This window comes from Neopelma chrysocephalum, unplaced genomic scaffold (assembly GCF_003984885.1).
Source record: "Neopelma chrysocephalum unplaced genomic scaffold, ASM398488v2 Primary Assembly neopelma1_23, whole genome shotgun sequence".
In the NCBI taxonomy this organism is placed as follows: domain Eukaryota; kingdom Metazoa; phylum Chordata; class Aves; order Passeriformes; family Pipridae; genus Neopelma; species Neopelma chrysocephalum.
Window position 1 is genome coordinate 35137039 of NW_020897691.1, and position 228482 is coordinate 35365520.

At 39.9% G+C, this 228482-nt stretch overlaps 4 protein-coding genes across 13 annotated transcripts; 3 read left to right on the forward strand and 1 right to left on the reverse strand.

Annotated features, from left to right (window-relative positions):
• Positions 1-6: 6 nt before the first annotated feature.
• Positions 7-28858, forward strand: LOC113972305 (D-aspartate oxidase-like). 3 transcript variants are annotated; one of them, XM_027693226.1, is made up of 8 exons: positions 7-491; positions 2875-2984; positions 3488-3587; positions 19557-19663; positions 22475-22682; positions 22880-22988; positions 24238-24414; positions 26949-28858. In XM_027693226.1, exons 1-8 carry the CDS (start codon positions 20-22, stop codon positions 27514-27516), a joined length of 1851 nt encoding a protein of 616 aa, XP_027549027.1. In that variant the 5' UTR covers positions 7-19; the 3' UTR covers positions 27517-28858. The 3 variants fall into 3 exon arrangements, with proteins under 3 accessions (XP_027549027.1, XP_027549035.1, XP_027549045.1); XM_027693234.1 differs by lacking the exons at positions 7-491; positions 2875-2984; positions 3488-3587 and adding an exon at positions 17125-17229; XM_027693244.1 differs by lacking the exons at positions 7-491; positions 2875-2984; positions 3488-3587 and adding an exon at positions 17498-17616.
• A 17070-nt stretch (positions 28859-45928) lies between these two features.
• METTL24 (methyltransferase like 24) lies at positions 45929-93732 on the forward strand. Of its 2 annotated transcripts, none has more exons than XM_027693299.1 (5): positions 45929-46249; positions 66478-66576; positions 70400-70539; positions 76093-76321; positions 92182-93732. In XM_027693299.1, exons 1-5 carry the CDS (start codon positions 45950-45952, stop codon positions 92494-92496), a joined length of 1083 nt encoding a protein of 360 aa, XP_027549100.1. In that variant the 5' UTR covers positions 45929-45949; the 3' UTR covers positions 92497-93732. The 2 variants fall into 2 exon arrangements, with proteins under 2 accessions (XP_027549100.1, XP_027549109.1); XM_027693308.1 differs by lacking the exon at positions 45929-46249 and adding an exon at positions 49119-49147.
• A 10058-nt stretch (positions 93733-103790) lies between these two features.
• CDC40 (cell division cycle 40) lies at positions 103791-142787 on the reverse strand. The gene is made up of 15 exons (XM_027693321.1): positions 142566-142787; positions 132936-133022; positions 131227-131356; positions 122192-122275; positions 120092-120231; positions 119374-119470; positions 117522-117661; positions 115880-115954; positions 115201-115246; positions 113762-113863; positions 112294-112409; positions 112076-112209; positions 107528-107604; positions 105593-105737; positions 103791-104714 (listed from the first exon to the last, which is right to left on the reverse strand). The coding sequence occupies exons 1-15, from the start codon at positions 142758-142760 to the stop codon at positions 104537-104539; spliced, it is 1746 nt and encodes a 581-aa protein (XP_027549122.1). The 5' UTR covers positions 142761-142787; the 3' UTR covers positions 103791-104536.
• A 677-nt stretch (positions 142788-143464) lies between these two features.
• WASF1 (WAS protein family member 1) lies at positions 143465-228236 on the forward strand. Of its 7 annotated transcripts, none has more exons than XM_027693354.1 (10): positions 143637-143732; positions 144383-144545; positions 198896-199056; positions 210203-210337; positions 219374-219527; positions 220328-220445; positions 221541-221713; positions 223677-223856; positions 225183-225820; positions 227329-228236. In XM_027693354.1, exons 3-10 carry the CDS (start codon positions 198924-198926, stop codon positions 227484-227486), a joined length of 1689 nt encoding a protein of 562 aa, XP_027549155.1. In that variant the 5' UTR covers positions 143637-143732; positions 144383-144545; positions 198896-198923; the 3' UTR covers positions 227487-228236. The 7 variants fall into 7 exon arrangements, with proteins under 7 accessions (XP_027549182.1, XP_027549150.1, XP_027549155.1 ...); XM_027693362.1 differs by lacking the exon at positions 144383-144545 and adding an exon at positions 196582-196831 and having other exon boundaries at positions 143681-143732; XM_027693381.1 differs by lacking the exon at positions 144383-144545 and having other exon boundaries at positions 143465-143728.
• The last annotated feature ends 246 nt before the right edge of the window (positions 228237-228482 follow it).

Below are 228482 nucleotides of genomic sequence, written 5' to 3' on the forward strand. Positions count from 1 at the left end.
AGCACGAACCTGGGCTTCTATGCATGTCCATGCTTTTTTTGCTATGGGAATTATGATTGTGGCACTCGTGGGATTTCTGGTTCGGACCTGGTGGGTCTATCAGATATTCCTCTCCATAGCAACTCTTCCCTTTGTCTTGTGCTGCTGGATGCTCCCAGAAACACCTTTTTGGCTCCTGTCAGAAGAAAGATATGAAGATGCACAAAAAGTGATTGATACAATGGCAAGATGGAATAAAGTAAACACTCCCTGCAAAGTTTCTGAACTGTGCTCAGTCCAACAAGATGATCCAGTCAGTGGCAGAACGAGTGAAAATGACATGTCCTCAACAAAGAAGCACAACATCTTAGACCTGTTCTGTAACTGGCAAATTGCAAGAAGGACCATCACAGTCTGGCTGATCTGGTTCACTGGGAGCTTAGGGTACTACGTCTTCTCCCTCAGTTCTGTCAGTCTAGGAGGCAACGAGTATTTAAATCTCTTTCTCATAGGTAAATATTTTTGTACTTTATTCTGTTAATTACAGAACTGGAATATAACATTTAGAAATATCTATAGATTTGACAGCCAATTTTTTACTTTGTTCATTCAATTATGAACCTTGTTCAAAAAGTTTCTTGCTAACTCTTCATAAAGTTGACTAACACAGGAATATCATTCACTCCAAATCTGTTTCCAAAAAAAAAAGAATTTAAAATTTGATGGTGTACAAAATTCTTCTCTATCCGTCTTTCTGATTGTAAAACTGTATTCTGCTTGTCTGCTCTTTGCCCTGCAAGCATGTAGCAGATCCACACAAACACCAGGGGAAACAGACGAGCAACACAAAATTTGCACTGCACTGTTAAAGGCACAAACTAGGAAAATGGGAGAAAAAAATTATTCTTTTTATCCCTTACAGTCATCATATATTGAGTTTGTCTGTGTAAAAAACAGATTCATAATTCTCACAAGCAAGACTAATTTTAGTTTTCTCAAAAGTATATTTTTTATTAAGTTGCAATATTATCTTATCATTCTGAGTATAATCTTTCTCTAGTATGTAAGCTTTTTGTTGTTTACAAAGGCAGTTCAGTGCATTCAAGGCCTGATTCAAAGTTTGTTAAGATCAGTGGAAATATTCCATTGACTTCAGAGGGCTCTAGATCAGACACCTAGCTCTGACCCAGCAAAGAATTAAATCATGTGCTTTGCTTTGTGCGACTGAGTACTCTCAGTGAAGTGAATGTGACTGATCGTGTACATAAGCACACAGAAGGATTGGGGCTGTCATGAATTCAGTTTGGTTTGTCATGTATTACAGTGTATTGTTAGACTGATGTGTTGAAGAATGGAAGCTAGTATTGCACAGATAACTAAAATGTTAGGTTGGAGTACACCATATCCACCTCTTCTAAAAATATTAGCAGACTAACAAACACATAATAATTGCACAAGCCCAAAAGATTTTTTCCTGATATTACAGGTGTAATGACATGCCATACGCACTCAATAAAGGAATGCAGCATATTTGTTCAGGGCTGTATCTTATGTTCTTCCTTGATTTTACATTGGACATAGTAGCATTCTTCATGAGCAAATTGGTTTAAAACATGTCCAAAGTGGCTTAGGCTCAATATCATTTGTCTTGGGGCAAATCATGGTTATACACTATTTGTGAACAGTCCTTGCCAAATGCCAGTTCCTTCCTGCAGAAGTTTTTCTCCAGAAAGAGACATTAGAAAGAGACAATCTGTGTTAAGAGTGGGATGTTGTAAGCAGCTGCTCTCTTTTTTATAGAGGAGAGAGTAAGCTGGAACTGCACTCTGTATTTGTGAAGCTGACTCAAAAAACTGGACTTGGAGAGACCTTGCTTGCCATTTACTTTGGGATGATTTTGAGCTGAAGCTGGGGGAGGCACATGTGCCTTCAATTCTGTGTCCAGGTGGAAGCTAGCAAGTCCTGAGAGGTGTGTTAGTATGACACTAACAATATTCCTTGTGGGCATACTTGAGCTGTTGTGAAAATACTTGAAGGAGAAGAGCAGCAAATGTACAGCTTTAAGACAAAAGTGCCAGTATCCTAAAAGCAGAACTGTGGCCTTGATGTTTTCTGTCATTTTCCATCCCAAGGAGAACTGGAGCTGCTCTGCTCTGTGAAACCTGTTTCCCTTGTCCTTCTCCACTCTCATTACCGTATTTAAGGCCATTTTCTGCCTCCTGTCACCATTTCTGTTACCAAATGAACTAGCCCAGCACACTGGTTATCTCTAGATTTTACATATTTATTACCCCCTAGATTAAATTAATCCTCATAAAGAGGAAGTTAGAGTTATAACATGAATATGTGTAATCATGACTTAAAATGAAATAATTTCATACTAACAGGTGCTGTGGAGTTGCCTTGCTATATCATTGCTTGCGTTGCGATGGACAAACTGGGAAGGAGAAACACACTCATTCCGTTCCTTATTTTAAGTGCACTGATCTGTGTTTTAATTATGTTCATACCTCAGGTTAGTCACGTATTGTTGAAAGTGTTCCTATAGCAGAAATTGATTTTAAAGGCTCTTAAGTCAGTAGATGCAGCTGCTCTCTCTAAACCATATAGTTGATTAAAGGCTGGTTTTAAATTGCAGCTGCCAGTCTAAGGTAGATTTCTGCATTTTCAGTACAGGTTTCACTGTCACTGCTGGAATCACATGTAAAATGTTCCTAGGACTTCAGTGAACCAGGACTGGTAAAGAGTGATATGGACATTAGTAACTTACTGAGCAATTTTTAAAAAGCAAGCAATAAGCATTGCTTATAAAGGTTCACAACTTATGAAGAATTTCAATTATGTTTGAAAGTGTTATTTTCTGGTGATATATTTATTTGTGCTCTCTTTCAATAGGACTTCAGTATATTAATTATTTTAGCAAATATGGCTGGAAAATTTTCCATAGGTGTGGCATTTGGCCTTATATATCTCTACACAGCAGAACTGTACCCAACAATTGTAAGGTAAGAACTTTCACCAGTTATGTATTTTTCATTAATTGGATGTTATTTCATTCCCTTTGTTATTGTTCTGCACCTGATCCAGCAGCTCTTGGCATCAGTGGAGGTGATCTGAAAGACTTGGGATGGGATGAGTTCAGAGTTGTCTGGTGTTTGGCTGTACCATAGTTTTTTATTCATTTTTTATTAATTTTCCATTCCATGTGCATTGATTGGTTCCATTGGGGAAGTGGAAGAATACTCAATACTTTCTTAAACATTTTTTATGCCTTTCTTAAAAGTCCTGGTTATTCATCCTGGGATCTGTGCTGAATGATGATTATATTTTTAATCTTAATTACAGAAGCAGCTGAATTTCACTACAACATAAATTTACCTTGGCATAGTGACAGCTTCCTAGTATAATTGCTTAAAGACACAAATCCTACTGATGTTTTAAGTGTCTGTGCATTTCCAATTGTTTCCTTTATCTGCTAGAATTCTTAATCAAATTTTTTTAAGTCTAGATCACTTGCTGTTGGAAGTGGAAGCATGATGTGCCGTGTAGGAAGTGTGGTTGCTCCTTTCTGTGTATATCTGAGAAGTGTTTGGATTTTCATGCCACTTGTAAGTATTTATTTCAATGATGAATGTTTCTGGTTTTGACAAGGTGTATGTGTTACTTGTTTTCTCTTTACTAACTTGCCAAGTATGTTTTTCACATGACAAAGGAACCAAAAGCTGAACGTTTATTTTGAAAAGAAAATTAAGTAAGCCATTCTTGTTCAAAATTTTAAGTCCCAAAGATTAGTCGCTTCATATTGTTAAATTATTGCAGCTAAAGCAAAAGGGAGACTTTGAATCACTGAAATATTCTAAAATGTTTTTATGACTGGAGACAGAAAAATATTTATGCACTGAATCCTAGAATAAAATTGATTAAAATATTTTCCGTTAAAATATTCTGCATCTACTGTGTAACATTTAGGAAGTGTCATAGTCCATACTTTTTTGCAGGCCTAGCAGATTTTGACCATGCTCCTGACTTATTCTCACCCTTCTTCAAAGGCATAGTTCTTCCATTCTTGAACTCACCACAGGTGGCTGGTTTTTCTTACGTTATGCCTTAATATTTTCCATGGCTTCCCTGGGACATTGCATGTTTGGAATAGCCTTCCAAAAGATTAAGCATGTTTTGTGCTTACTACAGCTGGTCTTCAAACCTGCCCCAAAGGTCCCTCTCTGTGTTCATTTACAAGAACTAAACAAAACAATTTGTGAGACAGAAAAAGAGAAGGAAATGGTATATTGATGAGGTTCATGGTGGCTTTGACAAGCAACAGAACCTTGTATTCATTAAGCACACCTTACTTTTTAGGTAACTCCAGGCCATGTTTTCATTAGGGTTTGTCTTCTACCACCAGTTGCCCCAGAAAAGAGAGGTGGAACCATTCCTTTGTGGACTTTAGGCATTTTGTCTGCATTATGTAGCAGATCCATTTTGGACAAAATATTTTAAGTATTTCCTGCTTACAGATGAATCATGTTTCTTCATTGCATTTCTCTTATGAAGCATTTGCTGCTTGGAAGTCCTGCAGCTACTCAATCCCTTTTTTCCCTTGAAGGATAAATTATGCCTATATATGTCAAACCAGAAGGAATTACAAAGTTTATATTAAAATTTTAAGTAAAGAAGAATTTATTATTGATTGAAAATAGTTTGAATTCTTTCAAAAACCCCTTGGGATTCACTGTTACTAGCACACTGATGTTTTATGTAGATTATACATATCTGAAGATGAAAATGTAATGGGATGTGTCTTTAACCTGGATTCTTACTCAAATTTTGTCCACCACATTGGAGTTTCCTGAAAAAGTGCATTGTGCCCTTTTGATTTTGCAACTATAAAATCTCCAATTATAGATGGTAGAGATTGGTTTCAGAGAATTCTTGTAAGCTCATTTCATTATTTAAATTAATTACTTTTGGTTGTTTTGGATAAAAACTAAGAGGATGAAGAAGACCACAAATTAATTTATCTCCTCAAGCTCCTAAAAATGTTTTCTTTCTTAACAATGGCCCCCCACAAACCAAAATATCATCCCAGAAAAGACAAAGAAACATTTGCACAGTAGAGTGATCATGGGAGAACATTCTTTTTCTCTCGTCAGCATTTTGCCTTAACTGGATGAGATAAGCTTTAGTATCCGTGCAGAAGTGCTGCAGTTCAACCACAGATGGGGAATGCTCAAACATGCTGGAGAGCAGTGCAAATTGCAGTATAAATATAGGAATTATTTCAGCTATGAACAACAAAAATTATCCAGAGTATTTGTAGAGTTGTGTAGTAGTTCACAGTGAATATGTTTCCATTATTAGCTCCTGTTGTAGAACATTTGTCAGATTATTAAATAGGCTTCTCTTGTGTTGGAGCATAGCATGCCAAGTCTCAGGTCAAGTAAGCCTTTTGGAATGGAAATGAAATAAAATGGATTATATTTGTGAGTAAACTGATATATATCACACTGACCTATTGTATACACTACACATTGTCGAGCAGTCAATACTGCTATTTGACAGTCTGCCTCATGTACAGTTATGCCACCTGTGAGTACTGCAAGTATTTCATTTGAATGACTATAAATCTTGAATAACTTGACAAGTATGTTTTTTATATGACAACTTTATAGAAAATGTACAGTAAAGCAACTGCTCCATGTATAACCTATTCCTGTTTCTCAGCTGGTAAGAATTATGTTACAATAGCCCATTAACAGACTGGATTTATCTCTCAGAAAAAACATAAATTAGAAATTTAAGAAGACCCCTATGAAGTCAGTAAAATTAAATGAATGCAAATCCTGTGTCTAATACTAGTGGATTTTCAGGTCAAAATTTAACCTTTTTTGTTGCAGTAGAAGTATTATTTTTAGGGATATTTAATTCAAATTACCTTTTGTTCTGGACTAAATATATTAAGTCCTGGTCTTAGACCACTGTGAAATTATAATTGTTGCTCAAGGAAAGGCAGAGGACATATGAAAAATGATGGTGCGTCTTTTTTTGAAGTTTTTTATGGTAGATAGTAGAAGCTGCTGGCTGTACTGAAGTGTTGGGAGTACTCTGAGAGTTTGACTAAGCAGATAGTCAGATTTCAAAAATTAAGGCCCTGAAAATGCAATTCATTTAAGAAGGTACACCTGTCAAATTAACCTCAATGCAGCTTAAATGTACTTAGATATCTTGTACAATAGTACACTTTATTCCGTAAGCATTTGACTATATTAGAACATTTTCTGATACTGAATCATATGTTTAAAATAGTACATACATACAAAATTTACATATTTGTAATGAGCAAGCAAAGGGCTAAATTATATCAGATGCCTTATGAAGCAGTATGCCAAGATAAGACAGCAAATGTAACTTCATTGATAACTGTGGCTACTGCCCTTGAAAATGTAGATAATGTTTGAGAAGCCCTTGAATAAATACACTGTGACTTAATTTTTCATATTTTGTTTTTCATAGGAAATATTGGAAAATGCTTTGTAGAGTCAGGGAGAAGGGAAATGCAGGAATTACATGCATGCATCAGCTTTCACATAGAAAAATCTTCTTTTCACATAGAATAGAAGAAAACATGATGGAATAGAGTTATGAGAGCCAAGTTGAAAAGGCAGGAAAGATGGCGATGTGTACGCTTACAGAATAGTGAGAGTTCTCAGGGGGATAAGAGGTAGGTTATGAGGAAGGAAAACATGAGAAGAATGCCAAGTGTCTAAAAGACTAACTGAAACAGAGAAGACACGCATATTTAAAGCACAGTGTTGCTTTAACCTTTTTCTGTTGGGTATAAATAGTGACCCTGTTCTCATACACTCCAAATGTATGGGTGTCCGTAAGATTCAATATTCTTTATAGACTGTAATATCCTCAAATATAAACTTAGGACAGGCTAAAGGATGTGCATGAGAGAGGTTACTGTGGAATAGCTGCCATGTGTCACTTCATCCTGTCTTCCCATAGCAGAAAATCATATTTTATTAGTAGAGAATTCTGACACACAGAGATGAGATTTTAGTGTTTTAGAATATATTTTTAAATATCACTCCTGCCACATATGTCTACAAGAATTTCTCTCAATTTGTCACTGAGGCACCGTTTGTGCCATTTCTTCTGGTTCTATTACTGTTAGGATTTTTTTTTTTTTAATTTTCATGGTAAGAGCATGACTATTTTATTTTCACTGTAGTTTGCAGTATTTAGCAGGATTTTGCCTTTTTTTTTTATTTTGTCAGCCTCTATATTTAATGCAAGTGCAAAAAGAGGACTGTATGCAACAGTATGACTTTTACTTCTCAAAATAATGCTTGAGACAAACTGTCCTCTTCTTTTGGGGGGGAAGGGAAGCAAAACTAGCATAGTGCATGTACATGAAAATGGAACGGTTCAAAGTTACAGTAGAGATTTCTGATATTAAAGCACCTTTCTGACTTAAAGTCTGGCTTAGCTGCAGATGGTAGCTGGCCAGTTCTTGTCTCAAGTTCTATGTGAGAGACATAGGCAGAATAATTCCAAATGTCCTCTCTCATATCTGGAAAGAATATATTAAACACAGGACAGACTTGAGAATCAGCAAGATAAAGATAATACAGTATCAAAGTGCACAGTCATAGAATGGAAAAACACTGAGACCAGGCATGATGTACTGTGGGAAAGCATTTCTATCAGGAGAGATTTGGGTCATTTATAACCCGGTGTTGAGGAATGTCAGGGTTTTAATCCTATTCTGTCCTCAAAGGAGGAAAGTGTGGATTGTTCTCATTGAACAAGACATAGAAATGAAAGGGAAGAGTAAATATTCCTGGAGCAAGTGTGTGCTTCTCTATCTACCCACATTATCCTGATCCTCGCACCACTCGTGCTGAAGTAAGCTGTTGTTATGGAACTGTGTACACCACGGACAAATCCAAAATGTGATCCCAGTGCAACTGTCAGTAGATGCCTGCACTCCTAACAGTTCTTTGAAACTGAATTTGACGAAGTATTCTTGTTGAGAGCTCATCATCTGCTGAAGAGCTCTCCTGAGCACGGATGTGCACTTTGTGGCTCGAGGCCAATGAACCATACTAAGAAATTTCAGTCTGGCTATGCAGGAGGGACAGGCACACAGGTACAAGTATAGCTACACAGGAGCTGGAGAGTGAATTGAGATTACAGGTGGCAGGGAAATTGTGGCTCTGTGAACATGCATGTAAAAATAAATGTATGCAATCCTAGAATCAGTTCTTAAATACATGCCTGATAGCAGAAATACAAAATGAAGATAATATATATTGTTTTCTCAGACAGAATTATTCCTGTTTGCACTGTATTGATCCCTTGTGAACAAAACACTTCACTTGCTCACTGATAAATTGTGCTGCATAATCTTTCATTTATGCAACAAAAAAAGGTAGATCTATATAGGTAATATTTAAGACTTATGATCTTTTCTTTGCATTTCAGTTCCTTGTGCTTTATTTTAAATATGCTCTCAAGCAAGATCAAAACTACAAACAACTTGAAAGACATTTCTACCTTTACAGCTGCTGTTTATTTCTTCCAGTTGCTTGTTGGAATCATGGCTCTTCTGAGTGGAATATTAACCATAATGCTTCCAGAAACACTGGGAAAACCATTGACTAACACACTGGTGGAAGCTACAGAAATGGGAAGAAACAAGAAAAGCTGTTCAGGAAAGACTCCTCCAGCACACGGTGGTGCAGCATTAGAAAAGATAGAGATGTTTGGTCAAGAAACAGTCAGCACTGAGAAATAAAGCAGCAACAAAATGGCGGTTCCCAATTTTAATCATTCTCTAATTTATAAGATCTTTGTCTTCAAGAAATGTGACTGTTCTATAATATCTGTGCCTTTTACTTTGTATCCAGTCTTGCCTTTGCAATAGAGCAAGTATATGAAACTTTTTCCATGGGACTTAGTTACTGCAGAAAATTTGATAGGATTTCTAGATCCCTTGTCAAATTTACCCAGACTTTAAAAAATCTGACTTACTGTGACCAGTTGGAATGATTAATCTAAATGTCAGAAACTACCTGATTACATATATATATAAAAAAATATGCCAATCCTTTGCTGCACATTTTCTGCAGTTAGAATTGTAAACCTACCATGAAGTGCCCTCTCTGCTCTCATTGTGTTGCAGCTCACAGTTAGAGGCTTAAGACTTCAAAGCACAGTAAACTCAGTTATAACTCAAGAGAGAAGCCTTAACATTGCATTGAGTCATATCAATACTTTTAAAGTTAAACTAATTTATTATATTTTTTTTCAAATTTTCTACTAGAAATGGTACCATTGCTAACAGAGGAAAGTATTCTATGGCACAGCTTCTGACTGAAAAAAATAATACTAAGTTTGCAAAATGTGCAAATAGCTTGTATATTCATTCTGTTGAATGGCAATTGTATTTTTATTTGTGGTTTAGAAAAAAAGTGTTCACTGGATCTACTGCTGTCATAGTTTAGGTAAAACTAAACTGCTTGATCCCTTTAAAAGTCGTATTCATTCCAGACCATTATTTTAGTGCTCCCCTTCTCACTTATTTCAGCTCAGATCTAGCCTCAGATTTTTTATAACTTTTAAGAGCTACTACTAGCAACTTTGCCAAATGCCTCCATCAAGGTCTTCACAGTCTTCAGTGGAAAAGAATAAATGGCATATGGCTCTTACTCAGGCTCTCTGCACAGAAGAGGACTTAGTTATTAATGAATTTTTAGTAGACACAGTTTCCACACAGCTATCTGTAGCTAATTTTTTCCCTATTATACCACACAAAATCAGTTAGAAAAATATAATCTAAAAAATGGTAGCTGGAGGACACTGATCAATAGAAGAGTTACCAGTTACTCTAGTAGTTTTAGTCAAAGTGTCTGTGAACATCCCACTGTTGTTACACCTCGGGTGTGTGTGAACACTTACTTATTGGTGCAGTGTTTCTGCCTTATGACTGTGGACCATAGAAAACTGATAGATAGGAATGCATCTCTCTGGTTGCTACTTTTATTGTTTTCTCTCCCACCTCCCCCTTTTCAGTCTACCTCCAGACCTGGGAGTTTCTTCCTTGCCTGAGGATCTATATCCTCTTTGTTTGACCATCCTTGGTTTGAGGGGAGCAGCACACCAGCTTTCTGTGTGCTGAGGTTCAGACAGCCCTCTCTTATCTGGGCTGTGTGAACTTTGGTCCCCCTTGGTTTGAAATCAGGTTTTTTTGCATCTTAGGGACCTACTCTCATGGCATGATCTCATCAAAACAAGTCTTTGTTTACTTCTTTGCCATGTACCTGAAAATAAGGTATCTGTATTACTACAGATAAATATTCTGTATGCTGTAGAAATCAATGGCCATATGTTTCAATTATATCTGCACAATCATTAGTTTCAGTGACTTCTGAAACCAGAATAATGGCTTATATCCCCTTATAAAAGATTTTATTCTTCACTGCACTGTCCTAGATTATCAAGTAGCATTTTGGTCCTGGTATTAGAACAAAATATTATCCTATATAAGGACTAACATGCTTTGAAGCAAGCAAAATTCAGTCAGTTTAAGTTCAGAGAGTTTCTATGAGATGATTATATAGAAAGCATAGAAAAGAATCTTTATGCTCCCTACAGTTCTGTGGGTGTTCCAATGTTTGCAGATAAAACCTCCAAGAAGACCTGCACAGAATACTCTGGCTTATGTCAAGATATGTTAGTTCAGCAAAAGCACTTAACCTTACCCCCGTGAGTAATCCCATCATTATTCAGAGAACGACTTGAATACATACTTTGATGACTGAAGACCAGATTACTCACATGCTGTGGTTTTTCATTTTGCTGAAGAGCAGACCTAGTATTCTTCCACTGCTTTCAGATCTCCCTCCACTTACCAGAGCAGAACAGCAGATCTTTATCTGCAAGATCTATTGCCAAACCCTGCATGCCCTGCCTTAAATAAGGGTTTAACCATACTGAAAAAGAAAACATCATGCAATACACCTAACAAGGAATTAAACTGGTACTGTCTTTCATTACAGCCACCCTTCTCACACAGAGAGCTCCAAGTTCTTTCCTTATTTTGGGGTTCTTGCACAGGGATACTCCGTGTTTTGATAGTACATCTATTTAAAAATCACTAGTCATGAGTTTTGGGAGCAGTACAGTCTAATTCTAACAAGATACTGATGAACAATTAAAATTATTTTTTCTACTTCCTTACTTGCCAAATAACTGATTTGGGTGTTACCCTGGTATGAACAGTCAATGCGTGTTCTGTGTTCCTTTGGCTTGAGGGATTCAGGACCTGGTGATCTGTAATCAGTATAAATACGGTAAAGAAAAGAAACAGAAAAATCTTAAATGCACAATGATACTGATACTGTTTACAAACTAAACTGTAATTATATTTCTAGACCACAATGTAGGTTGGTGGCTTTTAAGACCAAAACCTAGTTCCTTCTGCCACTGAAGTCAGTTGGTATTTGGTCTTTGATTCAAATGACACCTAAATTTCCCTGAACTAATGATGTTACTTTTTTTCCTTGGAAATAAAAAGTTTGTTGATCTACAGGTACACCTTTTGTGATTTTATGTATCAATAGCTTAGAAAATGCCTTGGGGTATCCTATTCTTTAACCTGAGGAAGCATATTACTGAAAAAAAACCAGGAAATGGCGTGTCTCTGTATGTCTCTAGCATTTCTGTTTGATTGTTTTTTCCATATGGACAAAAATATGTTTAACACTAATCATGCACTATAAATGTGGCAAAATCAGGGTGAGTTGATTTCTTTCCTTTCAATACTCATAGATTTTCTAAATCCTCTTGCAAGAGGACACTGAGTTTGAGAACAAATGCTTCTGTTCCTGTGGGGCATCTTTTCATTTCATTGCTTATAAAAAGAATTATTTTTTATAGTTTCTTATCTGAGTTCTTAAGTTCTTTTATGTTTGTATTTTTCATCTCTACCTTAGTGCAAATTTATTGTGCTGATCTATGTCTCTGGAGTTACACAATTGTTTTATGACATAGTGAATCTGAATTCTTAGCTGTCTTAATTGCTGGTCACTCTTGCATGATGACAAATGTTTTTGTCCTAAATCTTATATCCAGTTTTATTAGACAGTCTTGCAGTTTGTTAAGGACATACTTTCTGGGTTAAATATAGGAATAAGAGCAATTATCATCAGTTTAATGACAACTAATGAAAAATAGTAAATATGTTTGATATTTTGAATAACTATTTTAAAACTTTGTGAAAGATGTATTTTCTACTTTAACAGTTCCCTTCAATTTCTATGTGCAAAATTCTATAGTTTAAACAACCATGTAGGAAAAAAAAGCTATGCAAACTATGTGCAGTAATCATATGCTCTGAGTAGTACCCTGAATGTCTGAACAAGGGGTGATGCCTGCCTGAAGGCTGAGGGCTTTTATGCAGTGGCTCTGTGGAAACAGATGATGGTCTGACATCCCAGCGCTGGGATGGAGTGCAGGACTCATTGGCCTTCTCCTGCATCTTTCACAGCTTATTTTTACCAACTCCTTAGGTGCAGTCACTTAGGAAGCCTCCACAGCACTGGGCTCAGCAACATGCAAGGTCTGTGAGTGCCTTTTACAAGAGCTTAGGAAAAAGTGAGGTCGTGGAAGCTTCATGCCAGAAAGGCATTTGTGCCTGCAAAAAGGAGGCTCTGGATTCATCCTATGCCCTTTTCAAATATCTTAGAGATGCTTGTCTGAATCCCAGAACAGATTCCTAGGGGAGAAATTAAACTCAAAAATTTAAAAAAAAAATATAGTGTTCACAAAAGAACAAGTTTATTCTATCAGGGAAAATTCTAGTAAATGCTGTCAATTAGTATCTGGATTATTACCTTTCACAGGAAGAAAGATTAAAGCACACCTATGTACCGGTACCCTAATAATTTTGTACAAGATTCTGTACCAAATAGAGTGTGCATTTTGGTAACATGGAGGAAGTATGTATTCATAGGAAGGAGTTTGTTTGCCCAGAATTTGTGGATGTAATACAATATATTTTAATGGGTTTTTTAAAATGTGCATTTATTATCTGCAATTATGGGCAAGAATAAAGTCAGACCATATTTTTAATCTTTACACCTTTATTTAATTTAATGAACTCCTATCACCAACTGTCTGTTTGGTTCACAGTCCCTTATAGAGGCCTGGCTGGCGTTTTGGCATTCCACAGCAAAAACCATCTATGGTTTAAGCTAGCAAGTATCATGTGTATGTCTTTTCCCTGTTTGTGTTTGCAGGTGTAAACCAAGGTTTGGGTAATGTGTTAGATGGTGACTATGACAAAATGCACACGAAAAATGTGACATATTTTTCATTTCAGTTACGGAAAGAATATTATTTTTTTTTGCTTTTATTTGTATAAGCTGACTGGGGCAGTAGTCCCTCAGCCACATTCAGTAGTGACAAAAATAGCTGCAGATACTGTAGAATGGGTATGAGTTATCAGTAAAGAGAGTAATTAATTTAATGGCCAGTCTTCGCGAACGAAGATTTGGGGAAAGGTCTTTTACCTTTTCAGCCTGCGCAATGGATTTTTTAGGTGAGACACAGCCTGCGCTGAACTGAGCCCACCCTTTAATCCTAAGGTTCATCTGCCGGGGCCAAGCAAGCTTGGACAATGGCAGTGAGGTCCTCAGGACGTAGGTTTGTTTAGAGTGACCTTCTCATAGATGGATGGCCTCACAGGGCTAATGAGCTACCATCTGCCCGGGGGACTGGCTGGATTCGAACCTGGGTCGCAGCAGTGAGACTCCTGCATGCTAACCAGGGGTCCCCGAGTAAAGAGAGTAGGTGACTACAGAAATGACAGAACAATGTACATGAACACTTGGTGTTCAGTGGATGTGAAGACTAACTGTAGCTTCCTCATGCAGGCATGGGAGTGGGCAGACAGTGCCAGGAAAATGGGAATTGCAGTAATTTATAGCCCTATTCCTCATTATTTGGCCCCTTAGGCCTTCTCAGGAACCTATTTATTCTTCACTTCCCTTAAATCTCTAATTAGTGCAAGTAACTCAACTTTCTATGCTTATTTTATTAATCTTATGTTTTCTGATCAAGTTACACCTATCACTTTGCTTCATCATTTGTGTTTTGAAGGCTTAATATGTCCTTGCCAGGTGATTTACGTTCCTCCCCGAAAGTAACCGTAATGAATGGTCCAAATAGTTGTTTGTTAAAGTTGAGAAATTTGAATCATCCCTGATATACTGATTTCAAGAGCACTGAGCTCAATCAAGCTGAGAAAAATCAAGCCTAAAAAGTATACATCTCGAAAGAGGAAACATCCTTGTTTAATATATCTGGTATATAAAAAATGATTGCAGAGAGGTTTGTGCACAAAGCCAGCTCTTTCAAAGAAATTACTAACCTAGGTTTATGAATAATCAGAAGTAATGGGAAATATCTCATTTAGTGACAAAACAACTTTTCTCTCTCTGAATTCCTGTCTAGCACGCAGGCATGGATACTGCTCAGGTGTTTGTTGCAGATGAGTAGGATCCCTCTATGGAGTGCTCACAGGCATGTAGTTATTAACATTGCCTCATAATGTTATATGTGGAGATGAACAGACTTGCACAGGAATAAGAAAAAAACAACATCAAGGGGTGATTCTTGTAAAGATTCTCGCTACAGTCTCATTGCCAGTGATGTGATTAAAAAGTGGTTTTGACTGAGGTGATCATGAACATAGCAAAAGAACCAGAGATAATTGGGCAATCTCTCAGTAAATATTTTCACAAAGCTTTTCAACAGGAATGTCAGAACTGCTGGTTTCTTCCTTATACTGAGAGAATTTCTCCAGAAATAAGTAAATAATGGGCCAACAGCAAAATGAGGCACATCTTAAACTCTTTGCTGAAATGGTAACTTGCCATGGACACTGATGCTTGACTTGATCTTTGAACTGGTTAAAGAAGTGGCACATAAATGATTCATGTCATTCACAAGACTAGAAGCAGGTCAGCATCCTGTTTTCAGAGAGGTCATTTCTGCTTATCATTATGGGTCTATTCAGGAGACTACACAAAGCAAAAGGAATGCTAAGGTAAAGGGAAACACTTCTTCAGCACTGCTTGAGCTGGGCTGTTGGTGTGCTGGAATACCACTGCCAGTCATGGTTCACAAAGAGCTCCAAGTACAATTAGGGCTGTGTTTGTTCTATGCCAGAAGGCTGGTGCTCTCTTCCTGAGTGCCCAAATCGTGACTTGCACTAAATTAAAGGATACGACAGCCACTATCACAGAGTTTGTCAGGAGCGTTCTCAAACTACAAATAGGTGAAGGTTGCACTTGGAATACTATTTAGCCAATTATTTGTTAGTTCAAAAGGACATACTTTGCACAATACACAGAATAATACATACACAAACATCCAAGGGATCTTTAGCAGTTGGGCTGTTACACAGATCTTCTTGTCTGTTCTTGTCCTTTTTCCCCTCTTTCACAAGAGAACACCAACATCTGTAGCAAAAAACTTCTCATATCTTGAAGGCCTCAATACAGAATGGCTGATCTTCAGTTTATCAGGGCTCTGGGAATTAGAGGATCTATATTGTGCTGTTCATTTTAGGGAAGAGCAGAGGTAAGAAAATCAATGGCAGCACTAAAGAGTTGAAATTGTTTCCCGCTATAGATGCCTGCATGGATAAACAAACATTTGTGGTAGGAAGTCACACATCTAGATTACACAGAACAAAGCTTTTTCCTTATCCTAAAATATGTTGTACTTTACTTATTGGTGCTTTCGCAAAACACGTGTTCACCTTTCCAAAATACTTTAGCCCATAGAAGATTCTTGTTATGCAATAACATTACAATAAGATTTGGTATCCCCAATCAGCTTGAATTTCCTGCATCTCATTCTCAGGAAAAGATACATTGGGAATTCCGTAAAACATTCAGCCTTGCACCAACATCTGTCACAGAACATTTCAATCCAAATCATTCAAATTTGGCAAAGTTATAAGCAATAAGTAGTAGAATCTCAGGAGGAGAAGTAGCAGGCAATTTTAATATTAGCTGGCACTGCGACCTTCATTTATATTTGAGGAAAATTTCCATATGTGAAAGGATTCTCTCCAAAGTTACTGCAATTATCCTGCAATGGCTTAGAATAGTGTTCATTTTACAATCAATGCACCATGCCCATCAACAATTTAATTTCTAAACAAGTAAACTTCTGTTCTTCTGCTGCTTTCCCTGTCTTAATCCCCTATTTTCAGAACACAGAAAAATCAAGCTACATTATAATTTGGGGGAATTATGCCTATGCACGTGCAATATATCGTGGCTTTAGTTTTACCATTTAAGAACACAGCTAGATTGGGAGGAGAGAACAGTTCACCGTATGTTGTGCACACTGTTGCTGTACATAGCAATATCCTTCGGATGACTGCTGGTCTGTATTTAAATGGCTATAAAGAAAAGGCACCTGCTTGGAAGACCCATGGCAGAAGCTGTTCGACAGGGCTGAAGAGGAGTGGTTGGCAAACACTGTCCTGATAAGCATGTTCAGGGACGAATGCTCAGGCTGCCAAATATTAGCCAAAATGCCCTGCCAAAGGCAAATGCCCTGGAGGCGATAAACTGGGGTATATGCTATACAATTTCATTCTAGCGATCCTGTAGAGAGGTTTATTTTTTCACAAACTTGTGTTTTTCCGCTGAAAACAGCCCTGCCTGGCTGTGCTCATTAGGGGTTTGCGGTTTGGCAGGGACTCGTACCTCACCGACCTGCGACGGCTGGAGTTCCCCTCCCGCCCGCTCGCACGATTGCTCAAGCGCTGTGGCAACCCTAAGGCAGCTTCAGAAACACTCAGAACATAACTGCCTGTGAGGGAGGAAAAAAGGACAATGTATTCCCTGCAGCACAGCGGGTCCCGTTGAGCCTCCTCTGGAGCGCGCTGGGGAAATATCAAGGGGGAAAGTCCTGGCAGGCGGCGGAGGGCCCGGCCCCGGCAGGGCCAACGCGCGGCCGCCGGGCGCTCCGGGCATGCTGCCAGCGCCGGGGGAGGCCTCTGCCCGGGCACAAACAGCTCCTTCATCCGCGGCGGGGCGCGGAGCCGGGCCCGGGGGCGCCCCGGGGCAGGGGGGCTCCGGCCGCTCCCGCACGCGTCCCCACGCTGCCCGGGAGGGCGGCTCTTCCAGGCAGGACCGGGGGCCTCCTCCTCACCAGGTATCGCCTGCTCTCCCCGCTTGGGTTGTTTTCAGACTTGTAGTTCCAGCCGAAGAAGGAAATGCTGGATGCCGGAGCCCTTTTGCTGCCGAGCGCCGGAGAAGCGTCCCCTGGGACTGGGCGCTGCCCCCGGGCGTTCCCGCGGGCCCAGCCGAGCTTCCAGAGCCGGGGCCGGGAGGGCTCAGCACACATACCGGGGCGGGAGGGGTGAACCGCAGGGCTTGGCTGGGGGGCAGATCCGGGATCGCAGCCTCTCCCCGCACAGAGCGGCGACGGGCTCGACAGCCCCCGCCCTGCGGCGAGCGAGGACCGCAGACCTCTCCAGTTTGGGAGGGAAGCAAGAGCAGCGCTCGGCGCGTAGGTGCTGCTGCTGAAGGTGACTTGCAGGTAGCTGAGGGGGCGGTATAACCTAGCATTCTTTAGGAGATGTTTCCCGTGCATGCGAACAGCCATCTGAAGGACGAGCTGAGGCCTCCCTGGTCGGCCCGGGGTCCCCTGTGACGGTGGCTTTCTGTGGTCCCCTGTGACACCTGCTTTCTGACAGTGGTCCCTTGTTCAGAGAGGAGAGGACATCCTCGCCTTCCTTCTGTGGCACTTCCCGAATGTACATCTCACAGAGCAGCCCAAATGGCAGAAAAGGGACTAGGCCAGAGTCAAAAGGACAGAATCAGTACCTCCTCCTCCTCAGCAAACGCCCAGGAGTGGATCATGAGCACCATGTTTTTGCCTGGCAAAACCCCTCTCTGGAGTCATCTGAAGGGAAGCAACACCAAGGGTGCTTGTAAACTGGGGAAGTGAATAAACAAAAGTGATCAGCAAAAAAAAAGGAAGGGAAAAAGTGCTCCATGGCAGGCACTGACAGGGAGAGTGGGTGCCGCTGCCCTGGTAGGTGAGGAGCCCCTCCAGCAGCTCAGAAAGGCTGGAGCCTTTGCTTCCTGGTACCACAGGCTTCAAGCAATTAAAAAAAGTATTTCAGTACTTAATTACAATGAGAGTTAGTTTAAAAAAACGCCACAGGACTTATATATAGCAGGTTTTGTTTTTTTTCAGTTACTTCCTGTTCCATTTTCTGGTCAACAGTTCAGCTGGGCTTTTTCCACTGTTTATTTGGGCGTGCAAATATGCTTATTTTGGTAGGCCAGACGGGTTGCAACACAAGCTCAGAGTGGTCAGCCTGCTGTGTCTGCAGGCTGCAGCTGCAGCTGGCAGTGGGTGTGCATGTTTGTGTGTGTGTGTATGTGTGTGTGCTGGGGACCAGTATATTTATCCATATTGATCATGTTATCCACTGCTAGAATGACATTACAGCTGAAGGTTTGTGGCACTTAGTGATGATATACAGCTATGGGAGGCAAGAAAGAATAAGGACCCCCTTGTGACACATGAGGCTGGCATTGTCTACTGTTGCCTGAGTTGGGAAATGAAGTCACGTCACAAAATATCTCAGTATTTTTAAAAATAGTTCATTCTGGCTTGGGAGGAGCAGGAGGGTGGCAGGGGCATGAAACCCACATCAGGCAGCTGGTGTCCTCATTGCTGGGGAATTACAGCTCCAGGTGACTCTCTCTGGCTTCTGTCCCATTCTTCTGGCACTAAGAAGGGAGAGAGAGCTAAACAGTACCTGACACCATTTGGCTCCCTCTCCAGCAGTTACTGCAACTAATCTGCCTTTTAAAGGCTGATTTTTGCAAAACCCTCAATCTGCAGGCCTGTCTGACAGGACAAGAAATGTCCCTCTTCTGGGACTAAGCTGGGCTCCCACATCAGCTAAAAGTAGTTTCTCCTCCTGTGCCCCCTGCCCAGGCTGTGCTGCCAGGGCAGAGCCATAGGTGAGCCTTGCACTCATAGCATGGACAGTAGTTCTGCAAAGCCCGAGCTGCACTTGCTGATACCAGCTGTGTGTAGCTCTGGTTTGCACCTAGTTGATTTTTGGCACATTAGCACATGAAGGCTTGATGTGCTTCTGAACTGCAGCAGTAAGTGCTAGAAAAACACTGCATTTAGTGGGTGTGTCGTGGCCTTCTGAGCTATTCCTGTAGACTCCAGCACTGTCAGCAGCCCTTTCCTGCCCTCACTGGATTTTGCAACATTGGGATCAGTTGATATCAAACCGGCTCGTCTGCAAAAATGCTATCTGAACTGGAAAGACTTCTGAAACCTGAGCCTCCACCAAGCCACAGCTCCTCTTTCTTCCCTGGGGACAGGGAGGTCAGTCCAGAAATTCAATCTCCATCACAGTCCAAGGGCTTCAGCAAAGGAGAGTTGTGAGGGACAACTGAGAGCACATCTCTGGCAGATGCATAATGTACCCACTGCATATGTTCCAGGGCAGCTGAAAAAGAAGGACTGTGCTTGTCCATGGACTGCTGGGAGGCTCGCTAGGTGCGCTGAGAACCACACGCTATTTCCACAGCTACCAGTGCTGAGTGAGAAGGTTTGTTATTAAAAATATGTTTAGATACCTTTTTCAGAACCAATTTTCCTAAGTAATTACAGAATTATTATCCTCCCCCCCCCAGTTTCTTGTTACTAATATTCTTCGTTTCTCTTCTCCTTTCCCTAACAATTTTCCATATTGAGTTTCTGGGTGTCAGCCATGCAGGCCAGCAATTGTGGTTCAGGGTCCACTTGCCCCCCACACTGCATCCTCTTTCCCCGCTGTGAGGGCACTTCTATAGTCAGCTTACGAAAGAAGGTGTGATAATTAATATGAAGAAATTTAAGTGTTGCCCTGAGAGGAAGAAAATGGGTTGTTAACAACCCTTGGCTGTGATGCAGAAGGAATGCAATGACAAACAACACTGCCTGTTCCTCTCTCCCTTCCTACCTAGTAGAGACATCAAATTTTAAGTAGTAAAACCTCAGGGGTAACTGAGAAGCTACGTGAAGAGTTATGAGCAAGGATCTCATAAATAAACCTGACCTATCATAATCCCATGCAGTTTGTCTTGTCTAAATTTACATCAAATATGCCAAAAGCCACAGGAAGATGGGAAATCAGCCCATCATTATAACTGCAGGCACTGGTTTCCAGAAAAGGTTCTCAGAAAGCAATTAGTGAGGCTGGATTTCTAGTCAATGATAAGCAAGTCCCATAGGAGAAAGCAGAACCATAAGGGCACAAAACCAAAGGTCCATCTCACTCAACATCCTCTCCAAGAGTGAATATTGCTAGATAATATACTCCAGGAAAAAAAAGAGCCACAGGCATCCTGGTTGATGGCAAGTTGAATATGAGTCAGCAGTGCCCTGGAGGGCCAGGAGGGCCAAGCGTGTCCTGGGGGGCATCAGGCAAAGCATCGCCAGCCAGTGGAGGGAGGGGATTTTCCTGCTCTGCTCTGCACTGGTGTGGCCTCACCTTGAATATTGTGTGCAGTTTTGGGCACTGCAATACAAGAAAGATATAGAGCTATTAGAGAGTGTCCAAAGCAGGGCAACAAAGAAGGGCCTTGAGGGGAAGCTGTATGAGGAGCTGCTTAGGGCACATGTCTGTTCAGCCTGGAGAAGAGGAGACTGAGGGGAGACCTCATCGCAGTCTGCAACTTCCTCATGAGGAGAAGAGGAGGGTCAGGCACCGATCTCTTCTCTGTGGTGACCAGTGACAAGACCCAAGGGAATGACCTGAAATTGTGTCAGAGGAGGTTTAGATTGGATATTAGAGAAAGGTTCTTCACCCAGAGGGTGGTTGGGCATTGGAACAGGCTCCCCAGAGAAGTGGTCACAGCACCAACACTGGCAGAGTTCAAGAAGTGTCTGGATGATACTCTGAGACACATGGTGTGACTCTTGGGGATGGTCCTGTGCAGGGCTAAGGGTTGGACTCGATGATCCTTGTGGGATATTCTGTGATTCTGTGATGCTTGCTTAGCTTTTGACAGTAATCCCTTGATGGGATGCCTGAGCCAGCAGATGCACTCCAGCTCACCTGGTTCAAAGCTGCTAAAGGATTTATCACCTCTGAGGTTGTCCAGTCTCTCTCTTTTGGGCCCATTTAGTCCTGGCTTCTGGGAGTTTGTAGGGTGCACTGAGCTGCATGGTTCAGTTCTGCTTCGTGCCTTCGACAGTGTGAAAACTATGAACTGGCTGGGGCCAGGCACACAGGCTGGCACCTCGCTGGGATGGGCAGCCAGGTGATTGTCAACCAGGAGCTGTGCGCCACTCACCAGGACGGGTGCCAAGCTCCAAAACTTGGCCAGGACAAGGGAAAATAGAAACACTGCACCTCTTGGAGTAACAATCAGCAGTTGAAAATTCTGAGGAGTGGAGTGGAGCTGCTCCAGGACATAAAGCAACTTAGAAAGCAAGGCAGAGGGAGGCAAATATACAGGCCCTTCAGGCAGCAAGACTGGCTGGCTCCTGGGGACCACTGTCTGTTGCTGAGAGAGCATGGCAACCTTGGATGCCCACAGATCTGTCCAAGGTAGTGGGCCATGCTGGCAGGTACAAAGGCCAAGAATGGATTTGGAGACCTCCAGTCACTGGGGGCACAAAATCCCCCAGAACACAGGTAGCTTCTCTTCCCACCCTTTTCCTGCCAAGGCACCATGTCCTAAACAGTTTTTGAATGTGGACATGTAAACAGCCAGGCTGTACCATGTGAGAATATTCATTGTGTTTAATATCTAAAATTCCTGTTTCCTAGGACAGAGCTAAGCAGGTAACACAGTCCTCGGGGGCGTAGTGGGAGCCCTGCACTCCCCCAGGAGCAGGAGAACTAAGATGAATGTTCAGAAAAAGCATCTCCCACAATGGCTGGACCCTTTCCTCAGGGTAACCAATTTGCCTCCTGTGCGATTTTCTTCTGCTGCCCAGGCAGCAGCAGCTCTCATTGCTGGAGATCCCAATATTCAAACAACCTTTTTCCTTATGGTGCTAAAAAGCCAATTTCTCCAGGGCTCCATGACTTTTGCACCTGACACGATTGAAAACTCTATGGGTGCCTCACTCCCTTGGGTTTTATTAAAAAAACCTTGCCTCAAACCAACCAAAACACCAATGGTGCATGTACAGATCTCTCTCTTGCCCTTTGCTCCTGTGCTGAGGATGAAGTACTTTTCAAAAATTTGTCATTGTATCAAAGGCTGATGATTTTTTTAATCCTCACCTTAGCCTTGGTTGTGTGCAGCAGTTAGCCTTCAATTAGTTGCTCTGGGGGGCTTATGTTACATCTTGTGTGGGTATTTCATAGCCTGATGAGAGTGTGAGGCCTGATAATAGTGACATGGTATGTTGTTTCTGAATGCAGGTATGTTTCTTTTTCCTCTGCCTCTGTATCCTGGAGATGGCAGCACCCAAGGTCGCAGTGGTCGGCGCAGGAGTCATCGGCCTGTCCACAGCACTGTGCATTGTGGAGGCTTGTCCCAGCTGCTCTGTGACAGTCCTTTCAGACCAGTTCAGCCCCAACACAACGAGTGATGCTGCTGCTGGGATGCTCATTCCTCACACGTACCCAGGTTCGTGAAGTTCACCGTGGCATTGCCCATGGCACCCTATGCAGCCATGTGTGCAGGTGTGTAGCAGTGCACAGAGGCTCAGGAAGAAAAGTGCCTTAACCTGTGTTCTCTGTTTGTCCCATATCCTTGACACTCATTTGTACACTTCTATTCTTTGCATTATTCCTCTCTGCATGTTTAATTTCATTCACACGCAGGCACACCGATTCACGTGCAGAAGCAGTGGTTCAAAGAGACTTTCGCTTACCTTTTTGCCATCAGCAACTCAGCCGAGGCGTCAGAGGCTGGCATTCACCTAGTCTCTGGGTAAGAATGACGCCCTGGGGCAGTCTTCGGTGTGTTTGTGCTGTGTTCTGGTGCAGTCAGAGAGGTTTTCCTTGCTGGAGTTCAGGTGTATTCCCTTCATGAACTAGCTTTTATGACTGTATTCCCAAGAAACTGCATTGCAACTGCTCAGACATGATGTATTTTTAGGCAAAATTCATGCATAGGTGTGCACAGAAAAAACATTCAAGAATGACCAGTGCCTATTGTATTTCAATAACTGATGTTTTCCTCACTGTCATCCACCAGTTGCTTGCAGCAGGGGTGGTCTTCATAGGGATGGGACTGCAGGATCTTCCAGCTTCAGCAACTGGGTACAGGGATGCAGTTAGGGGTGTCCATCGTTATCTCTCAGGCCTCTCACTGGGTAGCTGAATCTGGCTTTCTGGGCTGAACACCTGTTTGGTTTCCCACAGGGTTGGGTGTGTTCCGGGTGTTTTATGCTGCCTATTACGTACACAGAAGTTTGCCTCTTGGGAGTGTTGAGACTGGGCACTCTAACTTTATGGGTACCCAAAGAACTATGAGCAGGTGTGGGGACCCCTGGTGGCCTAGTGGTTAGCATGCAGGACTCTCACCTCTGCGACCCAGGTTCGAATCCCAGCCAGTCCCCCGGGCAGATGGAGCCCGTTAGCCCTGTAAGGCCATCCATCTATGAGAAGGTCACTCTAAACAAACCTACGTCCTGAGGACTTCACTGCCATTGTCCAAGCTTGCTTGGCCCCGGCAGATGAACCTTAGGATTAAAGGGTGGGCTCAGTTCAGCGCAGGCTGTGTCTCACCTAAAAAATCCATTGCGCAGGCTGGAAAGGTAAAAAGACCTTTCCCCAAATCTTCGTTCACGAAGACTGGCCATTATTATATTATTATTATTATTATGAGCAGGTGTGCAAGTGGCCCTACCAGGTCCAGCCAGGTGTCTGCAGTTGTGGCAGGGACACTGTACATGGGAACTCTGTACATACACTATTGCTGGAAGAACTCTCTGCAGTTTATTTACCCCAGTGTGTCACCCTCAAGCTTGGCTGTGCCAACCCTCTGCCTATTTGTCCAGGCAGGTATTGCAGTAACAGGCAGCAAGGTTTCCCTGTTGCTATTAACCTTGCAGAGCTGTACCGATGAGCAGAATCAGGTTCCTCAGCTCCTGAGTTTATGCTAAGATTGATGAGACACAAAACACAGCAGAGCACTAGCAGTGAAATTTTCTAGGTTTTTCTCTGTGTCCTTTTAGGTGGCAGATCTTTAAAAGCACTCCCAAGGAAGAGTTACCTTTCTGGTCAGATGCAGTCCTGGGTTTTCGACCAATGTCCAAAGCAGAACTCCAGAAGTTCCCACAGTACCAATTTGGTCAAGCCTTTACGACACTGAGATGTGACTGTCCACCATACCTGCTGTGGCTGGAGAAAAGGTTGGTTTTGCTGCAGGCTGGGCATGTGGAGAGAAACTCAGGCAGAGGGACTGGGGGCAAGATGAGCTCTCTTTGAGAACCTTAGATTTGAACAAAACTGGAAAAATGCTGTTTGCCACTGAGGAAAATGCAACAAGCTCTTCCTTAGGGAGAAGCACAGGAAATAAATACCCAATTTTTAAAAAATGTGAAAGGACCCATTTATGCAATGTCTACTTTCTCCCAGTGTGTCTGTACAGTGGGGCTTGGAGTGTGAGTGACCCTGGGCAAAGGACCAACCTAGCCACAGGAGCCATGCTTGGCCAGCTAGACCTTGAAGGTACATCAGGAACCTGCCATGTCCTAAGAAAATGTTTGGGTGATCCTCATTTGTCAAAATTCCCAAATAATATCCCTCTGTTTTTGAAGATACATCCAGCTCCTGAGAGAATAGGCATGTCTAGGAAGGTGTCTTATCTGTGAAGACTTTGAACTTAAGAAGTGGCTGGACCAATTAATCTCAAATTTGGTCAACAGTTGGAGTAATTTCTTAATCCAGTCAGGTGAAAAAAACCTGTTAAATAGCATCATCTTGTAACAAACCTTCTGAAAATGTTTGCCTGCATAAGATAGGTGATGCGCTCACTCTGAGGAGTTTTGGCTTCAGAGTTCATGCCTGTATTGACAGCAAAGTTAGAAGATTTGCTAATTTCCAAATTTCTAAGTTTCCCCAAAATACATGGATTTTGGAGAACTGTAGGAGAGATAGGATGCAGATCAAAAAGGGCTTTGACACCTGGAATGTGTATTTTATCCATGTAAGTACCTCTAAAGTGAGCAAATAGCTGTCTCTGATTGAGAGAAAATGATAGGCTGCGAACTGATTTGAGGTTAAGTAAAGAGATGTGTACTGACACCAAGGTACAAATTGCCAGCCAGCTCAACTGGCTGCCTTTCATCACACTGCAAAATGTGAAAAAAGCATTTCTTGTTCTAGCAGCCAGACAGGCTGGGAGTACTCCCGTGGCACCAGTGCCATGTGAGGTTTGTGCCATCTACTTGGTACACATTCTCTGTCATGTTTCATTGCCTAACACAAGCAATCTCTGCTGCAGGACAACTAAGTTGTACAACCCATTTAGTATCTGCTGTGAGATTTCTGCCCTCTCCTCATTCCTGCTCTAGTCTTCTTATTTCTCAAAGAATATAGTCTAATGAGATAATGAAGCTCTTTTTCTTTCTCTTCTCCCTGGTGATGAGAAGTGAGAGCATATTAAACATGTAACTAATTCTCAAATCCCTGCTGACCTGAGCAGTGTCTATAGACTATTCTCTTGGCAATTCACAAGGAAAATTGTTTTTGTGTCTACCTGGCTGGTCCAAAAATAGGCTTCAGGATTTTTTTCCGGCTTACTTGCCTGAATCCTGGAGTTTTCAGAAGTTTTTTTTTTTAATTGATGTTTTTTTAATGGCATGATGACAGCGTTCCAATTACAACACTTATGAGCTCTCCCAGCAAGTTGCCCCCCCAGAGCTGCTGCAGGAGACCTCCCCTGTTCTTCCCAAACAGCTTCAATGTCCTGCTGCACTAGGCCTCAGAGCATCATCTATGCCCTGGATCCTTCTCTCACTCACTGCTTTGTGGGAAACCATTGCATTTACAGTGAAGTTGATGTCTTTGCCAGCTGCTGGAATATTGCAAAGGACAGGATTTCCCATCATTATCACAGACCTATCTCCTGACTTGCTCATGCTAAAACCCCCCAGTAAAAACCCCCAGAAACTGGAGCCAGCTGACAGCATGCAGTGACTCTATCTCATGCCAGTGATTTTCCACAGGGAAGAGCTTCAAGCTTCAGGCAAGTTCAGGGGAGGATTTGGCTTGAAACTGAGCTTAAAAATGAACGTCAAGAGGAGGTGACTTGCTGAAGAGCAGACATGGATCTATAGTGCTCTGAGCTGTCCTGGGTGACTCCTGGCTGCTGCTCTAGGAGGCTGTGTGTTCCCTGGGGGTCCCATGCCACATCTGCCTGGCCTGCATGGATGTCTTAGGGCTTGGCACATAGCACTAGATGACTGTGTGGCTCAGGAGGGGTGTTGGGAATGAATGTGATGGCATGTAACAGGCACATCAGAAGGGGTGTAATATGATGGCTCTGTCACCAGCATGAGTAAGTTGGTAAATAAATCTGTTGGTTTTCTGCTTACTTGAGCTGTTAAAGCTTGGTACTGTTACAGAAATGAATCAATGAGACCATGAGGACCTGACTGTCTGCCTAGGGTCTTCTGCCAGACCCTTCTATAAAACTGATCAACTTGCTGTATCTTTTCCAGCCCAACCAAGCTAAAAAAATAGCTTTGATGAGATCAAATCAGAGATCAAATGACAAGCAGAACCCCCATGGCATTTTCTTTTCTTTTTTTGTCCCATCTGTTATTTGGTTTTGATCATTATGTAAAGGCAAAGGCAATCTATCTCATTTACTTAATGTTCATAATAATTAATGAGGGATTCGAGGTTTCTTTCCTGCCTCACTTCTGGAGTCTTTTTGCAGGTTGAAAGCAGCTGGCGTCCAGACGTACAACAGAAAAGTTTCAGACTTGTGGGAGCTGCACAGTGAATATGACATCGTTGTCAACTGCACAGGCATTGGAGCCCACCAGCTAGTGGGGGACAAGAAACTCTTCCCTGTCAGGGGACAAGTACTCAAGGTTTATGCTCCTTGGGTGAAAAACTTCATCCGGGACGGGGATGGCTTAACTTACATCTACCCAGGGATACACAGGGTAACCCTGGGGGGAACCAGGGAAAAGGAGAGCTGGAGTCTCTCCCCTAACCCTGGCACTACCAAAGACATCTTTGACAGATGCTGCTCCCTTGAGCCCTCACTGCGGGAAGCTCAGGATATCAAGGTGAAGGTGGGCCTGAGGCCATCCAGGCAGTGCGTGAGACTGCAGAGGGAGGTTTTGAGCCAAGGAGGAGTTAAGCTCCCAGTGGTCCACAACTATGGGCATGGGGCAGGTGGCTTTTCGGTGCACAGGGGCACAGCCAAAGAGGCTGCTCGCCTGGTGGGAGAGTGCATTGCTGCCCTGCGAGGCTCTTCATCAGGGGCCAAGCTTTGAATCTCAGAGGTTCCTTTTCCATTTACAGCAGGCTAGTGTTGCATCTCCTAGTAGCAGCTTGGACTTTTACTCTATTACAGAATAAAAGGAAAGAAACTAAGTCAACAACTTGTGTCATTGCAGATATTCAGTGGTATCTTACCTGGCTTCCAGCTGCTACCTTGGAAGGGCATGGTGGTTTGCTCCAAGTATTGGTCTAGCTGTTTGTCTCCTCTGTGTGGCATTGTTGCTGCCCTGGGCCTTTGTCCTAGCCTCATGTTAAGAAGAAGACGAGATACATAAATACTCTCCACATAACAGGGATCACATTGCTGCAGTATAATACAAATAACATCAATTTAGCATTTTTGCATCTAAATGGTGTCAGATGCACTAGGTTCAGATTCAGTAAAAATCAGTCCTCTCCTCTTGTGCCAAATCTAATCTAGTATTGCCCTTGCTCCTGCCATTCCTAACAAATTTTATCATTGACTATATAATATACAAGGAAAAGAAAACCCCACACAGTGCTGCATTGCAGGGATCCAGGTCAGCTCTTACAATGTTAGGTCATTGTCTGCCACAGTGATTTTAAGATCAGGTCTGTGATACTGATCACTGCATTTGCTCATATTACACCTCAGAGAACTTAGTTTCTGCTAACATTGCCCCATATGAACTACGGCTTTGTGCATCTTTTCTCACACGTGTTTGCAAGTCTGTTTTTTTCCTCCAAGTCTCTCAGATTTTGCTTTCACAGATGATTTCCCCCCCACCCTGCATAGCAACATTGACATGGCCTGTGTTCCACAGAACAGGATTTTTCAGAGTGGGCTTGGGAATGAAAGCATCTATTTTCTACTTCACATCAACACTGTCTGCATTCCTTGCAACAGCTGATATGAATAAATTGGAGACAAACCAACAAGGATTCTAACACCAGGATCAGTTTCATAAAAGAGAAGAGCCATTTAAGACTAGATAAACACTGTAAAGACAAATTTGTCTGTAATGGGATGTGAGCAAGCTCCTCTTCTGTAAGAAAGCTGAGTCACCAGAGCCCAGACCATCTCACTCCATGGCAAAGGCCGAGCTGGGCTTTACACTGCCCTCGGCAATTCAAGCTCTTTGATGTGGCTGAAGATAATCACTCCCCAAAACTGGATCTTACTATCAAAGTACAAGTCTGATTGTTAGTGATTAAACTACTCATTAGATCTTAAATGTCTCATTTAAGAGTATCATCCACTTTTGTCTATTTTTTTGTCCTTAGAGTTACAAAACTATTCAAAATCCTTCAAGAATTTACATGATTAAAATGGACTGTATTATAAATAAAGTTCTAATAATGGAGCACAGGTCATTTCTGTAGTGTTTCCTTTCATAAACAAGGGGTTTTCTTTCATTTGAGATGGCCTGACACAGCCAAGAAAGGCCACATTCAGTCATGGCTGCCAACTTCTGCTGTTCTCACTGGGGATGAGGACAGTTATCCTTTGCAAATGACAGCTGTCAGAAGAAACATCACCAAATTAAATTATAGGTCAATAAGCACCTGGACCAGCCTAAGCCAGCCCTGCCTTCAGTAGCCTTGCTCTCTTTTTTTCTCAGCTTTGAAGGCTAATTTTGCATTCCCCCCTCCATCCCCCCGCATTTGTGCTTTCCAGTGGTATGAGAGGGCAGAGCTGCTGCTTTTGGCAGCAGTGTTGGTGTAGGGCTTGTCAAACTGCAGCTTTGTCCTCAGCTAACACAGAACATAAAAATACATGGAAAAAGAACATGAGAAAGGGCTATTTTTTTTCTTAAATCTTTATTTTAATCTTAAAAAATAGCAAACAGTGTAGCTTGTCCTGGAGCAAGAAACACTACTGATGCTAATAGGGTGATTATAGCCCCATGAGAAACTAAAGCTGTGGTTGTGCACTTATGCTCTGGAGGGCCATGGGGTTTCTTCCAACTTACTTCTAAAAGTTGTCTGGTTGATAAAAATGTCAGAATGGTTTCAGCTGCACCCCTCAGTCTGGTGTCCTAGCTCTGGTCATGGCCAGCAGAGGGGACGGCCACTTCTAGCCTAGGGTCTTCCTCAGCTGAGGGGTAGCTTCATGCTTTAGATGATTCATCTTCCACACATTTGTTGACTTGCTTCTAAAGCCATGTATGGTGCTTCTGTAAAAACAGGTTCTGTAAAGAGAGACACTTCTTCGCCCAGGAGCAGAGCTCCTTGTCTTTGTCTTGAACCTGAAAACATCTTTTGATGCCCCTTTCTTGCATCTTATGAGGGGTGGTGACTAGTTATTTTCCATGATCCTTCTTGATTTTATAAAGCTCCACCACACTCCCTCTCGGACTCTTCTTTTCCACCTTGAAGAATCTTGATTTACATAATACATAATTACATAATAGCTGCTAACCACATAAAATCATCCTATATCTTTGGTCATCCTTGCTGCCCATCTTTATACCTTTTCTGACTCTAACATACCTTTTTGGAGATTGAGGGACCAGAACTGCACACCGTACTCATGATAGGGGATGAACTTTGTATTTAATTAATGACATAAATTAGGATACAAGCTCTTTAAGAAGCACAGGCAGGGAGGACAAGGAGGGGCTGTTGCCCTCTATGTCAATGACTAGCTGGAATGCAAGGAGCTTCACCTGGGGATGAGTCAAGATCTGACCAGGGGACTGTGGGTCAGGATCACAGGTAGGGCAGGGACAGGTAACATTATACTGGGGATCTGCTACAGGTCACTTACAACACTCATTTGCGACACCCGACCAAGAAGACCAAGCGGTTGGGGCCCTTTATAGACTGACAGGAGCGGCCTCATGTTCATGAGCCCTGGTCATCATGGGGGACTTCAACCTCCCCTATGTTGGTTGAAGGGACAGCACAGCAGGACATAAGAAATTTAGGAGGTTCCTGGAATGCACTGATGACAACCTCCTTCTCTAAGTGATAGAGCAGCCAACAAGGAGAGGCGCTATGATGGACCTTGTTCTCAACAAGGAGGGGATGGTGTCCCAAGTGAAGATGCCTCTCAGGGGTCAGTAGTGGGGCTGGATAGTTAGGGGGTCTTCCTCCCAACTCAGCAAGGTGTTTTTCTCTGCTGTTAGCCACACTGAATTTCACCTGCTGTTACTTTGCCTGGACTTGTGAGATGGTTTTTGCAGATCCTTGCAAGCAAATTTGCATTTTACTACCTTGAATAAACTTGTACCACCAGTTTATTAATTGAGCCTTTTACTGCCTGACTGATGGATATGTGGATGAGCACTGGCCCTACCACTATCCCTCTAAGATGCCATTGGTGACTTCTCTCCACTGTGAAGAATGGATGATTTATCCTTACCTTGTCTTTATCCTGTATGCAGTTGCTGACTCATGAGAGGATCTTCCCTCCTACTCCATGCCAGATTAGCTTCTTTATGGGTGACAGATGTTATTAAAGGCTTTCCAGAAGCTGAGCAGATCATACCAAGCAGATTGCTCTATTCTGCAGCTTCACTGTATCCTCTGAAGATGTAAGAGGGTGGTAGAGCACAGCTTCATGGGTCCTCACTGCAAAGCTCTGCCAATTCTTCCCTCTTAGCCTGTGTCTGTCCTTGCAACTATTCTATTACTATGGCTTTTGCTGTTTGTCTGCTACAGATGTCAGATATAGTGGTTTGCAGTTCTCTAGATCCCTCACAGCACTAAAAGAAAACTGTATCACGTGCCATCCTCTTTTTTCTTTGGCTGATTTAAGTAAAAGCTTATACAGCAGCTCTTATAGTGCAAGAGTTTGCATTAGCATGCCTTAAAACCCCACAAGCGAGTAACATCTGCTTCTCATGAATTTGTTACTATCCCTTGCATCAATTTGTTCTAAAGCCTCATCTAATGGCCCTTCGATCTGTGGCAGCTTCTCTGCATTATCCCTTTAACAAGCGATTCTGCCGTGGGAATTTCACTAAGCATTTCTATGCTGAAGCCAGACACAAGTAATCCGTTTAGCTGTTGTGTTAGGGCTTGTTTTCTCTCAAACTCCTTTGCCACCCTGATTGTCTGCTGACTGCACACCCTGGTCACTGCAGAACTCTCCAGCAGGTTCCTTGCTCCTGCTAGGATAGAGAAAGCTTTTTGTCTAGTAGCAAGTTATTTCCTGAGAATCTTTTTTAATCTGCCTTTCTGTATCTGCTTATAATTTGACAGAGTTCATGTTCTTTTCCTCATTTGGATGGGATCTATTTTGGTTCTTTCCCATGTAATTTTTACTATGCTATTACAATGACCCAGTAATTATCTCTGTTCTGAGATCTCTCTGATATTTCAATATGGTTATATAAAAATTGAGGATTTTAGACTTGTATCTTATTTTCATGCTTATAGCAAATAGAAACAAGCATATATTCAGCCCAATTGCTCCAGTTCCTGTGCCCCATTAAAAGGGGCTTTATTTGTCCGGATTGTGCCTTGCTGTTTCCTGCTTACTTGTGGTTATAAAGAGGTCAAAATGGCACCTGTAAAGATATGCCATCAAGAACCACTGTTCCTCCCTTCCTCCTCACTTCCCCAGTCTCTAGCTTGAAATTCCTTTTTAAATCTTACTCTTTCTCACAGCGGTTTTCTCCCTGACTAAGGTCATGCCATACAAAGACTGAGCACTCTACTCAGGAACCTCAGCTTTTTGTTCCAGAAGCTTACAAGTTGCTTTCAATTGTAGGACATGAATATGTCCTATTATTTTGGAAATAACTGCAAATCCCTCCCCTATTTTTCTTACCGGGCGTGGAAAATTTAAATAGTCTAAAATATATCCTAGATATATAGCGATGCTGCCCTGTGCTGACTATAGACCCACCCACAAAGGGGAGTCACACTGTTCAAGTGCCTGCAAGCCAGATCACTGATACTGACTGCTTCTAGGCTTTAGGCAGCTGAAATTTGTTGAGATGAGTCCATCCTCTCTTGGTTCAGCTGCCTACCCTCAGGTGTCAGTCTCTGGCAATAACTCATCATTTGTCCCTGAGTTTCTCTTCCTCACCCAAGACTCTTGCATGGAGCTGAAGCAAAGATGTGGCCTCTATTACCTCTCCAGCTGAAGCTGAGCCAGCAACTTAAAAATTTTAAAAACTCCATTTTGATCTTAAATCTGTTTGTGCTGCTGCAACAGTTCTGTAGTTTCCATCTGGAATCACAGAACAAGTGTCAGGGAAACACTTGCAGGTGGGAGAGGATTAACAGCAGAAGGTTCATTAAACCTCCCTAACCTCCCATGCTGATGAAAGGTGCCTTCAAAGAAAGACATAGCTGTGACCTGTGCAAAGCATTTTATCCCTGTACTGTTCCTTAATCCTATGCATGTCTGGACAAAAGTTATCCAGACTGTACTTAAGTATTTCCTTCTTATTTGTACTTTCTGATCTACATTGAATAGGCACCCCTGGCAGGTGGCAACCAATTTGTCACACTCACATGGAACATCAAAGGTATAATTACGGTATAGAAAGAGAACAGTTATATCTTGAGACATTTTTATCAATCCTTGCGATTGCAGACAGCAGGTTAGATGTATGATGGATTTTGGAACTCAAGCACAAAAGAATAGTTTTCTGCAACAGGGAATTGTGTTGATTTTCTTCACAGAAACAATGCCATAAAGACATATTGTTTTGATAGTGGCTTTTGACTCTGTTTAAAATTTTGCCAAATTTCTGGAAAATACATGAAAATTAGCATTGGCCATTCATTACCATTCTTTTCCAGACGAGGACTATTTGAGATAATATTCCAATTCATTAGGAATAAATGTAGCACTTAGAGAGAACATCATGGCCTAGACCGAGATTTTTATTGTTTTCATGGCACTCAAGTAAGTATGCTATGCTGTACGATACTCTATTTTATCGTGCTTTATTCCCTGTTTTCCACCAGAGGGAGATGTTGGATCAAGCAGTTGCTGAAAGAAACCCTGCACACTGCATCTCAAAGAACAAATGCAGTTATGCTGAATTCAGTGGAAATCTGGGTGCCTGTCAGGCTCCCACAAGGCTGGGAAGATATAGGTGCTGCAATAGAGTTTAAAAAATTATTATGAATCAGTTACTCATGGAGAATGCTTTAAAAAGTACATAAAGAAAATAGAAAAGTGAAAGTAGCAGCATACCTGAAGCTGTTAAGAGAAAGTAAGGAATCATAATCCTAGACAAAGCTGCTGCTATAGCAGAGCTTTTCTCCCATCAAAAGTCTGGCAGGGAAACAACTTCGGGTAGCTAAGTGTCCTTGGTTCCTCCTGGTGTGGGGACTTGTGGTCCCCCAGCCTCATAAGCTGTGCCTGGGCTGGACATCTCATGGTGGGGTCCCTGTGGGGCTGCAGCCTGGCCCATGTGCCCACTGTCTGGCCTGGCTCCTGGCAAGCCCACACAACACTCTGGGTGCTCAGATATTAGAAACTATCCTTGGTTCAAGATCTGAAATGGACTGTTTTCTTTCTGGGTATTTTCCCCCCAGGTCTGTTTTTCTCAACGAGAAGTAAAAGCCACATATTTTGGAGAAGAAGCAGACATGAGTCAAAACTCAGCCTTATGAAAAAAGGGAGTGAAAAGCTGGGGTGAAAAGAAAAGGGGATGAAACTTTTCTGAAAGTGAACGACTTCATAGAAATAGTATTTCCAAAAGTAAAAGAAGTTTCAAGGGAATATTTTTCCTGTGCTTTTTTTTATCCTTTGAGACTGCCTCACACCGCTGACAGCAGCACTAGGAGAGCGCTGTCCCACATCACTTTCCTCTGTTCCTGTTCATGTCCATTACCTACCACGGGGACAATATATTTCTCACACTGTAAGAGCCGTGCGCTTTGTGCACTATGTCCATCACATGCTGTGCTCCTGTCATTGCCACATCTCCCGCCTTTTTATCCAATTTCTGCGAAGTCCTGGTCAACCAGCTAATATCTAAGCCTTAAATTAGCCTTTCCTTACATTTATGAGCCAGAGAAGTGGAGGCTTGTTTATTTTCTGCATCACCAGATAATTAAGCAGCCAAGCCAGCTCTTGGTGTTTCTGACACACCTGCATGCAAACCTCCAGTTAGTATTTTGGCTAAAGCGGAGGTCTGAAAAACAACCCTTCTCTCACAAGAATGCACTAGAGCCATGAAGGGAGCCTTGCTGTTACAAAAATGAGTGGTTTAGGTCACTTAAAAAATCACCATTAAAGATACAAAACAAACTTCGATATAAATTTGCAAAAGTGAGACAAAGTTCGATGGCAAGGCTCACTCTACTACTTAGTGCATGGATAATACATATAAAAGTAAATTGAATTAGAATCAATTTAGAGTGATTTATATGGAGGTCAGGGATGTATAAAGGGGTAAGGGAGACCCTTCACTGAGTCACAAGAGTCAGAGTAGATCCCCTTGCTCTCCAAACTCCTTCTCAGAGAAGAGTGTAGGTGTGGTTGAATCCAATCTTGGGCTCAGACTTAGTCAATGGTTTATATCTAAAGGATTTAGCAGCACTTAATCATAACAGCATTTAAAAGCTAGATTGAACAATTATCAACTATGAACATAACAATAATAACAGTTATGGATTCAAGATAATAACATGTATACTATATTTGTTACAGGGTGTTTAAGTCAATACACACACACAGATATGTGTATGCAAATGTACAAAGGTAACACAAACATGGACATGTAATGTAGAAGTACAAAGGTATACCTATTAAAAAATTCCCCTCAGGAGTCAGTGAAATGCTCACATCTAATGCCTTTTTGGCATTTCTCAATGGGTGTGCGGAGGGGGGAGTGTTGAGCCTTGAGTAGTGGGGATATCAGCCCAGGTTCTGTTGCCAGGTGACACTTCTCTGAATTTCACAAGCTTGAGAGTTCAGACACTCTCAGAGGCATCCCACACAGAGGGAAATACTGATGCAGTCCATTACAGTCCAGAAGAGCTCAAAGGGTCTGTCTTAGGACCCTTTGGTTGAGGGTTGGCTTAAGTCATAGAATCATAGAATCATAGAATAGGTAGGGTTGGAAGAGACCTCCAAGATCATCAAGTCCAACCCCTGATCCAACTCCAATTACTATATCATGGCACTAAGGGCCACATCCAATCTCTTTTTAAAAACCTCCAGGGATGGTGAATCCACCACCTCTCTGGGTAGGTCGTTCCAATGTCTGATAACCCTCTCTGTAAAGAATTTTTTCCTAACATCTAACCTAAACCTCCCCTGGCAGAGCTTGAGCCCATGTCCCCTTGTCCTATTGTTGGTTGCCCGGGAGAAGAGACCAACTCCCGCCTGGCTATAACCTCCCTTCAGGTAGTTGAAGAGAGTGATGAGGTCGCCTCTAAGCCTTCTCTTCTCCAGACTAAACAACCCCAGCTCCCTCAGCCTCTCCTCATAGGACTTGTGCTCAAGTCCCTTCACCAGCCTCGTTGCTCTTTTCTGGACCCGCTCCAGCACCTCAATGTCCTTCCTGAACTGAGGGGCCCAGAGCTGAACACAATACTCAAGGTGTGGCCTCACCAATGCAGAGTACAGGGGAAGGATCACTTCCCTGCTCCTGCTGGCCACACTGTTCCTGATGCAGGCCAGGATGCCATTGGCCTTCTTGGCTACCTGAGCACACTGCTGGCTCATGTTCAGCCTCCTGTCGATCAGCACCCCCAAGTCCCTTTCTGCCTGGCTGCTCTCCAGCCACTCTGTCCCCAGCCTGTAGCGCTGCAGGGGGTTGTTGTGGCCAAAGTGCAGGACCCGGCACTTGGCCTTGTTGAACTTCATTTCATTGGAGTTTGCCCATCTCTCCAGTCTATCCAGATCCCTCTGCAGAGCCCTCCTGCCTTCCGGCAGGTCGACACTCCCTCCCAACTTGGTGTCATCTGCAAATTTGCTGATGATGGACTCAATCCCCTCATCTAAATCATCGATAAAGATGTTAAAAAGGACTGGGCCCAGCACTGACCCCTGGGGGACACCACTGGTGACCGGCTTCCAACTGGATGCAGCTCCGTTCACCAGCACTCTCTGGGCCCGCCCCTCGAGCCAGTTCCTGACCCAGCAGACAGTGCCCCTGTCCAAGCCGTGGGCTGCCAGCTTTTCCAGGAGTATGCTGTGGGAGACAGTGTCAAAGGCTTTGCTGAAGTCCAGATAGACCACATCCACAGCCTTTCCCTCGTCCACCAGGTGGGTCACCTGATCGTAAAAGGAGATCAGGTTGGTCAAACAGGATCTGCCCCTCCTAAACCCGTGTTGGCTGGGTCTGATCCCTTGTCCATCCTGTAGCTGCTGTGTGATTTCACACAGGATAATCCGCTCCATAACTCTGCCAGGCACCGAGGTCAGGCTGACAGGCCTGTAGTTACCCGGGTCAGCCTTGCAGCCTTTTTTATGGATTGGGGTGATATTTGCCAACTTCCAGTCGTAAGGGACCTCCCCAGTGAGCCAGGATTGTTGGAAGATGGTGGAGAGCGGCTTGGCAAGCTCTTCTGCCAGCTCCCTCATTACCCTAGGATGGATCCCGTCTGGTCCCATAGACTTGTGAGGATCCAGATGACTCAGTAAGTCACTAACTATTTCCTCCTGGAATACAAGGGGACTATTTGGTTTCCTATCTCTGTCTACCAGCTCCAGAGGCCAGTTGCCTTGAGGGCCACCTGTCCTACTGGTAAAAACTGAGGCAAAGTAGGTGTTAAGTACCTCAGCCTTCTCCTCATCTTTATTAACTATGTTTCCCTCCAAGTCCCTCAAAGAATGGAGGTTTTCTTTACCTCTCCTTTTGTTATTAATGTATTTATAGAAGGACTTTTTATTATCCCTAACAGAAGTGGCTAATTTAACTTCAAATTGTGCTTTTGTATCCCTGATTTTCTTTCTGCATGGTAAATTTTCATCCTGGCTGCAATCTGGTTTAGTGATTACTTGAATTTTTGGAATTCCAGTGAGGATGGTACTGTTCCACTTGAGCTACAATTCAGACAAGGAATGTTCCAAGGCTGTCAGGGGATGATTGATTATTCCTGCTGTTATCTCCCACCGTGGTCAGGCAGCAAGAGTTCCTGGTACAGTCAGTGCTGCCCCCACCTTAGCTTTCCAAGAGTTCCTGGTATGGTCAAGAGATGCTTCACTGCCAAGCTCTTATGCAAAGGCCTGAGCAGGCCAGAGGAGAGGGGGGAGGGATTAACCAACACAGTTGCACTTGCTTTCCTCTTTGCCAAACAAGTGCATGGTTGGGCTTTAAGGAGATGAAGCGTCTCCTCTGCACAGACCTTGCAGCATGGTGAGTCAAATGATTTCCTGATCAGTAGGACAGCTGGTCTCCTTTAAGCATTCAAAGAACTGTATTTGGTCTTCTCACACCCCATATTGCTGTGACAGTGGCTACAAGAAGAGCAATCCCACTTTTGGGTGTGCTTCTAATGAAAAAGCTCCTTTTGATTTTTGAAATAAAGGGGCTGAGGCAGCTGAAGGCACGGGCTACCCTGCTTCTAAAAATCCCTCCGTAAGCCTTGGTAGGCAAAGTCTGTGCCTTTTTTGTGTGCAGTCAATGTATCTGCACAGTGTCAGCACTCCAAGAATAAACACAGGGCAAATTTCTACAGAGATTTGCAGCAGGATAATTGCCTCAAACAGAAGGATAAATAGCTTTTTCTAGCATTTAATGGGCCTCTTAAGTGAACAGCAATAAACTCTATGCGAACAGATGTTTTCCCTCTTTTTCGTCCTTTTGCATCTCATCCATAATTATGCACTAAAATGTTCTTGTCTGGCTTGCTGAGAGCAATCTTGTTGCTGTTTGTCTTTGCTATGTAAGACTGAGCACTTCAGCACAAAGATTGAGCAAAAAGCCCTGGATTCCTAAAGCCTCCCATCAATATACATCAGTGATCATCTTCTTTCCTTCACATTAAGCCTGAGGGATGAGTGAGAAGTAAGGGGGAAGATTTGCCTCTTCCAGCTGCAGGTCCCAGAGCTGTAATCTCCCCCTGCCTGCACTTGTGCCCTGGACACCGCACTTGCCTGGCTTCCACCATTGACCCAGCTACGGCTCAGGAGAAGCCACAGCTTCTCCTTTGCCTTGCAGGGGAGGTGTCCTCTGAGACAGTCCTCCCCGCTATGCTGCCTCTGCTACACTGACTGGACTGTGGGGAGATGGCAGCACAGGCTCTGTAGCTGCTGGCTTTGCCTCCAGCCTTGCCACCAGGAGAGTGGCAGGCACAAAGCAAGCCCTGCAAAAAGCCTTTATGCTTTTGGGAGCATGTACTTGATCTGCTGACAGAGTACAGAGAAATTACCTTGTTCCTGAAGAATTTCAATGCATTCTGGCAAAGGGATCTCCTCCTAACAAGGAGCCTGCAAGCGAGCCAGGAGCTGGGGCACAACCACAAGCATTAGCCTGGCTGAGTGGTCATTGCCTGAAGCGATGCCTATAGAGGTGCCTGTGTCATTGCAAACCCACTTTGTCCTTCCCAGAGCATCTTCAAAACATCCGACTGGCCTTTGTTTTCCACATCCATATCTGAGGATGGAGGCAGATATGTTGCAGGAAGACACATGCCGAAAGGATGAGTCTTGCAGCAACACCTGCAGCAACACCTGACCTATATACCAACTCTCAGCTAAGGAGGTTATTCCACTTCGAATTAATATTGGTATCTCTGCATCATTGAAGCCACTCTACATGACATCGAGGGCAAACTGCCTTGAAAGGAGCCTGCAGGAAGAGCACTGAAGTTTATCCTCACCGTCTGTTCCCAGACAGGCTGCTCAGCTGCAGGGGAGCTGTGGCATCTTTTCTGCTGAGGGCAAGGCCATTTCTCTCCTCCTCGTTAGGGTTGTATCTAAGACATTTAAAATTCAACCAGCTGGAGGAGATGATTGGCTGACCTACCAGTGATAGTTTAAAAAAGCAACCTTTTTATTACAGGTAAGGACAATGATCCTGAATTTAGTGTCCTGAAAAAAGGGAATGCTTTTCAGACACATGGGTGAGGCCTTTATTAAAGGTGGATGCATATTATTAATTGGTCTGCATACTGGTCCAGGACATTTTTGCATGCCTTCTATCTTATGAAAGCTGCTTTTCGCCCATCAGGTCTATCAAGTATACTGCCAACCACTTCCAGCTTTTATTGTTTCCTATTGCCTTTAATGAGGCATAAATAGTACAGACACATGCCAGTATATCAAACAACGTTGCAAGACAGACTGTAGAAAAAGTGCACAGTACATTAATTATGGGTCTTAATTTGTTTGTGAATCTTCTACCTGGAACATTTTGATGCTGCTTTTCTCCCTAGCAGCCCTAGTGCTCTGGCTTGCTTTTCTTCTTCCCTTGGAGAGCCCTTTTAACTGAGTGCTTGCAGATGAAAGTCTCTCTCATTGACATCTGCTCTATTGCTCCAGTGCTGTTGCCATCCCCTATATAAATACTTTGGCATTTGTACTGTTCTATGTAAGCCCATTAAAACATGTAATAAAAAGGCATATATAATTTCTTAAAGCCATCATTACTACTCCAGCTGTGGTGTTTTGTCAAATTCTGATCATTATAGATTAATCCCTATGCCAAATTACAGTTTTTAATGAAAAATATTCATCCTTGATCTTAGAAGTGTAAAAATGTCAGTAAAATTTATAGCATCAAAAAAAAAAGGCAGAAAGCTGAAGCCAGAATAACACCAAGGTAATCTCTGAAACATAGAGAAAATAGGATTTTGTAATAGAAACTCAGGGTAATTTTTAAGCAAAGCTGGACATCTGTGTGGGATTACAGTATAGATGCAAAAGAAATACAGGCGACAAACTACTATCACAAAAGTCTGTGTAGTAGTATGTGAACTGCATATGAGCTATCACTGCTTAATTCCTGTAAACTGGAATGTCTTTTTTTAAAAATGGCCATACATGTTTTCAATTTATATACTAGTATCTGTTCAATAAAATTGCAAGCCCTTATTTTAAAAAGCAGGCAGGATTTTACTTGTTCAGAATGATTGGACGGTTTAGGGAAAGGCACTGTTTGTTGCCTTTCAATCACTGTTGTTCCTCTCCAGGAGTGAAACAGCTGCTAGAGAATTAGGGTTAAATAAATAAAGGTAAGGTCTGGGCATAGCACAGAGCTGCAGAGCATCTTCTGCTGAAGGGCTGTCTCATTCTTCTTCTCATTCCTGCAGCGAATGTGTGTGTACAGGTACAGGTATGTATGAGTGCAAATGCACAAAAGTGTGTCTCAGAGGTAAACCTTGATCTATAATCCCCTCTTCAGGCCAATAATTATCAACTATCTCTTTCATCAAATTTGGATCATGTGACAGGCCGTGGTGTTTGAATCCCTCTACAGCTGGAGGGAAAAGACAGCCTCTGCCCATGCCTCGTGCTGTGCTGCTGCACAGCAAGATCAATCTTGTGTTAAGCTGCCTAAATAGCTCACAAGCGTGAGGAGAGCTAACGGGAGACTGCATGAACATATATTTTTTAGCTGTTATCTTCAAACTTACCAGTGGTGAGCTGAGAAGTGGTTTTAATAATTCACACAGCTAAGCTTTTGCCTTGAGAGCTGTTCAGACACGTATTTCTCAGCAGTGGTAAGTCGGTAATAGACCAATGCGGCCAATTTACTTCTCTGTTGCTAACATTTAAAAGGTAACAGACAGAGATTCTTTCTCTTAGTTTTCAGTGGGATTTAAGGTATGGGAAGAAGTAAGGGCCGCACCTACCTGGCAGAGCTGATGGCTGTGTGCAGGCTCCAGGGTCATCTGTCATTTGGTGCATAAAGAAATCCAGGATTTCAAGCTGCAATTTTAAGGAACAGAAATGAGATCAGGTTTGCACTGAAGCCATCACTGAGAAGTCACCCAGGAGCTACAAACATTTCATGCCACGTTCCCCAGGACTATGGCAGAGCTTTGGCACTTAAACGTGCAAGGCAATAAACCAGGCCTGGACCAAAGCTCTGACTCCTGCAGAGTCAGGATCAGAGGCACACGCATCTTCTGTGGGGAAGAACACACTGTACTTCTCTTCCTGTGACCTCTTTTAAAATGACCTTGTGAAAGTTTCTGCATAAAACATCTCTGTTTTCATGAGCATGGAACAACATCACTCGGATTTTAAAAGTGTTAGCCAGGAATGTAGGAGGGAGGAGAGGGAAAAAAAATCTTCCTTTTCTCTGTCCTGTAGATTTTGGCAAGTGGTTCATACCAAGTCCAGTGCAGTTGTTAGGCAGAGTCAAAAAGAGCATTTTTATTCATTTGCTCATTTTATAGGAGGAATGTTTGACTTGTATTAACACCCCTTGGAGAATCTAGGGAATTCCTAGTGGTGTTTTTCCTGCCTGGGGTTTAATTTTGCACAGGGATTGGGAAAGACATTTTGACTAACCAGAAGGTAAACAGATGCCTTGACAGTGGGTGGAGGCAGAAGATGGATGGTAGAAGGCAAGATGTTTGAACTGAAAATGGCCGTAAGAGAGAGCAACATTAAATAACTGCTGCAAAGGAGAGATTTCACTACCAACAATATCCCAGGCAAGAGGTAATTTATAAGCAGCGAAGACAGCACCAAAGCAATGAAATTTCATTGGTGTTAAACTTCTTCCTTCTAGAGGCTTAGCACTGTGCTCTCACCACAGACAAATTTGTAAATGAGAGAGGAATTTTAGCAGTTTCTAAAAGTCTCCAAAGACTTTTTTGGAGAAACTAAGGGAGCTATAGCTCTGTGCAGCTACATAAAAAGCAGACACAGTAAGACCAATGTCTGATTTTGGTTATCAGGGCATGATGCTCGCTGTTCTCAGTAGAAATTGAATGCTCACATTCAGAGTCGCTATTCCAGTTACTCCTTACATTACATGGCAGTAGTTTGTATTCAGTTGGATCCAGCATGATATATGTTCCTTTAACACTATCCATTTTGCTTTAGGACAGCAAGAAGGGGAGGCTATTTGCTGCCTGACTCAAAGAGTAAGCATGTTTTGCAGAAGCTGTGAAACTTTACAGAAGCTGTATTTCCCAGCAATCACCTCAAAAAGGCCCATCCTCCGGTTGGATTGGAGTTGCATCCATTATGCTGCAATTTTAATTTGCTCTTTTTCTTAACAGACATGTCTCACACACATCTCTTTGCAACCAATGCCTGGGGGAAGAATTGATTTATAATTCACTTGTTAAAATGGAAAAGTGAGACTGTTTAAAGTACTATCTTAATTCCCACTGATTCTTATGCTAATCCAGATAAGATTTCTCATTGTTCCTGAGATTTCCTGAGATCCTTCTCTACCATTGTTTCCTTTTTCTATATCTTTAGAAACCTTCTGTTGTGTTTTAAACAGGCAGACTTACATTCATAAGAGTTGGGGGGGAAGTGGGTGTGGAAGCAGGCGAGAAGCACGAGAAATTCAATTGTTTGTTAAAACACAAAAGCAAAATTAAAACACTGAGTTAACTTTTTGAACTGTTCTTTATCAGAACCACTCCTATCATGCTCACAAATTGAGGATGATCAGCTTTCTGAGGAAGGGAATATTTCATACAAGGTCAGGACTTGCAGTTACAGCTCAGTGACAACAAGAAGAGTGGCTGGATTCAAGTATTTGAGCTTTCTGATGAAGCTACACAATGAGAGAAGAAAACAAATGAAGCTGCGATGCTAAAACCAAGAAAGACTTTGCGGATTTTATTCTGCTTAGGTAGACCTCTTTTATTTGAGTATGTACTATTCAAGTTTTTAGGAAGGGTTTGATTTCTCAAGGGTTAAACCTCATGAGAGAGTTTTAAAATATATTTGGGCACTTTATACTTTTGTAGTCAATTTTTGTACTCCTGCCTTCAACATTTTCTCTGTAATCATACAAACATAAATTTATATTTTAGTAGGACCTTCACATGCCATTATTTATTGACTAGATGCTGATAGCTTAAAACAAACTTTGTGCTAAGAAGTTTGTGATATAATTATTTTGGCTAGCACTATTGCAAGTCTTGTGTCTTGTCACATTTACCCCTGAATTTAGTGTTCTTGATGTATGTCTAAACCTCTCTTCCCTGAGCATCAGCATTACTTTTGTCCTGCAGATAAATGTTGCCATTTCACATGGAGAAGCAAAGTGATGGACAGGGAGCCCCATGGCAGCCAAAGTGACCTTCTGCTGATGAACTCCAGGTGATGCTCATGCATGGAGCCAGATGCCCATCACTTCAGTTGATGTCAGTCATGATTGCTGCAGTTACAGTCTCCCTCTGCCCTTATAAAATCCTTTCTTGCACTAGCAGCAGGGCTTGTCTGATCCATTCGTGAGCCACCTAAGTGGGGTAGAAACAGGAAAAGCATGTGGTTATCAGAAAGGTCCACAGCCAGAGCCAACTTGCTTGCCTATGGCAAGCACCCAAGCCTGTCCAAGAGGAAGATGGGGACCCCTGAACTGAGGCAGAGGAGGAGTGCTCTGACCTGCACTGCATTCCCCCAGAGGAATAAACCACCCAGAGGCTGTCCAAAAGATAGGATGGTACCAAAAAGGGTGTCCAGGTTTATTAGGAACACGCTCCAGATACAGTTTTTCTTGAATTAGTTTTCATCTGGGTCATGGACCTGGTTTAGTTTACAACAAAGGAGCCACCCTCTTGCTACAGGAATGGCAAGCAGGACTGCCACTTACCCCCTTCCAAGAGGAGCCTGCATTTAGGGCAGTTTAAAACAACCACAGAATTGCTTTAACCTAATTTAGAAGAACAGTTTACTTAAAAAAAAGGAGGACAGCAATGTTTAAATGGCAGGGAGCATGCACCTCACCTGCCAGTGCATCTGTGCTTGGAGCCATGCTTGAAATCTCAGTTCTCCAGATAGATCATTGCTCCCTCTCTTACCTTCCTACATGCAGCTCCTCTGTCATGCTGCCTGCAGGTCTGGTTGCTTGGCTGCTGCAGGCTCCACTTTTCCCAGTGCTCCTCTCTGACCTGCTCCCCCAGCAACAGTCTGCTCTGGCTCTGCTCCAGGCTGTAAAGAGACAGGGAGGAGAGGACATCAGAAGGAGCTCAGCAGACAAGACAGGGGTGCTGGAAGCACGGGACTGCTCACAGGGGACAAGAGTCACAGACTCTCTCCCCTACTTGGCAAAGAAATGGGGATTAGTTTTGGACCCATGTCCAGCACATCCCACCCAGGAACACATTTATTACTAACCAAGCAGCATGTGCTGCAAATTGGCTGCCATCACCTCCCTCCCTGTTCACACAGAGCTTGCCTCCTGCCCTAGACACCTCTCCCCATCTGCAGGTCCTGCTTCAGAAAATCCCACCAAGCACCACGACCTGCTCATCGCTCAGCAATGGTTTAGCATTGTGGCTTAAGACAAAAGCCAGCCTCTGCACTTTATAATTCTGTCTAGTGTGTCTCCCTTGCGAAACAAATGCGGGGCCTCCAGTGCTCCCACAAAGGTGAGTGGGACACCTGTCCCCTGCACTACCTTTCAGCCCTGCTTAGTTCATGCAGATCCTTTCTTTCATGCATGAAAACAAGGATGTGTCATAAAAATTAGCAGCTAGCCTGTGATAACCCAGGAAAGAAGCTAGGATGCAAAGAATAGACTTAGAAGAGTTACTCATGAGCACGAAGAGTTGCAGCCAAATTGGGGCACCACAGCTGATGTTTCACGCAGGGTTCTCACACCCTTCAAAAGTTCAGGTCCAACACAATGTGAGTAATCACTAATAGCCACACCACTGGTTACTAATCAGAGCAGAATTTTGAAAAGTAGCTCTATTTTTGCAGCATTCTGGCTGCTTGTCTATTGGTCCAGATGTCCCTGGAGCCAGCCTTGCTAGAATTATTATATGTACTGCCAGATGATACTGGGAAGGTTTCAAAGACCTATCAGAAGGGTTAGGATGCCAGTGTTATCTTGGATGTTCAGGGTTATCCTTTATCCTTCACAGATAACTCTAACCTTCCAAGAAGCAAAGTCCTTGTTTCCAGGTCCAGGCTGTCCTTTTGTTTGACTTAACCATGAACAATATCCAAGTCTCCAGTAAAATTCCACTACTACATTACATAATGTGTATAATCTGAAATAATACATCCATTGATAAGTTAGCACACTTCCATGCTATAGAGACGGGGCGATGTAACAGTTAGGTCGAGGGGTTCTGTCCTGTCAGGCCCGGGTGCGTGTACCAGCGACCCGCACCTGTGGCTCCACAGCGGCACGGCCCCGCGTTCGGTACCCGGGCGCTGCCCTCGCCGGGGCGCGGAGCATCCCGCGGGCCGCCCGATGCCGAACACCGCTGCGCCCCGCAGACCCCGCCGGGCCGGGACAGGGGCACTCCGGCCCCTCCCCAGCCGGCCCCGCTCGGGGCGGGGTCTCCCAAGTTTCGGCGGCGGCGGCCGCGGGGCCCGGCCCGCCGGCGGCATGAGCCCTGCGGCGGGGCGGGGGGGCGGCCGCGCCGGGCAGGGCAGCCCCCGCCGCCATGCCCAAGGAGCGGCCGCTCTGGCGGGGCCCGGCTTTCCGCCTCTGCCTGCTCTCCGCGGCGCTCTTCCTCTGCCTCCAGCTGGGCATGAGGCGATCCTGGTGTCCGGAGGAGAAGCCCCGGGATCGGGCGGTGGCGGCGGGGCGGGCGCCCCCCCCGCCCCGCGGCGCGGAGCAGCGCCCGGGCGCGGCAGCGGCTCTGGGGGGCAGGCGGCGGGTCACCTACGTGCGGAGCGGGCGGCGGGGGAGCGCCGCGCCCGCCTGCTGCGCCCTGCAACCCCCGGGCGGCCGCCGCAGGAAGGTAGGGCGGGCTCGGGAGGAGCCACCGCCGTGTCGCGACCGGCGCCCCCGTCTCCCCGTGAGGAGCTGAGGGTGAGCGGGCAGCCGGGGCGGAGGTGTGCCTGGTACCTGAGAGGAGGTGGCGGGAGGGCGTTGCTGAGGTGAGGTAGTGGGGGGTGACGTGATGGCGACTTCTTGGGGAGTGATCGAACGACTTTTTGAGCAGTGCTCCTTAGCTGCAGAAAAGGGGGAGTGTGCTGGAGCGGGGCTGGACAGGGTCAGATCTCGGTTTGAGGAGGTAACACTGGCCCCGAGTTAGCCGGCGCGCTCGTCAGGCTTGACATCTCCAACCAGGAGCAAGGTTGGGAAAAGTCCGTGGCCTTTGGCGTTCTTGGCATCCAAATGCCATTGCTTTCGCAGAAGGCTGTCAAGAAGGGGTTCTAAGACCTGGTCTACGTGAGAATTAATGAACTAGTTAATGAGCTGGTAATTGGACTTGTAATTAGGTTCTACTAATGGTTGTTAAGCCTTTTGGGAAAGTGAGGACCATCGTTAGCATCTGGAGTTAGCAAAAGTGAGGAGTGCCTGTGCTACCTTCACCCCTCAGTTAGCTGCCTGTGTGACCAGGAGTGAGATCTCGTCTTCTTCGATGACCTCCGTGTCATCTTTGGTTTTGGCAGATGCCACTCTCTCAAGAACCACTTAGAGATTCAGATATTTATTTTGTGAAGTTTTCTTTGCAGACTTTCAAGGGGAGAAGAGCCAGCTTTTGAAGGTGGGAAAAGAGTCCTATTTTGGGGCCCTGCTGTCAGGGTGCAGTATTGATGGTCTGTGGACAAATGTGCTTAAAGAAGCTGGAATGATCAGGAGGACGAGCAAATGGGATTTTTCTAGATATGAGACTACCCTTCTGATCAAAGTAGTTAACTGTTTCTGATCTTTGCCTCAACAAGAATAAAACCAGTAGTCTGAGGAATGGCTAAAGCTTGTCCTTAAACTTGTCCCAGAAACTTTATCTGGGTTTGATCAGAGTCCCTTGGTGAAGGGACTAACATCCAAACAACTGTCTGATCAGGTGTCCTGTCACCATGGACTCTCACTTGAAAATCTGCTTTCTTTTCTTGCCTTTACCACCCTCAGTAATTAATTTTTTATTTAAAGAGGAGATGGACAATGAACTTGCACATAGTTTCACTTCTAGATTTGCCTCATCTTCTGTGGGAAACTGTGATGGAAAAATTAAAACGCTATTTCCTGCCTCTGGTTTCCTGAAAGGTTTAGGAGAAATGAGATGATCCCTTGTTTCCTTCAGTGATGAGGACAACACTGTCACATATTTCTTCAGAATAATGACTGTGTGGTGTTGTAGCACCTGATGTGCTATGGTATTGATATCACATTGAGCCACCTAGATCTTGCAGTGTCAGGTTTTGTGACTTTTCTTGTCAATGCCGTGTTACTTGGTATTCTAAAGCCCAGCTTTTAAGTGATTCTAATTATGGAAGAATTTCAGCATTCATGGGGGAAAAAAATCCCGTGGATTAAGATAGGTTATTGAAAACGTAATAAGAATGGCATCAGAAAACAAGAGGCAAAAGTAAAGCACATCCTAATTTATTTAATGATTTGTGAGGAAATCTTAGTAGAAAGTAGCATCAGGAGAGGCAGCTCATTGTACCTGAGAACTGGCAGCACCTTGCAGTGTTGGGAGAGCTTGAGGCTCTGGAAAGCCCACAGTAGTATGTTTTGGTGTATTTCCAGGTGAAGCATGTGAAACATCACTACTGTGGTTCATGGTGTTGGGAATGTTGCTACTGAGGTCTCATTTGAATCCCACTAATTAACTCAAGTGAAAAATATTAGTATATATAATACAGGGTGGAGTTGCCAGGTTAAGTTTGAGACCATCAAGTGTCTTCTGTGTTCATCTGTTTGACTAGAGCCTGTTGCTACAGGCTAAGAAAAGTCTACTTGAAGTGGAAGATAGGGCTTTGGGGATAATAGGACTGAACTTCCAGGGATTCCTGGTTTTGAAATAGAGTGGTTAAATAAAAATATAGGGGGGGAAAGCTGTGGGAAAATAAAGTGGAAGTGGTCTCAGTGCAACCATTTTTTCTTGTGAAAAAGCATGATAGCTTAAAAAAAAATTAATGGGTGATTTTTATTTATTTATTTTTTAATCAGGAAACATATTTCACTTCAGACCACTGTAAGACAAAATGGGGGCTCTTACCAAAAAAGGCTGGTTAAATTGGTGGTCCGTGGCTTCTACCAGCAGATCTGGAGAAAGGCATCAGTGTGCGGCTGCTGCCAGTATGGTGCACTGCTGTGTGTAAGTGCTGCCTGGAGGAGAGGGACAGGCTCCTTGCACAGATCTGTGTTGTATCGGCTTGGGATTGCTTTCTGCTGTGGCTTTTATATGTTTTCAGTGTCTTCTATCTGTCCGTAAACCAGAGGCTTTCAGGAATAGGGTTTTTTTTTCCTGCTGCTGTTAATGGGGGTGGTGTTGGACTGTGTTGCGATGTGTGAGCCAGCAGGATGGCAGCAACAAAAAGTCGGCGACGCCAGACTTTGCTCTATTTTCCCACTGCCGCTTGGTTATAACTCTGCTCACACTTACATCACTGAACTAATGCAGAAGACTGATGAACAGAGTGTTTCCATAGATGAAGCTGAATATCCTACTTTGTGGCTGTATAAGAAAATAAACTGCAAAAACACATAAGGAAATTATTTGTTGCCTACTTTGAATTACTTTAAAGTTTCCTGAAGCAGAGTTATATTATTTGTTTCCCAAGCACAACTGCAGTCAAGCAACCAACACCACCAAAAGGGGAAAAAAAGACCCAGACAGGATGGGAGAGATGGAGACTTGCCTGTAATGGCCTGAGTCTGCAGGAAGCAGCCTGTGCAGCTGATGGTAAGGCTCCATCAGCAGAGTCCGAGACTGTGCAGCAGGTGGGAGGGCTTGATCACCAAGGTTCCAAGTGTCTGTTTGTGCCTTAAGATGCATACATAAAAAATGTTAACTGAAAACAGCAGGGAATAAAGCAATTTAGCTGTGTGACAGCTCTAGGAGTTGCTGGAGTTGCCTGTTCTGGTGCTTCAGGGAGCTGTGTTGCTCCCAGCTGTTTTGCTCCTGATTGAGCCTACCAAATAGCAGATGCTGCTGCTCTTGCTGACAAAATAAGCAAAATTTGCCATTGACAACATATGATGGTCATCTGAAGAATGGGAAGAGTTATGCTGGGCTGCAGGTGTAAACCAAGTGGAAGTTTGTCATCCCATTTATATTTTGGTGGAAGCACTTGAAACTGCATCGTTGCTAAAAAAATGCCCTGTGACTCTAAGCTCTGATTGTGTTAAGCACTGGCCTGGCGTGATATATGCAGCAGATAAAACCTCCAGCTACATGGAAACACACAAATTCTGCCAGGTGCACCTGCTCTTGCAATAGGTATTAGCAAGGTCTGCACCCATGCAGCACTGCGGATGTGTGAGGCGAGTTTTAAAAGTTATTCCGGGGTGCCATGGCAAAAGAAAAAAAAATTGTTGCATTTGGACTTTGAAATAACACCAAATTCTTGCAATAACAAGGTTATGTTGGCTATTGTGCACTGAAACTGGGAGGAGCCCTCTTTGAGAGTCTAGTTAAGAAAAGCTAGAATTCTTTGCCTCTTGGGCAGATTTATTTCCACAGAGGTGGGTAGTGTGGTATGCTGCTTGATGTTAACCTGATGTTATTTTGGATGCTCTTTCATCTCGTATCTAGGAGTATGAAAGTGTTTGTCTTCACTGGTTAAAAGCTAAGAATTAGATTTTGCTGCTGGCCCCATTTGTATTTTGTCTGGGATTATAACATATTTTGAAACATGATGGATCATTACCTAAAACAGAAAAAACTTGTGAGATTATGTTTTTCTAGGCATTACTTGTATACATTTGTCTTTTGGTTTATTATAAATGTAGACTAATTGTCTTTTTCTGTTTCTTGTTGGATTGAAGGTTTTGTTTTTCTTTAAGTAGGAACTATTTCTGAGAGGTTAGTGCTTCTCTGTGGTGATGACTGATAACGGTCTCACCTTTATTTTAGTTGAAATCTTGCAAATTATTTTGGAGTGATATCTTCAAAATTATGTGGAATAACTGTTTGGCAGTTAATATGGCAGGCTCAAAATAACCTCATGCAATTTAACACTACATTATTGCTAAGATTTTACTTAAATTTACATTTGATTTTTAATTTTAGAATGACAATGGCATTTACATTTATGTCGGTGGTATATGGGGCTTATACCAAGAGTCCTTTTTAATTCTTTTAGAAATTTGGTTAAAAAATATATCAGATGTTTTTATTGCCTATCTGCATGTATAGTTTTTTCAAGCTGGCTTCACATCTTTAAAAGTCTGGTAAATTTTAGGTAATATTTGAATAGGAAGTTACTCTGACTCTGGATGAGCAGGAGCCAAAATTCTTGGAGGAAATGGTTATTCTGAAGTTAAATCTAATCTGTCTTTCCGTATCCCATGGTGTAATAGCTTGTCTGTTTGGGTTGGGACTTAACTTTTATAAGTTTATTCGTTATGTGTGCCTGGAGCAGTGTTTTAACATTACACTAGAGTTGAACACGACAGGGCTTTGGGAACTGTGCAGTGAGTCACATCAGGCTGCGCTTGAAGGAGTGGATTTGCCCTGGCTGAGCCAAACCAAGGAAGCTGCATGGGTTAAGGCAGCCTTTTGGATCTGCTAGTGATTTTAAATCCAGAGATTTTTCCAGTCTCTTCACCTGTGTACGAGACATGACGAGCTTTACAGCATGCAGTACTGTTCCCTAAATGCTATGTCGAGGAGTGAATAGAGTCCTGGCTTCAATGGATGTGAGTGGCATGTGTGATTCTGTGGCAGAGGAGTGCTGTGCTGAAGAGCTGGATATTGGTTATTCTTTTGAGTGTGCTACTTCTGGGCGCCTCCTTTAATAGCAGGTGGACAAACTGGAAAGAGTCTCATTGAGAGGAAAAAGGTGTTAAGAGCTGCAGGAAGGCAAGCCTGCAGAGAAAGCTTGCAGAACTGGTATTTGTTTTGAATAGGGAAAAGTAGGTTTTGAGGGAATGTGCCAAAACTCTTCAAACTAAAAAAAATAATTTTTTGTTGAAGGACATAATGACCGTTTGTTCCCTAGGTCTACTACCAGTAGGACAAGAAGTAACTGGCTTGATTTTCAGGCAAGATATTAGGTAAATCTTTTAACTCTGCAGTTGGTAAGTAATGGAAAGACTGCCTAGAAAAATGTGAACTTCGAGTATGCGCACAGGGAAGGTCTAGGTATCTTTTTCATTATGCTTCAGGGCAACCTCCTGAGGTCCCTCTGGCTACATTTACCTGCTTTGCAATTAGAGAAGCAATCTGGCAGATACAGTGTGATTAGCCAAACTGGAATTTAGCCTGAACAATGATCTAATATAAGTGAAATAAAAAGAGGTAATAGGGTCTTTAAAGACTATAATAAGCGATCCTTGCCCTGGCTTAATACCTCACTAGAGAGACCAGACACCACCATAATTGTTCTGTGTGATGATTTAGTGGACCCCAGAGAAAGGGACACTAGTTGACAACTTTTCTCCCTCCAGCATTTGGAGGTCTCTTAGCAAATATAAACCAACACAAAGATGCTTGCCTTGTAAGATTAGCACAAGACAGGAGCTTAGGGTTTCTGTTAGTACCTGAGGAACAGCTAGCTGTGAGAGCCATGGTCTGATTTTGTTCAAATATTCAGGCCAATAGCATAGACTGAGAGAGGTTATTGTGTTTGGAAGAAAAGAATAAACTTTTACTGAAAGCAGTTTTCAACAGCAGATAACCAAACCTGGGGAGCATCAGCCAGCTCTGCCTGTAAACAGGGGAAGCTGAGGTACCAGAAGGTACCCAAGTACAGGAATCCTCCAAGTAGCCAAGCAGGAGTAATACTGGGCTTTCACTGTGTTCTCACTGCAGTTGAAATGTGTTTATAGTAGACCATAAAAAGGAGATGGTAATGTTTTTTCTGGCAATGATGTCAGTTGCAAGCTTGTGAGGTAAATGATCACTCAAAATAGCCTTGTATCTTACACACTTTTTATTACCTGAAATATGTTCTTCCTTCATAAATTTTTGAGAAGCAGCTAGGGAATATTATCTTTCAGAAAGTCATTACAGCATTATGGGACTTTATTATATCCAATAGCATAGATTTCTTTCAAGTACCTTCTCAAGACTTTCTTTTGGCATATAAAGATGAGAATAATTTTTTCTAGGTAGCTATGGCACAGAAAAAATAAATTAGGATATATAAGCTTTCTTTTTTAAGGGACCCAAGGATCAAGGTGATAATTTATTCTACAGATGCCTTGCTCTGTGATGGCGATTACAGTTATGCCATCATTTCCTTGAACCCAGAGAGATAGTTCACAGGCCTTGTACAAAATGAAAATCCTTTATGACTGCAGTATCAGGTGCAGAAAAAAACCACACTGATACATTCCTATTTGCTGTCTTCAGCTCAAACTGTTTCATGGGACTGCTGTAGGGGCCAGGCAACCCACATTGCCCTCCTGCCTGCCTGTGTGGTGATGATCAGAGAGTGGCTGAGCAGCTCTGGTCATGGCCTCTGTGTCCCACTGAAGGGCAGCAATTCAATAAACACATCCTCTGCTCTCACCTCTTTCTTCACCCCTCAGAAGTTCACTGTGTTTAGGGAATTGGGTTGTGTTGTCTGGTGTACTGCTGGTTATCAGACCTTATTAGCAGCAAACAAGCAGGACGCCGCGTGCTGTGTATGTCCTTGATGGAGGAAGGATACCTTCTGCATGAAAGCAGCTGTCGAGCAGGAGGTGGGAGGAGGTGAGCACTGGTGCAAAAATCAATTGTACAGCAAGTCACAGTCTTGTCATAGGGAAAGAGGAAGAGTCTCTGAAAGCTGGAAATTTTGACAGCCTTGAAGACAATGAGCACAGTTAGTGCCAAAAATTTCTTTTGTCACGTTTCATATTTCGAAATAAGAAGTGAGAATGGTTTTGAGGACACGCAGCTTTCCTTGCTCAAGCAGTTCTCAAGGTGGCCAAGCTTTCTTTATTCTTTTCTCAAATTTCCTTCTTTGGAGAGAGAAGAATCCAGAAAGAGATTTTGGACAGGTAAAAATTCTCCCAGATAGCCTTAGGATTTTTACTTTACATTTCCAACCTTTAGCTGCCTTCTTATGAGACAAATATTTAACTTCATCGCCAGTAAGGGTTTTATCCCACTTCGTTCAATCAATTCACATCAACATTTACCCAGCCAGCCAGGGAGTTAACAGAGATGTGTGTCTGCTTTGAGACTACATGGTAGCTGCTGGCTTGCCAGACATCTCTCTCGTGCCACTTTTACTGAACTGTGGCCATGGTTCAGACTGAGGTGCAGCTAGTGGATCTCTGGTGTGAAGCCAGAGCAAAACTCCAGTGGCCGCTGACAAGGGGTACAGTACTGAAATCCTGTGGTGAAGAACAAAACCTTCTCACAGCCGCCTTGCAGACTCATACAGACAGTGTGATGAGTGCGTCATCACTTCTTACAAAACAGATGTAGAATTTGGAGATTTAGGTAGCATTAGTGAGGGACCTCCAGCCTTCACACAAGCAATTTGTTTTGGTTGTGGTAGATCATGCTGTCCTCCTCCTGCAGCCTGGCAGTGATGGCTGTCACTCATGGCACAGCTTAGATAAAAGACTTGACACATAGGTGAGAAAGTCTGTGTGAACCACCAGTAATCGTTGATGGCAGCAGCCCCCTCTTATCGCTTGTTCTAATATTAGCTTTGAGCTGTGTTTGTCTTGGATGGCTGTTCAGTGCTCCAGAGCTGTGTGCAGTGGATGTGAGTCATTTATTCAACTCGAGTGTTTTTGTAGCTAGCAGATATGCACCAAGATACTTTTGTGTATGATGAAACATTGTCCAGAGCCCTTCCGTGTTTGTAAGTCTTAAGATCAAATGATATGCAGTTCAGTGGAACAAGTAAAGGGGAAAAAAAGGTTTGATTTAATTTTTCTTTCAGTTGCGGTATATAGCATATGTATCCTGGAATCTGTAACATACATCACTCACCCTGATGTTGTTTATGTTAGTGTTTTTGCCTACAAAAGTGACAGGGTGACATGCTGCCCTATTTTGAGTTAGCAAATCTCTAAGGGTAATAGAAATCATGTGTGTAAATGGACCAATACCTAGGGTAACACAGATGAAAGCCATGATTTTGTACTCATTCTTATGGCAACAACTAGGTCAATTTAAGCAGGAGATGATGGAACTGTTCCCAGCTGTTTATGCCATGCTCAGTGGAAGAGTTTGGATTTTCAATGATGCGATTTTTTCCCCTGTCTGATCTTCTCTTCAGTAGGCTTGCGTTTGAATGTGCCATCAGGCTCAAAAGCACCATCAAGAAGGACTCTGTCTGTGAAGTGTTCATAGACTGCACTGTCAGAGAATGGGTGGATGAGGTGTCCTCTGGTCGTTGCAGACCCCTTGAAGAGCATAAGTCCTGGGTCTGGTTCTGGGGGATCCCCTTGGTGATTATTTTGCTTTCTTACTAATTTTTTGCAACATTTAAAAATAGTCCTGTAATTTTTGTCCACCCCGGCATGTGTATAAATAAAATAAATAAACCTTTCCTTATGTCTTTGTGTAATGATAAATGTAGTAGTTCCAGCAGCTGTTAGGACATACGCAGAAGTCTTGCTTCCCACCAAAGTCGTCTTCATATGCTTTTGCAGATGGGAACAAAGTGTCTTTGCAGAGTTCTTTCAAAGTCAGTACCACAGAACTGTTCTGGCTTTGCAGATCCCAAATCTGGGGTACTTGTGATGAACATAGTTCCTGCTGCCACCTCTCCCTGTCATGCAAGGAGAACTTCTCTTGTTTCTGGGAATGTTGAACCAGGAGGACTTTGCAATGAGCGGTTGGCTTCTGAAGTTCTTAGGATTGTCAGGTCAAGCCAACTGCTTCAGATTTTACATGGAAAATCTCTAGGTTTACATGCTTGTTGCAGAAAGAGCGAACCAGCAGCTCATTTAGCAAGTGACCTGCTGAAGTTTACTTTGGATTTCACTTTCTGATAGATTTCAGGTGCAGCTACAGGTGCATTGCTGTAGGCTCTTCTGGAAGCAACAAAACTCTGGGTTGTTTCCAGGACTGACCTTGTGACTTCTGCAGACTGAAGGAATTGAAACCTCTGCCCTTCTTGTAGTGTGGAAGACAAAGTTCATGGGCCTTGAGAGCTTAGGAAGGAAAGGCCTGCAAAGAGCCAGTTAGGCAACTAGTCTCTCTTAGGGATGTTACTAAAATAGTGGACATGCTGTGTGTTCTTGCTTTTACTTTTGATGAGGTAGGGTCACTGTTTTTTGGTTTTGTGCATGTGTGACAGGGTGGTCTGCTGGGGAAAATTACCCTAGACAAAATTAGAGCAAAGAAGCAAATATCAGTGATGTGCCAGGGGCTGGACCTGTCTGGGAAATATGTGCATTTGATGTTAGAAGTGGCAAACGTTAACATTGCAGAGCTGCTGTTGCTGCTTTATCCTCCCTCTGCTTTGCCTCATCTGTCCCCAGCCCTCTTCCTCATTCCTCTCCTAGCAGCTAGCTAAGTCAAATAATCAACTGGGAGCTTCAAAGTCAGTGCCCTTTTATTTAGCATCCTCTTTCGTATTTTACAAAGAGACAGTGTTTGAAACTCTAGGAGGAAGAGAGGGTAATGTCTGTTGATACAGTATATAACGTAAAATATTATCTGCCACTTAGAAGTCTAAAAATGATAGGAATCATTTTCAAACCCTTCCTGCTCCCTGCAGAGTGGACAGCAGTAGCGAAGGAGTGAGATTTGTCCATAGATAAGTGCCACAGGGTAGAAGCTGTCTGAAAAAAACCCCAAAGGAGCAATAAAATTTGTTAGTACTGATGCCATGTCTCTTTTTGGGCTTTCCTCATGGTTGTTCTGCAGCACTGAAACTTTCAAAGAAGTGAACTCTGTTTCATCCTGAATAGAGTGAAGCTACCACATCTTATTCCTTTTCCCTCACTCTTTTGAGAAAATTAAACAAGCAGCCATTGGCTGCTGCTGAGCTGATGTGTTTCTTCGTAGTTAGATGTCTTGATTAATGGTTTGATCTTGCAATTATTATTCATTATGAAATCTGTGAGAATCCTGGATGTATCATGAGTTCAGGGTCAAACCATGTAGCTGTTCGGTGCTGTATCTGTATAATGCTCAAAATCAGGGATAAAACATTGGCATATATCCTTAACTAAAGACGATGGTGCATATTTGCCCAAGCCCATCCTCCATGGGTTCGTTATACTTTGTTCAATATAAGTATAGACCCAAAAATATTTCAAATTTGTGCGCTTCGAAATGATCTTGATTTTGTTCTTTATAAATTGGAAAATAAATGTGTCATCTTGTACTTAAAATCCTAACTTATAAGCCAGCTGTTGTTGCCTTTCTAGACACAGGGAACTAATTGCCCAACACACGGTTTTATTTTGTTTGGAAGAATTTTACATAGCTCTAGACTAAGGGCGGTAATCCATAATCATATTAAAAACAAGAAAAGGAGTATGTTTGTAGAGATTTAAAGCTAGTATGCATTTGATTCTGTGAAGCTCCATTATCTTATTAACTAATGCTTTTATGAAGTAAGGAGTTGAAGAAGAAAAAAGTGAAGTCTGGCTTTTTGAGTCTTCCCTGGCTATCCAGTAAAACCCAGGACAATCAAGTGAAACTGATGGTGGGTTGAAGGAACAGTACCTAGGTACCTGTTGTAAATATTTTCTCTCCTACCTTAGGTCTTACACTATGAAATCTAAATACCTTTAGAAGTTACTCAGCCCTTTGGTTTACCCATGAATAAGAATTAGTGTTTACTTCCTTTATGAGATTATAGATGTCTAGTGACAAATACTGCCCTCTACTGCTCCCTGGGCACAGAAATTTGTCCTGGTACTTACCCGGGAGGGGAAGATGGAGGGGAAGGGGTTTTCTGATGCTTCAGATCTCCCTTTAGTGTAGAAGGTGTGGGCGACCATTTCTGTTTAGACATTTGCACTCCACTTGAATGAGAGAGAAATCTGCACAAGTGTGAAATGCTCTTATTTGTGTGAAAGCATTGGTTTTACTCCAAAGTACCTTCTTTTTCCCCGAGTTCTTAGCCTCAGGCAGAGGCTCTGAAGTCAGTGGATAGGCTGCCAGAGGCATCCCTATCTGTAAATCATAGTTAGAGTGCTGGAATTTGCACAGAATAAACTCAGCTTATCTGGCTAGCTGAGTATTTACTGATGAATTCTGTTTGCTGTGTGCTGTGGTTTGAATATTGAAGTCAACCTAGAAGAAAATAGCTTTCTCCCCCATTTATTGTATGGATTATGGAGTATCCCATATTTTCTCAGCCAAAGCACTTCATCTAAAGCAGTTCTGAATACAGGTTGAAACCATGGTCTTGCATCTGCTTAGCAGAAGTCTGAATTTGACAAGAAGTGACCAGTGGTTGCTGTTTCTTGCTGTTATCCTTAAGTGTTGGCAAAAGCATGCAGACACTGGAAGGAATTCAGCTAATTGAGCTGCTTTAGCAGTTTTGAGAATTTACTTTCATAAATTTCAATCTGTTCTGGCTCCTGGTTTTATCTCCCTCAGATACTATATCATGCTGTCAGCTTCTGGATAGCTCTGGAATGCTGCTGCCCACTTTATTTATTTTATTTCATTACCATAGCAAAGAATCCCACTTTTCTGTTTTCAAAGCTATATGTCTCTTAGCAGAGTAAAATCAGTCTCTCTTTTAATAAACATATATTTCTCCCTGATGTTGCTAGGATTTCCAATGGCAGAGCTGTTGGTCTTTGGTGACCTTTGGAGGTTTGAAGAGGAGTTCCCCCCCGTGCAACTCTGCCCTTTCCTACCTCCGCAGCTCCTAGCTCCTTTGACTGTAGTGGATTTATTCCTCAGAGGTAATAAGGAGTGGTAGTTATGCGATGTAAATAATAAATTAGATGCAATGCTTTCTGAATTTGTAAGTACCTACAAATTAATATTTTGGCAAGCCTTCTGAAACCCATGCTTCCTCTAAGTCCCAGTTCACTCAGGGTGATGAGCCCCAGTCTGGTGGTGAATTTACAGGGGTGTCCACAGCAACTAATTTAAACCTGGTGAGTTCCCAATACCCATTTTATTATGGAAGTCAGGGTTATGATTTGAATTCAATGGAGCATTAGTCACCTAAATTCCTCTACAGATCTGACTTCATCATATGAATTTTGGAAGGTGCTCTTTATTTTTCCAAAGCCATTTCTTCATTCCTAAAGTGATGTAAATTCTGTCACACAAAGTCGGTGGCAAGCATCCTTCTTTCCTGCACATGCTTTTCTTATGAGACATTTATTTAGGGGAAAAGACAGAAACCTAAAGGTAGAGTGGGAAAGAGCTTGAGTGTGGGCTTTGTGTGTAAAGCGCTGAACCTCCCAATGCATCGAAGTTGTTGGTGTTTTGCATGGAGGTCGGTGTGTCTTGCCTGCAGGTTAGGCCAGCAGTTCCCTCGAGAGTGTGAGAGCAATGATTTGTATGCGTGTGGCTGGATTTCATACCATGAAATGGGAAATCAGTAGCAAAAGGAGCAGAAAGTAAACATCAGTATTAACAAAAGGAAAGCAGAGGTGAAATGCTTGTTGATTGCTGCCTTTTCAGGGGTTGTTATGTATTCATGTTCAGACTGATTTCCTTTACAAGGGTAAAGACTTTGGGTTTCAATTACCATGCGGTGACTCAGAGCTTTTTTCTAATGAGAACTGAAGTCAGAAAATACTTTGCTTTTTTCCTTTTCCTTGCTAACCCAAAGAGTTTTACTTAAGGTGCAAACTGCAGCCTTGCAGCTGATAAACTGCTCTCAAGTGAAGCCCTCTGGGCAGCATTTGGAGCTTCCTAAGTTGAGTCTTGCAGCACTCGCATCCTGCTCCCAGGCAGACCAATGTGTGCTGCACTGCAAAGGCTTGGAGGAGATGAGGAGGCTTGGAGAGAGTGAGGAGCTAGGCGTGAGTTAAGTGCATCTTAGAAATTCTTTTTTCAATTAAATAAAACACACACACCTGGACATAAAATTCTTCATATACAGGTCATGTCAGAAACTCATTTAAATTGAAGACACATGCTTATTAATGCAGAAAATGGTCTTATTATGGGACTGGCAGAATTTACTTTTGTAAGCAGTCTTCCTGCATGGGAAAGCCTGACTGTATGTTTTGCTTGCTTATCTTGGCACAAAGCTTTTGTTCCTCAGCCTAATGTTCCAGCATCAAATCTTTAGATAAGATCATGGAGCAGATCCTCTTGGAAGATACGTTAAAACATGCTGAAAAAACCGAGTTGGTTAGGGACAGCCAACGTGGCTGCACCAAGGGCAAGTTGTGCCTGACTAATCTACTGGAGTTGTACAATGGAGTGACTGTATCAGTGGACAGGATAAGAGCTATGGATGTCATCTACCTCTGAATTTGTGCCTCTGAGTTGGAGACATACGGGTTTGATGGATGAACTGATAGATGGATAAGGAATTGGTTATAGTTAATGGCTCAGTGTCTAAGGAAACAAGTAGTGAGTGGTGTTTGTCACAAATCTGTACTGGGAACAATGCTATAAGCTGGTCTAGTGGAGGGTGTGCACCATGGAAGTGGATCATACTAGGTGATATTTAAAGGTCTCTTCCTATCCAAACCATTCTGTGATTCTGTAACACATCACAGTTTTATAGCTCTGGAGTTTGCCTATGGAAGGGACTCCCTTTGTGGCCTGCTCATTCCATTGCACCAACCTGGTGCATGCAGAGGATGGAGTAATCCAGTGGTGACTGGTACAGAGAAGGCTGTGTGCAGAGTTGTCAGAGATGCCTCTGCTTTAGATAAACTCAGAAAAGTAAAAAAATGGGGAAATAGATTTCCTATATTAATTATTTTTTTCAGTTCATCACGGAATTTGTGCAATGTTAGAGTGTCAGTGTTGGAGTGGAAATTCTCATTTTAGGTTGGCTGCAGTACTAGGTGTGACCTGCATTTCCCTGTGGTACACTCAGTGCCTGATGCCTCAGAGGGAATCCACTGCTTTTGTCTCAATACAGGCCCACACATGCAGAGAAGAAGTGTATGTAGCAAGTTCTGCAGTGTGGTTTCTAAGGTGAAAGCCTCATATGTTTAAGAAAGACAAACTGCAAAGAAAAATAGAAAATAATAGTAATATAAAAGAAAAGAAAGGAAAGAAACCATTCAGACATGTAGAGATGGAATATCTATAAAGCAAGTTGTGTTAGAAATTAATTCACTCAAATCTTTAAATATGAGTGTCACTTCGTAGGCCTGTATTTTAAATTCCAGCTTACTGAGCCTGTGAGTGTCTCTGCTTCTTCTAAATTAACGATGTAAGGTTAGCATGTTTTTGAGAGTGTACCTTGTGATGCTGATTACATTTGTAGGAAATAAATAGGACAGTTTTATTACAAGTAGAGGTTTCCATGGCTGCCTCGTGCCGGGGCACTTGGGAACCTTTTTGTTTGAAGGAACGGGGAACTATTTTGTGGTCAAGGACTGGTGGACTGCTTGTGATTCTACTTGAAGTTGCTTATTGCTGCTGCCTCCTTGCTGCTACATACAGTTCTGCTTGGGGTTGCCTATTGCTTTGCTTATAGTTCTGCCTGCTTACTGCTACTTATTGTTATTTACTGTTCTGCTTGCTTACTGTTACAGTGCAAAGATAAGCTGGGAAGAATGTAAGGTGGTGAGAGCAGCCTGGCCTCACTGCCAGGGAACCATGCGGCCAGGGGCAGGGAAACAACCTGACAGGTGGATGAAGACAACCAATGGACTGCACCAGAAAGCGAAGATTGCCTTTTAAGGAGGGAAGGAGTGAGGCCTGGCAAAGGAGGAGTGGTGGAGTGGTTATGCAAGTCAAAGGGTCTTAAAAGGGCTCATCCCTCCCATCCAGGTGTGCTCTCGAACCAGGTCACGAATTCGATGCACCCAGCGCACTGTTAATAACGTTCTTTGTTTCACTGTATTTGGCTGTCTTCTAAATTTTAATTAGAGATATTTCTCACACATTTAGCTAAAGGGGACTGTAGGAACTGACCTTTCTCAAGGAGCTCTTTGCCAAGGCTGAAGGCATACTTACTCATCACTACTGACACCTCAACTTTGAGGTGGAGTTAGGTTTAACTTGTGCCACATATTGCTGCTCCTAACATAAAACATTTGGAATTACTCAATCTTGCTGAAGAATGAAGTGCAACTAAACATTGTTTTAGGCTCACTCCTCTAAAACACATGATTTTTTGCAATATGGCATGTGTGATAGTCTGGGCTGGGGTTTCTCTTCTGTGGTGTTGAGCATCTATGGTGTAGGTGTTCTTGAGCCCAGCCTTCAGGCTTCCTTTGCACGTCATGGAGGGTCTTGGACTTTTCCAGTGCTTGATTCATCTACTCACTACTCTGTAGTGAGATGAATCATTCTGTTAAAGAGCCTGTCTGCCTCATCTGTCCTGTCAGATAACTTAGCTCCACAGCCCAGCTCCCAGCTTCTGTGGCTGTCCTCACTGCAGGAGCATTTCTTCACTCCTGTCTCTCCCTTGGAGTCAACCACCTAATTGCCTATGAAACTAAATGTGGGCGTTCACGAGGAATTCTTTGCCGCTGGAGCTGCTCTGTGTTGTCAGCAAGAGGAGCAGTGTGCCAGGTTTGGCTGCCTGCACCCTCAGCAGTCCTCCTACTCATCTTAGCAGGCATCACACTTGTTGTGTGACCCTCTTGAAGCGTGTTTTGTAAAGCCAGTACTTGAGTGGGCTACAACACACTGCTTTCACTTCTGAATTGAGGGAAAAACCCAAACAATTAGACCACTACAAAATAATATGCTTAAGGCCAAAGGTGCTGCAGCGGGACCTCAAACAATATTATGTCTAAGCTCTGTAAATCATATCTCCTCTCACAAGGGCAAGCCTTCAGGAGCTCAATCCAGTAAATCTGCCATGTCGATGCCTGAAATTTTGCAATTTGAATCCCACGCATTGCATTTTAAACTGATAAAATCCCTGCAAAATTTCACCCACAAGCAAGCTCTTTTGTGCTGTGCCCTTTTACAAGGCTGAGTGTGGTGGTACGTAGGGTACCAGGTAGCCAGAATGGTTGGAGGTGAAGATGCGTGTGTCATTTGTGTTCTGTGACTAGCAAATATTTATGGTTATTGATGGAATTTATTGCCACAAGTGATTTCCACTCACATTTGGTCCTGCCTCAAATGTAAAAAAATTATTGTTGCGTGATTTAATCAGAGGATTTGCTTAAGACATCTGTGTATATATTGACAAGTCTTTTGTTTCTTCTTTGGAAGCAACAGATTGCTTCACAGGGTAATGGAATTCCCAAATTTTTGTTTATAAACACAGCTAATATGTTTCTGTTTTAATTGGCTGCTAACAAGGAAGGAGATTAAGAGAGGGAAAAAACAGTTATTGAAAAAAAGATGGAAATATGCAAAACTTACTAATTCTCTTTCAAATATAAGCAGAAGGGAAGGGAGGGGTTGAGCTTTTTGGATCAGTGCGCTGAAACTAGGATTGGTCTGGAAAGAATTTAATGATTTGTGTGTTTCAAGTTTAGGCTAGAAAAGCCAGATATTTTGCAGACCTGCAGTTTTAGACCTGCTGGTTTGTAAGCCCTTTGCACATGTTTATTTAAATTTTATGTTATGATTTGAGATTTTAAGTGACAGTCCTTTAAAAGTATACCTTATATATACTACAGATTATTAAGGGATTATCAGATGACTATTGTAGATGGCTATGAGGAAGAAAAATCTAGAAAGAAGTGGCTCCAGAGAAAAGACTCTGCTGATTACTGTCAGATTGGTTTGAAGGAAACATCAGTCCTTATCCTTAAGTGTGAAGTACCTGGGTAAAAAATCAGACCTTCAAATGTGTCCTTCTTTTTCTAACAAAGCAATGGCATTGCCTTAAGATTTTCTTTACTCTCATGTGGTGAAAATTTAGACATCACCCTGAATAACAGTTTCAGGATATCCATTACCATTCTGGAGTAGCTGAAGTCAGTGTCTGACCAGTGCTCAAGATAAAGTCTTGCTGAAGACTGATTTTTCTTAACAATGCTAATTTCAGGTAATGTGTCTGTAAGTGAAGCTGTATATAGAGGCATACTTCAAGATATTCAGTATGGTATTTTTTTAAGTAGCATTGTAACTTTCCAGGTACTGTCATCTCTTTATATGCTGCTGTTTGGGAAACACAGTCATGGTTGGATGAGTCCTTACCCTAGGGAGATAGCCCCCCCATGGTGATAGGCAGAGATGCAGAATGGCTGAACCCATTTTCTGGCTCCTGAGTGACCTTGTGGAGGTCTGTCTTTTCATATCCAAAGCTGCATAATATGGAGGTAAGACCAGGTGCGTTTTATCTGTAGAGTTTATTTGAGAAGGCTTACATGGTAACACTATGGAACAGACTGAAAATTACCTGAAAAACTATAAACAAAGGCTACCAATGTACATATGGAATGGCTTCTTCAGGAGGATATTTTGTGAGTCCTGAACATACCTATGTCATGTCACCAACATCAGTGAGTTACCCACTGGGAGGGTCCACTTGGTCCAAGGGATGTGCTAGATTTTCATCCCAGTTCATCATCTGTGAATCTGTTCAGCAGCTATTGAAGTGCTCCATAGAGATGCTTAGTAGGTGTTAGGAACAGACCTCTCTAATGTATTCGTTAGTGGATGGAAATATGCTGCTACTTCCTAAGGAGCCAGGGTCCAAGTGTGAAGTTTGAGAAGCTATTTAAAAGAATTGCCATCAAACAGAAGCCTCAGGTCTGATATCTGTCATAAAAGTAGCATTTATGCAGTGCTTCTAAATTTAAAGAACTATATAAAAGGTTGTGGTTTTCTTTTTTTTTTTTTTTGAGACTGCCTTATTAAGTCACTGGGGTTTTTATTTCATTTTCATGTGTTTATGGATAGTTTGGAGTCACTGGGAAGGCAGTTTGTCATCTTTAAGATTTTAAGAACTTGAGAGTAAGCTGCAGTGGCTCTTGTATATTGCAGTTTGCTGAAAAAGAACCTCATTCACGTGGTTCATTATAGGGATTTTTTTTTCTTCCCTCTGTGCAGACTGAATTCTTGCTGAATAGTGTCACAATGGCCACCCTGCAATTCCTCTACTTAATGAGCTACTTCTCACACAAATAAATTTCAGAATAACTGGGCACAGATGTTTAGGTATCTGTGTGGTTGGTAGGTGGTTTGGGTTTTTTTGTTTCGTTTTGGTGTGGGTTTTTTTCCCCTTTCTTTTTTTGCCTGAAAATGATTGTCAGTCTTCATTTTCATTTCAGCTTTCAAGCCTGTTGAAACGACAGCATTCCTGTCATTGCAAACGTTATTCAGCCGTGTGAACTGTGACTCATTCTGAAAGATTACACGCATTTCACTCCCTGGTGTGCACCTATCCTCCTACTGTTAGCTGCTTGCAGGCTGGCTTCTGCAATCAGAGGTCATGGGTATGTGCTACTGCAGAGCTTCCTTGCTAGCTTGCTTCCAGCCTCATGCTGTGCAGAGTATAGGAGCCCGCGTTTGCTGTTGGCAGGAAGTTTCAGGGTGAGAAATGCTAGTTTTGTCTGCTTCTGGGGGGAAAAAAAATGTCTAAAATGTCCATTTCATCATCTCTTTACAGTGAAAAAACCAACAAAGAGTAACCCCTAAAGGAACAATAAACCTCATACAGACCTCCTGGCTCACATTCACTCTAGACTACATTTCCTTAGGCTGCAAAAATATCCATTTGTGATATCAGCTGAAGGCAAACTCCATCTAGTCTGGTGGTCCTCTTTAATAACCTTTCTTTTCTAGTTTTACCTTCTTTTTCCTGTGTTCCTCTCTGGCATCAGAGGATCCCTGCTGTCACTGTGCTGGCTCTTCTCCCGGTGCCACAGACCAGTCCTATCTCGTGTCTCAGCACCTCACTTCTCTGATCTGTCTTCATCCTCTCCAGCTAATTGCTATTTCCTACGTGTTTTCCAGGGCTTCTTTTGAAATAAAGTCCTATGGGAATCCCAAATGGGGTTTCTGATTGTATTTTATTGAATGTCAACATGAACCTATGAGGGAGGAACCCCATTATGGAAGCTCAGTTAATTGAGGATGATTAAAGGGAAGCTTGATTCTACCTGCCCAGCCATAGAAGTGAGTTATGGTGCCTGAAGATGAAAAGCCATGAGGAATCAATCCTAATTTAGTACAACTTAACACCATGCTTGTATTTTTCTCTACTTGAGGGCAAGAGATGACAAGTCTAAATTTCCCAGCATGACAAAAGCAGGCAGAATTTGGAGAAGGTGGCACAGATGGGAGCACAGAGCCCTGTTGCTCTGCAAGCATGTGTCTGAAAGACCTTTTCTGTCCTACTCTGTCCATGTGGGAAGGGTTTCTGGGAAAGCTGACAGGATCCCTGAGGTTCAGAGCTGAGGGGCCTTGTAGGGAGTGCAGAAAGCACCCACTGAAGCTACTTCCTCGAGGCTACAAAAATGAGGAGTGGTAGGGCTATGGGCAGCTACACTTGTATTTTTTGAGGGGAAACAAATAATCCTGGTGTATCTCGTCTGGCAAGCATGGAAAAGGAAGAGGACTTTTCTCAAAGACCACAAGAAGCTTGCTTTTCAATAAAATCTAGATCTTAAAAAAGAAAAGAGGTTGTTTGCAGAGGTTTCCTTTGGTGATTAGTGTTTACAATCCAAGTTCTTCTTTCAGTGGACATTCAAACAGATATGCAACAGATATAAAATTAAAATGATATCACTGTTTTCAGATGTTTTGGTAGGGGTTTTAGTTACTCAGATCTTGGTTTTTTTTCATGTGTTTCTGCAAGCCACGGCTTTTTTGGGTGTCCTAGAATGACTGGGTTGACATGTGTATCCTGGATGAAGAGTCCTTTCTTTCTGAATTACCTACATCTGCTTTCAAAGCTGATCACTATAAATCATAAGTGCTCTTTAATTGTAGTTCAAACCCTACTTTATTCTGAAATGTCTTTCATGTGTAGACAAGCCTCTAAGAAACTTTTTGTTTGAAATTAAATCTCCTTATTTTATTAGGCCTTGCATTTTATGATTGTACTACCTTTAAGGTGTTTTTTGTTTTGATTTGTTTTACAGACTGTAAGATGGCACGTTGAACTACAACCATGGGCAAGTCCAACTCCTTCCCTTAACTACGAGGCATTGAGGTTCCTAAAGTATATTAGCACTTCTCAGGTATGTTTTTCATTTCAGTCTCCATTTAGAAGATAGTTTGCCTGCCACAGGTTGTTCCCTCTCAGTTGATGAATTAACCTTGCACCAAACTTTTTTTGAAACTGTTTTATTTCTAAAGTTGTTTAACCTAGCAGGGATGGTCAACATGAATGTAAAGGTCAAAACACAGGTTAGAAAGAATGCATTATTTCCTTGCTTTTTATTTTTGGATGGGTTTGTGTCCTGACAGGAGTGTGGTATGACTGAAATTCTGGACGTAGTTTCTCTCCCTCTCTCTCTCTCTCTCTCACAAACACACTCCCTCTCAGATACAGAAAAATACAGAGCACTCTGTATTGAGAAAACTGTGTTATTCCCCCAACTCCACTCCTCAATAATAATATGATAACCAGGCTCATTTTACTTAAAAAGGATGCATTTGAGGTTCTCAGTAAAATGAGAACAAGGCATCAGACCCTAACTTGGACATGTTGTTTCAATAATACCAGATACCAATGATACCTGATATTTTCAGGACAAAAATGATGACCTGGAAAACGAGTGGGTTTATGTGATTTTTAAAATATGTAATTTCTAAATCCAGATTGTGTTGACGGTTACCTACAGCATTCAGCACATATGGAAATTGGGCCATCATGTCTTCATAGGGGCATCATTTATGCACAACCGCATTTATGCATGTATTTCCAGTAATAAAAATTGGAAAAGGTGCTAGATGCCCACAGTTCTGACAGGGCAGCTGCTTTCAGTACCCAGGTCTATCAGCAATTGACCCTTGAATACAGATTTAACAGCACCATTACTTACACTGGAGAACAGCAAAAAGCCTCGGGTGCTAATGTCACTGAAATGTCATTCACATATGAAATTCTTTGTTGATGCAGTGCTTTCAAGGCTGAGACAAGATTCATTTGAAACACATCTGAAAAGGAGGGTAGTAGAGTGTTCACGTATCCTCCAGCTTGTGGATACCCCTGGCTAAATGGTCAAGAAAATGACATCTGTGCTGCCACTCATGCCAGCATTGAGAGGGCAAGAGGCAAGGTGATGCATATGGGGACAGCAAGAGATGCGTGTAGAGCTGCTTGTTTTGTTGTACAGAAATTTAGGCTGCAGCAGACATACTGAGTTTGAAAACATCCTTCATCTCAGTGACTTAATAAACAGTGGCAGATGCTGCTAAACTCCACTAGTTGGGTTAAAGCCTACAAAGACATCAGTTAATAGAGAGTTTATTGCTTCTGACACACTAATCAAGAAGTTTTGTTCCCAGGGTAACTGACCTTGGTTAGGGAAACAAGCATAAGTGAAAATAAAAAATTAGAGAAATCTCTGTTTCAGACCTGGCGAATGTTACAATATTAATAACTGACGGGATAACACCATAACTGGTATGAGTGCTTCTGAGAATGGGATCCTGCTTATGTAGATGAGCATGGGATCTGATATTCCTTGTTTGTTGAGCAAGTGTGTACTAATTACTGTGCCTGAGTTCAGCTCCCTGCCGATAGTGTACAATGGCTTAAACTGCTGGAGGGGAAGATGCCATGTCAGCAGTGTTGAGATGTGGCCAGAAAAAGCTTTTTCAGTGCTGGTATCTGATGATTAGAAGAACCATCTTACCTGTGCCGTTGTTTGTATGATAGTAGTGAACAGAAGCCCAGAACAGGATGTGAGCTCAGTGCATCAGGGTCTGTAAATCATGCAACAGACTGGTGATGGTGCTATAGGCAGGTTCAGGATTGGGTGGTTTTTTTTTTTATTTTTGATAGCAAGAGCAATTAAGTAGCAAGAGCTGTTAAGATTGCTCCGAATTCTGACTATTGTAATTGCTCATAATGCCATGAGTCAACTAAGTGGCAGCATTGCAGAATCATAGTTTTCTGTAGAGAGTACATTATTCTTCTGTGTCTTAAATTAGTGCTTATTTTTGCAATGCCATTTATTCCTTGATTGTTACGCGACTGAAGGGAAATGGGTAGTGGGGTGCAGTGCAAATAATTGCTTAAAACTTAGTGAATCCCGAGAACAGCATGAAGAGATGCTATATTAGCTTGAATAAATTTTCTGTGGGAATTATGAGCTGAGCAGGAGCAGGGAGGTGGTGATGCAGTGTGCAGCTCTTTGAATGTAATGCTTCAGGCAATGATCTTTCAGAGCATAAGCTTCTTAAAGAATTAGTTTTTTTACTTATTATAAGGTACCTGGTGGAGAGTGCCTATCACATTAAAGGCTGGGATCCAGTTTTCATTCTCACCCCTGTGTAAAATTGTTTCATTTCTGTGGTTCCGGGTGGGACCAGAGCCATGCTTTTTCGTTTGGCTAAAACTGAGAACTGAACCTGGGTAGTCTGCTGTAGAGGAAGGAAGGAGCAAGATGAGAACAGTCTGTTCAGGACTGATGTTTAACCTGGTTTTGTCTCTACCACATTCCTTCCCACCATTTTAGTTTTTGGCTTTCTGGCAGTGCCAGCTCCCATTCCTGCAGCTAGGGTTGGTACTCAGTGCAAAGAACAACTTTTTGTTGTGATGGCTCAGCTGGGTTCCTGCAGCTCTTCTCAGTCTTTGCTTTCCTATCTGTGTGTTAAGCAGCCTGTGCCCTCCAACCCTGAATTTGATGGCTGGGCTGCATGTGGTTTGAAAAGCCCTTCAAAACCCAACTGTAGATGCTGATGCTGATGCAGAGTGGCACAACCTTTCTTAGGCAGAAGCAGCCACAGCTTTGGTGCTTACTTCTGCTCCCTCTTACCTCCTTAACATTGCTAAGGCAACAGCCGTACGAATTGTACTGGCTCTCCATCACCTGCTGTGCTCTGGATCCTGAGTTCTGGAAAGGGTGCAGTGCTCCCCAGCTCTATACCTGCCTTTTCCAGAGTGTGTCTGGAAGAAGAGGATGGTGCAGGGTGATGTGGCCTGGGGGTGAAACGCTGGCCCAGGCTGCTGGGGGGACAGGCAGAGCTGGTGCTGCAGGCAGGGGCTCCTCCTTAGGGTGTTATTCACAGAGCCGTGGTTTTGTCGGCTCAAACACCGCTGTGTTTTGGCTGCTGCCGGCTGCTGCTCAGCTGCCGGCAAAGCTGACTTCACACCTCAGTTAAGTGATTTTTGACACTTACAGGTTTCTGATGAATCCAGTGTGTTTTCAGTCTTTGCTTTCTTGGTCTGTACAAGGGCTTTAAGTTACAGTGTTCCTCCCTGCAGGGTCTCTGTTTCTTCTTTTGCAGGGTGTTTTATCCTGGCTTTAGGCTCGAGACATCTAAGCCAGCTCAGCATAGACACACATGCTATGATTCCTCTGTTTAGTTAAGCACTTGCTTAAATCCCCTTGTTTTTGGAGAGGCCATGTGTTGAGGTAGTGATTAAATCCCTTCTGGAGCTGAGATCCAGGATACTCTGGATAAGGTATACGGCTTACATTGTGTGACACTGCACCTTGTGATTACAATCTTGAATCATGACATGAATAATGATTTTATCATTATTTGAGATGCAGAATCCATTCCAAGGTTTGAAAAAAACTCCAAAACATTTAAATGGTGAAAGATCTTTTCCTTGTGGAAAAATGATTTGGGCTACAGTACTATTGCTTAATTATTTGCTTTTCAAACTGCATTGCTCTCTGTGGGATTATATAAGCCTTAAATTTCACCAAGCAGAACAGATGAACAGGGAAAAAATGATCAAATTTCTGTAGCCATGTACCAAATTGACAATCAGATTTAAATGAAACCAATTAACATTTTTCTTTTTCCACCCTTTCCCCAGAAGGCAAATTAAAAACAAATTAAAAGTCCTATCTAAAATGAAGCATCCTTTGATTTCAACAGATTTCATGTGAACATATGAACCTGAACAGCCTGAAGGGGTACTCTGAAACCTCAAAAAAGCCCTGGTCGATCTGTCTTGATGAGAGGTTTAGCCTCATTCACCGAATCAGAAGCAAGCAATGCCGTCTGTATTCACTTGGGTAAGCACTCTCTTTTAAAATACAGGAAATTGTTTCATGACAGGTAACTTCAAAAAGCCCTATAAATGCAACACAGGTTGCAACAAGGTTGTTTTCTAAAATATAGACTTTGTTTGTGTATGTTATGTGTTGATGTGCTTCTGTAAACATTTTTTTTAGAGAAAAATCTTTCTCTATGAGGCTCTTTATTTTCCTTTGCTTTTCTAATATTAATATGAAAACAAATTTCTTAACAGTGAGTTGTGAGTAGTAATTCATACAGAGGAAGATGGAAATTGGGGAGATAAACTGAGAAACCTACATCATCTTCTTTGAACAGAGATGACTTGCATATTTGCCGGATAGTTCAGCAGCATTACTTATAAAACTTCGTTAACTGCCTCTGGGACAAAATAGTACATTTCTGTATGAGAGTCTGTTTGTTCAACACTTTAGGGGTGATTTGTGGCGAAGTGATAGTAATAAAGGCAATTGTGGCTTTACTTTAAAATGTTTGCAGTGTTTATGATATTTACAGCACTGGAGATTGAGGTTTTCACTCTGTACAGAACAAGTGCTTTCTCAGGTAGCAAAACCACATATGCAGCCTGTTTCTGTGCTAAGAAAACATTCTGCTTCCCACGAGGATGAGGGAGATCAGTCCTCAGAGTACATCAGGCCACTGGCCTTTTACATTACCCATCAGCACACAGCTGCATTAGGAGAACGATTACTGGAATCTGGAGCCCGTTTCCCACAGATCACCACATAGCTGCTGCCTAATAAAACTGTCTTTGCTGTCCTGGGAGCCAGCTTCAGGTTTGAGGTGTATTGAAGCACTTCATCTCCCTTGAACCAGTGCAATTTATTTCTGTGATTTTGCTGCTGTGGGATACAAACTGTGGATAGCAGGGAATAGTGCCTGGGTGGCATTTCTCAGTGATTAGTACATGGGAGTTAACACCAGCAATTAGAGTGAAGTGGATGCAGAGAGCACTGCAGTCAAAGGGAGCATTTTTTGGTTAATTTGGGTGGGTTTATATTTGGCTTGAGTTTGTATTGAGCTGTAGAGACCTTCTTAGAGGTTGAGGAGCTCTCAGGTTTTGTTCAGCAGCACTGCTCAGTGGCAAAACAATAAACATGCCCTTTAGAGATAGATCAGGGATACAGAGAGGAGACTCCTCTTGGCTACTGTTGCTTCATATTTTCTGAATGTTCTTTGCAATCCATTTCAAATTATACTTACCTATATTAATGCAAAATATAGGTTTACATGATTTTTTTTTCTTATCAGCTTTTCATGTTCCTATGAAAGTTAGGAGTGATGCTCAGTTCCAGACTACCTGCTTGATAGTAGTACTGACTTATTGCCTGAGGGCCCTTTCAGTAGTCAGTAGGGAGAGGCAGGCACATTCAGGTGAAAAATCAGCTAAGCTAAATAACATTCTGGAGGCAGGTCTAGGTTTCCTTTGATTATAGAGGAAGTCTGGGTAACGTGTCTGCTGACTTTAGATGTCTTGGTAAAATACTCAAAGTTCAGTGGAATTAATCTAGACCTTTCCCTTCAAGCTGCAGGATCATCAGTATTAGACTTGAGCTCCTGTATTAATGTCCCTTTTCTATGTTGCGTTGTATCAAGTGTGGGTTGAGAATGGTATTTTTGTTGAACTGACCAGTAGGTACAATGCAGAGTTGATTTTGTCTGTGTTAGGAAATGCAGATTTGGCATGAATTTGACCAGCACAGAGATATTTTACTAATGATTTTGAACAAACCCGAGCTAGTGCATGTATACCAGTGCTTTATATGTGGTGCTGTTTTGCACCAGCTCCAGGGAGCCTGAATGCCAGATTTTCTGTACTGGTGGAACAGTAGGACTTAGCAGAGATTGAAATTGATGTTGGCTCTCCCATCAGACGTCAGAGACACACATGCAGTTAGTAACAAACCATGATGCATCACATGAAACAGCAAAAAAATAAAAGGGAAATACTTGAGATTAAGGAGAAGCAGTCTTCAATCCAGCTGCTTCTGCAGACTTGGAGCTCGTTACTGCATAATTCTTCCCCTCAGACTCACTTCCTTTAGTTTATGACAGACAGAAAAGTAATTTTGTTCTGAGTAGGACAAAAAACCTCTTTTAAACATTTTTGTTATCCCATACACTTTATGAAGAGCTAACAGGGAGCAGCTGCGTCCAATGAAGAACATTCTCTGTGGAGAGGATGGATACAGGAGAAATGTGAAAGTTCAGTGTGAGTGTTACTGGGAATCCTGAATTAAATCCATATATTGCTAAAACTGGAACAAAACATGCTGCTTAGGCTTTGCCTCCTCAAATGCTATAGAAGAGGTCACTTGTGAATGCGAGCGAGTAGTCTCTGGAACATCTGGGCATCCCTTTAGATTAGTTATAGTTGCTTCCACTACTGGGACACAGCAATGTTTTTGCTTCAGAGACAGGATTTCCCAGTGTGATACATAATTGCAATATGCATTAGTGACCTCTAGTTATTAGTGCTAAATCTACTTAGATTAAGCTAAGTCAGTTACAAACACCACAGGCAGGCATTCAAGCTGGGATAACATAAATGAATAGGATTTCAAAAATTTACCAGTAGATGTTTAAAGAGTCTTACTGCAATATAGTATAAATGCTGTTTCAGGTGCATCCTAAAGTGTAGGGGTTTTATGATCCAGGCAGGGGGTGCTTCTTTTTTCCCTGAGCTGCAGAGCTCAGTTTTCTTCCTTTGAAAAAGAAGGGGGGAGGAGGGGAAGCACAGAATGAGAAAGCTGGACCTTAACATGCATGTGTTTATAGCTCTGTCCTGTGATCGCTGTGGGAGCTAGAGTACCTGCAGTTAGGCTGGATCAGCTACAGGTGCCAACTAGAGCTGTGCTGTAGAAGACAAAGCAGCTTTTGTGCCACTTGCGCACTCGCTGCATTCCTGGATGATTCAGGGGCCGGTGGGATGCTTTGTTCAGTGCAAGCTGCAGCACAGTGTTTATTCTGAGTGCAAGGCTCTGTGTACCATGACCCTCTGTGAACCCTGGGAGCAGGGAACAGCCAAGGGACACCGCTGCCTGCTGTGCTGCGCTCTGTCCTGGGTCAGCGTCCCTGCCCTGCTGCCAGCGGGGAGCAATGCCAATGAGCCCTTCCTTTGCACTCACACACAGGCTGGGAGAGATGGTCCTGCAGGTGCTGGTTCTGCTGTTTGGAAGCCCACCTGTACCCCCACTGCAGGGCACTGCGTTTCTCTCTGTAACCGAGCGCCCTTCTCCTTTATAGTAAAAATAGGGCCAGTGTCTTTGACATGTTTTATTTTGCTGTTGATGGAGGCAGCAGCTGCTCTCTCCTGATGGTGGGGAAAGGCCTCTCTAATCTTCTGTGACCTCCACACCTTTGTTTTAAAATCAAGGTATCTTTTTAAGTAACACAAAATCTTTTTTAGGAGACCTAATTTGTTTATCTTTTTCATGCTACGTTATCCCTTAGCATGATTGCATGTGAGCCAGGCATTTTGGAAACCAGTTCCTTCAGAGATTAACTTATTTTCTCCCCTAAATATCTGTTGTTGGCTAAATCTCTCTTCAGGTGTGAATTTGAGCTGTTACTAGAGTACCAGAAGATATATCAGCCCCTTCTCTACCCTCATCTGTATTTTTTTTTTCTGTTTTCCACCACCGAAACCTCCCTTTGCAGTCCACACAAGTGGCAGTCTGTTTGGATGCAGCCTGAGGTTTGCCTACAGCAAAGCATCCAGCCCTCTGGATTGTACCAGCTGGTACAGTTAGAAGTGTGTTATTGACACATGTGGCCATCAGATGCTGGCAGGCTCTTCACTCTAGTGCTGTAACTGCCCCCAACAAGTTGCATGTTGTTCATTTTTAGCCAGTTTCTCATTCCTAAGGGATTACACTGGTCTTTGTCCATCAGTGTCCCTTCTGTAGAAAGCCACATGCAAACAAGCATGTCGATTCACTTAGTTAACTTCTGAACTTTTTTCCTAATGCGCGTTGAATGTATTAAAAGAAAACTCCTCTCTTTTCCTCCTACACGGCTGTACGGGTTGGAATCCTGTGAAATAGAGTTGTTCTTAAAAGCACACTAGGATATTTTTGCAAACCCTGTCTCCTCATACTTTCCCAGGACACGCAAAAGGGAAGATGGCTGAGCAGAAGACCACCTCATAGGCTGTCACTACACTGTGCTTAACCATTATTACAGCAAGTGTCGTACCATATTGGTAACTTCCAAAACACATTATCTTCTGAACATTGTTTCGTCAGTTGAATTCTTTTTAGTTTACTAGTATGTCATCTCTGTAAAACATTTAGTGCTGTCCTGATGTCATACCATAGAGTATGACATGATTTACAATGTATCGCGTTTTACGTATTGATGCAAATAGCCAAAATTATTTCACAGTGACACCGTTTCTAAGGATTACTGTGGTGTAGTGTAGCAGGTGCCCTGACAGTACACCTTAGAGTTCTGCCCTGCAATGGTTTGTGCGTGAGAGATAAATGCCGTGATGTTAGTACATGGTGGACGGTCTCAATTAGCACAACTGGTTCAAGTGCTATTTAAAAATCTTGATTCTCTTCTTAGCACTATACATGTGTTAGTTTTGTTAAAGTTTAATGTGTAGTGCATGATTTGAATCACATTTGGAACAAGCTTGAAGGAGTATGAAGGAAGAGAACATCCTGTTTTACAGAGTAGAAAAGGCCTGTGGTCCAGATGTGATTCCAGTGGTAAATACCAGATATTTTTAGTTTTAGTGCACCGTGTGTGAACCAGTGGGCTGTAGGAGGTGGGAATATGGCACAGTCTTGTAAAATATGTCTTCTCCTTGCAGAGGTAGGGACTGAGACAGTCCTGCTGTACAATGGGGCTATTAATTTTTCTTCTTCTTTGGGATCTTCACCAAATTAGCAGCAATATTTCTCTTAAGTCTATATAACAAATCTGCTACTGTTGTAAATTGGTTATTTTTAAATTTTCTTTTTTTACTTGTGTCCTCCTGTTTGCAGAGAAAGAGAGGCATTTGGTACTTGTGTCGTGTCCACACTGGTGGTCATTGTGGCTCATCTTTGTAACACCAGATGATAGAAATGGTGTGAAATATGCCATTTTTTTACAAAAGAGTACTGTATAAATTTTAAATATATTTGCTCTTCTGTTTATGCTTTGCTTATTGGAAGTTTGTGCAGTGGCGACTGAAAAAAGTGTTGTAAACTTGTCAAGAAAAAAGCAAATTGAAAATAGAGAAATATATATAAATATAAAATAGGAATATCAATAATGTCAGCACATAGATTCCAACATTTAATTTACTGCCTTATAAATTTTGTCAACTTTTGAATTAAGAAAATGCTCTTTGGGAAGTTTGTCAGCCTGGCTAAAAGTGGTTTAGTTCTTGACTTGAAAGGAGCCCTTTGTTCTAATCATACTGTATTGAATTTCCTGTTTAAGCCAGTTCATCCTCAGAATGTCCTACCCACTAACAGTTCTTCTTGCAGCATTAATAGTTACATGTTTTTTGGTGGTGGGTTTTTTTTTTTTGGTAGGCTAGGCAGTGATGACAACCAGTTTGAGGTCGGCATGGCCAACAGTGGGTGTGAGGTGCATCGCTTTGACCCCAGCATCAAGTCAGCGCACATCCAGGAGGGTCGGCACCTCTGGTACCATCGCCTGTCCATTGACTGGAGGGATCCCAATCCAGCCATTGCTGCTCACAAGCTTCACAGCAACACAAAGAAGCTGGGCACAATATTGAATGAATTTGGACATCAGAAGGTAAGGACTCGGGTGTCAAGTTTCTGACTGCAAGATTATGTGTTGAGAAAGCTGCAGAACTTCCTCCATGCTATCTAAGGAGACTGCGCTTTCCAAGGTTTTCTCCTGATAATGGATCTTTCTTTAGCAGTACTTGTAATGCATTTCTTGTAGGAGTGCCTTTTCTGTCTTGCTTTTCTGTGTGCTGATAACAGCCACCCTGATTTTAAATCACTAGCCATATACTAAATACTTTCTTCCTCCTCCTCCTTCCCTTTCCTTTGAACTAGCTGGTGACATTGGGTGCTAGCACTTCTAGTCCTGTGGTCTTTGCCTCAGTATGAACTCGAGTACTCACATGAACAAGTTTATAAAGAGAAAAAAAATATTTGCAACAATAATTAGAAGAGGAAATGGATGGGTTGTTTACATTTTCAAGGTCACTGGTCCTAATTACAATCATCAACAACAAAAACATCCTGTTTTGAAATTGGCAGCAGTCTGTGGGGTTTTTTATTTTAGCATTTCCCAGTTTGTTTTTAAAGAACTATAAAGACTTCAAAAATCTTCAAGTCTCAAATAACTTTTGCCAGAGTATAGCTGAAGAAGTTCCTTAGGTTGCTTTTAAGAGAGCTTTTCCTTCTGAGGATACACAAGCATGAATTCAAATGTTTATGTACTTAATTGCCTGCAGCTAGTTCTGCTTGCCTTTGTTTTTTAAAAAACAGGCAGCCTGAGCTAAGGAGAGGCTCTTCTGTAAGACTTACAAAGCAAGCAGTGCAATGTTTGTTTGGTTTGTTATTAAAAGATGCAGGATGTCCTTTTCAGTTCACTTCTTGCTTTCCTTTAATATTTTCTTTTGGCTCAGCTCTACTGATTGAACCATTTTGAAGATAAGAGCAGAAAAAAGAAGCCTTTTCCTACTTCTTAGGCATACTGTAACTATACTAGACTGTGCATTAGCAAAACATCTGGGGAGACAGAGAGATGGCTTTTCCTTGATGTGTGCCTTACATTGTTTGTTTTGATTTTAGAAGAATTAGTCACAGAGCAAATAATTAATGACCCGATCCAGAAAAAGTGTGCAAGTCTTGTGATATACCAGACCTGCGAGGGAACAGTCAGTCTCAGGTTATCATGTTGAGACGGAGCGATTATAAGACCTTCTGTGAACAAGAAGAAGGTAGCAATGAATTCTGAGTATGTAATTTTCTGGGCGAGAGTTAGCTGACATGTAAACATCTGGCTGCAGGGCAGCCAAGGATCATAATGCACATGTAACACATGCAACCAGGCTTTCTTCTAGCTGTGTACACATGACATGGGATTTGGTTAAGTGTTTTGACACATTATGAACAGTGTATACAACCTCTTGCTCTGTTAGCATTTGAGCAGCTCCCCTGTGCAAAACTGTGGCTTAGTAAAGTTGGGAACTGACTTTCTCCTGGTGAGGATAAAGCTGTTGCACATCCTGCAACCTTCTGGTACTATATATTTGTGAAATACCTGAATGTACTGACTGTCCTCACATTGTTCTGTTTAGATTTTCTTGAATTTAGAAGGCAGCCTGAGAACTTGCATGTTGTGTAAAGACACCAATAAGCTCAAATTTATGAAGAGAGCATCAAAGTAAATACTGTGACATTCAAGTTTTCAATAAGTTAATTCAAAACAGTTCCACAGAATATTTTCCAAAGCACTTTTTTTTTTCAATTAGAAAGTTAAAACATGCTCTTTGTCCTGTTCTTTTTAATTTAAAAAATCCTTCCACTTACCCTCAACTTTGTTCCATTCCCACTTCAAGACAGGAATTCCGGGCAGCTGCATTTGAAGTTAATGCCTCATTTTCTCCTTGCTTTTATTCTTTAAGATTTGGGACTTGAGCCAAGACCCTACAAGTGACTGAAACTATTTCCACCGATGTTAGAAGATCAGACTGATGAAAACAGCACAGACAAGGCCTCCTGGAGTGCTTGCTGTTTTAGCCTTGAAAACAAAACTTGCAGTTTGGGGGGTTTGTGTGCAAGAGAATCAAAGGACTTGAGTGGGCTCGTTTGCGCACTGACTCAGATGAGAGCACACCTGCTATTCTGCAGACAGTGATAGGACCTCATCCACAGAAAGGGAAACCCATCCTGATATTTTGGCAAGAAATACAAACACTTTTTGGTGTTAAGAGTGGATGTGAGGAAAGATTAAAAGATCTCGATCTTTCTAACTGTCTATGTGGCATAACAGTCCTCAGTTCTCTGAGGAATGTGAACAGCCTGGGGGTAGAGGACTTATCTAGTACTATATCTAGTACTATATTAGGATGTGGCTGACAAAGGAAACATGTAGTCGGAGTATTTTTGGGAACTGTTAGAGTGTGAAATCTCTTAAGCCCTGGGATAATCTCTGAAGGATGTCATGGAAGTTTTATTTCCTGGTATACGGTTCTAAATTGAAAATTTAATGGTGTATCTTCTGAGAAGAGCAGTATTTTATTGGCCACAGGAAAGGATACAGATGTAAAAATTGATCTTGCTCATCTTCCCTTCCCCACCCCCCACACTCAATTTTTTTACTCAATGTGCACGCTCTGTATTGCATTGATGATGAACAGTGGAAAAAGGAAAAAGGCCACTGAGTGCACATGATTCTTTTTCTATTGCAGTGACGTTCAGCTTTGAGGAAGCTTTCCCTTTCATATTTTATGAAGGTAGTCATAGTATGACTACCTACTGGTCTGGGGTTGCTACAATGCTGGTGTTCCCCATGGATTAGTATCAGTGGATGGGGAACTTACCTTCCTACAGAGTTGTTGGATAATTCAAAACAGAAGGGATCTTAAAGGATCTATAGTTCAGTCCTCTGCTCGAAGCAAGGCCAGCTGTGAAGTCGGACCAGGTTGTTCAAGGCTATATCTGCTCTCATCTTGAAAAACACCAAGTTTTCTCCAGGACAGAGACTGCCCAACTTCCCTGAGCCAGCTATTGTTCTGCTGGACTATTCTAATTATGAAAATATTTTTCCTAATATTCAGTCTGAAAGACCCTGATTTGAGTTTATGCCTATTGTCTCTTGTCCTACTTCTAAGCACTGCTGAAGAGCCTGTCTCTGCTGTCTTGATGACCTCTTTGTAGGCTCTACAGGCTGATGTTTTTTCCCTCAACAAAGCTGATGCTCTTTCCCTCTGCCTGGTTTGAACAAGCCCTGTTCCCGCAAGTCTCTCCTTGCAGCCATCTTGGTGACTCCCAGCTGAGCTCTCCTCAATTTGTCATTGTGTATATTGTGTTGTGGGAACCAAAACTAGATGTAGTATCTAGATGTGCTCTCACAAGTGCCATATACAGGGATATAATCACTTTGCTTGTGTAATTGCAGGGAGTCCTTCCTCCCCAGGTGCAGGACTAGGTGTTTGTCCTTGTTGAATTTCATCAGGTTCCTGTCAGCCCATCTTTCCAGCCTGTCTGGGTCCAGAGCAGCTCTGCCCTAGTGTGTCTTTATTGGCTAATCCCACCAATTTGGTGTCATCCATAAATATGGTAGAAGTGTCAGCGAACTTCTCATCTAGGTAACTGATAAAGGAGTTGATCAGGATGAATCCAAGTATAGACCCTGTGACACTCTACTTGTAACTGGCTTCCAGGTAGAGTACAATCCATTGTACTCCAGAGTTCATCCAAACTGTAACGTCCTAACTTGGATACAAGCCTACTGTGGGACACAGCATTGAGTATATATCCATCCCAGTGCCCTTCTAGACCAGTCACAGCTGGTTCCATGGTCTTGCAAGGGAATCACCAGATTTAATTTCAACTGCAGGGATCTAAGTTATCTAAATAAACAATTCACGTAGTCCCAGCATGGGCTGGTGTTATGTATGGTGTCAGTGTCTTCCTCAAAAGGTTGCTATGTAGCCCAGATTTTAGTATGGAATAAAACTGTAAGGAAAAGACCATATTGAAACGTGAGCTCCCTCTCCCCACTCTAACATTATCCCCTCTACAAAAAATCGTAATCCTTAACCAGAAATTCAAACCAAACTACTACATGTATTCTGTATTCCAAAGATTGTGCTATAAAGCACAATTAAAAACTTTTGACAGAAAGGCCCTGAGCAGCAGAAACAGGCAAGACTTCATTCTGTCCTGAATGGGCATGCATGTTCACACATGCAAACTCTTATTTCAGTAGAGTTTTCCTCTCTCTGGAGCTCTGTAGGATAAGTCCTGCATGATGCCCTCAGTAAGTGACATGAATTTGCATTCCTTGGCAATACAGCTCGGCAGCAGATGAAATGGCTCCTGGTAAAATAAATTAATCTGAAAAGGAGCATCAGAGAATACGAAGTAAAACCTTCATTTAATCAGGAAGTGCTCATAGCTGTTACTTTCAGGGGACAGCAGAGTTGCATTCACTTCCTGCCATTCAAGTAATCTTGAACAAATTCTGTAAGAGACCAAACTGTGTCATTATTCGTTATGAAAAGAAATGCAAAGCAATCTTTACGTCCTGATTTTGATTTGAAGGCTTTAATTTACACTATCTCTTCATGAAGTTTTTTTTCTGTGACAACTTGGCTAAAAGGTATCTGCTTTATTTTATTGAATAGGCTTAGATTTAGAATTTCAAAAGGAAAAACTTCCTTCCCTTCACCTGTTATTTAATACTCAATACAACTTCAAAACACTACACCCTGAAGTCATTTTGATTAATAACATCATCTCCTCCTAGGCAAGTAATTTATCATTTGCTCCTCTCCTAAAGCAGATACTGTAGAATCTATTTTATGCTGCACTTTAAGTTTTGTGAAGACTGGTGTGAAAGAGCAAATATTAAAGAAAAGATTTCCAATTTTGGTTTAAAATTGGCTCTTTTGGCAGTAATTTAATAATATAAAAGTCCAGGGAAAATGTATCACAGCTTAGTTGTGCACAGAGATTTATTTAACAAAACAAAAACTTTACTCTTCAGGGTGGGAAACATCCATGTTCAAGTTTTGTAGCAACCAAATTCGTGCAATTACTCTTTTACTATGTATACCTCAGGGCTACAGGGGCCAGAATAGGCTTATGAATTCTTGACCCTGCCTAGACAAAATCATTTAACTTTGATTATCCCCTGCAAGGGTAGACGTAGGTATTGCACATGGAGCCGTGAGTTTGTTAGTGTGAGTTACAGGGGCTGCTGTGTCCAAGTTCAATGTGTGGGTGCCACCAGGGTTTATACACTCAGCTCAGCTGTCATCTTAACACGCAGAAGGTCCTCAGTACCAGCTGATGAGCACCTGCAGACTGGTCTATGTCCTGGTGTGAAAGCCTGAGCTCAGGATGAGAAGCCAGGAGCTCAGAAGCCTGGGAGCTCTTGCAGGGAGCTGAGTCCTTGTCAATGTTTCTGCTGCAGCCAGGGAACAGCTCCTTTCGCCTTGCTGGAGCTGGAGGCACAAGTTCAGATCTGCTCTGCTACATGTGGCTTAGTGTCAGAAAGAACAAATGAGACGAGGTCTTTTGACTTGTTGCATCACAAATCCTTAAGTAAATGTTTGGAGTTCTGTCTTGAAAGGGTTTAATTTTTTCTCTGCTTTTTATGCTTATTTGGGGCTTCTCCAAGATCTCAATTTTAAAAGGAAAAAACCCACTCTTCATCTGATTTTTAGTCTCGTTATTTTCACATCCAAGTTTTCTTGTGCAATCAGTGGTCTTTAGGCTTAAGTGGCCTTTTATCTGCAGCTGTTATTTACCATTCCCTTATAGTTTTGAAGAACAGCCTTCGCTTTTAGAGGGTTATCATACCGGCCTTTTTAAGACTTCTCCGACATGAGAGATCCTGTATTTCCTCTAACATCTTATTAGTGTTGTGCTGCCCCTCCTGCAGCTGGGACATCAGCAATTGGTACTATTCAAAAGTCCCAGCGGTGTCTCTGCTAAGGCTCAGGCTGTGACCTGCCTTCTTCCCCATCCTTCCCTGGAAATGTCTGCACTGTTACTGCTTGTCATCTTATTTGCTTTTTTGTGACTCATCAGGCCATCTCCTTGTTATATCAATTTCTGAATGGCACGGTAGAAGGAGTTTTGTCCCAGAACGCTGGTTTTTTTAAAGTGTAAATGGCTGGTCCTGACCTATTTGTAGTAGGAGTAACTGTGCAAAGTAAAGTCCTGTATTAGCACTGGACCCTTTTGCACCAGGCAGATGCAATACCGTAGCATTTAGAGCTCGTAGTCTAAATAAATGACCTGCCATAGAATGGAGGAACGTGAAACTCACCTCCATTAACTTAAATTTCTACATTTGAGATAGCTATTGAGGTCCATATAAACTCAAGTGAAACTGTTAAGGTGCAGTTCATCTCATTCAAGGGCAGGTATTTAAAACAGGCTGCATGATGTGGCCTGTACATCTCAAGTTGCCTTTCAGAAATTCCTGTTCTTCTCCGTGGTCCTTTGTCCAAGGGAACTTAGATGACTGTTTTGGGTTTAGATGTCTAAGGCTGGATGAGGTGCATCCCATCTTGAGTGACTTGTCCACAGACTCAGCTCTGTGCTCGGCATCTTACAAATCGTGAGGTCAGGACTTCAGAGTTGTGCTAACTAGTCTCACGCACCTGATTTCCAGGTTGTGCTGAAAGGGAGGGTGCAGGAGATGATAACATTGGGCAAGCTAGCCAGAATATGTATTTTTTTTTTATAAAAGTCATCCCGTTAGAGTGAAAGCTCAGAGTGCTGGAGAGCATGTTATTCTAGATCTGTAGTTTACGAGTTCTTGAGGAACTTACTGCCTGTGACACACACATTCAGTCCCTTTGAGGGTATGTTTGTAGGTCCTGGGCCAAATCCATTGTCTGTGAAATGCAACCGATTTCCTTGGAGTGACAGCGGAGCTGCAGTTTGAGCATTAACTGGTGCTGTGGTGAACCTTTTTGTTTAGGTGTGCATCAGTGAGTTGGCAAATTTTACTCCACTTGCTGAAAAGAGGCAATCAAACTGGTGCAGGCATTTCCAGCTGCAGTTGGAAGTGCTGCCTTCTGTAACTTTGTAGTAGTTGCCTCTGAGTAACCTCCAAGCTCCTGACATACAGTGTTTCTCTCCTGGATGTATATATTTTTTCATTCTAGGGATAATGAAATCAAGGTGGTAATAGCTGTATATTTACTTAGTCATCTGAGGCTGCTGCTGACTAAAGTATTTTAATTGTAAGTGGACTGAAGAGTTTGGCTGCAAGGAGAAATGGGCTTGACATCCTCCTCTTTCTGGAAGCAAAGATCCTTAGATAGTGATTTACTGCTCGCTACCTCTTGCTCTCTGTATACATGGAGTGCCTCATACACATTCCTTTAAAGGGTTTTCTCTTGGTCCCTTACATGTCCTTTCGCCTCATTTAAATTCTCTCCACCAGAAGCACTTCTCAAGATATTGTTAAGAATATTGATGTTTCTAGAGAGTGGCCTGAAAATGCTGTTTAGTATCCAATTGTCAGGCATGGAGGAAAGATGTTTTTAGTGATACCATTGGCTGAATATAATGCAATCCATAGCCTTTTCTTCTCCTAGTAAAAGGGCTAGTGCAGTGCCTGACTTGTAATGAAAGTATTGAATTATTGCACTGTTGAAACAGAACTTGTGCAGGTCCTCTTAAAAAAAAAAAGGCACTTTCAGAGTATATTATTGTCTGCTAAAAATTAAAAAGCAAGGACAATTTTTTAGGGTTTTATTTTCCTTTTTTTGTTGTTGCTTTTGTTGTGGTTGTTAAGACTCTTCAGAAAAAAATCAGGTATTAAAAATCTGCTTTCCCCCAGCTCTACTAGAGGGCTGTGCAGACTGTGTTCAATTCCACGTTCTTTTCAACAGCAGCAGCAGCAGCATACCACTGTTTCAATGTCAAACAGTTGCATCCAGAAGAGTGTGGCACTCACTGCTGGCACTGTGTATTCATTGGTATTCTGCTACTGTAAGAAACCAGTCAGTCCTGGTTCCCTCCTCCCACCACAAATGGCGTTCGGCAGGAGCCTGGGGAACCTGCACTGTTTCTGGAGGTGGTACCAGATGAATATTCATGCTCCCCACTCCTGCTTAAGCCATTAACACTGCCTTAAACACAGTAGTGTGAATCCGTATGGTTTTGATTTAGCCAAGGTGCTGAATATTTGCTCAGGGTGGTGGTCCATAACATGACACTGGTTTAATTAGAATTGAGAACAATACCTTTCTTATAAGCATTGTCATTTTTCTCCACTACCCATCTTTCTCACAAATTCCAGGGAATAATTGACATTAACAAGCTCTTTAGATAAATGTGGTATCCAGAGCACTTAGGAGCTCTCTGAACAATGTACTTTTTTCCCCCCATGTTTGTTCTTAGTAGCTCATACATCCTCCTTTTATGGTTTACAAATTCTTGTCATTGGCATTGGACGTATCTCATTTGAATACTTTCACCTTAGTGTCTGGATTCTTTCTGATCTCACTGTTGATTTGACAGCAGTATAAGATATCCCTCCATTCTCAAAAATTTAAAATACGAAGGTCAAAGGCTCAGCAGCTCTCCTGTCCCTCCTTAGTGGCTATCCTAGATGAAATCTGAGAAGTGCAAGCATTTTTGGGTGTTTCTTATTCATGTTTTCAGGAATGTGCAGCTTTCTCCCTGACATGATTGCAAGCAAATAGCAAGGTGGACAAACAGCAAAACAGTAGGGAGACAGGTTGGCACTTTGGACCCGAAATGGAGTGAAACAAGTAGATTCCCATGAAGGGGTGTAGTCTTAAAGATTGCTCTGTCTAGTGCAGGTGGAAACCAAGTTCTCCACCAAATTTAACCAGAGCTACCCAGTTATACCAGGGCTGCAGATTCTCATCCTGCAAGAGATGTTCTTTAAAGTGTGGTGAACGTTTTTTGAAGGTGGGACTCTGATCCCTTTCTTCAATTACTTACATTTTGAAGGCCCCCGTGGGCATTAACAAGCAATTAATAAATAATAGAAGGTCTTGCAGCCAAAATGCTGTTTACTGTAACTGTTTTACAGTAGCCTAAGCCCTCTGTCCCTTGCTGCGCGCGCACACGCTCACAGGTCTTGCTCCTCAGGGTTTTCGAATCAATTGCTGCTTAACTATTTGCCTTCTATTGCAAACCTCCTGCGCTGACTGCCCCCTTGTCCCCTTGTAATGCGCTTGTCCCATTGCTGCTGGCTTTCACCTTTTGCAATACTGGGATAATGTGGCTTTACGTAAGCATGGAGCTGGATCCCACTGTCCTTGCTTGGTGCTGGGGCAACATAAACAGGCTGCAAATGTTTGTTCCCCTCTAATGAAGAGACTTGAGGGTCTAGCATACACCATTTATTCTTTTGAGTAAATATCCGTTCCCACAGGCATCCAGCAGTGTCTGGCAGAGAAGATCAAAAGAATAGAAATGAAAAGGACTTTCCCCCTTTCTGGGGGGGGTGGGCAGCGGGACATCTCCTGCAAGATTAGATGACTGAATGCGCTCTTTGCAAAGCAACTCGTGCGCTCGGCCAGGGCTGCGCGCAGAGCGGCTGCGCTCCCAGCCTGGCTGCTGGTGGAATAAGTGCAGTATCTAAAAAGTCTGTTTGCAGCATGGGCTTGGCAAGCAGAGTTTTTGCTGCTGATCAGGCTGTTAAATAACTTAAGGTCAGGGTTTCTGCAGCTCCCTTGTGGTATTTTTACCACTTTGGCAATCTAGCCATTGGATTCAAGGATCTGGTGAGGGGATGTTTTCATCTTTTACTGTACAACAGGAGAGCTGTGCAAACTGAAAAAGGTAACACAGTGCAAATGGGAGCTGGGGCACAGTGTTCTGAGCAGAGATGTACACTTGTGAGCTGCTGCCACTCTAAGCAGGTGAGGAGGTCACTGTTTGGGGGCTTACATCCTCATAGTGACTCTTCACCCTGTTTCCTCTGAGAAGGCATCACTTAGAGTCTTCAGCTAGTGGTGAGGTTCCTGTTGCCTGCTCTGGAGACTGGTCTCAGTTTAAAGTAATGGGAAACCAAGATCTTTGATGCTCAATTTTTTGAGAGAGGAAGGTCTTCTCCCTCGACATTGTCTATATGCAGTATTGGCCTGCTCCATGCAGAGGGCTTGTAGATCCTATTCTCTAGGTTGGTGTAGAGGAATGTTGGTCTTGGTGGGCAGCAAGCTAGACAAGATGTCTGACTTTAAGATCATTATAGTGTAGAGCTAGCTAAACCCATCAAACTTGTCAGAAAATCAATTCAGGCTTGGGGACCTGGATTATTTTATGACCAAAATATGATTAATGAGTGAGCTGCTGTCTCTGGCTGGTCCAGTGCCCAGCGTGAATTAAGATGGGAAGATGCCAATAACTAGTCCTGTGGCAAAGGAAGATATTTGTGGTAACAGAAGTGACCTGACCAAGTGCAGCTAGGCAGAAAGGATGTCAGGCCATGCTGATCTCATGAATCAGATGGTGATTGTTTGTCCAGAGATTATTTTGTCCCTTGGTAAACTGTTATTGAAAAAAGCCTTCTGCCAGCTAAAAGGCCTCTTCTTCTCTGCCTGTCCACTGGAGTAAGAGACATCACTTAATTGGTCCAGTTAACTGGACTGGAGTGGGTGTATGTATGTTTTTTTCTGTAATGGGTCCTCAGAGAGAAATTGCTTTCGGGTGGAGAGAGTACGTGGGAAATGTTTCGGCATTGGAGACCAAGGGAAGAAGTGGGGAATGAAAGTGCCAGGTTGCCCTTAGGCAGTCAGGTTGACCTGGGCTCTGCGTCTGTGGGAGGAAGTCTCTTGGGGTACCTGCATGGATCTTTGCTGGGAGCAGTCTCCTATGGGAGAGCATGGGCGAAGTGCTCACAGTGTTCCTGAGCATGCAGCTGAGATTGATGCCTCCTGCATGTGCTGGGTGGGCTTTCTGGATGGATACGTTTGTCTGGGGCCATTATTGCATCTAACAAGCTGTTGGTATACTGACAGTTGGCTATGAGAGAGTTAAATAACTTTTTCTAATATGATTTTGAGACGTTTTCTCTAGTTCAAGTGGTAAACCTAAAATTACTTAGTATCCTGCTCCTACTGTGTAATGCTTTCATGGAAGCACATTACTAGAACTGAGAGGAAAGATTTCTTTGTCACTTGCAAGGCTGTGGAGGATCAGAGGTGAGAGCAGAGGAACAACGCTCGCCTGCACTCACTGCTGGGTTTCTGTTTCAGTGGTGTGTATATCATATGAGTGACTTCAGCTGGACAGTTGCCTTTTACTGTAAAAAAAGACCAAAGACCATGTAAACACCCAACTGCACAAATCAGCTTTGTGACTTTGATGCCTTAAGCAGATACTTGAAGATGTGCCCGATCTGTCACGTTGGGAGTGAACAATCTCAAATGACACATTTGTCCCAGAGTCAGTGTGAAACTGGCTATACTGACCGCTGCAGAGAGAAGTGGCAATATGAGCAGGAAGGAAGGGAAGTAATTAGAAGGAGAAGTGCTGCTGTTTGGAGCTGATCAGTAGTGATTGACTTTTCTCCCTGTTTCAGTATCCATGTTGCTCAGACCATGCCCACAGCAGTCCTGGTCCCTCCAGTGGATGGCTGAGAGAGAGACAGGATGTTTCCCCCTCCCACTGATTGCAGGGAGCATGGGGAGAGACAGTCACAAGCTGCTGGGAGCATAATTTGCTATTAGGCTACGTGGCATCCTGTCTGCCATCAATTACAGTCTCAGCTCAGAATAAAAGGGAATGGAAGGGACTTTACATCCAAGCCATCTCCTGCTGGTGAGGAGGGGCTGTAAATGCATTTAGAGAGGAAAAGAAAGCGGGGGAAGTATCATGCTGAAAATTTACAGATGGGAAAAGAATAAGAGGGAAGACACATTTGAAAAAAACATGCTCAAGAACCTTGTTACCTGCAAAGACATGTGCTGTCAAAATGTGAATTAAATAGCTTTTTCTAGAGTTTTGTCTGCTGAAAATAGAGAATTGCACTTAGGCAGAGAGGGAAAAAAACTGATGCATAAGCCAGCAGAGTTTATCTTGCTGTACAGCTGATGTCAAAACGGTAACCGGGTGTCAGGGAACCAGAGTAGAGGGTTAATTCTCCCAGCCTCAAATCGGCCCTGCGGTTCAGGAGGCCCAGTTGTTCTGAGCTCTGTTGCTGTGCTTGAAAGCTGTAACAAGCTCTCCTCTCCCTGCTCCCAGCTTGCACCACAGACCTGCTCCCACAGAACTGGAGGGATCCTCCTTACGTGATCTGTACAGCATTTGTTGTTTTGCCTTTCCTGGCTTTCACTTCCACATGCTGAGCTCATGGTGGAAATAATACCGCTAAATTGCTTCCTCCAGCTACTCACTCTCAATTGACTCTTCTCCATGGGGAGCTTTAAATGGTGCCCACAGGGCAGCGCAGAGCCTGAAATCCCCCTTAACCCTGGTATTTCGAAAGTGATCAAGGCGAACAGAGATCTGATCTCTGCTTTAGGAAATGATGCACAGTTGTAACAAGTCATTACCCTAAAAAGAAGAAATGAGCCTTCATATGGTATGTGTTGACCTTCACTAACTAAAACACATTTTTTTCAGCTGTTTTCTATGCTTGGTTGTGCACAAGCAAGGCCCTTTTTTTTCCTCCAAGTGTAAGTGGTACAATGCTGCAGTGCTTTTTCAAAGGAGCTAAGCTGAGAAAACATTTAAAAATCCACATTTTTTACTTTTCTGTGATAGCGTAGTTAGTTCTTGGAGGATAAAAGGATTTGTGGAAGATAAGAGGAAGCAGCTTTTGTGAGTGCTTGAAACTGACTGCCATACTTTACCTTCAGGCACTGTAGATCTTTGCCCTCCGGGATTTACTCCCAGCAGCAGACTCCAGCTGTGCTCCTGGATGAATTAGAGCTCTGAATTTATAGACATGTCCACTAATCCTTTCACTGGCACTTTGAATCAAGGCCACTGGAAGGTGGTAGTGTATTTCTTATCAGTAGTGTGCTGCTTATCACTGATGATAAATATCTCCTGAGCTGTCTAATCATCACAAAACTTGCATTTGGTGTTAGCAGAATGCTTGTTATTTGCTCAGATCCTCTGACACAGAGCTGTTCTGCCGTTTATTTTGCACTGTCCGTGGCATAAAATGGAGACTCTGGGCTGAAAGGAGCACCTTGCCTGGAAGGCAGTCATAAAAGTTGGTGGGTAGAGACAGGTACCCTCCTCCTTCCAGGTCTCTGAGCAGTGCACAGCACGAAAGGCAGCAATGAGCCTCTGGTTTGTGTGTGCAGCACATCCCCACTAGCCTTGTGTTTCTTTCCTGGTCATTTTGGTGTGTTTTTAAGGAGTTATTGTGGTAACTCACTTTCTCCTACTGAAACATTGGTTAGCAGCCACTTTTCAGATCAGTTTTGCAAATACAACACAGAGCATGAGAGTCCTGCCAAGCAGCCAGAGCAGCAGTTAGTGTCACAAAAGAAAACAAACAAACTTGTATGATGACCTACTGTTGCCATAAAGTAAGATCACGGAAAAACAAAAGCAAATGCATAGAAACATTTCTTCCCCTATACACCCACCCCCCTGCTCTATCACCGAAGAATATAAGGTTTTGAATAATTTGTCTGCTTTCAAAGTTACAGAAGTCTCCCAGAGATAAAAATCTTTGGTATCTTAAGTGCAGCAGTGTGGGGTCCTATGGCAATTGCACCCATGCGGAATGAACTGCCTGCAAAATTGCATTACAGGTAGAGATGCGAGTTGGTATTTGAAAAATAAATAACCTATTTAAATGTATAAAGGAAAACAAGTGAGCTCACCCATGAAGTAGTTCTCAGCTGAAATGTCATGAGCAGCATCATTTACATTCAGCCTCCCCTTGAACCCAGGGGAGCCTTATGTTCAACTATTTCACTGACCCACGGATGGACAGACTGACAGGCTCTTTGTTGTAGAGTCAAGTTAGGAAATACCAGAGCTGAGGTTGTCTGTGCAACCTTCCTCTCTGCTCCCCATGCGGACATGCCACAATATGGGCTTTAATTCCATAATCCCTCAGTCTTTTTCCACTGGCTCCCTGCCTTCCACAGCATGGAGGAGGCACAATGCCGCCTTAATGAGCAGACAAGCAGCAGCTTGGCTTATTATTATTCGGGCTGTGACCATGGACCTCATTCAAGTCCCACTCTCCGAAGTCCTGCTCTGAAAATGCAGTGTGTTATTTTCAGCTGTTTTACAGCTTGTTCTGCTGAAGTCTTGCAGCCCTTCATTGGCACAACCCCCGTACTCTGTAGAGGGTGTTCCATGGTTAATACCCTTGTTTTACAGATGGAGAACAGAATGGGCACACGTTCAGCACCTACAGACTCTTGCCATCCAATGCCCATCTGTAGTGCTGGAGCACAGCCCCTGAGTAGGGCTGACGTGGCTGTGAGCTCTGCACCTCAGCAGATCAACCCGTTGTGTCTCCAGTCAGCCATCCAGAGAACAAGGGAAGGTAGATACCCCTTGCCACAGCCCTATGGTTTCTGGCCATGGCCCATGCAATGCAGAGCTCTGGTGGTACAGGAGACGTGCTCACAGTACAACCCCTGCCCTGCACCCAGGGCAGAGGGGTCTGTGAGCCGGGGCCCCAGCCAGCATGGATGGGGCGTGGCATGACACCAGCGAGGCATCCTGGGATGGTGCAGCTTAGGAAAACAGTTGCCTTTGCAATGCTTTTACATTACCTGCCCAAATTTCTGGCCTGTACCTGCACAGGTGCCTTTTTCAATACTGCCATGACAGTTAAGGTGTGAGGGAATCTGGGGGTTTTGTTTGGTTTTTGTTGTTGTTGTTTGGTTTGGGTTTTGTTGGCTTTTTTTTTTTCCCCAGTATTCTTGACTCTAAATTAACTCAGTTTTTCACTTCAAACATATCTTGAGTGTGAGCAGATGGGCAGAAGCAGCAGTTCAGGTGGAACTGGCACAGGCGAACCCTATACTCTCACACTGTGGGAGTTTCCCCTGTGTGGCTCTGGGAAACACAAACCCTTGAGCTCTGCAGCTTGTGATCGCTACTCCACTGCAGTCATTGTTTTCTACCAGGTGTGAAAAGGTGATGAAATGCTCATTTTTCATTAAAGTTTACAGCTCCCCTGCCCCCACTAATCTCCAGGTGAAGTCAACCCACAGTTGTGTAGGGCTGTGAGAAGTTGGATTGCTGAACATCTCACCACAAAATTAAATAACGGTCTAAAACTAGAACAGGGAACTTTTCTATTAGATCTGTTATTCCCTTTAAACACCTTCACAGCTTCTTTCCTGCTATGTGTTTTTCTTTGGAGGAGCTGCCCTTAAAACCCTGTAGACTCTGCATAATTATCTTTTGGTTTGATCCTCCTCACTCAGCATCTGTAGTGATGCCTGCTGACCTGAGCTGCTCTCGTATTCATTTCACTTTGGCCTTCTCCTGCGCTTGTGTGGAGCATGTAGCATCTGGCTCATGAGGACCCCACTCGACTGTGGTGCAAGTAAACACTGTTAGTGTGTTTAGATCTGCCACGGAATTTTGTGACGGAGAAATAAGGAACAGTCGTGCCTTAGTGTCTGTGTTTAGTTAGGTAGGTTTCTTTCTTTCATAGATGTGGTGCCACCACAAGAATTGTGAAGAAACAGTAACATGCTTTGTTTGTAGGAGGAGCTGCATCGGCACCTTGGGATACATAGCTTTTCAGACCAGGAGTTGGAGGCAGGAGGAGAAGGGCTGTGAACAGGCAAGCGTGAAAAATCATGTACTGCCCCTGTTAGTCCTCTGAGATTTTTTCATTTTTTTTTACTACAAAATTATTTATACATAAGAACAACTATGTATATTAAAGAATGGTCAAGCCTGGCCTCAGTTGTTTCTAACTATAATTGCAAAGTTTCTCATTTTCACATAGTAATGGTGCTTTTGTTGCAGATTGATGTCCTCAAGGCAGATGTGGAGAGTGCTGAGTGGAAAATTTTGGAAAACCTGATCCTGGAAGATGTTGTTGAGCAGATAGGACAGCTGGTCTTTGAGGTGCACATCCACTGGCCTGGATTTGAAGTTAGCGGCAATGACAGCACGGTGGTGCGGTACTGGTACAGTCTGCTCCGAGAACTGGAGCTGAAGGACTTCAGGCTTTTCTATACCTACAAAGACTTATCAAAACCACAGATGTTCCTGAAGAAGAAAGCCTTCAACGCCAGTAGCTGTTACACACTGAGCTGGGTAAATACAAGATGGAAATAGCAGAAAGGAATTTATGATGTGTGACTGCGAGGCATCTGGCCCCGGAGCATTACTGAAGAGGACTTTGGCATCACTGGCTTAGGTTGCTAAATTTGTACGTAGTGACTGCTAACAAAATGGCCTGGCTTTTTTAATTATACATTGTCAAAAGACCTGGCACTAGGAGAAGATACATGGTGCAGATCTGTGTAGCAACATATTTGCCAGTGGGTACGCTGTCTCAGAGGACAGAGGTTTCTGTAAAGGTTTGCCTGGGCAAGTTAACAGCAAGGCTTTTCCAGGCTGCCCCATGCTTGAGCATGCCAGCAAGGTGGGGCTGCCCTGGGAAGGTGTGCTGGCTCAGCTGTGCCAGCCCTTGGGCAGGGGAGTGCTTCTGAGGAGGTGCCTTTCTAAGAAACGGTCAAGTGTTACTTCTCTGTAAAGCAATTGTCTTTGACTTGCAGCTTCTTTACTTTGGCTTTGTTTCCTATGGAACAAATTTTAGTCAAGAACAGTATGTTCTTGAACCCACTGGCAAATTTCAGCTGATTTGGGCAGAGGCAGAATTCAGCACCAAACTAAATTTCTACCTATTTCGTTGAGCAGCTTCTAGGTGCTCTGACTTTGGCTCTTTAAGCTAGTCTGGCTGCATGAAGCGAGTTCAACGCTTCTGACACAGGAGACGGTGGGACAGAGACAGCAGCTGGATAAGCTGCTGCCAGTGCTCCCCCTCCTCACCCTCCATAGTCTTCAGCCACAGAAGAAAGGGCTTCCCTAGTTCATCTGCTCAAAATCCAGCTTGATTTAAATTAGTCATGCAATGGCTGCAGCAAATGGCTTTTCATCTAGCAAGATGTTACGTAAAAGAGATGAAAGTGAAACCTGGTCTTTTTGTTTGTTTGTTTCTTTTGAACCATTTGCTGATGCCTTCTCCAGTGCTGTGCCTGGACACCTGCACCTCCTCAACACCTCGCTGGCCCAGCTGCCTGTCCCTGGCACAAAGAGGCCAGACCCTGGATCTGCACCAATGCTGGCAGAGGTGGTGGCTCAGGCAGGTGCCCTGGTCTGCTGCTGGGCTGGGGCTCTGCAGGCTGGGATGTGGATTGTCTGCAGTGTACCCCCAAGGAGCCAGCCTTTGGCATTTCCTGGGGAGCTAAGAAATGGGGGGAGCTAAAAAATATATAGCAGATTGGGGTTTTTCTTATTTTTAAAAGAATTTTGACATTAAACTTTGCATTAAAATACAATATGTCACCACTTGCATGTCTTTAATATGTGGCGTTTGTAACTGCATTTGGTTTCTGACTTCTGCAGGGCTTGGTGTCCCTCCCCTTGGTGTGCCTCAGCCCAGTGTTTTGTTTTTAACAAGTCTCTCCCTCTGTCCCCATGTAGTTCCTTCTCTTAGTCCTGGCATTTTCTCCTTTCATACCCTCCTTTCCTTTTTCACCTCTCTGCTGCCTCACCACCCTCATTCCCTCCTTCCCAGAGCGGGAACCTGTGCTGGACCCAGGAAGTCCATAGGATCTCAGCAAGCAGCCAGAGGTAGGAGCTCTTCCTTCCAGGCAGACAAGTCACCTTTCTTTCTGAGGCCCTGCTTTGCCTTACCAGTGGATCGAGCCATTCCCCTCACCTTCCCCAGGCTTTATTCCAAGCCAGGCATCTACTTTCCTCCTCTCCCACCTCTCTGAGCCGTCCTGCTGTCCCAGGGTGGGCAGGGACCACTCTTGCCAGGAGAAACTGCTTCAACCCTTCAGGCAGCTTTCCTCCCACCACCCTTGCTTGGGGGCTGTGGGGAGCTCTGGCCCCAGCACCTGCCTCCCACCTTGACCTGAGGAGTCATTGTAGGGGTTGAAAATGCTGCAGCAAATCCAACTTCGAGCATCTATGTTGACCACAGAAGCCACAAACCTTGGATTGCTTTGGAAGATTCAGAAAACACCCCTCCCTGCTTCAATTGGTGAAGGACTAGCATGGGAGGGGCTAGTGGAAATGGAGGGGGTTTTAATCTCTTCAGTGAAAGCTGGCTCTGTACCTTCATGTGTTTTGGTTTGTATCAGTCTTCCTAAATTTGAAACTTTAACTTTTTAAACAAACTCTTTCTTTTATAACCAATGCATGCTGTTTTTCAATCTAATGTCTTTCAGTCACACTGACTGTGCTTATGGAGTCTCTGATTTATTGCCCCCCCTTTTCATTTTACTTTTAAAAAGAAATCCCTCTACTTCTTTAGTTACAGTAGGATTTGCTGAAGTGGAGTTTAATCCTAAGGGGAGGACTTAACATGGGCTTCTGCACATCAAATGCCTCATTTAGGGAAGAAGATGGATGGTGCTGCTGGATCACATCTACTGACAGATGATGATCCCAGCTATGCCTATGCTAGGAAATTTAGCAGTGACAGGCAGTGTTCGCAGGAGTGGCTACCTGGTTAACTGACAAGATCCTTGGCACAATTTTGGCTCAGGCCATCTAGGATTCTCCCAGATGATTCCTAGGCACAGCCATGAGTTAGCCCAAGCCAACAACAGCCTGGATGCAGCCACCTTGTTTGAGAAGCTGAAAGTGTTTAGTAAATGGACATGGCCAGGCCATCTTTTCCAGTTTGTCTCAAGGCTGAGGAATACCTGCTTGGTGCCATTTTGCTTTCTGGTATAACATAACAAGAGCAGGTGGCAGATTCTTCAGCTGTGAGGGGGTAATCCTAGTTTTATGTAAAAACTGGGGGGATGAGATGCTGGAGAGCAGCCCTGCAGAAAGAGTTGACCACATCCTGGTCAATGGCAAGATGAATGTGAGGCAGCAGTTTACCCTGTCAGTCAAAAGGGCCAACCATATCCTGGAGTGCATCAGGCACAGCATCACCAGCTGGTCGAGGGAAGTGCTCTACTCTGCACTGCTGACCTCAAGTACTGTGTGCAGTTTTGGATGCCACAATATAAGGACATCAAACTATTAGAGTGTGTCCAGAGGAGGGTGACCAAGATGGTGCAAGGTCTCGAGGGCAAGACTTAAAAGGAGCGGCTGAGATCACTCGGCTTGGTCAGAGTGGAGAAGAGAAGGCTGAGGAGTGACCTCCTAAAATGACTTCCTAAAGGGAGACAGTGGAGGGGGAGATACTGCTCTCCTCTCTCCAGTGACAGGACATGAAGAAATGGAATGAAACTGTGTCAGGGGAAGTTCAGACAGGACACTGGGAAAAGGTTCTTCACTCAGAAGGTGGTCAGTCATTGCAACAGCCTTCCCAGGGAAGTGGTCACAGCGCCAAGCCTGTCAGAGTTCAGGGGGTGTCTGGTCGACTCTTTTAGTCGTGGTTTGGTTTTAGGTAGGCCTGTGAGGAGCAGTGAGTTTGTCTCAATGATCCTTATTGAATCCTTTCCAACGGGAGATATTCTATGATTCTATAAAAGTAGCTCCTGTTTCTGCTTCTATACATCCTGCCTGGACCGGGGAGCAAGGGGCTTTGCAGTTGCCCAGAGCAGGATGCTGTGGGGGCCCACCATGTCCTCAGCTCTGCATCAAAATCAAGATGACCTGTTGCAGATACATTGCATTCCCCATGTCCAAGAGTTGGGCAAATGACTTTCCTCAGGGCCAAACTGCCTATTGCCATCCCTGAGCCAGCTAATTCACAACCCAAGAGATCCACGACCTTAGAAAATGAGTAGGAAACGTCTTCTGTGACAGCTATGTTTCCTATAACCCTCATACATTAAGTACTGAGGTTGTTTAATGATGCAGGGCCATGAGAAGATTCATCAAAATACGAGAGGTTGCCAGGGTTTCCTAAACTAATATCTCGCTTATTGGAATGATTGGAATTGATCATGATTGGTGCACTGCCGAATGGCTCAACTCCCATTTTTCAAATAATGGGGTGGCAAAAGTCCAGCTGCAAGCCCTGATTTATTAATAAAATATAAAAATATGAGCTCTAGCACTGTACAGGTTTTTTCTCCTAACTAGTCTTAGAATAAGTAGCTTAGTAGCTTATTATCATTTGTTTAAGAAACCAATAGAGAGAGGGCAAGAAACAACTCACATGACTTCTCCCAGATGTTAAAATTCCAAAGCGATGCATATCTTCCATAGTTCTATTTCCCTGAAGTAAAAATGGCAATATGGAAATTACAGAAGTGGAGTAGAGATCCATCCTGGTTTTTCTTTGGTTAGTAAGAGAGTTCAGTAAACTCTTAACTAATCTCTTGCTTGGGATTGCCAGGTAGTCAGGAATGCTTCAGGCTACATCTTCTGAAAAAAAAAGATTCCAATATCTGTGGTAATTTTTAAGAAAACCTTATCTCAAAAGCAGGATAGATAAAAGCCATCTATCATGCTGGAGGCAGTTATGTGATATTGTAGGAGAAAATGAACAGCACTTATTTAATCCACTATCTGTGCCTTTCTACTTCACATCTCTTAGAGCAGAGTTCAGCCTTTCTTTCTGAGATCTTGCTTTTGTGCCCTTACCCCTTCTCTTTTATTGATCTCTTTTACCTAAAGGAGAGACCCTTAAATAAATTCAATTTCCATCTCGTAAAGGACTGAGCTGCCAGGTACGTGCACAGTGAGAAGACAAGCCAGCGCTGGCTGAATGCCACAGTGGACAGGCTGGTGCTGAGGGACGCTGTGTGTGGTAAGTTTCTGTCCACCCACTGCTGTACCCAGGCACAATTGTCCCCTACCTGCTGCAGGGTCCCAGCTGTACACGCTGCTCCGGTGGTATCTCCAGCCTGTTATGGACTGTGCTGAGAGAGAAAGGTAGGGATCTGGGAATTCTGTCATCCGCAGGCTCATGCTGCTTCAGCCAGAGCTGAAGATGCACCAGCCAACCCCTGCTACATGCTGTCTCTCAACCAGACCAGCTGCCTCTGGGACATATGCACATGTCTGGCATCCATGTTTGAACTGGCCTTGTTCCTGTAGGATGGCTCTTTGCTGGGAGCATTCCACTGCCCAGGAGCAGCTCTGGAGGAGAGATACTGTTGAAAAGACAGTGAAGCAGGTGATGAGCTTGTTGAGACCATCTCCATGCAGTGACCATATGCCAGTGTTGCACTCCACATCTCTTCCCAGATCAGACCTGTGCAGAAACCACCATAGGTTTCCCCTTCTTCAGGGGCCAAGTACAGAGCGCACCATTAAAACCAGCGTGGGCAGAGCATTCTGCCATTATAGCCACAGCCTGGAGACTGGTAATGGCGTGGCCATGCCCAGGCAGGAAAAAGAGCCACTGGCTTGTCTTGGCATTGCTACAAGGCTGCCACACCTGGGCAGCACCCAGCATCTCTTGCAGAGAATGCAGTAGAGCCCATTTTTCCCTCTCATTCATCTGAGAGAGAGAAGGAGGGATGGCTCTTCAGAGACCTACTGCAGGGCCCTTCCCTTCGCAGCAGCTAAGGAGGAAAGTCAGACTCAGCCCCAGATCTGCTCAGCATCACTGTTATGGGTATTGCCCAGCCCTGCTGTCCCCCCAGACTCCTGGCCTACTGTCTCCAGGTGCATTGGGCATCTCCCCGTGCTCCCTGTAGGCATCCACATCAGCTCTCCAGAGCAACCAGCTCATTGCCTCCAGCCCAGGAGCCTCCTTACTGCCCACACTTCAGGTCATTCATGGTGGCCACAGCCAGTGCCAAACCCAGCTAACAAAGACACGATGACCAGGTCTCATTCCTGATGCGGAGCCATGATTGCATCAGTTGGACAACTCCACCAGGAGATGTTTCAGCTCAGTCTAAAGTGGATCTTTTCAGAGATACCCATGTGTCAGGGCAGTTTTATTTGCACAGATACCCTGTGAGGGTATTTCTCTTTCAGAGAGGCCCACAGCAACTTATAAATCACACACATTTGTGAATCAGAATTTACAGGTGCTGCCTGTGACCTAATGAAGACGAAGAGCAGCAACAGATGTGAATCCCCCAAAATTATCACAGTTAATACTGCATCATAAGCTTTCCAAAGAGAGCCCATGGCAGCATGTTAGAACATTAACATGCTCCTCCAAAAAAACAGCCTCTTTCTGAATGCCATGCTGGCTACCGTGGAGTTTCAGAATTTTGACCAAAGAAAGGTCTGACCTCCTGCTGCGCTCCAAAACCTGCATGCTCTTCTGGCCCAAGGCTTTGATCCCATCAGTGACTTGTGAAGGGTTGTTCTTCATGAGAGCCTCTCAACTGTGAAAGAACAAAGAAAGCGTAAAGGGAACATATGTCTGGCCTTTCTTGGCAGATGCCAAGAAGACATATCACCCAGTAGCACACCTGAAGAAATGGCACTCATTCTCTCTGGTGAATTATTCAACAGCTGAGACCATCTGGTTCATTACAAAACTTTGATTTCATGAGCTTCATTAGCCGTTCCCTTGTCCTTGAAAGGATCCTCAGGGTTATTCAGTAGGAATCACTCATGATTTTTTCCTGCTTGTTAATACAATGTGACATTTAATTGCAGTCAGTAGAGACCTGGTTCAGTGCTGGTGGAAGTTCAGAGCTGACCTACATTCAGGGACATTTATACCTACTTCCCCACCTGACTTTCAGGGGCAGCATCTGCAGAGCAAACCTGGCACTTGAAGGGAACCACCTGCAAAAATGAATGGATCTTTTCCCTTAAATAGAAGTCTCTGTTCAAGGCACAGTTTGACCTGCCTAATGTAAAGAGCTTCACTTTACTTCCCAAAGAGACCTTTGCAGACAGCTCGTGTTACATCTCTTACCCCGATAAGGCAGCACCTTACACAAGGGGGAAATGGGAGTCTGCTTTCTGCTGCCTAGAAATGATGACTCAAATGTGAATACCACTGCAACATCCCAGCTCTTTTTGGTGGATTACCACCATAGATGTTTGGTTTTAAGCAGCTTCCTGAAAGAAAGTGCACTGCCATACACAGTACAGAACTTACGCAAGCAATGAAAATGTTTCTGTGCTTCAGCTGGTATTTTTGTCCCTATATTTGAAATTCCATTTTTGAATCGAACACAATGTGAATCCCACCCTTGCCTCCACCTTCAGATATCTAGAGTGGAGCCACCACCCAGGGTGCCACCACCCTTGCAGGGAGGAGGGGACGGTCTGACCTGTGTGAGACCTCTAAGGCGGCAGCAGCAGCAGCAACCATACCCTGGGAGGACCCGTGTCTCTCCATGGACACCAGCCAGGAGCAGCCAAGACACAGAGGCTAGGACTTCACCAGACCGAACGCTGACCCCTCAAACTGATTTGCCAGGCAGGAGAGGCCCTGAAATGCCTTTTAACTACTTCTTTATGAAGGGAAGGAAAATTGCTCCAAGAAATAGGAGAATTCAGGATCCGAAGAAATTTTCAATAATGTAATTCTACTTGTTTAATATTGGAGGTATAATGACAAAAAGCAAACAAAAGCCGCTTGCCCTGCTGCACCACGGTACTCCCAAAGGGTCAGCAGCAGGGCAGAGAAAGGAGCTTGCAGCAGGGAAGCTCTTCTGACAAAAAGCAACATGGTTTTGAAAACTTCAGGGAATGGCCTTCCCTCTTTTCCCTGTAGATGTCTGGCCTGACAAATGATTTCAGAGTCTGAATTCCCTTTTTGTCTCCAAGGAATATTGGAAGGGAGAATGTTTTACAGAGTACAGGAAGAGGAGTTGAAGGAGCAAGACTGTATAGGGATGCCGAAGCAAAATATAAACAATTCTTGTGGGTGAGCGAAGGCCCAGGTGTGTGTGGAAATTAGCCTGGTGCAAGCTAGAGTGGGAAGATAAATGGTTACAGATCTTCTAGGACAGGGCATTTTTGCTTTTTTTTTTTTTTAATATTGCTTTGCAAGAGTTCAAACTCCACCAAAAAAAAAAAAAGACTTATTCCACAATATCTGGGGAATAGGAGCAAGACACCAACTCTGGAGCAAGTACACTGGGAGAAAAGGAAGATTTCCACTGTCAGAACTACGTCTGGATAACTGTCAGTGGTCTTGAAGCTCCATGAAGTTCCTATTACTGAAAACAACTCCCCAGAGGATTTGTGTTACTGTCTTCCTTTCCTAAACCAGAGAAGTAGGCTCAGTTAGTCTTGACATCTTTCAGACGAACCAAAAAAATCAAAAGCCTAATGAAAATCCCTCACTCTATTGACCAACACAGCACATCTGCAGTAACTTGCATTTGAGCAGTCTCCTAGTGGCATGAAGCACAGCAGGACAAAAGGAGGCTCGGAAAGGCTCAGTGCTTTAGCACATAACATGTTCTGTCATACAAGACAATGAACAGGTCTGAGGTCAAACTTCCAGTGTACCTGGTGAATTTACAGGCCCATGGCCCGTTGAAAGTATTGCAACTTGTTTCTGAAAGCTTTAGGCTCTGCAAGCAGTTTCTGTAAACATAGCCCTGCCACAAGCAGTTTTCTCTAAGTGCTGCAAGACAGCCGTGGTGACTGTTTTGCTTACCAGCAAGCCTAACAGAAAAGACATATTTTACTGCAAAATATGAGATTTACATTTTGAGTGTATGGTAGTGAAGTCAACCTACAGTAACAAGTCCTTAAGTAGTCTCCAGAGGAACAACCTCCCTGGCAACTGATTTTTTCTGGCGTATAGGTTCAACTGTTCATACAGTCTTCCAAGCAAAACTCCCCTCCCTCCTCCACTCTCTGCATGTTCCCCCTCATGCGGCCTACTTGTCATATGGAGTCTTCCTAGCAAACGGGAGCAGGATTTTGTAATAACCAGCTGGTAGAAAGAAGGAAAGTACATCATGTTACTGGGCTGTCAGAGCTGCAAGGCTCCCTGTTTAAATCAGCCGTTAAAGACCACAGTGTTAAACGGCATATTGAACATCTGCTTGCAGCTAAAAATCGGCTTTTTACAAGACAATCTTGGACTTTTCTGGATGTACAGTAATTTTGATGTTTGTTCTTCATAATGAGGGCAAAGACTGAGCAGCCCCATCTTACTGGGGACAATTATAAACTCTGAGCAAGACAGATGCCAAGACCATCTGCTTCAAGACAGCCAGCCTCCTTACCAGCAAGATGCACAAGGATATGTGGGACATTTCCCCCTCTCATATATGAAAAAAGTCCAAGAAAAAAGCTGGCTAAAGGCCAAAAGAACTATCAAGTTTCCCAGGCAGAACTCTAAGAACGATGGAGATAGTTGCCTTATCTGTAAGACTTCCACCGTAAATGTAATCAGTATTAATAAAAGTAGCAACATATTGGCAAGTCATTTCTGAAAGTTACAGATGCATGACCCAGGGGAACAAAATCATGATGCTGCAACAGCAGCCCTGCACTCCAGCTTACCTGTATTCCTTCCTGGCAGCACAACACACTTGTCTGCAGCCCTCCCAAGATGCTCTTTTCGGCTTGAATCACTATATTGCATTTTCCATCTTATGTCAGAGAAGAATAAACTGGGGGAACTCGAAATGCATGCTTTCCTTTTCTCCCAATGCTGCCTTTTCCCTGTCTGCTCAAGGGCCAGGTTCAGCCTAGGGAGTCTCAGACTAGACTTGCTCTGACCAACACTTAAAGCAATTTCTGGTGAAACATGAAGTGGGGAAGAGAGGAGAAGGACATGATTTGAATGATTAGCCCAGAAAGAAATCTCTTCCCATGTGGCTGCTGGAAAGTCAAGTCTAGACTCGCACCACACTGACACACACTGTCTATCCCTGTGCACAGCAAACTAGCTGACAATGCAAGCTTTGCAGTTTGCAACTCTCAAGCTGACAAGAGGGAACTATCCTCATAAAAATTCCCCCTGCAGGCTTCAATGTAGATGTGAGAAATTCCACAAAAGATTAACGAAGTGACCAACTGTGAGGGACAAAGGATTTTATCTGAAAGTTTCTAGGGGAATTCTGATTCTGGCCTTGCTGCAAACATTTAATCCCAGTTCATCAACTCCAACAGAATTGGTTGAAACTTTTCTTTTTTTTTTCTTTCCTCCAAAGACAACACCCAGTATAGTACTACAAGTTTATACACTTATTTTTATACTTTGCATATACATATTTTTAAATATATATCTCATGTTCTGCTGGAAGGTGACACATGGAAAAACACAGCACCAGTGACAGAGCCAAGCATTTTGTGTATTATGATTTAAATACTTTTAAGGCATTTGGGAAAGGTGTTTCTGATGTAAAAGCTAATATGTGTTCCTGTGAGAAGTTTCTCTATTTGCTCTATTCCTCCTCTCACCCCTGTTTCCCTGTACATATAAACAGTTAATGGTCAGGGCACACTGTATCTACCCAAATTACTTCAGCCCCCTTTCTTGAAGCAGCACCTGGGGGACAGTATACACCAGAGCTCTACTTCCAGCTCAGGAATCAAACCTTCCCTATAAAAAGCACCTCTGTGAGACAGCAGCAGCTCTTTCCCACCCACATCCCAAAGAGCAGAGAAACAGGAACAGCCTCTTCTCTCCCTGCAAAGGAGATCAGTCATCAGGACCTGCTGGACCAGCTCTTTCCTCTCTCTCCAGGCTCTACCATTTCCTATCTCAGTACTTGCATGGGTGCAAGGCTGGGCAAGGCCCAGTTACCACCCATACATTGCTTGTGAAAACAGTGCATGGAGTTTTTCAGGCATACAAGGCTACTGAGATGGGAAAGTAAACAGAAACATGTAAACTTGGTGCAGTTACACACCAGCACAAACTGACAGTGGAATGACTCTTGAGCTCAGCTTTAGAGTTGGTCTAAAAATGCCTAAGCTCCATGTTCACTCACAAGGGCCTACCTTGTGTAAGTACTATGAAAGACTAGAAATGTCTTGTAACCAGTCAAATAACCCAAAACCCACAAAAACCCACTCCATTTCCTTCCATCTAGACCATCTGAGATTCTTTGCTTCAGCTTCTATCCTGCTGTCAATTAAGACAATTTCTCCTTTGCTATTGTTGATAATGGATGAGCAGTGATTGGATTTACAGTAAACAATATAGTATAATTCAAAACTGTAATTAAAAGACTGATCAATGGGATAAGATTTGCTACCTGTTTTTACTTCCATTATGAGCTCAAAAAGAGAGGAGACTAGGAACTGAAAATATTTTTTTCTCCTGTTACCAACTTGCATTAGTTGTGAATGAACACTGCTAGAGAATGAGTTTATCTGGTACAACTGCAAATTAAAATACCAAATGGTAGGAAATATTTTATATGGACACTGCAAGATGGAAAAATTGAATAAAAATAAGCAGACTTTTTATAAAAAGATTTATTAAAAATAAGTTCTTTTAAGAGAAAAAGTGTGACATGTATATACATTAAATCGTCAAAACCTTCATGGGGCTTATAATACAAGCTATTCCAAACTGAACAAGAGACATTCACTCTTTTTTTTTTCTAATATGTCATGCTTACCAGAACAAAACAACATATGGGAAATAAAACCCAAACACATAGCACCCAACCATTACAAGCAAAATCTTGAAAGTGAAGACTACTGGCAAAGGTGAAAGTCAGACATCATCATGATTCTACAGACAGAAACTAAGACTATGTATGAATGCAGTCTTCAGTTGATAGAGTTTACCTGACAAGTGATAGCTTCCAATTAGTTCTTCATTTCTACTCTGAATTAACAAATCTCAGTAAGTGGGTTTGTGCTTTATAAAGGCAGAAGTATTTTGGTGACAACAAAATACCACCTAAAACCAGGTAAAGAAACACATCTTTTCCAGCTCTTGAAGTAGGTACCAAAGGTTTCTTTTTTGGAAGAAAGTTAACAATTGCTGTTTTTCTCCTTTGACTCTCCACATCTCTGACAGCCAGACCCACAAAAATAGTTTTTCTTAAAATTATTTTATTTTACAAGAGTGTTTTTCACAAGCAGTGACAGGACAAACTAACACGTGATTCTGCATGCTTCAGATGACCTCAGCTCTTCATACCCAGATGCCATATTTAGAACTATATCCTTTCAGTTGAGTCTTCTGAAGATTTCTTGGATTTTAGTGCATATATACAGCAAGCTGAGAACTGCAGTATTACACACATCTACCCATCCTTACAGCAGAATTCATTCTAATCTCAGATGTGCGCAGGACTTGCATCTTTAGGTCTTCGTAGCCTCATCTTTAGTCCCATAGTTTAATAAGACCATCCCAGCCGCATGTAATGACTTTAGATGTTTCGTGTGGATGCCACACTGCACCAATACAGACTTTATCATGTGCTTTTAATCTGCTGTAGAGTTTTGTCGTCTTCCAGTCCCAGATGTTTAGTTTTCCATCTGCATCTCCAGATATCACATAGCTATATTAACAGAATTAAAATAAAAGTTGTATCATGTGTGAAGACAGCTTGTATTTTAACACTATTACACTGAGCAACAGAAAGGAGCTTCCCCCAGTGAGCTTCCTGTCTGACAAACAAACCTACCAAAAAATTAGCATTCACGCTGCGCTCTAGAGCGCACAAGTCCTGCAGAAGGTGATTCATCAACTGTGAGGTAAATGTGCTAAGCAATGCGATTACAACACCATACACTGTGTTACTGGAACCAAAGAGAATAAATCAGCAAAAGAGAAAGTGCCAGAAGTTCCTCTAAAATTTACACACACTTTTTCCACCAGTTTTGCTGAGGTTATTCTCCAGTTTTTATAGTAACTGATGTCTTACGTGCATATGGTAGTAAATGTATGGACATATTACTAAGTCAACAGGAAGAAAGAGATGGTTGTCACAACAACTAATGAGGATACCTACACCAGACCTAGAAACTGGGAAAACAGGTACTCTAGACAATGTTGTGGGAACAGACCCTGTGCTGCAGACTACATGCAAAAGGAGCCAGATGTGAGTCAGACATGGAAGTCTCCTGTGCTGTGCCAGGATGAGGCAAAACGAGGGGAGTCTCCGGACAGTTTAACAGCAATGTAGATCATCTTCGGGGAATGGGGGATCTGGACTACACAGACTGTTTTCTAAATGTTCTCCAGAGCAATCCCCAAGAATAACTTAGTCCTATCATACACTTAGAGTAAACCTTCTGTTCTACCACTTGGCTAGGGAACTCTGATGCTGAGCTAATAGCATGGGTGTGCATACACAAATGTTGCAGAGGATTCAAAAAGAAATTTAATGTCTGTACCTGCAAGTTTTAAGACGAAGTTCATTTCCAGGAAACTTACCTCATATCAGGTGAAAAATCCACTTGACAAGCATAGCCAGCTACCATGTGACCCTTGAAAATTTTCTTTTTGTTTAATCTGAATCTGTTCTGAGCTCCAAAAATAAGAATTTGGTTATCCATTGACTGGCAAGCCAACCATTTCCCTGTAAGTGCAATAAGAAAAGGTGGTATAAGGGGGCTGCATCTGAAGAAAGAGACTTAACTAGAATGTTTTAAGAGATTTTTATAATTTTTCTCGCACAATCATTATGTAGCAGCTGATATTGCTTCTGCCTGGTACAACTGCCGAGAGTCAAAATCTCACATTTGACAAGATTTGGGATGCCTATTCCTACAAAATGCACTCAGGACTCTAGGAAAGCTCTAGCTGTTACAATGATGTGCTGCACCAGTCCTGCTGACGTACTCTTAAGCTTTTAAGCTACGGAGTAAGGTTGCTGGTGCATACGCTCAGGTAGCTCAGATCAAGGGGAAACCCCCCCATCTAGCTGCAATCTATTTCATCACCTGTTTTGTGGGTACTCTAAGACAGTAATCTCTTATTTTCTTTATGGAAAAAACAAGTTTAAGGTAGACTCAGAAGTTTGAAAATACTTACATTTTTGAAACTATTTAGTATTCACTGCTTTAATAGAATGCAATTAATAAAGATATTTTAGTAAAAGAAAACACGGAGGCTTTTCTAATCTTAACTCTATCTCATTTTCCATCTTGGCAGTGCATTAACTCCTGCCTGAGAATCCAGTGAAGATGATATGCTACAGAACACCCTAGAACAGAGACTTCTGTCCTTAACTCTGCATGTTGTAACTGCCTTTATGGTGTTTTACCCGAACAATGACAACATAAAATGTGCTGACTTGACTATACATCTGATCACTCTTCCTGCTACTAGTTTGGAATTTGAGGATTTTCTTCAGCCTCCCAAAGAAACAAATGACATGTGTACCCCAAGCATATTATTCTCCTCTTCTACTTTTAAAAAGGTTTGTTTCCTGCATTGCTCTGAAGAAATTAGAGTAGATCAAGTTGTGCAATTTCAAAAATGGGTTGAAAAAGGCCAGCTTAGGAAGCTAACATTTTCAAATGCAGCTACCTCTTTCTCCAGAATCTTCCTTTTAATATTAGGAACCCACTCTGTTTGTTAAGAATAAAACATTTACACTGCAAAGCAAATACAATTTGATACTGATAGCTGGCTGAAAACGTCAGGTGTGCAACAAGCTGATCAACCACTACTCAGCATAATGGGACTGTTAACTGCAAATCTGGCAACACTTTAATAATGGTCACACTAAAGCTATTTAAATTTGGCCAAAACAAATAACAGAGATTTGTCCTGTTAGAATGCTTTTCTGTGACTAATTGAGCCCCTAAACCTTTCTCCTCCCTCAGTATGATTCTAGTTGAAGAACATAAACCAGTGAAACATTAACATAAAGAAACACTGAGATAATTTGGGATTTCTTTTATGCAAGAGTTATTTGGCCTATATTCAGAACAGAAAGGAACAGGATCATGTACAACATCAGTTTCTGCTTTAACAGTGGCACCACAAGGACTACTGAACTTGCTTAGTACTTTGCCATTATTGTCAGTTCCCACCATTCTTTCTCTTAATATTTCAAATTCAGCAAAGAGCACATGGTAGCTCTATGAAAGGTAAGAGTCCTTTTGCCCTGTCTGGATGAAGATCTAATTTTAAATGGATAGTTACCCTGACATAAACACTCATTTTGACATATGTGTTCTTCTTAAGACTTTTAAATCAAAACTAGATCCAGTCCAATCTTGGAATAACTGCACAGAGTGATTGGCAAGGGGGGTAGTGTAGGGTGACAGGGGGATGCAACACAATAACACTACAGAGATATAATCAGTAAGACATGCCTTAGCAAATTAGGCCTAAGAAGGCAGTAAAGTGTTAACCTACCATTTGGAGACAAAGTCACAGCTGGCATGGAATGCATGCTTGGTTCAGCAATGTACTTGAAGTCTACAGGAATGTCCCTGCAAAAGGAAGAAGTATGTGCTTTATGAAGACATGGAGATCATCCAAAGAGCTGCCTCAAGTCAGCTGATTTACTTAGTGACTGAACCCTAGAGAACATATTGTGGTGTCCAAAGGAAGAATATGTAAAAGATCAAAAATATTATGGATGTCCACCTAGAGAGCTCCAGCCACACCATAACCTCCAGTAACATGAATTTAACCCCATCAAATGACCCAGAGTCTAATGCAGAATCATAATTCCAATTGTTAATAAAACTGTAACACCGTGATCCTTTATTGCCTCCATTATAATTGCAGCTTGTACAGAATTCTGATATAAGTAGCAGGAATACTGCTATACATATGCATATATCTTATTGGAATATTTTACTGACTTTTGTTTTAACTAGAATATTTCTGCCTTTTTTCCCCCCTCTTTTTTCAAAGGAAAAGAAAACAGGAGTCTCTCTCATCTCTCTGACAATGCTCTTTTCCTCCTGATCTCCCCAAATGGGATGCCAACCAATTCCAAATGTTCACAGCTGAACTGAATGGTGAACTCCCTGGGCTCAATCGCATACCAGTGTATGTTAAGAACAGACACTGTCCTGTACAAAGGCCTAGGGAAAAAACAAGTACGGTCTAATCTTTGCTCTGCAGAACTGTCATTTGGTTTTTACTACATAAATTGAATTACTAACGGTTTGTGCATATTCACAGTATTCCTCATATCCTACACTAGAAGACTGGCAAAGAGGGAAGGCATGCACATGGCTTTCTCATTAAGCAAAAGAAACCTCCGGCAGAAAATAGATTCGATTAATGCATTCAGCAGAAAACACATGCAAAATGTTCTGTAGCAACATTAATTAATACAAAGGGGATGTTTATGACTTCATTGTCTAACTCACACAGCAGAAGGGAGCAGAGAGCGTGGGTGGCTGCCTCGTATGAGCTGCCTGAGTCTTGCTGAATGGCAACACGGTTGACATTAGCAAGGTAATTACAATCCTGTTTTATTGTGGAGTAAGTTCTTTCCCATCATCTTGCATTAAACAATATGAACATGGGCAGCAGGGTGAGAAGCTGCTCTGCTGTCAAGAAGTGACACAAATGTTCCTGTGTGTTAAATGTTAAAATCATTTACCCCTCAGCATAAGAACGGCAACTCCTCAGCATAAGAAGGGCAACCCACTTAATACACTCCATGGATAAAAGCACGTGCTTTAGGTCAGGGATAACCGGCTTCCAAACAGGCAGACCTAAGACTACTGTTGGGCAGCAAACATGTAAGGAAGTAACAAAAAGTTCACATAATCTCTTGGGCTGACCAACACAACAACAGAGGAAGTGCCACATGCCACATCCTACCCAAACAGTTTCAAACCCCGATTGCAACAGGACACAAGGTTATTGCTGCAGTTAAGGCCATGTCCTGATCAGCTCCCACCATCCAAAACTCCTGCAGACCACCAATCATCTAAAGTCCTCAATGCCAGGTAAAACCAATCCCACTGGAGGCCCTATTAAGCAAAGTTTCATCTCAGAAGATGCATCTAGATGCATCTCTAATGCTGAATTGAACTGCAGTCAGGTTGCTCTGCCTTTCTTCTCCACACCAACTCTGCTTTATGCTGATACCTACCAGACACACTTAGGACAGCTGCAGGATATGCTGCATTAAACTATTAGGCAGAATAAAAAGATACATTTACTTCCAAATTGCTAAATAAGTATTATCAGCCTGCTCTCTTAAAAAAACCGTTAAAAAATTTATCAAGACAAATGCTATCATGGTTGACCAACCTCAAATCTCATGTGATATACTATTTGGTGAATTTTTAAAATTTAAATATTTCCAAGTCCTTTCCCCACTTCATAGCATTTCAAAGGCTGAAAAGTTTTAAATACCAAAAATAGTATCTGCTAGTCAAGACTTAGAAGTGTTATGTTCGGGGGTTCTGATACAACTTCTTCTTTAAGCAAGACAGAGAAAAATATTTTTAATAAAAGAAGGAAGAAAAACAAACCAACTGAACTCCCCAGGTCTAAACCAATCCAGTTTTGGGACCTACCCCTCATGAAGAGCTCTCTCAGGAGACTACAGTATCTTTACCAGGAACGATGGACAGAAGAGGCCTGCTGAGGGGCATAGCTTTATAGAGGTGACAAGCCTCCAAGCCTGTCAGCACAATAGCTGTTACCACTGTACAGTTCTTGCTTTGCTGGCTGACTTGGAGGTAAAAGAAAATAAAAGCCTCCAAAGTCAACTGCCCAAATCATTTCACTGTTTGTCCAAGTAGGATCAGACACATATGAAGCAAAGACAAATAACACTGCATTTCTAGAAGAGAGAACACAGAATCCATACACACATATCCACGCCAACTTTAATATCTAATCACATGAAATGCAAAACTAGAAAAATTTTCAAGTACTCCCATTAATATTCCTAAATAAACCATTTAATCTGCAAGAGTCTATGCTATACTTGCAGTCTTTAGGCAACCAACTAACTGCAATTCAGTGAAATCTATGCATGGGATGAACTCCTGGGAAAAGGAGATTTAAATTCTCAGAAGTTCCTTACTGTGATGAAGTCAGACATACCATCCCCATTACCAGCTCTGGCCAAGTCAAAGTGTTTATAAAACACACTACAAAACTCCTCTAGACAATTAAAACCAAGCAATTAGACCAGTTTTTAATTACTGGCTTTTAAGGCCATACTCAGGTCATAATTACTTCCACTTTGTTTCTGTAGGATACTGAAGAAATATTGTGCTGAAGAACATAAAAGTACCAATAAATGCAGTAACCAAATCACCCAAAGTAGCAAATAATTTTCCTTATGAACTTAGGAAAAAAGGATTTGAGAAAGAACTTGCAATGGAAGTTTTCAAGCTCCAAAAGCTTTCTTAGTGAATGTATTAACTTAGTTTTAAGGCATTTAAAAAATCTGGATCTTGAAATTATAGAAATATGCCTACAGACAGATAAACATAGAACACAGCAGGTTGTGAGGAAAGGTTTTCAAGTCATGCCCAGAAAGATGGCATTACATTTGCTCTTTATAAAACAAAAATCCCCAACAACTGCATTACAGAATACTGCCTACAGTTGAGTTCCCTATTATTTCAACAAGGGAGCTCTTTCTTCAGTGTACAACAAGCTCAGTACATATTTTTTTCTTCAGAAGAACAAAACTTCTGCTACTGGAACAATCAGGTTGCAATGTTCCCATGCCAGAATCTTTTTGCCTTTCCTGCTCTTCCCCACAGAGTGACTAAATCCACCCACTTCACTATTTATTTCAGCCATCAACACAAAGCTCACAAAACAAGGGCAATCCAATCTTAAGGAAATAGCAGATTTGTGCAAGCGAGATCATCCTCCCACTCACCAGAGAGAAGACATTCCTTAGCAGACATGGTATTGTAAAGATTTTTCTTTAAGGAGCTCAGTAAATGCATGGGTCTGCTTATGAAGTACTGAACAGAGGCTCTCTTGGAGTGGCATATGGTGACAGCATTTTATGTCTAGCCTAAGCCTGAGTTCCCAGACTTTGGTCATTCCCACTGCTGCTACTGGCAATGATAGTAGCCGATCACAGACATGCTGAGGATTTAGCTGCCTGCTTGGGTAACATTCCAATACCACAGATTGGAGTCTCTTGTCTAAGTTGAAAAAAAAAAAAAAGCTGGGAAGGAACTGATTAGTCACAGAGCTGTTGAACTAGCGTTTGTATTATGCAATAGCTTTGCATGTGTGAACAGCAAAAGGAAATGAATACCTAAAGATATGGGAGTGATTATTTCAAAATGAAATTTCAAATCCTAGAGAAATCTTAAATGTTCTAAATTGAAAATCCTAGTACCTAGAACCTTGTGGAAAACATTTCAGATAGGAGAGATCTGTTTTCTCCCCAGGTCAAATGTTAAAAACTGGAAGCCATTTAAAATATTTCTTATTATTTTTTCTTGGACAGACTCTCACTTTTCTGTCATCTATTGTATTCATACTGTGAGTATCACTGATTGCCAAAAACACCCAAATTACCAGAAAACCAGAAATGAAGCTACGCTAAACTAGTTATTTCAAACATGGGCCAAATATATATAATACTATGCACATCCAAGTTCAAAGCATTCAAAACCAACACACACTAATTGTAACAGAGCAAACATTTCTTTAAAAGGTTAATTTAATGACTAATACACCCTTGGGGAAGGGAGAGAGAACAGAGACCACTAATAGAGTGCAGCACGCCTCAGGCTGATACGGCTGTCTTATGTTTTCTTTGGGGAAGAGGAAATCTATGAAGTGTCTCAAGCATTAAGCCACAACAAGGTTTTAAAGCTCCTCCTCAGTTAGCTAGAACTCAGTACACTCCAGCGGCCTATGTGCTATGTATACCTTTAAAAATAAACTCTCTTCTCAGTTTGTTCATAATATACTTTAAGTTAAAATTGAAAATTTTAAACTTACCATTCCCAGACTCTTAAACTCTTGTCATCAGATGTACTCACAAACCTTCTATTTTCATCCACAAACACAATGGTGTTGACAGCTCCCAAATGCCTATCGTATTCCTGCACAATCTCACCACTTCGAATATCCCACTGCAAGTAAAAGAGTCAGAATGAGAATTTGTTTTTTACTAAATACCAGAACTTTTAAAGAAATAAATACTCAGTAATAAATACCTGCACAATTTTCTTATCTGACATTCCTGCAACAAAGAGATTTTGTTTATCTTCATCAGGATTGAACTTGACACAATAAGGAACCTTTCTGTTTGTGAATCTTGAAATACATTGCCCTGCAACAGAAAGCCATTCATAGTGCATCAGGTTGGAAGTTCTACGAGCTGATCGGTTGTTTGCAGATATTGATAAAAATACTTTACTAACAGTAGAAAATACTTGGTTTAAAGTCCTTGAGAAGATTAGAGGGTAGAATTTGCTCTGCTCTTTGATTAGACCTTCTTTCACATTTGTACGCATACACCAGCATAAACATGTGCACGTACATACTGTTCTGTAAGTTTACTACAGCTTTTGAAACAATATGACTGTTCAGTAACCTGCATGTCACCAGGACATATCAAGAAGATAACGACTGGTCAGGATATCTCATGCTGACCACTGTCTTTGCAAAGCATCACCCTCTTAGGATCAGATTCTTCTCAACAAGAGATGTAAACTCAGGCAAGAATTCCTCAAGCCTAAGCTTAGAAAAGGATAATGGTAACCCAGCTGCAAAATAAAGCCCTGACCTCCCCTCATAGCTTCAGCCAAAAATACCCTGATTACATGTTATCCATAACTTACAGGAGCTCATTTTAATCCAAAAGCTGTATCTAAATAACTGAGTTCAGATTCAAGACTGAAGAATCTGACCTACACCTTTTTGGCCATCATCTGTATAAGACTGGTGGCACTGCTAACCCAGAAAGCTAATGTCTTTTTCACACATGGGAACTTCCTGTCTTAGGAAGAGACTTCAGTTTAAAAGAGTATTGACAAAAATCTATCATGTATTTTTTTAACGTCATGGAATCATAGAGTGGTTTGGGTTGGAGGGGACCTTAAAGATTATCTGGTTCTGACCCTGCTGCTATGGGCAGGGACACTTTAAGTTAGGAAACTTAAGAAACTATTTGTAGCAGAATGTTACAGAGCATCTGGAAGGCAGTTCTGTGAGAGCATCAGACCTACCCTCCAACTTTCTATACCAGCAGCTCAGTTTCCTATTCTTATTCTTCAAGTTCAGGTTAAGTGGAAGATCAAGTGAGACAATTCTTCTAAATTAAGTATATTTAGGTCTAAAGAGTAATTTTATCCCTGTAGATGTAAACATGCAATTAAATGATCTAGCAAAATGTTGTCTTTTTTTTCTGAAAATTGTTCTAGCATTATAAATAAATATCAAACTTCTCAAATGAAAATGTGTATGAAACACAGGTATATAGGTCATGTCAACTGCACCATTACAGACCACAGCAAAACATGAAGGGGAAACAAGACTATTCACCCTGTCATGAAAGGCTGAACACCGAGCTACAAGACAATACTAAGGATATTTGGAAACAACCTGAATGATAATATATCTTTATGTTCACTGTTAATGAAACACTGTGCCAAATAACAATGTTTACGAATACAAGCCTACCTGTTTCAGTGTCCCAGAGTTTAAGATAGCGGTCATATGCAGCACTAAGAAACTGAGTGCCTGCATTATTAAAACAGATGTCTCGAACAGCTTTACTGTGTCCTACAAAATAGAAAAAATGTGATGATAAACTTTCATCCATTCATGCTTAGAACTAATTTGTTGGCGGAGGGGGGATTTAAACAAAAACTCTAGATAAATGCTCCAGTCTAACAATGCAAAGAAAACTAGAAAATCATTTATTGAAGTTCTTCATGACAACTAGTAAAGAATTCATGCGGAAAAAAAAAAATTATCTCCTAAAGAACAATGCGAATAAAATCCCCAAACCCCTCACACCTCTAAAGCACTGGAGAAAAAAAACCATTGCACAGAACCAACCACTGTGTGTCATAAATTGATACATAAGCAGAATTTCAAGAGAAATTTAAAACTCTAATAAATGTCAACATTTAACGAAAAATAGGAGAGACAAACCCTACAGGAGACACATTTAAAGGAGAAACATTTATAATTAGAAAACAGGTTAAAAATATGGGAAATATTAGATCAGAAAATTAAGAATGCTTTCATCTGATGGAAACCTTGCCACCTCTCAGGCTCAATACCTTAATCTGACCACTACATTAGACATGTAAATCTCTTAGTTAAAATACTGGCACAGTAACTTAAATATAGCCAAATAACAGGTGAATCTGGTTGATAATAAGGACCTTTAGAGAAAAAGAATTTGACTGTTCAGTAAGTGCAGTCTATTGAGAGATAATCTTTTTTGAGCCACATTCCTGTCATCAGAAATATTAGGGGAAAAAAGACTTCTTTATTGTTACTCAACATATATTCACTCAATGTTCTAGAAATGTTCCCATTTCAAAAAAGAGAAGCAGCTGCTTTTGTTCTGCATTCAAGGCTGCTAAGAGGTTTGTATTTCTCTCTCTCTCTCTCAACTATCTGCTTCAAAAAGCACCTGTTAAGTGAACAAAGACAGCACCTCAACCTAAAAAAAATTTCCCATGCTTTTGCACTAGAAACTCAGCACAGAGGAAACGACCTATTTAAGGTGGGATCATCAGAGCATGAGAGGCCCTCACAGTATAAATACAGAAAGCTGCTGTTTCCAGCACGAAGATAGGGCAATTTAATTTCACGATTTTGCCTTTGGAAAGGATCTTGCAAAAACTATTGATGATTGTTGTACACTAATGTTTTGTTTTAAAGGTTGTAAGGTGTTACACATCAACATCAGACCGCTTGGAATAATGACAAGATTTTGTTAAAAACTTGCATCTTTTTCAATTCTTACTGCCAAGATCATTCCAAATACTATTTGCCTTGGATGTGTACGAGTCCTCTCTATGATAAATTATTAAGCTAACATAAATCATATTCTTCCATGAAGTTGTTTTAAATATAAATCAGTTTAAATGAAAAACTATTACCAATAAACGTTCGTAGACATCTTCGATCACCATATACTTCCCACAGCTTGGAAAAAAGAGATGGAGAGAAAATATGTCAATTGTTAAACAATAATGATGCTGAAATTAAGTGCAAACACATATGGCAACATCTTTTAAGAAATTAATCACAAACATATGACATCTATTGATTAGTCACAACTATCTATCCAGAAATTCACAAGAATGCTGCCACCTTCCTATTAGCAAACCCCCCTTAAAATAATTAAAAATCCCATATAATATTCCAACTTTAAAGACTTAAGGTTTTGCTACTGAAAAATCCCAACAACATCAGCTTTCTAATATGGTATATGCTGGACTAAAGTGAGATTAGTTCAAAACCACAAATGCTTCAGTAAAACACTTCAGCAGAAACCTAATGTTAGTTACAAAACTAGGCTTAACAGAAAATGAATTAATATAACAACAAAGGCAATACCCTGAGGTACTCGTGACCTTCTAAATGCTATTACTAAATGATTAACACTGTTCTAACAGCCACAGCCTTATGTATTATTTCTATCTTTGTTCCAATGAAGTTGTAATTTAAAAATCAAGTGGGAAAAATAAAAGTAACACAGACAAAAGGTATTTGTTAGAAATACCAAATGTTTTTGTATCCTAAAATGCATTGTCTGTATTCAGAAAAATAACTCACCTTAATTTTGCAATCCATAGAGCAAGACAACAGTATATGCCCAGACAGAGGAAACAATCTAACTGCACTGACACCCTGTAAATAAGAACATAATTAAACAGATATTTCCTCAGTTCATTTGCTCTCTTTTCCAAGCAAAAAGCTAAAGCTTATCTTCATAAAATATACAGATACTGTATCCTGAAAAGAAAACCTACCCACATTCCATTTTAGAACAGTGATGCATTTTGAACAATTGTTATTGACAACAAACTGATTCACCTTAACAGCTGTATATGTAGCCTCCTTCAATATTCACACCTTTACTGCGGTAAACACAGGAAATAAATACAAACTATGGGTTCAGGTGGCTGTTTCTGTGTAACAAGCCTTTATAAGTGGGGCAGGTGTGGAACTTTTCCACAAAAAAAGTTTTTTGGCCAGCTCAATTTTTTACATATACTATCAGTGGCTTCTGCCTACTGAACTCAGATTCCCTGAGCACAGCATCTTTGCATCTGTCTGTATTTCAGGTACTCCTTTCAGAGGAAGTCTAAGGAACTCCCAAGTACTCATGGCTTGATGCCCCTCCATTTCCTTTATTACTCTATTCATATGCCATCCAGTTCCACCCTCCCACCCCTGACTGGAGTTGGGTACTTTATCCTCCCTATTACTGTCTCCTTATATCCTCCAGGTTTTCTAAAATTGTCCACCTATCTTTCTTTTGCTTTTCTCATCAATTTCATTATTCATCTTGTTTGAAGGAAAAAGCTATTTTGAGCATCAATCTGTTGTAATAGGATAATAGGCAGAGGAGTGACTAGAGCTTTGGGGAGGAGATGTTATTCTGGAAAGCCCTGATAGTTGCAGCTATAAACTTGTTGATGCTGCAATAAGTAAAGCAAATCTCAGATCTGTGACAACTAAAAAAGGGTAAAAGCTAAAAACATTTCCTGTGTCCTCCTTTCTTCTGGCTTTCAAGTATTACGGTGCTCTCTATTGCAGTGCAGCATATTCCCCTCAAGCCATACTGAAAATTAGTGACAAAAGAAGCAGCAAATTGAGTATAAGCTTTACAAACCTGATCAGTGAAACACTCTTTTAATACCAAAAGTATGTATTCAGTTACAATCTCTTGCACAAGAAGAAACTGTGGATATTAAGTAGTATCAAAGAAATCTCTTAACAAGACACACGTCTCAAAGGTAAATAGCTGTATTTGGGAAACCTGTAATGCTCATGCATCATAATCAAAAAACCCATGTAATTTTTTAAAAGTTGGATACGAAATAGCCCTTAAGTACTTTTACTTTAAAAAAACCCACAAACCCTCCAAATTCTCATGAATCTCTAGATTTAGCCTTATTGTTATTCACATGGTAGTTCGGGAAATAACTCCAAATCCCACAGAACTCACCGGATAATACTCTTCCCCTTAAGGGAGAACCACTATGTTGACAGAAAAGGATATGCAGCTAGACAACTGCATTTGAAAAGCCAAACACCTTGTGTGAGCATGTAATGCAATCAATTACATGTATAATGTGGTAAAGATGAAAAAACTCTTTCCTTCTACTGAAGCTTCAGTTTTATAGAAATTACTAGCTGCAGACACAAAATTAAGTGGGTTTTTATGATGTATGCTCACAGACATTCCTACCTTTGTATGTCCCGACCACACATGGATTTGTTTCTTTGGAAGATAGCACTTCTCAGGTGGCACTGTAGAACGAAGATTAACTCCAACATCTTGTGGGACATGAAGATAAGATCTCCCCTGATAGTCATACATTTCCTTAACTGAAAAGACAAACACAGAATTCTGAGAATCCAAGAACCTATATTTTAAGAGTTTATAATCTTTGGAAGGCTGAACAACAACACACAATTAAACTTTTTCTCAACACAGCTGCTCTGCTGTGAAGTGGAGAGAGAGGTGAGAGGCAAGGGTAAGAAAAACCCACTTCAGAGGATACAGACATAGAATCTTATTTGACATCAGTTAAGATCAAATTAAGTCACTTCAGCAAAGTCTGCCTGGAATCTGATAATCTGAACATTAAGACAATCTCTTGTACACATCTTACTCATCATCAAATGGCATGAGAGTTCCCCCGACCAATAAGGGTTCGCTTACACTAACTCTACATAGATTAGAACGTGGAACTCTAACCCTGGCATTTGTTTGCAACTCACATACTGGCCAGCTCTGTGCTGTGTCAGTCATGACAACAGAATTGCAAATCAAGGAAAAAAAGATCCATTTGGCCAGCATGAACCAATATTGGTCAGCAATAGCCAACAACTGTTCTTGAACTAAATTTAAGAAGTGATTGCACAGTCAGACATACAAGGATGGACTGCATGGAAATGGTTATTTCAGAGTAGACATGTTGCATAGCCATGACATTAAGCTGTGCACTGATTAAAATAATTTCTCAGTTTGGAATGTTGCTATGGGCAGTTTCAGTTGTACAAGTGACCTCCTGCACATTGTCCACATTTACATTGTATCATGTTTATATTTACATTAGATGTCTATGAAATGGCATATTTCTGGAACATTTGTGTGTGAGAAAATTAAAGTTTATATTGCAAGGTCTTTCACTGTGAAACTTCAGGTACGGAGCATGAGAATTTGGATACAAAATAATTACTCTATAGGAAGCTCAATGGCTAAAATTTCATGTTTGTTATGCGCAACGCTGTTCAGTAAATATTCTCATGATCTGCTACGATCTACTAAAATCTATATAAACAGAATGAGTACTGATGTCAGTAACGCTGATCTCACAGCCGCCAATTCTTCTTCAATGCTCGTAAGAAAGGATGCTCACAGCTTGTGTGTGTGAGCCTGGCTGTAGGAACAGGTAAGCAAAGAGAGACTCTGTTTACCTAACTATCTGCACCAAGCAATATGAGGCAGGGCTGTTTCGTATGGAGTTGAAGTAACAGTTTCAAAAAATTACTTTATTTTACTTATTTACCAAACCATTTTCTTTGAAGGTACCACATACTATAGGCTTCCATAGGGTAATTAACTGACAGCAGGTACACTTACATTAACAATTGAGGAAGTATAAAGTCCAAGTGATTTTCTAAGTTGTGCATAAGCCATAACTCAAAGCACTATATGCTAATGAGAATACTGACACATAAAACTACAGTAATTTTGAAGCTGAAACTAAGCCAAACTCATAACTTCAATATGTTTGCTCTGTAAAATAGGAAAGGGATATATGCATCTAGTAACATTAAAAATAAATAAATAAAACCAGAACCCTGAAAAACAACATATCCATGCTGCTCTTCACAGTATGAAGTGGAATTAGTCCAAGTTTATTTCTTTCCCTGTCCTTTATGCTTATGCCCGTGAGTGCTATTATCTCCAATACGGAAACATCAAGGTGCCTCAGCAAAACTGAGGCTGTCTGCCATCCTTACTAATTAACACAGCAGGCAAGAAAACACAGTGAGCTAGAAAATGAGAACAGGCAGGAAGATGCCATTACCATGTAATATAGTCTTCTCCTCTCCAGGTTTATCATCTTCTAGTTTTCCTCTCTTCTGCCTCTTAGCTGTTATTTCATCCAACTCCTTCTGCTCTTCCTGGAAAAAATAAAACATGATCTTTTTAAAAGACAGCATTCAGAATCACATAGCAAAATCTAGAATTGTAGTGCTGTTTACTCTATGTGTTCTGCTAAGAACACATATATTTGCTAAATGAGATTAGAAATATTTCTAACCATCAAGAAAGAGAATACCTTTATCAAAACAATAGCTTAAAAAGCTATGTACACTGAAAAGAATTATCATCTTTTTATTCACAGACTACAGCTAAGCACTGACTGAACAAGAACTATGTCTGTTGGTTGGAGGGTGCAGGGGAGGGTGTATTATTGAGGCTTTTTGTTTGGCTGGATTTTTCTTTTTTAAAAAAGTTTTACTTTTTTTTTCAAGCTGCTTCTGTCTATAAACACCTTTTAATCAGACTCTACATACTACACACAGATACAACAAATTTTATTTCCGATCAGTCTTGCAAATAATAGAATGAAGAATATTTGGAACACCCTATTTAGACATATCACCTTAAATGTTCCTATCACCTGAAAGCATAGCATGGATTTTCTGCTTGGACAAACTACTAGTGCAGATGGATCTCTGTCAAAACCACTGCAATTTTGTACTAAAAATTTGTGCCTATTGTGTTAAAGCAGTACTTACTTCTGATGGTTTGGCTACTTCTTTTTCATCAACATACTTTGCCCATGGTCCCAGAAAACCATCAATATTAGATGCATCATTCTCCTTGAATTTCTTCCTTTTCTCAATTTTCCTCTGTCCTGTTTCAAACACTGTTAAACCTGAAGAAGAAAACAATATACTGCCTAACTGCTAACACAGAATACAACATCACAGGTCACACTATAGTCAGTTTAAAAGAAAAAGCCACCACCATCACTCCTTTCAATACAAACAGCAAAATGGAAAAACCATTTGAGCAGAAGGGGCCAAAGCATTGCCCACTTTTCCAGCTATGGACAGTGCTAACTATGCACAGTAACAGAGGAACCACTTTAACTGTGTGTCATTGTTTGTTAGAGTATTTAACCATGCATGTACCCATTAATTTTTAACAATAAGTCTGCAGACTGTAAGAATACATCCATTTTCATACTTTCATTAGTGCAATTTTTGACAGTAGAATCCACAAGTGCCTTCTAATCACCCTCAACCCTCACACTTTCAAAAAACCCCTACCCCAAAATGAAAATAAGACAAGTCTCCCCAAACCTCAACCAAAACTCTGCATTTTGATTTAGTAAAAATTCATAGAATTATAGAATGGTTTGGGTTGGAAGTGACCTTTAAAGGTCACCTAATCTAACCACCTTACAATGAGCAGGGACATCTTCAATTAGATCAGGTTGCTCACAGCCCCATCCAACCTGGCCTTGAATGTTTCCACAGATGGGGCATCCACCACCTCTCTGGGCAAACTGTTCCAGTGTTTCTCCACTTTCATTGCAAAAAAATTTCTTCCTTATAACTAGTCTGAATCTACCCTCTTTTAGCTTAAGATCATTACCCTTGTCCTGTTGCTGCAGGCCCTTTTAAAAAGTCTGTCGCTATCGACAGTCACCTGCACCTGCCTCCAAACACTTTCCTGTTCTTTCATATAAACGTTAGCTTTTCACAAATGCTGTGCTCTCAGAATTTCATTTGTCAAAGCCATTAAACAACTTAGATATGGCAGAAAAAGTAAACTTTAAGTCATTAATATCTTTTAAGTTTTTCAAAAGGTTGTATATACAATTATGTGCAATTTTCAAACAATGTCTTTCTACAGCAGCAGTAATACTCATTTAGTGCAAAAGAGACAAAAAGAGCTTGAGATAAACAAGGGGAAAATAGGCAATGTAAAAACTGAAGCAGTGATCATATGAAGGAATCATACATTAATCAAGAGTTTTCTTAAAATGAATTACTAAATTCCATTATGAAAAGGTTAATTTTTAATTTTTTTATATGATTCAATCTTAGTAGCTTCTTTCTTTGGAAGGAAAGAGTGAAATAACCTTGGATATATTCCGAGGAAAAGAACATAGAAATAAAGAACCTTTGTATATACAAGTGAATAGGATGTTTGAAAAAGACATGCAAGGGAAAGCACAACCATGAATTTTACACAGGTACAGTTTTCCAAGTCAAACAAGTCACTTAAAATGTTAAAATATCTTGTATCAAAGTATTAATTACAGACCCCATGCTTCTGGTATCAATCTTCCCAGTGGCATGCCATGCCTTTACTATTTGGCAACCTTCCAATGGTTTTTCTTTTCCAAATAACCCAAAGAGCTTAACTCCACTAAGCAGAGATAACGTGCAGCTCCCAACAGGAGTGCTAAAGGTTGCATACAGAGTGATCACTTTGCTCCTGAGTAGCACAGTTACAGTGATTAGCCCAACATACAGGTATCCTAATGCAAGACACATGACAACTTTAGCCAGGACAGAATTTAAGAGGACCAAAAAGTTGTTTCAAATATACAGATAAATTCTATTTGTGCAATTACACATTGCAAATCCTATTTGAAATTTGTCAAGACAGGCTGAAACATTTGCTACTTCAAGAAAACAAAACACTCCAGTATCTCTCTATCCTCTTTCCATTGCAACACATCTTTCTTTATTGTATCTTTGGACATGGGTAAGTCTCCCATAATTCTTTCCTTTGCTAATACCTATTCCATTTCTTAGTAAAGAAGAAATGAAAACAGTGATCAGCTACAAGTCATTTATATAAGATTCTGGATTAATTACCTTGATTTTTTTCAGCTTCTTCTACAGAACCAATATACTTGGTAGCAACTTCAGGGTTATCTATTGAGGGATCTAATGCGTAACCTAGAACAAGAGGGAAAAAAATACTGTTATTTCAAGCTTTTCAGTTTAGTATGACTTTTATTACTCCACCTCCCATGCAAATTTTTCCACGTTGACTCCGAATGAGCTAGGTATGAGGAAGAATTGATACTTTGGAATCCCATTCATTTTTCACTTGGCCTGAGAATAAAGATTACTATGAAGTAGTACCTTGAAGCCCTTGAGTATATATTGCTATCAGAAAGCTTATATTTGCACAATATTGAGAAACAAATAAATATAATAGGCAATGGTTAAAATGAGATACGAAGTGAGGGTAGTCACAAGAAGTAAAGTCACGGAATCTTTCTGGTGGGAAGGGACCTCAGGAGGCCCCTGCAGGGCCCAACACCCTGCTCCAAGCAAGGTCATCACTGAATTCAGACCAGTTTGCTGTACAAACATTAGATTTTGAAGTGCCATAGCAACCTCTTCTTGTTGTAACATGGCGTAAGGAAAAGATAGCTCAAAATCTTGTGTTAGTGACATAAGATGATAAACAGATGCTGCTTTAGTTCAGGGCACTGAACTTGGTTTGCAAAGCCAGTGAGTCACATGGAAACCAGCCTGTGGCTGCTGCACGCAGACAGCCCTCCAGCTTCAGCAGCAGCCTCTGGCCCTGAAGCCCTCTGCCCTGCTCACTACCTCTGCAGGGTCAAATGGAGTGCTACTCATCTCTGGTAGTCCTGGTGATGGCAGCAGCTGGAAGGAAGAGGACAGAGATGGGGAAAAAATAAAAGCAAATTAAGTTTTCCAGGGCTTTGTGCGTATTCTGTCTCCACCAGCAAAAATTTAGTCCTCCTCCTGCCAGCGTTGTGAAAGCTTGTTCCTTCAATGTGAAAGCAGTTGCTTTACCTAATGTGGATGGTACTAGAAGCAGTAGTAATGCCCTTTAATTTTTAAAAGAATGAAGTATTCACATCTCCATTTCCTGATTACAGCTATTGAGTCTCAATAAAAAAAAAACAACAAAAACAAAACCAACAAAAACCCCCCAAAAAACTCCAACCACAACAAAATCTGCTGCATTTACACTTATAAATAATTTATAAAATGTACCAGCATTTCATATATATTCAGGATATTTACAATTTTTGATACTGAGGTTGTCATTTTAATACACATCTAAATTTTTTCTCCATTTCTCCTGAAGTGGATAGCATGATCTTACAAGAATAAGATAGACAAATAAATTCATCTGGTTTCCAAGGAACAGGTGCATTGAACAGTTACTGACCACTGTGGCTTTTTTTTTGGGAAAGACTGCACCCTGGTGGACGTAACACCAATTTTTATTAAATATTAAAGTGACAAAATGTCCCTTGAGGACCCAGTGAGAATTTCTCTGTATCAGGGAGGGAAAAAAAAGCAATAAAGATATTAAACCACTGGCAAAAGTAATTGCACACACAAAACCAATGAAATCCAACAGCATACAATCCAATTCCTGTATTCTTCTTGATTCACAGAGAGAATCAAGAACAGTGGGAGATTAGCCAGTCCACCCCAGAGACCAACAGCCCACAAAACCACTTGGGTGCATACAAGGCGACAACCTATCAATACCATCCCAATAGCCAAAGGAGATTGTCTCCCTAAACATTTCTCAGAAAGACTACCGTCCCAGAAGATGGTCCAGTTAATTTCTTTTTAGATGCTGGGAAAAAAAACATATTATGGAAATTAGTAGAAGAGCCATTCCAAGAACACAGCAGGTATTCCCATCCAAACGGAGCAATCCACCTGTTGACCAGCTCTTGAGTTTCAAACCTGGTAAGAGCCAGCCATGGAACACTATGTTCAATGAATATGATATAGGGAGAAAAATATATACCAATGCCCTCTTAGGAAGTATACATTCTGTCTTTGTTCTAGACTCTTATTAGGATTTACTTCTATGGATAACCAAACTGAGCAGACACTGAAATTAGACTTTCACTAAGCCACTATTCTAATGAGTTCTCTTCCAAGCTATAAGGTTTCTATTAGCAGTGGAGAGATATTACTTTGGATTTATGTCAAAATCAATACAGTGGTTTACTTGTCCTCCAACTGTATTGACAGTGTCTCCGGGACTCTATTTGCTTGGTACTTGTAAAAGAGGGACAGTATTCCAATGAATAGAGCCCCTGGGCCAAGCACAGCTTCCCGTGGAAGCGGAGACTCCTTATAGCTGAGTTGAATTTGGTCCAGCATCATTCTCATAGAAAAGCTCTGAACAATTTTTACTTTCTAGTGAATGTGTGAAAGAGAATCTTTTCTTTCTGGCTGGGACTCCTGAACGCAGCTGCAAAAGACAGCTTGCTTTTATCCTACTCAGCTGGTATCCCACATAATGTGCCCTGACTTCTATGTCTCCTTCAGTTTTATTTAGGAGGCAGTTATTTCATGCAACATTTTAGCAATGAAAGGTACAATTCCACCTACATCCATAATTTCAATGCACCTGAAATGGTTGGTTTAATAATCAGACTTTGATGTGCATTCCAGAAAGACAGCTAATTAAAGCTTGTTTACACTGTACTGTGCAATGCAGCATACAGAGACCCAAGGTAGCTCAGGTATGTGGAAAAATACAGCTGGACTAACCCATTCTGACTGCACTGGCACCTCTGCAGAATCGAAGTAATCAGAGAATAAAGTGCCTATAATTGTAAGAGGTAATAGTGATTGTAGGTGTTGCATGCAACATGAGTAGCTGGGGAAAAAAAAAATAAAAAAATCAGTGTTATTTCCAAGTCAGTCATTTTAAGCTCTTAAAATATCAGTGTTAGTGATGAAGTAATCCTGCTATAACCAAGTTACTGAGTACTCATAAAGAGCTTGGAGATTCATGGACAAAGGCTGTTTCTTATTAAAAAGGACATTAATGTCTTGTGAAGAAGAGATTTTAAAATACTAAATGCTGCAGGAATGAAGCAGTCCACTTCTAGGATGATCACTGATGCTGAAATAGCTAGACTTTTCTAACATATTCAGGAACATTTGGTGTCCTGCATGTTACAAATAATCTCTATCTCTGCTTCTGAAAATGTATATATGCTAATATAATTAAGGAGAGTATACTGACTTTTTTAAACAATGCTCAAAAGAGAATTTTGAAGAAAAGAGACTGCTTCTGCTGAGAGTACAGATACAGAAGAATAAACAAGTGCTTGTATTTTAGGACTCCCTAGTCTTTTCTGCCATGCTCCAAGCACTACAACATTGGGAAAATAATGCTAGTTAAGCTTTTGGCATTTTACATTATAATGGCTTGTGAAGAGGAATTTGTTTTTAGAGAAAGACAGCCTTCTCTTAATGGCAGAAATTAAACTAAGTTACATCAATGGAATCAAAATGGGGCAGATTACCTATGACTGCAGACGCAAAACTGGTTACCTATTAAAAAAGTCAGGACTCCCTCAGACCAGTTATTAATGGCTTTCCATTAAACTAGGAGAAGATCTTATACAGAATCTTTTACAGGATATAAAGTGGCCTACCTGGACTATTTACTCAATATTTTTATGGATTATGCCATTGGCATACTCCCTTCTGGCAGCTGTAGAAAGCAATGAGGTCTTCCCCGCAGCCCAGGTCTCCTTTTCTCCAGGCTACACAGTCCCAGCTCCCTCAGCCACTGCAGATCTTAACCATAATGTGGAAAACATCTCCAGTGCCTGTGTCAATTTCACTTCCTCAAACTCCTGGAATGAAGGGAACCTTACTGAGATGGGTAGGCCTCATCTACACTAAAAAGCTATTGGTACTGAGAAGGTTCAGAGAGTGCTTTTTGATAAAATATTTGAGGATAGCAAATACTTCAAGAAAAATAAGCAATTTGTAATGATACACAATCTTTAGAAAACCATATCATCAAGGAAAAGGTAGCACAGAAATCTGAAACCTCAGATAATAGGGATAGTAATAAGCACAGAATCCTATTTAAACTGAGGGCAGGGAAATGGAAAACCCAAGCATGCATGCAAAATGGCAGAAGCTAAAAACAATACATAGTAAAATTGGAAAATCTTGTTTTAAAATAATTAACATAATTGGTAGGACAGTACTGACATAATTGTATAGAATATATGCTTTACCAGGTAGAAAGAATACAGAAATAAGATGGTCACACCAGAGGGGAAAAACATACTATATGCCACAGAAGGCTTAAAGACAAATCAGATTAACAAGTTAATAGTGTTAACAAGCATTAAAGGATCCTTTGGATTGAAATTCCAGGTTTAAGTAGTGGTGGGTACAGTTGACAGGACTCTGTTACTAACCATTCAGACAGAAGATGCAATAACCATGAAATGGTAACAGAGACTAAACAGGTGCCAGGGAAAGAAGTACAGCAATAATGACATATTTTAGTCACCTCCTTGTAGCAGCCTGTGCAAATCTCACACCAAGATATGATGAAAACAGTATTTTTACACAACGTACTTGTACCATGAAGCAGTCATGTTAGAGATTCATGGGAAAAAAAGCCAACTGAGCAGCGCAGGAAACTTGATTTTCAGACAGTCTTTCTAAGGATACACATTTTGACAATGACCATAATGGGGTATAAAATCAACATTGTTGACTAAGCAAAGAAAGCCATAAAAACATTTACAACAGTGATCTCAATCTCAAAACGGGAGGGCTATATTAAGTAAAGAAGGTTTTAAAAAGGAACAGGAAGTGTACACCAAAGGGTAAAGCCTTTTTCAAATGCAGGGGCACTTCAAAAACACCACGTAGGAGAAAAAGACAATTTTAAAGCGACCAGTAGGAAGTGAGCACAGCTGAATAGTACATAAAGAGAAGCTATCAGAAATAAGAAACTATTCTTCAAACAGCTGAAGTTGCATCCAGATGTGGCAAATACAAGAAGACCAACCAGAAGACAAAATAAACACTACAGTAAGGCAGCCTCCTCCTAAAAGCGAGGGTCAGATCACAAAAGGTATAAAAACTAACACCTGTCCTTTGTCAAAACCTGAAGGGACAGAAAGCGTACCAGACAGCATGCAGGCCAACAGATGATCAAGGAATGAAAAGAGAGCATGAGTGTGGGTTTTTTTTTTAAACACATGTTCAATATGGAGGAGCTTGGGTAGGCTCCTGTGCCAGAACTTTTCTTTATGGGTAACATGACATAGTATCTACCTCAAAGTGAGGACGTTAAAGAATCAAGTAAGTGGTAACAAAACACCAGGACCAGATGGCAGTCACCCAAGAGATCTAAACTCAAACCACGGTGCAAAGACTCTCACCTAATATCATCTGAAATGACAGAAAAGGAATGTATCAATACAATGCCATCTTTCAAAAGAGAGATGGGGATTACAGGTCAACCTGCCAGACATTTGTATATTTAAAAGATTGAAGGAGAAGAAACTATAGTAAAGAAGATGAGTTTGCACTTGAGTGAACATTATATATTGCAGCAGAGAAGATACAGTTTTCTGTACAGGTAAATTACAACGACAAAACCTCCAGAATATTTCTGAGGTGACAATCCTGTGAATGAGCAAAGTTTGGATGATGTTGGACACCTTACAATACCAAGTTAGACTGATTAGAGGGTGCCTCGAAGACATTTAAAAAGCCCATATGTCTTTATATGGTCAGTTGATGAAAAGTTATTAAAACACTGGCAAAAATAAATGGTTGGTTTGCACAGCACAGGAAAATTGCTGACAGATTCATGCTCTCGACCATGATCTTCAAGATATTGATAAATGATCTGGAAAAAAGCAGCAAGTAGCTTTGAGCAAGTTATTCAAAGTTGTAGAGAAAAATGCAATGTTAAGAATTCTCAGAAAATGAAAAGGAAAAGCCTCTCACTTTATTAAACCACGGAACAAATACACAGTAAGATTAACATGAAAACTTTGTGCACAGCTTTGCTCTTCATCTTGGGGAACAATACAGTGGAACTAGCAGAGAAATGGAAGAGAAACAAGGATAGCCATAGGCATGAAAAGGCTGGAACGGGGGAACAAGAAGATTGATCAGACCTTTTCAGGTGAAAAAACCCAAACAGACTGAGAAGTAGTTATGGCCAAGATCTATAAAAAAAAGGAATGACACAGAAATAGGGAATAAGAAATGACTGCTCATTTTGTCTTCCAGTACAAGAGGTTAGGGGATATCAAGTCAAACAAGAAATACTTCCTTATACAAGGTGCTGGTAAGCTGCAGAGCTGCCTGCAAGAGATTACTACATACACAGAAAAATTATATGGATTCAAGAAGGAACTTAACAAGTGTGTCAAAAAGAAAACACAAACACAACAAACTCACTGCAAATTAATAAATACGTAAGCATTGCCTTTAATTGAGAGACTGAATATTGAAAAAAAGTATTTGGATGTATCACTACTGGCTTGCTTCTTCTAGACCTCACTAGGGATCCATTGCTGCCCACCTGTCTAATAGAATAAAGGGCTGGAAGGACCGTCAGTCAATGGCAGCATGGATGTTCTCAGCTATCCAAGCATCATAAGGAAAATGTACTTTTAACAGTAAATATTTACTGCAAAAGAAGTAGATAAGAAAGACTAGTTGCCAAAAAATACTTGTTGGGGTTTTTTTGGTGATTCATAAATAGTTTCTCACTGAATATGTACTAAGTTTTAGGTTGACATATAATATAAAGCTGCCTTTTTTTTGTTTTTGGTGAAAGACACTCAGGCAGTTGAGCTGTTTTGGATATATGATCTCATTTACCACCCCTTGTCCTCCATTTATAGTCAATTTTTATTTACATGCCAGCTATTGCAGATTTGAGATCTCCTGCCTTAGTGCAATGGTACTAAACAGAGTAACAGAGGCCAAAGGTTTCAGGATCTGTAGGTTTTAAAAGAGAGGTTTATTCTCTGTTCTTGCAGTATGTTATGACTTAGCCATTAAAAACATGTATGGCTTAGATTTATGCCTATCAATTATACTTGCATTTTTACACTTCGTGTTTTCTGAGAAGCTAATAATTACATCCTTCCAAATGAAAAAAGAGAATATTGCATTTTCTAATAGATAACTTTTTGACAACTTAAAGGAGTGCTGTTTTAAACAGACCTACTGAGCCAGAATATCATGCTCATTTACTGCATCTTCTAGCTTGAACTTCAGCTTCTCAGTGCTTGTTCTTGCCATTTAAATTGCCTGTATCTAAGCCTTTTCATAGTTCCATTTTCACTGTACCCAGATCATTATCTATTGAACATTTCTAGAAAGCTGAATATGATAGCTGCACAGTTGCCAATGTTACAAGTCTTAAAAATACATTTTTATACTCACTTGTAATACAGCTTTCAAGGCAGTTGCTACACAGTGATTATATAAACCAGTAGCAGGAGTTTTGAGTAGACTTGCCAGTTCTACCTTCCCCCAAACTAAACTTTGCAAACAAAAAAAACCCCAAACGAAACACTGTATGCCTACAGACTCTTTTATTCCAGCATCTATTTTACACACAAAAATGACCAACCCACACAATGCTACATTTAATTTCACAGAACAAAATCTAATCTGTCTATTCGGATCCTGAAGAGTCTCCTATCTGTCAAGTTCTAACATCAAAATTACAGTCAAGTTAAGTTAAAATTATGCTATGGAACTAGATATCCATTTCTTAATATTGGCATTTTGCTTATATTCCACATCCTAACAACACAATGAAAAGTACCTAATAGCTAAAACTATGTAAAAGAAAAACACTGTCATAAATATATTTCAGTTTTTAACTTTTACAAGAAAACCTCTAATAAAAGTCAAACACAAAGAAAACTTGAGGATGTGATAATCTCTAATTTTGGGCAACTTTTTTCTCTGTATTACCTAGCTCCCACAGATGTTAGCAATAAAGTCCCAATCTCATCCATCTGAGAACGTAGTAAGTGAATTCATACATGCATAAAGCCCTAATGAATTTAAGGGGACTCATGTTTAGGGAGGTGATTTTTGAGGCAAGAGAGTTTTCAAGGAGTAGTATTTTGAATGTAAATATGAATAAAAAAAGATGCAAATATGTTGTGCAAAAAGTTCAGTGTTGTGATATTTTAAGTTTACACAGGAAGCACCAGAACTTGCCTAATAAACTGAATTTGAAGAATATAAAGTGATACTTCAACTGGGCAAGAACTTGCAATCAAGCTTAAAACAGAAATGAAAGCTTACAATGAAACACAAGAAAAATTAACCACTGTTATATACAAACACATGGCAGTTCTGTTCTTTCAAACATGTCCAAAAGGATGCTTAGAATCCCTAGTCTTTCGACATTTTTCCTATTTAAAAAAAATCAATTTTTCTTACAATTCCTAAAAAGTTTGTTTGAATCTCAAGCTTCTTGAAGACTCATATGTTTTATTTTTCAAATGCAAGTATTTACAAGTGAAAAGACCATTCAAGGTAAGGAAGTAGCTACTACAGTGACCACCAACACAGAATTCTTTGGGTCTGTCTTTGCCAAGACTATTATAGTAACGTATTCCCATTTTCTGCAAATCCAGTTCATTTAGTTTGTATCCATAGAAAACCTGAAAACTCAGAAAGGCATCTTTTTGGTTTTAAGAGAGTTACCTTTAATTAGAATCACATGAAAGAATCTAATTGCATAACAGATCTACAGTTAGTCATGTTAAAAATGTGAAATTTTGATTTGTGTTTTTTACACTTGATGCAATTAATGAAAGGATTAATTAAGAGGGGCTTGCTAGGAGATCATACACTGGATTACAGTTTCAAAGAGAATTAAAAAATGAGTTTACCCAAATAAATACTATTATCTCCAGTCATATGGATTCTCATTCAAAGACCTTTTCCCATTTTACTAAGTCTGATAAAAAGCAATTTACAGAAGTTGCAGTCCTATTAACTGTTCTATTGAGAACAACATAATTTGTCCAACTTGGGCATAAGAAAGATAGAGGTGAATTTCACTGTTAAAGACTTACCATAGGTTGCAAATGTTCTTCTTTGTTGTTCAAACATGAAATCATTGATGTGAGCTGGTTCTGCGTACCCAGAAAGCATATTTCTAGGTGCAGCCATTTGTTGAGTCCTAAATGGATTTTCTGGTCCAAACTACATCAAGAAATATTAAAACAAAGTATAGCAGAATTAGTAATTTTTTATTTTTGTGTATGTATGTTTTCAGAAAAAAAACCACAGGAAAAAAAAGATTTGTCTTTCAAAAATTGTAATGCAAAATCACTTCAACTTTGTATTTGGTTATGACTACTGAATAAGTTTCTTAGTCTGTTATTTTACGCAGTAATCACACAGCTGCTTTGAACAGTTAGTTTCATGATTGAACTTTCTAGCCTGTATTACAGAAGACAAATATCAACTACTTGACTTGCTGATACTTGACAGTATCAACACGTACAGTCCTTCAGTGTGTGATCAGTAGAAACATTCAGAAGACAGTGTACTGTCTCTTCTAAGGGGAGGAGATCAAAAAAGATGTATCAGGTCCTACTAAACTCATGTGATTAATACAGAAATTACACTGCTAACAATATTTTCGTGCATTTAAAAAGCAACTAGGGGCTTGCTGTATTATTCCAGGAAAACAACTAATGAAACCCTGCCTTTCTTTTCTTCTTGCAAGATGACAATTGGCAGTCTTCCTGGTTATCATGGCTAGGAAGAGAACAGTGACTACAAATAAACGCAGTACACTGAGACTAATATCACACTAACTTTAATTGTAGCCCCTATGCTTGTCAGCCATACTAAACACCTAACACTCCCACAATAGGTTTCCCTCACTAAAACATTTACACACAGCAGCACTTTTATATCAGTACTTTTGCTCACACACATCATGGCTTTGATACATTGCAAAATGCAAGCTTGCTATGAAAAGGCCAATTTATGTGGTTCCACAAAATGTTTTCTAAACATAAAGCATAACTAATGTAGAAATTTGAGATTGCTGCAGCATTTGTCTACCTAGAATACTAACTCCTGGTCTTACAGAAGACAAACTGTACAAAGAAGTTAAATACTGAAAAAAGTTAAATGCTCGAACAGCTATTTTTATCTTTCCAATAGCCTGTCAGTTATAATAAAATGGAAAGTGGTTCACATGGCACCAAGCAGTCTAAATTCAGCCTAAAATGGTTTTTTGCTATACACATTTAGCACAGCTCAAGTTACTAATATTCTTAGTACTGATGTGAATAATTAAACTGAAAGTATTTTGATTTTAATTTTAAATCCTCTTCTTAAAAGCGTTATATCTGCAATAATGTTATATCTTAAAAGCGTTATAACTGTTCATTTTGCTCAAATGACCACAATGAGTAAATACCAAAAATGTGAAAATAGTCACAGACCACTTTAATGCAGTTCGTGTTTTGCTCAACATCTTCATAATGCTATTTTCCCAGCTTAATTTTTAATTTCAATAGCTATAATTCTGATAAAGACTCTAGGAATCTTCTTAGAAGAGCTTTATATAGAATATTAAAATTCAAGCATTAAAAATACCAACACAGCTGTGTAGAATCTATTTTTTTAATTTGTCAAAACTAGATCCCAAAAAGCAGCAAGCATCCAAAGAAGTTCTCTTATAGGAAATTCACATGAAATTTATAGAACCTCTGCCCTTTAAGTCAAAGGCATTTCCGCTCTAAAGATCAATATGGCTTCTTACCTCAGGTGCAAACATAGTTTCATATGTGGGATTGTACTGAACTTCCTTGATAGCAGGATCAAGGTGGACTCCTGTTTCCACATCTTCCTGAAATAAAACAGACATATTAATAAACCATTTTTCACATGTAGACTTTTAAATACATGACATTAACTTCTTTCAGTCGAAATTAGGGCTGTGGTTCAAGGTGACACTTTTAGCATTATGAAAGGAAAAGAGTACCTTGGCCGAAGTTTCTATTTTTAAAACATACTGACTGCAAAACCAGTGTCAGTCCATCACTGAGAAATTCATCTAAGACACGTGCAGAATTTTGCATGTGAATTACTGCCTTTTTTTTTAAGGACTTCATGCACACAATGTAAAAAGAGCAGCAAGATAAGAGAAAAACTTTTTTTTGAGGATGTTTGAAAACCAGCCTTGTAAAGAAGAATCAATTAAAATGGTCACCAATACAATATAAAGGTATGAAAGAGAGTTCTACAAAAGTGAGAAGGTAGAAGTCACAAGTAAATGTTCTGAAAGACAGTTGTGAAAAAAATGTTACCCATCAGCACAAACATTAAGTATAACAATGATTTTCAAAGAATCTAACAGTTTCTTACCTCTAAGTTTTCACCAAAAAGAATAAATGCAATTCAACTTTAGTACTTAAACATATTTCCAAGTCCATTGTGACAAAAATTTAACTTGATAGATGAAGGGACAAGAAAGAAGGACTAACCAAAAAAATAACTTAAAGCAACTCAAGGGGAAAAACTCAGAAGGGCACATGCAGCTGAAACAGAAGACAGAGAAGTTGGTAAAGAAAAATACTGATAAGGTAGTAGCGCTCGAAAAGACCTGGTTTCACAAAACTCTGCGAAGGCTCACTTACATTGGTTCTAAATTGACAGTATCTCCCCCCTATCAAGAGCGCAGTTAATGAAGGAGAACATTATTTTTCAAAATTATTACTTGCTTCCTGTACCTTTATTCTAGTATAATAGTAATTCAAAAGGACTTAAAGGTATATTGATAACATCCCTAGTAATTATACTGAAAAAACTACCTTAAGCATCAGTGTTTAATCAGTGCTTACCTACAACAGGATCCAAAAGCATTTGTGACTCACAGAAGGAAGGGGCACACCAGAGGATCAAATTTTAGCAGTCACTTCATTAACAGAAAATTACCTCAAAGAAACCCAGTCTTGCTTTGTATTACAGTATCTTGAAAGAGTAAAGTGGCACATTCTTTACTTGTTTAATATTGTTAGCTATTCTCTGACATGCTGTGGCTAGAAGCTTTTTTTCTCCCCAATTCAACAGCAAGTCAATTACAAATTTGCTCATGCATGCAAGACTCTAAAAGATTTTAAAACCTGGTTTTCTAGAACACTGAAAAGAAAATCAGTACCTAAAGATCTTTGGCTTGTTATCTGAATATACTTGATTAATACTGCTCAAAAAAAAGGAAAAAAAAAAGGATATTAAAGGAAAAAAAAAGGCATGACATCAGCAATCCTGTCAATTGTTTTTCTACTAAGGCCACTGTCTTAGTAGAATTAAGTCCAACCACAAAGCTTTACTCTCACCATGTACCAATTATTTTACCAGGCAGGTCCAGCCATTGCACTGATCTTGCTTGAACCCTTGGCACTGCCAGTTCTCAGTCTGACCCCATTTTTCTCATCACACAACCTTTTAAATTCACTGGGCTTGGATGACAATGACTACCAGTACATTCAGAGCCCTGACTGTCATACACTATGAACTTGCCTGGAAACAGCACAGCAGGCCTAATCCAGTCACTCAGCAACAAAACCAGACATTCTCAGCTAGAACAGGAGCACATAAAAAACCAGTTTCTAACCCATATTACCTACACACTTAGATTTCCTTTCATAGCTCCATGTGCTGAGGACATTTTCCACAGAAAACTTTTTCAAGTCACATCCTACAGCTCAATCTGCCAGCTAGACCTCACATCTTGTCCACAAAACTTATAATTTGAGAAAATAAAATTTAATATAATTGATAATAAGGCAAAATGTATCTGATCAATGGTTAGTGATATTTAAACAGTGATCAATTTACTTGAAATTAAGATGCAGGTTTTTTCCTGCTCTTTAATCTGAAAAAGTGAGAAAAATTCAGTTTTGCAAAAATGCCAAGAATTTTTCAGTTCTGCTATTTTTCCTCCGCCTTTCTTCCTGTTAAGTTCTATTATATGCTGCTTAGTAATTGAGAAAAGAAACAGATTGTGCCATGAAAGCTGATCCTCTGCTGGACGATTATAGCAATTCTGGCTCTACTTCACTGCTGGTGGAACAGTGCTGAGTCACTTGGAAGCCATACAATATGTTCACTCCTAGACCACCACAGGCACAGTCTTTCTGTGTGAAAACCATCAAGCCTTGAAACTGAAGCACATTATATTTATCAGAGCTACGCTCCTCAAGACTTCTGGTCTTACTCATGTTTTCATAATTTGGGGCATCAAATGATGATCTGATAATATGCTACTGAAACATACAATGGTTATCTTTTCATTATGTCACTTTGCCTTAAACTATATAATAATTTGAACGTGTTCCAACTCCCCACTTTACCTTCTCAGTTATTTTAAAGAATTGAAATCTTGATAAGAATACAAAGTATTGACACAACATATTCTGACATATTAGTCTATGGCAGAAGTTTAAATTGCAGCAGACAAATAATCCTTTGGTCAACATCTGACAAATGCTATTTTGTACGGCATTACAAGACTCTGATAGGTAGCTGAAACATTAAAAAATATTAACCTAGCCCATCAATCATTTCCCAAACTGCCAAGCTACCTGCATTGGTGTGTTTTGGCTGTTTTTTTTTTTTTTTTTTAATGAGAGAAAAGAACTCATCGGCAACCTCTGCACATGGTGTAGATCTCCGGGTAGCACTGCATGCATTGCCAGAAGACCATTTCAGCAGAACTCATCTTTCTAAGAAAGCAAAAAAGGTAAATACAGGTCTTAGGACTCTGTCCTTTATGCTAGCAACAGCCTTAACTGCATGCATTCTAGATGCATTTGCCATAGCTACAGTTCACAGGGAAGGGATCACAGAAGCAGCAGTCTGGCAGAGCTGTGACTGAGATAAGGTATCTAAGGCATCTCGTCTCTCTACAGTGCTGTAGCTTTTCCTTTCGTCACACAAATATCTTGATTTATCTAAAAGCCTAAGGTGAGCAGTTCATCATGTAGCTTATGTGCCAAGTGTGACACAAGTGGCTCTGTGGGATGGAAGACGATCAGCTCAGCAGCTAGGCTGAAAGAGGAGGGCATCTGTGAATTCAGTGATGGGCTAAGTATTACCCTAGATCACTTTCCACCCTCAAAGGCACAGGAATCATCAAAAGGGGAGTCAAAGAGCTGTCAACTTAAACAGATACAGTGTTCCTCCAGAGAAAGGTAAAAGTTCAGCTGTAGGACTGGCAGAAAAGCAGCTTGTGTTTGCTGCTGCTCAGAAATTGTGTAAATATGGGCTTAATGGCATTCTGTGATATCATTAAAGGTGGTACACCACGTATAACCTGAGAGAGAAGAATGAAGGTGTTAGGAAGTTACATTTTACTGAATATGGCTATCTTGAAAGACATCATACAATGGAGCTGCAAACTTCAGCTCTATGTGTCACCCCTCTGCTTTTCTCACACTGGTAACAAGCACCTCACCGAAATACAGTAGCCACACTGGGCACCACGTATCAGGTAAGGCGTGTGTTACTGAAAAGGGTCCAAAGGAGAAAAATCAAGAATTATCAAAGGTTTAAATTGACCCTAATTCAGCCCAGAAAAGATTCAGATTATACAACTTTGCAGAAATTGCTCAGTCCATAGATCCACTGAAGTTTGGTTAGGCGAGTGTCTGTCCAGATAGATGCAAGTATCACTCCTGATACAAGGCAAAAAGAGGCAGATGATGCCAGATCACCAAACTACTTAGTGTGTTGGTCATGTTGTTTTTTTGTTTGTTTTTTTTTTTTTAATAGATAGTCTACTTGCAGTATAAGGCTGATTTACAGTTCAGATATGATTTGATGAGGTAAAAAAATTCTTGATACCAAAATGCTCTCCTTTTGCCTCTTTTGTTCTACAACACAGCATCACACTGTTATAGGGGAATGGCACTCAGGGTTGTACTCTGGAGTATCAGCATTGCCTAAGGAATCTGTCTTGAGACAGAAAGAAGCTTTCGATGCTAAGTGTAGACAAGCAGGTGCTTCATTATAACTCCCCAGGATCACAGAATGTCTAGCTCCTTCAAAGGCATGCTCCTTTAGCCCTACCATAAGGGCCCTTCCGCCACTTAAGAAAGAGCACAGAAAATAGACGGGATTTTAGACTACAAATACAGTAAATCAGATTAACTTTCATTCTTAACAGGTTTCTTAAACACGCCACAGTCTTGTTTTTCTTCAGAAAAACCCTACCTGAATGCCATAAACAAATACTGTTACTTTGTGTGAAAAGTACTTGATTTACAGACTACAAAAAAGTTCAATAATAAAACAAATTCACCCCAAAAAAGCTTGCTAGAAGTTTCTTTCTATATGTAAGACATAAAGAAAGACATACAATATGTAGGCAAGACAAAATTTTTTTAATTAAAGAGAGGTGAAATCCCTGTGACAGGCAACAAAGCAAAGCCTTAAATAAAAAAACCCAAGCTGCAGTACATACTGCAACACTGGATGGTAATTCTGTTCCTTAGAATGACTATAATGTTGATTACGCTTTCCCATTTCATCTCATGCAAGCAGAGAGCTTTGATGTCTATGTTGGAGTTTTTTCTTTTTTTTCTGGACGTTTCAGATAATAAACCTACAATGTTCCATTCTCCCCAGGTAAATTCATTACTAATTAGTCAAATAGCTAAAAAGGGCAGGCTGCTTTGCATAATATTTAATTAGTTTTAATTATCGATTAAATTAAAATGTGGTAAATTAAGACCACATCCCATGAGCCACGGAGGCTTAAGCAGTTTGTCACTCGCCAATTCTTGCATCAACCACTTGGGCTGTCAAATACACATTATCTCATCCTAAAGATTTTCGAATTTATTACCTAGAGACAAACAGCATTTGCAGTGAAGCTCCAACATTAAGATATGGCTGTTATCAGCTTTTATTCTTTCTACCCATTCATAAACAACCACCCCACTACCTTCAACAGAATAAAAATAAACCAGCAAGAGACACATATGCAAACTGTTTTGTTGGGATTCCCGGCATTTTGCAGGAGGCCCAGACTATCCTTGTAACAGTGCAAGCTTCTTGCACACCCAGTACTTCCTGGCATGGGAATAAGCCCTACTACATGTTGCATGAAGGGTTGCATCCTTTTGTTTGTTTTGAACCTAGCTCCTACTAGTTAGCTTATAGTTGCTGTACAGTGAGTACTCAACCCCCTCTCCATGCCATTTAATGATTTTGTAGGTCCCTGTCAATACTTTTCACCTCAGTCATCTCTTTCTCAGTTTTGGCCTCCTCAATAATTCCTCATACAGAAGCAAGACACCTCTTCAGCCCTCCTGCCCTTCTCTGAACACTATCAGTTCCAATGTATCCTTTTCTGTATGAAGGGACCAGAAGTACATGTTTTCATCCTCTGTTGCCTTCCCCCAGGTGCTGTAACATTTTCAGCAATTTAGTGGTGCTAAAAATAGTAGCAGAAACATGCAACTTTCATCTAGTTGGTTTTCCAACTTATAATGAATGAAGCAGGATTACTAGCTTGGAGTAACCAATAATTATAAGTCAATGTTATCTATTATGAGTAATTTAACATCAAAATCAACAAAAAGCCTATTTTAACAAGCAGACTGTAAGAAGAGAGTTTAGCAAAAGTCATCCCCTCACACTTTTAAAAGACAGTTAGAAATCATTAGTACAGCTTTCAATTATAGAAGAATTATTTTCACAGAAATATGATTTTATATAACTATGATGTACTTTGAGGTAAAGACTCAGCAGATTTCTTATAGAATAACAAAATACATCTTAGAGCTGTATTTGCTATGCATAATTAAGTAACCCAAATGGTGTTAGCTGAATGTGCTAACAACTATGCCTTGCTAATAAAGAGAGCGAGGACCTATTCCTCTTTAAAGTACACGTAAGTCTAATGTCTCTGCCAGTTAACAGGCCAAAATTCTGAACCAGAAACAGGTACTACAATTAGAACTAGGATGCAGAACACCAACCACTTAAGATTTGCATTCTCAACTGCCAAAAATGCACTTGTGTGCAGCTGTTATTTATATTTATTGTATGACTAACCCTTGTAACCTCCCTTCTTACCACCATCTTTGCTTATCCATTCCTGGTCCTTTGTACAAAACATATCCATGCTCCTAAGAGTAACTGATCCTTACTCATGTCAAAACAATATTTGCACAAGTGAAGTGATACTAATGAACTGTAACTTCGCTTTCCTACTCGCTCAGCTTGCCGTTTTTCCAGGCCTGTACTTAAAGAACATTTGTGACTTACACTCAAACATCACGTATTTCATATTTGTTCAGTAAGGGCTTTCTAATTCTAAAGAATCGAGGCAAATTCCTGAGGAGGTGACTGGTAAGTTTCCACTGATGGGTGGGATGTTATAATTTTTAGACCTGGAAGGTATTGAGAACGTGTTGTCTACGAGACCTGCACTTACTTCTTGAACCCAAAAAGAAAGCCTAATATCACTATAAAAAAAAATTATCTGTTACTCCTCAAAGAAGGTTGTGGTGCTAAAAGAAGCTGCAGTATGGTATGTTCTGAAAGTCTCAGCTTGACATTGTTGCTCTTCTCAGTTATATGCACCTCATCTGTGATGTCAAATAAAAATTATAGTCATTTTAATAGAATGTTTTGATACTCAGAAACCTCACTCCCTTTTTATCTTAGTTAACATTATGTCTGAGACAGAGGCAGTCCTAGACGTGCTGGTGGACACCCCTTCCAGGGCACAGCCCAGCAAATAGCTTTGAACTGAATATGCTGCTGACACCCAACTCTTTCTTCCAGCTGCTTGTTTCTGCACTGGCACTAGAGATTTCACTGTGCTGGCACTGCATTTGTGCAAACAAGACCAAGGAATGGATCCAAGGACAAATAACGCCACTAAAGTTTTGGGGTTTTTTTACAATTCAGATCAGTTCCCTGATGTCAGCCACTGAACAACTACATAAACCCTTCTGCTGGCATGGCACACGGAAAACCCATGGCTACAGCCCTAAGAGTGGTGAAAAGCACAGCCAATGCTACTTGCCACTTGTAATCATTCACATTCAGGTAATATTACAGCTGTTAATTAGCTTTCTTTTGAGGCTTCTACAAGACAATCTGCCAGACACTGCAATTCAAGAAGTCAGATTTCAAAGACCCTAAGGGATGAAAAAATACAGTCACTATATAGAATATAACATATACACACAAATATGATCAGTTGCAGCAGTGTATGAATTAACAAATGACCACAAAGTGAAAGATTCCATCCACCCCTTGGTCACAAAGTAGGAATCTTTTCAGAACAACTGGGAGCAACACAGTAACACAGTGACAGTCAGCATGGTGAGATGCCTGCTTTCGATTATATATTAGTTGCCAGTACTTTCAGAGCCAACAGGAGTACCACAGACATGGTATTTGTTCTCAGACAACTGCAAGAGAAGCGTAGGGAACAGAGCAAAGGACTCTATGTAACCTCTGTTGACCTCACCAAGGCTTTTGATACTGTGAGCAGAAAAGGTCTATGGCAGATTTTGGAATGTTTAGGATGTTCCCCCAAGTTCCTTAAAATGATCATCTTACTTCATGAGGATCAGCGTGGCCAAGTCAGATATGGCAACACACTTTCTGAGCCCTTTCTAATAAGCAATGGTGTGAAACAAGGCTGTGTTCTTGCACCAACCCTATTCACAGTCTTTTTCAGCATGATGCTCCAAAGGGCCATGCCAGACCTCGATGATCAGGATGGTATCTACATTCGATATCGTACCGATGGAAGCCTATTCAACCTAAGGCAACTGAAGGCCCATACTAAGACCTTAAACCATCTTGTCCGGGAGCTGCTTTATGCTGATGACGCCGCCCTCATCGCTCACACAGAAGCAGCTCTGCAGCGTTTAACATCCTGCTTCACAGACGCTGCTGAGCTCTTTGGGCTGGAAGTCAGCTTAAAGAAGACAGAAGTTTTCTATCAGCCTGCACCTCAGGAAGGCTTCCATCATCCCTATATCACCATTGGCGAATCAGAGCTCAAATCAGTCCAGCACTTTAATTACCTGGGAAGCATCACCTCCTCGGACAGTAAGATTGACAGAGAGATTGACAAGAAGTTAGCAAAGACATACAGAGCTTTCGGAAAACTCCACAGAAGAGTCTGGAGAAATAAACACCCGAAAAAAAGCACAAAGATCAATGTTTACAGAGCTGTTGTGCTGTCTACTTTTTTATATGGACCTGAATCATGGATCATCTACCGCCACCACCTGCGACTCCTAGAATGCTTCCATCAACGCTGTCTCCGTACAATCCTAAACATCCACTGGTCAGATTATGTGACCAATACGTCTGTTCTAGAACAAGCAGCAGCTACGAGTATTGTTGCTGAGAACACAGCTGTGCTGGGCAGGATACGTCTCAAGGATGAAGGACCACCGCCTCCCTAAGATCGTGCTCTATGGTGAACTTGCCACCGGCTGCCACAAGAGAGGAGCCCCGAAGAGAAGATACAAGGACTCCCTGAAACAACATCTCAGCCTTGGCCACATTGATCTTCATCACTGGTCTACTCTGGCCTCCAATCAGGAGGCCTGGAGACACACTATCTATAATGCTGCTGCTTCCTTTGAGTACGCATGCAGGATCACTCTGGAGAAGAAAAGACAATGCAGAAAGAATCGTGTCTTGCCAATACCATCCAAGGAGTCTTTCTGCTGTGCCTTTTGCAACCGGACTTGTCTATCTCGCATCGGCCTCTTTAGCCACCAGTGCGCTTGTAGCAAATGTGGGTAGAGTCCTTCCCAAATCTTCGTTCGCGAAGCCTAGCCATGAGTTGCCAGTACTAAAATCCCAAAGCCAAACCAGCACCTTCCCCCCCCTTTCTGGAATTACAGAAGTGAGTCAATGTGCTACTGAACTTGGAAAATTAAGGTTTGCCAAACAAGACTGAAAAGAAAAACTGATCAGATTTCAGGCTGCCCTTTAGAACAGGATTCAGTTGCACTCGGCCTGTCAAGTATCGACTTCACCTCACCAGCCAGGAAAACCATACAGGAAAACATCTTAAACTCAGGGAACAGCAGACAAGAGTATCTAAGAAACTGCAATCAAGGCACGCTCTGAGATGGAGATAGCACGCTTTAATAAGTTTAACCCCCACGGCTGGGATCCGCCGGAGCTCCTGACACGCGCCCTCCCTCCACAGCTCCGGCTCCGCACCCCGGGGCAGGGCAAGGCCAGGCGGCGGCACCGCAACCCCGCCAGCCCCGCGCCCTTCTCACTCCGCTTTCCCGGCTCGGGGCTGCCCCAGTGCTGTCCCCGGGAATGTCCCGCGGCCGGCGGTACGGACCCAGTGCCGGGCGGGCGGGAGGCCCGGGCCCGGAGGGACGCCTACCTTCACGGCTACTTCCGGGGCCGCATCGACGGGCAGGGCCGGGGGCGCGGCGGGCGGCGGGCGGAGGTGTAGCACGGCGTCGCGGCTGGCGAGCACAGCGGCGGAGCGCTGGGAGCCGCCCTCGGCCTCGGGCTCCGAGTCAGGCTCCGAGTCGGAGCCGCCGTAGGAGGCGAGCGCGGCGATCGCCGCCGACATCTTAGCGCGGAGGATGACGGGACGGGCAGGTCCTGGCAGATCCGCAGGGCTCGCCGCGTCCCTTCCCCCGCAGAACGAGCGGGCTGTGGCTGCGCATTAAAAACGTGGGTCATTAAAATGGAAAATACACTCTTAAAGATAATTTATGGATACGGGATATACAGGCGTTCGAGAGGGGATCATTCCCCTTGGCTGCTGATGGTGCTTAAGCTTTCAGGACTCTCACGCGGGACTACAAGCTCCAGCATGCAACGCGGCGCGCCTCTTGGGGGCTTTCCCCCCAGCGCTCATCTGCGCTCTGCGTGGCAGCGAGGGAAAACATTCAAAAGCCTAGGGAGAGCTCCCGCCTCCTTCCGCACACAAAGGATTTTCGCCGCCTCTCCAGCATAGCCCGGCGAGGCGGGGAGCCCGGCAACACAGGACCCTCGCACTCCCGCCGCCTCGGCCCCGCGCCGTGCCCCGGGGAGCCCCGCCCCCCGGTGCCGATTGGCTGCCGGCACCCGGCTTTGGTTACGTCACAGCGACGGGGCCCCCCCTCCCCGACCGGGGAGAGGGAGCTCGGCGGGCCGGACTGTACCACCTGCCCGCCCGCAGGGTGGGGGGCGGTGGCGCGTGGACCAGCCCGAGCATCGGGCGGTGGGGGGGGGGCGGCCGGGTTCGGCCGCCGGGTAAACAGCGCTCCCCCCCTCCCGGCTCGGCGCGCCGGGCGAGGCTCCGCCCCTCGCGCGCGCACACACACACACACGCGCACACACACACACACGCACACACACGGGGACACGCGCGCGCTGCCCGGTGTCTATTGTGAAGCCGCCGGGGACGCTCCACGCCCGCCGCCGCCGCCCCCCGGCACCCGGGGCCGCCAGCCGGGAATGGCCGGCGCCGCGTGAACTTCCAGCTCCCCCGCGGCCGCGGAGGGAGGGGCTGAGGGTGAGGGCGAGCGGCGTGAAGGTGCGAGGCGAGGGCAGGCGAGTAAGTGCCCCCCAGCCCCCGCTCCCACCTCCCTTCGCGGTGCCCGGGGCGGGCGGGAGGGACTGGTCCCCGCTCCCCATCCTCGGCGGGGCTGCGGGACGCGCCTGCCCCACAAAGGGACCGGCGCTCGCCAGGTGTTAGCCCCCTCCCCTTTGTCCGCGCCCGCGCGGGGGGCGGCGGCGGCAGGGAGGGAGGAAGGGAAGGAAGTAGGGAACGCGCGTCGCGGAGCCCCTTTCCCCCGTCTCCCTGCCGCCCCCGCGGGCAGCGGCAGGAGGGGGGCGTGTTGCGAGGCGGAGGAGGGGAGGGGGCCGCACTTGTGCCGGAGCGCGGGGCTTCCCTGTCCCTGCCCCTCTCCCTGTCCTGGTCGCCCCGTGTGCCGGCGCCCGAAGGGATCGCCCTGCGGGGAAGGTGCGGCGGTCGGGGCCGGGGTCAGCGGCGGCCGGGGGGCCGGGTGACGTCACCGCCGCCAGGTGCGGGGAGCGGCGCCCCCTCCCCTGCCCTCCCGGGGGATGCGGCCCCGCCGCGGGCACCGGGGCTGGCGGGGCAGGGGTGCGGGCGGGCGGCGGGCTCGCCGGCCGGAGCGGACCGGAGCGGGATTCGATCCCATCCCAGGGCAGAGCTGCCCACTGGAACACTGCTACCATTGTTAGGTGCGCTCGGAGATCGCGGGGGATGGCCGGGAGCGAGGAGAAGCACGTAGGTTCCAACTTCTCCCAGCCCGCTCCAAAACGCCTTCCTGCGCGCCCGCCGCGTCCGCGGACAAGGATGAATGGGAAGTACAGAGCGCTGACCAAGAGCTGGATGTATCGCCAGGTGCGTGCATTGCACGCGCTTGCACCTGGAGCGGTACATTGCCATGACTTCCCTTGGAGCTGCATGTGCTTTCAGAATTAAAGTGAGCACACAGTGACATCTAATTGTGACACAGTGGCATTTAATCTGATTAAATGCTCTAGTTTGATTTTTCCACCCTTTTCAGCAGTTATGGTTTGAAGCATTTGTTTCCTTAGCTTGAGAAGATATCACTTGGATTTTTTTTTTTTAAGATAAAGTAAACGTGGAGGACATATAGAAAGTGTTTATAGCGTGGAGTGGAGCAAGGTGCTACGTTTAGATCTGTTCTATTAAACACAAGCATATCTCTTCTTTGTATGCTAGAATTGGAATTTTAGGTAAAAGTCTCACATTTTCAGCAGAGACCTTTTGTTTGCATCTCCAACAGCTGAAATATAGTACATTTAACTAACATTTCATATGGTAATGAGTTGACTTTTTCATCTTAAATCTATGGATGATGAATCCCTAAGTAAGGAAAGCTATATGATGCTTCAAATGAATCACTGCTTATTAATATCAAAAGTGGTTCTTCCACTGCAGTCAGTTTGTTTATTGGCAGTAATTGTTAACTGATTCCATATGACTGCGATCCTTTTTCTCTTGGCATGCAGATCCTGGGTGTTTTCTGAGGTTCAAAGGTGTGCCTCCCGAAAAGTGAAAAATTTCAAGATCTGTTTCTGCAACCAGTCTGTGATATTCTGCCTGGAGAACTGTGTTGAAAATCGTTAAGCTAATTCTGCTTTGTTATCCTTGAATTTTAAATTTTTAATTCATAAAGCTTTGGTAGTTTGCTTAAGTCTGTTCAAAGTTTGCTTAAGTCTGTTAAGTCTGTGTTTTGTCCAAACACTCTAGATTGCTTGCCAGTAATGTAATCATCTGGGATTCTAGATGCTTTCATTGTAGAACTTATGAAAATCACTTACTGGTTTAAATTAGTTGCATTTCTGGTACCATCAGGCTAGTATATAAGCAAACACATGTGAAGGCATTCAGTGGAATACTGACTGAAGTTTTGTGTTGCTTAAATGGTAGCAAAGATTAATTTTCAGCAAGCATACAGGTGTCACTTTTGGGTTTGAAGAACTGACTTGACTACACTTTAAGAGTGTAGGTGGATAATATACATAGTTATCTAAAATCTGGTTTTGTCAGAAAAGCTGAGAAATTGCTGCTGGTCATTGATTACTGTATGTGTGTATGATTACTGTATGCTGTATGTTCTCTTTTAATTGGGTTCCACAAAACGTATTATGTTATGCGTTGGATGCTGCTGGTTTTGAAGGCAGACTGAACTAGTGGGTGGAAGGTGGTTTGGGTTACTTGGCTTTGCTTTCCATCCAGCTTCTTCACTGCTGTTTTTCCTTGCAGTCACTTTGCTTCTCTTGCTTTGATTTTCCAAAGGAAGATAAAAGCGTCCCACTTTGTATAGCACTTTTGCATATAAAGAGGGCCTTTTTGGCACCTGTTTGTTATTACTCCCAATGGTAAATACTATACCAAGTATTACTGTGCCTTTTCCCCCGGACACTCATAGCATCTTGATTTCATGAACTTATCATTTGCTTAAGCAGTTATCTTTGAGAATTCTACTTCTCTGTCAAATTTGGATGGATTCAACCAGTCAGTTTCCAAGTGGAGGAACACTCACCAAACACCTCTCCCTGCCCCAAACTTCCTGTATGAGATTGATTTCCTTAGCAGTCTGGGCTTAAATACATTAAGTTTTAACTCAGCATTTCACAAATTTTCCTTCACATCAGTCTCTTCCTTCTCTGTAGTTGATAATGAAATCTATTTCCCTCTGCTTTTAATATATTTTGTCCTACTTTCTTTTCCCTTTACTTGCTCTTTCATAGCTCTTTTTTTGTTGCTTTCCAGGATGGAGGTGCTTTATCTCATACCCTATGTTTTCCCTTGGTTTTTCTTCCCCACAGAAAATGATGCATATAATCCTGCTTATTCTATTTTTTCTCTATATATTTTTTTTACAGTCTTAAATTGCTATCAGCCCACTTGCAGATACACTCATTTCTCATCCACCAAGAACTGTAAGTCTGCAGTTTGGAGGAAAGGGTAAAAAAGAGAAAAAAAGCATGATACTTTTCAGGCAGAGGATTGAACTAAAATATGAGGGTCTGTTGTCTGTGGGAAATACAGTGTTTGAAAGAAAACAAGTTTTTTTTCCTTTGTTCATATACTTTTGACTGCTGAGAAAAGGTATCATGATGGAAGTCTTATCAGGTTACTGTTACTGCATTTGGATTGGGCCTTTTTATAACCACCTTGCCTGTGTGTTTGATGCATCTTAATGTACTCTAGTTTAGCTACTTTGGAGAGTGAAGCACCTTTTATAACTCCTGTTCTGCTTTTTCTACCGCCTTGGAGCCTCTGACTGCTGTAAGGGTGATAGTACCTCTTTTCCAGTTTTTGTTTTTTTGGACTATGTCCCGGATTCTGAAAGATACCAAGGCGCCAGATTGCAATGAGAGTTCTGTGTTCCAGTACATCTGTGAATCAGTCTCTTTAGGTTTTTTGGGAGGGATCTTGAGGTCGTCTGACACAGATTACAGGCTATATATTTCATGTTTACAAGGTGTGGTTTCACAGAAAGAAAGATAAGACTGAAGCAAGTTAGACTGTGGTACTTATTTCAGATGACTGCAAACAAAGCAATTTTTTTTGCAGAACAACTTCTTCCCTAGAGGATGGAAGCTGTGCAGCCTCTTCAAACTACTCAAGTGCTTAGGCAGTGCTGTGAACTGCATCTTATAACACAAGCTGAACAAATGATGGGTCGGACAGGCAGCAAAACTAATTATAGACTTTCAGGAATATAAATGTAATTATCATAATTATAAATTATCATATCTTTATTATTGGGTTTCTTAATTCTCTAAAAATATTTTTTTATCCGTTAAAGAACAGAAAATGCCATCAAAAGTGTATACATTTCTGAAAATATATTATGTGCCTGTATTTTTGGGAGGGTGGGAAGCTAAATAAATAGCTTACTTATGCTAGTCTGTTGGTGTGATAAATTACATTATACACACAAAGAACTACAGAATAACAAATGTAGTTACGTTTTAACAAAGCACTTAACAAAGAGCAGAAATAATGAATAGTTTTCAATTAGTTTATACCTTTCTGTTGGTTGACTTTTTAGTTAGATGCTATGGTTGCAACACGAATTTAATCTTCTGACAGCAGACTCCATGCAGAAGTAAATTATTATAAAGGCCCTTACAGTATGACACTTGAAACTTATTAAAAAACAGGAATATATTCTAAAGCCAGATGTGGGGTTTTTGGCATACAATAGAAGTAATTAAATTCTGTTGAAGCATTTTTACTACAGCTAGGACATTTGTACTGTCTTTTCCCCTTTCTTCCTGTTCTGTGGTAAGCTGTATTCGTTTTCTGCGTGTATTAATAGGGTGTTTGTTTTTATTTGGCTCTTATTCTCACAAATTTGGAGAACCTCAATGTACTCGAGTCCAATTTGGTAGAAAATTGGTCAATAGATTTTAAGTTACTGAAGGAGAGCTTCCAACAAATACTTTGTCAGTGATCTTATAAACCTTGCATAGGGAACAGGTCTAAAAATCATTGGGTGCTCTTAAAGGAAAAACATGCACCTGTAATTCTCATCCTTTTCAATCACAACTGCCTGTAGATAGAAGTATGGGATGACAGCAAAGACTGATGGTAGACTCAGTAATACTAAATAGTATTACTGATGTAGTTAGTACTGCTTCTGTAGTGACAATTGTGCCTCACTAATCTGCTAGGGGTTTTGATTGCAGTAATAGCATAGCAGATTAAATTTGAATATAATTCTAATTTGAATATACTTTTCAAAGGTATAATTGAAGGTTCCTCAAACCAGGCTATTAAATAAAGAAGCCATGATGTGAAAGGTAAACTACTTTCATGGATCACAAAAATCTCTGAGAGGAGGCTTAATGTTTTGTCTTAAAATCAGGAGCTGTTCAGTATTTTATATTAATCATTTGTAGAATTTGATTTATGAAGTGGAATTATTTACTGAGGATTCAAAACCATTTCATCAAATTCAGAAATACTGGAAAGATCACTTGAGAAGTCTAAGCGACCTGTGTGAAAGGACAGCAGGGTGACAGGTAAAACTGCTTCTTGGTATATGCAAAACAGTGTGTTTTGGAAGCAGAAAATAAGATACCATTTATATGTCTTAGGAGTTCCTAAATTAACAGTATTAATATAACAAAAAAAATTAAACATTATTACAGTATGCTAAGATAGTGTTACCTAATTTATAGCTGTAATCAGATGTAGGGGGAAAAAACATAGAGAAGGAAGTTGCCATTGTATACAAATTCATTAGTTCTTATCTGTTATTTAAAATGTGTTATTAACTGTTAATTTAAAAGAGATAAATCACAGTGTTGTAGAGAGTTTGATACAATGGATATGGCAGAGTTTTTCAAGGGAATGAGAAGATTGGAATTATCTACCCAATGAAATGAAAGACAGATCAAAAAAGTGAGGAGTGGGAAACTATAAAATACATGTGACTTTATGCTCTCCAATAGCAGGTGTAAAAGCAAAACCACTGCAATCAGTAAAAGGCAATTTATTGGAGCCATACGTTTTTTGTGAGAAGAGGGGAACTGAGACTCTTTCCCTGCGTCCCCTGAACTTACCTGTATGTCTTTCCATATATGTATGTATCCCTATGTCTGTCTGTCATTCACTGAGACTAATTCTCTTGAATACACAGAGTCAGCTTAAAGTCCTTACTTTATTTCCTTCAAACCAGTAATTTGAACTTTGTTCTTTCGCATCAGAGATGACTGCTCAAATAAATTAATATTCATTGCAGTTAGGTATTCTCAGGTTTCTATAGCTGAAATAAATGTTGTAATTTCCGGGCTTTGGAGTAATTTTCTGGCTGTTTGGTGTAATGAACTGTTTTACACAAAATGAAGCAGTCCAAAATGGGGATAATGTGAGAAACTCTTACATCAGTAGATTGAATATGGAAATGGCTTGTATCATAGGGATGGCGAGTTTAAACACAAATAATGAATGTAAATTGATGTATGAAGAGAAACTGTTTGAGGCCGGTCCAGCAAGCTTATGAGGGTCCTTTCTGGAGGTGGAGTCATCTTTCAGACTAACCCTTTTCTCTAGTATCTGCCCTGCATAATAGATGCATAGATTATGGAAAACTGGAAGAGCGTTTGACACTAAGGTACTTTACTGGTCATATTTATGCTAAATGTTATATTGAAGTGGCTGGTCTAGCAGCACCCAGTTGTCAATTCTGACGTAATGGCTATGGAGTAGCCAAAATCAAAGTTGTCAGATACGTTTCTACAACGTGACACTGTTCATGGTTTGAGGATCTTTTACCTTCCAGGCACATTCAGAATGGTGATGTGGGTTCACATAGATTGTCTGACAGATCAGCTGTACCAGTAAAGCAGTTTTCTGCGAAAGATTCTCATTATCATAAGACAAAACCAGCACCTTCTGTAGTGATTTTGACACAGGCCTTCAAGTAATTAAAAAAAAAATTAGGAAAATCACAAGTCATTTATAACTTGATAATATGTGTGAACTTAAGTAGTTCAACCAGCTCTTGTAAAAGTGGCATGCAGAGTCAGCTTTCCAGTAAAAAAAGGAAATGCTTAACTTGTTAAATCTTGTTCAGCCACTAGCCACTGAATGTGTGTGCAGAAATGCTTATAGAGGTCTTTTAACTCTCTGCTGGTTCTGCCTTTTGTTAATATTAAAGGAGAAGGCTGTGATTGTCAAACTTTTCCAATTGTGATTCCATGTGCAGTTGTGAAACTTAGGCTTGAGAACACAACTAAAAATACAAGTTGAGTTTGTTATAGATGCTCTTTCTTTGGAAGTCTCTCTTCAGGAACAAGGCCTTTACAAAAACTGTGTAATGTGTGGGGGAAAAAATTCACTTCTCTGCCCCCCAGCTACCCAATCTGGCCAGTGTTAGTCTCCGGTGGTAATACAAGACAGTGATATCTGTTACATCTTAATAATCTGAGCAACCTGTTCTGGTTGATATTGCCTTGGGCATCCTCAAATGTTCTATGATTAGATGATCTTCACAGCAGGAGGAAAAATTATGTTACTATTAATTTAGAAGAAGCTATAGGTGGCCTAGAGTGCTGTAGAAGTGGTAATGAAAGTTTCTGGAACTACAATTTAGTCTGAATTTGCTCTTGTGGAAACACATCAGAACTGATACAACACGTTTGGTGTTGCAGGGATCTACAGTGCAGCTGAAGAATGGCATTATATGGCAGAATACATATGCATATCAGTCATATGCAGAATGAACTCATGTTACTCCATAGTCATGAAGATTCAAGACTGTTGCACTACGGAAGCTTCGGATGTGACTACTCACTTGAAACAATGCTGTCTGTGTCCGCAGGCAAGACAACAGAATGCATTCTGTGGTCTGGCTAGCATGAGGGGTCTGGTAAACCAAAACAAACCTGAGTTACAAAGGAGTTAACAGTTTTTGTTTCCCATGGGAGTGAACTTAAAGCAAATCTGCCTTCAGCAACTTCTATGATACAGGGAGAGGTTCTGTACAATTCAGTCCAAAAAGAATATATTGTCTACCAGCTATGATGTCCAGTAATGGAAATCAGTTATTAGGGATTATCTGTGCCGAGCTGATTTAGCTAGACTTTTATTCATTCTACTTCTAACTATAAAGAAGATTTTATTTCTTAGTCTAGAAAATGAAAAAAGTTTTATTAGCAAGAAGGAAGATTTTTGTTCATACTGTGAGACTAATAGAGGTTCAGTTCTCATCGGAGAAGAATTGGACCTCTATTCCATACTTGTGGCTACTCTGCTGATAAATACATTATTTTTTTTCCAGGTGATAAGTGTACATGTCTTTAAGCTCTGGACAAGTTTGTATTCCTCCTACATGGTCATCTCTCTGATCTTCAGGAAGGTTCAGAGTCAGGCTTCATGGCTCGAATCTTTATGAGTACTGGTAGTATTCGTTAAAAAAAGTTATAGTAGTGATATTACATCAAAGGGGAAAAGGAACTCTTATTTCTCCTCAGTTTTTACCTGATGCCTTATATACCAAACTCACTATTGCAATTGAGGTAGATGGGATTGATTCTTAAGATCTGTCATATTTGATAGATTCTTAAAGCACTAATGTATTTATAGATTGTCTTCTAGTAAACTGTAGGTTCCTCAAAAGTTTATTGTCTGCTTATTCATTAGACATCTGATCAGTGTTGTGAAAAAATTATTCTCTTGAAACCTGTGGACCATTCCTTTTAGTGTCTGATAATTTGCTTAATATAGCATAGCATGTAATACTTAGAATGAGGTTTTCGTGGTGGATCGCTGTGGCCCAATGATGGGACATCTTGATAACTGTACATACTTTTGTGACGTAAAGTTTTTCTTAATTCTGAACTTCTGACAGCAACTCACCACACTCTCTGCCTAGATGTTAGAGGGTTCCCATAGGAAATAGACACTTAATGATTAGTGTTGTCCTAAAGTAATACTTGATAAGAAGTTTCATGTAGAATAACTTCTTGATAGAGAAAAATACATGTTGCTTTGAATGCTTTCAGACTCTTGCCCTGAAAACCAGCCCTTAATTCTGTCTTTCATTGTTCCTGGGAATACATTGAAAAGCAAAGCCATTTGTGTATAGAAACAATCTAAATGGGTCATCTTCTGTGTCTGAGTATTTTCAGAAATGTGTTTTCCCCTAGCTCAGTGCTTGCATATGAAGCACTGGCTACCAAATCTGATTTTTGAGCCTGAATGTGGTGAGAAGCAAGTGTTTCAGGTTTTTGGAATCCCAAACAATATGCTGATTGTAGATATTCTAGTCCATTCTTGATTATAATGAGCTTCTTTATTAATAGTAATTTTTTTCTTTGAAACCTTCTGTATCATTACAGAAAGAATGTTTCTAGAAAAAAAGGTTAACTTTATTAAGCAAAGAGGTAAGGGTATGGTTTTAACACAGAGACAGTTGGAAATGAAAATCGTAAGAACTATATGATCCAACATAAAACATGTTGGATATTGATGTTCTGTTTTTTGGTCAGTTTTTCTTTTGATGCATGTTTGCTAGAGAGAGCTAAGGACTCTGCTCTATGGTAACCTTCTAGTAGTCTGAGAAAGACTTCTAAGAACAGATTCTTTTCTACCTGTTTTATGTATCCTTTTTCATAAATTCACAAGCTCGTGTTTCAAGACTTTCAAATGTACGCTGTAGGTTTTTAACATTGATTTCTCACCTTTCTGAAAAGTCTGACTTGCAACATGAGGCTTCTCGTCTGTTTTATTTTGGTTTTTTTTACTTGCAGCTTGCATATATACAATTTTGCAGTTTATTAATTTTCAAGACATTAATGTTTTTTTAGTCCTAATACACATCTGTTAGCTTTATTTTTAGAGTACTCAGCTACCTCTAAGCTGGAGTTGCAGACAAAATGATAGGTGGCTTTGATTTCACGTTGAAAGAAGAGCAACCCTTTGGACATTGTTGTTGAAAGGATTGTGGAGAAGCCTGATTCACCTGTACGTGGGAACAGTACTTTGATTCAAAAGAAACACTTCAGAAAAATATATATTGCGTATGACTTTTGAAATGTTGAAATATCTGGAATCTTATAGAAAGAAAATGCACAGAGTTAGAGCCCTTTGAAAAATGCAGACATTTTAGAATACTTAAAACAGACAATAAAACATTTGATTGTAATTATAATAATCATATTGTTGTTCAGATTGGTGTGGGGTTTTTCTTTTAACTTTCTTCATGAGAATTCATAACTGGTACATGATGGTCTTACTGTTGTGCATGTGTTAATTTTGGGTGGAATTATGCAAGCCTTGGAGATAAGATTTAATAAGTGACATGCGGATCTATTTAAAAAAATGTAAGATCTGGAGGATGTATTGTGTGTCCTAACTGCCGAGTCACACACTAATGCTTGCTCTATTTCTGCTCTTGTGAATCTTGAATTGTTTTGTGCTTAGTGGAACAACAGCAAAGGGAAGGTGAACAGTTTTCCAATTTGTGTTTGTCTATAATGTATTTTTAATATACGCATTTTCCCCCACGGGAGGTGGGAGACATGCTTTGAACTTCCAGAAAGCCAAGGAAGATGTTTCTGCTTTGTAGGGGCCAGACCTAATATCAAAGATGGGTACCCTGTCTCCTGGCCACATTTTTTAAGAGGAAAATAAGGGCAACTCCTTCGTTCTTTGAAGGAATGAATGTAAGCAGCTGTGTTCATCTTCAGTGAATAACGAATATTGCCTATAGGTTTAAATCTGTCAGGTGAAAACTAGAAGAGGAATGGAATATAAAATTCACTTGTCTTTACTGTCATTCATAGATTTTTTAGATTCCTATCATACTGTATGTGGTAGTCTAGAAGCTTAAATGAGGATTCTTCTCTGAAAGGCAGTCCACACTGCTGTGGGCATATGATGGGGCTGAGGCAGTGCTGGTTCATTTCCAGACATCTGAACAGATACGTGTCTTCAGGTGTCCAGGCAGATATATTGTAAATGTTTTCTTAGATCAAGGCTTTAATAGTATGGTCATATGTGACCAAATGGTATGTAAAGCAAAGTTGCTTGACACAACACATAAATTTTGTTCTTTTGTTTTGTTTTGGGTTTTTTGTCTGCTTTTTTGTGAGAATAAAGCCATCTATGTGGCATTGAAAAAATGTATCTTTTAAATGAAAGCTGACACACTTAGGTCTGTGGTAATGGAGTCATGGTGTCGCTTTCTTAACATACCTAATAGAAAAACTAAGTATGCCTTAAAATAAACACTGGTGGTATTTTTTTCTTTTTCTTTTAATGTACCTCCACTCCTCCTGATATTTCAGTATTGAGGGAAGCGAAGTTGTTAGATGCATTTTGGGTACTGTGAATTTGTTTTATAGCATATTAGTAGTCTTGAATGCTGTTTGGGGACAGATAAAATAGTGACCAGTAATAGTCATATCATGGTTTGATAGGGAAATGAGAATGTTTAGACTGTGGAACCATGTTTCATGTGCGATTACAAACTTTTCTCCTTCACCCAAACTCCAGTCTTAGAAAGATCATGTTCTTTCCTGGACACGTTAAGTTTAAAGTCATGCTATTTTCCTCTCAGTCTTCCTAAATATGGCTCCTCTGTAAGTGCTGTTTTACTGTCAGCTTTTTTTATTGCAATGGAGCATGATTTTATGAAGGTGATCTATTTCTACAGGCAATGGAGGAACTTTGAGTAGAAAATTCAACACCTGTCAGTGTGTTGTTCTGCCATTTTCAGTGCCTGATATCCTTAAGCTTTTCTTCCTGAATCTGGTGGTGTGCTGCAAGCCTCCACTGCTATGAAGGCAGCTAATAAGAGTGTAAATAGAACTTTTTCTAAAACTAGTAGTTTTCAAACCTTTTCCTTTGAAGCTGCTGAAAATCTGTTTATGGCAGTTTGAGAAACACCGGCTTGGTTTGACTGTCCTTGCTCAGTTGTACCTCTGTCCATACCCACAGGACACAGATGAGAATGAGGAATGAGGTGATAGGTTCACTGTCTGCTTTCAGTGGAGAAAGGAAGATACCTGAAAGTGTTGCTTTCCTAAAGGGCAGTGATGAGCTTCCCTTAGAGAATGCCATCTAATGCCTTCTCACCTCAGCGCTTTGCCAGCCATGGTCTGTCATACCTACCCAAAATGGCCCTGGAGAGAGCCAAAGGGGTCACTGTGCTTCAGTGCAACATTAAAAGCCCTTAAGATTGACAGCTGCTGTCATGGAGAAAGAGATCTCCATGGATGTTGTATGACTGCTGCTTTTTAGTAGCTGAAGAGCCCTCAGTCACTTTAATGTTCTGTTGTGATGTGTATATAATGGATATTTCATGGAATTCATAAGTTACTCTTTGTCAGAACATTTTGAACTTCAGGTATTACAAACTAATTGAAGTGAACATTTCACTTCAGCCCTTGCTGACCTCTGCAATCCATGTTAGTGCTTGGGATAGTAGTTGCATTCACTCAGCCATTAAACAACTTCTAGAGCTCTACTCTCTGATCTCAGGAGTGTAGTTTTCTTAATGGGGTTTTTTGAAGTTGACCATAAAAGAAAGACAACAGCTACTGTCAGAAGTATTAAGCAGTAGTGTGCAATGTGAATAGGTTAGTTTAACTCAGTCCTAAATATAATTCTTCTAAAAATAACTCTACTCCAAACAATAAAAACTGACATGGGTTGACAGCATGTTTTAGCAGACATTGACAAAATGTTGATTTCTACTTTTTGAGCTTTTAGATAAAAATAAGCAAAAAAATAATTAAAAAAATGTAAGCAAAACTAATTCAAAATAATTAAAAAATAATTTAAACTCTTCTTAGTAGATGTTGTTGTTTATTACACTGTACTTGTCTGCTTTTTGTGTCAGATGAACACTAATAAATATTTAATTTGTCTTTTGATTTTTTTTTTCCTCATCTCACCATTGTCTTCTCTTTTCTACAAAATGGCAGTGCTAAGGTAGTATCTAGTTTGAGCAAGAGACAACATCCTCAGTTGTGGAAGTTACTGTTCACAGTTCTTACCTTTTCATTCCTTGCTAAGTGAGGTGGTAAATAAAGTGCTTTCTTCTCTTTTTGTGGTAGAGGTAAGTCTTGTCTGCATAATCAAGTAGAATGATGACATGCAGGACTTGTTTTAATATGTAGATATCATACACAAGGCTAGGCAAGGAAATGTATTACAAACTCTTACAGCTAGTGTCAAGCTATGCTTGCTTACGTTGGTGGGTCGCTTTAATGTGAGTATGTGGAAGGCTTAATCATTTTAACAACTTAATTATTTTAATGAGTTGTAAACTAAAGTTATTGCTTGAATTTTTTTTTAATTGCTAAATAAATTGTAATAAAGAATTTCTTTCCATTTTTATTCTAGTTGTGAGGCTTATCACTTTTTCAAAAATTTTAAAGGTTGGAGTGCTAAAATGGAAAAAAAACTGTTTGGTTTCATCCAGTCTCAAGACTGGATGAAACCAATAACTAGGAATGAGATTTAACAGGTGAAAAATAGGATTTGGAAAAGCAGAGGTAAATTACGAACAAGAACAACAAGCAGTCTCAGCATCATGTGTGGCAGTTACGTTCTGAAAGAAATTTGCTCAGATTCCCAACTGAGTCTTAAAAATTCTTCCACCAAATTAGAGGAAGCCTTGAGTGTTGTTGTCTGCAATAATAGTCTCATTTCTGGATATTGCTAAATCACCATTATAACATAATTTATGTACATGTTTTAGGAAACCATTTTTTAAAGTATTACAGCTTTTTGGTAATGGGCCAGATTCAGCAAAATAAAATCCACTCTTGAAATCTGCTAAGATGGTGTGCAAAATAACCTCTTTGCTCACAATTTGTTTTTCCTTTATATGCCAGTTGATATGTTCAAGTGAAATCCTGTCTGTCTTTCAATAAACTTGTGCTTCTTACAGAGAATACATTATTCTTCCTGAAAAAGGCAGCTTGGTATTTGCTTGCTTCTCAGTGTATTTGTTTTTTCATTAGTAGTTATTAGAAAATTTCAAAGTGAAAAGTCAGAATCTAAACCTTGTCATATTCCTTTTCTTTCCAATTACAGACTATGGATAAAGCAGTTTTGTCACAAGAGGAAAAAATTTGGTTCCAGAGCCTCTTGTGCTAACATAACTACTTTGCTTTCTAGCGTAGGTGAGCTGTGGTTGGGAATGGGATGGGAAGATTTCAAAGTTCTTTTCCCAAGCTTGGTGATAGGTCTTTGGGAAGAAAACGGATGACTACTGATGAAGAAAAAAACCAAATAACAATCTAAGAGGCAAGTGAAAGCTTGTAGCTAAAAAACCATCAACAAAATGCCCCCTTTCCGTAACCTGAAAGACTGAAACAAGAACGCAGACTAGTCAGTCATACTCTCAATCCACTTATTTTATTTTGTTTTCAATGTGTGTTCTATCTACTTCATGCTTAGCAATTTGTTTTACTGACATCAAGAGGACAACAGTTCTGCAAACATGAGGAAACCCCCTGTTGTGGTCAGTCTTCCATGTGTGCAAAAGAGAGATTTTTTTTTTTTGGTTCCTTTCAGGATGGAATGAGAATGATGGTATCCGTAGTTGTGTGTGATCACATCCTGGTGTGATGAAGCTGCAAGACATATGGATGAGTGGGATCAATAGATGGCATTATTTGTGAAGGCACAGAAGTTAATCACCAAGATGAGTGAAGCAGTGCAGCAAGAAAATGTAAAGAGGAGTCAGATGGAATAGAAAAAAAAAGGCATTTGCGATTTTTTTCAAATGCCTACTGAGTTTGAAGGGCATTGGAGGCTTCTGTATGATTTCTCCCTTAGGAAAATTAACTTTAAAAACTGCTCATTTTTCTCCTAAATTATTTAAAGCCCCTTCCCTTTTGAAATTGGTAGTAAAATTCTCAAGGTTTTCTTTAATGATGTATTGAATGTTGATAGAGAGCTTTACGTATATAGATATAGATTGTATGTACTGTGGAGAGGATTAAAATGATAGAAGACATGCTAGGAGGAGGAAGTCAATCTGGGAGCTGGAAAAGGGGGAAGGAAGACAAATCTGGTGTGTAGATAAACAATTTAAGAAAAAAGTGAAAGGTGAAGGAGCTTTGGAAGAAACATCTAACATGAGGATGTGTACATTTGAGAAGAAATGGAGAACAGCAGTTAGGGAAAGGAAAATAACCTTTCTTCTGGGAAATAAAATCCTGTACACGAATAAAATCAATGGAAAGCATGGTTGGAAACAGAAGTGAAGGGAGAAAAGTAAGCAAAGAAAGGTAACAAAAATACTAAGGATGCAGAGGAACAAAATGCAGATCCATCCTAAATAGGGGTCTTATTTAAGGAAAGAAAACCACCTGAATTTACAAACAATCTTACAACAGAGTAATATCTTATTAGCCATTGTCATTCATTCTACAATCTTAGAGTATCAGTTAGGTTTTCATTTTACCTTCTGGCAGATGCTTTTTTCCTTAGAGATAGCAACACAAGGTTTTGCAAGAGCCAGCGTGAGTATAAGGCTTCAGTGCCTTATGTTAGCAACCTGCACAAAACCTCAACAGTGTCTGGTTTTAAGAACATTATGCAATCTGAAGCTTTATTACTAACTTAGGCTAATATGTTGTACAAAATTCTTGCACTGTTGACACTGAACTTGAGGCAGAGACCCTGTCTCTGTCTATTTTGACAAAAGTGTGGATTTTATATGGATGTAATATTTTAAGTAGGCTCATTGAGTTTCAGAAATAGCTTGTAAGAATGTAGATTGTCAAGAAATTCTTGCAGTACCAATTTTGTTAAGCAGTCCCTGCTGCTTAAGGCACCCTGCAGTTGTATGGTCTTATCGTATGTGGGATTGGGTACTCATCCAAGGTCTTTCTGGTTTTGTTTGCTGGATTATGTTTTACTTGGATTAATATTCTGTTCTTTTCACACAATTTTACCTGCATACTCAAATTAGAAACACAGGGAACAAAGCTGCAGAATTTCTATTTGTGCTGCTTAAAAAGTGATTGTCAAATTGTTACTTAGGTATTCATTGCAGATTTATGCCAAACTTTTCCAAGAATTGCCATCAAATCTATTTCTGCACGTGTGAAATCAAGGGGGCTTCGCAATTGATTTCAATAGAATCAGACTTCTTATAAAAACAAGGAGACTGGCAAAGCTGAGTGGCTGGAGGGAATTCCTTAGGTTTCTCTTTCAAGACAGAAATAGTCTTTTTCATTTTCATCACAATATGCTTAGTTTTAAACTAACAGAGTAAGAAAATAAGGCATCTATGTAGATTTTAAATTGACCTTTACAGATCAGTTGGGCTTTTGTCAGAAATAATTCCGATGAGTATTCTACACAGAATGTTCTTTCTAAAATCATAGCTGTAACTGGTCCTTATTCTTCTGAAATAAGGACTGTTTTTCAGAAGACAATAATTCTGGTAAATAGTTGTTTCAAACTGGAGACACCCTATTCCGTGAATTCTTTAAATTAAATTCTTAATTGTAAATATGACATTATAGATGAAGAAGCTTTAATAATGAACTTAGGGATGAGGGATTTTGAAATAAAATAGGCAGTAGCAGTGACAGTTAAAGTGAAATAAGATTTTATGCTGTCGATTCTGTAAGACAGTAGGGATTGTTCTAAAATCAAATAAGCAGTTTGCATGCGTAAGTAAGTTACCAGTAATCTGATGCCATGTCAGACAGACATCTGTAATTGTTTATTTTTCCAGAAGAATTAAATGCATAGTTTATGACAAAAAGTTGAAGTAATGCTTGAGGGAGGGAGTGAGTTTGTTTTGCATTATGTTCTTCTGACAAAGTAATCCTTTAATACATCATCAGGACTGGTTTAGTTCAGAGCATTTCTTTGTATGTTATATGCTTCTAGTGATGGGACACATTTTATTTTAGAGGTAATTCCAGACTTCCTTCCTGTTTCATTTTGTATTGAGCACAACTTAATTAAGGGAAGATAGTCCTATAATTCATAGATAGTTATCATAACACTAGGAAAAATTGTTTAATTTTTCCATATCTGCCTTTACCTGTTCTTTTAATCTCTTAACAATTTTAAAGTCTTTTCATAAGATAAAACCATAGTTGTGATGACTAGGGACCTCATTTTATGTAATCCAAACCCCTGCTCAACTTAGAACTATGTCATTTGCTATTAAATTACTCCTGAGTCTTTTTGGCTGAAATGATTTAGCTTGCCTAGTCTTCTTGGAGGCTGTGAGCTCTCAGCCCTTTGCCATCCAGGAGGACCCTCTCCAGTTTTCTAATAGTCTTTTTGAAATCAGAACCCGAAATAACCAGTATTCTAGGTGTTTCCTTACTAGTATTGAGTTAGAGGTGGGATGGTAACTTTTCTTTGGTTTGTTCTTGTTTCTGTCTTGTTATTTTTCCTCCTAGTGCAGCCCAGTGTGCCATTTGCCCTACTCATGATGAAAAAGCCTTGTTGACTTGTCTTCAGCTTAGGATCTGTTGCAACCCTCAGATCCTTCTTAGCAGGGCTACCTCTTGGCCAGTCACCTGTCAACCTTACCTCCTTGTACTTCAGAGTTTCAGATGATTCATTCCTCAAGTTTCTCCATGTCATTTCTTTTACTATTATACAATGAGTTTGGGTGTGGAGTTTTGTATGGGTTTTTTGTTTGTTTGGATTTTATTTTTTTTCATAACAAGTCAAAACAGGATCAGAGCTGGATGTTCTGTACAACTCTGGTTACAATCTGTGGTAATTTAAAGATGACTCAGGAGTCAAGGACTTGGCAAAGTGAAAATAGCCCTTAACATCTTGAAGATCCAGTAGCCAAAGAAGTGCTTCTTTAGATTTGTATCCTAAAGAAGAAGGCTGAATTTCCAAACTTATAACAAGAAAAGAAATATGTCTCATTTAATTTTCATCTTTATAGTGATGAGAAGTTATTGCTACTGCACAATTGTACAGTGGTGAAAATTCTGGAATTTCTTAGCAGTAGCACCAACAGCAGTTATACAACCACTTTAACATGGTATTAGTCTGTGTTGACCTTCATGGATGTCATCTCAGGAGACTGTCCCACTATATATCATCTGTGTTGAATCTTTTTAATAAATGAATAGATACCTGCTTTTTGGGGTTGTAAATATCAGCAGTTTTCAAAGGAGGAAAAATGAACAGATATGTCAAAAACAATGTTACACTATATTTGCAGTAAAACCTGCTTTATACCCATGTATTTCAAACACAATTATTGTCATATTTTGTTTTGATTAATACAGTTAATATTGAGATTCTTTTTACATAAATAATGAGGTCAAACTAAGCCTCTTATCATGTTAAGTATTTCTTTTGAAGATACAGTTTGAACAGGAAGTGGAGGAATGAGGTCTGACAACCTAATCTAGTAGTTTATTTCTTTTTAATATTGCAGCTGAAATTAAAGGCATCCATCATACTGATGTGGATAAATAAAGAAAATATTCCTCACCAAGTTGTTACTACAGTCTAATGTTCATCTTGTAATGACAGTAATAGCAAATAATTTGAATAATGAGTGCACAGAAAGTTACCGCAACTGAGATGAAGAATGTATTATTATTTTGCTCTGGAAAATAGATACTAATATGTATACAAAATAACTTTCCTGCAATTCTGATGGTTTTTTTACTATTTTACCAATTAATACTGCAACATTAAGACCTAAAGTGCTTATATTCAGTAGGCACATGACAAACACTGGTAGTAGCAAAGCATACCTCCTGCCCACACACCAGATGCTGTTACTTGCTTTCAATTCATATTGAACATAGTTGTTTTAAGGATGTGAAAGGAAGCTGGGTGTTCCTTTCCTTTTCCAAATTCAAAGGTTATTTTCCATCTTTACCAGTATTTTATTTTGTGTTCTAAATTGAAGGTGCATAGATATGGGTGGTCTTGTGCATACTGAGAAACTGTCTTTCTGATCTTCGTGAAGCTCAACGGGGCCAAGTGCAAGGTCCCGCACTTGGGTTGGGGCAATCCCAAGCACAAGTTCAGGCTGGGCAGAGATTGAGAGCAGCCCTGAGGAAAAGGACTTGGAGGTATTGGTTGAGGAGAAGCTCAACATGACCCAGCCATGAGCACTTGCAGCCCGGGAAGCTGACTTTGAGCAGCCTTGTCTAGTGAAAGCTGTCCCTGTCCATGGCAGGGGTGTTGGTGTAGGGGATCTGTAGAGGTCTCTTCCAAACCAAACCATTCTGTGAATCCATGAACTTATAGTGCATGTAAACTGGAAAGCAAAGGTCAGTTGTGATTTCACTGCACTTTTACCCAAATTTTACATTAAATTTTTTGTCTCTGTGTGCTTTGTTACAGTCATAGTATATTGCAGTTGGAAGGCTAGTGTTGTGCTTCTGATTTCTAGGCAGGGGGCATTTTTGATAGATACTAAAGGTTGGTTTTGTTCAGTTGATTTTTCTCAGCTGGAAATGTAGTGTCCACATGTGTAAAATCTTTGAACGAAGTGATGAATTCCCGGTAAAGCAGTTGATCTCAAACAGAGAGCTCCAGGTGGAATTACTTATCCATCTTATGTTTGTCTTACCTATTATTTTGCCAAGAGCTGGCTAATTTAGGCAAAACTGTAATGACAGTCCAAACAATAGTGACTCCGGAAATAGATTGTAGGACTTTGTAGGACACTGTGTTTTCTATATTTCCTCATTTTTACTTCAAGGCAAAAAAATGTGTATCTGTGTACAGTTAGTACACCTGCTGAAATACAACACTATTGCTCTGTGACAACAGCAATATTATATCTGTATTTTTTCATTCAGAAGAGCGGTAGGAGGACTAATGCATTTAAGTATACCAAATCATATTTAATTTGTTGCTTAGCAGCCAAAGCAAATTATGGTAATCTCTGAGGCAGGTCAAATATTACTGTAGTATAGGGATTTCAGATAATTTTGTCCATTTTATGTTGTTATTTAGTACTACACCAAAGTTCAGAGTTTGAGGGAGAGAGGTCTCTTTTCCCAGTTATCAATGTTCTCCTTAGCCAGAATCATTTTGATGAAACCTGAAACAGCATCAGGAGAAAAGCAAAAGTGAGCATTAAAGCAAAAAAGAGGGCAGGAGGGGGAAGAAAAGAGGCAAAATGAAAAACAATTCTGCCTTTTGATATGTCACCAGATAAGCACTTCAGTTAGATACATAGATGAGAAAATGTGACATGTCCCTAGCCTGGATGTTTAGGGAATTCCCTGGATGTGAATTTAATTTACAAGCTTTTTTGCCATGTAAGCTCAAAGGTATGGAAAAGACAGTAACTAGTATATGCTCTTTTGAAGCTACAGGTGATTCAGTTTCACATTGTACATAGGGGAAGTGATGTTATCTTAATAAAGATTAATGCCAGACCTTAAACATTTGGTATTAATTTAGTTTTACTAAGTGTAGTTGGATACAAAATGTAGTAATTACCACAGCAAAAGCAAACAAAACCTTTGAGCACGTACAATTCTTTCAATGTTGTTCTGTCTCCAATATTTTTTGCAGGAAGGAGTTGCTATGAATTGGTGTTTGGGGGTTGGGAACGTGGAACATACAATCTATTTAAAGACAGAAGTACTTTCAGATTGATTCAACAGTAAGATATGTATATGAATACACACAAAATAAAAAGAAAAAAAGAGAGATACTTTAATATATAGGTAAACATTAAGGTGCGTGCAAACAGAACCAAACTGCTTCAGGTTGACTGAGGAGAAGACTGAGCTAAGCAGAGGGTGTTCATATGTGAGTAGTGGAAAATCATCTGAGGGACTGGTATAGCTCTAAAACAAGCCCCACCAAAGCTCATGCAGTGGAGAAGGGTGGAGATTGGGTAATTTTTTTTTTTCCTGTACCACAGTTTAATGACCTCTCCTATACTCTGTGATGCTAAGCAGCAGGCAATGCTGGTAGGGCTAATCAGGCCAACCAATGGCATCTGAATTTGGGGTCTTAGAGCATGAAAGAAGCAGCTGCTGCAGTGCATGAGAGCTGGGCACTCAAAGGGGAGATATGTGTGCGTGTATGATTTGAAATTCTTAAGCTTAAAGCATGAAAATGGACTGGTTTTGAGTCAAATGTTTTGTGAATGCCAATTTGTTGCTGTCATGAATTACTTTTCAGAGAAACTCAAAACCTTTCGGAAAGAAAAATCCTTTTGGTTGAAAACCTGATATACACTAATATCTTTGGTACTCAACACACAGGCCACAGTTAATTTTCTTTGATGGTCAGTTAGGAAAAAGCAGCTGAAGTTCTCAGGCTATGACCACAAATGTAATTTTTGACTTTAACCTCTAACTCTTTGGGCTTTTTTTGTTTCGATTTCTTTTGCTATAAAGATAGTGTTCACCCTTATTTTAAAGTTTCACTTTCTGGTTTAAATGAGTAATCATTATGTGCGGGCAGCATCATTTTGAGGGTGGCTTTTGATGCATAAGCAACTGCTGCAGAGAGAGACTGGATATTTATGGAAGTTGGGTTGCAGGGGTTTTTTTGTGTATGTGTGTAAAGGAACAGAATATTTCTTATCCTAACATAAAGAAGGAAATGTGTACTTTTCAAAATAAGATATAGAAAATGTTGACAACTTTTATATCACAAATATTTTATAAAGAAAAAGTCAACCAGTACAACTCGGATGTTTGCTTCCTTCTTTGCTGTGAAATATTTCTGTAGTTTGTATTGTAGTTTGGTCTTCCAAGAATTCTGTTTATGCAGCATCTTTTGTTTAAAGGTATTTATGTACTTCGGGGATTAACTGGGTTTAGTAAAACATGTGAGAAACATGGGAAGTATATGTTTTCTTTCACATGCAAAAGCTACAGGAATGGAGAGCCTTTGTGGACTGCTTAAAATTAACACAATGTGAAAAGCTTGGAAGAAGAGCCAACTCTCCAGACTCCTTATGCCCTAATATAAAAATTATTATTTTTCATTTTTTCATTCAGAATTTAATTTCAGACAGTTGCAAAATTGTAGGTTACAGAACAGTGCTAACAAAAACATCATATGTCTCAAAAGATTCTTTGATACTAAACTTGAAATTTTATAACCTAGTTTAGTTGTAATTGAGGGAAGGGGCTCTTACTGTGTTGTGTTTGTGATGTAGTTTGAATTGGTTCTTTTTTCCTGACAGAAACAGGTGCTGTTGTTATAGTCTACAGTTTCAATGGCAAAAAAAAGACTGAAAAGCATGCAGGGAGCGTCACTTGGGTGTTTCACTAACAAAAGTCAAAGATAAGGTAACCAGTCAACAGTGGGCATTTAATGGACAGTTTGCTTACTGACGGAAGCCTTAAGTGAGGTAGGCTACAAATTAGAAATGAAATCACCAGAAGTGATCTCTTTCTGTAAGGTACAGTTTTTGATTTGAATAGTAAGACAAATTCCTTTAGCTGTACAGGACCTCTGTTTTTCTCAAAACCTGTCATGGACAGGCTTTTCTCCATGTTTTCCATGTGAGCCGTATAGCTTCAACTATAGGGGATGTTTCTTACAGACGCCTTCTTGTCCTATGCTCACTTCTAAAACACGGGATCTGTATATTTCTGACAGAACTGTTGCTAATTGCACATGTGCAGTACAGCAGAAGCACCAAGAGATTCCTGTCTATTGGAAAGGCAACAACCAGAAATGGAACCACGGCAATTTATGTAGTATGCTTGCAATCATATTCATTTCTCAGGACCATCAAAAATATATGTGTAGGCATCCAGTCTATTTCCATCTTCTAGAGTCTCCACTTTGTCATAGGACTGGATGTGCATCTCTCATATGGAGGGAGGGAAAGACAGGTGTCAGTAAGGTGTGTACTAGGTCTGCAGAGTTGAAAATTATTGGCAAGAACAATGTTGAATCTTGTTTTCTAGTCTGCAATCTTGCAATCAGAGCAGAGAATTAGGATTTGTGAGGGGTTTGTGTGCATGTGGTGATATTTAAAAAATAAACTTGAGGAATTGTTTTATCTTGATTTACATTGAAATGCATTTGAAGGTTACATGATCTTGCAGGATTGGATCATTAATATTTATTGCTAAGTTTCTTCATTTATGAGCTTGAATAGCATCTATGTCCCTGATGCAAACAGAGTGAATTTGTCTGCCTACTTGCATTTATATTCCTGAAGTAATAAATTCTGAGCCAGCAGAAGATACCATGATGGTTGATGTTATTCAGAGCTGCAAAGTTGTTATTGTAGCAAATATGTGAAATTGTGTCATTTGTAAAGAAAAATTTTGTGCTTACAGAATAGAAAAGAGCACACATTTTTTATATTTTGTGAACTTAGGTAATTTGTTTTTTCCTAATGCATAGCTTTAGTTTACTTGAAATTACCAACGGTAGATTTCTTTCTTAGCTTCTCTGGAGAAATTAATTGTAGCTGCTTTTCAGGAATGTAAAAAAATTACTGAAGGTTTTCTGTGGAATTATAAAGCATGCACTACACTTGCTTGGTGTGTGCACTATTAACAGTAGTTATTCAATGAGCATTAGGTTAGCATTGTGATGCCATTAGAATTCTCTGAATATTGTAGTAAAAGAAGATGTTAATTTTAATTCTAATGTCTGTTTCTGGAAATTTGAACTCTGTGAGGATGACAAATTTTGGTGGATTTTTTTCTTATGTAATTGTTTGTATGCCTTTTTTAATGGTTTTATTTGTTTTAACATTTTAATATAAATAAGAGTGTAACAGTAACATTCAGGTGTTCGAAAAGACATAGGCATACTGGAGTGAAAAGCCACAAAAAGATTTAAGGAATTGAAGCATCTGTAACATGGGGACTGTCTGGGCAGGCTGAGGTTGTTTAGCCTAGGGGAGAGAGAGCTCAGAGTAATCTCATCAAAGTGTATACATGCCTGATAGAAAGCAGTAAAGAAGATGGAGCCAGGTTCTTCTCAGTGGCGTCCAGTGACATGACAAGAGGCAGTGGGCACAAACTGAAACACAGGAAATTCCATTTAAACATAAGAAAAAATTTCTCTCTGTGAGTGTGGTTAAACACTGGAGCAGGTTGTCAAGACACTGTGGACATTGTATTTGTGAGATACTCAAAAAATGACTGGACAAGGCCTGGAGCAACTGCTCTAGCTGACCCTAGTCTGGGGAGGGGCTTTGTCTAGATGAACTTCAGAGGTCCTTTGGAACTGCATTGATTCTATGATTTATTGGCCAGAGTTCTTTTGACTTGTTTTTCTACTGAAATGACCTTCTAAATGTGCAAATGTGGACTTCCTTAGACCTTAGGGAAACGTTTTAGGAGAATAGTGCAGCACTGGAACAGGTTGCTCAGAGCGATTGTAGTCTTCATCCTTTCTAGACCATGATGAATTATAGCCAAGATTGTTCTGGTCTAGTGCTGGTAATAATCCTCATTTAAATGGGGACCTAGATGACTTCTGGAGGTCTGTCCAAAGAAATGTTACTGTGATTCTGTGTCTCCCTGTGAATTTTAGATCTGTGTGTTCATCAGACATGATGTAAAATGAGTAAGGATTCTTGCTAATTGCCAGGAATGGAGTCAGTATGATGGAGTGGTCCAAGCACCTTAACCTCCTGTAGCTGCAGTACTTTGAGGGACTGTCGTAATGCACGTGGTGACCTACCTTCTACCCCTGTTGTTTGGAATTTCTGCAGCTAAGGATTCTTGCCACTGCACATCCGTAAGGAACAACTCCATCTGTTTTGTCTGCAGATGTCATAACATAGGGACATTGCAGCAAAAGAAAATGTTTCTCTTTAAGAAGCAGCCCAGGTTTACCTGGGCACTTGCAAACTAACAATGAAAAGTCTGTGGTCAGCAAACATGAAGTAACTCCTGGATCAGTAACTGCTTTCTGTTTATAAAACAAAAGTACCTAAGTTCCACTGCTCTCTTTTCCTTGGCAATAACATGGAGAGGTTGTCATTGGGGTAAGGATCGTTTTCCTCTATGCTGATCCATTTTCATGACTGCAGTAAATGAACTGTCTTGAATAATCAAATCTCTTTATCTTAGCTGCTAACTAGCTTTCATTTCAGCTGGTGTCACATTGGCTGTCCTATAAGATAATGATACATTTTCATGGCTTTTCATACCTCTTGTAGTTATAGCATGTGGGCTTCTTCTGCTTGTTTTTAATGCTGGTTATCACAGAAGACTGTCGTCGCTGTTCTGTTCTGTATTTTCTCCTCCCTTAGAAAATGGGTGGGAGGTGGGGGAAGGAACGGGGAATGAGATAACACTGCAAATCTTGTTGCGGCACATCATCTTCTGGAATGGTGGGTGGTTTTGGGTTGTGTGCATCTTATGATTCCATGTTTTCAGAAGCTGGCATGAAACTGTGCAACCAATGAAATTATAATTCCTTCACTGAGTGACCTAGTGTGTAGTTATGCAGGCATTTGCATATAGGTCTAAATTTACTTGTTCTTCTGTAATAAGTGTATCATATTAGTATATATGGTTTTGAAGTAAAAGACTTTAAAACGTGTTTTTCACATTTACAGGTAATTATAGCTATGCCTCCTTTAGTTTCAGACAATTACCGTCAGCAGCTTGATTGAAATCTTGAAAAGCAGGGTTTGTGTGTATTAGCACGTGTCCTTCTAAATATAGCAAATAGTTCTATTTTCTGTATTTTGTGCAATGACGGTAACAGTTGTTAAAATACATTTGAAATATCGTAAGTTTTGTAGAATTCTCTCAGATTATGTGAATTCCAGACTTGCTCTCCCCACCCCCATAATTGTTTTAAAAGACTAGTAGTTACTCATCTTTTTATTTCCACAACCAAAAGAGGTATCATAAAGTATCTTTCAGTAAAATAAAAATGAACACCTAAATAACTTTAGTAAGTGCGACTTTAGGCAATTTACATTGTGTGCAATATTTGTTAATCTTATGGTTTTCAGGCTAGTTTAAGCAGATAGAGAACACAGGGGAAAAACTGAGTGATTTAGAAAGTTAAGTTCTCCATGTATATACACAGAAGAAGTTGCCAGTAGGAAAGCAACAGCAGTCTTCAAAAACAAATGATCCCATTTTCCTCTCCACCTTTTCTATTAGTCCTAATGTTGACTGCAGAAGCTTTGACAACAGATCACAGACCTAAGCTTCTTTTCTGTGCCTTTGGCACTCCAGGTGACGTAATGCCTTCTCTTCACCCAGCAACATGTAACTTTGTGGTGACTGGGAGAAGGAAGAATCAGAGATCTAAGCTGCCAAAACAGAATTGAAATGCAGAGGAGAAACAGTTACTCAACCAAAAAAAAAAAAAAAAGAAAATAAGATTACAAATAATACTCTTCTTTCCTTCTCATTTTCTGTCCCCATGAAAGGTGTTTCTGAAACTTCTCATTCTAACCATGGGTTATGTTACTCTAAAAATGAAAAGAAAAATTAAAAAAAACAGCATCCAAAACTCTTGTTTAAAGAGATTGTAAATACATTCTTTCCCTTATAATAATATTGAGTAAAATCCGTAAACACTGGTTTAACATCGTCTGGGGCTATAAAGAAGCGAATCTTACCAACTGCATGCAAACGTAATTTATGCTCTAGTAAAAGTGTTTTCACTTTCATATTCATTAAATATAGTAATGGAGAAGTCAGGAAACTAAATTAATTTTTAAATCAGTGTTATCTGAGTTATTTTGAAAATCAGCAAATTAGTTGAAGACCTGAAGTGGCCAAAATTGCATGTGCAAGGAAACTATTGTTTTGAGTTGCACAAAGCACTTTAGTTGCATTTACATTTTATAGTAGAATTGGAAGGTAGAGGAAGAGTAGAACTTACATACTTTAGCACAGCAAAATGTACACAGTTATATGTAATTTACATGCAAATTTGGGGGTTTTCTCAGCGTTTCAAAACAGGAACAAATATATGGAAACTGAGAATTTTTATGCTGCCCCTGTACTGACAACGTTTAAGGTTTTTAAGGAGAGGTAACCTGCTGTGAAAAAGCCGAACTCCTGCATAGTCCAAAGGCAATAGTTGTGTTTCTGATTTTTATACTTACAAAATAGTCGAAACAATTAAAACCCATACTGTTCAACCTGGATTAATTATTTAATTCTAGGTGAATGACTGGAATTTTAGTTGATTGCAAATCCATAGAGAAGCATAATTATTTGAAATACATGGATTTTGTCTTTCTTTACAGAGAGGTGTTTTATTTGTGTATTGGTTTTAGTTTTCTTTCAGTTCTGATTTTCAATTTACTGTGCTCAAAGACTGGAAAAAGAAGGAGAGATGAGCAGCTGAGAGCTATGCATAGTAGGAGGAAGATAGCATTGTTCCCTGTAAGAAATATCCATGATGCGGTTTGGACCACTTGTGGAAAAGACAGCATGCTTTTGTTTGATCTTGCTTCTAGTGCTTTAATAAAATTATGTATTGTGTACTGAAATGTACAGACTCACTGAGGTGTAAAGTGAGGATGGTCCTTCAAGCACCTTTCCAACCGTCTTCTCCTCCTCTCCCCACCCAGTGTTTTAATGGGGGGGAAAAAAAAGGATCCTGAGCTGCATATTTTGAGACTCTGTGAGGGTTTTCCTGTAAAAGACGTTAATATAATGGAAAGAAAGGTTCAGCACAACAAATAGTGACATTAAAAATCTCTTTTTGGGAAAAGAACCCCAAGCCATAAACAAAAAAAGAAGAAAAAAACCCCCAAACCAAAAATGCCCCAAACAATGAACAAAACCAAAAACCAAAACAACCCCCACCTATTCCCCCCCCCACCCCCCCCCCCCCCCCCCCATGAAACAAAAAACCCCCAGTGGACCTAACTATGGAGGATTGGGATAATTGTGATAAAATACAGCAAAATTGCAAACTATTCGTCCTGCAGGTTGAAGGTAAAATCATGTAGAGAGGGAGAATTACTTCCACCTAGGAGCTCTGGACCTCTGACTACAATTTTCCCACCCCCATTTTTTTTAAACCAAACTAAAATACTTTGTCATTAATATCTTGTATGTACAAAATAAGGACTATTAATAACAGGATTAATTATTTTTTAAATTCCTTCTGTCTTTAATACTTCTATATCCACTTGACTTTTGGTCTCATTCCTACAAGTTACTTTGGCAGAGTAGAAGTACTAAAACATTCTTTATTAGATCAGTTTGTAGGATTGGAATTTCCACAGGGATAGGAATCTTATTTCTAATTGAGAGGCTTCTTTCAGACCTTGTATTAGAGCATGAGGTTTTATTTTAATGTGACTGTTGGGATCTCACATTGTGTAAGTTGCTTTTATATTTAAATAATACCTGCATTACGTATCTGAAGTCTTCAGCTCTCCTTTGCTAAAAGGAGACCAGGAATAAAAAAGGTAGTTAATCATCTACAAAGGTGCCGAGAGCAAACTTCAGCATTTATTCTCTGGAATGTGTATCTCATATTTTTAGGTGACATGATAAATGTATCTTATTTCATAGAGTAGGTTTAAAGAAAATGTACCTTAGAGATTTTTTGGTTCCTGATTTTCATCATGACTTTATGTTAATAGAATTGAGCTGATAACCTTGTTCTAGACCTGTTTATTGCATTGCAATACTGAGTAACTGCATCACCTAATAACTTCAAAAAAGGTACATACAGCCTTCATTCTTTCATTCTTTGTGTAGTATATTCTGTGGCAAGCGTATTATTTTAATTAACTTTTCTTTAAAGTACCAATTTTAAAAACTGTTTTATATCTGCTAATTTAGCTATGACATTTGAAACTTTTTTTTTTAAAAAAACCCTCTATATTTACTTGGCTTTTTAAAAAATAAGATGTAATCATTTTATATGCTTTTAATCTGGCTGCTTGGCGTGATCACAGTAATCACACTAAGAATTCTGTATATATTTATGACTACAGTTCTGGTGTCTATGCCTTTCTAAAATTTTGCATAGCAGAATTGGCACCTAGGCTGCGAAGCAATCCATTAGCCTACCCTCCAAGTTATGCTGGTAAATAGTAGTGTATTTCAAAAATTTTAGCTAAGCACACATATCAGTAACAGAAGAGAGTAATTGGGGTATGACTGATGCTATTGCCTTCTACTGATGGGAGCAGCTTTTAAAGAAAAGGAAATATTACTTTTCCAAAGCTTATTTGTTTCAGGAAGGTTTAGAAGTGGTAGTGTTTAATTTTCTTCACAAATTTTAATCTTTGTTTGCTTTTAGGATTATTTAACTACAACTCAGTTTTTTAGGGTTGACTTGTAGTGGTTTTTGTCTTGGTAACATCACTCAGGGAAAGAGTAAAATGGCCTTTTATAATTAGATATATTATGATTTACATGAAAGAAGAAAAATTAAACGTGGATCTCCTTCTGTTAGTACATCTGTTTATAATCAACTAATTAAGATGGAGTGACAGTGATCTTTCTGTATCAGAATTCACATTTTAAGATACCGTTTCCTGAGATGTTTTGTTGTGGTGTTGGTTGGTCTTTTTTAATGTTGAGTACAGCACTGGCAATGGAAACCACGGTCTAAACTTCAGCTCTATGTTGGGCTGTGTACAGCTCTCAAGAACTGAAGGTATTGTAAGAGGAACATGTACCATTGAGAGTCTCTATTCTTTAAAGTACTCCTTCCACTGGAGTAAAGTTGAAGAGTACCATGAAATATCAAGAAAGATACATTCTTTGTGTTGAAAAAATTGTTAAATTGAGTGGAAAATAAATTTGCAGAATTTCTGCAAAACTCTTTCCAAATACTTATGTTGCCCAGGGTTCTTGGAATAGTTTGATTAAGGATTCTGAACTTGTCTGAAATAAAAAAAAATGAATCTAATTTAAGATAATTCATCATAATAAAGATAACATTTTTGTGTTAGACATGAGATCATTCTGTATATTCAGTTGTTCAAAGATCTGACCAAATGCTGCCTTTGTAGCCTTAAAATGTGAGTTCTTTTGCAAAGCGTGTCCCTTGGATCTTGCTTCTAGGGAAGGTCATAGTCAAAATGTCCCTTTTCTTTCCTCCTCAGAGTTAGCTGGCGTTTCTTTGCCAGAACTATTGGAAAAATTGCTCTGCAAAAGGCTGCGTGGAGGTAGAGCTGTCATCATGCTTAGGTATCCAACTTCCAGCAAAGGCTATTTAGAAACCAAGACTGGCCATTCCTGCTGCTGCGTTCTGCAGGAATGCAGACCAGAAGGAATTAGGTGAGCACTTTTGATGCATGTAGACAGTAGGGAGTTAAGCCCAAACCACAGCTCTTCTTTCTTTGCCCAATTTCAGAAACATATAGGTTACCAATGCCTGTATTCTCGTGCTTAAGGCATTCTGGAAAGTGAGAAGGGTGGATCTGAGTAAATGTTTAGTGAATCGGTGTTTCCCAGTAGTGCATCAGTGCTTAGGCTGTTATGTGAGATAACAGGCAATAGCATCAATTAATCCGGTTGTTTAGACACAGATAATATGGCTGAAAAAACTAAATGTGGAAAATGCTTACTTCAAGTGCAACTTGGGTATCTAAGTACATAAAAGAGGTAAAATTTCAGAAACACATTTATCTTGCACATTTCGTGGTAGTTGTACCTATTTCCTCTACTCAGGATATTGAGCATTGGGAATACTCATTTTCTGTACCTAAGGCTAAATATACAGTGTCTTGAAAATTAAGGTGCTTAATGGAGCCTGAGAATTTGATCTCTAGAGCCAGCCAGCTATTTCCTTATGCTCTGTCCTTAAGTGCAGAGTCTTATTTTGTATCTGACTTGGATATACTTTAACAAGAGCAGTTAAAACTGGTACAGTTAATTAATTGAGATTACTTAAGGCACATTTGTTATTTTTGATAGTTCTGTACATAGAGAATAAAACATTCCATTTTGCAGTTATATAAAAAATTCACTTAAACATTCTGAAAGCAGCCTTATCTTTGATTCCCAATGAATGTATCTTTAATGGAAAAGAAACAGAAGTAACAAAATAAAACTTTTAAAAGGTTTTCAGTACACAATACATTACAGAATGGACAGTGCATATATAAAGAAAACTTTCCAGATGCAATTAGCTTGCACAGTCATACAGAAGCTGTACTGCTTTTCATGCTGCTGTTAATGGTATTCATTACTTAATATCTGTAAAACTGCTTCATTATAGTCCATCAAAACCATCCTTATAACTTGTTGTCCAATACCTATGTAAACACACATAGGCAATATTAGTGCCAGTATTTGTGCCTGTGTTTTTCTGTCTCTTATTTCCTTGTCTGCTGTTGCAAATCTCTTGGAGATACCAGTCTTAATCAGTAGATAGAAAGTGGGAAGTTGTTGATATTCTCATCTGTAGATGATAAAATGAAAAGCATCATTAAATGGTGAAAGATTGAAGACTGAATCGATTAGGGTGAAATGTAATAGAAAGTACAAATGTCAAAAGAAGCATTTTTACATTTATCCATAGAAGAGTGCATAAGAAAACCAGAGAAGCCCTAGCTGACCTAGACAATAATTGCGAAGCAAAAATGAATCTGAATTCTGTAAAAGGCAAATTTGCTATTAGGCCGTATCAGATGAAGTATTTCTGAAATAGCTAGAAGTAAAATAGTGCCATTTTACAAAGCACTGGAAAGATCTAATGTAAAATTTTGTATTCAGGAATGATATATTACATACAGCTAAAGACTAGGAATGTGATTTGTTTGACGTACAAAGTTAAATTTTAAGGGAGCTGTGACTCCCTCCCCCATGTAAGTATAGCAGAAGGTAAACACTGAAGAAAGAAGAGTTACTTAAGATAAATGATGGCTAAAGAACAAATATCTAGAAGGGTGAACATGAACATATTTAGGTTGGAAATTGGAAGGAGCATTTAATCATACAGAGTTGTGTGGTTCTGAAGTAGCTTTCCATTAAAGTTTTATCTTTTATAGCCCTGCAGTAGATATCAAATGGAACTTGGTTAAAGGAAAATCATATGACAGGATTTGCCATATTGGACTTTCTTGCCTAAGTCTGGCTGTTTGCTGTTGACTGAGCAACACAGAGCAGTAAACACAGGAAAATACCTGAAATCCAGAGAAAAGATTATTCAAATAAGGGATTATAGATAAACTATTTACTATAGGTTTAATCATACCTAGCTTTCATAGGTTCAATGACTAAGTTGCAAGAAGGGTTTGAACTTCTAAAGATAGGAGCTTCTGCATAAGCATGAGTTCAAGGACAACAGAAAGCAATTTGAGTGCTTATCTTTTAAGTATTTAAACTACTGTAAAGTTATTAGATATGATTGTACCCCCTTAGCTCAGCCTTTGTAATGTGATTAACTGTTAGTTTGCAGAAAAAATTGCACCCAAATAGCTAACCAAATTCTGCACTGATCTGTCTTGCTCAGTATTCTTACTTCAACAGTAGCCACCAGCAGATGCCTAGAGAAATGTAAGAATAGGATTAGCCCGTATGATACTTCCTAATATTCTTTCAGTTTCTGAGCATTTTCAGCTTGAAGGTTTTGTAAACGCTTGGGGGTTAGTCTGTTTAGGTACATGCAGTGAACTCTCACAAGTGCTTGTCTGTTTTTAGCTTGACTTCTTTAAGTGAACTTCTTATATTCAGTGTTCCCTGCACTGTTGGAAATTGTCTGAAATCCAACCACATGTTGTCTTTGAACCTGGCTCCTCCTACCTTTTTGTGCTATCCGTTTGTTTGTTTTATTGCAAGAAACCATGAATACTTAATCTCTATGTATGATGTCACCACTAAAGATTTTGTAGATCTCTGTCACAAGAGCTCCCAAACTCACATTTTTTGTAAACAGAAGCATTTAATGCATTTGAGCATTCCATGTACAGGGACAATTCATACCGTAGATCCCTCTTGCCCTCTTGGAACCCTTTCCACTTCTACTGTGTCCTCTATTGAGAGAAACAGGCAAAAGCTTTGTGCAATATTTAAAGTATGGAACAAGCATAATTTTATAGAATTATATAGAATGTCTCTTTTTTTCTGTTTGATACTCTTTTCCTTTCCTGATGTTTCCTAATTTTCATAACGCTTCTTGAATTTCCTAATTCACTTTATTAGTATGTCCAAGCACCAAGCTGATGCTTTCATGGAATTATCTAGCACAGCCCCACTCTTCTGTTCCTTAGTGTTGCTAGTCTACTCAGAGCCTCTTGTTTTATATATGAAGCTAGGATTAGTTTTCCATACGTGTATTGTTTTACATGAATCTAAATTGAATTTCACCAACCATTTTATTACCTGATCACTCAGCCTGATCAGGCATTTTTGCTTGTCTTTCAGGCATTCCTCTTTACTACTTTGTAGTATGTACCACCAGTAGATTTTCTCACCTCACTGGTGTACTGCCATCCCTTTCTCCTTCTCCCTTGCCATGTTACTTATGAATGTGTTTAACAGGTGTGGTGGGTTGACCTTGGCTGGACACCAGGTGCCCACCCAGCCGCTTTATCACTCCCCTTCCCAGCTGAACAGGGGAGAAAATAAGATGGAAAACAACTCCTGGTTTGGAATAAGGCAATTTATTAAAGCAGAAGCAAAGCAAAAGCTTGCATGCTCAAAAGCAAAGCAAAAGATATCATGGTTTATTCTCTACTGCCCATCAGCAGCAATGGTCGGCCACCTCTGAGAAGCAGGGCTTCAGCACACGTAACGGTTCCTCAGCAGGCAGCCACTGGAGACAATGAATGCTTGCCTTCCTGCTCCTTGCCTTAGCTTTTATATCTGAGCTGACATCATATGGTATGGAATATCCCCTTGGTCAGTTTGAGTCAGCTGGCCTACTTGTGTCCCCTCCCAGGATCTTGCCCTCAGTTGAGGAGGGAGTGTTACGGTGCTGATGCTGTGCTCAGCAGTAGCCAGAACACTGGTATGTTATCAACGCCCTTCTAGCTACCAATGCAAAGCATGGTGCTGTGAAGGCTACTATGGGGAAATGAACTCCAGCTTAGCCAGATCCAATGCAACAGGACAGTTCCCAGTACAACCCCCTGTGCAAGTGACATTGTGAGAGCTGAGTCTGAACTCTGATCTTCTGGTTCCTCTGTTTTAGTCAGTTATTTTGCGTACCACAACGTTTGCTTTTATATCTCAGCAGCTTACTTTCCTGAAAAACCTTTAGAGAAGAATTTTGTTTAAAGCCTTTTATAAGAAGTGAGTAGGCTGCATGAGCTGGATCACCCTTGTGCTTGAGGTTGTAACCCCTGCAGAGAACTTCAACAGGTCTGTCAGATGAGACTTGCCTTTACAGAAGCTGTGTTGGCTCTTCACTGATGGGTTTTATTTAGTGAGATGTTCACTGATTCTGTCCTTTATTATACTTTCTATTGTCAGTTCTCAGGCTTACCCAAATGTATTCCTCAGAATTTTTTTGTTTCTCAAACTTGGCACTGCATTTGTCAACTCCAATGTTTAGATACTAAAGAGGTTGTAGTTATTTGGCTACTTCATTGTATATTTCATTAGAACCCTTGGGAGGACTCCATGGAGCTAAGGTGATATGTAATTTGTATGTTTGTACATAAATCTTCACCAAGCTTCTTCCATGGATACTTTCATTTTTAAACCAAACCTCTGATTATTTACTTAATGATTTAGTTGTTTATTCAGCTGATCACACTCTCTACCAGCATTTGCTTTAGTAAGTTGTGTTCTCTGGCAGTGCTCCTTAGATATGATATCCTTCAGTAGTCTCTACTTCTGCCTGGAATGATTCTTTTGCTTTAGGAGCCCCTTCTGGCTTTTTAAGCCATCCTCATTTTTACATTATTTCCACTTTCTGGAAGTATTACTTCTGGAAATAACTTTTGTGTTCCCCAGGGGCCAGTACAGGGGCCAGTTCTGTTTAGTATCTTTATTGATGATCTGGACGAGGGGATTGGTTGTTCCCTCTAGTCAGTTTGCATATGACACCAAGTTGGGTGGGAGTGTTGATCTGGAGGGCAGAAAGGCTCTACAGAGGGATCTGGACAGGCTGGATCGAGAGGCTGAGGCCAATTGTATGAGGTTCAACACGGCAGAGTGCCAGGTTGTGCACTTTGGTCACAACAACCTCATGCATCACTACAGACTTGGGAAAGGGTGACTGGAAAGCAGCTCAGTGGAAAAGGACCTGGGGATGCTGGTCAACAGCAGCTGAACATGAGCCAGCAGTGTGCCCAGGTGGCCAAGAAGGCCAATGGCATCCTGGCCTGTGTCAGTAATAGTGTGACTGGCAGTACCAAGGCAGTGATTGTTCCTCTGTATTTGGCACTGGTGAGGCTGCACCTTGAATACTGCATTCAGTTTTGGACCCCTTACTACAAGAAGACATTGAGGTGCTGAAGTGTGCCCAGAGAAGAGCAATGAAGCTGGTAAAGGGTCTGGAGAGTAACTCATATGAGGAGCTGCTGAGGGAGCTGAGGGTGCTTAGTCTGGAGAGAAGGAGACTCCCCAGAGGACCTTATTGCTCTCTACAACTACCTGAAAGGAGGTTGTAGCAGCGTGGGGGTTGATCTTTTTTCCCAGGTAACAAGTGATAGGACAAGAGGAAATGTCCTCAAGTTGCCATTTCACTATTTATTACATAGATCTATTACCACTATTTGTATATTTTTTTTCTGTCCCTGGGCTTCCTTTCACAAAGTTTCCAATATGCCTGGTATATTAATGTTTTTATTTAGGACAAGAAAATGATGTAAAATGGTCTGTTGAATTTTCAATTCCTGTTCTAATGCTGAAATTCTAAATAATGTATTCTGAATTATTAATGCATTCCATAAATATTGAAACATAAGCATTAATAGTTTGATAAAACTAAGCATTTAAAACATGTTTTAAAATGTAATTGTATATAAAATGAAAGTTAGAAAAGAAAAAATGGCATGGAAAAGTACAAAATTATATGTCTTAAGTGCTATGCACTAAAAGTATGAGCTGTATAGTACTTGCTGTTAATGTAGAAACACTGGTAATGTAGAATTATGCAAATGTGTACTTTTTCCAGCTCTTCTGTTGAAAGCTCAGAATAGTAAAATGGAACAAATAGCTGAACAGATCAACGAGAATAGTAACATTAGAATGATATATTTGACAGAACATTTTTGTTTAAATGTATATCCCTGTCATTCTAAGGGGAAAATAATTTGTTTTATTCAAAAAAAGGAAATGGCATTTTTCCTTAATTAGAAACAAACGAAAAAACCACCAAGTTGCATAATCAGCATTTCTTCCTTCTGATCTCTAGTATTAAGTGAGTTGGTGCCAGTAGGTCAGGATTCCACAGTTATTAGAGATTTGACCTCTAAAACTAAATGAGATCGTCAGGGCAGGACTAATGTAATTCAGCATCTAGCAATAAATAGTCTCAACATGATACTGCTGTAAAAATAATATAAGCACAAAAAGAAAAACTTAGTAATTTTCATCATCACTTCTTTACCCTTTGTTCTATGTGCTCTACCAGGAGAACCCACACAAATAATTTGGCCTTCCTTGGATTAATTTTATCTAAATTTAACACCTTGAACACTTTAGAATTATCGTAAGGATTTGTAGGGTGGTCCATACCTATACAGATTTAGTATGTGGTGTTTTGAAGCAGTTAGCCGATGCAGTTAGGGTTGCCAAGTGAAAGATCTTTAATCCATGCCTCACAAGACTTTTCAGCTGATCTGTGGAATTTACTGAATAGTTAAAATTAACTATCCTCATTTCAGTGAACAAACTCCAGGAAGCTTGTTGTTTAAATGAGAATAACATAAGTCAGTACTATCTGTGTTCCCTCCTCTGCCTCCTGGACTCTTTGTTTGAAATTCAGCAGCCCTTCAGAGTTGTACAGTGAAGTCCTTCCATTTTCTTTATATTCTTGTATTGTCACTTTCTAGTTGTCTTGTTTTATATATGTGTTCCATTAATGCATGAGGAAATGTCCTGTAGCACACCAGAACAAGTGGTTACTTTGTGCTAAATTTGTATAGCATCTCAAAAGAGTCTATTTTAGTACTAAAAGAAGTGTGAGGCTTTCTTTAACACAGAAATGTGGCAAATGTAGTATGCACCCAGCCAAAGACGATAATTTAAAACATATTGAATACTGAATATAGTGTTTACTTTATATATTTTCTGGTAGTAACTTTAGCTTGAATTTTTCAGAACATTTGTAAAGATTTAGCTTTTACTGTGAAATTTACCTGTTCTTTCCTCAATTCAACAGGAAAATGTAAGTGAATAATCCAGTAGCATTACCAGTTAAGAATTTCATTTGTATGTGTGTACAATATTTATAACCATTGGAATTTGCCTTCCAGGTAGTAGACATTGTTTACTGTCAGCTCAGTACATCAGCAGACAACACTGATAGCTTAAGCTAAATTTGCCAGAGCTTGTGTGTTGAAGCTTTGAGACAGGCACAAAACCAAGATACAGTTCTCTGGGGGTTAGGTTGTTTCCCTAGACAAGCTATTTTTATTGAGAGAACTCCTCCCCCCCCCACACACCTCCTTCTTTTCTCCTATGTTTCCCAGTATTTTTTTTATTTGTGATATTAATATTTATTTCCAGGTATAGTGAAAGATGCTTGTTCTCAAGTGTGCAGATGACCTGTAGTTTTTGTGAAACATTGCAACAACTTTCTTTGGGAGTTTGCCAGATTTCTTAAGACATCTGTTGATGTTTTTAAGGACAGATTAACTGATCATTTGCTAGTAATAACTTGTGTATAATTGATCCTTCCTTATGATGGAAGAACAGACTGTAGATGATCTTGAAACTTTACCTGTTTTTTTTACTCAGCTTTATGATTTTTTGGGTCTTTTAAATCTTAGGATTTGTTCATTGCAGGTTCTTGCAGTCTTCAGTCTCCTGAGCACCTGGATGGATTCAACACAGAGACAGATCTTGTTGAGTGAGCTCTTCAGGATAGCAGGCTGAAGGGAAGAGTGCTATAGCAGAAGTTGCCTTTGCTACCTACCTCTTTCCCCCTCAAAAAAGCCTGTGGGGGTTAGGAAAGCAGAGATGCAAAAGGTGCTCTGCTGAACATGGCTGATTAAAAAGTCCAGCTATCAAGTTGGGGTCTCTCCAAAGTGACTCAAAGCAGCAGGAAATTCTGACAGCAGTCCCTAGGGGATTCTCCTTTAGGAAGCCCTGGCAGAACTCCAAGTGTTTTTTGTAGTGGAGTGACTTTGTCTTGGAGGAGATGTCAAGACTTCCTGAAATGGAGTCTGGTTAAAAGTGCTTTCATGCCAAGGAACTCACCCTGTGGAGCCATTTCATCAGGCTTCAGGCTCTTTGTACTTGCCTCCTGTCCAGGGATGCCCAATGTCATATTTTCAGTACAATTTCAGCAATCCTGACCAGAAGCTGAAAGGGGATTTTTAGAATTGTTCTCATCTGCAGTTATTTTTAGAAGGAACAAGTGACCTTTAAGTAAGTTGGAAGTGGCAGGGAAGAAACTGATGCCCCTTGAAGATCAAAAGTGTATCAGTTTCATGCAAACTTCTGAGAAGTGTGGGAACTTACTTTCTGTTCATTCAGTATCAGCTATTAGAAATCACTAAAAAAACATGGCAGTTATTGAAAACTATTTAAATAATGAAACATTTTCAGCAAAGCACCTTCACAGTAAAATTATCTAGTTTTGTAGTGAGAAAAACCTGTTCCTAAAGCTTTTTTTGGTCAGTTTAATTGTCACTGTTGTTACGTGGACGGGGTCTACAAATAACAAGAATCTCCTCTTAACACTTTTGCTCTAAGTGTTGCATAATCATTTGGTTGTTTTCTTTAATTAGGTGAAGAGATGCTTCTCTTTCTTCAGTAAGCAGTAATATTTTTGAGTGACAACATTAGTGGAGAATAATTATGGCTAGGTAAACTTAGACCCTTCATTAGGAATAACTATATGACAAAGTGCTGGATAATTACTTTAATTCTTTTTATTTATGGACAAGGTTGTCTAAATATTTATACAGTGATAATGGTATTACTGTAAAGTCTTATACAAGGTCTCTTTTTGTTATTTTTTTTTTGTTCCTTTTCTCTTATATTAACAAAATATTTTCCCTGTAGTGGTGCCTGACGTCAACTGGATATTGGAAGAAGATGCTTTGGACTTGTGATATAGCTTAATAGTAAACCAGAGGGTTTGTCTTCTTACTATTGGGGTTTTTTTGTTAGTTGCTTTTTGATTAGTTCTCTGGAGGAAAGTTGGTTCAGTGTATGATTGCAAGAGAAATTTTGAAACCTCTTTCATGTTGCTCTAATACTCAGATTACCGTGCCACTCCCTCCCCCTGACTCATGTACGTTGGAATGGATCATCTCAGCACTAATAGAATAACTCCAAGCATGTAGGAGTTGCCGTGTGCATTAAATATAAATTATCAAAGCTGGTAATTTTGTTAGCCTTTTTAATCAGGAGTTCAGCAGTGAATTCTGATAGCTGTGAATTCTGACTCTCACCACATGAGAGTCTAGCCATTTTGGAACACTACTAAATTGTGGTTATGGATTATAAAAACTAATAAAGTTGCTGTGGGTTCTGAGAAATGTGCAGAAATCATATTTTGCAAAACCAAGTTAAATTTTCTTTTATAAATCTCATCTTTGGGACCTTTCAGTGTATCTATATATAAATATAAAAATATGCATTTGTTTAGTGAATGAACATCAGTATCAGTTTTGTCACCAATGTGGTATTCTCTCCTGCTTATGGTTGAAAAGAATCTCCAGCCATTAGTAGGAACTTGATATCTACTTTATTATGTGCATAGCCATGTCTATTACAGTATTGATCTGCAAGTAATAGAGATGACATTTGGTGGCTGGTTTAGCTGTTACTTGTTGCAGTCAGAAGCATTAATTTATTTCAGATTGCACTAAAGGCAGTACTTTTTTAAACAAGCTTTTTCCTTTTCTGGTCTTTTGATAAGGGTTTTGATTGAAGATTCACAGATTTCACAGAATATTCTGAGTTGGAAGGGACCCACAGCCTTGGTGTTATCACCATGCTCTAACCAACTGAGCTAATCTGAAGGTCTTGCAGAGTAACCAAGCAGATGTTATTTGATTGCATCTGTCATTGTGGTATATAGGGTAAGGCAAGGATTTTATTTACAGCTTGTATTTCTTATATTTATTGCAAAAAATAAAAATTTTTCTTTTTTGGGTTACTACTTCAAATTTGTTGCTAAGAATTTTAGTGGTATAAAATTATGGTATCATTGAAATTACGATTTTACTATAGAAAAATGCAGAGAAATGTTACTTTAATTAATTAATTTTATTATTTTTTTACTTACAGAAAGACAGATGACTGTCTGAATTTGCAGTATGAATATTTCCACTAAGTTTTGTATGAATCACAGAATCATTTGGTTGAAAGTGACCTTTAAGATCATGAAGTCCAACCAGTAGCCTAACACTACCAATTTCACCACTAAACCATGTCTCCAAGTGCCACACCTGCATGTATTTTAAATACCTCCAGTGATGGTGACTCCACCACTTCCCTGGGCAGCCTGTTCCAATGACTGACAACCCTTTCAGTGAAGAAATTTTTCCTAACGTCCAGTCTAAACCTCCTTTGGCACAACTTGAGGCCATTTCCTCATCCTGCCATTAGTTGCTTGGGAGAAGAGACCAGCTCCCACCTAGCTACAACCTCCTTTCAGATAATTGTAGAGAGAGATAGAGTCACTCCTGAGCCTCCTTTTCTCCAGGTTAAATAACCCCAAGTCTCTCAGCAGCTCCTCATTTGTGCTCCAGACCCTTCACCAGCTCCATTGCTCTTCTTTGGTCATGCTGCAGTGAATGTTTCCAATTTGTATGAATGTTTGTGAAACTTTCCCAGGCACAGTGGTGCCTTTATGCTCTTATCTGTCCATATCTCAAAGAGACTGCTTAGTTAAGAGCTCTGTTTTAAAGAGGAAGAAGCTTCTCATTTTGTTTCTAGTAGTCTCATGGCATTGATCAGTGGAATTCTCCCACCTCTGTTACAATCCATGAAGTATATTTGCGTAGACATTTACCTTTCCCTTTCAAAAATAGGCTGTGGATATGCCTATATACTGGGGAACAGCAGACCCATGGCTTGGACTGGATTTAGTTTCCACTTCTGCTTACCTTCTCCAAGCTGTGATCTGTACAATGGATTTTTCCTAGTGTTTCCCTACATCCTCTTCCCATACACTGATAAGATGCATCATATAACTACATCACATAACAGCCCATCCTCATGCTGAATCCCATGTTAAATTCCACATCCACTCCTTTTCAGATTATGTGGATTCCTGACTGGTGTTTCATCAACATACTAATTACAGTGTCCTAGCTGTAAGTTAATAAAATAACCTGAATCAATATTTGAAGAACACCTCTTCAGTTGAACCAATGTCCATGTGATAATCAAGGTACTCTGAATTTCCTTGACTAGACAACTTGTTCTTCTCTCAAAAAGGCATATTGTTTCCTGGTTTTAATTATCTTAAATTTAATTATAATATATTTTAGTTATGTAAAACTGGAAACATAATAAAGCACAAAAGTACAGTTGAAGAGAGAATTTTTTAAGAAAAATGACCAATGAAGAACAGTTCTAAAATGGGAAAAAATAATATTAATCATAAATCTAGAATGGAATTCACATATTATCTCCTGTCATCTTAGGAGTGAATTTTGCTTAAATTTAATGTCGAGGTTGTAACTAGATTTAAGATGGAGCTTGATTAGTTCATCAATACAGTTATACAGCGTTGCCTTCTACGTTACATAGGATTAGGTTTGTGGTTTAAGGATGACATATCCTACCCAAATGGTATTTTACCTACTCAAAATATATACATCTCAGATAGTAAAATCTGTTTATTTTCCAAGACTGCTTAACGCTGTGTGTATAAACACATTAAGCTCCTCCCTGCGTATTTGAATCATTTAACTTGAGTCACCCACACTTGCTTAGAGGTGCCTAATTTGTCTAGATATGTGGATAGCCTCCTAAATTTTCTATCATTCCCAGGAGAAGCTTGGAAAGGTGACCTGGGAATTAGATCTATGACCGATTTCATCTCATCTGAGAGTGGTCATTACTGTCTCTGACTGATAGCACATTTGGTTGGTTATGACATATTAGACCACTGAAAAATATCTGTACAACACTCAAGATAGGTGATTTAAACCTATGTCTTCTCCTTTCTAGAGGAGAAGGAGCTAGGTAATAGAGGAAAAATACCTTTCAAGTAACCGGGACATTAAATTGGAAGGGCGCATATCTAATTTTCAAATCAATAATTCTGGATATGGTTTTATCTAATGACAATATGCATATGTTTTAAGTGCATAATTATTTTCTGGGATTAAGATCTGGGAACTAAGTTCTTCTGCTTGCGGCTAATATCCCAGGTGCTGGATAAGATTTGGCTTCCTTATTTGCTTGCTCAGTGTAAAGTGCTTTCACACAAAGTGTTCTGTGGCTTAATGCTTTTTATTACTGCAATAAGGGAGGCATGAATTCTTTCCTCTTAATCTTGTGTCCATCCTTTAATCATTCTTCCCATTTCTTGAGTGAGTTCTGCTAACAACAGTTGTTCAGGAGGCAAGAATCATCCTTCCTTTGAAGCGCCTGTGCTTCAAAGAGAGTAAATAGAGTTAACCTGAAGTACATGAAGGCCTTCTAGATTACTTGTTTGTTTCATATATCCTTGGTAGAAAAAAAAAAAGTAAACAGACTGGGTTGCTCTTTATAGGCACCTGTGATTTCTGTGCATTCTGTGGAAACTCCAACATTTGGCTAGGTATGGTGATTTCCAGCTGCTGTCTTCAGAGGCTGATGAAGCAACTGTGTTGTTGTCTTTCCAGACATGTCCATATCCTTCCTCTCTTTTTCTATGCTTGAAATGAACATTTAGATTACAGAATGAATATTTGATAATTAGCTTTTTATACAATTCTGTTCCAATACTGTCCTAAATTCTCTGAATATCTACAGTTAGCATATTTTAATTGCAAAAGGAATTATTGAAATGATTGAGTTCCTTGGTGTTTACTTTATCTACCTTTGAGGCAAACAGGTAACTTTATTACTTGATAATTATATGTACTAGTTCAAAGTCTTAACAATTTCAAGCTATATTTTCAGAGCTCCCTGTAGAGACAGCTAAAGATAAATCTCATTTCTACGTCCATATTCTATCATTATCTACTCTTTGCTAAATACTTGTTAAGAGAGAAAGAGCGAACTTTATGAACTGCCGTACAAGATCTGCCCTTCCTCCTGGCAGGCTAGGCTAATCTTTTTGCTGTATTGCATCAAGAATAAACAGATTCACCTTCTTTTCTTTTGCTTTTCATGTCTGTGGTTCCTTGACTCCCTGAAAGGAGCCAGCAGAGATCTGCATTTAGTCAGTGTTTTCCTTTATCATAGAGAATACTATGATTGTCACGTTTAACAGTCCTGAGGATGTTTTCTCTGCAGACTGAGAACACCTTCTTTTCCCTGATAAATATGTACCTGCAGGTTTTTTGCTCATAGTGGTTTAATACTGTTGATGCCATCAACCTTGTAGGTGTACCTTTACCTCTATTAAGAAGTCTGATGTAAGACAAAAGCACAACTGAAAACACTCAGTTATTTGAACTAGTAACTTTAAATAATTGTTGTTCAATGCATAGCACAAAACCAACTTAAAAATTTTAAAAATTGAATTTCCAAGCCTGGGGTCAAGAAAAGGAGGGTTTTTCTGTTTGTCTGATTCCTGTTTCATCCCAATAATTTCTAAATGACTTCAGACTTGAGAGAAATATCATAGAGGAACAGATATTTGGAACATCATTAAACTACTGCACATATTATGAAAATGTATGTCTTTGCAAATGTTATGAGCAATGGAAAGGTGTCAGTGTTGATTTACCTGTAAATAGATACGGGAAACCAGAGAGGAAAGGCTTTCTACAGATATCCCAATTATGGGAACATCTTTAGTTAAAGCTCACAATCAACTATGATACAAAAGCCTTGAGAGGACTAGCTTTAATTCATTCTATTCTTCACAAAAAAAATTCTCTGCAATATTTATTCATTTCCTGGCAGAAATATTTCTTAAACTCAGCCATGGACAGGGAAAGTAAATGCTGGTTAGAATTAATTTCAGTATTTAAATTCGGGGAAAAATACATATGTAAATATAAGGTCTTTAAATACTGCTTATGCAATTACAAAGAAATCTCATTTTGTGTGGAAAATGAGTTTTTCTGTGTGATATATTTTAAGGTGTTGAAATAATTAAATATTAGAATTCATTTATTAAAATGTAACATTTAAAAACCTTCATGCATATAATCCCTACTTGCTACATAAATTTTCTGAGTGAGTACCTGTTCTTTTATATAATCTTTCATCAAATTGTTATGACAGAAGGGCAAATTGTGTCACATTTTTTCTTAATAAATATTTGCATGAGTAGTTTCTTTGATTTTCTGTAAAAGTTTATTTATTCTTTGGAAGTCATATAAATTAGGCTAATAGAAAAAAACTTCCTATTGCAAGTTGTAAATGTGGTCCTGTAAAGAATCTCATTTCATTTCAGAATAGTTACTTAAAGGAATTTATGGAGGTGCAAATTTAGAGTAAATGATAGCAACAAATAATGTTATAGCTAAAAGCATTCACAGAAACAGAATGATTTGGGTTGGAGAGGACTTTTAAAGATCACCTACTTCCAACCCCCTGCAATGGGCAGGGACACCTTACACTAGACCAGGTTTTTCAGAGCCCCCTCCTGCCTGCTCCTGAACAGTTCCAGGGATGAGGCATTCCCAGCTTCTCTGGGCAACCTGTGCCAATGCCTCACCACCTTCACAGTAAAGAATTTCTTTGTAATATATAATCTAAACATTAAATATCTAATTTAAACTCTTCCAGCTTAAAGCCATTACACCTTGTCCTGTCACTACGTGCTACTGTCACTACACACATTGGAGACCCCAGAACAGGATGCAGTACTCCAGGTGGGATCTCACCTGAGCAAGGTAGAGGGGCGGAATCCCCTCTCTCGACCTGCTGGTCACACTGCTTGTCATGCAGCCCAGGATAGAGTTGGCTTTCTGGACTGCCAGTGCACATTGCCAGCTGAACACCGTCCTGATGTTTAGACTTGTTTAGGTATGCTTATGTAACACGAATGTATCCAGAATGCTGCTTTCAATTTTGGATTCCAACAAGTGCCAATAAATTAGATGGTGTTTGAGCAAGAGTAATAAACAGTACTGGACTTAGTGACACTTTCGTGTTTTTTTTCTGCTAAATAAGAACAGAAATTTATAACTTGGTAGAATTGCAAGCACAGAAAGTGTATGAAATCTATAAATACCTGAATGTTGTGAACAATGAGAAATAAGAATTAATATGTGTAATCTGAAAGTACAGAGGAACAAAACTCAGAGGGAAAGAGGGAGAATTGACACATTTCTCTGTGTGTGAGATGTAGTTGGTTGTAGAAGAGTTTACCCAAGAAATTACTGGAAATCCCCTATGTAAAATGATGATATTTGAATGGGACTGTTTCTGTACTGTTGAATATTTAATAGCATTTCAGTTCAAAAGTAAACAGCTTCTCTGTAGATATTAATACCTTTTTCCTGCAGCATGGCTCTTCAAACATGTTAAGTAGCATAAATGGCAGTAGACAAGGAAAAATACCGTTTCTGTGCCTTGGCATTTTTTGCAACAAATCCTCTTCTCAGGAATTTCACTGTTCACAAGGGGGAAAATTCATCTACAAAGAAGCTCAGCTAGTAATAATAAGGTGATTATGACACATTTTTATATCCCACTTGATAGTTGGTATATCTTAATTCTTTCTTTAAAACTGTGAAAAAGAAAATCAAAACCAATAATCTGTCATTTGTGGATTTGGTATCCAAGCATAAAATGCATTTAGGCAGTTGGTATCATAGGATAAAGTGCAGTGAAAATTTCATTTTTAAATATGTGACTCATTCGTGGCTCTTCCAGTGCTAACATCACTTCTTGAAATCTCTAATGATGTTTTGAGGCACAAAAAGCTTCCGGTAGTCATTGTTGACACCTGTTATTTATTTCAGTGAGTACTAGTTAATATAGTGTGTATCACTGGTGAATTAATAAACAGGAACTGCATTGTATGACATTTCTTAGTCACTGCCACCTATACATTGGTCTCATTACTACTGTAGATTCCCAGCATCATTTATTATTTCATTAGCATTCAATTTCCTTCTCAGATTCATCAATAAGATCAACACAACACCCAGGCTGTTGTATTCCCCCTCCTTCCTTGCCTTGCCAGTGCACAGCAACTTATTTATTTCATTTTTGGCACATTGTAATTTAATATTTACCAGTAGTAGCTTGGTACCAAAGGAATAATTATTTCTTAATCGCTTTGCCTTCAGGGGGTTCTCCACTTGTGTCTGGGGAAAAAAGGGCAGGCTTTGGTTACTGGGGGCGAGCGTGTCTGTGTTTCCTTTGTAAGGACAGCTCTGTTGTTAGGGCAGGGCACTGTGTGTTGAATTCTAATGCCTTGGTGCGAGGGCCTGCCCTGTTTTGGAGCTGCCATGGGAGGTGTTGGCTGCGAGGAACAGTGCCCCAGCCCGGGGGCTCCCTCGACGGGAGGAGTTGTGGAAGTTGGCAGGGCACTGCCGATGGGGAACACAGCAGTTCAGTGCCGTAGCCAGGGTGAAATCACCTTATCTGCCCAGTACCTACCCGGTTGCTTTTCTTAGCAGCTGGGAAGTTCGGGTACCTTTTCCTTAAATATTTATAATTTACTACCATGAAATACTGTTCGTTCAAAAGCAAGTGGTTTTATCTGTGCAACAGAAATATACTGGGATTGATTTTATTTGCATTTGGTAAATTTTATAAGATTGTTATAAAATTGATATGTGCGTTAAATAGATCTTATCCTGGACTGGTAAAGGACTATGTAACAAAGGTAACTGTTAATCTGTAGAATATATATTTTCAAGGAAAATTGTAGAAAATTTTCAGAGGTAGCATGTTATGATAAGATATGCTAAAAGCACAGAAACTGTACCCTTAGTTCTGGTACTAAGGTTTTGATTTTAAATTAACACTGGATTAGTTATCTGTCTCTGTCAAGACTATAATAAAGAGCTTTTGTTGCAATCTATCATAGGCCTTTTGTGTTATACACCATACACGGAAACTGTTAACAGGAAGACGAGATTAATGCAGAGAGAAAAAATGTCATCAGATAAAACATAGGTCTCAGAAAGCAATTTCAAGTCCCATACTATGTTATGCTTTAATACATTTTTAGCCTTTGGGGAACAGAGGAAAACTTGTAATCAAAAATTAATTTGAGCATTCTTGGCTGTACCTAAATTAGAACCCAGGATACTTCCAAAATTGTTTTTAATCAAATGACCTGACAGGAGCTCACTAGGAGAAAATTAATGAGTACAGGGTATTCTGAATAATATTTAGTAATGCTGATAAGAAATTTTGCAGCTCTTTTTCTAATCTTACATGTAATAATTTAAAAGATTTCTGTTTCAACGTAGCTGCATGTGTCTGTCCAGGTATGTTGAGCAAATACATTGTGCATCTGTTTTATATTTTTAAAATAAGCTTCTTCAAAAAGCTTAGTAGAAAAGCAAGTGCAAGGAGTCACTGTTTTTTTCTTGATTACTATCCTAACAATGAAGTGCAATGTGGTTCCATATGACTTAAATATTTTTCCATTAATATATGGACATATAAATAATGTAATTAATTTTTAAAAATTTTTTTTAGTAAACTATCATTACAGCTTATGCCTCTTTGGAGATAGTGATTCTCATCTTTCCCATGAACTGTTCACAAGATTGATTTTGTAAGTATTCACTGTAGTTTAGTGCTGCAGTTTCAATATTGGAAGGTAAAAAAATGGTAATTAATATTTTGTGACTTTAGGATTTGGATTTAAGAATGCAATTTTATTCTATTCGGTTTCTGATTACTGTTTTGTAAACTTAAAATATGACAGGTCATGAAGGAATTGGATCATCATATATGTAACTAAAGTTTTAGTTTAAAGCTACTAAGAAGTAGAATTGTAAGGAAAAACAAAAGCAAATACCAAATAATTCCCATCTAACATCTGGAAATCCTTAGTGTTGTTATTTTATTTTTTAAATATACCTAGGAAGGCTTTTTATTCTTATTTGTCTGTTCTGTGTTTTTTATGTTATATATATATTTTGGAAGTAAGTTGTTATACCAAAAAAAGTTCATTATATTTTTTTATTTCTATTTTTGCTTAACGTACTTATTGTGAAAGAAACTTGTAAGTCTATATGTTTCTTGTTGTAGACATGCTAAAGAGTGTCATGTCTAACTTTTTTATTTAATTTTGTCTATAAGCCAGAAATGTAGCTGTCTTAGTGCCTTATTTCCCCCAGCAGTCCTACTGTTCAGGGTAGTAGTGTTGAACCTGATTTGTTTTAATGTGGGTTTTTTTTTTCCAAGAGCAATTTGAATTAAATAGCTTCTTTGTTAAGATGAACAGAGATGTTTTTACAATTATTAGCAATACAAATAACTGCAGTTATGATGGCTGGATTTTTTTTCCTGTTTTTTTCTGTTGATGTGTTAAAGTTGACTTACATTTAAAAGACAGTTAAGATGGAAGCTGTTGGTAGTGTGAAATAAGGGAATTAACATGGTGAAAAGAATTAATGCATAATAAATTGACAAATCAGTAGGTACTTGTTTATATTTTGGAAAATCATAGGTGAAAACAAAGGAAAAAACTTCAAGCTGAGTTTAGCCTGGTAAAAAGAAACTATCTTGAAAAGCCACAGTTAAAGCTGCTGTGCTCTGAGTTCTTTGTGTTTGAGTTCCACTTCACTAATAGGAATTCTGCTTAACAATGGGGATGAAATTTGCAAAATCCACATGCTGTGTATTTAATCCTGTTGTATTTTGTACTTGTACTGGGAGGAAAAACCCCCAATATTGAGCTGCATATTCTCTCCTTGTGTTTGGGATACCTTATGTTTTTACTCTATACACATAATCAGAGTGAAATTTTTCGTTAGGAAATTTTTCATTTTGAGGAGAGGAGAGGCCTGTATAAATGATGGTGACCCCCTCTCTCACCTACATGCTGGGAAAAGAGGGACCAGTGGCAGCACAAACAAAACACAGGTGAGAGTGAGGACACTGAGGAAAGCCCAAAGCTATACAGCGGGTTGTAGCCAGAGGTGGACTTTAAAAGATTTTCCCCAGCAGAATGGGAAATGGTATGGAAGCCCCGAGGGCTGGACTCACTGGGTAGAAAGTGGTTGCTGTGTGCTGTTTTGTTACATAGAGCTCATTGACCTGACCCAGATTGCAGTTTCACTTGCTGAAATTATGCTGTTTTTTCCTCTAAAACTTTCCTTGTAGTTATGAACTGATATGTCAACTTTCTCCCCTGAAATGTTGCTGCTGTTTCTATTAATGAAGTTGTACTTGTTGCATTGCTACTAGAGTCATATTTTGCCGTGTTACCCATACTGAGAATTCTGCTATTGCTGCCATCGCCAGTCATCTCAGTGACAATAACAAATTAAGATTTTTTTGAAAAGCTGATTTATCACAGATAAAGCTCTCATAAATTAGCATACAAATTACTAATCACTCAATTTATTTCCACCCATAACTTGCCAAAATTGCCTTTATTTTTATTATACTACTTCATGATAGTCACAACCTATAGAGGGCTGAAAATAGAAATTTTTTTCCCAGTGTAAAAATTATTGCATTTTTTTCATTTGTATAGCTGAATAAATATGAAACCTATAAATTTTGACAAGGAAGTAGATGTGGCTGTGGTTTGTGTCTGTAATCACATTCAAATTGATTTTGAAATATTTTTTTCATGTGTTTTGAAGATGAGTGTGCCTCTGTGTGTGCAGGTGTGCACACATGCATGGGGGAGAGATTGTAGTCTTGAGATACACATCTGAGAGAAATTTGGCTGGATGGTAATAGCTGAAAAATAATTTTTTAGCTCTGTCTGTAATTAGCCTTAGAGACTGAGTAGAACTCAAGTCCTACCCATTTTTGTGACTGTGTTGTCTTTTCTGCTTATCTGATATGACAGATGTGCTGAGATGATTACAGATTGTATATAAGAGGAAAATACTAATTTCCACAGACAATTAAACAATACAGCAGTCATTATTAAATACAGAATAAAAATTACAAATTATTTAAAAATATATTATGTAGTTATATGAGGTAGATTGGTTTTTACAATCTGTTCATTATTATCTTGCTAATCAAATACTTTCCTATACAATGTTACTGAGATAGAGTAACATTATTCAGTGACATTAATCTATCCCTGAATAATCTTATCTTCAGTTCAGCAACAGAATATTTAGAGAGTGTTTTGAGAGATTGCTGTTGATATTACTTGAGGAACAGTATTTTTTATGTTTGTGACTACAAATAAAATATGAAACATTTTGTTAGTGACTCTGTGGTTTAATTAAAAAATAAATTATCTACTTCCTTCCTATGCCCTATAGAGACATTTCTTCTTAAGTTGATCAAACTATCATGACCAGTGACAGGACTCAAGGAAACGGCATGAAGCTGGGTCAGAGGAGGTTTAGGTTGGATATCAGAGGGTTATTGAACACTGGAACGGGCTCCCCAGGGAAGTGCTCACAGCACCAAGCCTGTCTGAGCTCAGGAAGCATTTGGACAATGCTCTCAGGCACATGGTGTGATTCTTGTGGTGTCCTGTGCAGGGCCAGGAGTTGGACTTGATGATCTTGATGGGTCCCTTCCAACTCGGTATATCCTATGATTCTATAAATGTGTAGCAAATTTTTTGAAGACAGTCTAAGATGTAAACTATGCATTTTACTCATTCTTAAACAGCAGTGATGTCAACATCAGATTCTAGTAATATATTCTGCATTTTTTTGCATGTTTTTTAGTTACAATAAGGTCATCTCTTCCTAGTTACTTTCCATTAGAAAAGTTTTTGAAATTGAGTTGCAGAAGACTGAGATTTGAGGCAAGTGTTCCAAGGAGGTCTTCCATTCTGTGATATGGTTCATAATGGAAAGGATTTCAAAACTGTAATTTTAACACATTTCTGTTGAATTGTCAATTTAAGATGTCAGTTGTCATCTTGTCAGTTCCAAGATGTATCCTCTAAGGGATGTTAATTGCCTGTAAGAGTTTAAAAATTGTTATGTTGACTCAGCAGTAGGTGGTAGTGGCCTACTTTGTTGAAGGACACTGCACTGCAGATGTCTGTTTCTTCTTAAGCTCATCCCTGCACCTTGATCTTGCAATGAGAGCTGCAGAGAAACAAGCTGTATGAAGTCTTGGCACATTTGCCTTTCATAGTAGAGGTGTGCACTATAAAAACTTCATCTTTGGAATTTCTGCAACTGGTATAGCATATGATGTCTTGGAGTATAATTAGAAGAAAATTTGCCAAGAAAATGAGCTTGTTTTTTTAACTGATACAGTTCTGATTTTACGAGATTCATTAACACGTTTAAGATTTTTTTTATTAGCTACTTTCATTCTGTCCCAAAGTCTGTATAGCGTATATGCAGTTAGTACATGATTATATAAGCAAATATAAAAACTATTGTATATTCTATTTATGTTTCTAAGGGTGGGTGGGGGAAATGTTAAATTGATTGTTGCATTTCAAGCTGTGGTCTGTTCTGCCAGCAGCTAGAACGTGATCAATTAAATGGGGCATATGAAAGGCATTGCTGTTGCACGTTGTTAAAGGAAAATTACAAGTAGTATGGTAATATTGAGGCCTAAAGATGTGCTACAGAAATGGCTGGAATTAAATTTAACTTCATGACAGCAAGGGCATTCAGTGCTGCATTATTGGTATATTATAGAAAAAAATTATAGATTAATATCTTTCATTAATGCTAAGAAAATAATGACACTTTTAGTAAGGATGAAATGTAACCTAATCAGAAGTAAACTTTGATTAAAAAAGCCACATGATAATGAAATTTCATTAGTCTTCTGAAAAAGAAACTGAAGTATAATTTAATTGCCAGTTAAACTGTTGGACAGTTTTTCCCACCTTAATGTTATGCTTTCATTCCTGCTTGTCTTACTGTACTTGCTAGAAAACTTGAATTGTTACTGTGACTATTGACATTTCAGATTTTTCACAAGCTCCTAGTAAGCCACGTAACATTTCTCCACACGTCTTGCAATTCCCAAATATTTCTACAGGAGCTTGTTGAAGGGAAAATGGTAGCTGTTTTCCTACATAAGTGCTCCCCAGGACAATCTCTCAGCACCCACAGCAGGGTGACACTGTCCTGTTTGGAGCAGGTGGCTGTGGGCACAGGGGGCAGGTGCCTCAAGAGTAGGTTTCTCAGCTGCTGCCAGCAGTGTTTGAGAAGTATTAGACAGAGGTGGAAGAGTATCACTCACTTTTAAGACCTCTAATAGCTGAAGAGGGCTGTGCAACGCACTAAAAAACGTGTCTTTTTGAAAAGAAGTGTGGCCAAATCTCATTAAGGCTGTTCTTCTGAAAACATATTAATTAGCTCTCATTAGTGCCGTTGTTATGCATTTTTTTTTCAAGTAATAGGAAATAATTGAAAAGCAACTAGAACTTTTTACGTAATTCCTAAAAAATCAGGTAGCAAAGCATGGTAACTTAACAAAAACATTAAACAGGTGTTATGTACACACATTTGTATTCTGTACTCCTACTTGAAGCACGTGTGAGGGGGATGAGTTTGTGCCAGCCATTGTGAAACTGAAGTAGTAAAGGGGTTTGCAGAGAAGATTAGAGTTGGCTTCTCAAGTGGATTCAGTGCTTCAAAGAATGTATAGGAAGTGGGGCAGAAGAGTTTTTGATAGTAGCTCTATGAAAGAGATTGGCATCTCTTGGTAAAGAGGAGTTTCAGTTTAAGATCACTATAAAGTACTTCCAGATAACTGGGTGTAAACTGGTGCTGCTTCACTTCGTAAAAACTGCCTCAAAAGATTTACGTGGGATTGCAGGGAAGAGGAGGTAGTTGTGTTTGAGGATTGCCTTGCCTTCCTGAGTTTTGAGCTGGGAAGCAGCAGGGCTGAGGAGAGGGAGACCTGTGTGTCAGGAGGAGAGCTGTAAACCTCTGAGTAGGTGTCATGTAACCTTTCAGTCGAGGGATCCTCTTATGCACTGACAAGCTGCTTCTCTCTTCTGCCTGGCTGGGGTTATGAACACTTTCCAGAGTTTACTTGGGAATGACATGGTAACAGGATTTCATGATCTAGGAATGAATTTTTCCTTTGCTGCCCCAGGGGCTTGGGTAATGCATGGTTTGGTAGCAAGTGATGGTGGGGAAGTGTATTTTTTTTGTGTTTAACCTAAAGGATATACTGGACTGTAACAATGCCTTTTTTTGTTGTTTTTTTTTTCCTCTTCACAGCTCTAAAGCTGCATATAAATATAGCGATTTCAGAGTTTTTCACCTTTCTTATTAAGAACTACAGTAGGAAACATCTTTTAGAGGAGTGAAGAAATTGTGTGGGTACAGTAAAGTTCCATTTACTGTCACACACCTGTTGCTCCCTGTGCTGGGATCACTAGATTCACTTGGGAAGGAATCATCAAGACCTTATAGTGGTTGCAACAAACTGCAAAGAATATGAGGTCCATAGTGGACAAATTACCAGCAGGTACTTTTGTATGCAGCATTCTGTGGCAATGAGTTCCAGAATTTATTAAACATTGTGTAAAATACCTTTTCCTTTTTTCTTAAGCATGCTTGAGTGATATTTTCCTTTGTTGTCTCCTTGGCTTAATTTTTGTGGGAATTGGGTAGATATTCTCTGTTCAAGCTTTGCATAGTTTTCAAACATAATGCATAATTTCAGAGGTGTCAATTATATCTTGTCGTTTGTTTCCCTTCCGAGTTTATTCTTGTTGAAAACTATTCCTTTTACCATACTTATTATTCCCACTGCTACCTTTTCTTGTTATGCTGTATGTTTTTGTAGGACAACCACAACAGCATTATTCAGATATTAGAAAGCATTGAAACTGTGAAATTTTTGTGTGAAAATGGTTTTTTTACTTACTTGTTTGGACCATTTTTAAAAGACTTGTCTACTGTGCTGTTTATACAACAGTATCATTAAAGCAGTAATCAAGAAAGGGCTCAACTCTGGAATTAATATTTAATTGCTTCTGTAGAACATTGCTCACATATCATTTGTTGTGTTTCTTTGACAGTGACAGAATGGTTCCTTTATTTTCTGTTGGGGAACCGTGATAACAAACCTGTAGTTAAGAGTTTATAAACACTTTTTCATTGCTTCTATCTGAGACAGTTTTCAGATTTGCACTTTTTATTTTATTTAGTTTCTGTGTAACAGCTAACTTTTCAGTACTTAGATGTTTAGTGACTAGGAAGATTTGGGGTATTTCTAGAAAATAAAAATAAGAATAAAAACCAGTTCTTAATTAACCCTAGCCCATGCACTCTTCCATAATTTTTACTGGTAATATTGAGAAAATAGTTACACAATTTTAAGAACTGTATAGAATTTCCCTTTAGCCAGTGACCAGAAGAATAATTTTTATTGACTTCTATCCCTCAAAAGCATAAAATATTTTTTGTTGTTCTCCAAGAAAATAAGGGTTGTAGACATGATGTTAAAATGCAATGAATGGCATCTAATCACATCCTGGAGACACAGAGGTGTTTCTCAGGTAGACTTAAGGATCCTGCCTGCATCCCTCAGGTACGAGTCCTGGCTTCAGTGAAAGAATATACTCCCAGAAAACATGGCAAGGAGAAATCTAAGCAGTCTTCAAGGGGAAAGTACTCCATTACAGTTGCCTTTGACTCTTAATTCAGTATACCATTCCATGTCAACAAAATTTCAGCTCTACCACCATGGCCTTGTGTTATTCTTATGCAAAAAATCTCTCAGTTTTAACCGAGTAAGGATAACAGTTGCTCAGTCTATACTGTAGGGAAGGTGCATTCTGTGGCTCAAGACAAAGCCTCAGGCTTTCATCCTGAGAACATTTTGGGGTAAAACTTCTAAGCAGAGGACAGATGGAACTGTATCAGGCTGTCTGGTTGAGGGACTGGGATTGCATACAGGTTATGTTGTGGAAAACTTGTTTGCCTTTCAGTCTGGAGAAGTTTACTGTGGAGACTTTTGTATTTGGAAGATGCATTCTTAAATGAATTAATTGTTAGTAGCAGTGTAGATGTGGAAGGGAAACATCTTCTCTTTTCTTACCGTGACTAGGTATGATTTAGAAGTGATGTTCAAATTAGAAGGGTGACTCCTGCTAGTAACAGGGCAAAATGAATAAATCATATCTACCTTTTGAGTGTAATAGACAACTAGTTTGACTTTGACCTCATAATAAAGGGAATTTGTTGTTGGACTTTGCTTGGCCTGAATAAGGAAGTAGTTCATCAAGAACTCAATCTTCCTTTAATGGGTTTGTACTACAAAGATTTTTCCTGTCTTTTTTTTTGGGGGGGGGAACCCGAACTGTAAAAAAGTATTTGTCTCTTCACTGAAATCTCAATCAGGTAAGGATTTAAAGAGAGAGAATGAAATAAATCTTTCTTTGGGCAAAGACAAAAATATTTATGTACTCACAGAGCAATGAATTCTATCAGTATTATGGAGCTGTTTTTATCTTGTTAGGATTAGTCGATTTAACTTTACGCATAACCTGAATTTAAAACAGTATTGTATCTCTTTCATTTGCAGGTTTGCTGGTCCTCTGATACATTTCAGAATGCCGCTGGTAAAAAGGAACATAGACCCCAGGCACCTGTGCCACACAGCTCTGCCCCGAGGTATCAAGAATGAATTGGAATGTGTCACCAACATCTCCTTGGCAAATATAATCAGACAACTGAGTAGCCTAAGTAAGTACATTGTCTTAATAGCTGTATTTAGAACTAATATATTTTACAGTCACAGTTTTTGTGTTTGAAGTACGAACACTTTTTCAAATTCTCAGTTGAAAATTATCACTGAGTCTTGAACGTACTCCTTTTGTGGCTAGTGACTAGCATGGACTTCTGTGAAAGAAAGCTAGGAATTTTTCCAGCAGCATGTGTTAAAACAGTTCATCCGTATATTTCTGTTACCAGTAGAAGATGACAGAAAAAGATAGCTGGAAGTTAATGAAGTCAGTAATTACCAACCTCAGAGCAATTCTTGAGTAGGGAATATGAGATAATGAGGAATTTATCATTGGTTACTTAATTCACTTAACTTAAACCCTTGGTCATGTTGTGGTCATTCAGAAAAAAAAATGTAGTTACCTTCTGAAATAATAAACCCAGAAATGTAATTATTACATAGTATTTCAGGCAGTTAATGGTTTTTCTTCCTTATTCTCGCTTCTGTCAACAATTGTACCCTTGGTGCATTTGAGAGGAGTGAATACTTCTCAAGCTCTAGAACTGTGAGGGAGTTTTGCTGAAAAGGCTTTAAGTTACAGCAACTTAAATAAGTTGTCGGATGAACCAGTATGATAACATTTTGGATTTCCAATACTACAGGTGCTTTTTAACCACTAGGACATTAGTAAGACTATCAACACATTAAATATTTAAATGTGCATTTATGTACATCTACAATGTGAAAAGTCTTTCAGTGTCATCATTATCTTAGTTATAGGTGATGTAGACTAATTTCTTAATTAGATTGATTTAATTATTGGTTTGACAGTGAGTCTGTTGTGGCAGCCTTTCAAAGCTGTTAGGGTGCCATTAGGTGGAAAACACTAATTGAGGACGCTAAATTATGCAATCAAGACAGGAATGCTTACAACACATAAATATGACCATTATTAATACAGCTGCAGCAACAAAGGAAATTAACTATTTAAATACTTTTCAGTGAACCAAGAGCAGGTCATATTAGGATGCAGTATATGGTCATCATCTGTAGTTTTGCGTCATTCTGACAAAAGCCCTTCTCAGACCAGTGGCTCACGTTCTAGCTTCCCCTTCCAAGTCACTCTTACTAATATTGCATTATTTTATTTTTGTTTACTTGTTTTAAACAATCTTATTTGATTATATGCTTCATTTGGGGGAATTTCCTTTTGTAGGTGGCAAACCAAATTTATATTTGATATTTTTATTTGGAAGTATCATTTGACCTTAAACCCAACACCAACTTTTAACTCAACATCATGGTCTCAGGTTGACCTATTGAGATTCAGCTGCCTTTGCTATGTTTTCTTGGTATACAGAGCTTGTATCCGACATTGTGTGTACAGCTGCTTAGGAGGAGGTCTGGTTGAAGCAATACCAGAACAGAAAGAACTCAATTAAAGGGAAACAAAAGAATTGAAGAATATCCATTGAATGCTCCCACATTTGTTACATAATTTGCCTAATGTGTAGCACTGAGAAACACTTGCGAGGGAATGTAGCTGTAATTACATATAACTCCTTTTCTGTAAAAAGAATGTCATTCTTACATGAAGTATGCATAGTTAGGAATGAGCCTAAATTAGCTGTTTTCACTTGAGTCGTGTTTCTGTCATGAACTTGTGACTCACTAGTGGTCAAAAAGGCATGCAATCTTGGATATGACAAGGAAGGTAAAACAGAAAGGAAAATGCATTTGTTTACTCTGCAACAGCAAGCCCAGAGTAGGTAATTCTGAATTCTTTAGAAGTTAAACACTAATGAGCAGAACCTGTTATTTCAATGTTTTGTTCTTCCTTCTAAATAGCATCACGGTGTTTGTAGGTCTTCTACAAGGCAGTGTTTATACCAAATGAACGAAGTTTTTAGTTTATACTGTGTGTGTTTTCAAAAAAAAACCCCACGTTTTTCCTACAATTAAAATAGGACATGTTTTGCAAAACAGTCCTTATTTCTCAGCAATGTTAAGGATTGCTCTATAGAAATGGAGATCATGTTACAAAGGTATGAGTACCTGTGAAAGTATTTTGTTTCAGAACTCTTTAGTTTTTCTGCCTTTTTATGGTAGTAGCAATACAAGTTCAAAAATATTCGAGAGTTCTGGCATAGGAGTTTTGTCTCTCATGCTTAAACCCAAATAACCAGTCTTCTCTTGGTGTGTCACTGTTATGTGCGTGCAGCAAGGCCTGCTGACATGCAGATAAATTTCAGCAGTTGCCTATGAGTCACAGCCAGCAGGCATGGTTTCGCAGCAGTCCCCTGGCAACCGGCTTCTCTGCAGTCCTTCGCTTTTTGTCTTCTGTGAATAATGTGTATGTTTGAGAATCAGCCTTTAAGTTGTAGGTGAAATGAGGCTTTACTCTGAGGGTGGAAACTGGTAGGATAGGGTTTCATTTCCTTTAAACTGAAACTGCTTTTGCTTTAGATGGTAAAGTTATGCAAATTTAAATGAATGGTCTTTGACTTGATTAATAATCGGTCATCTTTGCCTCTAAAATTTTTCATTTACTGGTCCTCAAATAGAGGATCAATCTTCTGCCATTATGGTTATGACTCTCATGATCAACCATTCTTAACCCTTCTTCTAACATGATGTGGTGAAGGAGTGCTCTCTTGGAATTGGAGCCTCCAGTACTTTAAACGAGACCAAAAGTCCTTATCGAGAAAAACTAAGTGTAGAGTTTTGTCATGTATGTTGTTAGATCTCCATTCTTGGAGACATTAACTACTTGACTGGATTAGTCAAGCAGCTGGATCTAATTGGATCTGCTTTGTGCAGGGTGTTGGACTAGATGACTTCTGAAGGTCTTTTCAACCTGAACAGGACTTGATGATCTTGGATACTATGTTTAAGTTATATATGCAATCAGAAACAATACCTGTTAAATGACAGGAATTCTGGTTTCCTATGTTTTAATATAAAATGAAAAGAGATTTACACCAGTATATCAGTGATAGCTGCTATGTATTTTCATACAGATTGTCAACCCTTTCATAGCTTATTTGATGTGTTGCTTTTAATTGTTCAGTTTGAGAAATTTTTTGACCTTTTCAAAGAAGTAGAGATGAGAGGACGAAATATTAATTTCTACTTTGAGTGATAGTCCTTGCCTTTCTCCCTGGAGCATGAAAACACATCAATCTGCCTTGATACAACATAGAAAGTTGCCTGTAAGTGAATTTTTCCCCGCTGTCTATTCCCAGTCTTCTCTTACTTCATAAAAGGATCTGCGTTCTGACAGCTTTTCTTCACACTGTGGCAACAGAAACTCTCTGGACAACAGCAACAGCTGTTTTAGTTTCGTAGCCATTCTTCCCTGTATTTCTTGCTTTCTGACAGTATCTGCTTTGGAGAAGATACTAGGTGCTTACCTATTTTTTTCAGCAATATTGCATATGCATTAGTACTCCGGTTCTGCCTGAGTTGGTGGATGTTGGTGTATGTCAGACCATAACATTCCTGCGTACGTGAAACACAAGTGATAGCATTGTTTAGCTGTACCATTGTTAGAAGATGGATAAATTGTTCTATTGTGTGCATGTAGCCTCCTCATTTTGTTCACAGCTATTGGCCAATCTTGGTTTTCCTTTTATTCAGCTGTTCCCTCGACACAGAATCTCAGTACCACATAAGAAACCTAACTGATGGGGTTTGTTCTTGGCCCTGGTCTCTGACACCTCCGTGTAGAGGGAGGAGAACATTTCTCCTTTTGAGTATGTTCCTTTACTGAATATTTATATTGCAGGCATTCAGAGTAAAACTTTTATTCAATCATAGCAAGATGTCATTCCCCATTTTTTCTTTTACCTCTGCATAAAGAAAGAGACTGCTGAATAACTCTTTGCCAAGCTGGAGTGCCTTTTATGTTAATGAAAATGATTTTCACTTGACACTGAACCTTCAGTAGCCTTTTCCCTCTATCTTTTCTATGTAGTATTTCCTATTTTTACCATGTTCTTCTAATACTTTCTTTTCCTTGCCCATTATTTGTTAGTTTTCAGGAGTGAAAACTTGACTTTAGAGCAAATTATTTCTCCCCCTTGTTTTTTCCTCTCAGACTCACTTAACTTTTCTTTCTTATTTTTTGCTTACCATACCATCCCCTAGAGGGTTTTAAATGCTGTTCATCTTGTGAGAGACACTTTCTCACCTCAGGAAAACCTTCAGTTTGCCATGGCTTAGGATGTTAACATTCAGTAAGTGGGAAATGTTTCTCCAGAAATACTTAGCAGTGAGGTGTCTGGACTGCAACTAATCTTTAGAACCAGGCCTCTTGAAAAACCAGTTTCTCTCTTCATCCTGTATGGACAACATATTCAGCAGATGGTAAGGTTGAATGATTGCATGATTGGAAGTAAGTCTTCACAGATCTTCAGCCAGAGCTTCAGTCAGCATTCCAGAAACAGCAGAACCCCTCTGGCGAGCCCTGCCGTGCAGATCCTCCTTCTCAGTGTGCTCAGAAGCATGTTCAGTATTCTCCGTGAATTTTCTTCATTAGTCATTCCTCTTTCTTCATTATTACTGCAATTGCCAGGGAACACTAGAAAAAGTGTTCTTTGATACATGGGGTAAAGAAATTGATGGACTTGAAAACTAAAGGCTAACTTAAATTGAGAGACCCCCATCCCCAAAGACTTTGTCTGATTTCTTGATCTTGTGTCTCCAGCAGTAGCGCTATTGGCAAAGTGATGCTCTTTTGTGTCTATCTCAGATGGTAATGAGGGGATGAACAAATGGTCAGTAATGTCTCACTGAAAACAACTGTGTTAGCAGAAAAGAAGTCCTGCCTGTCGTTAATTCCTTCCTACACAGAGCAGTGAATTCGGGTGATATTAGAAAGGAAAGGAAGAGCAAGACTTCCCTATGAAATGATCTTTAGACTAGTACCTTCAACACAAGTTCAGCTCTCATCAGTCCCTTTCACAGATTTCTGAATACATAATAGATAATCTCAGCCAATTTACTTGATGATGTCCTCAGTGGGAGGTAACAAATGATATCTCAGACTATCATGGCTGAAGAATTTTGAAGTCTGATTTTTTCTTTGTGGATGACAATAAGAAGCATCAGACTTGCTCCAGATATGGCCTTTAACAAAGTTTATTTGATACTTTTGATCAGTCAGGTTGTCTGATAAATGCCTGTTTCAATTTTCCTGACTAAAGGAACCAAGTTGTCCCTTCAGTACTCTGATACTCTATTATGACCCTTAAATCCAATCCTTGTGGACTGCTCTTACACCCTCATAATGAAGGTTCCTAATTAGCATCAGTGCTATGTATTTAGTACATGGTGTTTCAGAGCTTGCTCAGGCATAGCCACTGAGGTTCTCAAGGATCTATCAAGGTTCTTATCTCCAAGTTCACTCTCCTAGCTTTTAATCTGTCTCCTAGTCACTGACCTGTGAGATTGAAATGATCCTGATGAGAAGAAAGTCTAGACTTATAAGTGAAACTCAGATATACCTTATTTTTGCTAAAAATTAGATTATGTTGTGAAGATCTGAAGCTGCATCAACAGGCAATAGATATGTTAAATTACATGTCAGAATTAATGGAGGAGGACTTAGAATACCTTTCTTGTTTTGCTTTGTAGAAGGACCTGGATTATATATTGTTAGTGGCTTATGTGGTAACTAATTATCCTGAAAAAATGTTTTCTAATGAATACACTATATTGTGTAGGAAGGAACTATTCAGTAGAGAATAATGTAATTTAGCATAGTGTAAGTAAATTGGGAAAGAATTGTGCAATGAGACATGAGACAGATTTTACAGCTGCTCTTGTTCTGTGCTTTTACTTTTTAGTAAGTGTACTGGGCAAAAATATTGTTTAGTTTTTGAATGGGATTGCAATAATAGAAATCAAGGAATGATAGAGTGTAGGTGGGTAACAGACTGAATTCTTAGCTTATTCTTTCAGATATTTTGTCTATTTCTACATATTTTTTTTAAATGGCCAAACCTATATTTTTAAACGGTAATATTATTTTGTGGTTTGTGTGTTTCAATATATCAAAATATTTACTATTTCAATATTAAAATAATGTTTTTTAATATTTAATTTAATGACATAACACTTCATTATACTTTGCATTTAATAATCTCACCACATGTTTAATATATTACATTTTTTTATAATTAATTTAATGTTGGATTAGATTTTGTTTGTGTAAATGTTAACACACCGCCCCTCCCCCACTATCTCCAGAAGTTTGATGGATTATTTAAGGCTAAATTAATTAAGATTAATACTTTTGGCAATATTCGTCTTATTTTGGTTTTCCTGCTTGCTGCATCTTGCATTGGCCTGAGTTTTACTAGTCATCCTTGTGAATTTCTAGAAATGATGCTGTTTTATGGCACTGGGCACTGATAGGTGCTCAGTTTATTTGTCCAGATAGATACATAAAATTTAGCCCATGTTTCCTGTAGGCTGCTGATGCCATAACTGATCTGTGGGATGCTGTTTCAGGTTGAGATGTTGAAGGGTTTAGAACTCTTTCTTTAACAATGCAAAAGGATGACAAAGAAGTGACTTCTTCCACATGTCCTACTCCTTGTCTGAGAGCATGTAACTAAATCTGATGGTAACTGATCTAGTGTTGCAAAATGATTAATTTAAATGCCCTTTCCTTAAGGTTTGCTAACAGATACATCATTGAGAATGCTGTAGTTCAGGTGAATTTGAGGACTGGAGTTTCAAGGACACTGCTCATGTATGCCCTGACCCTGCAGCCTCTTAGTGTGGTTCTAAGAACTTGTACAACACAATATATAGGTCTTTTAAGACATCTCTTTGTCACGCTTTGTTTAACTAGCTTAAAATATGGTTCAGAACCTGGTGTGGTGATTGTGGTTGACTTCAGTTCATCTGAAACATACCCAGTCCCCCTGAACAAGACAAAAAGCCCCATTTCTTTTACCTTAGTATCCCCTCATTTTAATGTGTTGAATAGTTAGAAATTATTCATTTGTGCACAGAAGCCAGTGCTGCTGGACAAATGTTTAAGAAATTGTGGGGGAAAATTAGGAGATAAAACAAATTTAAAGGAACAAGTGGTGAAAGAGAAGCACTGTAAAACTGATCCATATTTTTTCACATTTTATAAGCCATTGTACATTTATTGCCATGGTAAGGAACATGAATGGATGATACATGTTTTGGTGGGTTTAATTTAAAAAAATGAGGAAGGCAGTAAGCAGTATTATTTTTATTTTATTTTCAACTAGTAGCTACTAGTTAGTATTCTGTTTTCAGCTCATAGTTCTGTTTTAAAAGTCCGGAAAATAGTTGTTAAAAAAAGCCATCAAAACACGTGCAAGTTATCGAGGAAAGGAAGGACAGCACATTGTTTCCAAAGCATTTTATTTGGCTGTCGAAAAAAAGGATACTGACTGACTGACACCACAGAAAGCTGCATTCCTGTATCCCTTTCTTATTAAAGGTTTAATTGTGAACAGAGCCCTTTGAGACATGAGGAAAAGTTGTGAAAACAATAATAAGGTGAATAATAAATTCCTTAATTAGACCTAAATAATAATGTATCCTCTTATTTAAATTTTAAAAAATGCTCTGTTAATAAAAATAAATGCCAGGCGAGTTTTGCAAATACAGTAAAATAAGCTTTCCACAAACATTGAATTATTTAGTTGCAGAAGTCTACATTGTCATTTAATTTATTAGGCAAACAAGATCACTGATCTTTCTGATCTGGTATTATGTATCCAGCTGTGACCAAGATCCTAAGGTGTTATTATTTTAATTGTCATAGTCAACTGTAATTCTCTTTATTGTACTGCATGAAACAAGAGTGGAGTTTTTCATCAAGTAGCACCTTAATATTGTACATTTTCTGAAGTGTTAATAATACTTTGGAATATTCATTGTATATAATGGAATTAATTTTGATTCCTTACTCTTCTAACATACTACCCGTTGTGTGGAATGAGCTCAACTTTGTTTATTAACGTATTTTTTCTCATACTTTTTTTTACTTATTTGAGTTTGTGACATTTTTTTCAGTATTATTACCCATATTCATATCTTTTGTAATCCCTTCAAAATTAAAGATACATTCATACAGAATACATACAGAGACAGCAACATAAACAAATACTAGATTATGAATGTTATATATGTATGCATTCACATATAGTAATCTTTTGAATGGTAGTTGTACATTGCATGAAATGCAAGCATGTTACTTTGCTTGAAAAAATATTTGGTTAAAAATACCTGCGGCTAAATAAAGAGACCACCAACAGACATGTAGGTAGAGACATGGCTGGCATACCACTTCAAATGTGACAGGTTGTTTTTAATGTATTTCTCATTTGAGGATTAGTGTTATAAGCATGGGCAAATTATTCCTTGCAGTATGTTTGTGACTGTATGCAACATAATGAAAAGATTTTCAAGACAGATTATGTGCAATTGGAACTCGTTAATGAGGTAGATGAATTGTAAGCCTGATGAAATGATACAGATAAAACTGTAGCCTTAAATACACCTATAAAAGGAAAGTTACTTGATTTTAAAGCCCTGCAATTTACTTTTTATTCTATACATGAAATTTTACACTTGATTTTAATTTTAATTTGCATGTCTGAATATTACATGAACTATCTAGTTTAAATGAATATTTCTGAATATATTATCTGAAGTACATTAACGTTTTTGCATATGTGTGTTAAAAGTTTAGGAATCTTGCTCTTAGTGGATCACATTTTTAAATAATTTCTCTTGCTTCAGATACAGGTTAAAGAACATAAACTTTACAGAGTTTCAAGACCTATATTAGAAAGTCTTGTGTTAGGTGAGTTGCCAGCTGAGAAGACTTTACTTAAACTTTCCAGCTCTGTTTTGATGTGGACTGGTGCTTAAAGACAAAGGTCCTAAGAATGGCTGTGCCTTTGATCTGCTTCTCGCTGTGGCTGTTAGCAGTTGCTCCAAGAATGAGAGCAAGACAGCATGTACAATACTCCTACTAGTCTCCCTGCTTTCAGCTCTTTACAGCCTGGAAGCCTCTTCCACCAGCTGAGGTTTCTGTGTATTTCCTAATGCTCAGGGTGTCTCTTTTCCATAACTTTGTATCATTGGCAAACTTTAATCTCATTTTTTTCAGGTCATTTACAGATACCTTATATAGCATAGATCCCAGCATAGAAACTTAAGAAAACTCACCTTTCTCAAATGTGAAGCCTGATGATTTACTCCTATCCTCTGTTTTCTACCTTTTGAGGAATTATTTATCTGTGGCATGTTGTTTCTTTCGTATACCCCATCTGTTAAATTTTCCCCAAAAGCTTTGATTAAGTACTTTCTAAACTCTCTTGGAAATCTCACCAGATCATAGCACTCTATCTGTGTCCTTATAAACAATTCAGACATTTCACTTTATAAAAGCAGCGTTACCTCTTCTCTAACAAGTCATCCAGATGTCTGCTGATTCAGTTCTCCGTAATGATTTACACTAATTTGTCTGGATGTCAGCCTTACAGGTCCGTAGCTCTCAAGATGTTCCACAAAAAAAGCTTGAACTTTATTGTTGTGTGCTTCAGTGTGTATAAGAAGATTTACAAATTGTTACTAATATTTGCTGATCATTTTGTTAGTTTATTTTTGTAATTTTTATATAGTCCCTTCGATTTCTTCGAGCCTCCCCCAGTGAGTTCTTGCATGAGGATCTCTCCAGTTCCTTTCAGTGAGCACCAGTGGAAAGTGTTATATTAGCTTTCTTCAGGGGTCTTGTCTTCTCTGTATTCCGTTATACCTTCATTGCCAATCAGCTCTGCAGACTCTCTGGCAGGCTTTCTTGCTCTTCATGCCTTTAAAGGAATATTTATTGTTAATTTGCTAGTTGCTCCTCAGACTAGTTTTTGGGGTTTATGTTTAATATGCCAGAATTTATGATCCCATCTATTTTCTTCTTCTGTACATTTCTTCTGATATCCCCTTTTATATTCCATTGTTTATAGTCATGCTGGTTTTCTATTGCTATTACCTAAGTCTTAATAAATGGTATGTGCTGGCCTTGTGCTTACTACTTAGTATCTTCAAGTAGTTTCCACAGTACCTGTAGGGATTTGATTTTTGTTCTTTTGATACGTTTATATAAAAATGTCCTCATTTTTATGTATACTTCCAGATGTATAGCTCACCAAAGGCTAAATTTCCATAGCTATATTTTCCTTTTGTACCAGGCAGAACCTGAGTGCAAAGCAGGTTGTTAGAAATTTGTGAGATTTATATTTCCAAAACCAACGTAAGTGCACAAACACTACACAAATTACGTATGCACGATATGGCACTAAGTTTTAAAAGCTATCACATGGTATTTCAGATGCGTGGCTACAAATTTTGCTAGGCAGTCTAGTGGGGTTTTTTCAGTGACATCAGCAAACTACTCAAGTGGAATCTGGAGAGCATTAGAAGCACTATGCGAAATACTCTGTAGAAGAGAAACTCGTTACTGATCCTTTTCTCATAATACTTGAATCTCTTGTTCTTTTGGGCTAAACATTTGATGTCAGTTGAAGTGAACAAAGGAGATTTTTTTTTACTTCAGTATAAATTGGTCAGTTACTAGAATTTTGACCCTTCAAGGTAGGATTTATTATTTTAATGTGTGTTTTTGAATAGTCTGGTTCTGATTCACCTAGATGTAAATATCTGATCTGCCATTTTTGTAAAGTCTGCCGTACAGCAGAAGTGAAAGTTATGCTTCATTTTGAGAAAAATGTTGAGGTAAATTTCACTTGGAAAGATTAGTTGTCGCTCATACAGGAGCGATACCTCCAGATGCTGGAAGTGATCCTTTTATACATATTCAGGAAACGAAGCAGTCTAGTTCCTTGCATATCATCATAGTTAGAAGAATTTATCTGTCCTGTAATGCATTAAATAATTTAATTTCTGATAAATAACTTGCGAATTAAATATTTAACTTCCATTTGATTTTCTGAAGCATTCATAATGGGCTCAGTAAGTACAGGTTGTTACAAGTGATACTCATGCCTCTTAGAATTACTTAATTAAAATAGTTAGAAATCTTTTTGAAGGCAAACTCATTTGGCTGTCTTGTCGTATGCTTGAATTTTTCTTTTTTTTCCTGTGTTTCAGGTAAATATGCTGAAGATATATTTGGTGAACTTTTCAATGAAGCACACAGTTTCTCATTTAGAGTCAACTCCTTACAGGAGCGTGTAGATCGCTTATCTGTCAGTGTTACACAACTCGATCCAAAGGAAGAGGAATGTAAGTTAACTCCTGCACTGAAAATTTCTTATTTTGTCACTCAGACACCACTGATACGTGAAATGGAAATAATAATAGTTTAATAGTTTAAATCATGGTTATAAGAACACAGAGCAAAGCATCATGAGAAAGAGGTCCATTTCTTTTTCTGCTACAGGTTTCTTTTATAGCCTTGAGCAACTTTCTGAGCTCAGCATTTTCCTGGTTACTGAATGATTCCGTAACCAATGAACTTACATGAAAACAGCTACAGGAGAATGTGTCACTTCAGTAGTGTTATGTATTAGTGTTAAGAATATTAAGTAATACTATGTGAATGCTTGGAGATAAGTCTTTACTCTTTTTTTTAACCTTCCTACTAATTCCCATGGGATGTAAACCTTTGTCCAAGTAGGGTTTTTGCATTTAACTGGTACCATCTTACTTTCTGTATGATTATAATTGTATAGCTTCATTTATTGATGCTATATAACCTCTTGGATTCTTCCTAAATAGCTCATTAGGGTATAGCTCATGCCTGTAAGATCAAATTTTTATGGAATTTAAAGGATGCCTCGGCTTTGTGATGACGATAGGAACATTGACCACCTAATTTGTAAATGCCATGAAGCTTTTTTGCCTTCATGGATATTTGTTGGTTGCAGGTGGAACTATGAAAAGTCTTGTCATCCCAAAGAGTTTAGGGTGTTCTAAACTATATGGTTAAGACCTTGAAAGTAGAGAGACATCCTATAATGAAAAATAACTTCAGATTGCTTGTGGGATCCAATTTTAAAGTATAGAAAGCTGTTTCAGTTCTGGATGTCTAGGTATGATAATTGTGTATTGACAGGAAAAATGAAGTGTCAAACCAGGGGCATGGTCTTCAGCTGTCTTTGGTTGTAGATGTTGAAATTTCACTAGTAGCAAAATTAAGCTAAGAGAAGTTTTGGTTCCGTATTTTGTGTGACATTAATTTTAGAACAGGTTTCGAAAGACAGCTGTTCAAAGCTAGTAGCAGATTTTCCACGAAATCATGACTTGCCTAGGGGAATTCTTACATTAATGGGATTTTCCAAGTCTCTTGACAACTGAGCATAAATCATACATATACACCTCTTTTTCCAATTGTTGCGGTTTAACCCAGCAGGCAGTTAAACACCACACAGCCACTTGCTCACCCCTGCCCTGCAGTGGCAGGAGGGAGAAAACTGGGGGGAAAGAAAGTAAAATTCATGGATTGAGATAAAGACAGTTTATTAGGACAGACAAGGAAGGGAAAATAGTGATAATAGAATTAGAATATACAAAACAATTGTTACTCTATGCAATTGCTCACCACTCACTGACAAATCCCCAGCTAGTTCCTGAGCAGCAGCCTCCGGCCAGCTTTCCCTGTAGTTTATGTGCTGAGCATGATGCCATATGGTATGGAACGTCCCTTTGGCCAGTTTGGGTCAGCTGTCCCAGCTATGTCTCCTCCCAACTTCTTGTGCTCCCCCCAGCCTGCATGGTGGTGGAGTGGGGTGAGAAGCTGAAGAGTCCTTGACCACTGCTCAGCAACAACTAAAATATTAATGTTATGTTATTCTCATCCTAAGTTCAAAACACAGCACTATATCAGATACTAGGAAGAAATTAACTATATCCCAGACAAAACCAGGACACTAATAAAATACCATGTTTACTATGGTCAGATAATGACAAAAATTCCTTTCAGTGTACCATAACAAATTGTCAGCAATCGTAAACATGTAAGAACTGTAAAAGCCCAGAGTGTTACTGTAATTTTTGCATTTACTCTTGACAGCCTAGTTTTTTGTTTACATCAGAGTGGAATGTGTATTGATGTGGTATATCTACTATGTTAACTTTTCACATTTCAGGAAAGTGGAGAGACCATTTTAAGCCATTGAGTTAAGGCATCTAAGGATGGAAAGATGGAAAATTGTACTATTCTGAGAAAATGGCCTTTGACAAGTTTGGCTTTAGGTTTCAGTACTAAATATCCATAACTGTTTGATGTAAGAGAATTGCTAGAAGTAGTTTTAAATAGTATGTAGTCCCAAATGAACCATATCAATAAATTTTCAGAGTACTGTGTATACTATAACATTTGCTAAACTCTATAACTAAAGAAAAGGACAGAGACTGCAGTTAAAGAAAACAGGGCTAAGAAGAGGTCTAACTCGATCAAGGCCAGAGTGGCTAAGTGTGACTTGTGTCTGATCCCCTGGATTTGTCTCTCACACCGTAGAATAGCAGTGACTCCTACCATTTCAGAGGAACGCATGCAGTCCTCAGTGTCAGGAGCTGTTAAATGACTAATTTTATTAACCTAAGAATATCCAGTCCTTGAGCCATGCCCAGTGCTCCTTATTCACAATCATCTGCCCACAGTGAATCACCAGATGAGGACAAAGGAGATGAAACAAAATTCAATATTATATTTCCTTAAAAATTAGGGATCAGGAAACTTTTTTCCTTCAGTGTATGGTTTCGGGCTTGAAATTTAGAAAGTCATCATAGATAGTTTTGATTTAGTCCTAGTCTTGGCTAAAATAGCTGGAGGATGCTAATGCATGAAGGTGGGGGGAAAACATTTGGATTTACCTTTCTTAACCCTCTATGCAAGAATTGAAGCAAATTTCAGTAGTTCTGCTCAGCTAACAGCTTGAGTAAAATGGGCTGTACTTGTGAAATGAGTCTCATCTGCTAGCTCTTTGCCAGCAGGCAGTAATAGAAGATTTAATAGGTTCCTTTGGGCCCATGCTATTACACAAGAGAAAGAAATTAAGATTCATTTAAAGCTAAGTGGCATGAACAAAAACAGCCCAAGTCAGATTCACTGAACGAGGTGCAGATACTTGACAAGATGTTTGTGGTACAGTCAGGACAATAATAAGCTCTGAATTTGTTTGAATAGTCTGTTTGTTTTCTCATTTTGAATTATTACAGTATCTCTCTGAAAGAATAAAACCAAGGTTATGATTTTATCTTGAAGGACCTAACTCCTGGTGCACAATCTTTCTATCATAGAAGAATTGTTGTGGACTTGGTTAGGTTTGAATTATTACTCTGTTTTCAAATTCTTGATTTCTCAGTATTATTAATTTCATGTTTTAATGGATTTTTTAAAATACTTTATTCTTTTCACGTATATGTGGGTTTTTCCCCCTCAGAAGATACCAAACTTGCATGCAGACAAAAAGAAATCCTCTGCTTTCCTTCAGGAAACTGAACTTTATTTCAATTTTTTAGGAAACAAGTCTGTATGTATCCAAGAGTAATCATATCTGGGGTCTTTTTAAGGCTGAGAGAACACATTCTTGCTGTAAAGCTGAACTAAGGTTGACAGTTTCAGTAGCCCTGCAATATAAGATGTTCTCATAGGTGATAAAATAAATCCTAGGAGTATAGTTTCTTTCCAACCATTTTAATTTCAGTATTTACTTTATAAATAACATTAGTAACTCTTTCCATATATATGCAAATTTTATAAGTAAAATAATAATTTTTTCTTAAATGATGACGTTGTAAATTTATTTACATCTTTAAGTGTGAAGTACTGCTAAAAGTAAATAATGTCAGCTGTAGAAATCTGGCAGTTTTTAAAAGAATATGCATTTTAGCATTTATGTGGTTCTTTTTTGAAATGCTGATACACAGTACAGCTCTGATGTATAGTGCATTGAAGTATTGGAAAATAGTTGTGTATCACTCAGAAATAAATACTATCAGGGCAGAAGCAAAATTCATAAACTCAGAGTTTATCAGAATATTTTGATATCAATTTAGTGGCTCTTTAAATATAAGCCACCTAATTCTATTTAAATCTCAAACCACAGTATTTTAATCTCAAAGGCAGTCTATCAAATTTTTGATTTTTTAGTAGCATATCTGTTACAACCATGAAAAGCAACTTAATGGCAGAAGTGCTATGGGAGAGCAGCCTGGCATACTTCAGGGAAGGAATCAGTGTTGTGAATTGTATTTCAGTAGACTTCTGGCTTAGAGGACATGCTTGGTTTTTTTCTAGACATTCTATAAATGTTTAGAGTTCTATAAATATAAAATTCTAATATATATATAAATTCTATAATTCTATTAAACTGGTAGTAGTTCAGAAGTTTAGCTGAACTAATGCTAAAGAGAGATTTTACATTTTGCTATAGCAAAAAGATGGCATTTGTTGGATAGAAACCTAAACAGCTTGACAGCTCCTTGTGGTCTGTATACTTTTGGATACTATGAAAACGGGAGACTCATTCAACTTTAAAATCAGGACACTCAGCCCATTGTGTGACTTATAAGGTAAAGGTAGTAAATCCCCATTGAAGGGGCAGCTTGCTGTCTCTAGCCTCTGAAGAGGAACTTGGTGACTTGAGTATAAATGTAATCAAAGTTAAGAACAAGGAGCACATGAAAATTGGGTCATGATCTCCACTTGTAATATGTTAAGTGGAGAATAACACCATTGTAAATTCATTCATTAGAATTTCTACCCCCAAAGGCAAATAAAGAAAAAGAGTCTTAAATTAAATTGCATAGTAGATCACTTTTCCTTGTGCATCTCCACTCAAAAAAGGTTGGATTTGGGTGTATCTCCCTCTCAAGAATCTGTGCCAGTAGGCTGAGCCCCAATTGCTCTCCATGCTCCTTTTCTAATTTTCTTAGGCCCTTAATTAAATTTATGGGTTATTTAGTAAGTAGATCAGTTTTAAATTAGTATGTTCAAGGCTTAATAATCTATCATAAGGGCATGATATTGCATATTTTGTGTATAAAAAGAGAGATCTGGACAAAATGTCATTTGTTAAACAATGTGGTGGTTTTGTTGGGACAGCAGATTCAGTGCTTGATGCTGCTGGGTGATTCACATCTTCTTAACAGGCTGCATGGGGCTCCATGGTTCCACATGCTGCATTTAAAGCAGCTTCTAAGTCCTCTTAAAATGATCGCATTAATATTTACATCTGCTTTTTGTTTACTTGTAGTAGTTAAGCTACATACATTCTCTCCAAAGAGAGCTTGAGCTGTTTCAGAATTTTTTAAAACAGTATTTCAGAAAATTTCTCTTTCATATGTGGAGGACAAGCCCAAAGGAGAATATTGTGTGATCTACAGAAGTAGTCTCTCTCAGCAACTGTTAAACCTGCAGTGACCAGACAGAAGTACTCTAATGGCAGAGAAACCTAATATGTGTGCAATTCTGATCATTGTTGAAATGGATAATCATTAAAAAGATGAAAAAAAAAAGTAAAAATAAGATTTAAGATTGCAGTGTCTTTGGGAACTGAATCAACAAGTCTTTAGCTTAAGAGAATTTTCAACAGCACTACCTCCTCCCAATTAATTATCTTTAATTGGAAACTTACTCATAAGTTATTCATTCAATAGTGTTGTTCTTTCCTCCCTGCACTTTTCAAATTGCTGGGTAAGATTTTGAAAAGAGAAAGAGAATTGTGGGCAACTGATTCCATTGATTTGTATATAATTTCCCCTAGTTATTTAGTTCTGCAAGGAGTCACAACTGTAACTTCATGGTCTTGAAAGATGTCAAGATCAAATTCTGCAGAAAGCATTGAGAGTGAGCTTTTAAAAGGAATATGTTATTTATTTGTTTGCCGTCTTCACCTTTGTTTACCAGTATTTTTTGCCCTAGAACCTAATCATAAATTGCATATTTGAGTGAGTGTAAATGAATAATAAAAAAAAATCTAGTAAACTTTTTTTCCTTCTGATGAGGTAAAATGTAGTATTTAATATATTTGAAAGGTTAAAAGTAGCAACTTTCTGTCAGTATGCTGATGTGCTCCGTACTTGACTTTTACTACAAATTGGGGATTGCAGTTTAATGAGAGGCTTACTTAGAGGTAAAATGTTATTTAGTATATTGATTACAGATTTGTTATTGTATCGCATTAGGGTTTATTGTTGATTACAAGTAAAAATGGACTGACATCTCTTTTTCAAACCCAAATGTACAAAAGATTGGCAATTTAGCTTTCTGACAGATAATTGTAACTTAAGTGGAAAATATTGTTGTATACAGAAGGTTAGACTGGCTGATATTTCTTTTCATACAATCAAAACAACAGACACAATAAAAATAAACAGGCATTTGTTTAGATTGTTGAATGAATGTTTAAATTAAATTGTGAATATCTCAGCATTTAAGGAAATTATTTAAGACCCCATTTTTTATTCATTGAGTAAACACAAGTGGTGTAGCAGATGGACTTCAGACAAATATATTCATATGAAATTTAGGATCTTGGGGTATACAAAGATTTTGGTGCTAGTTAGGAATTAAGCAACTGGAAGCTTAAATTTAACGGCATCAAGTCAAATGCCTGCAGCTTTTCCAACTCCTCCTTCAGCCACTTGTCTCTTCTCACACCTGAATTCATAAACACATCCAATTTGTCTGACCTGTCCTCTTGCTGTGCCAGTTTGTCAATCAGCCAAAGCTGAATGGCTGGATGACCAGCCAGGTTTTCACGTATTCCTGCACTGAGGTGGTGAGCCAGGAGGGTGTCTGTCTCTTAGCCAGCTGGCAAACTAAACAAGCGGCTTTGTGAGCCAAACCGTCCACAGCCCAGGATTATGCTGTGCTTGCGACGTGGGATTTACCTGATCCCTATACGTAGGCAAGTTGTATCTGTGTCGTGATTCTCAGTTGTTTTGTGTGCCACATCCTTTCATTTCCTGAGTAATGTTGTCCTAAGGTAGTCAATTGTTTGGAATAATGGTATGCTTTTTAGGGAATGCCTGTTACTGGATAACAGCACAGGAAATGCGGCTTGAAATTCTACAGTGTATGTTTTCTGTGAAGACCTTTACTGTGTATATTAGGTTTAGAAAGTAATTATGCTTATTGTTGTTATGATTGATTATCCTCAGGTGTGTTACCCCTTGTACATGTTTACAAAAAGTGGAGTTTTAAGCAAGAAAATGAAAATTATGAACTAGACTGGCTGTAATTTGCTCATTGAAGAGATTAAGGAATGCTAATAGTTTAGAGAACAGTGTGCTCTGTGAGCATTTAAATATTAAACCGAAGAACTGTATTTATTTATTGGAATAAATTAATTTACGCACAGGTTCAGAGGAAAAATATACTGAGTTTTAGCTTTTGTTGGAAAAGTCTCCAATAAGTGACAGTTAAAAAACTTGCAGGATTGTCAAGCACCTCTGAACAAGTACATTTGGTGTGATTTGTATAACAAATAACCCAAAGGAAAAGTAGCTGAAGTATAAAAGAATCTAAGACTTAAGTTTTAAATGAGGTAAACCGCAGTTCTTCTAACTGTGAACTTTTGCCAGCAAATAACAACTTGTACTTCATGACAGGTACAAAATATATAGGGTTATTTATGAATGCAAAAATACCTACAGAAATTGAGATGCCTAGCTGACATTCATACATTATAATACTTCCTTCACGCTCCTAAAAAGACTTCTGAGCAGCTAATTAAAGGTATTAAAAAGAATAAAAGACACTGTGATGAATTAGAACCTAAGGGTAAAAAGGAGGAAACTTCTCCAGGAATACACAACCTTGCCAACTGTAATAAACTTCAAAAGCCAAAGTGAGAATCAGATAAGTCCTGTCTTTAGCCTCACAATGGATGCTGTCAGTATGCTTAGGTAAGAAGACAGAACACTGCAGAATTGCAAGCCCTCCGGAAAAAAATCCTGCCTTCTGCCCCTTTTTGATCATAGAACAGAAATCCAGGTCTCTGTGTGTGTGTGTACATATGTATGTGTACACTTCTGTGTGTTACAGGAACCAGAGTAAAAATGCAGTTTTCAACTTAAACAAATATTTTCAAAAAATTGTTACCAAAGGCCCTAGTGATATGGAGGGAGGGGGGGAAAAGGATGTCTTCTCATCTTGCATAAAGAGACACTACTATCAACCCGTTTCTATAAAATAAACATAATTATTTATAGATAAAATGCATGTGCTGAAAATACTCTCTTTGCTAGTATGTCTTAAAACTGTTTTCAGTATTGTTTGTGATTTTAAAAAAAAAGAACCCAAGCCAATGGAAAGATCTGCTGCTTTATCTAATGGAAGTCTAATGCTGGCTGCAAAGTTAGCTTTGAGACACACTTGGACTTCAGGGATGTAGTAACGGAAGATCAGGGAGGGAAAGAAATATGAGACTAAATAGGTATACTGTTTCCAGAATTAAAAGGGCAAAGCTTATCAGTTGTGGTCACTTTTCCATTAATCTTTATCTAAATTTTAATGATTTTGAAATAGAAAAGGATATGTGGGGTTTAACAGGAGTAGGTAAAATATTTGAAATCACTGATTTATCTGTTGTGTTCATGTAGTGTTGTTTTCCTTCAAATCTTACATAAAGATAATTGATTATTCCTAACTAATGTGTTAAAAAAGTCAATGGTTTGCCAGAATGAAACAGAGAAATCTTCTCAATTAAACAGATTAAAAAACATCATTTGACTAGTTTCATGTGTTGGAACATAGAATCACCTCCCATTAAAACTCATTGATCTCGCTAGCATAAGTGATTTGATGGTTTGGCATCTCAGTGGGCCTTTAGTGGAACTGCTGCATACATGCAAGGAATGCTAAGTTTGGCTTGCTGATGGCATAAAGATAAAATCCATACTGAGAGAGAGAGAGAGAGTAGTTTTTAGTACCAAAAGGATTGTGAAATGGAGTATGTAAATGTTATTAGGTACTTCTGAACTATCAAATGGTATTTTATAGTTACAGTAAGCAATTTGTTGAACTACTTTGGAGAGACAGAGTTCTGATATCTATCCAGGTGAGAAAAATGTCCTGTGAAGCCAAATAGAGGATAATGTGGTAGAACATTACAGATATGTTTTTCACGTAGTCTGACAATACCTTGCCATGGTAGTAGTGCTAGATGAATTTATATTTCCTGTAAAATGCCTAAGATATAAGTAGTAATGCTTAATATTTATTTTTTAACCAACATTAAGCAATTCCAGATTAATCCAAATCAAATATATTTGGTGGGGGTTTTTTTAAATGGCAATATCCCCTTTCAGTGTCACTGCAGGACATTACAATGAGAAAAGCTTTCCGGAGTTCCACAATTCAAGATCAACAGCTGTTTGACCGCAAAACTCTGCCTATTCCTTTGCAAGAAACTTATGATATTTGTGAACAGCCTCCTCCACTTAACATTCTCACCCCTTACAGGTTGGTAAAATAAAATTAATCAAAACCGATTTCTGGCTTATTTTATGTAATAGCGAGGCTATATCCAGGCACCTTGCTCATGTTGAGTAGCACTTGAATATTTAAGGAGCCAGACTAGAAAATTGTGAAGCTGCTGGAGGAATAAAGGCAGCAGAAGACATTATAAGCATTAAAACTTTACTCCATTTTACTGAAATTTTAATGCAGTGTAACAATGGTAAGAAAAAGCCATTTTTATTCCCTGTATTTATTAAACTGTGTAATGTTCTTGGATTAGAAGTGAAGAAAATAAACTGTTAAATATGTAGAAAGAAAGGTCTTTAATGGAAATCAGTTGATTTGAGCCTGGTGCTAATAACACCAAGGTTGTGGGTTTGATCCCTGTATGGCCATTCACTTAAGAGTAGGACTTGATGATCCTTGTGGGTCTCTTCCAACTCAGAATATTCTGTGATGCTGTGAATGTTGTTCTCTGTCCCAGAGTCAGTTTGAATCAGTAGCTGAACACAAGCAGCCACACAATTTTGCTCAATATTGTAAGAGAAAGATTTGAGTCATTGGAGTGGGAGTTTTCTGATTTATGATACTCTTTATTTGTCTACAACTTGCATTCAAGTTACCTTTCTAAAATTAGGACCTTGGATGCCAGTAAAGACTGTCATCTCTTTTATGTTCCTCAGTAAAATATTTCAGGGTCTGAGATACTGAGTGTTCCTTAATATGCCTTTCTTTTGTCTTAATATTTGGATTCACATGTTGTCAAATAAATAGCATGCCCGGTTTGTGTCATTGTATTTCAGGGATGATGGAAAAGAGGGTTTGAAGTTCTATACCAATCCTTCATATTTCTTTGATCTATGGAAGGAAAAAATGTTGCAGGACACCGAGGACAAAAGAAAGGAAAAGAGGAAGCAGAAGGTATGTATGTTAACTTCATAGAGCTTCTGGTTGTTTTTTACTGAAAGGGCTTTGCTTGCAGATATGCTACTTTAATAACAATCCAAACTTTACAGAGTCATCTTTATTCAACTAAAACTACTTGTAGTAATTCAATTCCATCAACTTTAACAAATAACTGAATAGTAATAATAAGAGGAGGAGGCTAAAGCTTTCATGTTTTAGTCTTAGTGTAACCAACATCAGGTTTGTCAAAACTTTTAAGTATACTAGCAATGACTCAACGAAGAGGAATACACCAAGAATAAAGAATTTTACTTGAATATTTATTTGTAATAAAAATTTTTTACAATCTTACAGGTGAAAAAGTTTGAATGACATTCTAATAGATATATTTACTCTAAATTAGAAAGAAAGTAGTAGGAAAAAAGCACTTTGCTTATAATTTTCTTTAAATTGAACAAGCACTTTTGCGAAAGGTAGTGCTTTTTTGTTTCACCATTATTCTGTGTAGCATGCAGGACTCTCACCTCTGCGACCCAGGTTCGAATCCCAGCCAGTCCCCCGGGCAGATGGAACCCGTTAGCCCTGTAAGGCCATCCATCTATGAGGTCACTCTAAACAAACCTACGTCCTGAGGACCTCACTGCCATTGTCCAAGCTTGCTTGGCCCCGGCAGATGAACCTTAGGATTAAAGGGTGGGCTCAGTTCAGCGCAGGCTGTGTCTCACCTAAAAAATCCATTGCGCAGGCTGGAAAGGTAAAAAGACCTTTCCCCAAATCTTCGTTCGCGAAGACTGGCCATTATTATATTATTATATTATTATTATTCTGTGTATTTCATACGTAATGGAGAGAGTAAATATGTGTCAAATTCATAACTTTATTTCAGACTTAAAATAAAAAGCTACTTATACAGTTATTTTTCTCTGTATTATTCAGCTACTTATCCACTAGACTGAGGTTTCTGGCTCTTACAAGTCTTTAGCCTGAAAGTAAATTCTTCTTGCACTTGAATTGGGATTGTTTTCCATTATTTTGCGGCTGATGTTTATATGCAACTAATTAAAAAACACTGTCTAAGTTGTCAATTTTGTTTGCACAACTCTCCTACAGCAGAAAAATCTAGATCGTCCTCACGAACCAGAAAAAGTGCCAAGGGCACCTCATGACAGACGGAGAGAGTGGCAGAAGTTAGCCCAAGGTCCAGAGCTTGCAGAAGATGATGCTAACCTCTTACATAAGCACATTGAAGTTGCAAATGGCCCAGCTTCACATTTTGAATCAAGGTTCCTTTTTATTCTTTCTATCCTTTATTAGGTATTTTCGAACTGCATAGCGAGCATGCTTGAGAAATGGTCAGTGATAAGATGGTACTGCTATTCTTGAAATGCACTGGAAATCATTGACTTAGCTTAATCAAAACTCAGTTTTAAAATACTTAGTGTGTCCTTAAAGGAGTAGTTATTATGTTGTTATTTTCAAGAGTAGCGTGAATCCTCATGGTATCCTTGGGGATGTTGTTGTCATCTGCAGCTTGAAGAAGGTGTAGTGTCACTGCTGCAAGCTTACACCCAAGTGCGGCACTACATTCCTCCAGTCTTGACCTACAAAATCCCTATTATTCCAGTCTCTTGATTTTTCTTAAGCAGACGCTGCCAAGACTATATGTTGGGTGTGATAAGAACAAATGTCCACTTGGAACTCAAATGAGAATGCTGAGCTTCTCTTTACTCTTGAACAAGTACCAGATTTGATTGACATTTCTGGTTATAGCCTATTACAAAATCCAACCTGTTGAATTCTCATTTCACAGCACGTATTTGCTGGTGGCTAAAAGTGGCATTTCACATGGGAAACACCTGCTGTGTTTACGCTTCTGGTGTTTGTGCAAAACCAAGTCCATTTTACCAGCCAGGAAACATCTGATAGCAAAGAGGGCTGATGATTAATATTAGGAGATTGGGGGGTATGTTTTTCTGGGGTTTTTGTTTGTTTTGTTTTTTTAAATTCAAAAGTATTCACTGTTCTCCAGAAAAGTTAATTTTTTTCCCCCTATCCTTCTCTTGCCAAAAGCGCACCATAAGAGAGTATTTTGTTTAGCTTTGTAAGGTCTTCAAACAAACTCAATAATGATGGTGAATAATAACGGCAACTCTAGGAGAGGGTGTTTGCTGTCTGAAAAATGGAAAAACCTGCTCATTGAAAACTTAGTTCAGAATGTGAAAATGGTCTCAGTGCACTTCACTCAGTGGGGTACAACTTAAGTTATGGTACTTAGCATATCTCTAGGAACAGCTGTATAGTATCTCTGTAAAGTGCTATGTCAAGTCATTGACAGAAACATCTGCTTTCCTGCTGTCCTGTTGTGTTGTACGTTGGATTCCACTTTAGACGCACTTGTTGGGGGTATCCTTTTATATCCAGGATCCTGCCCTAAACCTTGATTATCTCATTACCAGTAATGCAATTATGAATAGCGCTGAAGTGGTTGGGAGCACTGCATGTGCAGAACATGTTGTTCAGATACAGAATAGCACTGGGCTTTGGAATAATGGAGTAGAAACTTCACCCCTTAAGAATTTAATAGGCTTAAATACTACATTGCAGTATGTGGAAATGTAGAGTATTGCTCTACTTATTGGAAAATGTTCTGCAAACACTTTTGTGAATTTAATAGAGATTAAAAAAAATATGTAATTGAGTAGTTAATTAAAATTTCCTAACTGATCGAGTCCTTGAGGTGTGTCTAAAGTTGTCATTAACAACTAAGTTGAATCATCTTTATTGCTACTACTCAATAACAGATATTTATCAAATCTTATGTCTATTAAAGTACTGAGATCTCTGTATGTATTGGAATATAGATCCTCTGACAGAAGTTTAGTTAAATTATTCAGTTGTAAATTCTACCATTCTAACATCGATGGATGTTTCATGACTTATAAAAGAAGAGTAGTTCTGATTGCATTGCTAGGTTTACTTAAAATAATGTGACTAATAAACACTAAGGTCACACACATGCTGTAGAAACTATGTGATATACCTGTCATAATCAAACTCTTGAGCTACCAGAAGCAATGACAGAGAAAGTGGGATGAATTATTGAAAAGCTATGATGTACAATATGTGCAACACTAGTGCAAAGAAGATACTTGTATTCATAAATCAAACCGAAGTATAGAACAGTAGCTGAGGGCACTAATACTTACTGAAGGCTAAGTTGGATCATTTTTCACTGTTTTTCTACAGATCTCAAGCATATGTGGACCATATGGATGGATCATATTCACTTTCTGCATTACCCTATAGCCAGATGTCCGAACTTCTGAACAGAGCTGAGGAGCGAGTGTTGGTCAGACCACACGAACCACCGCCGCCACCTCCAATGCACGGAGCAGGAGATGTGAAACCTGTGCCTCCTTGTGTTAGGTACAAAGCAGTCAAGCAAGTTTATTGAGGCGTTTTAGTTTTCCAGCACTCATCGTTTGTATGATTTCCATGCTGCCCAAGCAGTACACATGTCCTGGGGGCTGTGTCATTCCACAGCCCCGACATGTCTGCAGCATCAAGGGCACACAGGAGTTGGACAGAAGGCTGGCATCTAAATCCTGTAGGGTGCCATTGTGGAGTCAGGCCTCATCTTGCCATTAATACTACAGTTGTGTTGCCTTCGGAGTTAAATGGCAGGACAAATAACTGTATGGAAAATGTTCCTGTGAAATATGTTGGCATCTTAGGACATAGCTTTGGAGTTTTGGAAATTTGTACAACTGAACTGTGTTTTAGCGTACATGAAAGGAAGAATATATCACAGTAAGACAGTCAGCTGTCAAAGCTATATATTCATCATATTTGCTAAATTGCAGGTTCTTCCTCCCACCACCCGAAAGTGTTTTTATTTTCTATATCTCTGCCTTTCCAGAAGTGGATGCATATTTAGAATATTTTCTAGAGTGAGGCTTTGGTTGTCACTCCCCTGTTGTTTTAAACCCAAAATCTTATATTATGGTTGGGTACATACAAGTTGGAGTAGAGGATGGTTAATTCAAATACAGTTGTTACATGAGCAAGATGGTAGTCTCTTGAAAAGAATGACTTTATACTGTTTAGGGGATCATACACAAAAATGCATAACTCTTTAGATTAATTTTCCACAACAGCTGAAAGAAATCCTCTGTGGTCTTTCAGGAAAGTAATTTTACTGTTTCCTTCTGTTTTCTTCAGTTCACCTATGCATTACACTGTAATGGCTATCTAGCATATAATGGTACCTCTCTGTGCATAGAGTTGATGACCTTTGATATTAGCCTCACTTCATTTTGCCATCACACTTTAAACATGTATTTCAAATCTAACTTGTCCTTATTGTTGGTAGTTTTGTTTTTAAAGTTCTGTGAATCAAAGCCGTTAATCAACTGCTAGTTCCCTTACTTCAGAAAAATAATTTGGATTTACTTAGGGACGACAGGGAAGAATTATACTAGTATAGGAAACCTTTGATAAAGATGCAGGTTTGTGTAAAAACGCAAATTTGGTTAGTAGCTGAATGTGAGCAGAGGTCTGCTGGAAAACTGATACATACCCCATACTGCAAATTATATTTCCTTGTATGTGAGATATGAACGAATACCTTGAAATCATCATGGTACATAATGCTCTTTAATGCCCGGAGTTCAATGTTCTTAAGTTGCAGAAGTGAATCTATTGCTATTTTTCCACTCTCTAGTGACTTTTTTCTGTTATTGGATGTTGCAGTTCTACTACTGGCTTGGTAGAAAATCGTCCTCAGTCACCAGCAACAGGCAGAACACCAGTGTTTGTGAGCCCCACTCCTCCTCCTCCACCACCACCACCACTTCCATCTGCTTTATCAACTTCATCATTAAGAGCCGCAATGACTTCCACCCCTCCACCCCCAGTCCCACCCCCGCCACCCCCTCCCACAGCTGCTCTGCAGGCCCCAGCTGTGCCACCTCCACCAGCTCCTCTCCAGATAGCTCCTGGAGTTCTACATCCAGCTCCACCTCCAGTTGCTCCTCCCATAGCACAACCCTCTCCCCCTGTCACTAGAGCTGCCCAAGTGTGCGAAACTGTACCTGTTCACCCAGTTCCTCCACAAGCTGAAGTACAGGGACTTCCTCCACCACCCCCACCTCCTCCCTTGCCACCTCCTGGCATTCGACCCTCCTCCCCTGTCACAGTTGCAAATCTTTCTCACCCTCCTCCCGTTCTTCACCCTCCTCCCACAACCATTGTCCCTGGCCCCCATGCACCCCTAATGCCTCCATCTCCACCATCCCAAGTGATTCCTGCTCCTGAACCCAAACGCCATCCTTCAACTCTTCCTGTAATCAGTGATGCTAGAAGTGTTCTGCTGGAAGCAATACGGAAAGGTAATGTTTGGCTATTAAGGGGCAAAAAGAACTGTCTCAGAAACTTGCTAAATACACATTACCTTTGAGAGATGGGATATTTCACATGTGTAAGAAGTTAAAAAATGCATCCTAAGTCTGTTCCTGACTTCTATTCTCTACAGCATATGCATTGCCAAGTAGACAGATTTTTTTCAATTTGTAATTGCACTTATCAGATGTTTAGTTTGGATGGCATAACTGATTATTTGTGGAAGTTAATTTAAAAAAAAAGAGTACGTCTGTTTGTCAATGATCTGTGGAGATTATCTTTTCATTTCTGTTTACTTGAAAATGTAGTTATTTCTGATAACTTACAGATTGTGTAGGAGACAAAAACATTGTTTTTCCACAGACTATTAGATAAAAGCAGAAAAGATTGACATTGGAATTTTGATCGTATGTCACTGTATGACAACAACATGTAAATGACATTCAGAAATTGTTGCTGAAGACTTAAAGCTGTTTAGTATCTAATCTCAACGCGTCTCAGCGCAGCAGTGAAGAAGCCTTTGCATTGCAAGGTCCCACTGGCAGAGTGCAAGTGAACGGTGGAGCTGCAGGGCAGTGTTTTACTGATGGTCTAGTGAGGAGCTCTGTGCAAGCTGTACCTTTCAGCTTAACATGCCCATGGCCAGAAAAATCCCCACTGCACCATGAGTGCTGCTGCCTGATGGTGGAGTATGTGTCAACAACAGTTGAGTACAACAGGGGTGAATGAACATTTGTAGAGTATGTCAGCAAAAAAGAAATACTAAGAAAGGAGAGCCTGCTGGTTTAATTTAGGTGACTGCTTAAAACACTTTTGACCAAGTCATACCCAAGAAACAACAGCTTGAGTTACCACTGCTTAAATTCCACCTAAGGTCCTGTGCTTGGGTTATCTGTCAGTTGACAATGGGGAATATTAAGTATAGGATGTAGGTCATATTTAGTCTGTGTCAGTCTGGGATGTTGTGAGTACAAAACCAAAATATATGATGTCTGTCGTGTCAGTAACTAAGTTAAAGGATTTAACTTTCTCATACTGTTGGTATGTATTATTTCTCCATTGTGTTTGATCTTTAAGTAATACTTTATCCCAAAACAGATCATCACATGATAAAAACTGGGTTACAAGAGGTCCTGTCTTGTTAGGATCCTCAAAATAGCTCTAACTCTTAATTGAGATCATGAAGAGGGAGTATAAAAAGTGTCTGGAAATGCAAATAGCAAAATGGCTTAATCACTTAAAGAGGTACTAAAAATGTGGGTGTATTTTTAATGGGAAGTCAGAACCACAATATTATAGCGTAAGGGCTCATGATCTGGTCTGCCACTGCAATTCTAACATTCCTCTCTTTAAAAACTCGACAAAAGAATTTCTGTCTGAGGAGGACAGTGTCCTCGGTCTTCATTTTTGCTTGCGAAGCATTTTGTGAATCATGCCCTAAATATCTTTACAGTGATAAAGGAGGAGAATAACATGTTTGTGATTTGATGTTCTTTAGGTATTCAGCTACGCAAGGTTGAAGAGCAACGTGAACAAGAAGCTAAACATGAGCGCATTGAGAATGATGTTGCTACTATACTCTCTCGTCGCATTGCTGTGGAATACAGTGATTCAGAAGATGATTCAGAATTTGATGAAGTAGATTGGCTGGAGTAAAATTATTACATTGCTGTACACTGCAAAATCGAATGCTAATGTCCATTGTGGTGCTTGTTCTTTGGAATTTTGATGGTCATTTCTAGTGTTTTTTGTATTCTTTTCTTTACATTATTAATCCATGTTTTTCTACTTTTCGGTTTACAAAAAGCTCCTAGTGCATCTTTGAAACTAAATGTTTTACAGTGGCTTTTCTTACACATCTTTTTTGAGAGAACATACTTTGTTCCAATAGACCACTAAGTATTAAGCATGGGCAGCTGTTGGTAGAGTAGCAGTTTAAATTTTTTGGCATATCTTAACTGTGCACTTTGTGAATTTTAAGTTGATGAAGGCAACTGAGATTGACATTCCAAGGGCAACTGTATGTACTAATGAGCCTTATTCCACTTCTGATAGTGTTTTAAAAGATTAAACCTAGCTGTCAAGAAAGATATCACTGCCTCGATTACTCCTGTACACTAAAAGTACATATAGTTAGCAGCACTGAACACACTGAAAAGAAAATGGATCTTTGGGGGGGTTTATTATTGTTTTATTGTTGTTTTTAAATAATTATGGCCTTATTTGAATGTTTAGAGTTTCCCCTTCCCTTCTTCCCTCCCAGGTACATATTGTGTGGTACTATTTTTGCCTGCATAATTACAAGTTTAATTTTTCTTTTCCTTGTGAAATCTTTTAACATGCTGTGTAACTTATGTAACTGTTAAAATAACAGTTTGATTTAATAAATGGTTCATTTTAAATGGTCCTGGGTGTTGCTTTTTCAATGAAGCCTGCTTTTCACTGGTATACCTGAGGGATCCTTGGATTTCAAGTGTTTAATCAGTGAACTACAAAGTTATGGTAAATATTCTTCATCTAACAAGAAAACTATCAATAAATGATATCTATATGCACATCTACCAAAAAAAACTTGAAATCTTACTGTGATCTTAGTTTTTAAAAAAGTACAAATACAGAATTGGGAGCTTGTGGCTTTAGGGTTGTTTTTTA

Excerpts from the sequence above, each read along its gene's own strand:
- LOC113972305 (XM_027693226.1), top strand. The coding sequence starts at position 20 with ATGCATGTCCATGCTTTTTTTGCTATGGGAATTATGATTGTGGCACTC. Across the intron at positions 3,588-19,556 it reads TTTGGATTTTCATGCCACTT|GGCAGCTGAAAAAGAAGGAC; the intron begins GTAAGTATTTAT and ends CATATGTTCCAG. Across the intron at positions 22,683-22,879 it reads CATTCCTCACACGTACCCAG|GCACACCGATTCACGTGCAG; the intron begins GTTCGTGAAGTT and ends ATTCACACGCAG.
- METTL24 (XM_027693299.1), top strand. The coding sequence starts at position 45,950 with ATGCCCAAGGAGCGGCCGCTCTGGCGGGGCCCGGCTTTCCGCCTCTGC. Across the intron at positions 46,250-66,477 it reads CGGGCGGCCGCCGCAGGAAG|ACTGTAAGATGGCACGTTGA; the intron begins GTAGGGCGGGCT and ends TTTGTTTTACAG. Across the intron at positions 70,540-76,092 it reads TGCCGTCTGTATTCACTTGG|GCTAGGCAGTGATGACAACC; the intron begins GTAAGCACTCTC and ends TTTTTTTGGTAG.
- CDC40 (XM_027693321.1), bottom strand. The coding sequence starts at position 142,760 with ATGTCGGCGGCGATCGCCGCGCTCGCCTCCTACGGCGGCTCCGACTCG. Across the intron at positions 117,662-119,373 it reads GGAGAAGACTATATTACATG|TTAAGGAAATGTATGACTAT; the intron begins GTAATGGCATCT and ends TTGTCTTTTCAG. Across the intron at positions 112,410-113,761 it reads ACTCTGGGACACTGAAACAG|GGCAATGTATTTCAAGATTC; the intron begins GTAGGCTTGTAT and ends TTTCTGTTGCAG.
- WASF1 (XM_027693381.1), top strand. The coding sequence starts at position 198,924 with ATGCCGCTGGTAAAAAGGAACATAGACCCCAGGCACCTGTGCCACACA. Across the intron at positions 219,528-220,327 it reads AACATTCTCACCCCTTACAG|GGATGATGGAAAAGAGGGTT; the intron begins GTTGGTAAAATA and ends ATTGTATTTCAG. Across the intron at positions 221,714-223,676 it reads GCTTCACATTTTGAATCAAG|ATCTCAAGCATATGTGGACC; the intron begins GTTCCTTTTTAT and ends GTTTTTCTACAG.